Raw genomic sequence first — 288,358 nt, forward strand, 5'->3', positions numbered from 1 at the left:
TTTTAATTCACCGCACACAGAATTAAGGGGTAACAGAGACACACGCAGAGGATCGTGCATAAAATTTTTTTATCTCTAGCAATAAAATGCACTTAATTAATGATAATACACCTACACACTTCTCAGCCGCTAACGGCTCATACGATGTACTCGATTTCATCATCACACCCAAGGACATGGTTAACAGAATATCTAACTTTAAAGTGCATGATGAAATCACCAGTGACCACTTCCCCATGTCATGTATGATTCACCCGCGCCACCCTGCTGTGGCGTACGTGATTCCTTCCGCATACACCTACACTGAAACAGACTGGCTCACTTTTAATGCCTCTCTGGACTCATACCTACCCCATCCAATCGAACATGTAAATAACAAAACAGAACTAGACAACTATGTTGATCAAATTACAGAAGCCATAAAGAAAGCCATAAAAAAACACAATTCCTAAATCAAAAAGAAAACAATCACTTATTCAATGGACTCTAACACCAGAAATTCACACACTAATAATCAAATGCAGACAATTAAGACGAACACACTACATCACACGCGATCCACACATTAAAACAGAAATCAATAGAACAAATACAAAAATTAAAAAAGTCAGAGAAAACAATTGGCATAACTTCTGTAAAAACTTAGAAAAAACCAAGAACAATCCAAAAGAATTCTGGAAAAAATTCAAGAGTATTGCTTCAGACAAAAACACAAATCACATGCCACAACATATCACATGGAGACGAGTCCTGAAGATCACGAAGATTGTGGAAGGAAGCCATCCTTAGATGAAAACACATTAAGGGAAGCAGTTGAGACAGACCCTCGCACAACAGTACGTGAGTTTGCAGAAAAGCGAGGCAAAAGCAATTCAAGCACTGCCAATCACCTGAGTGCGATTGGAAAGACGAAAAAGTTGGATAAGTGGGTTCCACATGAGCTGACTGAGGATCAACAAAATTAACGTTACGAGATTTGTTCTACACTGCTATTGTGGAACCGAAATGATCCATATCTTGAATGAATAGTATCATGCAATCAAAAGTGCATTCTGTATGATAGTCGGAAACAATCTACATAATGGCTTGATCGGAAAACAGCCTTAAAGCATTTCTCAAAGCTCATGTTTCACCAAAGAAAGGTGATGGTGACTGTATGGTAGACTGGAACCAGCATCATTCACTACAACTTTTTGAATCCAGAGGAAACAATCACAGGAGACAAATACTGTCAAGAATTGGCTGAAATACATTGAAAGTTGCACGAGAAACAACCAGCTCTAGTCAATTAAAGAGGCCCTATTCTTCATTATGACAACATTCGTCCCCACGTGTCAAGGATGATGCTTCAAAAATTGAACAAATTGGGAATCGAGGTTCTGCCTCATCCACCTTGTTCCCAAGACCTTTCCCCTGTATATTTTTATTTTTCAAACACTTTTTAAATAATAAATGCTTTTAAAACCAGGCAGCAGCACTTTCTGAAAAAGCTTTCAGGAAGTTTAATAACCACAGAAACTCTGATTTCTATAGTAGAAACATAAACAGCATTGTTACATGTTGGCAAAAGTGCGTTGAAGTAAATAGTGCTTTCTTTGATTAAAGTATGTTTTACAACACTGGTTTGCACTTTTCCAAACTTCACAGTTCAAAAACGATATTTATTTCTGGAGAACCTATTATAATGAATTTTAACATACTTAACTCTAAGTGTGGGTGACTTGTAAAAGTACTTTCATAGTATATTTGTTAAAAGTCCTATAGTAATTAAGTATATGTGAAAGTATACCTTTGTAAAACAAATTATTTTGTCACAAATTCATAAAAGCGTTTATATAACAAGTTTTATTGATGATGTAAATTGTTGGATGAAAGTTTTAATTATTGTATGACATTGCCCCTTTTTGGGAAACTTAACCTACAGTCATGTATAATGTTGATGACAAAAAATGTAGTAATTGTGATCATGTTACATTAAGTAACATATGGCACTGAAGAACAGATTGATAATTTTAAAAGTTTTAATTGAGATAAACCTTTGAAGATAAACAGCATAGAAATTTAATTTCCCTTTTTAAGGACTTTGCTTTTGTAAAACATGAGATGAAGTAACATGTTTAAATTTATAATAAGTGTTATTATATCAAGTCATCCCATAAGTAATGTCCGAAAATTTAATGCAGAAAGTTAATCATTATTTCTGTCTTTGTAAAAGGCTTTAATGACTAAAATATGTAGTAGGATGTGTATAAAATTGTGCAGACAAATAAAAGAAACTAATCTAACTCCACTTTTTCAGATCATTAATCAAATATACCCTTATGAAGATGGATGTGTCTGAGAAGTTTAAAAAGGCAATAGTACAGCAGAAACTACACAAAACATTCAAGGTGTTTAAAGTGTGGAGTCTCTCAATGAAAGTAAATGTTGAAGGTGGTTTCAGAAGTTCAGATCAGGTGACTACAACTTAAGTGATGTGCCCAGTGGTGGGATTCAGCTGGTTAAAACTGGTTCTTAAAATCTCACAAGTTTGCCAAATTGGTTTTTAGCCCTCTGATGCTAGATGTACAATGTATTGACTGTCATTATGGGAAATCATGCTACATAACCGACTGTCACTATGGGGATTCTTGCTACGTAAAATCATGCACAATAACACAATTGTAAGTTAGTAGAATAATTTTTGAGGCTGGATTTGCACAGGCTTCTAACAGATAAAACATCATGAGGCATTAATGACTATTTTGTACATTTTCCTGTGTGAACATGTGGTATTCTTTATCATACTTGAGCAAAATTAAAAGTTCATGAATAGGAGATTTAGCATGGATTGATGTTTTTATTATTGATCTTTTCAGTAGTTGTAGGTTAGTATTGCTTCCCTTCACTTCTTTAAAGCTAAATTGTACTGGTTAAACATTTAATTTATTCAGACGGACAAGTTCTTTTAATATGCATATTACCTAAAGTGTTAAATATACTATCTGATGGCGTCTGACCATCTAAGGGAATAAAATACATCTCATGTTTTAGCTCGGGATACTGAACTTCTCTTTCGTGATGACGAGAAAACCCACTTGTAGAGAAAAATATATGTGTAAAAACGGCTGGTTTGGGGAGAGAAAGCACTATGTAGAAGAGCGAACAGTGTTTCAATCTTCTTTGGTCACTATTGTTCGTTCTTCTACATAGTGCTTTCTCCACCCATACCAGCCGTTTTTACATATTTAGGAACCTCTCTTTGCTTGTATTTTCATACTGATAGGACACAAAATAGGCTTAGTAGGATAGTACTCACGTACAAAAACTATTTCAATAATGGATATAAACATGAACCATAACATCATAGTACTACATTTGTGTTATAATTGTATGGCTTGGTAAAACTATATTTATGCTTGTTGATATATAAAATGTTCAAAAATAAAAGAACAAGTGCATATTTCACTATATTTTTGTCATAACTAAATTTACTTATGAAAGACATATTCGTTCGTCTTCAAGTGTATTTTTAAGCTTGTGAGTGAAGTTTGAAGCACCTCAAACGAAAATCATCTCACTCAAGGAGAATACAACTCAAGGTACCCTATATACATTGGGTAAAAACATGGCAAAGGTTAAAAAGTTGACAGAGTTTGAACGTGGCAGAATTGTCAAGCTGCAAAAGCAAAGTCTCTCTCAACGTGCCATTGCTGGGGGGATTGGGCGTAGTAAAACTGCTGTTGCAAATTTCTTAAAAGACCCTGAGGAATAAGGAACGAAAATTTCCAGTGGTCGGCCCAAGAAAATTTCGCCAGCCTTGAGAAAAAGAATTCGACGGGTTGTCCGGCAAGACACCAGCCGATCGTCGAACCAGATTAAAGCCCAATGGACGCAGAATGCAGCTTAAGAACAATAAGACGGCAACTACGAGAGAAAGCTTTAAAAGCCGTAAACGTTTTCAAAGGTCACGCCTCCTTCCACCCCACGAAACAGCTCGATTAAACTTTGCTGAGAAGTACCAAACATGGGACGTAGAAAAGTGGACGAAGGTTTTGTTCTCTGATGAGAAACAAATTAACCTGGATGGTCCAGATGGCTTCCAACGTTACTGGCACGACAAGGATATCCCACTGGAGACATTTCCTACACGACACAGTGGAGGAGGTTCCATCATGATCTGGGGTGCTTTCTCCTTCCATGAAACAATGGAGCTTCAGGTTATACATGGGCGTCAAACAGCAGCTGGCTACATTGGCATGTTGGAGAGAGCATCCTTATTGGCTGAAGACCCTCGCTTGTGTGGAAATCACTGGATCTTTCAGCAGGACAATGCTGCAATTCACAATGCCCGCAGGACAAAAGACTTTTTCATGGCAAATAACGTGATTCTTTTGGACCATCCAACGTGTTCGCCCGAACTGAACCCCATTGAAAATGTTTGGGGGTGGATGGTAAGGGACGTCTATAAAAATGGATGTAAATTCCAAACAGTGTATGATCTTCGTGAAGCCATCTCCACCACTTGGAATAACATTCCAGCCAGCCTTCTGCAAATGCTTATATCGACCATGCCAATGCGATTGTTTGAAGTTATGCGCAATGACGGCCGTGCAACTTACTACTGAGACCTCTTGTTGGGCATTTCCTACCCTGTTTAGGACTTCTTTTTGATATGGTCTTAAACTTTTGACCAGCTAGTATTTTGGCTAATTTCATAGTGTTCACATTTTCCCTATTAAATGCTAAAAACGTTTTTTTTATATTTTCCCCTTTCTTATTTTCATCTTTCGAAGCTCTACTCAAATAAGTGGTTGAGTCTAACAACGCAAAATGCATATTTTTTCTTTATGTTCATTGGCCTTAAGATTTTGGTCAGCAGTGTGTATAACAAGTTACTTACACAATTAACACTTGAAGAACGATAAATTAATCATAGCCTTAACATTATATTCGGTAGTGAGTTCAGTCTGCGTATATTTTGTTTCTGGAAAAAAACGGTCGTAATAAGAACTAAATTCAGCTAGACAAACGTCTTGAAGGTCAAATGACTTCCACGTTCTCTCTACATAATATCTAGCTCATTTCTGTTTTGGAGAGATTATATTTTTCTTTGAAACTATCTGTATGGCTGTTTTCTAATACTAAAGTCACATCCAGCTACATGTTGTTTTCACCGAGAGAATCGAAAACTTGATTTTAACCCGAATATTATATATATATTTGTAATTTCGAGTAAAGCTACACCAGACCTATTTGTGCCCCCTTTCCCTAATTTTACAGTGTAAGACTACAGGTAAGGAAGCTAGTCATCACCACTCACCGTCAAATCTTGGGGATTTGACCCTGCGACCTTCAGATTATTAGTCAAGTACCATGATTACATCACCTTACCACTTCACTCTAAACCTGAATATTTACTGCTCTACTTGTACATGAAGTTTCTTTTAAAAATTCTGGTGTCTAGGTATTTAAAAGTTCTAGTGATAAAAAAGAATGACGTACAACTTGTAGAGACTATTCTAGACGTTTATTAGAAATTTATGTATATGGATTTTCACATGAAAATTTTGAAATAAAAACACAGAATACAGATATGATACAATCTTTTGTTAAAAATTACCTAAAAAACAGTGGTTCCCAAACTATACGCCGGGGCGAACTCACAGCATCTCCGCGGATTATTTCAAATTTTCGAGGGAAACATCGCATCAACTACTAGGAGGAAGAGGTCTCGTGCACCTGACACTCCTGGGTATTCACAAATGAACATACCTGAAAATCAACTTAGAAGAAGCGAATTAACTACAAGGGGTTGTTTTTTTTTTTCGGGGGGGGGTAGAGAGTAAACTAAGAGAAAGGCGAGTTTTCTGCAAACTCCTGAATACACAGGAAAATTATAGAAAAATCTTCTATCCTTACCTCTGGCGCGAGCTACCTAAACTTATCTGGACGAAGTTAAATATCTATACCTACTTGAACGAAAGAGCACTGAGAAATATCTATATTATAAGTAACAGATACTGTTGAACGCGATAAAGCCAAGACACAACCTGGTCGACGAACGACGAAAGTGCGAGTCGCCAACCACAAAGTGATGCTGACCACTGCAGCCGAGAATACCAATAAGACGCGGAAGAAAGAAGTAACATACCCAACGAGTAGCCTTAAAAACAGAGTAAGTCTAGTTCGTTAGGTGGCCTGAAATTAGGATTAATTTGAAATATAGAAAAATCTCCACGTTAATGGTATTATGTAATGTTGTTAAAACAAAATTAACATCTCTTGAAAACAGTAAAGACAGCAATATAAGAAAAAATGAAAAGCTAAAAGAAAAATAGTTAAGTTAAAAAATTCTAGTGAAAATTCCGAAAATGAAGATGACGGAGAAGAAAGTAGTGAGGTACAGAGAGTTCCTTCCTCCATTACAGATAATAAAAATGATGTAACTAACCGAAACAACACCTTGAATGTTGATTATAAGAAAACTAATGAAGAAGTTACAAATCTAGAAGAAAATAACGAAAACCAAGATTTTATATTAGTGGTCTTTAAAAGAAAAAGGAGAAACTCACTACAAAATAATACATTCTAAACACACATCACCAAAATCAAAAACACCCCAATATTCAGTTATAATTGAAGGCGTACCTGGTACATATAATCAACCGGAACCAGCAGCGGAAATTACTCGATGTAAACCAGGTGTTGAAATAGCCAGTGTAAAGCGTTTACCCAGGGGCGGTGTCCTTGTCCGAAAACAAGAAGCTGTTGAACTTAACAAACTATTAAACGAATGGCCCAAGAACGCATTCACACCTGGAAACATAAATATTCACCTTCCAGGAAGTAAGCCACAGCCTAAGGCAATTGTAATCCATTGGGTGCACTACTCAATAACAATACACGACATAGAACACGCACCAGAGAACCGCAATAACAATAAACGACATTGAACAAGCACTAGAGAACCTCAATAACAATACAAGACATTGAACACGCACTAGAGAACCTCAATATCAATATACGACATTGAACACGCACTAGAGAACCTCAATATCAATACACGACATTGAACACGCACTAGAGAACCTCAATATCAATACACGACATTGAACACGCACGAGAGAACCTCAATAACAATACACGACATTGAACACGCACTAGAGAACCTCAATAACAATACACGACATTGAACACGCACTAGAGAACCTCAATAAGAATACACGACATTGAACACGCACTAGAGAACCTCAATAACAATACACGACATTGAACAAGCACTAGAGAACCTCAATAACAATACACGACATTGAACACGCACTAGAGAACTTCAATAACAATACACGACATTGAACTCGTACTAGAGAACCTCAATAACAACACAAGACATTCAACACGCACTAGAGAACCTCAATAGCAATACACGACATAGAACAAGCACGAGAGAACCTCAATATACCCAACAGCAAAGTCGATAGAATAATCTCCAATGTCACAAACAAACTTAAAAATTTAATAAGAGTAAACATGGATCAAAATTATAACACCTTGAAATTAATAAACAATGTTATCATTTTATGGTACTAAAAATTCCAAGTCGAACAGTTAAAAACGCCAGCATTTGTAATTACACAATACTACAACTGCCAAAGATATGCACACGTTTCAGCGGCATGTCTAGCAACACCAAGGTGCTGTGGATGTTGTGGAGAACATATAAAATTATAAAAGAATACAACAACGTATTTATGAAATAAAAACAACCAAACCAATACCAGGTAATATATCTGAAACAACTGTACAACAAACATACACAGCTACAAGTGCAGGTCCAATTACATATGCACAAAAGCTGAAAGAAAACATTACACAACCAAAATTACTAACAAACGAATAACAAAACACAACCAGAACAGTAAACAATATACAAGAACTTAACAAAAACACTGATATAACAAACCTCCAAGAAAACAACATTCACACAACAAAAGATAATTCTAAGTATCAACATCCAAGATGCACTTGCTTCCAAGTAACACGAGATCGAAGACATAATAAAAGATACTAACCCTGATATTTTTATTTTAAGTATGCCTCCTAATATATCCTAATGATACATTTAAAATATGGTATTATACATCAATAAGAAAAGATAGAACAAACAATCAAAACACCAGCAGAGGTATTATGCTACTATACAAAAATAACCTTTCCATAACTGAAATTAAAATGACTAGTAATAACGAAAGTATAATGGTTGATATCCTATTAGAAAACCACTCAATAATAACAGTAGCAGGTATATATTATTAACAAACTAAATGCATTGATATAAATCTAATCCACAACATCTTTTCCCAAAACCAAAATACAATTGTAATAGGTGATCTGAATAGTAAACATAAGAACTTTGGATGTAAATCTACAAACACAAATGGCAGACACCTATTACAATTCATCGATGATAATAACATAACCCTTATCAACGATTGTACACCCATACTACCTATGTGACAAACTCAAATGATATCTTCGACATCTGCCTCACCTTATTTCATGTTTGTCAAAATTTAATAAATTTTAATGTGGGAAAAGATGTTGACAGCGATCATCTTCCAATATGGTGTGTCTTCGATCTCACCCCCCATAAAGATAAAATCTACAGACAAAACAAATTTGACTACAAAAAAGCAAATGGGCAGGAATTTCAAAATGTATTAAACAACATAATACCAGAAAAATTAAGCACACAACTAGCAACGAATCAGAAATTGATAATTATAGTCAAATAATTATGGAGTGCCTACTAAAAGAGCTAACAGTGTACAAAACAACAATAGACAATTAAACAATGCATGGAAATCAACCAAACAACTGATAAAACAACGAAGACAATTAAGAGACGTTTCATGGCAACAAGAGATCAAGAAATAAAACAAGTTAAAATCAAAATAGAGATTAAACTGCTAAAACAAGAAAAATGGGATAACTTCTGCTTCCAACTGCATGAACAAACTGACCATAGAAAGTTTTGGTTGCACCTAAAAAGATTCACCAATGAAGCCACTTCAAGAAAATACCCAACACTGGAACATAACAGCACCTTAGCGAGCACCAACAAAGAAAAAGCAGAAACCTTTAGACATCAACTATAAAACACATTCAAAACATAATTACCCAGACATGAACAACTATTTCTACTACAAAGTAAACAACCATGTAATGAATAACATAGAATTATACAAACCATACTTTCCAATCAATATTATTCACAATAACACTGATAATACTTATGACTATAATACTCTATTGCTCACCAAAAAATCACACTAACTGAACTCAAACAAGCAATCAAGAATTCAAAAATCAAATCACCAGGAAATGATGGCATATAAACAATTCTCCTCAGAAAAGGCACTCCAAAATTAATTGACCATCTATTAGCTATCTTTGATTTATCTTTCAACTCTAGATACATCCCAGTTTCTTGGAAGAAAGATAATATATTAAGGAAGAAAAACCAGCTAGGAAGCCAAATAGTTATCAACCGATCAGCCTGACCAGCTGTGTATCCAAAATTCTTGAACGAATAATAAGTAATAGACTCTCCACATTTTTGGAGATTACTTCAAAATTACCTGAGGAACAAAACGGATTTAGATAGACAAACGATAGATCATTTAATTGGGTTAACAGAAAAGATAATAAATAGCTTTAATAACAAAAGAATGCACTGTCGCTTGCTTCCTCGATATTCCATTATTAACTCTGGTTATTTAAAAATGAAATAAATTGTTTTTTGTTTCAATTTACGTGTATTATTGTTTCAAACGAGTAGTAAGTCCTTAAGACATACATACTTCTTGAATTGGTTTGACCTAACTACTTTGTAAACGGGACTGTGAGGTTTTTCTTTTTGCTTAGGGGCGCCGTGAAAAAATTGCTGAGACACCAAGTGCGCCGTGAGCCAAAAAAGTTTGGGATACACTGCCTTAAGATATTTTATAACAAATTACAATAATGAAATGAAATTAAAAAACGAACAACTAAAACATATTTTTTCTTCAAATACTGACGTGTCTATGCATCGTTCTAGGAATATGCAGCTTTCATAAAGATTCATTACATGATATATTAATATAATTAATAAAAGTATCAAAATAAACCACATAATTTTGATATTCCTACGTATTTGTATATCTTGTTTTTCAAACCTGTCCAGCTAAATAAAAAATAGAAATTTGGAAGAGTGAAAAAAATTAAAACATACATGAAGTTTCTCAATAAAAGCTGTGGAATTAACTACGAAAGAAGAAAAAACCAGACTTGAAGGCGATTATATAAACCAGACTTTCAGGGGGAGAACATATCAGGCGATTATATAAACCAGACTTTCAGGGGGGGAACATATCTTAACAACTATGTTAATAATTTATTAGTTTAGTGACATTTCAAGCCTGAGAGTGAAAATATAAGTTAGACTTCTTTTATGAGGTTATTTTTGTTTTTCGACGAAATCTATATTGGGCTATTGGACACAGCCAATTAAGAGATAACACTTTCGCTTCTTGACAGTTCTAAATAGTGCGCTAGGTGTGAAATTATTATGTACGCCCTACATTATTATCTTCTAAACACTTTTCAGATTATATATTACCATAACAGAAATATATTTACAAATAAATGCAAGCAGTACAAGCACATATTTTGGAAAAAGAAAAGCGTTTTCTTCTTAATAGCATTTATTAAAAAAACAATAAGATCAGATATGATAGATGTCGAACATTATAGTATGGGAAAAAATCAAATATTTTCTCCAAGAGCCAATATTATATGGTTCTATAAATATCACCTGGATAATGCATGAGCAAACACATTAATCAAACCATTAATTTAATAAAGTTAACTATTTACAATTTAATATGAATAAAATCTGTTTCGCTAGAATATACCATTAATTTTAAATCCAATTCTTCATTAAAAACACGGTTTGTGTCTTCATTGGGATTCTCGGGTAATTTTGAAGTATCTGTAGATTGAGCGTAAATACGTCTTATCTTCGATATATCTTCCTGAATGCACTTGAACCTGCGCAAGAGTAATAGGTTTAATGAAATGAATTGAAAATTTACTAATATATATTATAAATATAAAAAACAATTATTTTTATCACCCGAAACGGAATTTCTTGTCAATAAAGAAAATAGTAAATAAAAAAATTGAGAATGTTTCAGTAAATATGAAATAATATTGCTAACGTGATTATCAAATGTTATCTATGTATTGGTTTATTTCATCGAACCATTTATTAAAATCAATTTACAAATCACATCACACGTGAATGACTATTAGTAAATGAATACTTTTGAAAATTGCATCAAAGAACATAAAGAAAAGCTAAAGTTTACTTGTGTTCCATGATTTTACCAGTCCAGTGAGAGCTCCAGACATGTCGAAAGTTGGAAACCATATCTTCTTCACGTCCCAACATCATCGTTCTTAAAACTAATACGTCATCTTCTTCACACTGAAAACCTTAATTGTGGATGTGAAAATTTATGATTTATAAATTCTGTTTCAAGTCCTAAACAACTCATTTAGTTTGAAAAATCTCGAGTAAAACAATTCGAAAGGTAAATCTGAGTAGACTTACAATTAAGTAAACATCACTTTCTAGTTCGATGCTGATAAAACAACAATGGGACATTGTACTTTTAAAAAAATACCAACTTACCTTTCAACAGAAAAATTCTTACTTCACCCCTTCCTCCTGGTGTCAAATCACCGACTGGAGGCTTGACTCTGTATTTATCACTCCTGTTTGTTAATACCTTAAATAGTAAATTTAATTTAATTATATGAACATTGTTGCTAAATCTTAATGGAAAAAAAGTCCATAAATATTTATAAATAATTCCGATATTATTCGTCCATTTACGAATTCTTTTGTATGTTTGACAGATAAAATATATAAATATCCTGTTGTAGTATTATTTAACCTATATTTTTGATAAGTTTACTTCAAAATATTTATCAACGAAATTTGTGGTTTGGCTCATTTAAACTTTGCATATTTTTGAATTAACGGTAATACTAATATACATATAAAATCAATCAATTAATCATTCTTATCTCTTAAGAATGTCGGAAATATCCATTTATTATTATCAAAATTATTTTCACCATAATGTACCTTGAATGATATATATTCTCCAGTATCGTTCGTAAAAGGAAGTTTCACACAGCTTATCTTTTCCGTAATTGGGAACATCAAAGTAATAGTTGGTCTAGATCAGATTAATATGAAACAAACAACAATAAACTGAATGGAAATACTTTATTTTTATATATGTTAAACACGAACCTCATAAATGCATAAAATATTCCTTTGCAAAATCAAGTGTTATTATTGTAATAGAACTGTGTCCAATATTCAAACGAATTAACAACTAGCAGCTGTTAAGCTTTGTTACCAAGAAGGTATCAAAGACAGGATTCGTCGATAGCTTTGGACAATGGTAACAGTAGGGAAGTAACTCGGCTAGATTTTGTTTTAACGGTTGTATGTTCATGTTTAAAAGTCGTTTGAAAGTTCAAATACAATTGTATGCATTTAAGTAGTAAAGTTCAAATAGTCAGTAATGTTATTCACGTGTTGAACTACGTGGAGGTTATCCATGATGAAAGTTTTTATTTTTTCCAAAATAAAGCTTAAATTTTGAATAACATTATTGTTTCATTCATGTTTTATCTTTGTGTATATTATCTATAACCCTTGTAATTTGGTTTCCATTCTAATATGTATAAGTAATAAAGTTCAAGTTGTAAGTAACAATATTATTTTTATGATGCGCTGGACTACGTGTAGGTTATTTATAACGCTAATACTTCTGTTTCCAACCTAGACTCTACATTAAAGCGACGCTTCCGATATGACGTTGCGAATATAATAACATGAAATAGTTGTAACACTTCCTGACACCGTAAACTTTATTTATGTTATATCAAACATCCATTGTTTTGTTCCTCTACAGTTAATCAAAAACAGAAGATTTCTTATTTTATTGATATTTATACTTGCAGAAATGATTACGTGTATCTCAAAATAAAGTTATTCGTGGTTGCCATTTTAAAAATGTACACCTTCCTTACATCATAACAAACATTTTTACTGTAAGATATCTTACTTCAATATGGAACTTTGTATGTTTCATTTAAATATTTAATACCCATACTAGTCCTCTTGAGATAGATTTTTACTTCAAGTGGGTTCTTCGTCATCAAATATCCTACAGTAAAATGTATTCATTATACCATCTTGTGAACCATGTTTTTGAGATAGGAATCTTTGTTTCTCTGTTTGGGATAATCCCTCGCATATAAGCATTGTGTTATCACGTAGTTAATAACTAAGCTAAACGATAATTTACTCTAATCCTGCCTAAAAGTATTTCAAGTGTCACTTTGCCCATTACTGGTATCAAAACCCGATTCTTACCATCATAAACCTGGTGATTTATTTTTGTAATCTATTGAAAACTTTTGTCTTTGTCATACAAAGTTCTATATTTCTTCATTACAAATTTAAGACACTGCTCTGGACATTGAAGACGTTCCTGTTATTGACGTCTTTTACAAATGTTGCAACACAATGTATACATTTTTTTTACCTTATCTTTTGGAAGGTTATACTTTTGTGTTCTAAAATATCATTTCTCTAATTTTTGTACTATCACGACTAAAACCGTATCACTTTTATTGTTTCAATTCTTCACTAAAATGATAATCATAGTACTGTATTTACAATTACCTGTTATAATACATACCTTACTTGCACGACGGAATTGGTCAAAGTGTCTTTTTCGTCGCGTTTCTCACAATCCATACTTATATCTTTTATAATGCTAAACAATCAGAAAAATATTCTTAAGAAAAACAATTGGGTTAATTAACTTGTCTACATCTTTTATTACTTATCTGTAAAAAGTCGAGACAGTGTATCAATATAATGTTGCTTGCGATACGATACTAAGTGTCAATAAATGTTTGATTTTCACGAAACAAGTAAAATTGAATTGAGCGAGTGATACAAAATTATCAATCACGAGTGATAATCATTACGATATGAGTAGATTTACCAAAAAGCTCACTTCGCATATTATATACCGAAGAAGCGCAAATGTTGTAAGAGTGATCAATTTACGATAAAATAAAGAAAACAATGTTGAAAATAAGTAAAACCACACATCTGTGACAAAAACTTTATATTAATTTCCAACGTTTCGGGCAAAACCCCTTCGCCATTCAGTTTAAAATCATTATATATACTGAAATTAGGCTTAGACATATCCGTTGAAGGTTTAAATTTACGAACGATGACTTATTGCTTGCTAAAACAAGTTATAATTTTGTAAAAAAATAGCTGATTTTTCACTTTTAACTTTTTTTCATGTAAACTATAGCTTTACTTTAGAAAAAAGTACATTTTTATGTCACACATCTTTGATCAAATTTAAGCCGTTACTCACCAGCGTATTACAAATGGTTTTTCAAATCGGCTTTTACCTTGTTCTTTCCTGAATTTCTTTTGTTACTAGGCGACAGTGTAGAATATATATAGCTATAAATATTTTATTTTTTTTATTGTTAAAGCTTGCCAATCGAAATATTTGAAAAAAATAAATATTTATTGTCTAAATACGTAGAAGATATGCGAATTAATTACTAATTTTAAATAAGTTTATTTATTAAATTTCTATTTGTTTGGATTTGTGGTTTGTTTGTTTTTTTTAATTTCGCGCTAAGCTACACGAGGATTATCTGCGCTGGCCGACCCTAGAAGTGTTAGACTAGAGTGAAGGCGCAACTAACCATCTCTACCAATATAATGATTTGTCTTTATTGGTGGTGATGAGGATGCAACAGAAAAGGAATTTTCAGTTCTGATAGGTAATGGTTTGAAATATATTACAGAGTATTTGAGAAAGTACTATAATCTTGTCAAAGAGGGAGCAGGTATTAATCTATTTATAACCATTGGTAGTTTATTTAAATGTAATAAAGACAGATTTTGAAGTTACAAAATTAGAGAAATATAATTTTACGCGGTATTTATATCAGTCATTTCTGTTGACATAAGCAGTGGGTCTTTCACATACAATTTTAAGTCATTTAATAATTGTAGTATATTACTTCTTTCTGTTAGTGAACACACAACTTTCTATAACAGTTTCACAGTAAACGGACAATTGCAGGATAAGTTATTTACTTCAGAACACTGTGCATTCTAATTTCTATTAGTTGAACCTTGAGGAAGGTATATTTAATTATATACATATTTGGGAAATAATAAAGTCAGTCCATATGCGATCCATAAACAACATAATAATAAGTATAATAGAAAAATGAATCAAATCAGCAGCGGTCTCAGGACGAGGCATTTTATTTAGTTAACATAACACATATATTCAATACTAAGGGCTCCCCTCCTTGTGTGATTTCACTCGATCGTGAGAAAGCCTTTGATAGAATAAATCACATATTTGTGTTTTATATAATAAAAAATATGGAATTCCGCAGGAAGTAATAACCTTGATAAAACTGATATACGAAAATGAAACTGCAAAAATAAATGTAAATAGGCATGATGATAAGGTAGCCCTGACAATAACAAGTGATAACTCAGTTTTCAAATGTATATATACACTTAACAGTTTCTGCAGTGGAAACAGCTCCAAATTAAACAGAAATAAATAAAAAGGATTTTGGTTAGTAAGATGGAGAATTAAAAATGATTCCCCGGTAGATATTAATTGTACTGAAAATATAAGAAAATTACATATTCTCAGTAGCAAAAGGTCAGACAATAAAACAGCTAATCTACCCTAAATTAATATATTTACGCAGAACATTATCTCCTAGACTAGAGGAATTTTTCTTAAACAACTAAATGGTGGTGGGGGTCCGATATCCGTGTGTGATTAATTAACAAGCAATGCATCAATACTTCGCTTGCTGTATATTAAATGATGAAAAGAGATAATGAACCCCTAGCTCCAAAATATATAACCCCCTTCTCGATATTCCCGAACGTGTTTCCTAAAATTCACTTCTGGAATTGCTATACCTCATTTCCCGGCGTCAAAGACGCACCTCCATTTTGATTAGCTAAATTTTTAAGAAAACAAACACCATAAGATAGCAGCGCTTTCATCAATCTTACCAAGATGTTTCGTGGATTGTTTAGTGATATGCAGTACATAAATTATCTTGCTCGCTTCTCGTTTTTGTGGGCTATATGCTTATCATATCTACTTCTGAAAGTGTATACCTTATACAACTACTGGAGTACATGTATTATTACCAATAATAACGTTATTCCGCTAAACTGTTGCCGAGAACAGGTCTGTGTTTGAAATTTTCTCTTTTTCTTTTTTATAAATTTTGTATACCTGGGAGGGTCAGGTACGTTAGACGTCTTCCTACTTCCTTTTCATTGTTAGAGTGGACTTGTTAATATATTTTCAAGTTAATACATGAAGGCCAGATTGATGAACATAACTCAGGCCCTTTTCAGAGCAATGTCCACGTATTGTACTTTCAGATTATGTAAGTCTAAAACATAGGTGGCCTCTTTTATTGTAGCACTAGTTTTTATATATATATTTATTATTATTTATTTAATTATTTTTATTGATTTTTAACACTTAATTTTAACTTAATGATCTAATGTATAAATTAATTGCGGAGAGGTGTTTAGGACTCTCTTCATCATATATACAATACCTGTCTAGTTCGTATAACAGCTCATTGTTTCTCCAATTTTTATCAAAATATTTTATTGTATTAGAGTATTTGTACATAAATTTTGAGGAAGTGGTTTTAGGTACTCTATATCAAGGAAGCAAGCGACAGTACATTCTTTTTTATTAAAGGTATTTATTATCGTTCCAGTTAACCTAAATAAATGATCTGTCGTTTCTTTAAATTTTCTAAATCCGTTTTGTTTCTCAGGTAATTTTGAAATAATCTCTAAAAATGTGGAGAGTCTATTACTTATTATTCGTTCAGGTATTTTGGATACACAGCTGGTCAGGCTGATCGGTCGATAACTATTTGGCTTCTCAGCTGGTTTTCCTTCTTTGTGCAACATTAATATATTATCTTTCTTCCAAGAAACTGGGATGTATCTAGAGTTGAAAAATAAATCAAAGATAGCTAATAGATGGTCAATTAATTTTGGAGTGCCTTTTCTGAGGAGAATTGTTTATATGCCATCATTTCCTGGTGATTTGTTTTTTGAATTCTTGATTGCTTGTTTGAGTTCAGTTAGTGTGATTTTTTGGTGAGCAATAGAGTATTATAGTCATAAGTATTATCAGTGTTATTGTGAATAATATTGATTGGAAAGTATGGTTTGTATAATTCTATGTTATTCATTACAGTAGTAGTAATGTAGTAGAAATAGTTATTCATGTCTGGGTCATTATGTGTTTTGAATGTGTTTTATAGTTGATGTCTAAAGGTTTCTGCTTTTTCTTTGTTGGTGCTCGCTAAGGTGCTGTTATATTCCAGTGTTGAGTATTTTCTTGAAGTGGCTTCATTGGTGAATCTTTATAGGTGCGACCAAAACTTTCTAGGGTCAGTTTGTTCATGTAGTTGGGAGCAGAAGTTATCCCATTTTTCTTGTTTTAAGAGTTTAATTTCTATTCTGATTTTATTTCTGATACTACTTATTTCTGTTTTTATTTCTTGATCTGTTGTTGCCATGAAACGTCTTCTTAATTGTCTTCGTTGTTTTATCAGTGTTAATAGTTGTTTGGTTGATTTCCATGCATTGTTTATGATTGTCTATTGTTGTTTTGGTACACTGTCCGTAGCTGCTTTTAGTAGGCACTCCATAATTATTTGACTATAATTATCAATTTCTGATTCGTTGCTGGCTATGTGCTTAATTTTGTCTGGTAATATGTTGTTTAATACATTTTAAAATTCCTGCCCATTTGCTTTTTTGTAGTCAAATTTGTTTTGTCTGTAGATTTTATCTTTATGGGGGGTGAGATCGAAGACACACCATATTGGAAGATGATCGCTGTCAACATCTTTTTCCACATTAAAATTTATTAAATTTTGACTAACATTAAATGAGGTGAGGCAGATGTCGAAGATATCATTTGAGTTTGTCACATAGGTAGTATGGGTGTACAATCGTTGATAAGGGTTATGTTATTATCATCAATGAATTGTAATAGATGTCTGCCATTTGTGTTAGTAGATTTACATCCAAAGTTCTTATGTTTACTATTCAGATCACCTATTACAATTGTATTTTAGTTGTGGGAAAAGATGTTGTGGATTAGGTTTATGTCAATGCATTTAGTTGGTGAACAATATGTACTTATAATGTTATTATTGAGTGGTTTTCTGAGAGGACATCAACCTGGTCATTTTAATTTCAGTTACGGAAAGGTTATTTTTGTATAGTAGCATAATACCTCTGCTGGTGTTTTGATTGTTTGTTCTATTTTTTCTTATTGATGTATAATACCATATTTTAAATCTATCATTAGGATATATTAGGATACATACTTAGAATAAAAATATCAGGGTTAGTATCTTTTATGATGTCTTCGATCTCGTGCTACTTGGAAGCAAGTGTATCTTGGATGTTGATCCTTAGAAGTATCTTTTGTTGTATGAATGTTGATTTTTTGGAGGTTTGTTATATCAGTGTTTTTGTTAAGTTCTTGTATATTGTTTACTGTTCTGGTTGTGTTTTGTTATTCGTTTGTTAGTAATTTTGGTTGTGTAATATTTCCTTTCAGCTCATAATTTAAATTGTTTCAAGACTAAAATTTTCTTAACTATATCGATCTTGGCAATGTTTTCAGAAACATGGTCGGCAATAGCGAGGAGTGGGGAGAAGTTAGATCATGGCGCTGGGGGTCCATTATCATTTTTCTTCATTAGATATACAACAAGCAAAGTATGGGTGCATTGCTTGTAGTTAAACACACTGTGAATATCGAACATTTAGCTGTAAGGTTTTAGATTCCGCTATTCCAGGAGATAATGTTATGCCTAAATATATTGATTTAGGGTAGATTAGCTGTTTTATTGTTTGGCCTTTTGCTATTAAGGATATGTCAGTTTCTTATATTTTCACTTATTTGTTTAATTTTCTGCTCTCACTTTAATGAGGTTTATCGTTTAATTAATATCTATTGAGGAATCTTTTTTAATTCTCTATCTTCTCTTTTATTTCTCTCTGTTTATATTAAAGCCATTTGAACGGTTCATTTTTTGCTGGTTCATTTTGGTATATCGGTTTTATCTATGATATTACTTCCTGCGGAACTCCATATTTTCTTCATACACAAAACACAAATCTGTAACATATTTTATCAAAGGCTTTCTCACGATCAAGTGAAATCACACAAGCAGGAGAGCCCTTTCTGTTTTACATACGTGTTATGTTGACATTAAATAGAATATCTCGTCCTGAGACCGCTACTGTCTCTGCTGATTTAATTCATTTTCCTATTATACTTATAATTCTGCTGTTTAATGCATCTCGTACGGTTTGCCTTCGTCATTTCCCAAACATGCGTACAGTAAAAATACATTTATGGCACAGTAGACTATGTTTTGCTAAACGCTAGACATTTCATGTAGACGTACGAAGTAGATCTAGTATTATATTGATCCCACACACATTTTGTTAAGTCATCATGAAACTGTATATTTTTTAACAATATATATAAGCCATCCAGCTAACTTTAATATAAGATTAATTTCTTTTTTTAAACTAGAATAAACGTAACATTATTATTAAACGATTTTCCTTTTAGGCTTAAAGTCCGACAATAAAAACTAGACAAAGGACTGTAGAGTTTCTAAAAGCTGAGGGTTGGTTAAATGATTCAAAAAATATATTTTCATTGGAATAAAATGAAAAAGAATAATTTTTTAGGTATAGTTTTTTTTTCCTTCATAGCTTGGGCCTGGTTCGTAGCCTTCATTTTAATGAATACATTTCTGGCTTTTCAACATTTTTATAAGCAGTGTAAAGTATACCAAGAGCAGATTTACCTGAATAACGTTGTACTGAAGAAACAATTTGGCTCACATCTCATCTTAGTAGTAACATCAGTAATAAGTAAAGAACCAGGCTCATATACTTCAAAAACAAATATTTTATTATGTTTCACAGCCTGCCATTGAAATGACATAATAGTAGAAAATGATGCAGAACAAGGAAAAATACCAGAACTATTAAAATGACACACATTTTTTTTTCTATAACATAGTTAAATTTGTTTTATTAAAACAATGCACAAAAACAGAACAAGCAGTACTAATATAATACACTTAAAATGATTTTTGAAGGAAATGTTTCTTTTTATGAAATATGATATTACAATGTTTCAGAAATAAAACTATAAATCCATCCAAAAAATTAGTAACAACTTCTATTATAGTAATCCAGATCTGAAAAAACTAAACCTAACTAACAGTATAGCTAATTAAATATACCTTCCTCCAAGTTTCACTTATAAAAATTAGAGTGCATAGTATTCTCAAGGAAAGAATTTATCCTGCAATTGTCCATTTACTGAGAAACAGTGATAATTTAACTGTGCAAAACTTATAGAAAATTCTGTGTTCACTAACATCAAGAAATAATTTTCCATTATAAATTAATTTAAAATTGTTTGTTTGTTTTTTAATTTTGCGCAAAGCTACTCAAGAGCTATCTGCGCTAGTCGTCCCTAATTTAGCAGTGTAAGACTAGAGGGAAGGCAAGTAGTTTTCACCACCCATCACCTACTCTTGGGCTACTTTTTTACCAATGAAAAGTGGGATTGAACGTTACGTTATAACGCTCCCACAGCTGAAAGGGCGAGCATGTTTAGTGCAACGGGGATTCGATCCCGCGACCCTCGGATTATGAGTCGAACGCCTTAACCCATCTGGCCATGTCAGGCCATTTAAAATTGTCTTTGAAAGACCTACTGCTTACGTCAATGGAAATGATTGATATACACACCTCTGAAATAAAATTTCTCTACTTTTATAATTTCAAAGTCTTTCTTTATCACATTTAAATAAACTACCAATGATTGTAAACAGATTAATACGTGCTGTCTCTTTGATAAGATTACAGTATTTTGTTAAATAATGTGTAATTATTTCAGACCATTACCTATCACAACTGAAAATCCATTGGCTGTTGAACCCTTAGTACCAGCAATAAAAATAAATCTTTATTTATCAAGTGTTTTATGCAACTTAGAAATCTTAAGAAACTTGGTAATAACAGAGTATGATATATCCACGTTTCTAAAAAAACATTACATTTATGGTAGGAAACTGGCAAGCAAAATAGTACTTCTTGGTGAAAAGCAATATAGAAAAAAAAGTATATTTATTTGATAAAAATAAATTTTGCAAGTTATTTACACAATTAATTTAGTTATTTATGTTAGCATTCAACCACTCTACAAAACGTTAAAAGAAATTTGAATTTTTTAAAACATCCACTACAATATGACAGTTATGTAATGTGAAGATGCATCATTTATATCAAAGCTAACACTTAAAATACGTTCTTACTGCTATCCAATAATCAAATTTCAATTAACATAATTTTGCATCAGGTACAACAGTTAATTATTACAACAACAAAACCTTCATCTTACATTAAAAAAGAACAAAAAACATTTAATCTAGAATTACTAAACCTTTATAACAAAGCATGACATATATAAAAGTCATTATACAACATTAGGACATACTACAATGACAAGTATTTTGTTTGATTCATTTTGGAATATCTTTATTTTTTTTCGTATATTTTAGACACAAGTTTAAAACCAAACAGGAATCTTGATCTAAGTAACAACTCAAGTGTATCAGTTTTGTAATGGAGAAAATAAAATCTGAGAAATAAGAAGGTTTTTAACATATAATAAATCATATATTGCTTTTGACTATAATCACATAATTCTTTAATTAAACACTGAGAAATTCAAATAACTTGCTACATTGTGTTGTATGTATTTCAAAAGTATAAACAAAACCACATATCTCAAGATATAAGCATTGTTTTATACAATTTGTACACATATGTAAAGTATTTAATAAGCATAGTGCTATCAGTATCATATTTGTTAGTTTACAAAGTTTTAGTTTTATTTTCTTTAAACATTCACTTCTATTTATTTACTTGTTGCTAAAATTCTTTTGATAATTTGTCCTGACCTTTCTGGTGATAAGTACTATGTTTCCTTCAACATTGTGTTTTGATAATTTGCCCTAACCTTTCTGGTGATAAGTACTATGTTTCCTTTAACATTGTGTTTTGATAATTTGTCCTAACCTTTCTGGTGATAAGTACTATGTTTCCTTTAACATTGTGTTTTGATAATTTGTCCTAACCTTTCTGGTGATAAGTACTATGTTTCCTTCAACATTGTGTTTTGATAATTTGCCCTAACCTTTCTGGTGATAAGTACTATGTTTCCTTTAACATTGTGTTTTGATAATTTGTCCTAACCTTTCTGGTGATAAGTACTATGTTTCCTTTAACATTGTGTTTTGATAATTTGTCCTAACCTTTCTGGTGATAAGTACTATGTTTCCTCTAACATTGTGTTTTGATAATTTGTCCTAACCTTTCTGGTGATAAGTACTATGTTTCCTTTAACATTGTGTTTTGATAATTTGTCCTAACCTTTCTGGTGATAAGTATTATGTTTCCTCTAACATTGTGTTTTGATAATTTGTCCTAACCTTTCTGGTGATAAGTACTGTTTCCTTTAACATTGTGTTTTGATAATTTGTCCTGACCTTTTTGGTGATAAATACTATGTTTCCTTTAACATTGTGTTTTGATAATTTGTCCTAACCTTTCTGGTGATAAGTACTATGTTTCCTTTAACATTGTGTTTTGATAATTTGTCCTGACCTTTCTGGTGATAAGTACTATGTTTCCTTCAACATTGTGTTTTGATAATTTGTCCCAACCTTTCTGGTGATAAGTACTATGTTTCCTTTAACATTGTGTTTTGATACTTTGTCCCAACCTTTCTGGTGATAAGTACTATGTTTCCTCTAACATTGTGTTTTGATAATTTGTCCTGACCTTTCTGGTGATAAGTACTATGTTTCCTCTAACATTGTGTTTTGATAATTTGTCCTAACCTTTCTGGTGATAAGTACTATGTTTCCTCTAACATTGTGTTTTGATAATTTGTCCTAACCTTTCTGGTGATAAGTACTATGTTTCCTCTAACATTGTGTTTTGATAATTTGTCCTAACCTTTCTGGTGATAAGTACTATGTTTCCTCTAACATTGTGTTTTGATAATTTGTCCTAACCTTTCTGGTGATAAGTACTATGTTTCCTTTAACATTGTGTTTTGTTAATTTGTCCTAACCTTTCTGGTGATAAGTACTATGTTTCCTTTAACATTGTGTTTTGATAATTTGTCCTGACCTTTCTGGTGATAAGTACTATGTTTCCTTTAACATTGTGTTTTGATAATTTGTCCTAACCTTTCTGGTGATAAGTACTATGTTTCCTTTAACATTGTGTTTTGATAATTTGTCCCAACCTTTCTGGTGATAAGTACTATGTTTCCTCTAACATTGTGTTTTGATAATTTGTCCTAACCTTTCTGGTGATAAGTACTATGTTTCCTCTAACATTGTGTTTTGATAATTTGTCCTAACCTTTCTGGTGATAAGTACTGTTTCCTTTAACATTGTGTTTTGATAATTTGTCCTAACCTTTCTGGTGATAAGTACTATGTTTCCTTTAACATTGTATTTTGATAAGTTGTCCCAACCTTTCTGGTGATAAGTACTATGTTTCCTCTAACATTGTGTTTTGATAATTTGTCCTAACCTTTCTGGTGATAAGTACTGTTTCCTTTAACATTGTGTTTTGATAATTTGCCCTAACCTTTCTGGTGATAAGTACTATGTTTCCTTTAACATTGTGTTTTGATAATTTGTCCTAACCTTTCTGGTGATAAGTACTATGTTTCCTCTAACATTGTGTTTTGATAATTTGTCCTAACCTTTCTGGTGATAAGTACTGTTTCCTTTAACATTGTGTTTTGATAATTTGTCCTGACCTTTTTGGTGATAAGTACTATGTTTCATTTAACATTGTGTTTTGATAATTTGTCCTAACCTTTCTGGTGATAAGTACTATGTTTCCTTTAACATTGTGTTTTGATAATTTGTCCTGACCTTTCTGGTGATAAGTACTATGTTTCCTTCAACATTGTGTTTTGATAATTTGTCCCAACCTTTCTGGTGATAAGTACTATGTTTCCTTTAACATTGTGTTTTGATACTTTGTCCCAACCTTTCTGGTGATAAGTACTATGTTTCCTCTAACATTGTGTTTTGATAATTTGTCCTGACCTTTCTGGTGATAAGTACCATGTTTCCTTTGACATTGTGTTTTGATAATTTGTCCTGACCTTTCTGGTGATAAGTACTATGTTTCCTTTAACATTGTGTTTTGATAATTTGTCCTAACCTTTCTGGTGATAAGTACCATGTTTCCTTTAACATTGTGTTTTGATAATTTGTCCTGACCTTTCTGGTGATAAGTACTATGTTTCCTTTAACATTGTGTTTTGATAATTTGTCCTAACCTTTCTGGTGATAAGTACTATGTTTCCTTTAACATTGTGTTTTGATACTTTGTCCCAACCTTTCTCGTGATAAGTACTATGTTTCCTCTAACATTGTGTTTTGATAATTTGTCCTAACCTTTCTGGTGATAAGTACTATGTTTCCTCTAACATTGTGTTTTGACAATTTGTCCTAACCTTTCTGGTGATAAGTACTATGTTTCCTCTAACATTGTGTTTTGATAATTTGTCCTAACCTTTCTGGTGATAAGTACTATGTTTCCTTTAACATTGTGTTTTGATAATTTGTCCTAACCTTTCTGGTGATAAGTACTATGTTTCCTTTAACATTGTGTTTTGATAATTTGTCCTGACCTTTCTGGTGATAAGTACTATGTTTCCTTTAACATTGTGTTTTGATAATTTGTCCCAACCTTTCTGGTGATAAGTACTGTTTCCTCTAACATTGTGTTTTGATAATTTGTCCTAACCTTTCTGGTGATAAGTACTATGTTTCCTCTAACATTGTGTTTTGATAATTTGTCCTGACCTTTCTGGTGATAAGTACTATGTTTCCTTTAACATTGTGTTTTGATAATTTGTCCTAACCTTTCTGGTGATAAGTACTGTTTCCTTTAACATTGTGTTTTGATAATTTGTCCTAACCTTTCTGGTGATAAGTACTGTTTCCTTTAACATTGTGTTTTGATAATTTGTCCTAACCTTTCTGGTGATAAGTACTATGTTTCCTTTAACATTGTATTTTGATAAGTTGTCCCAACCTTTCTGGTGATAAGTACTATGTTTCCTCTAACATTGTGTTTTGATAATTTGTCCTAACCTTTCTGGTGATAAGTACTGTTTCCTTTAACATTGTGTTTTGATAATTTGCCCTAACCTTTCTGGTGATAAGTACTATGTTTCCTTTAACATTGTGTTTTTAATATTTGAATCTCTGTATTAATTTATAATTTTTTAAATATTATTATCCTTCTACTTACCATTAAGTCTTGTACTTTATTTTAATATCATTCTACTACTTCATAGCTAGTCTTACTCCCAAATCATAACTGTTGGCTTGTTCAACTGGAGTAAGAAAGTTTTCTGATAACAATTCTCTTCTTATTTAACAATCATTTTGGCTTGTATTATCAAAAATGCCCATTTACATGACAGAACTATCAGTGAATATATTCCAGAATTTGGATTGCATACTCAAACTGGTCCTTCAGGACATTTAAGTGTATTGTCTTCTGTCATCTTTCTATAAGCATGTTGATTAGGGGTTCTTGCTCTATACTATTAATGTTAGATAATTAATTAGTGTTATAGGTATAAAAATTACCTTGTACCCTTCAATCAACCCATCTAGAGTTTCTACTGCTATCTCTTATGAAGATTCTAATAATGCTACCAACAGTGACAGTTTCAACTTATACTTGTAGTCTATATCATGTTGATCTGATCATTGAGTGTTAATAATACAAACTGTAGACAGTGGTGTGAGAGGAGGAAAGGGGTATGTCAGACTTATCTTGTTTTTAAAAACAAGGAATATATTAATGCACTGTATAGAGAATATTTCCAATTACTGATGCAATTCATCACAAAACTGTTTTTCAGATCAATGATCAATTTTGTGAACAGATCAATGGTGTCAGTATGGGGTCTTCTTAGTGCCTCTAATAGCTGTTTTTATGAGAATACTTATCTGAAAGGTTGTCCACTGAGTTGTAAGTACGTATTGATATTCACTATGTTAGTGATGTATTTGTAATACTCAAAACACGAAGACCAGTTAGTGGAATTTGTAGAATATATGAGCTATAGATATGTAAACATTAAGTACACCTATGAAACAAACAAGAAAAGTGTGACGTCAGTTGTTACCACAAATTCACTTACACCTCTCTATACAACCATTCTGACCTGTTTGGTTCGTCTGCATTTTGAAGAAAATGTTATGACATGGCATACATCTTGAATACAATGAAATATCTAATCCTGTAAACTATTACAGTTAGAGTTAAAGTTGTTTCTTCCTTCACAACTTCATAGGTTCTAAAATCAATGAAAGCATTTGAAAGCTACATTTAGCCTGGTAACTGAACTATGATGAACCAACCATCCTTGCTGAACATTCCTGAGAAGGCTGTTAAGATTCAATAATACCCAAAAGAAAGTCGATAACGATTCTAAGTTTATGAAAAAATAAATAAAAAAATTAAATGCTTCCAAAGCCTGGATGGCTACAAGGCTTGTTTTATGTTCACATTAAATGTAGTCTCAAATAAAGCCCTAGGTAAAGGATAAATGTTACTTAAGAATGAAGAAAAAAAAAAAAACGACCTAACACCAGCGGGAAACAGCTTCAAGTAGGTTCCCATCCACAGACTACTCTACGAAATTCCAAACAAATGGTAGTACAAGCCTTACACATGTACGGAAAAGTAGAGATGATAGTTCGCGTAGTATACATGGACTTTTTTGAAGTTTCTACGGGAAACTGGAGGAACAAAAATAGATATGCAAAAACCAGTGCCAAATCTCACTCAGGTCTACAATTGCTGAGTCATTGTGAATTGCCCCAGAACTCAAAATCTCTGTGCCCACTGCAATGGTACTAATAATCTGGTTGGAGATTGTGAAGTATTACTTTTCGCATTCTGCAATGAAGAGACCACGAGGCAAAAGATTGTACAAAAGATGTGGAGAAAAACATAACTTTGCTACTCGATAGTTAAAACCTTAGCCTTAGTTTTGGAAAACAATTTACCCCAGAATTCAGAAGAAACGGAAACAAAAGAAACTATAGGAGAAAAAAAAATTCTGAACTCAAAGAAGTAAAAACCATGAGAGGAAACAAAGATAAAGAACTGAACAAATAATAGAAACCCAAACCAAGGAAACCAGAAAAACAAAAGGAAACACCCAGTAAACAAGAGAAATCCTACAATGAAATCAAAGCTAAAGAACTGGAACAACCAACAAAAATTAAAGTCAAAGAACCAGAAAAACCAAAGGGAAATATAAAGTCCAAGAAAACAAACAAACCACAAAGAAGGACTACAAACAAACAGATCAACTGAGTTATTAATTAAGTGAAGACGAAACAAGCTAGGACGAAGAAACAGTTGAGACAAAACCTTCAATTATCGTTGAACGAAAACAACACCTAAAGAAGAAAATGACTAAATCCCCGTCATCTGTAGTCAGTACAAAACCAAACAAGGTTATGACAAAACATGCAATAATGTTAGATATATCTTAAGATCAAACATAACCAGCAAGTTTTAAAACTAATTCGTATTCTGAATAGCCAAAGTGTCTATCTTTGTCCAACAACCCTGAGAGGTTGATGGACATAAAGACGCACAATGGTGTTTAACCTAGAAAATTTGTTGCAGTTTAATATCACCTTCAGTAATACAAACCTTAATTTTAATGTTTAGTCTTAATTTTAGGTTATTTATCTTTTTATTAACAATGTAAGTGTCTTTGTCTTGGTAGCCCCTCTTACGAACATTTTAAGAATGCCTCCAACAGTGTCAGTTCTAATGTATATCTCTGTGTGTATGTATTATTTCCTGACAGACATCAAATTAGAAGTCTGTCAGGAAATAATACAGGAACAACATCAACTAACGAATTAAAAATATGCAAACAATACATACAACCAATCATAGTGTATGCTTGTCCAGCCAGGATGTATGTTACACCCAAGAAATTTAAACTCCAAAAACAACAAAATGTAATACTCACTAGCGACTACAAAGCTCCCTGATAAACAAATTCCAAATTCCTAAAAATATACGCAAACACACAACCATTCCATGACAGACTTTTAAGTAGATCATGAACCTACTTTAAGAAAAATAACAAAAAAGAAATGTTACATGCATTACATTATACATGACAAAAACGAGACTAAGTATCTCTCACCTTTTAAATATGTGTTCCGTATTCAAATGCACATTCAAAAAGTTTAAAAAGTAAAGTAATATGCCACCGATTACTAGATCCACTTAATTTATCACATTGTTGTTTTATCATATAATGTATTACAAATGTGATTATGCAAATACACATAAGACAATCCAACAACGTGGAAAACATTGCAATATATGAACTACTTATATAGAGAATGTGTCCCAGTGTAAATGATGAGTCTTTGAACATAAAAGGACATGGCCCTGACAGAGGTTTTAAATTCATACACACGAACATTTGCGAAAGCAATACCTTCTTTTATGTTTCGTTCAACATTTAGCAGCTGTGAAGCAGACATAAAATATCAATAACACCGTAAACGCAGGAGAAAGTGGTCTAGATTATACCTGATCCAGTCAGGTCAACCCAAAAAACCTAAATACTAACAATTAAAAATAATTAAGTATCGCAAAAGTATCGATGGTGGTGAAGAGAGAGGCATTTGTTACCAAGTCTACATATCAAGAGGATTGGTTATTAGTTCACTATTTTACATTTTATTCGTAAGCGACACACCTTTTCCCAAGTTGAATGGAACACACGCCTCAAAGTACATCAATCAATGTTGTAATCAATATATATTTCAGATTAATTCATCGATATCTGAGTGGCAGAAGTAGATTCTTCTCAAAGTACACATTTTCTCTCACATTAAAAAAAAAGGGAATTTGGACCTTCAGGCCTCCATCACATGTTTGTGCTACCTGCACAGTAATTCAATTCAAGCAGCTTACAAATCTCCGATAGACCAAGCTGGACTGGATTACATATCTAATCATCTATGGTTCACACGCTTTTTACTTGCTCATGTCGGTTCTTAAACTTCCTGCCAAGTTTCTTTATGTGTATCTATGTATTTTGTATGTGCTTATGTGTATATATAGTTATCATGTCATGCTTTCAATCAAACTACTTACGTGAAGTCATCGAGTACACCACTTGATGACTGATGCACTGTTATAACAGTTTGTAAATATAATAAGCATTACGTTGTAATGTTTTTACTTTCTTTCTTATTTTCTGTAACAGTTGTCAGTTTAACTTTTTGCTTACAACTTACAAGCTAGCTTTGTTATAGGGAATGTCTCTGGAACTATAAAGCCAACAAGGGACAAAAAATTTTCACTGCTCCATGAACAAGTCAAAATTTGCTCTTCTGGGCTCTTCCCTGACAATTCTGCAGTGAATTTTGCACTCAAAGAACACCAAAAGAGATAAAATACAGCAAAAGGAAGACCATCCACCTGATCTACTGTAAAACTTTAATGCTGTATGACTACGGAGAGAAAGGCAAGCTCAGAAACAGCAGGAGAAACAACGGCTACAGATAGTGTTATTCTCAGCAAACACAGAAGACAATCACTACAATATCTTCCTGTGCCTAGCCTAGTGGACATACAACCAGAACATAAGTGTAGTAACTTAAGTGGCCAAGAAGATATTTTACTGAACTAAATGAATTTTGTAACTTGCCAATAATTACTCTTTGTTCAGAAGCTAAGAAGGCCAAGCGCGTAAGGCGTGCGACTCGTAATCCGAGGTTCGCGGGTTCGCGCCCGTGTCACGCCAAACATGCTCGCCCTCCCAGCCGTGGGGGCGTTATAATGTGACGGTCAATCCCACTATTCGTTGGTAAAAGAGTAGTCCAAGAGTTGGCGGTGAGTGGTGATGACTAGCTGCCTTCCCTCTAGTCTTACACTGCTAAATTAGGGAGGGCTAGCACAGATAGCCCTCGAGTAGCTTTGTGCGAAATTCCAAAACAAACAAACAGAAGCTAAGAAACAATTAAATTCAATGGAACACGAAAGTAAGAAAAAGAGAAGAAAAGCACGCAGAAAGAAAATTAAGCTTTCTGGTTCATTGGTAATGAATTAGAAGTGGGAGAAACTGTTCATACTGAGGTAAAGCACGTGGCCTCTACCACAGATAAATCATTTGTACCAAATTTGCGATGTTGAACTCAACCATTTATTTAAGTAAAGCTTCGAAAGATGAAAATAAGAAAAGGGAAAATAAAAATAAAAAACTTTTGTAGCATTTAATAGGGAAAATGATATTATCATATCACTATGATATTAGTCTAAATACTAGCTGATCAAAAGTTTAAGACCATACTGAAACGAAACGTTAATCGATAAACACGTAAGAAAATTTAGTCATTTCTGTTCAAGCATTAGTGTTGTCAACATCTCCCACTGTGTAACATTGGGTTAAAAGATGGCAGAGGCTTAAACGTTAACAGAGTTTGAACGTGGCAGAATTGTCGAGCTGCAAAAGCTAGGTCTCTTTCAATGTGCCATCGCTGGTGAGATTGGGCGTAGTAAAACTGCTGTTGCAAATTTCTTAAAAGACCTTAAGGGATATAGATCGAGAATTTCAAGTGGCGGGTCCAAGAAAATTTCGTCGGCGTTGAGAAAGAGGATTCGACGGGTTCTCTGGCAAGACACCAGCCAATGGTCGAACCAGATTAAGGCCCAATGGACGCAGAATGCAGCTTAAGAACAATAAGACGGCAACTACGAGAGAAAGACTTTAAAAGCCGTAAACGTTTTCAAAGGTCACGCCTCCTTCCACACCACGAAACAGCTCGGTTAAACTTTGCTGAGAAGCACCAAACATGGGACGTAGAAAAGTGGACGAAGGTTTTGTTCTCTGATGAGAAAAAATTTAACCTGGATGGTCCAGATGGCTTCCAACGTTACTGGCACGATAAGGATATCCCACCGGAGACATTTCCTACACGACACAGTGGAGGAGGTTCCATTATTACCTGGGGTGCTTCAGGTTATACAGGGGCGTCAAACAGCAGCTGGCTACATTGGCATGTTGGAGAGAGTATCCTTATTGACTGAAGACACTCGCTTGTGTGGAAATGACGGGATCTTTCAGCAGTACAACGTTGCAATCCGCAATGATCGCTGGACAAAGGACATTTTCATGGCGAATAACGTGATTCTTTTGGACCATCAAGCGTGTTCACCCGAACTGAACCCCATTGAAAATGTTTGGGGATGGATGGCAAGGAAAGTCTACAGAAATGGATGCCAATTCTAAACAGTGCATGATCTTCGTGAAGCCATAACATTCCAGCCAGCCTTCTGCAAACGCTTTATCGACCACGCCAAAGCAAATGTTTGAAGTTATTCGCAATGACGGCCGTGCAACTCACTATTGAGACCTCTTGTTGGGCATTTCTTACCCTGTTTAGGACTTCTTTTTGGTAGAGTCTTAAACTTTTGACGAGCGAGTATGTAGGCTAATTTCATAGTGTTCACATTTTCCCTATTAAATGCTGGAAATGCATTTTATTTTTATTTCCCCTTTTCTTATTTTCATCTTTCGAAGCTCTACTCAAATAATTGGTTGAGTCTAACAACGCAAAATGCATATTTTTTCTTTACGTTCATTGGCCTTAAGATTTTGACATTGATATAAAAGACTGCTGTGGTCAAAGTGACGACAATCCCAACAACATGAGTGGCAAGTTTGGTGGATTACAAGTACGAATTAAAGAGCTGAATGAGCTTGTGGATTGTATTCCATGTTTTGCATATTTACTAAATTTGGTTGGAAAATGACATGTTTATTTGAATTTGTTAAAAGCCTGTACACATTTATTTTTGCTTTAACATACAGATGGGCTCTACTTTCTGCTGCATTATCTGATGGTGGTGCCCATTTGCTCATTGTGATAAGGATGTCAAATACCAGGTGGTCAGCTCGTGCAGATGCAACAAAAGCACTCTTACACAGCTTTTCTGCAATAAAACAAGTCTTAAATGACAGTTAACACAACAGATAGCCAGATATGGCTTTACTACATAAATAACACACGCATAATATCATTTAATTTTATTTGATGTTATACTTGGAAAATGTTTATTTCACAATATATTTTTCAACAAATTATTTATTAATATTTTTATTCAGATATTTTGTACTTGATATAAAGTTACTAGTCTTGATTTTATTTAAATATTGATTTTAGATATTATTACATTATCATTTGTCATGTTAAATGTTCAGTTTTATTTACATAGTTATATTCATAGTTAATGGTTTGTTTTGATTTACAGAATTCTACCAAATGTACTGCAGCATAATTATCTGAGATAACTTGAAATTACTGGTTCAAGTGTTAATGGAAACTATAAGAAGAGACGAAGGAGAAAAAGAGATTTCTGTTTGTCTGCCACATTAATTGGATGAATTCAGAGTATTAGAAATGTTTGCTTGGCTGACACAAACTTTATTTTGGAAGTACGATGTAACCCCCACCAGTGGCACAGTAGTATGTCTGCGGAGTTACACACTAAAAACCGAGTTTCGATACCCGTGGTGGGCAGAGCACAGCTAGCCCATTGTGTAGCTTTATGCTTAATTCTAAAGAAACAAACTAAAAAGACAATGTAATAAGATTCGCAAAATGTTTTGTTAGGCATCGTTTTGAAAAATATTTAAAATTATACACTCATAGAAAATTATACCAGATTATTGTACATAGTCTAAAATATATAGTTTCATACTATTTTAGATAGAATATCTGTTTGTTCTCACATAACAGCTATTATTGTTCAGTGCAGTCTTCAATATGCGAAAATATTTTTGGTTCCACTAGCCTTGAAACTCTCATCTACCGCACGCTTCAACTTGGTTCTTCTGCGTTGTAGCATGTAAATAAGCAAACACAACGCTTCACTGAAACATACTCTACTGTCAAAGCTGGCAGCTGGCTTCCTATTTACTGTACAACACAATCTTCAAAGTTGACAGAAAAGAAGCACCAGAAATGGGAAGTGTGATGAGAGTAATGTATCTATCGGAAATATATTTTCAGTGTAAGAAAACATCAACTTTGATACGATATCTTACCCAAAAAACACATAATAACAGGAATATCATTGAGAATCTCACATTGACTTTGTGGAGGAACCTAGATGAGCAGTCCTCAGAAAGTGTCCTCAGGGTGTGGTTGGAGTGTGACTTCTCTTCTTGGAGGAACACATTAGTGAGATAACGCACAAACCAGGTATACTCTACTCCCATCTTGAAAGTCCGGGTCACTAAGTTGGATGTAAAAATGACATTCTCAACTGTAGATACGCTGGCTGGTTCACCTTCTTTCTCATGGTGGGGGAGGGAAATCAGAGCAAACACAATGACATATAAGTTCAGTCACGTGGTTAGAGCGTTTGCTGTACATCTCCGTTGACTTGGTCTGTGGTTTCGTAATTACATACAAGACAGCCTTCTCTTTTGACACTCATGGAAAGCGTCCTCCAGTCATATCTTCATACTTCTGGTGGTGGAAACCCATCTTGGGTGAATTGACAAAATGTTCAAATACTTACTCACTCCCACCCAGTACTTTATCCTCGTGGCCCAGCCATTTTCCCTGTTTCATACTGTGCTCGAGAAACTCATGTAGTGGCTAGATAATCCATTACTACTGTTTTGGTTCCCTCACTTTGAATCGTACCAAAGCCACACACCTTCAGAAGTGTTAATGTTTACTGGTTGGGATACATCATGGAACAACAACCTCATCTTAAACTTATGTACCAGCATAAGAAATTCCTCCAATCAGTGTGCCCGACCTCTGTTCTGTTCATTGGACATGTTTGTATTCCTTACCACTGCTAGTGAATTGTTTGATTATGACCCATTTCTGACAATTTTTATATCAATCATAGACCAGGTATCAGATATTTAATTTTTTTTAAACACTCGACCGTCATGATTCGTATCTACCCAATGGATTTGCTGTATAGATTCTCACGTATTTGAACCGATGAACTTGAAAACAGATTATCTGTATTTGATATGCCTATCAAACAGCCGCTTCACCCACAAGTTTTCTGATGCATATGTGTCCTTTTGGGTAGTTACGACTTATTTCCTCGTCAATAGTAAAATTTCACGAGTGGAGCAGTATAGAGAGAGCTAGTAAAAAATAACATCATTATCCATTAATAAGAATCACGTGAGTTTAGGCTGAAGTTGCTTAAAATCTAGTGTCATGCAGATACTCAAGGCAGATAGATGTTCACAGAAGATATAATCTCTGTGTGAAATGTTAATTTTCTAAAACCAGATGACTTCTGAACTAACCAACAGGAGATAATAGAATGGGGGTTCAATCTTCATCTCTACATTTGACACAATAGTTTTAGATGTGTTAAAATTTTTCTTCCTGCTTTTACTTTAACGTTTTTCATGCTGTTTATTACTTTTTGTTTTGTACAGTTATTAAGTAACTGTAGTTTCAAAGTTCACTCCAGTTGAACACGAATCTTAAATTTCATATTACTTTTCATACCTTCTTCACCTGGGAGTATTTTTCAACACATTTCTCAATCGGTCCGAATGTTCTTTCTTTTCGTTTAGGTCGATGCACTCTTAATCTGTCTATGGGTGAAGTAATTTCTTTTCTGAGGGTGATAGCAGTAATGGAAGTCCTTATACTCTTGAGTAGCACTCACTTTCACATCTGTCACTGAGTGTGACATAATCAATGTACAGTGTGTTCTTTCAATACGCAAGTGTTTCGATAGTTATTCAGTCAGTGAAATACTCAAACTCTGTACACATTTACCACCCATCTCAGAAAGAAAGGTCATAACTTTTTGGTCCCCAGTACCACATCGTTCTGCTTAGATGGTAAAGTAATTCTATCAAGATTAGACTAAGTTACCTATATATGTTTCCTTCCCAAGGTTTTATCCGTCATTCAGTCCACACCTGCATCTGTCCTTTTGATAACACATTTATGGCCAGCTCAAACTTAATTTCCAGTCCTTATCCTTCTTCTTCAGAAAATATCCCCCTCTTAGTACTTCCCCTTAAATATCACTCATTCGTCAGACTCGGTATCAAATTATCATCCCACTATAACCACTCTCCTGTTTCAAACGTGGCTTTTGGATTAATTGTACATATAGCTAGCTTATTTACTTTTCATTTCCATATATCATTTTTCCTTTGTGGTATACTAGAGAACGTTATAACTGTTCAGTACAATCTCCTGCTGGTTATTTTGTGGTAAAACTGGTTTTAGAAAAGTACTGGACCAACCAAATAATATTGATTGGTTTAGAAACCCCTGTCGTATCTTCTTCAAAAGGTTGATTCCCAGGTGGTCTGGTATAGAAAGGAGATAGACTAGTCTAGATGTATTGTGTTGGCTAGGATATCACACATTACCATGGGATAGTGGACCAACCATCATATTTACAATTAAGAATGTCATCCTCTTTTTAACACTCAGTGTAGTAAAACATACTGTCAGGATGGGCGAAGACTGTATCTGGTTATGAGCGTTATCCCATATGTGTTTTCCTCTAAGTTGAGATGTCACACTCCATAGAGATGAATTTGGACACTTTCCGGAGGGTGCTCATCTAAATGTGAGTTTAGGTAAGATATCGTAATAATTTCTTACACTGATACCTCGACTCACACTTCTGGTACTTCTTTTCTTGGAAGCAGCTGCGACAGTAGAAGTAGTCATGTTCCTGCTGAAACCTTGGGTAGGTGGGACTAATGGCGGCAGAAACTGAACAGTAAAGCCATCTTATGAGAAGTGGTATCTATCGGAAATACATTTACGGTGTGTTAGAATATTAAATTTTCATAAATTCACAATCAATGTACTATAACTTTTTCTTTAAAAAATATAGACACTACAGATGTAAAGCTAAGCTGAAAATCCACATTACCAAAACTGTATTCAAACTAGTGTGTAATCTAGTGTATGTATAAATAACTATAGATAAACGTATTTACTGGTCCTTCTATTTGTAAGTTGAAAAGTATAATTATTTGGTTTTCTTTATGCAAAATATTTACCATCACAACTTATCAGTATGTTTAACCTGTAAAGGTAGATCACAAATATAATGACACATTTAAATGATATAACAGTAATATCTGATTCCATGTAGTCCAAAACATCAATTATGGAAAGGATATTATTGAAACATTTTACTCAGAAGAGATTCAAATATATTATATCCACATGTTCAGATTATTTATTGATACGAATAATTGAAATCATGTATATGTTTTTGCAAAAAGATTTTATGAAAACTGTAGGTATGCTGTATAAAAAATTATAAAAAACAACTAAAGACTGAATTCTTTAAACAGTGAACAGACAGTTTGTCTGATATATTTTTATTACAATGGTTCTTGGCCAATGTGAGGAATGTCATTACATTTGTTAATTTTAATACAAATATGTACTGAAAATACAAATAAGTACTAACTAATTTACATTTTATCGTATCATTGTACAGTTCTACTATTATTAGATAGGCTTGTTTAAAAGATTCTAACAAACAAGTTTTTAAATCTTCATAACATGTTTGATCCTACCTGATTCTTTCAATACTAAATTATTATTTAACAGAAACTGATCAAGAAAACGTTTCTACATTTACTGAAATATTGAAATTGTTCATGTATGATGATTTAATACGATCACATTTTATATTTTTAGTAGTATACACAGGGTTCAGAATGTTATATTAAAATAATTTTGAATAACCAAATCAACATCTTAAATATAAGGTTCCAGTGGTACAGTAGCAACATTATTTGCAATTTAGTATGTAGTTGGATGTCATTAATACTTCGTCACATTTTGGAAAGTATGTGATGGTCATGAAAAATAATCATGTACATGAATTGTGAAAATGTGTTCAGATGAAGGACTTTTCAAAATTGAAATAGTCGTTAAACTAATTTGAATTGAGAAACAAGGCATCATACATCAACATTTTCAACAACTTTCACAAACACTATATTATTGGTGTCCTTCATTAACACTATATTAGTCCTGTATGGCCAGATGAGTAGTCGCTTGATTCCCAATTTGAGGGTGACAGGTTCGAATCCTTGTCCCACCAAACATTCTTGCCATTTCAACCAAGTGACGGTCAATCCCACTCTTCATGGCTAAAAGACTAGCTGAAGAGTTGGCGACCTTTCACTGCTAAATTAGGAACGGCTAGCGGAGATAACTCTCGTGTAACTTTGAGCAAACTTCAAGCTACACCAAACCAGTTAACACAATATCACTGGTATACTTTATTCTGTAAGGGATATATTCGACTTTTATTTCGACATAGTTTCGTTGAAGTGGGTGTTTAAGCTACTGTAGTAATACCATTTTTACAATATTCACACCAATATCAGCATCGCTTTATTCTCAGTGACATCCATGTTGATGTCTCGGAAGTCACAGTGACACTTGTAGAGGTGACGTGACTGAAAGCGGAGATAGTTTTACTACCTGGCATTTCGTGTATAAATATGACTAGTTTCTGTAGCGTTTATTGCACATAGGAAAACTTTGTGTTTATAGTTTTGATTGATGATTTAGATAAGGTAAAATGTTAGTAATTTGAAATGTCTCTGACGAACTACTATTTCAATCTTGCAACAATAACCACAGACTTAGCTGCCGATACATTAGTTTTGTTCACTTGTTCACAGAGACACAGTTACGGACATTCCAGACACAGAATACCTAGATATTTTCAGTTACCTAGGGTTCAGTGCCTCATATTGAAGGTATAAAAAGTATAGATATCTTGTAATAGGCTGGGTGTACAGTGTCAGACTCGTTCGTTTTGGTAATGTAGTCGAAAGTAAAGAACTGGTACAAAAATTGTTAAACTGGACCCAGATGTGTTCTATATAATCACCTTTACTTACTTAGCAGTATTTCACGTGTGCTGATAGGTGATATCTTTCTTTACCTAAAGAGAATCAGCTTGTTTGTCAGGTTGTTCAATAACGTTTACCACATTTTTTGTTAGACCTATATTGTTTGTTTTTGAAATTTCTTGCAAAGCTGCACAAAGACTATCTGAGCTAGCCGTCCCTAATTGAGTAGTTTAAGAAACGAAGAAGGCAGCTGGTCATCATCACCTACCATAAACTGGGATTGACTCATTTTATAACGCCCCCTGGACAGAAAACGCGAGCATGCTTGTTGTGACAGGGATTCGATCCGTTTTCTTCAGATTACAAGTCGAGTACCCTAACCACCTGGCTATGCCGGAACGTTAGACCTGGAATCTAGATCTAATTGATTATCTACACCCATAATAATAGTCAAATCAGTCACACTGACGAATATAACAGTGTTAGTCACACTAACTCCTATAATCGTTTCTCAACTGTTATTCTGACACGCAACTCGTCTCACACCAGTTTTACTGATATAAATAATATAATCAACCCAAGTTGTACTGATGATTATCGTAGTCTCACAACAGTCACATTGTCTCTGATTTAAACACTAAGCAGTAGACGGGATTACTGTTATAGTTTTATTAATTTCGAAGTGGTTACGTTAAAAATAATATTAAACACATGCTTATTGATTCCGAAATAATCTTTTATCAGTGAATCATTTTTGGACATTTGTTTTTGTTTTGCCTTAAATCCATCAAACAAAGCAAAGCAAACTTTCAAATATTCTACCATAAATACATCATGGGTTATTAACAGGTGGTTTGTTTACTGATTTTCTTCCACAGACGTCTCCTTTAGTCGTCCCTAATTCTTGAAGCGACAGACTAAAGTGGGATTGGCCGTCACATTTTTGACGCCTTCAAAGGAGCACCTTAATCACTAGGTCATGTCAGGTGTCGCTCACAATTAAACATTCCCAGTAGAAAACATGGAGTTCGAATACAAGAAATCTGTTTAGCTGAGTATTTTATGTCTTAAATTTTGATTGATAAATAAAGGGAGACAAACAGAGACTTGGATAAATACATAAGATATTACACTTTATTACAATCAAACCATACAATTAGACTGATTAGTCAGAGAAACAAGTACAATGTAATGTATTTCGATTAATTTATCACTGTGTTCAAATGTTTAGAAACGTATTATTTATTAGCCAGATCTAAAACCTCTGAAAAGAAATATGGTAAACAATCACCTCAACTGGTATATAAAACAATTTGGTATATAATACTACCGGATATATGTTCCTTGTGTACTTTAGTAACGATGTAAAGTTAACAGTGTTGTTACTAATAGTACAAGGTCATATTTATCTTCTTTACATAATGAGATAAAACAGCTAAATCTGTCGGTTTATAACCAAACATGTTTACAGTTCTTCCTCTTTGTTATAAAAGTATCTAATCACTTTATCTTGTTAACAGCGATGACCAACTCAGAGTTAACTGTACGTCTTGGAGTCTCGCATCTTTTATCAGTCTCTAAAGAATCCTATTATGGAAAAAGACTTAATGTTATTTTGTTTTATCTGTCTTTCTTTAGCATGTCTAAAACATTTAGAAGGAGGTGTATTCATGTCAGTTTCATGTTGATTGTTTACTAATATGAATGTTTTCACTCACCATAACAAACTGTGTTCACGGACAACTTTACTATTTCCAGTAGCAGTGTGGCTCCTAGAAGAGAAAAGACAAATACCAAACGTGTAAAAATCAAAATTGTGGTCATCGAAGGTTATTCAATGTGATAGGCTAGGCCAACATTTTATGATCCAATAGGGTCGTATGGTAGACACTTATGATGTAAGTGAAACTGACATTGTTAACAACAGAAGTAGTTGATGTACAAAAGACGTCTTAAGTTTCTTAGGCTTTATTCTTTACATGGAGTCAATAGCAGAGTAAATATCTTGTCGTGAATTTTGATGAAAGTAAAGATTTAATTGTTCCTATAAATTAGTAAGATTTACGTTCCAACGAAGTAACCAATCTCAGTGAACTTGGAAGAGAACACTACACCAAAAGGACGAAACAACCATTGGATCGCAAGTACTGGCAAAACAAAAGCTGTAGATATGTGGTCTTTACAGCAGACATGATGGAATTAATCAGAGGGTTGTTATAAATGGAGATCAGTCAAATTCAATTTATAAAACTAAACAAAAACTCAACATACTAAAAAACCCCATAAAACTATGCTCTCCAGATAAAATTAACGACGAATTAGATGAAATAAAACAATACTTCATCAACATCAACAAGTTTCCTCCACAAACCGTAGAAAACATTACACGCACACACTTAGACAAAAAGCAAGATCAACCAAAAAAAGTAAATATATCCCACGATTTAAAAAAATTACAAAACCATATACCGCAGCATACCATATATTCCCGACATCAGTAAAAAAAATAACCAACATTTGGCAAAAACTAATAACAAAATATGATATTACAGTTAATACAAAATTTATTCAAAAACCAGCCATAAAACTAAGGTCTATACTATGTAAAATCTACACTGACAAACACCACACGAACATTATTTATAAAATACAATGTGATAACTTCCACGACTTCTATATTGGAGAAACGAGTAGAAAAATAAAAACCAGATTCAAAGAACATAAAAAGTCACCTTCACACGCTTTCGAACACTGTAAATCAAATAACCACAACATAACCATAAAAAACATTCAAATATTAAATAAAGAAACAAACATAAACAAACGCAAAATTAAAGAAGCCTTACTTGTACAACAACTCAAGCCCAAAATAAACCAATACGAAGGAACGCCTTTATACCTATATCCATAAATATAATCAAACATCAAGCACGCCTTCTACATTCCTACACTCAATTACACAACCCCCTTCAAACATGTGGTCAGATATTGGTCAGTTACCTCTTTCTTTCTTTGTGAACCTGACGATGACTGAAGAAGGTCGAAAAGTTGTTCGCTCCTATACATAAATATTTTCTCAACCCAAACCAGCTGTTTTTACATAAATACTTTACTTCATGTATTGTTTGGTTTCCATTTTGTTGAATGGTAAAAAATACACATACAATAATATTAGGGGCAGGTAACTATCATAGTGAATAAGCCAATAAAATACATTGTTTGTATAACCTTATTATTACTGACTAATCATACAAATCACAGGCAGTTGAGAACCGCGATTGGTTTGGTAATTAATGTTATGTTACTGCAGGATATTTTAACTTGTATCATCTTTATGGGAACAGATATCCTGTTACGTTAAAGCTGAAAACACGACAAAATAAACGTTTAGTGGAATTAAAATATTAATAAAAATATAAGGTTATATATAGAAAGTTTAATAGCTTATACATTTTGTTTTAAAAATGGCAGACAGTTATAATAGTTTTGTAAAATGTTACTTTTGTGAAACTAAAATAGTGTTTTCTTGGAACTGATATACAAATATATAATAAACACATACACACAAACACTTGTTAACATGCTGTTGACAACCTTTATTTCTAGACATCAATGTTTATATAGTAGTGGACATAGTAACAACAGAACAAAATTTTACATGAAAAATAAAAATAGCAAGTTAAAATAATAAATTTTAAGTTTTGGAAAACTTACTTCAGTTTAACAAAACTGGGAAATCAGTTCACAAAATTTCTTATATCCTGAGACTGGTTATTTCCAGTTAGTATATTAACATTTAGATATTTTTCATGTTATGGTAATTATAAGAACGCATAATTGAAAACAAAGGAGAATATGTTATATATTAGTCACATTACATATGTCATCTCAGGCGTTAAAGAGGGCTCTCGTCAAACACTAGCAATATAGTTAATACTTCAAAAGGTTTCTGATGTATGAACCAGTCAGTTAGACCCCAGCAGCACAGCGGTACGTCTGTTTCGATATATTTCAATGTAATCGTTTGTTTTAAATTTCGCGTAAAGGTACATGAGGGCCGTCTGCGCGAGCCGCCCCTAATTTACCAGTGCAATTTGACAATATAGGTCCATAAACTTTTAGTTAAACCACCGAGGAACAAAGAGTGTAGTGTTCACTTATAGGAATAACATAATCAGCCTTATCTTTCTTTACTTATGTGCTTTACTTTTTATTAAGACAGTGCAATATTATTTTATATGTGTCTAGAAAACCAGTTTAGAACTAACGAACTTTCTTCTACAAGTGCTAAATAAACTTTTATTTTGCAATTAAAGAAACACCGTTTTTGGGTAAGTACAAGACCTCTAGTAACAAAAAAGTTAGATGAGCCTAAAACAACGAATTAAATTCCTAGTAATACATTTTATTTTAAAATCAAGTCCATGTTTTAAGAGAGTTGTCATTATTTGAAAGTATTAAATCTCGTTTTAACACTTTTGCGTGAGGTAAAACTTATTAATATATTTTAATTTCAAATGTTACGTGTAAATCTCTTTTTCCAAAACCACGAAGAGCCATTTGTTTTGCTCAAATAACATTCAAATTTAATGAATAGCAAAGAAATTATTTTAACTAAAATACTGTCCTCACCTTTAACATCCCTTCCAGTTTCCTCCACAAATCCTTTTTACTTGTTTGTTTGTTTGTTCTTGACAAAAGGAAGTTTCTTTCTCCTCTGTGACATATGATTAGGTTTTATATAATATTTATTAGATGGTTTTGTAGAAATTTTTCGTATACAATTTGAAAGAATGCTAAATATGTTTTATTAAGATATTAAAAAATTGTCAACGTTAACCAATTAGAATTTGGTTCCAAACAACAATAAATTGAAATATCTTCTATTAAAGAAGAACGTTTTAGCTGTAATAGCACTTCCACACGAATGATAACAAGTTCCTTACGGAACACGATTCAGTTTTTATTACGATTTACTTAACCAAACATAAGATTTTTCTTTGAAACCACAATAAATTAAATATGTCGCTCAGTGTTTCACATGTGATTCTATAACTCAAATCTATATAAATTAATAATCTACAACAATATTATACATTGAAATTATGTAAATTTCCCTCATGCAACCAGGAGATCGATTCCTCTCGGTGAGCTCAGCTGATAGCCCGATTGGCTTTGCTATAAGAAAACACACACATACACCCTTGGGCAAATTAATTGAAAGAAATGGTCATTTTACAATATTTTCAGCATGGAGGCCGATATAGGCTCGTTGGACCCGTTCATTTCCTTTAATATTCATTTTTTCACACAGACGCCGTCATTAGCTGTGTTTTGCAGTGCGGTCGATCTATTTTTGGGATATGTGACGAAATTTTGAGGAATATTACGTCATTCGAAATTGTGTTAGAAAGGCAAGGAGACCAGTCAAAAAACAACTTCTTACCAACTCAATGAAGAAAAAACAGTATCAATGGGGTCTGCAATGCAAGAACTAGATGCAAAAATAATGGAGGAAGGTGTTATTCAGTGACAAGACTCATTTCTTTGTACAGGGTCAAAGAAGTCTGCATGTTCGCAGATCTCCAGGTGAGAAACTTCGAGAATCTCACATCAATCAGTACGTAAAACATCCCTTGAAGAAGATGTTTTGGGGCTTTTTCAGCTACTATGGCGTCAGAGGCTTACATGTCGTAGAAGGTATGATGCGAGGACCGCAGTACGTCGAAGTTTTGCAGAGAAGAGTCGTTCCAGAATTGAAAAAGAGATTTCCAGTTGGATCTGGCATTTTCCAGCAAGATCTGGCTCTGTGCCACACATCGAAACTTGTGAAGAATTTTAAGACTACAACGCGAATAAAGGTGATGGACTGGCCTGGAAACTCTCCGGACTTAAATTCTATTGAAAACCTTTGGGCGATTTGTAATGAAGACTTCGGGGAAAAGACTGTACTACGAAAGATAAGCTAATTGAGGCCATAATTGAGGTGTGGTACCGCAATCCAAAAATTAGTAAAACTTGCAGTCAACTCGTGGACTCGATGCCAAAGCAGATTAATGATCTTCTGAAAAATAAAGACGGTCATATCACGTGTTAATTTGTGAGTAATTTTTGGATTATCAGAAATAAAACGCACAAAACTGAAAAAATCGTAATTTTCCGTTTTGTTTCAATTAATTTGCACAAGTGAGTACGCTCTCATGCAAAGAGCCTGAAGTTTTTCTATAGTTCCCAGTAGTGTGTGAAGCCAGTAAGGAAAAGTGAAATAAAATTTTTTCTTAAATAAAAATTACGTCAATTAGTTGTTGTTTTCGTTTAACGCTTTAAATGTGAAAACATTATTGAAGTTGTTCTTTCGTTTCTTCATATCTAAATATGGAAAAATACAGTTGCAGGCATATTGCGTGTTACTGTTAAATTGATGTGGTTTGGTTTATTTTGAATTTCGCGCTATCCGCGCTACCCGTCCCTAATTTAGCAGTGTAAGGCTAGAAGGAAGGCAGCTAGTCATTACTATCCACCGCCAACTATTGGGCTACTCTTTTACCAAGGAATTGTGGGATTGATTATCACATTATAACGTTCCCACGGCTGAAAGGACAACCATGTTTGGTTTGACGGTGACTCGAACCCGCAACTCTCATATTACGAGTCGACCGCCCTAGCTACCTGGCCATGCTGGGCATATTCACATTCTTGCAGACCGTTTCTCTGATTTCTTGACTTCTTCCCATGGAGTAAACTGCATTTCCGTTGGGGATTTTTTCAATGACTTTGTGATAGGATAATTGTTTGACGGTTTTTCACTTTCTAATGTCAGTCTAGAAAAAAACCTCTTCTTTTTTCTATCTTCCTCAAGTACTTACAATGGTTATTTCCTCACTCAGAGTTGCTGGTTTTCTTCATAATTCACTTTGTCCATCTCAACCTTGATTTTCTTTATTACGTCAACATTATTATTGGGAATTAATATAATTAATTCTGACTGAAATGAACAAGAACGGTTTCCTTGATTACTTTTACAAAAATGTATATATACATATATTTATCTTTAAAATTAATAATTATCTGACAATAGCTACTTTTTAAGTAGAGTTTAACTTAAATTTCTTTAGTGCTTTGCACAAGTCCCTTGTCGTTCCGAAACATAATGTTGTGACTTTTTATCTTTATATTCCATGGTAAAAAGTAGTGCAAGAGATCGTGGAGGATGATATTAACTAGCTGCCTCATTTGTAGTGTATTAACTTCAAAATTAGGGACGGCTGAACATCGACAAATAAATAAATATGTTGGTAGTGATAGTCACTCTGGAAAAGTTTTACATCATCAAGGTAATTGAGCAACGTGATATTTACTGTCTGGAACACAATAGTAACAAACTGAGTCTGAAAAGTATCTCAATATAGCCAATCTTACTAGTGAACTTCTCAAACATTCACAAGAACTTCAAACAGAACTCTCCAGTAAAAAGTGACTGTCTTTTGTGGCGAATAAACTATATTTTTTGCTGTACTTGTTAAGACAAAATAAATATAAAAATGTGAATTTAAAAATATGCAAATAGGGATTGTAAACAAAGCAAGAAAACCGGATTGGAGATACTGTAAACATTATTTACTGAAACTAGAAACCCTTATTTTGGTTCCACGCTTTTACCTTTAATTATATTTGGTGTTTTCAAAATGAACTTTCTGTCCTAATTCTTTTATGGCGCCTATTTGCAGATTTTTTAAATTCTCAGATTTTGCTTATCTTATTTTTTGGCTTATTTTGTATACTGGATTATGAGCAAAGGATTACAAGGTAAAGTAGCAAACTTTATACATTGTAATGATAATAAACATAACTAATACCTTGTTGATACGGTTCGTAATGATTTACTTCACTATTGACTATTTGATCGCATTTGTTCAAAATATAAAATGTTAAACTGCAAATGGAGATTTGTTTGAGAATATAGTGTTCATTTATAGCTGCCATGTAACGACATTATCTGTATGTTTGTACAGTAAAGGAAAAATATATGCAAGGCAAAGACACGACCTCGACTACGCGTGTGTAACATTTTACAAGTTCAACAGCAGTCTTTCAAACAAAACATGTAAGACTAAAACGTCACTATCAATAATTCTTCGTGTCTTTTAAAGTAATTATTCTACGATGTCTGTTAATAAAATTTGATATTATGTGTATTGATTTATTTACTACTTCTCTCCGTATATGATATAGGGGCTGGCTCCTTAAAAACACCGTTTGTTTAGAATTAAGCACAAAATTACATGGGCATCACGGGTATCGAAACTCGGTTTCTCGCGTTATAAGTTCGTAGATGCACCGCTGTGCCACTAGAGGTGACCAAGTGTATAATGTAGAAAGCATTTTAGTATCTACATGTTACATATAAATATATTTATCTGTTACGGGCTGATAATTCTTCTTTCACCTTATATTTAAGATTTTTAAATAGGTCGTTTTGAACTGCTTTTATTTTTTATGTATTTATATATAGGTATAGTCTTAGTAATAAACAACAAAGGTTTTAAAGTGTTGTTTGAACTGAATTGAATATTTACTATTTAAGTTGTTTTTCGTCGTCACATTCTATACGGTTTTGTTGTGATCCATTTTATGATACACGACAGTGATACATGATAAAGTTTGTTTGCTATGATTTTGCTGGCTCTCTTTATTTATAGCGGTTTCTGTTTCTCTCTTAGTCCAATAATATAAAATTAAAATATCCCATTATTCACCATATCTTCATTGCCACTCAAATCAGAAATCAGTGCGACATAAAAATACAATATTAGAAACATTGCTTTACGTGTATCATTTCTGTAGCTAACCAACTGTAGTACAATTAGAAGTAATGTATTGCCGTCTTTTCTTTCTCTCCGTAGCTTCCTGGTTTATCAACACAAACTTGATTATTCTATTATTCTCTGTGAAGAAGACACTATATGTATTATTTTTACCCTGCTCCGTCTGAAGAAGTACAGAATTTTATTGAAGTTTCATTTTTCAAATGAATTTAAGATTTTATATGTTTTAGTATGTGTGTTACTAAAATAAAGTCTCGTCCTCTAATTGTAATAGAACTTCTTGGTGTGGTAATTTCATTTTTATGTCATATTATCTGTCGTACGTTATACAAGTGCCCTACAAACTTCACCCCTACATCACTTACTAGTAAGGTTGGTATCGAACCCTGGATACCCTGTACATTGGTCAAGTGGTTTACCTACTGAGCTGACGTACTGGATATTCGATAACTAAGTACAAAGTCATTGGACAGCTTCCTCCTCAATGTCATGTATCTATAAATCGTATATTAGTTGTCTTCTACTCGTTATAGTACGTCAAACTATATCCATACAGGATTTTAAAATATTTAGTATTTCCGCTACTAATTTATCTTTCTTAATTGCTCAGTAGATAAATCGTTTAAAATACTAAAAATAAATGTCTAGTCCAATATATCGGTTAGTTCATCAACTGTATTTGAGAAATATCAGTTTTAGAAGATTGTATTCCCACATCAGTTACCTTGAAAATACGTCAGCGGTATATCTTTAATACCTTTGAAATCCCATCTGTACTTATATTCAACATCAATGGTTTTAAGCTCTTGATTAACAATAATATATCTTTATTAACCATTTTATGATAACTAATTCTGCTGTTCTATCTACGTGGTTTGGTTTGAGTTTTGCACAAAGCTACAGGAGGGCTATCTGCGCTACCCGTCCCTAATCAACAGTGTAAGACTAAAGGGAAGGCAGTTAGTCTCGAGTTAGTATCTGTGTGCTCCATTCACCCACTGCATCCTCACTTAAAAATAAATAAGTCGTGTAACAACACGTACTGTCAGTCGAAGTTCCAACAGTTGAGCTAAACCAACCACTCGGCCTGCCTCCTCACCGTTACGTGATTGGCGAAGTCTTGAAGGATATTTTTGGAGTAACTAACAACAGGTTGGTTAAAGTAAAGAAAGAAGTTGAGGTAGAGAAGTTAGTTTAAGGTACTATAAATAGTGTACGTAGAAAATAAAATTAAATAAGTAACTATGGCTACTGCTGGCATAGACACCACTACTACCAGAAGGGCTGATGTCAATGTGGAAGCTGTGTCAGATACACCCACTCAAGTAGGTTCGTGAGGCACTACACACTACTATTACCAGAAGGGCTGATGATAATATGGAAGCTGTGCCAGATCCACCTACTCAAGTAGGTTCGCGAGGCACTGGACACTACTACTACCAGAAGGGCTGATGATAATGTGGAAGCTGTGCCAGATCCACCCACTCAAGTAGGTTTGTGAGGCACGATACCTTTTTTCACTGCAAGCTCGACGAGGATGTCGAAAGTTTTATAGATGCATTAAATTAAGCTGTTAGAATATCTGGTTGAGCTGACGCACAGAAATCAGACATTTTGAGACTAAGAAAAGCAGGAAAAGGAAAACGTTTCATTAAGGCATTGCGTGAAACTGTAGTTTTTCAGTTTTTAACACGTATGCTAACAGGATTATGATAAACGAGAAAGGCCAAGCACAATCATGGCGCAATATCGCCACCCACCCCCACACAATACCTTAAGTTCCTGTTCGTCAATATTTTGTAGTCTCATTAAATAAAGAAAGAAAAAAACAGGAATTTAATTTACTGATCCACTGATCACCCAGCACGTGCTATTCCTGTCATGTTTTCTTACTGGACAAAAGTGTTGTAGGCTTAAGATGTACAGTGTTGTTGTTAAGGAGAAACTGTAACCATTTCAGATATTCTGGTTCTGGAATACACCAGAAAGTGTGTGTCAAAAACAGAATTCAGGAAATTGAATATTGCATCTTAGTTGTCACACGTTTAAAGACACACACACTATAATCATAAATTTAGTATAGCTATAGCACTAAGTAAATAACAATAAACAAACATTTAATTCGTTGTTAAAACTTAATCATATGTTGGAAGGTGTGCAGCTTACACGAACTTTGTATACAGTGTACCTGTTGGACAGATATCCACTAACATGATCATTGATATCAGTACGTCTGTGCATTTATACGTTTGAAACAGTAAACTAACACGTCACGTGGTTAGTATTGTTTTTAGTTAAGCACAAAACTACAGATTGGGCTTTCTGTGTTGTGCCCACCACCTGTATCAAAAACAGGCTTTCAGCGTTTTAAGCCTTTAGACTTTCGACTGAACCATTGGAGGATACACGGTTTGTTAATTTTCTGTATGCAAATGATGAAGGGCTTTACAAAATGTGTATGAATAAATAAACACCCATTAACACTCAACGCATGTTTATATGTGTATCAAAACTATTATTTTTGGGTTTACAAACATACTAAGATTGAAACTACGTCAATTTTCATTCTATACAGTTTTATATGAAATGAATGATTTATTTTTTTGATGTTACATGTCTGGTTATTCTTAAAATATAAACAAAGGCAAACTTATTTTTTGAGTAAATATTTGAAAAAAAGGAAGATGTGTTTTTTGTAAAATAGCTGATTCTCTGTATATATTTCATTTTTGTATCTAGTTTCACGACGAGAATACTTAACAGAGATATTCAACACTGTTTACTGAAGTTTACTTTTCGTTGTTCCTTTTGACGATGTTTGATTCACAGAATATACTTGTTTTTATTTATCATTTATAAACGTTTTTGATGTCTGTACTCGTCACGCTCATCAGTTGAGTAGTACTTCTACACTTCATCTTCTGATGAGACATCATTTTACATCTAGTGAAGGTTCATGAAGATATGTTTTTGTTTCTAATTTTGTGTAAAGCTGCTCTCGTAAGCTGTCTATCGTATCCGTCCCTAAGTTAGCAGCTACAGACTAGAGTAAACACAACTAGTTAACATCACCTACTTCCCATGAGGGGGTTACGATGTTCTGTAGAAAGTAGTGTTACTCTTTATTTGAAGTGCAGTAGTAAATTATACAGTCTTTCTAAATTCGAATAAAAGTTTATTTCTTATTCACAGAATCTCTCTGTCATAAGAAACTTTACAGCTCCATGCCATTGGTTGAATATTATTCATCGTATAAATATTTATCTTCATCTCTTGTCCGATTTGATGAAAATCTTCAGCTTACTCAACACAATATTCGCTCAGAAAACTGCAGCTTGAAGTTCTGAATCTGGATGTTTCTTTATACATCTAGTGGAACATCAGATGCTGTCGGTTCAAATTTGTTCAAGAAAAGAAATCCAGTCAGGACTGCGACAAACAATAGATCTTTTTTCTCCGAAAGGAATCAAGATTACACTTTCAACCCTACTTGTGTCTAATGTTTATCTTGGATGAAGTCTGGCAGCAATACCTTGTCATCCAAAATGCTTTACTCAACGTTCAGAACATCATAAATACCACAAAAAATATCCTGCTTTCAAAACCAGGTATTGTCACGGACAACTACCCAATGTCCCTTTGTATCTTCGCTTAATATCTCATTTCAAAAACAGTAATATGAACAGATTACCACCAGAAAGACAGAAAAACAACACAGAAAAATATATTAGTCGATCTAATACTGATGTTTACTTAAGAACAGCATCGGTAATATACCAAACAACAAAAGGAACTTAAACATCCTACTGGTTGGAACTAATAAAGATCTCCATGAACCTTCTAACAGCAGCACACATCAAAGTTTCAGATCTAGTCACATTTATGATATCTTAACATGTATAAAACCTGAGCGAGATTCAAAAGCTTTCCAAAGTCTTTTTATTTAAAAGCTAGAATTGTACAACTATAAAAAGTGAAACCAGTTTAAACATGGTGTTTTTTTTCTTTGGATACTGACTTTTATCTTGATAATGGTAATCACGAGATTTCAACATAAGTTCATCTCATCAATTTGTTATTAACATGAACATCCCGAGCTGAAACAAGGCGCGTCTTCACAAATATTCTGACTGCGTGTTTTGCATGATAAAAGTGTATTTTCAATTAACTTCTGTGGTCTCAGAATAAATACAAGAACAAACGACGCTTTCAAATTACAAGTCGACTGAGCCTCCTCTGTGACACAACGGTATGTTTGCAGACTCACACCGAAAGAAACCAGGTTTCGATACCCTTGGTGATCAGAACAAAAATAGCCCATTGTTTAGCTTTGTGCGCAATTCCAAAAAAAAAAACCCACAAACAAGTCGACTGAAAATGTTTAACAATTTGTACTCAAGTCAGCTGTTAGTAAATATTGAAGCATGCAGACTGTACCAAGTGTTAAGTATGCATATTGTACCAAGTGTTAAGAGAACTTGGGGATTATCGAACATTCGATGTCAACCATGAGACCAAAGAATCTCTATACCCTGGTTACAGTAGTGCCTCGAATTACTTCGTCCGTAATTCATCATTTTTACTGCAACACAAATTCTACTTAACTGTAAGAGATATGTGAAAATGTGGTGGGTGCGGAATGCGACACAGTTTATGAGAAATAACATCTTTGAAAAACTACAAATCATATTAGCATGTAAACGTATGAAATCAACCCAGAATCTTATAGTGCGAAAAAATTATAATCTGGTTTCAATAGTTTTAACATCTTAGTGATGTTTACTGGTTACCGTTACGCGTAACAATGACAACACAAATAATGTACAATAGATTAGTTGTTGTTCATTCTGTGCTACATATCTCAGTCTACCAGGTTCTAACTTATCCTTAGTTGTTGTTCATCCTGTACTTCATATATAATCTGGTTTCAATAGTTTTAACATCTTAGTAATGTTTTCTGGTTACCGTTACGCGTAACAATGACTACACAAATAATGTACGATAGATTAGCTGTTGTTCATCCTGTGCTACATATCTCAATTTACCAGGTTCTAACTGATCCTTAGTTGTTGTTCATCCTGTACTTCATATATAATCTGGTTTCAATAGTTTTAACATCTTAGTAATGTTTTCTGGTTACCGTTACGCGTAACAATGACTACACAAATAATGTACGATAGATTAGTTGTTGTTCATCCTGTGCTACATATCTCAATCTATCAGGTTCTAACTGATCCTTAGCTGTTGTTCATCCTATATTACATATCCCAATCTACCAGATTCTAACTGATCCCTAGTTTTTCATTCATGGAAGCAACACCTTATTATGTCTTCATATTCCACGCAATGCATAACAAAATGTCAGTATTTGTTGGACTGACTCTAATAAATAAAAGCATGTGAATTTATAGATGGCACGTGACTGATCATTTTTAGGAATTAAGTCTTTGGTTACTAAGAACAAACATACATGTCCATTCATGTGAATAAATATGTAATGAAACGAAGAGTTTCTAAGCACTTACGTAGGAGAGGTAAAACGATGAACAGGTAGTTACGGAAACCAATACTGATTGTGAAGTTAACATGATTTTAGCAGATATGTCATGAAAGTAATTTATGCAGGCAAAGGCATCAGATAGAGAGGTGGGGGTAGGTGGGGTCGCGCCTCCTGTATTTCAAATGAAGCTCATTTGGTATTAACATTTTTATGAATAGATGAAAACAAACATCCAACTCTATTCAGTAAAAATTACCCATTAACAGAAAAGATCGGTGTAGTAGAAAAAAACTGCATAATATAATTGATGAATTACCCCCCTCCACTTAACAGTAAAATTCGATGCTAAAAATGAATTATATTTTTATAAACACCAAGACCGACACCTCTAATGACAGTCAAGGGCCTCTATGCGTCATCAGCATGCCCTGACAATCATCAGAAAGACTTCCAAGTTTTTGATTGACTAATTGTTTATAGTTAAACACAAAACTGCACAATGAGCTATCTGTGCTCTGCCCACCACGAGTATCGTAATCCGATTTCAAGCGTTATAAGTTCCGCAGACATACCACTATGTTACCAGGAGACGAACCTGTGAGTATCGACAAAATGCCCCTATACTCTGAAAACAGAATGCAATCACATAACCAAGTAAATAGAACAAGGAAACAAATTCTCTGGATTTTACATCGAATTAGATCAAATGTATTCCAGATGTTGTCACATTTACAAACCCTTATTGGCTGCTGTAAGGCAGCTAAAAAATAGGTATAATTAAATGTTAACACGTGAGGCAGTAAAGTAAAGGTTGGTCAAAAGAACTGTAGCACCATACATGGTCAGAATATTGGAACAAGCTGTTTTCAAATATGTAGATGTTGTCATTCGGAGTAAAGAAGACCACCATCAACTGTTCAACAAAAAACTGACTGTGTGATCAAACCATATCTCATTAGGTTGGTTATCAATTTCAAAATGTAAATGGGACGATGATTCAATGTGATATGTTACAAGGAACGTTTTCGTGTTTATATAAAAATCAAGTTCACATATGAGATTTGAAAGAAAAATACTGAAGTACTTTTGTTGTAATGTTGTATCTTAGTATGTAGTTAATAAGTAAATACATATGTACTTGTGTAGGGTTAAGTATCAGTTTATGGTTAAGTTAAGAAGTGGTAATAAAGGTACTTATGAAAGTATTTGGTATTTTCAATCCTGATGATATCTTATGCAATACATGGGAAAAAGAACTAGGGCAGATCCCCAAAACTTTAGCCATAGCTATCACTGGCTTAAAAATGATTACTAGATTAAGGACAGCCAGACAGCAGTAATTGCTGTCTATGCAGTTACTTTTAACCGAATATTGGGATTGTATGTTTCTATCAAAACGTATCACAATTGAAGTTTTCAGCGTTCACTAGTATACCCTAACATGAACCTTGGATCTTCCAATGCACAAGCTAATCTCTAGGTCGCACCCGGCTCGACCTTATGCAGGTATGGTTGTACGAGCAACATGTAAATATTCAAATATTTAGAGCTAAAATATTAATAGTGGTCTAAAAGTATCTGTAATTTCGATCTGAACATTATATTAAAAGTTTTATCTAGTGAGACAATTTATCATTTTATAAACAAAAATCAGAGAATCAATTTACGTGTGGCAGTTTCGGTGTGATTATAGTTTCATTTGATATGCAAATTACAATAGAAAACAAACGATGAAATATCACGTGCATATAGATAAACAAAATAAGTACTGATAATATGAAATATTTTAGGTTTAACATCACACAATACTCATGCTGTTTCGATAGACATAACTTCAGCATAAAAAAAACACATGGATATTTTGAAACGTATTTTTAAACAAAGTTAATACAGAAGTTTTTAATAGTAACCTTATAAAATTAGGTTATTATAATTATTTTATACCTTCTGTGTTCCATGATTCAATTTTATTGTCTCTTTCTCGACGCGAACAGAAGGGTCTAAGTTCAACTCACTTCCATAAAATTTCGGCTTTCTAGTAGTATTTTAGTATTTTCATATAGCAAAGCCACATTGGGCTATCTGCTGAGCCCACCGAGGGGAATCGAGCCCCTGATTTTAGCGTTGTAAATCCGAAGACATACCGCTGTACCAGCAGGGGGCTCGGCTTTCTAAAAAGATGTGTTGTAAACATCTTAAATTATTCTCATCTGAATTATATAATTTAGTGTAGGTATACTCACAAAAGCACCGACTACAGAAGGTCCAGGTATAAACACATAAGAAATTGTTCTAAGGAATTATTACAGCACACTTTAAGAACTATGAAATAAATGTATGTAAATTCTGTAGTACATATGTGTGTATAGAAAGCATTAATACTAGAAATAAATGACCTTATAAGCCCAAAATATTGTTCATATTTAATTAAACAATCAACGTTTCGCTTTACAACTTCTTCAGGAGTGTTTACCAAAACACAAACCGAAATTGGCAAAAAATAATTTATTGTATTGATAAACAAAGTTAACTTATTTTTTAACAATGAATATAAACGGTCATTACTGTTGTGTACAAACTCTCAACATTTATGTAAAAACATCATTGGAGCAACAATCAGTCATCAGCACTGTAATAACAACTTTTGAAATTAAAACTGTTTTTGAGAAAAAAGGGTTAGCAAAACTGGACTATTTTAATAATGTACAATTCACAAAAATTTGATTATGAATAAACAATATTATGACTTAATATGTGTGTGTATATATTTGTATATATATTATTTAATTGCAACTTAGCTTTTATGCAAGTTGAAGAACATGTGATAAAGCAAGCAGCCTGTTGATACTTAAAACTTTATTTAGTGTTTACTTTATCTTGTTTTAACTTACTAAGAACGAAACACTTTACACTAGCTATCAATTGCTATTATGTGAACTTCGTTTCTAAGCTGGCAAAGCACAATTATAATTAATTACACTTGTTATAAGACATTGGTATTAGATCTATTATATTTTATAACACAACATTTTTTATTAGGTCTTTGGGGGGTTTGAAGAAGAAAAACAGTGTATAACAGTATTTTAACCATATTAAATTTAAGTAACATTTCTGTGTGTGTGTTCTTATAGCAAAGCCACCTCGGGCTGTCTGTTGTGTCTACCGAGGAGAACCGAAACCCTGATTTTAGTTTTGTAAATCCGAAAACTTACTGCTGTTCCAACGAGGAAAGTAACATTTCTGATGGATTAAAATACACTAACTATTGAACAACATTGAAGGTAATATTTCTGACAGAGATTATTATTACAAGTCTGTCAAACAATAACTACCTTTCTAAATGTGCATCATTTAATATGGAAATGATAACTTGTACTCTCACCGAAATATCATGTCGTTTTACTCATTATGTATATAAAATCTGTAGTATAAATATTTTTTCTCTATTCACTGTTCCATCTTCTTAGTTAACAAAAGTGTCATAGAACTACCCTGATTTATTTGTCCGAGCATCGATGTCAAGTATTTGTCATCGAACAGCTGCTTTGACCACATTCCTGCACAGTTGACCAAAACATGAAACTATCCAGCTAGCTGTAATTAAAAGTAATTAATTTCGTCAACTTATCCTAACTTGTAAAACATTATGCATCCATAAATGTACAGAGTTAAAAATAGCTAAGAATGATAATACAGTTAATCCAAGGATTGATAAATAACTCACAGAATTATCATGATTCTGTAACATCTCCGGCACCCATGAAATGGCCCGCAAGAATTTCGGACTTGACAACATGTGATAACTCTCTTTGGGGATACATAAAGGACATTGTGTCTAAACAACGTTATGATACTAATGATGAGTTGAAGGCAGCTGTTACCACGGCATTTGGAACAATAACCCCTGCTATGTTAAGGAAAATGTGTCACAGAACATGGCGTCGCATAATATTATGCGGCGAGAATGAGGGACAGCACACCGATACACTGGATACATAAGATATATGGATGGGTAGGGATTTACTGGCCACCCTGTAGAATCGACATTAATTTCATGGTTACCAAAATAATCGTCTTTATCATTAAAGTAGAGATTAATAAATAACATTAATTTTATATTTTAATAATCTGAAATTTACCATATTTGTCTTTTTTACATATTAACATATTTTTTGTGATTTAAAAAAAAAATCACAACACCTGTAAAGATGATAAGCATAATTCTTTTGGTCAGAAAAGACGTCTTTTGGCTAACTAAAATTCGGTTGCATTCGTTACTTTTAGGCTAAAGTTGTGTCTAAGAAATTTTTTGTAATATTTTAGTGGTAGGTTTATGTTTGTTTAATAGATCGAAACGATAAATCTTCTGTCAAGGTATTTTAATACAGCAACGATATAATAGTAAAGTTATTGCACATAATTATTTAAATAAGCTTAAACAAGATTACTTAAGCCTGAGGTAGGTCTAACCGTAACCTAGATTCATCAAATTAACGTTCCCAGAAGAGGACACTAAGTTATGTGCTTTTAAATTACTTGTTTAGCATCTTTTGTTAAATTTTAGAACTTGAGTTAGGAGTTAGGCTAAACCCTGGGACAAAACCTTTACTTATATATGTAAAAACGGCTAATTTGGGTTGAGAAAATTTTTTATGTGGAGGAGCAAATAACCCAAACCAGCCGTTTTTACATATATATTTTTTCTACAAGTGGGTTTTCTCGTCATCACTGAATACCTTTACTTGTTATCAGTTCTAATGCTACAGTTTTTTGATAACGTAGAATTAACTTCAAACAACAATTAGAATTTTCAAATATGAAAAAATAAATTTGAAGGAAATCTGTTCACAAATAAAGTACTGTTAAAGTAACCACCTTATCTAGAACCATTGATGTTTCAAATATTAGCATTAGTTTATGAAAGCTAACATTGCTGAAGCTCAAGTGAGCTAAACCGTGATAACTTATAACCGAAAACAACAGAATGTTGATGTACCTGAACATAAAGTATATTTTTGTTTTTTCTATTATGTAAAGAAACTATTAAAATTAGAAAATTAGGATTTACTTTTTTGTTATGTTTTGAAATTTAGTATCTTTACAGAGCTTGTAACATGAATCAGCTACTCAGTTGTTAGTTTTTCATAGATACCGATCCTTGTTTTGTTGGTTGCTAATCACGCCAGTTCGTGTCTTGTGACGTTCCATTGTTGATTTGGGTGATCACGTAACAATACTTATAAAGATAAACGCACGAAAGATGTTACTGTTAGAAGCTGTATTTATTTCCAGTTCTTAATTATGTACCCAAGATATCATCCAGTAATTTTTTACGCTAGGTTCCATTGTGATATTTTAAATTGAATTAAGTATTTTAACTATTTTAATCGTTTTTATACATTTGAATTTACTATACTTAGCTGCCATTCTCATCAATTCCATTTTTCAAATATCAGATATTTTGGATTGTTATTTATTTTACATTGCATTTCTGAAACACATCGGTGTAAAATACAAAATAAATGTAATTTTTTGCTACTGTGAAATGTTTTACATATCTGGCGGTTTTTTAAAATACTACAGTCAATTTGGCAAACTGTATATTTTAAATCTCTCTTTTGCTTTGTTTTGGTCACTTTACGTCTCTGTAATGTGCAAGCATGTCATGCATTTTTTTATAATTGAAATGTAGAACTTTTCAGAACTTTCTAGTTGTTCAGGATAGAGTGCAGTTTTTATATAACACGCTTGATTTGAATTTTCACGCAAAGCTACATGAGGGCTATCTGGCTAGTCGTCCCTAATTTAGCAGTGTAAGACCCACCAACTCATGAGTCACTCTCTTACCAATGAATAGTGGGATTGACCGTCACATTATAACGCCCCTACGGCTGAAAGGGCGAGCATATTAGGTGTGATGGGGATTCGAACCCGGGAACTTCAGATTACGAGTCGAGTGCCTTAACCACCTGGCCATGCCGGGCCAACACGTAGTCAAAAAAGTTGTTAAAGTTACTTTTACTCCAGTTGTTTATTGCTCAGTCCGTAGTTTTATATGACAGTAAAGAGCAGTTTTCTTCAACAGCAGTTCAAATGGTTTTAGAGCTACAACCTCCCTTTATTTTCTATTCGTAATTACCAGTCATGTTAATGGCAGAAATCACTCTGGGTGACTATAACAGTGCTATTTTAATGCAATGTTGTAACATAGTTTAGAATATTATTTAAAATTAAACAAACTGGTAGATGCTTCATTCAGTAGAATTTGGAGAGGAATAGACAGTTTAGATCTGTAAAAGCGCGTGCATTCCATGTTAAACAAGTACTCATTCTTTTTTATATGCAAAAACGGCTCGTTTGGGCTGAGAAAACACTTTTACATAGAAGAGCGAACAACGAACAAGAGGTTCGTGAACCTGACGATGACCGAAGAAGGTCGAAACGTTGTTCGCTCTTCTATGTAAAAGTGTTTTCTCAGCCCAAACGAGCCGTTTTTGCATATAAATTTCTCAACAAGTGGGTTTCTCGTCATCACTGAAGTACTCATTCTGTGTTGTATTTTAATAAGGATTTTTTATTTTATTTCTGTTTTTTAGCAGTTTCTTTACTACTGCTGGAAATCCTGTCTTTTTCACATACAATTACTAGTGACATAATGTTGAGCATATGTGAATCAGAGTTAGACTCAGGTGGAAATGTTACAAGGTCTCGTCACAATAGTTCCTTTATAGATATTGTACGCTCTTTTGCACGCAGACAACATTACAATGGTGATTATTTTGTCATTTGATTAAATACTCTGACTCCCTACCTGAATCATTCTTGACAGTCATCAGTATGAACTTGACTGATGTATGAGTGTCAAAACACTTGAATATGCAAATACCTCATGAAGAGAAGAGGTATGTTTGTCAAAGCTCTGAGCATCTATAACACCTTTGCATCAAACTATGTAATGAAAAGATGTAAAAACAGTATAAATGACCACTTCTAGTTTGAGCTAAACTGTTCGCAAGAAGGTATTGCTAACTATATCATACGAAATAGAGAAAACATGGTCTGTTCGTAGATTTCTAGGATGAAGAGGAACATTGCTATGATTAGGAACCATATTAGTGACCATGACTACGTTGAGTTGGAAGTAAGCTAGCTTGCTACATTGACATATGGTTAGTTGAATTGAAGAGAAAAAGCTTTTAAGCGTACACACCAGATAGTCCAAAACATACTTTGCCATTGTTGTTATTAGTGCCACAACTATGAACAACAGGATAAACTAAGGGCATATAATTTTCCTACCATAGATAGGAAGTAATGAGCAAAAGCAGGTAAGTCAACTGGATTTCAAGGGCCAAGAAAAATAATTGCCCTACTTTGTAAACCTTCTTCAGCAGGTTTTAGCCGTACACTTGGATAAAGGAAAACGTTTCTTTGATTATTGATAAACCTAGGTTCAGTTTACAGTAATATCAAGTATCTTTACAAGAGCTGAGCTACAACTATTTATGGATATTTAAGTCATCTGTAGCTTAGATAAGATACACAAAGTCGTATATACATCTACAAATAAAGTTCTAAGTTTGAAAGAAGTTAATGTTGGGTATCTTATAGGTGGGCAACAAGTAGCATCCCTGAAATGTGGACTAATGCCTTTATCGAATCCTCACACAAACTCATAAAAGATTACTCTTGGCTGTAAAGACCACAGAATCTTTTTCTTACAAAACATTACTTGTGTGATCTCTAAGAAAGTTATACCAAGAAGGCTTGTTTATCAGATTGAAACACTGCTACTTTCATCATTAGGTCTATTGCAATAGAATAGAAATTCTGTATCAGTGCTGTTAAATTTGCAGCTCATATATAGCAGGGCACTGATACTGGTCAGAAAATCTTTAGGTCTAAAAGATACAGTAAAGTCCAATTTTCCATTCGTGCTTACAAAATGCTTAGAACAGGAATCATTGTAATATGTGAGATGGTTCATAACCGCACCGACTACTAGTCACATCATGAAATATGGAATCTGACAATTAGACTGGATCACTAGTTCTTTTCAACAACTACATTAAAGATCTAGCTCGCCTTGACAGTCCAACCAATTGCGTAGTGCTAACCTTTATCACAGACATTTTGGTGCAACCATCCGTAAACAGTGTGAAACAATAGTGGAGCCATACAGGAATGGTTAATAATCTCTCCAAATCAACGGCCGTGTTCTACATACTCAAAAATAGATGAGCTGATGAGGGTAGAACATCACCAGTATCAATAGGCACAGGAAGAAACGAAAACGTATCTAGAGAAAGGGGTAATCTTTGACAAACATCCCAACTTCACTAGCGACGTAAATACATTGACAACTAGTGTTACCAAAAGCAATGCTGTGAAAGGTGCAGCTGTCAATCGAGCTGAAGAATAGAACCTACTTATTATATTGTCTATACCATCCTGAATTATACAGTACCGAGAAACATTTGTATGTTTAATAAGTATACAACTGAACGTTCGCAGCCATTTTATATAAAATATATATATAAAATTCACGCACGTAACACATTTTCCGATATAAGATAATACTGCATATGAGGTTAGTTTTGAGTAAGTCATCAAACAATTTATTTGACTGTTTGTTTATTTTGGTACAGAGCCACGTTGTGCTTACTGCTGTGTCCACTATCGGGAATCTTACCTGTTATGCATTGTAATTTATCTCGGACGCGTCTCCGATTTATGTTACGTATTACGATTTCAAATAGCCGGAAATTTTAATTTAGAAGATAATTAACTGTTGATATGTATTAAATTTATGATATATGCCAATAAAATTAATACGCACAATTTTCTTTCTTAACACAAATATATTTTCGTGATAACGAGAAAACCACTTAAAGTTAAAATGTATTCTAAAGACGGCTGATATGGTTATTAAAACCTTAATTAAAACAAAGTACAAAATAACGTTTTGACCTTCTTAGGTCATTTTCACATTAACAAAGAGAGTTTGCAACTGACCGTTACCGGGCACATGTCTTAGAGATGAGAATGTAAACGGATACTAGACTGTAGAGGGTGTTGCAGTTAGTTTGTTTGTTTTTGAATTTCGCACAAAGCTACTCGAGGGTTATCTGTGCTAGCCGTCCCTAATTTAGTAGTGTAAGACTAGAGGGAAGGTAGCTAGTCATCACCACCCACCGCCAACTCTTGGGCTACTCTTTTACCAACGAATAGTGGAATTGACTGTTACATTATAACGCACCCGCGGCTGAAAGGGCGAGCATATTTAGCGCGATGGGGATGCGAACCCGCGACCTCAGATTACCCTCAGATATTTAATGTCCTCCAAGAAATACTAATGTCCGAACTTAATTTACTGAAGTTGAACGACTTATAATGTTTGAAATCAATAAATGTTTTTGATCAAGTAATAATATAAGCTGTCTTTGGGCGCGTTGGTTTGTATAGTTTAAGGCTAGATTCTTGAACGTTAAACAGCGCTGGAAAACACGTAAACTACATATTGTTGAATCTTGGTGTCTAGTATCTTCTACAAACTTAGAGAACAGTTGATACTTTGGCAATACACATCCAATAAAAAACGTTACCTCTGTAAGAAAAAATTATACGGAAATATTTCACTGGAATTTGTTTGTGAATTTATAGAGTCAGAATATGACTTGGACTAGTCTGTGTAAAAGTAATTTTATGTCAGGATTAAAATTGGTTTTCATCTTACCAATTTTCACATTTCATTTGCATAACCTCTAGAAGTTTTTACATGAATATCAGAAGTTTTCTTTAGCATAGAACGTTATATTTTTGTTATTTTATTTACCCTAACACAGTACAGGGCTCATCCAATTAACTGACCTTGTTATCACACAAAATGCTTTGTTTGTTTTTTGTTTATTTTTTTGAATTTCGCACAAAGCTACTCGAGGGCTATCTATGCTAGCCGCCCCTAATTTAGCAGTGTAAGACTAGAGGGAAGGCAGCTAATCATCACCCCCACCGCCAACTCTTGGGCTACTCTTTTACCAACGAATAGTGGGATTGACCGTCACATTATAACGCCCCCATGGCTGGGAGGGCGAGCATGTTTGGCGCGACGGGGATGGGAACCCGCGACCCTCAGATTACGAGTCGCACGCCTTAACACGCTTGGCCATGCCGGGCCTGATAAGAAAATAGTTTGATTAAATTTTGAATGCAACTTACAAAAACCTCTCACAAGTACAGAAAAGATGTCATAGTGAATGCACAAGCTTTGATAATACCCTTTAAAATTTTAATATAGTGGTTTCTCTTTCATTTGAGTTGGTACCAGGCATCCTGATAGCTTTATGAAGCAGCATTCACACAGCATGTCTTACAGTTTTTAAGAACTAGTTACTACATTTTCTACGAGCTAACAAAGAGAGAAACACTTATGATTTATAACATTCTGCTAAATATATAATAGTTGCTTCTTCTTTACAGTCTTTCTTCCTAAAATCCACTTAGGCTAACAACATATATTTTTTTCTTCTATATGTTCATCAAATTACTATAATGGAAGCAGGTTGTATATATATATATATATGTGCAAAGTAAATATAAATTATCCTTTTTTTCTTTCTGGAATGATGCATAAAATTACAGTTATCATAAACAGCCTCAGGCTTGTAACACTTTGCATTTCATTTTCTTTCATTTTATTATTTTACTGCTGTTTGAACTATATGTAACTAATAAACCTGTGTAACAAGCTAGAAATCACCTAGTCAATATACGAGGTCTGTTCAAAAAATACGCGGACTGACGTCATAAAACAAAATGTACTTTATTTAGAAGTTACAGGTCTGGGACCCCTTCAAAGTACTCTCCTCCCCAACGCACACACTTATCCCAACGGTGTTTCCACTTGTTGAAACAGTCCTGGTACGCTTCTTTTGTAATGTCCTCCAGCTCCTTCGTCGAATTTGCCTTAATCTCGGGAATCGTCTCAAATCTTCTTCCTTTCAAGGGTCTTTTGAGTTTGGGGAACAAGAAAAAAATTCCAAGGAGCAAGGTCAGGTGAGTAGGGGGGGTGGGGAAGAACAGTGATCGAGTGTTTGGCCAAAAACTCACGAGTTCTGAGGCACAAATTTCGCAGCAACGCGGTGCATCTTCAATTTTTCGGTCAAAATCTCGTAAAAAGATCTAACTGATATCCCACACTCTTCAGCAAGCTCCCTGACAGTCAGACGTTGATTTGCCCGCACCAGGGTGTTGATTTTGTCGAATGTGTGGGTCGTCAGTTGACGTGGAAGGACGTCTAGGACGCTCATCATCTTCACTGGACTGTCGACCATCCTTAAAACGTTCATGCCACTTGAAACATGCCGTACGCTTCATAGCAACATCACCGTAAGCCGTGTTAAGCATAGCAAAAGTTTCAGTCGCAGATTTTCCAAGTTTAACACAAAATTTCACAGCAAGTCGTTGTTCCTTCAGGTCATTCATTCTGAAATCCGCCAAACGAAAAATCGCACTTCACTCAAAGCCGCGTAGCTAATACACATATGAAGATATCTCCAATCGGGAAGTGGCGTCGTAACCAGCTGATCTGTGCGAACCTAGCGACACCAAGCGGATTCCCTGGAACCAACTGGAGCCGCGCAATTCAAATAGTCCGCGTATTTTTTGAACAGCCCTCGTATATATAGTTCAAATTATGGTGCAGAATAGCTTCTTGCTTGCATTTTTCTTGCATAAATTAATCAATTATTTTTTTATTTATTTTTTTCATTGATATTCCTGTATCCAAACAGTTTTCTAATTTTTATATTTTAGTCACTCTTATAACAAGTAAAAAATACAGAAGAAATGAAGTAATTTACTATTTGTGGATCTTGTACATTTTGCAGTCAAACTTGAAGTATCTTTAAAAGTTGACCATAATTTTTGATAGGACTGTTTTTAGTACTTTCCTGAATGTATATTTTAAATAAAAGAGTAAAACAAGGTAATTGCAGGCTATAAATTTATATTATCTTAGCAGTATTTATAATAAAAGTTTGTAATCTGCATTAAAAGTATTAAAACTGAAGGGCTGAAATAGGGGTTAAAAGATTATCTGATTTGTGAAATTTGGAGCAAAGCGTGTTATAAAGAAAAGTGAAGATTGACAATTAATTTAAATATTTCATTTTGATATTAAGAAATTAAAGCTTATGTTAAAATCTCATTTGTTAACCATTGTTTTCAAATAACTACAGGTAATTCCTGCCACCATTGAATAATACCATATGTACAGTATTGCCAAAGTAGGATTATGAGCTCCTTATGCCAAGGGTGAAACCTCATATATTATAGACTAATCTAGCATAAAGAATATACTTTTGGTTAAGTAATTACACTTTATGAAGGAGATTGGAGATGAATTGTTTCTTTAAAACAATGTATTATAATGAAATCTTTTTTGAAATTTCAAATTACAAATTTGAATGCATCTTACTTTAACAGCTAATTTATATTATGTTCTAGCAATTTCATATTATTATAACATACTTTAAATTTTGTCAACAATTCTCTTATTAAAATAGATACTTCATATTAAACCTTAACTATAACTTTCCTACTTCAACAGACACTTGAATTAAATTTAAGGCACAACTATAACAGTTACTTTCTTAATGTAATACATACTTGATACTGAGTACATCTCCTTACCATATAGGTTTTCTCTTCTTCTGTTTACTTCATGAAGATTAATTAATAATGTTAATCCTGCATTTGCTTGCAGGCTAAGGGTCTCGGCTGTTAGTTCCACACATGAATCACAGTTCTGCAACTGCACAGAAAATTTACAAAGATTAACTTTTTACATGTTCCAATGCCCTCAAATTTTATGATAAATACATCTCATACACATTAGCACTGACATATTAGACAAAATTTAAAAGTAATATTTATATATATTAATTCCATAATTATATTTCTTAACAGTTCTCTAAAATAGCTACTACGGTCCACAAATTTAGTTTTACCATAATTTCAGATTTAATCCCACTATATGTCTCACTGCCCCCCTTTCCAGTTAAGAAAAATTTGGATCTGGGACTGATTCTTCATAAGTAATTAACTTTTCCAGAACTTGACTTAAAACTCCACATTCAATGAAGTTCACCATTTACAGTACTTGTAAACTGACTTATTAAACACCTAATGCCCTTTCTTTAATACAATATCCATAGGCAGTTTTGTTCATTATTTCCTTCACTTTTCATAAAATATTTTAAATGAGGTATTTATTTCAAGTTTTTAGCCATGAAAGCAAATTAATATATATATTTTTAAACTTTTGGATTGAGTTCAAATGTGTATTTTTATTTCCTCCTAAACTATAAAAGCCTTTTAAAATCAATTTTCAATTTCCCAGCTACAAAAAGACACAAAACTGCTCACTGATGTGTCAATACTAACAACCAAGTTTGCTGGTATTAAGCAAAAAAGAGAGAGATTATAATTATGCTTTTTTATATAAAGAGAATTCTTCCAGTATCCTTGTGATACCACAGCCTGTAATGTGGAGACAGAAATAAAAATATATAAATGTTTCACTGTACAACTTTTTTTTTCTCTTTGAAGAAACAAACTATGATATCAAATGATATTGAAGAACTGGATAAAACACATACTGTTTAATTAAGCAATCTACAAAGCAAAATAATGTTGTTTTTCGTTGATACTATGCTTACAAAATATATTTCAAATAAATATTGAACATTCATGCAATTAGACAAAATTAAAAATTATTGTACACAATGTCTTTTATACTTATATATAAGTGTATGTACGTATTTCCCAAATTTATATATTACCTGTTACATTTTACACAAGTGTTTTCATTAAAAGAGTGTAATAAAGATCTATATTCTTACAAGTCAATAAAGTCTACTGTATAAAAAAATCTAAACAACTTAAGTACATTTTATGAAAATATTTTAAAAGTGTACTATTCTTCATAAACATAAGAAAGAGGAAGACAAGAGTACAAAATATGAAATTCAATAAGAAGTAAAGTTGTATTGAAATGTGGATAAACAGAGAAACAAATAAGTACACATACTTTTTTTCAAAGCCAAAAATGTTTCAAATGAAATTCTTGCCAATTTAGATCCAAGAGCTACTTCTTGAAGTACACAGAATGTAATGACACAGTCATAAAAATTAGATATAATATAATATAATATTATAAAGCACACAGAGAACACAATTTTATAAATTACATAGAGCAAGATGTAATTTTATGAATGTATACAGATAATGATTTATGTACAGGAAATATAACTTTATAAAATTATGATACTATTCAATAATAATGTAATAACAAAGTTTTCAGGATACAATACAGTTCTATAAAGTTATACCAAAAACAATGAGTACTTTTACTTAACTACAAATAATACAATTTAACTTCATATAAACACCTATCACTTAACTTTTTTGAAAGAGAACAAAAGAATGTAAATGTAAGATTTCAGGAAATACTACAAAACAAAATTGAGAAAAATTATGTCTAAACTTTACATCAACTTGAATATAAAAGACTGTTTAGTGCAGGTAGTGTTATCAATTAATTTACTTTGTAACTCACTGATGTTGAGGCAATTGAACACTGCGTTTGAAATTCACTGATGTCAAGGCTGTGATACACGTATAAATAACTACAACTAGATGAATGAAAAAAAAGAGTAAAAATCACATGAGAGAGAACGTCTGTCAGAGAAAAGTTAGACTTTGTAAAGTTAACTGTTCTGGGAGTGAATGGTTGGTACGTTAGGGTGACATTTAAAGTTTGAAAGTGAGAAGGAGAATAATACGAAGGCTGTTAAAAAAATACGCGGACTGTTTGAATTGCGCGGCTCCAGTTGGTTCCAGGGGAATCCGCTTGGTGTCGCTAGATTCGCACAGATCAGCTAATTACGACGCCATTTCCCGATTGCAGATATCTTCATTTGTGTATTAGCTACGCGGTTTTAAGTGAAGTGCGATTTTTTCGTTTGGCGGATTTCAGAATGAATGACCTGAAGGAGCAACGACTTGCTGTGAAATTTTGTGTTAAACTTGGAAAATCTGCGACTGAAACTTTTGCTATGCTTAACACGGCTTACGGTGATGTTGCTATGAACGTACGGCATGTTTCAAGTGGTATGAACGTTTTAAGGATGGTCGACAGTCCATTGAAGATGATGAGCGTCCTGGACGTCCTTCCACGTCAACTGACGACCCACACGTCGACAAAACCAACACCCTGGTGCGGGCAAATCAACGTCTGACTGTCAGGGAGCTTGCTGAAGAGTGTGGGATATCAGTTGGATCTTGTTACGAGATTTTGACCGAAAAACTGAAGATGCACCGCGTTGCTGCGAAATTCAGCCTTCAGAACTCGTGAGTTTTTGGCCAAACACTCGATCACTGTTCTTCTCCACCCCCCTACTCACCTGACCTTGCTCCTTGCGATTTTTTCTTGTTCCCCAAACTCAAAAGACCCTTGAAAGGAAGAAAATTTGAGACGATTCCCGAGATTAAGGCAAATTCGACGAAGGAGCTGGAGGACATTACAAAAGAAGCGTACCAGGACTGTTTCAACAAGTGGAAACACCGTTGGGATAAGTGTGTGCGTTGGGGAGGAGAGTACTTTGAAGGGGTCCCAGACCTGTAACTTCTAAATAAAGTACATTTTGTTTTATGACGTCAGTCCGCGTATTTTTTAACAGACCTCGTATGTCTCATAAAAGGGTGCTCTAAACCAACTGAACCAACATATGTAGACTTTGACAAAAGAAAGATGATTATTGGAAGTACGAAAAACAGAATAATACTGAAAGTTACGGATACAACTTTAGTAACTCATGTGATAGCATGATACTACTGTGATTAAAAAAAATAAAAGTTTAGCTTGTCAGCTGAATTCTAAAACAATTGAATTGTTTTAAGTTGACTTTTGACAATAAAAAGAGAACTGTATAGAGTCTAAAATACAAATATTATCTCCATAGTGTAAATAATTTTGTACATACATTTAACTTGTTTCAAACATATATTATTTTAAAAACAAGTGGAGTGCATGTTGTTCATTTTTTGTCAATTTTACTGCCAGCAAGTCACAGACACCTACTGTAGAAAATTTCATAGCCCAACACATCTATAAATTTACATTACTATTGAGTAAGTTTACAATATTTGGTAAGCCACAGCCATGATTATACAGTGGTAAGTTGTGGTAAAAGAAAATGCTAAGGGCAGTGGAAATAAATAGACCTATATGTGCACAACTATAGTAAAAGTGCAAATAGAATGGAGATTACATGATATATAACCATGCCAAATTTTGATAAACGAATGGAAAGTGGAGAGATATCTTCATGGATAGACCAGAAAAGATAGGCCTTGTGCAACACAACAACGAGTCATCCAGCTAAAGTGAAGCCTTTTCGGATGCCTTATGCAATGAGATACCTTACAAAGCAGGAAGCTGAGGCAATGTTGGAAGCTGGAATTGTTAAGCTTTCAAATTCAGCCTACCATTTACCAATTTTAATCTCAAAAATTAAGAATAGGTTAACTATTTCTAAATAAATTTCCAAAAGCTGAATCTTGTGATGAAGTTCAACTCTGAACCTATGGACAACCTAGAAACTATCAGGTCAGGTTCTCTTCAAAGATCAACTTCACTAAACGTTATTGCCAAATCCTAATGAAGACAGGATTTACAGAGAAGACAGCATTTGTAATACTAGATAGATGTTACCAATTTCAGCAGGTGCCAAGTCAATTCGGCAGAAACATTCAACTGCATGATAAGGAGGATGCTGTGCAACACCACCAATATCAAGCACTATGCAGATGCCATCCTGACACATACTGTGAAATGGGAAGACTATATGAAGAAATGTAGAAAACTGTTACAACATGTGAGAGCAGCAGGTCTCACTATAAGACCATCGAAGTGCTACATTGGATATTATGTGCTGGGACTGAAAGACAGCCATGGAAAAGGAGAAGGTATTCCAAATACAAGATACACTAGCTCCAAATAAAAAGCAACAAATGAGAACCTTTCTGGATTTATTTTAATATTACAGGAAATTCGTTCCAAACTATGTTGAAATTAGTGCACCATTGACTAACCTGGCCAAGAAAGGTTTATCCAGCAAAGTAAAGTGGAAACAACAACACTATGCTACATTCCAGACTTCAACAAACCATTGACTGTTTAGGCTGATGCTTCAGTCATTGAAATTGGGAAAGTGCTTTTACAATAATATAGAGATGGACCATTTCCAGTAATATGTATAAGTAAAAAGCTGTTAAGTAGAAGAAGAACTACTCCGTTACTGAATGAGCATGTCTGGCCATCATACTTACCATTAAGAAGTTCAAGAACTACCTGTACAGGAAGAAGTTCATTATCTAGACAGACCATCACCAATTTGCATACATTCAGAGGTGCAAGTCAATAATGTAAGGATCATGAGGTGGGTGTTGTACCTTTGTAACAAAGAGTTCCATATTGAAGCCATCAAAAGTACCGTAAACATTGGTGCAGTCAGTATCAATATACTTTGAGGGTGAACTGAAAACATCTTTATATATAGTGAACAAAAAATATCTTAAATAATTTCCTTGAAGAGGGGCTTATTGTCAGATATTAAAGACTGTTTAATGTAGGTAGTGTTATTAATTAATTTGTGTTTGTAATTCATTGATGTAAAGGCTGTGGAAATTTCTAGAAGGCTTAAGTGATGAACGTATAAATAGCTGTGACCAAATGAGTGGAAATAGAGTAAAAGTCATGTAAAAGAGAAGTTTGGTTAGAGAAAAGTTACAAAATGTAAAGTTAACTGTCAAAGGAGTTAATGGCCTAATGGGTGATACATTAAGAGTGATATTAAAGTATGAAAGAGATTAGGAGAATTTGTCTCATCAAAAGGTGTTCTAAACTACATGAACCCACCTGTGTGGACTTGACAAAAGCAGATGATTATTAGAAGTTCAAAAGACAACTGTGGTAACACGTGTGACAGTGTAAATGAATTATACATGGACATTATTGTGATTAAAATAAAGAAAAATAATATGGTTTGTCAGCTGAATTTTAGAACAATTGAATTGGCCTAAGTGAACTTTTGACAAGAAAGAGAGAAATGTATAATGTTTAAGATACAACTATGATTTCCATAGCACAAAGAATATATATATATACACACACACATACATTATTGTACAAACAAGGAGTGCATACTGTTCATTTATTGTCACATTTATCACCAACAAGTTAGACACTTATGGCAGAAAAATTGTTAGCCTGACATACCCATAAATTTACATTACTATATAGCTCACACACTAGTAAAAAGTATGTTTACAACAATAATCATCAATAAATATTAATGTATTCATATTTGGTTAAAACACTTATCACTTAGTTTAAACTCTAATATTCACAGAAACTAAAAATTAAGTACTAAAACTACACCATATTATAAATAAATGATTATAACTTCATGCCTTAGGAGGAGGAGTTCCAGCTATTGTATAAAACCCATGCTTTGGCTTTTGTTGATACATTGGTTCATTCTGCATGTTTAGAAGTTGCATCTAAAATATTTACTTACACCACCAGTTTAGTGCAATATTTCTGGACAGGGTGGTACAGAATAATCTAATTGCTTATGTCAAAGTGTCAGAATTATTCATTAAAAACTTTACACTTCCAACACAAAAGATCCTTTCACTTGTATGTTTCAAGATGACATCATGATAAAAAAATAACACTAAACCTACACCTGGCCCAAATTGGCATTAAATACTAAACTAGTTCCATTACGACAAATAAGATAATGCTTTATATCTCTAGAATGTATCTTCATTAGCTTAACATTTTGCTATTACAGTTTTTCTGGAGCTTGGCTATCTTAGAGCAGAGCTGCACTGGGATAGCTGCTGTGTCCACCACGTTGAATTGAACCTCAGATTTCTAACGTGAAATTTTTCAAAAGCTATTAAACATCTTACTAGTTCACTAATCCAGTTTCAAATAGATTGGTGAATGTATAGAATACTGATAGCTCCTAATAAATGTTGTAACAGCAAAATATTTAGTTTATAAAAAGAATATTGCTGGAGACATATGGCATTATTTACCTTAATAGTGGTGTCTCATAATAAACTTTATTGAATACATTTCAATTCTGATGTATTTTTTAAAAGTGTAGAAGAATAACTACAAGTTTATTTTATATATTCCTTTTAATTCAATGATTTAATTTTGTTCTTGAAATTTAACGACTTAATTCAAGCCACGTGTATTTAGACCTATAGCCAAGTGAAATTTTGACTTTTTCAGAATTATCTGTTAATATTCACTTTAAAAAAAGTACAAAAGAGAAGCTTTGGAGCATCTTAAAATAACAGGTATCAACTACTGCATCATGATGCATTCTTCTTTGGTAAATAACAGTAATATCTCGTTCACCAAATCATTTTGCAGTTAGTCAAAGTGGAGTAAATTATTTAATGAGCCAATGGATTTTATATCACATTCCTATAAAGATATGTAATTACAGTTTCAAATTGATGTAAAATTCAGTTTAATTTTTATAAAAAATAGATTATTCATTATTTAGGCTGCAGAGTGTCACTAATGTGTTAAAATTAAAATACAAGTTGACAAAATTATTTTAAGAATGAGACAAAATAATATTCACAGTGCAGTTTTCAGAAAGGCTATGAATTATGAAAAGATATTTTGAGAAATGTAGAAACATTTATTCTTAATTCTTCTTAATATACTGGTTTCTGTAAATTAAAATATTTCTTTTTATTAGTTCTCAAGGAACTGGAGAAAAGGCCTCTTCTAATTCTTTTACATTTTAAAGGCAACGTTTTTCTCACAACAATTATAAATTCTAACCAATCCTTTCTAAGCAAAACCTGAGGTGGTATATGAAGTACACTTTGTTAATTTATCACTGTAGTACAATAATTATAAACATTACATTTTGTACAAACAGTTCCTTCAATAAGAAACACATCCAGAGTTCAATAGTATTGTGATGATGTCAATCCATGGAAGTTTTTTTTTTTTAAATATATGCTTTCATACATAATCTACAGTAAATAGTTGTGAACATAAACACTCCAGTTTTACAGTTAGTTATCTCACTAAATTATTATCTTTAAACTTTTGGTTATTTTAAAAAAGAGATCTGAGTGAAATATAAACCAGTTTTACAATGCTTGAACAAACTTCTTTCTCTACAAGTTGTTCAATGGAAGTGTCAGCTCTCTTTTTATGGTTCTTCTTTTTGTCTTTATTGAGGACAAAACCTGGTGGGAGTGTATGTCGGTAATGGCACTTGTCTCCTCCATTAGGGCAATCCCAGAACCAACCATACTTATTATTCTCAAGTGCCTCCAAAAAATATTTACAAATCTACAAGGATATAAAAAGCCAACAGTATAACATTAGTTAAAGTTCAAACAAGATATCCACATCAGATTCAAATCTTTCACAAGGAAAGAAAATGATTTTGGTAAACAAAACTTGTTCTCAAGTTATAAATTTACTGTGCCATGCATTTCACATATTCCTTAACTTTAGGAAATGAATAAAAATAAGAAAACTAAAATTATATGGCAGAGAAATTAGTTGGATCACTTATAGTTCATATCAAGATGTTAGGTTATTTTGATTTGATTATTGTAATAACCCAACAAAGTGTATGTCACTGCAATTTTTCTCACTTAAAAATGTACTTCTGATAAATACTTATCTTTCTGCATGCAGTGGCCATTCCTCATGTGCTTGCCTTTGAGATTTGGTGCATGTCAATAGCTTTGAACTGTCTCCCACTCACACTTTTATGTGAATTATGGTAGTACATGATTTAATTATCATGTAACAATAACCCTCTATCTACAGGAGAATGATACAATTTACACGTGTAATACATCCCCACAAGCACTTGCACTTGAAATTTTCATTCTTAGACAATGCAATGACAAAAACTTGCACTGGTAGTAGGAAAGATGAGTGAAAAGGTGTGCGGAAAGGCAGGTATCTATCAGAAATACATTTACAAGTAAGGAAAATGTTAACTTCCACAACAATCCACTTATCTCTCTTCACACAGTACTTCAGAAAAGGCATCAAAAGGTGAAAAGCTCTTGAAACAGGATATCTTATAGTAAGAGCTTATTAGAGGAGACAGTATACTCTTTGTTTAGGTAGACGTATGAAAGAAGGAAAGCAAAATTTAGTCAAGTAAAATACATGACCAGTCGAACTATCTGCACTTAACAAGTCAGATGGACACAAGGTGCAGTGTAACTAGTGCAATATTCAGGCTATATGGTTTATATGTACAAGTTACTCATCATATATATATACACACACACAGGAACTGACTCCCTACAACAATACTTTTACCCCATTTTGCTGGTTAAAACAACTGAGAAGTTGTCATACTATATAATAGTGGGTGGCCTATGCTACACTGACATGGATACCCCTGCCTTATTTCCCATTGCACTGCACTACACTGCCTGCTTGGAATCTTTCCAAAAAGATTACACCACCAGAGAGGAACTGTCCAGTATTTCACTCAAATACATTATGGGGGGGGGTCACACTGGGTACACTTTGGAAAGGTTCCCTTATCCCATTTATCCTGACCATTGCAAAAGTACTTTACAGGAGAAACCTATTTTGAAAACCTGACATGCATGAGCCAGTAAAATAGGCAGACATTCCCCTGATGCTGGCTTTTTACATGATATTACATAAAAGATGTGGTTTGGAATGGACGTCAAGATACACACACGCACACATACATAATCAAAGTGGTCTTGCAGAAAAACTCCATCTCAACAGAAGTCACACAAAAATCAGGTTGGATGGATTTTCCTTTATCATTATGTGGATTTGGAATACAAGTATAGTAGCCAATGAGTGGGTTCTGGAGATAAGTGTATGAAGATATAAATTAGGTGCTTACCCCATTAGGATTGGCAAGTAGGTTGACAAATAGCACCTGGAGGTATAATACATCTGTTTGAAGATAAATTCCAGATACTGAAGGTGTGTGTGTCATCTTTACGATTCAATCCAATGGTTTTCAAAACAATGACATCAGAGTGAATCAAGGTAAAAATCTGATGAAAAGTGAAATGATAGAATTTGAAAATGTCATCCTCTTGGAAAAACAAATAACCTAGATAAGAGCTGAACTCACCTGATAAGAATAGTTGACTCATTATCCATGGATAAGGAGGAATCATAAAGCAAGAATAGGTATATGCATCCTGAAAGAGAGCAGTACAAAACTAGATTGCCTGAATTGGGTCTAAAAGACAATCATGATGAGCTGAAAATAATGACCCACCACCTGTCCAAGCTGCTTATACGTACGGAAGGAAAGAGCAGTTAGGGAAGAAAATGGAGCAAGATTTGTGGAATAGAGTACAGGAGGCATATAAGGCATAAATATTAGAAACCTGATGACCTTAAGCCCAAGGAAGAAGGAAAAAGGCTTCATGCAAAGGTGAAAGAATAAGTGGCTAAGGTTTCAAACAGGTATTAGATAAATGTGTAAAGAACCACAAGAAGGTATAAATAAGGCACATAAACTGATTAAGGAAAAGGAAGGAAGCACAGCAAAGAAAACATGGATCAATAGTAGTAAAACTGAAAGATAGCTGACAAAGCCTCATGATATCCTGCCATGGTGCAGACTGAAAATTTCTCGTCAAAAAGCCTGATAAAGAAATCCAAATGATGAGCAATAAGACAACCCAATGGCAGAAGGTGCCTGATGAGTCAGTAGAAATAAAAACACCAACTGTGTTTTGGATCAAGCAGTACAAAAGAAGGGCAATACAACAAGATAAAGTGCCCAATGAGAAAAAAATGGGCAATCCCATGTGTGAACAATAAATGACAGCATTCCCAGATGAAAGAGTAATAAAGAAAACTGGAGAAGGAGAAAACCAAGAGAGAGCTGGTCAATAATGTGCTATCAACAGGACTTGACAAGGGGTGTTACAGAACTTCAATAAGACACTGGGGGGGGGGGGGTAGATGGCAGGGAACACATACAGAAATGAACAGCACAAGCAAGATGGTGTATACAGCCAGACTGTTGGTTATGTGACCTTGGATCAAAAGAGCTCAGATAACCAGATACTCCATAATTTGCAAACAAAGTGAAAATGAATGAGCCTATATAAAGAGTGGAGAGAAAAGGAACAAATATAAGAGTCAGAAACAACTCAAAAATTAAAACATGCCTTTCCAGAGAAACTGTTTCTTAATTAATAATGAATGTACCTGTAGAAAAGGTAGAAGCAAAATGCAGCCATGTGTCCAGAATGGAAAAGAAACAAAGGCCAAGACTGTGAATGTAGCAAGTTAAAGCTCTCATAACATGGCTAGAGACATAAGGAGCAGGAGTCATGCGAAAAAGTAGAACCTCAAAAGAGTAGTGTATTGTGATGATGGAATTATTGGAAGGTGATGAAAGGCATCTAAGACATGGACCACCTTAATTTAAAGGTTGGGGGAATACAACCTATTAAGACAGTAAAACTCCTTTATTTGGAACAAGAGAATTATCAGAAGTGGTTTAGAGAAGAAGTACAATGAGAAGATATCAGTCTCCAGGATTCAGGGTTCAACAAAGAGGTGGGAACAGTAACCAATAAAGGGAAAAATAACATCCTATAAGGCATTTAAAGCCAAAAGCTCTGACATTGTGTCATTGAGACGATGGTCCTAAGGATTAGAAAACAGAAGAAAAACAATAGGGAAAGGGAAATAGGAGGAAGAAACGACAGACAAAGGGTAGAAAACAAAGGGATGCAAAGGTCGGTTATGAGGTAAATAGAAAAGATTAAAAAAAAGCAATTCAACAGAAACCGAGTCAACTAGGTTCAAAGGTTAGAGGTAGCTACCAGTAGAATAGACAAAGGATAACTCCCTGGGAGGAGAGCATGGTCAAAGGAGACAGAGAGAGTGAGAAGAGGAAATGATGAAATAACAAGTGTACATAGGTCAAGGAATGGTAAAGATGATAGAGTAAAGACATGATAAAATGATGGCAAGAAACTTCTACCCAAGACTCAAAAAAAACAAGAGCATCTTGAAGATCTCGTGGCAAGTGAGTGGAGCAAGACATAAGTCATGTACAGAAGACTGGGGAATGTGAATGACAGAGAAAAGGGTGTCACACACAAATAGATCTCACTTGCACAGAAACCATGAAAAGAAACAATTATAAATTTCATGAAAGTCATAAGATATTATCAAAAAGATAGTAACTTGATAAAAAGTTTAATAAATGAATCACAAAGATTGCACAAAATCTTTCAAAATTAAAAAATGAATGTGCCTAAATTAAGAACAAAGATAATTTCAAGTGCAAGTTCTTGTGGGGACCCATGAGCACAGAGGATGTATCACTTTCCTACTGGTGGAGGGATATTACTACATGATGACTATGTTATGTACTAGTGCAATTTAGTGCAAAAAAACATGTGATTTAGGTGGGAAATAGTTTAAGGTTAGTGGCATGAGCAAAAACTCAAGAGTAGGCACACAAGAATTACTACTGTATGCAGAGTTAAGTGGATTGTTTAAAAATGATTATATTATCACTCAAAAAAATTAAAATAAGTTTTTATCATATATATATTTACTATATATATCATATAGTAAAAATTCAGAATCAGAGCAACAAGAAAGCAACAATAATTTTTACAGCTCTAATAGTTGGTCATTGAGAAACGTAAAGCATTTTAAACATATCATTCATGATAGAAAACACATAGGCTTAAGAAGTCTTGATAGAAATGAAATGGTAAATCCTATAACCCAAGTGGGTTGGTAAAAGTGTTGAGCAACTGGGAGATCATTTTCAGTGTTAATAGAAGATTTATGGTTGTTGAAATGTTCTCTAAAGGTTGTCTATGTCCTACTTATTGATGACTACATTTTTTTACACTGTCTAATAAAAATGGTGTTTTTAGTTTAACAAGTGATTTCTTTATGTAAAGTTTCTTTGTTTGTGCATGCCAGAAAATGAGTTAGTGGTTTTTATGAACTTGCAGGTTTGACAAAAGGCTTTATTGCATGGACGACAATCATTTTTGAGTAGGATGTTATTCACTTTTCTGTGAACAAGGATACCGTTTAGAGTTCTGTTTTTTTGGAAGGAGGCAAGAAGAACTTCAGGAAATATCTGTTTATGACAATGATTGAGCCATAGAAGATAAAAATGTTTCTTCAGAATGTGTGAAATGTTTGAGTTTAAACTGATATGTAATAATATGAGAAATTATATTTGAAAGTTTAGTATTACTTGGGATTGTCATCTAAATACTGTTAAACCTTTCATAATTAACATAGATCCCGGAATTAGTGATCTACATTCATTGGTTTCATCAGAAAAATAACTTTATTAATTAGTTTTATGAAAGCCAAATTTCCTAAAACTTACTATTTTTTTTAACATAATTGTTCATACCTGTTTTTATAAACTGATTACGATATTTTTATCAGTCAGTCTCCAGGTGTCATTTATTTACTTAAACACCTAAGCATAATTTTATATATACACTTAGTTAGCCATTTATAAACTAAAATATCCATAACACCTTTTCACATACATTCTTGCCAAAGGCTACACTGTACCAGAAATAAAATGCTTACAATAGTTCATAGAAAAATAAATGTTTCCTGGAAAGCCAAATATACCTATCACTCTTCGATTATACCACCACACCCATTTTGTCCCTGAGGAAGAAAGGTCAACCTTTCAAAAGTGCTTGTGTTACAGGATTTCTATTTCAAAAATAATACCATAATAGTTAGTAGTCTTTTACAATAAGATACTTTTTTGGTAAGTCAATCTTGAAGATAATACTTCTTGAATACAGTCAGATTATTAAACTAAACAGGTATTAAATTTATGATACAACAAAATGTTTTGTTACCAACTAAAATATCAGAAAGCTCACAAATAAGTCTGTTTTTAATATTTATACATTATGAGTGTCAGTATCAGTGTCTTTAAATAGATGAATGTGTTTCATGGTAACCACAAGTTTCACCACATGTTAAGTGTAACATCACTGATATGTTTTGAGAGAACAAACCAAATGCATCACCTTTTACAGTTACAAATTTATATATGATCTGTACATGACTGACTCTCAAGTTTATTTAAGGGGCTGTTAAAGTTTTCAAATGGCAAAAATGTATTTTCTGTGTGTTTAATGCTTAAAAACAACATTAAATAGAAGTCTTGTGTAACTTAGACACTTTCCATCCAAATGGCACAGTAAACACGTTCGAAAATCTTGATTTTCTGTAGATTAGCATGTATATGACCTTACTATGTTAGTGGGGGGGTTTCTTCTTAAAAATGCTTAATAAGTTTACAATTTTTGCAAATTAGTTTTGTTCAAGAACAAATCAGGATTTAAACATCCACAGTTTGTATTTATTACCACCAGTTGAGAGTACTTGTCAAAAAGCAAAAATTATACAAAGGACAACATTAAATAATGTTCCTCTTCCCTTTTTTTATTAGTAAATCTCTAATAATCTCATTAGATAATAATTGTGTACCATACTTTGTGGAAAATAATAACTGATTCCTTGAACTGGTCAATTACACTCAACCCATTAGTACCACACCTTTTACAACCTATACAAGAAAAAAACAAAAAAGGCATATGCTTACTCCTTAACTGTTTTTCAACCACTGCATTATTCTAACGTAGTAGCATTTTTAATTTTTTCAAATTAATTTTCAAATTACCCTTAATTTCACATGACAGCCTTCATATTTTTAACAGTTGCCATTTTTAGTTAATCAATTTATTTATCTTCATTATTTTATCAAAATAAACAAACTAGAACATTATTTAATAAAGATTTGCAACATCACAATATTTTGCAATTTTCTACCATATTCACTAAATAGTAAACTTGTACAATTTGATGACAGTTTTTTTATTTGGTGAACATATTAAAAAGTATGTTTACAAACACTACAGCTTAATAAAATCATAATTTGTCTATTAAAAAGTAAAAGCACCAATTATAAACAAAGCATCAACAAAATAACTTTATTATGCTTTAAGCAATCTCAAGTTATGCAATCTCTTTGCTGCATACAATATATATTTCAGTGTATAAGTATATTATTAAACCTGATGATGAGAAACACTATACATTCATTATCATGTTAAACTTTTAATTAGCTTTGTTATCCATTCAACCCATCTTTAAACTATATAAGCTTACTTACTTTATGCCAAGTTATCATATATTTTCTATTTGAAGAATATTTCTATAGCTTTCAAATATATATAATTTTACACACAATACATTCAGAATCCACAACAAAGGAAACAGAAAAGAAACTTTACAAAGCTAAAAAAAACAAAACACACCTATATTTTAACTTTATCAACACATGATAGTCTAACTCTATGCTATATCCAAGCATATTTGAACTATATTAACAACTGAAAGCAAGAATAGTTTCTCTTTCTTTCTTTTATGAAGAGGGGGTCCTAATTAGACTTCTACAAGTTTAATTGATAAGTGTACATCACATTCATTGTTGTTTTTTTATTTATACCTATGCTTTACAAGTAACTAGTGAAAAAATAATTAGAAAGTCTATTATAATTAGCTTATATAGGTTGTAATGAACAATTTAAAATTTATATCTTTATTTCTACTAATGTGATCAATTAAAAATAATTAAAAATTAAATTAAAATTAAAAAAACTGGAAACATTAATTTCAAGTAGTTTATTATTTTTACGACAACTGATTTAATTATAATTTTGATTGATTGCTAAAATAATCATCACAAACACTAATTTTGATTGGTTAATTATTTTGTATGATATAAATTGTTTTATTGTACACTAATTGATGTAATCATTGCTCCTACGTAAATAATTATATTGGTTAAATGACTCAGTTCTTCTGTAAGCAGATGCGTGTTAACATCACATTAGCAAAGAAATCACAAGCTTTACTAATGAAGAAAATTCCAGTTAAAATGAAAAACATTATATAACATAAATGAAGTAAACATTTTTAGGTTTAGACGAGTTTATTCAACTTTTTAGTGTTTTTAGTGGTTTTCAATGCCCACGGTGAGGACATAAAATATTGTGCACCTTTTTTTAAAAAACAAACAAATGTACAAAGTAGTTTATGGTTATTATATTCAACAATTTTTAAATCTACATAATTCTTAAAAAGTAATGTTAAAAATACTGTCAAAAATTATATAAAATCAAGAGTTTTCACTACAATTAACATTTAAAAGATAAACATAATGATCGGAAATCTTCTGTTGCAAAACTGTGTTGTTTTTGTCCAATTGTGAAAGTAACGCTTTTCCTAACAAGATTTTCTGTTACACATAATCATAATTAAAGGAAAATATACAGCAGCAATTTATACTTTGCAAAATGACAATTTGTATTCAGGTATCGTATATTCTAAACATATTAAATACTATATAATATTTGTAAATTATATCACGAAAGATGCACCAAAACAAATCTTTCACTTGTTAACTGTAAAGTACGCAACTTGTGCCTCTTTACGTTTCAAAAACTGTAACTCTTTATGCAAAACGTTTTATTTTGAAATAAAAGCACTAAAACCTTCACTAGATTGTTGATACACCAATATAGTAAGATACGAATAACTAGAAAAACATTTTTAAACTCACAAACTTTGTAATTTAGCAGTATAATTTTATGTTCTAAACTGAATAAAAATAACAAATGAAAGGCTAGTTCATTTGTTAAAACGCACTAAAAGAGTTTGTTTTGGAATTTCGCACAAAGCTACTCGAGGGCTATCTGTGCTAGCCTTCCCTAATTTAGCAGTGTAAGATTAGAGGAAAGGCAGCTAGTCATCACCACCCACCGCCAACTCTTGGGCTACTCTTTTACCAACGAAAAGTGGGATTGACCGTAACATTATAACGCCCCCACGGTTGGGAGGGAGAGCATGTTTTGGCGCGACTCGGGCGCGAACCCGCGACCCTCAGATTACGCCTTAATGCGCTAGGCCATGCCAAGCCCACTAAAAGAGAAAATATAAAGGTAGTTACTTCGTTGTGTGACATAGCCCATAGTTTAAATTACACAGACAACAGATTAAGAACTCTAGACATGTTCCTTCATGTGTATTATAATTTAAGTAAATTTCGTGAACCCCTTTGAAACTATTTTATTTTTTATGATTCTTCATAGCTAAAGTATGGTCCAAGATTAGGCGTACGTTCGTTTGAAGCTTCGGTTTACACAATTTATTTCGACCATGGTTTTACCAGTACAGGCATCATGGAGTTTAGTTGAGTTTAGAGATGGTAAACGCTAAGGTTCGTATTTCGATATGTATAAATCAAACAATAACATTTATTATCTCGTTAAAAATGATTGTCAGGAAAGTTTTCATATCCATTATTTTTCACACGATAACTTTGTTTTTTATTTATTGCTTTACTTTGAAACCAATGACGCGCATATGAGAGTGCGTGGGTAAATTCAAGACCCTGCGTTCCTGCTCTTATGCTCCAAAGTGTCCATTTTTCCTCTTTCATAAAAAATATGTCAAGAACCATGAAAATGTAACCAATTCTATGGTTTTTTAGCTCGAGTTATTAAAATAAAAATAAAATAGAATATTTCATCTTAAAATCAGTGGAACAAAAACTTGTATACTTTACAGCAAATACGCTATTAATTGTTGTTTTAGGTCTTTAGATCACTAAAGACAATAACTAGACAAATTGAATAGAAATAAAAGAAGCTCTATTTGCCTCTTATGAAATTTTAGCCGAGAGGCAACTCACAATCCCCATAGTTTCTGTTAACAGACACTCAAACAAAAAATAGATTGCATTTTGATATTTGAAAAGTAATATTTTGTCAGTAAACTCCTACCCTTTTAATATCGATAATATATTACCGTTTGTAACAATAACAGTTCTTTATGGTTGACTTTTTTAATCACATCAGAAAGTCTTATCGTTTCATTGTTATGATATAAGAAGAATGGCCTATAGTTTCATTGTGATGATCCAAGAGGAATGGCTTATTGTTTCATTGTGATGATTCAAGAGGAATGGCTTATCGTTTCATTGTTATGATACAAGAAGAATGACTTATCGTTTCACTGTTATCATACAATAAGATTGACTTATAGTTTTATTGTTATAATATAATAAGAAATGGTTTATCTTTTCACTGTTATCATACAATAAGAATGGCTTACAGTTTCATTGTTATGATACAATAAGGATGGCTTATATTTTCACTCTTATCATAAAATAAGACTGTTCTTTTAAAACCTTTTAAAAACACATCGCGTCTACTTTCTTATAAAGCCATAGACATTTCACGTAACTATTTCATTTCTACATTGTCACTATAACTGTGTTATTTCAAGTTTTTACTTGATACTTCTCTATTATGAATAATATTGGGTTGAGGAATAATTCGTGAGCGTTTTTTCAAGTTAACAAAATATATTCATAAATGAAACGCTTTCGCAAAATATTTCATGTCATTTGGTAGATAATTTTTTGCTCTAATAGATGGTGTGTTTGATTTTCATATGTCTTTAATTTTTGCTTTCATTTTCAGCTCATTAAATAGAATGTCAAGTGGACAAAATCGAGCATTTTCGACACCATCTGCTTTTCGCATTTAATTTCTTGCAATTTCTTTTAAAACAATGCATACTATATACCTAGGTATTACATGAAATAAAGTATCATAATAAATGTTTTGGATGTAATGTGTTCATGCATTGAAGTATTGCATAGTCTTGCATGTAATGCTTGAATGAAATTATTTAAAAATGCTCACGAATTATTCCTCAACCTAATATTAACAAAGAAACTAGTTAACAACAATATTTTGATCAAAGTAGTTTTAAAAAGCGAAATTTTCTGTTGTTTTTATTTGTAAAAAAGAGACAAAACTTTATAATGCTCTATAACATACTATCTTGTATGAGATCAGCTTTTTTATCTCATTAAAAAAACTCAAAAACACTTTCCTACCTGTAGATGGAAGTTCTTTTCCGTCTTTGTTTATTAGTGTTTATGGTAACATCTCTGTTAACATTTCGTTTATGGGCACTTTTCTCACACAAGAACGAACGAACAAGTAATCGATGTGGACCGTGACAATAAAGGCGGTTGTAGGTGTACACGCGAGGTAGACCTATCGACAGAGTTTCTGATATTTTGTCATCATGTTCGTTTGGAAACTGCATACACTAGTAATGATGTTTTGGTCAGTCAAATTACTGATATAGATTCTTGTAGAAACCTGGAGAATTACCAACACTATTCAGGTCCTAATATATTGTCCCAACAAGTAATAGGACGTGACATAAAATAAATCCAAACAAGAACTTGGAAAGTAACTGGGGTAAACAGAGAACAAAAAACTAAAGGGGCTCTTATTAGAGTGCATACCTCCGCCATGCAGCCTTATTCATATTTGGCCCTGAAAAAATACGAAAATCTCTCTGAATGTCATTCTCGATGGAGTCTGACAATGAAAAATAATATTCTGAATGTGTCTACCAAGTTTCATCAAAATTCGATTATTTTTGACTGAATTATAAAACACAAATAGTGTAAAAAAATTATTCCGCGTGTTAACACATAGGGATTTTTTAAATTTTAGTGACCTTATTGTGATCTTGGTCTTTAACCTTGACCTTCCAAAGACAACTCACTTCTTAGTTTGATCATAGTCCCAAGGCAAACAACTTTCGTTCAAATCTATTTAGCTGTTTTGAGAAATCTTGTTGCGAAATACACACGCACACACAGGGATGAAAATATAACATCTGTCAACTCACGTGGCGGAGGTAAAAAAATATGGAAGTGGCACCTGTAGATGTGAGAAAGAGATAGTATTCATTTGTGTTCATTATACATTCAAAAAATGAAAAACAGTTAAACAAAATACTACTACAAATGAAAAAACCAACACAATATCAGAGAACATTTATTCTTACCTACGAAAGACCGACTCACGCATACCACAACTATACGGCAACCCCAAACCTCACAAACCTGATTGTCCACTACAACCCGTAATGTCGATCTACAAATCATTTAACTACAACCTCGGTAAATATATAGTGTGGGCGTTTTCTAAATATGCAACATCAGCCGGCTCCTTTTTCAAAGACTCTTTTAACGTTAAATCTATTCTTAATCAACTAAATCATAAAGCATTAATGGGCCAGTTTTGATGTAATCTCCCTCTTCACAGAAGTCCTAACGACTAAAGCCTGCAAGATAGCTTAAGAACGTTATATTCGAGACCCAAACAGATTGATACACATCCGTAGCAACCATTTAGCAACCATTGTAGAACCCACCACCACCAAAACTAAATTTATGTTCAATAACTAAAACTACCTACGAATAAATGGCCTAAGTATAGGGAATTCCGTGTCACCTGTTCTAGCCAACATTTTTATGACACAGATTGAATCTCAAGGAATCGATTCAGCCTTACACCCACCACTATACTGGTACAGATATGTTGATGATACAATTACTGGATTCACATCTAAAGAACACACACTTGGTTTTTTCAATCACGTTAACTCTATACACCCCAAAATTAAGTCCACCTGTGAATAGGAAAAATACTAACCAAACAGCATTTCTTAACCTCAAAATTACTAAAACTGATACACAATTCTAAACAGAAATTCACAGAAATATCACCTATACTAGATTATACATTTCCTGGGACTCAGCACAAGAAACGAAACCAAAACTCAACATTTTAAGAAACCAATTAGACACAGCCACAAAACTATGCTCACCTGGTAAAATTAACAATGAAATCAACAAAATAAAACAACACTTCATCAACATCAACAAATTTCCTCAAAAAACCGTGGAAAAACTTGTACATACACACATTAAGATCAACAACAAATAAACAATAATAAATTCAAAGAAACAGCAAACCATAAAACCTTACACTGCTGCATACCATATATTCCCAATATTAGCGAAAAAGTAACCAACATTTGAAAAAAAAAACGTACAGTAGAACACAACATTCCAGTAAACGCTCATTTTTTCCAAAAACCAGGTACAAAACTAAAGTCCGTACTATGTAAAACTACACTGACAAACACAACACTAACATACACCCTTGTTCAAATTAATTGAAACAAGACGGAAAATTACGATTTTTTCATTTTTTTGCGTTTTATTTCTGAGAATCAAAAATTACTCACAAATTAATATATAATATGACTACCTTTATTTTTCAGAAGATCATTAATCTGCTTTGGCATCGAGACTACGAGTTGACTGCAATCTTTACTAATTTTTAGATCGCGGTACCACACCTCAATTAGCTTATCTTTCGTAGTACAGTCTTTTCCCCGAAGTCTTTCTTTACAAATTGCCCAAAGGTTTTCAATAGGATTTAAGTCCAGAGAGTTTCCAGGCCATTCCAACACCTTTATTCGCGTCGTAGTCATAAAATTCTTCACAAGTTTCGATGTGGCACAGAGCCAGATCTTGCTGAAAAATGCCAGATCCAACTGGAAATCTCTTCTTCAATTCTGGAACGACTCTTCTCTGCAAAACTTCGGTGTACTGTGGTCCTCGCATTATACCTTCTACGATATGTAAGCCTCCGACGCCATAGTAGCTGAAAAAGCCCCAAAACATCTTTTACGAACTGATTTATGTGAGATTCTCGAAGTTTCTCACCTGGAGATCTGCGAACATGCAGACTTCTTTGACCCTACGAAGAAATGAGTCTCGTCACTGAATAACACCTTCCTCCATTGTTCTTGCGTCCAGTTCTTTCAGACCCCACTGATACCGTTTTTTCTTCATTGAGTTGGTAAGAAGTTGTTTTTTGACTGGTATCCTTGTCCTTCTAACGCAATTTGGATGACGTAATATTCCTCAAAATTTCGTCATATATCCCAAAAATAGATCGACCGTACTGCAAAACACAGCTAATGACGCCGTCTGTGTGAAAAAATGACTATTAAAGGAAATCAGCGGGTCCAGCAAGCCTACACCGGCCGCCATGTGAAAATATTGTAAAATGACCATTGGTTTCAATTAATTTGCACAAGGGTGTAATCTATAAAATACAATGCAACAACTTCCACGACTTTTATATTGTAGAAACAAGTAGAAAAAATGAAACTAGATTTAAAGAACACAAAAATACACCTTCACACGTTTTTGAACACTGCAAATAAACACAACATAACCATAGAAAACACCCAGATATTAAGTAGGAAAACAAACATAAACAAACGCAAAATCAAAAAAGCTTATATAGCAACTAAAACCAAGATCAAACCAATATAAAGGAACACCTTTATACCTATACTAATTAATAACCTAACATCCAACTGTAACTCCCCTATAATCCTGTATCCGTTTATACTCTCGTCTCTAAGACATATGTCCGTCAGTGGTCACATTCAAACTCTCTCTTTCTTAATCTGAAGATGACCTAGGAAGGTCGAAACTTTGTTCTCTCCTTATCAGTAAAAGTGTTAATACCCATACTAGCCGTTCTGAGATATATTTTTATTTCAATGGGGTTTGTCGTCATCAGGGAAACTCCAGTATTTTCTCCTACTGAACACATTTAAGGAGGTCAAATACTCATGAAATTATCATAGTTAGTAATATAAAAACGTATGAATTTCGTACAAAATACTTCGAGAATTATTCCTAATTTAGAGTATGGGAAAGGCAGCTATCCAAGACCGCTCAAAGCCAATTCTTGACTATCCCTCATCAACGAATAATAGAATTGAACGTCATATTATAGTTGAACGAGCAAGAATGTTTGTAAACGGGATACCAGCACACAGATCCTAAATTGAATACGTAGAAAGTCATTATATTAACACTATTTAACAATGAAAAAGTATACAGGTGGTTTTATCTTTTAAAATTATACAACTTTCAAGAAAAAAACAGCTGGTTAATAGTATTATCAGGTTATTAGCCAGCTACTAATATGTTAAATCAGAATGCCCTGTATTGAATACATAAGCTGTATATTGGGTTAACTAATGTTAAGTAACTTTGTTTTGTAGCCTATGCAACTATTTGCTTTTCTAATAGTTTCGCAAACCTTTTTATTACAGTTTCAGATCTTTGCATTTTGTGTTCTTCAAGTTTAGACACTGTGTGATATGTTACACTTTAGTCTACTGTGAAACCATTCTACTTGTTTGTGTTCTCTCCGAAAATAATGTGTAGTAGTGTAACCTTGTATACCACATTTGTCATTTCCTGTTTTACCCTGCTGCATTACACTTATGTTTCTACTTTACCAATTTGGATTTTTATCTCTTTCCTTTTCCTTTATCATCAATTCACTGGAAATTACTTACGTTTTTTTAGTCTGTTGCTTAGTATATGCCTAAATATTTTAACAAGTTCACCTGTTTACTGAGTCTCTGTGCGTATTTTCTTTATTTCTGTTTTAGGCGCGTATTTTCTAAATAGTTTGTCTTTTTATAATAACTTATAATAAACCTGTTACCTCTCCCAAATGTACTAATTTTATGATGTTATCTAATCTATTGGCTTCATGGTTATTAATTAGGGTGATTTTATATTTATCAATTTTATGATGTTATCTGAATGTTGGTATGTAGTATTAGGATGTTCTTACAACAACCGATATCAGACATTGTTTGTACACTAACGTGGTATCAGTTTGTAACTATATACATTTAAATCCTGGTTAATCTTGTGTGAGGGCTTCTACCTACCATATCCTCATTATTTAGACGTTGCCCGATTTTATCATTCAGATTTCATTTGGCCTTATTAGCAATCTCGTAAGTGGATGTTAATCCTTTCAACAAGAGTTCATATTTCATTTCCTTTCTAGGGTTTTGAGACTTTCTTTTGTTCTCGTGACAAACAGTTTTAACATGAAAGATAACTTAGCTCCAGAATGATGCTTTTTAATTGACATTGGGATCTGGTCATGCTTTCTAAATAAACTTCTAACTTTATGTTTTATAGAGCTGCAACATATAGCATTGAAGGTCGATACTAACAATATAACAAAGAAAGTTTAATTTGAGTTAGGTAAAGTTTCTTTAACTTAAATGTTAGTAATCAACTCATTTCTCGAAAATCGTGACTTAATGATAAAACAAAACACGAACATTAGGAAACATTTATTAAACGTTTTGGAATCCTCACACTTCCATCATAAATAATATAGAGGTGCACAAGATATTTGTAATTATAACATAAGTATATATAAATACTTACTAAACAATAGCCCCCTCGTGTCTCAGCGGTATGTCTGCGGACTTACAGCGCTAAAATCCGGGTTTCGATACCTGTGGTGGGCTATGCACAGATAGCCCATTGTGAAGCTTGGTGTTTAATTCAAAACAAACTAAACTATATAAATATGAGTCGAGAAAATGTCGCACAACTGACATAGTTATGTTTCTTTGTTTTGGAATTTCGCACAAAGCTACACGAGAGCTATCTCCGTTAGCCATTCCAAATTAGCAATGTAAGACTAGATGGAAAGCAGTTAGTCATCACCATCCACTGCCAACTCTTGGGCTACTCTTTTACCAACAAATAGTGGAATTGACTGTCACATTATAATGCCCCAGAGATGAAAGAAGAGCATCTTTGGTATAACAGGGATTCGAACCCGCGACCCTCGGATTATGAGTCAGGTGCCTTAACCACCTGGCCATGCCAGGGCACGTATTATTTAGAAACGGAAGGACAGTTTTATGTATAATGTTTCTTTTATGTGAAGTTCGATATATTTGGCTGTTGAGAGAATTTTAAAGTTGGAGAGAGAAATCAGACGTCTTCTTTCTGTATTATGCTGATAGATATCGAATTCCAGTTTTTGTGTACCTGTCTATGAATTCATATGTTCGTACTTAAATGTGATATTTGGTTTCACCGATAGAGGAGACCTTACAGTCCCTATACGTGAAGGCGACATCTAAACAATGAGCAGGCGGTCAACGATCTTTGTTGCGAAAAATGTTTTTTAGTTATGTTTGTTTATTTTGTATATCCAAACTACTGATGACAGACCTTGGATGATTCCGAAACGTTTAATAAATGTTCTATTATAACGTTTGTGTTTTACCTGATTATAAACTTAAATGTTGTTTCCTTTATGAATGTAGTATTTAAAAAAATATCTTCTGCACTAGCCGTCCCTAATTTAGCAGTGTAAGACTAGAGGACAGACAGCTAGTCATCACCATCCATCGTCAACTCTTGGGCTACTCTTTTACCAAAGAATAGTGGGATAGAACGTAACATTATAACGCCCCCACGGCTGGGAGAGCGAGCATGTTTGGTGCGACCGGGATTCGAACCGCCTTCAATAACATTAGCTCATTTGTTTGAGTATAGTAAAGAATCGTACTTTGAAATCATATCCATTATTGATACACCTTCATAGAAAACTATAAAGTTATTAGTTTACATATTTTTTTTTTTGCGTAATTAAGTTAAAATATAAAACTCAATTAAACATTTTTGCTGAACATAAAGTAAAGGTCAATGCCATGGTGCTGCCAGCCTGTCACGGTGCCATCCACTATTTATTTGTGAAGTTAATTCTTGAAATCCAGGAAATCTGAACATACACTGTCCATGATATTTGAATACAGGTTATAGACACTATACATGTATTTTGCCCTCTCCTGAGTGACACTATATTTTATATGTTGATGACAGGACTGTAGGCCTATTTTGCTGGGCCTGATAACTTTAAGTTATATATTATATATATAGGCTTATATATTTATTTATGATTTAAAAAATAAGACAAACACCTCAGTGTGCCATTCTGAAATTTACCAAAAAAGATGGTCTCAGAATGCATAATTCAGGATTTTGTTTTATGTTTTTATTAACAAATTTCCCGGGCGGGCATGCCCCATGATCCCCCTAGCATGGCTTCGTGCCTGCATCAAGCACTCAAACTAAAAAATACAAACCCCAATGGCCATTTTTGGATACGTCCCTGGAGCTAAATAACATACCAACTAATCGACAATTTCAGAAACGTTTTGAATTTCCGTAGGTAAAATTTTAATTACTACCCAGTAGTATCAGAAGTTTGTTTGTTTTTTTTTTAATTTTGCGCAAAGCTACATGAGGGCTATCTAGTACACTACGTAGATCAATGTGATTTTGGTCTAAAACCAAAGTAAACAAAAACTATATAATGTTATAGAAGGTGGGAGGTTGTCTAAACCCTCTTACGATGTTTTATAGTGTCATACAGCTGTGTCACGAACAGTGTTTACGTAATATAAATCAAAGCATTTGTGGCCTGTTTGTTTGTTTGTTTTTTAATTTCGCTCAAAGCTACACGAGGGCTATCTGCGCTAGTTGTCCCTAATTTAGCAGTGTAAGAGTAGAGGGAAGGCAGCTAGTTATCCCACCCACCGCCAACACTTGGGCTACTCTTTTACCAACGAATAGTGGGATTGATCGTTACATTATACGCCCCGTGGATGAAAGAAAGAGCATGTTTGGTAATGAAAAATTGAACCAAGCGACCCGCAAATTGAGAATCAACCTTCTTAACTACTTTAGAATGCGTTGTTGGAACTGCAACTTTTGTTGCGATAACTATGGTATACAACCGTATGTAAATGAGTTTATCGCGATATATAAACAGCGAACAGTAATTTCATGTTTAATTGTAATTTTGTCATGTGGTAGAAAATAAAAGTTTAAAGTCATTGTCACGGTTAGTAGCTCATAAGATAACTTTGTCCCATAAACCAGGTAGCAACCTTCATATACAAATAATTAACTGCTAATTACTGACTAGGTTTTATCTTAAGCTTCGCCTACAAATCTTATACTAGCTTTAGTGAAGTACTGAGAAGGGTAATTTCTATATAGGTACTGGTCGAGATTCTGGATGTTCATATTTAGAAATATTGGGCATTATTTACTTCAATGGAATTTCACTCATTATGATGTAACAAATATTTTTGTTATTATATATTGTATTTGAAAGGGCCTCAATAAAGATATTTACCTTAAAACCTCCACATTCTTTAATATGGCCCTGTTATCTGATTACAACTTACAAGAATATAAACGAGTAATTAATACAATATTAATTTCCATAGTCTCTACATCTGACTTTTAACTCTTGTCTTTCACAATTTCCGAAGAGAAACATCATTTACAGTATCCCCTGTGAATACAATTAATGCAAATTTAAACTTATTGAAGATACAGAAACCCCAAAAATGATAGAACTTAGAAACATTATAAACACTCAAAAAAAGTTTAGGATCGTTTTACCAGTAATATCCCCATCGTTTCAAAAAGTAATCTATACGATACAATGTAATGATGTTACACCAAGAGGTTATAATGTCTGGCATAGCCAGGTGGTTAAGAAACTCAACTCGCAATTCGAGGATCGCGGATTCGAATCCCGGTGGCACCAAACAAGCTCGTCTTTTCAGCCATGAGGGCGTTATAACGTGACGGTCAATTCTACTATGCGTTGGTAAAAGAGGAGCTCAAGAGTTGGCGGTGGGTGGTGATGAATATCTGTCTTCCCTTGAATCTTACCCTGCTAAATTAGGGAAGGTTATCAAAGATAACCCTCATGTAACTTTGCGTAAAATTCAGAAACAAAATGTTGCAGCATTTTTTATTGAAAGATCCAGATTAATCTGTAGAGATAAAAGGTTTTTATTCATACATTTGTACACTTTAGAAATGTTCGGTGGTTACATTTCCACTTTTAAACTTAAATAACTTTAAGGGTAACTGCCTTTTCCCGTATAGGCGCAGGCAGCAAAAGGCAGTAGGAGGAGAGACGTTGCAGGTATAAGTTCTCAACTCCATATCATTTTTTACTTTTCCATGATGATCAGCTTGTTTAGCTTCAGGTGCTCTGAATATTGCTTGATATTTTAAATCTTCTTAATGTTTTTGCGAACTACAATCTTTAACACGTTACGTTTATGGATATCTAATAAAAATGGGAATAAATGCATTAAATGCTTATATAGTTGTAACACATACATAGCTTCATTATTGAGGACCTCAATAAATCCGCAAAGGATCATTCTGTTGGACTATCTGTTGGAAAAGGAGTGTTAACCATAATACCAAACTATGTGCATCTACATAAAATCTCGGAAGCTTTTAGTAAATTAAACAAGTCTAAAGAGTATTTTTGTATTTCTAGATACAGATGTGGCAAATGACTGAGGGAAATCATAAGGTGATATTTATGTGAATAATAAAAATAGTTTTGTCCACTTTACAATGTGCATTACCTCCGCAATATACTAAACGCAACACTTGCCCAAACACGGACCTGACCAGAACTTCTCAATAATCTTAATAAACAATACGTCATAAATATGAATTGTATTTAAAATACTGGAATCAGAATAAAAGAATACACCTAATTCACCCCACAGTGGCTCAGCGGTATATCTGCGGACTTACAACGTTAAAATCCGGGTTTCAATACCCGCGGTGGGCAGAGCACAGATAGCCCATTATGTAGCTTTGCGCTTAATTCAGAACACCAACAACTGCACCTAATTCAAAACACATACATGGATGAAATTAATATAAATATTATAAAAACCATCTCAACCAATAGGATTTTTATTCATTCACCCGAGAATTCTTGAACCTAGTGGTTTTTCTAACATCATCATTTACGTATATACATGTATTTATTCAAGAATATATTTCAATATCAATAACAATATATGATAATGAATAGCAATAATTCGTTACGTTACTTTCTGTTTTAGTGAAACTACTGTCAGGATATCTATTAACTAAAGAGAATACACCTCATGTGATCATAAATTTACATAATATTCTGATGCATTAATAGCATATGTATGTCATCGCTTGGGAAGGTTTCATGCTAGTATGAGGCATTAGATTCACATCAGCTATACCATATTTGTAACGTGAGTAAAGTGACAGACAAACATCTTAACAGACAAAACTTCTAACTCAAACTGTAGAAAATGATTGTCGAGATATTATTGTGCTTTGATATAAAATAATTTCATTTATATTATTTCTAATCCAGTTTTTTTAGCTTCGAATTCTATTTATTAGCTAAACATTTATTTATTTCCAATATTTCTCTCTATCTTTTTATTATAAATTGGATCTTTCTAATACTCATTCAGATATCCACTTTACCTGAAAATATCGCACATTTAGTTAGTTAGTTAGTTATCACCATTAGATTCCATCAAGGAACATAGGTAAATCCTATATTTAATATAGGATTAAAATATATTAGTATTTTATGTTTTTTTCGCTAAAAATCCGCTAAAAAACAAATGCGGATTCTTCAACAGGTATTTAAGTGAGTAGGTTGTTAGCCCACTGCACCGAGCCGTCCCTAATTTAGTAGTGTAAGACTAGAGGGAAGGCAGCTAGTCATCACCACCCACCGCCAACTCTTGGACTACTCTTTTACCAACGAATAATGGGATTGACCGTCACATTATAACGCCCTCACGGCTGGGAGGTCGAGCATGTTTGGCGCGACGCGGGCGCGAACCCGCGATCCTCGGATTAGGAGGCGCACGCCTTACGCGCTTGGCCATGCCAGGCCATATCACACATTTACAATCCTATAATTACAACTCACGATAATCCACGCGACTAATTCACAAACAATGAAGTTCGTTATCATCTACATGTTGTTGTTTCACTATTGTCTTTTGTAAGATCCAATGGAAAAGAAAAACACAATTTACAGCATCCATCCCCTGTGAATACGATGAATGGAAATTTAAGTATGTTGAAGAGAAAGAAACATACAAACAAAACAAAAAATATAATTCAGAAGCGTCACAAATATACAGAACAGTGTAATATCGTTCTATCTGCAATAGACCCTTGTACCAAAGAGGTAGTTTCCTACTGAGTCTTCGGATTTACAATGCTAAAATCAGGGGTTCGATTTATCTCAGTGGACACAGCAAATTGCCAAATGTGGCTTTGCTATAAGAAAATACACACACACCGAAGAAGTAATCTATTTGATGCAATGTAAGAACATTGCAACAAAAGGATTTACATAAGAAAGAAAGGTTTGACTGAGCTCCATTTAAAAGAACCCTCTCCTTTCTTCCATCAAGCCATTCTTCTATTCAATTAGTTAACTTATACCCCAACGCCTATAGATTTAAGTGTTTCCTTTACAAGCCTTTAATGCGGCACTTTATCAAATGATTTCTGAAACTCCAGATATACAAAATTTACACCCTTACCTTCGTGCACATGTGCAATCACATTTTTAAAGTTGTCAAAAGAGATTTCTAAGGCAAGATCTATCCTTAGTGAATCCATGTTGACTATCCGATAAAATTGTAAACTTTGTTTCTTGACTTTATCAGACTTTCCAAATGTTTACTACAAATTATATAAGACGAATAGGCATATAGTTACTGGGAAAACCTCTGTTACCTCTCTTGAAGAGGGAGTGATATTAGCTAATTTCCAAGCTGTTGATTCTTGTCCACAATTCAAGGACTTGAAAAGAATTGCAGCAAATGGTTTGCATATCCAATCCTTGACCTTCTTTAAAACCATCGGGCAAATATTAATTGGCCCAAGAGCCTTATCATCCTTTAATCATCTCAGTTTTATTCTAAAAAGTTCAGAATGTATGCAATTGTTCTGTTCATCTATATTTTCATGTATTAATTTCTCAAGATGAGAAATACTGCTTAAGTTCTCATCAGTAAAATCTGAAGAAAAAGCAGAATTTGATACCAGTAGTGAGCAGAGCATTGTGAACATTGTGTAGTTTTGCGCCTAATTATAAACAAACATTGTGTAAGGAATATACTTAATTTGAATTTTTTTTCTTTAAACATTCTCCTCTTTTGTTCAGTGTCTGTAAATAACTCGGCTATCCAATTAACAATATATAATCATTGTTGCGTCCTTCGAATTTTGCTTTATAGAAATTTGGGACCAAAATATCATTATTATTGATTCCTATATGCAGTTAAACATCAAATATAATACGGCAATGACCACTTGTATCTAGGTGTTCCCCAATTTTTAACCTCTCATACATAGCTGTATTAGAAATTAACAATAAATATAACCAGGATTATCTGTAGTAGTCCGTTGACCAATTGGTGAACAAAGCTATCTTGAATAGTTTACAGAAAACATTTTTCCTCATGATTTGCTCTAACAATTCTCAATCAGTATGTCTGAAAATAAAATCATCCACAATTATGGCTTCATTAATAGCTAAAATCGTGAATTCACTGTAAATTTTCCTCACTAGTTTCAGCAGTTGCATATAGTGGTATGTAAAAATTACTACTATCAGTTCTTTTTCCTTCATATCCACAGAAGTCTACATGTATTTCATCTCTTTACTATTATTCTTAATATTCTCAAGTTTTACACGATGTAATTCACATATGGAGCCACTCATTCCTCTCTTTTTACTGTCTGTTCCTATTAAAGAACCTATAACCATGTATTTCAAATATATTTTATCATCAAAATCATCTGATGTTTCAACTATTCCCATTATATCAAAATCTATTCCTAACAGTGCCCTAAAGTCTGTTTTACTTTTTATACTTCTAGCATTACAACAGTAACAATTAAGCCTATTTTTATACCTACTTTTGTACTGATTTTCAGTGCTAATCTTTAATCTATGTCTCAATTTTGCTTCATTTAGGTTATCTTTCCTTACAGCCCAGTTAACAGTCCTTGCAAGTATGCCAGACGTCATTCTTCTTAAGTGTAAACCATCCATTCTTAAAGTTTACTTCTTCCACTAAACTGATCCCGCAAGTCTAACCAGCTAATCTACTTATTCTTACGTATTAATTTTAGCCTAGGATTTAGCCCTAGGAACGCCCTCAAACTTTCATTTCCACAAGTAATTCTTAGCAGTATTCCACATCAACTCCTTGTATGTATTAATTAGCTCTTCTGACTTACTCTTCCCTATATCATTGGCCCCTATATGTAAAACAAAAACTGTATCGATGTCAGACCCCTTCATTATATATCTTACTCTGCTAGTCATGTCTTCCACCAGTGTTCCAGGATAGCATAATCTAACTACTTTCTTATACATACCATTCTATTCACATTCCATTTTAAAGAATCACCTATAACCCCTTTAAGTTCATAACCCGCATACTTCTCTGTTTCTTTTAATTTCCACCCTCCAATAGTTCCTCATCCACATAAGCCAAGAGCTAAATCTGAGTGTCATTGTTAATCTTAGCTAATTTGTCTCTTGCTGTCATTTCCCACAGTTTATACTTATTTTTATTTATTTCTTCAACTGTAGTTAGGGTAGCCTCCAACTTTTCTTCAAACCTGCAAACTTTATACATAAATCGAACATCCTCACTAGTGGCTTACTTAAAATAGTCCAAAGTTTCAAAATAAAACAAATTCATTGCACCTATCACACTTAACATATAGGGAACGCTTAACCCCCGAGCTAGTCTTAACCATTTTATTACTTGTAGCAAAAGTGTAGAAAATTTTGAGTTTTTCAGACCTTCTGATTCTTTATTGTCTGAGAGTTCAAGTTCCTATATTGATGATTCTATTGACCCCAACTATGTGTAAAACTATATGTACAATTACTAATATTCACACAGCTATTCCCAGCTGATTCAGCTACTCATGCACATCCAAACACTACTGATGAATTATGTACACCATCAATTTCAGGTTTCGAGTGTGTGTGTGTGTGTGTGTGTGTTTTTTTTCTTATAGCAAAGCCACATCGGCGTATCTGCTAAATTCACCGAGAGTTCAGGTTTCGAAAACAGAATCGGGATTTGTAAAAAATATTGGCTTGTGGTTAGGCAAGCCAAGTGTTCAAATAAACATTTACTTGGTAAAATTGACTTTGAAATATTGAAGAACAAAAACAACTTATCCAAGACAACAAATAGATCAGTAACAGTTGTATAAAAATGGAAAGACTATAAAGATAAATTGGTTTTGTTATTCTTATAATGGAAAGTTGTACCGTTTTCAATACAAAGTAATGAATTTTGGCAGACTGTCATTTGCTTAAAGTGGATATGACGATTGGAAGAACGCAAGCAAGAATATTAAAACTCACGAAAGATCAAGAATTCATGCAAATGCTATTATCAAGGCTAGTATACTAGTGTCTGAAAATAACAGAATCAACAAGGAACTGGTAAAACAACTTCAAGAACTAAAAAGTTATTGAGCGAATGTCATGAAACGAGTTGTTCGTGTTATTATTTTCCTCGACCCTCGGATTACGAGTCGAACGCCTTAACACGCTTGGCCATGCCGGGCCAGAGTACCCTAAAGCCAGTGTAAGATTCGTAGGCGAAACATAGGATAAAATCCAGTTAGTAGTTAGCATTTAGTTATTTGCATATAAAGGATATTAACTCATTTGTCGAACTAAACTATCTTATAAGCGACTAACCATGACAACGACTTTATACTTTTATTTTCTGTCACACAATTGAATATGAAATTACGATTTGCTGTTTACAAATTACGACAGACTCATTTACAGTCTACAGTCTACACTATTCGTATCTACAGTCATCGTGACAAAAGTTTCAGTATCACCATCGCCTTCTGAAAGGTGGCCTAGTAGTTAAGGCAGTCAACTCGCAATTTATGGGTCGTTGGCTGGATTTTCCATCACTAAACATGCTTTTCTTTCATCCTGGGAGCGTTATATTGTGACAGTCAATCCCACTATTCTCTAATAAAAGAGTATCCCAAAAGCTGGCAGGGGGTGGTGTTGGCTAGCTTTCCTAAAAAGCTTGAACACTACTACTCTAGTGAATAAAAATAAAACACAAAAATGTGAACAGTAGAGTAAAACTAGGTCTCTGCATTACTCTTATGGTGAATTATGGTGGAACATATTTAGCGCATAAAGCTTTCAGGTACCTCTGCATGAAATTCAAACCAAACCAAACCTTCTAAATGCTATAGTATCACCAAAGGAAAAATACTGTGCTAAAATTAATCAACGAAAGTGATATGGTATTTCGTTAAATAACTTTAGAGAAAATTGAACTGAAGGATGTAGGAATATATATAAATATAATAATACGGTACTATAAGAAGTCGATAGTGAGTGTTCATTAACGTTTTAAAAATTTTCTTACATCTTTAAATTCGGCTGAAAAAATACAATATTTGTTTTAGACAGTTTTGAAAGGTTATTTACTTGAAACATTTAAAAGGGTATTTCAAATTTCTGTTGTTCACATTTGCAAAAATAATAATTAAATCGAATTTAGACGTAACTCTACTGATACTGCAAGATACTAATTAAATTTTTAGCTAGGGAAACTCAAAACGTGTCTGAAATTGTCGATTAGTTGGTATATGTTTTAGCTCAGTAATAACTTCTCTCTCTCGTTTCTTTCAGATTTTGCTACTAGTAATAACTAGATACGAATAGTTTCTATACCCTATGTAATTTAGTAAAATTACTCAACTAAGTTAAATAAAATATGATTGTCGTGTAAATTTTGAACTGAAGTTCAACGGTTCAGACTAGCACTTAAAGAAAAAATCTTGAAAACGGTTATTATAAAACTAAAATATTTCGAAAACGAAATTTTTTTTTTCGCACAAAGCTACTTTAGGGCTATCTGCGCTAACCGTCCCTAATTTAGCAGTGCAAGACTAGAAGGAAGGCAGCTAGTCATCACCACCCACCACCAACTCTTGGGTTACTCTTTTACCAACAAATAGTGGGATTGTCCGTAACAATATAACGCCCACAGGGCTGTAAAGAAGCATGTTTGGTGCGACGGGGATTCGAACCCGCGACCCTCAAATTACGAGTCGAACGCCTTAACCCTCCTGGTCATGCCAGGCCAGGCCATTTATAAAATATGCGTGTTTGTTTTCTTATTGAAAAGCCACATCGAGCTATCTGCTGAGCCCACCGAAGGGAATCGAACCCCTAATTTTAGCGTTATAAATCCGTAGACATATCGCTGTACTAACAGCGAGTGAAAACGAAATACCGGTACTTTATTCTTAACCAAGGTACAAAGAATATTAACTAAATGTTATTGTTGGTTATTAGTAGTAACATTTACAGTGTAATAAATAAATATGATAATTGTACATATTTTTCCTTTCTAAAAGCTCCACGATAGTACAGCGGTATGTCTTCGAATTTACAACACTAAAATCAGCGTTTCGATTCCCCTCGGTGGGCTCAGTAGGTAGCCCATGTGACTTTGCTATAAGAAAACACACAAACAGACCTCTCTAAAAGCAAAAACTATGTTAGTATTTGCAGTTGTAAATAGTTACTTTAAATATAAACTTTTTACAAATTTATTATGTTCAATTAGGTGACGTTTGTTAAGGTGATTTTTTCGAAGTAGGGATTTGGCCTGAAGGTTTTTGTGTTATTACAATTAACATTATTATCTTGATTTCATTCCCAAGATCTATATTAACTGAATCAGTGAACGTGCATAGTAAATGCAGAACCTTCCTGGCTGAGTCTCATCTCCTCAGGTGCTAGTAACATGAATATATCATTATTTAACTTTTTTTAACTAATTACAATTAGTTTTAAATTTTTAGAAGATACAATTGGTTGTAAAAAGAAAAGATTTCCCTGTTGGTTAGATAGTAATATTTATGAGACATATTATGTAAAGTTTTAGTTTTCCACAGTTACAAAGTATTAATTTTCATAGTTTTCAGCCACTGTTTGTTTCATGATTTACACACTACACTTAAAAGTTATGCAATATTACTTTTTTCTGTTGTTTTTTGAGTTTTTCGCTCATTCATTGATAGTGTCGTCTCTTTCTTGCCTTAGTTTCTTCTTCCTCGGATGATTGTTCAAAAACGACATTTTTAGATTTTCTTTGGACATTCCTCTTCTGCTGTACTGGTTGAATAATTATTTTCTGAGTTTAGCCTATTCTCAAATTAAAGTTATTTTAGGCATGATCAGAGTAAAGTAATATATGAGATCTTAAATGTGGTCAAATACATCAATTTAGAGGTCTGACTTCCTGATTTGAGAATTGCAATCGGTCAAGAAATGGCAGAACTATTAGATAAATGTTTGTACTTGAAAACAAGAAAGAAAAAACTCAGAGCTGTTATATGAGCTTCTATGTCGTAGCTAAAAGTCATAGAAAGTACACAAGCTAATTTGAAGTTCCTCCAAAATTCAAATAAGTTATAATTCTCAACTTCTGTTTCAGCGTAGGTCATTGCTGTACATTTCTTTACGTGATCAAATAGACAATCTCTTCTTGATCTATAAAACCTTAGTCGATACATACAGTACTTTATGTTAAAACGATTTTGAATAAACAAATCATTAAGCCACATGACAACCGCAGTCAATGGAATGTCATGGTGGAACGTAACATGTCCAAGCTACTTTTTGACAATGTTTGATATATCTTAGATAGCGTTATACCATCGAAAACTGATCATCTTTGGGAAGAGCTTATAACATCCCTTTCAAACGCAGTACACTCAGATCATACACAAATGCTCATATGAGAGAGTTGGAATTTTAAACAAGGAGATTTCCCTTGTAGCTAATGACATTGGAGAACAAGGTAATATATTACAACTTGTACCTCTCGGTGCACAAGATAGATATCCGTGTGGATTTGCTATAAGAAAAACACACACACGTTAATTCTTACAATAAAAGTACTTTGCTGAAAACCACCTGCAACAAGTAGAAACCCTGCCTTAGTGATGAGTGCGGTGTCTTATAACAGGCGGGGGACCAATAAAATAAGAAATCAGCTATTTCTTTATTAACTGTAGACCTACAAAACGAAGGATTTTTGAAATAATATAAATAAAGTTTACGCTACCAGGAAGTATTTTACAGCTATTTTATGTTGCTGTATTTGGAATACTATTACTCAAGCAATGTTTTAACATCAAGCTTTAGGTTGGAAACCAAAGTACTAGTGTTATGGATAACCAATACGTATTTCAGCAGATAAATAAAACAATAATGTTACTTACAATTCGAACTTACGTAGCTTAGGATGGAAACCAAACTACTAGTGTCATGGATAACATACACGTAGTTAAAACATGATTAAAACAATAGCGTCATAGCGTTTTGAGCTTTATTACTTTGGAAACCAAAAAAACTGTTGTCACGGATCATCTCCACATAGTTCAACTTATGAATAACGTTACTGTGAATTTGAGCTTTTCTACTTATATGTCTATTGCTGTAAATCAAATAGTTTCGTCACGGATAACCTCCACGTAGTATAACACATGAATAATGTTACTGAGAATTGTTACTTTACTGCTTATATGCATGATATTGTATTTGAACTTTGAAACGACTTTTAAACATAAATATGTAAGTATTAAAACAAAATTTAACTGGCTTATTTCCCCATTATCACCACTGTCCAATGCTATCGACGAATATATATAATACTGTATTTGATACTTAGCTGATAACAAACTTGTATCAACTGATAAGTATTAATTTCTTTTAATATTGGTCAAGAGTTTATTATAATAATAACACCAGATGTCGCTAAGACATATTTACCACATCTTCGAGATTCGTGTTTAACATGTATGTAAAAAACAGATTTTCAAATTCAGTGTTATTGTTCTTGTTTTCATGTTTATATTAATCTAATCTAGATCATGTGTTAATTTGATCTTTCCAATCGGGGAGAAACAAACGACAAGTTATGTCAGAGTTCCTACTGGGAATGAAACAGAGGAATACATATCATACAAGGTACATCATGATGAAAATAATTATGATAACACTAGATGGGTATTTACGATATCTTTAAGTGACAAGATTGATTAATTCTATTGGTTTATTTTACACGTATCGTTAATTCAAAATATGGTAAAGTTTAATTGAGCCAAACCATAAATTTCGCTAATAAATATTTTTAAAGAAAATTTCTAAAATTGTAGGTGAAAAGTATACTACAACAAAATATTTATATATTTTAGATACCAAACATATATATATATATATAAATTCGTAAAAGGTCTAAGAATGTCGGAATTTGCTAAAAAAATTATCAATTATGTGTTTAAATTAACACTTAGCTACAATGTTCATACATTTAAATCGAACTTACTATTTAAGGTATTAACAAACAGAAGTGATAAATACAGAGTCAAGCCTCCAGTTGGTGATTTGACCCCAGGAGGAAGGGGTGAAGTAAGAATTTTTCTGATGAAAGGTAAGTTGGTATTTTTTTGAAAGTACAATGTCCCATTGTTGTTTTATCAGCATCAAACTAGAAAGTGATGTTTACTTAATTGTAAGTCTACTCATATTTACCTTTCGCATTGTTTTACTCGAGATTTTTAAACAAAATGAGTTGTTTAGGACTTGAAACAGAATTCATAAGTCAATTTTTCACATTCACAATTAAGATTTTCAATGTGAAGATGACGACAAATTGGTTTTAAGAACAGCGATTTTAAAAGACAAAGAAAGCATGGTTTTTAGCTTCCGGCATATCTGAAACTCTCGCTGGTCTGGTAAAATCGTGGAACACAGGTAAACTTTGGCTTTTCTTTATGTTCTTTGATGTGCTCTTTCAAAAGTACTCATTTACTAGTAATATCACTTATTCACCCGTAGTAATAATAGTATGTGTATTATAATTTCAATTGCTAATGTGAAATAAATAATCCTACACTAGTGCGTATTTTGCTATCGTGTTTCTATAACCTGATTTCAATAACTGTGATGAAAATAATTTAAATATTAAAGAAACTCAGAATAATTAAAAACACTTATTTGATGTTTTGGAGATTTTATAGTAATGTTTTTAAAATGTTAGGAATATTGAAGGTAAAGAAAATATGAATTACGTATGAAACAAAAATCGATTTCTTCGAAAATCAAAATTGATGAAGGGTTCGGTGAAATAAACTAATACATACTTAACATTTGGAAGCCGAATTTGGTAATCACATTAAGAGTATTTTTTTCATATTTTATATAAACATTCACAATTTACTTTTGTTGTTACTATTTTTTATTGACAATGGTTTCCATTTTGAATAATAAAAATGAATTATTTTATATTTATATTTTATATTAGTTAATTTTTCAATTTCCTTTATTAAACCTATTACTTTTGCACAGGTTCAAGTGCATTTAGAGAAAAGAATTGAAAATTAAAACTATTAACGCTCAAGGTGCACAAACCATAAAATTTTCCGAATACCCGAATGGAGATACAAACATATATAATGAAGAATTGGATTTAAAATTAATAGTATATTATAGGGATATATATGTTTTTAATGCTATTAAATTTTAAATAGTTAACTTATTTTAAATTAATGACTCGAGTTAATGTGTTTGATCAAGCATTATGCAGACGATATTTATAGAAAACTATAACATAGTCAAGCCCTTCGAGACAAACTTTGATTTTTTGCGATTAAGAATTTAGCGTTTTTATAATTTTTTTGCCATAATCTGTGTTTGGACTATTCACTCGTGTTTATTCAGAAATATATTATATATATTTTATGGTGATATATAATTTACAAAGTGTTTAGAAGACAATCCTCTAGGGAGAATACAATACTTTCACACCTAGCGTACTATTTTAGAACTGCCAAGAAGCGAAAACTGTGGTCTCTTCATATTCTCTCCTCGATGGCACAACGGCATGTTATCGGTAATGTTAAAATAAAGGTTTCGACTTTCTACAGTGGACACAGCAGGTAAACCAGTATTGATTTAAACTTTAAAAAATAACAACAAAATAATCCCTTAAAACAAAGTATAATTTATTTTACCACCTTCAGGTTTGAAATGTCACCAAGTTAATAAATTATTACAATAGGTTTAATGAATTTTTCTCTAAAAATATAGTTCATTTTATAATTTTCATGTTATTACTCTTACGTAATTAATTAATTATACAGCTTTACAGTTAAAAAAACAAATTTTATCGGAAAATTTCATGTATCTTTAAACTTTTTTTTTCACTATTCCAAATTTTTATTTCTTATTTAGGTGGACAGGCTTTAAAAAGAAGAGATTCATATTCGTAGAAATATCAGTATTAAGTTCTTTATTTTAATAATTTTGTTTATTGTGTTTATATATCACGTAATCTTTCTTTTCAAAAGTTGGGTATTCAGAAGCCAATGCATCAGAAACATCAGTATTTGAAAACAAACAACTATTATTTCTTTACCTGTTGTGATTTGTACTAAAATATCATATGGTATTGTTTCAATGAAAATTATGTGTATTACCAGATAAACTTTATATTTCTGTTATTTAATTTCAAAATTTGTCGTGAAAACACTCCCCGCTAGTACAGCGGTATGTCTTCGGATTTACAACGCTCAAATCAGGGGTTCGATTCTCTTCGGTGGAAACTAGATTCAAAGAACACAAAAAGCCACCTTCACATGTTTTCGTATACTGCAAATCAAATAAACACAACGTAACCATAGAAAACACCCAACTACTAAATAAAGAAGCAAACATAAACAAACGCAAAATTAAAGAAGCCTTACTTTTACGACAACTCAAGCCTAAAATAAACCAATACAGAAGCACACCTTTATACCTACATAAATAAATATATTCAACATCTAAGCACGCCATCTACATACCTACACTCAATTACATAACCGCCTTCAAGCACGTCAGCTATCGGTCAGTAATCCTTTCTTTCTTTGCGAACCTGACGATGACCGAAGAAGATCGAAACTTTGTTCGCTCCTTTTCATACTACTTTCTCTATCCATACCAATCCTTTTTACACATAGTTTTCCTTACTTATCTTCCCGCATGTGCAACAAACGTATAGCGCCCTCTAACGGTAAAGCTCTGGGTCTCTTTCCTAACTACAATAGATATTGCTCATACGGGAGAAAAAAGAAAGAGCTGTCTGTTACTATTTATTTTTATTTTCCTAAACCTAACATATTTCTGCGTCAGATATTTTTACTATCTTATCGTTCACGAGTACGTGCTTGGAGTACTTTGTTTTTCTTAAAACTAATAGCAAAAATAAGCACGAAAGATTATATGTTGGGGATTTATATCATAACTTTGCAAATGCAGACACAGTAGGTAGATCAACGTGATTTTGCTCTTAAACCAAAGTAAACAAAAACTGTATAATGTTGTAGAAGGTGGGAGATTATCTGTTTGTTTGTTTTGTTTTTGGAATTTCGCACAAAGCTACTCGAGGTCTATCTGTGCTAGCCGTCCCTAATTGTGCAGTGTAAGACTAGAGGGAAGGCAGCTAGTCATCACCACCCACCGCCAACTCTTGGGCTACTCTTTTACCAACGAATAGTGGGATTGACCGTAACATTATACGCCCCCACGGCTGGGAGGGCGAGCATATTTAGCAAGACGCGGGGACGAACCCGCGACCCTCGGATTACGAGTCGCACGCCTTACGCGCTTGGCCATGCCAGGCCGGGAGATTATCTAAACCCTCTTACGATGTTTTACAGTGTCATTCAGCTATGTTACGAACAGTGCTTACGTAATATAAATTACAGTAAAAGCATATGTGGTCTATTTGTTTGTTTGTTTTTAATTTCGCGCAAAACTACACCGCCAACTCTTGGGCTACTCTTTTACCAACGAATAGTGGGATTGACCGTCACATTATACGCCCCCACGGCTGGGAGGGCGAGCCTAATTTAGTAGTGTAAGACTAGAGGGAAGGCAGCTAGTCATCACCAACCACCGTCAACTCTTGGGCTATTCATACCAACGAATAGTGGGATTGACCGTCACATTATAATGCCCCCACGGCTGAAAGGGCGAGCATGTATGTTGCGACGGGATTTCGAACTCGCGACCCTCAGATTACGAGTCGAACGCCTTAATCCACTTGGCCATGCTGGGCCACATTTATGATCTACAGGACAATCTTTATTGCAATTTAGCGTACTTCGATGTGAATACAAAATACAATTACCTCCTTGTCAAGAGAGCAGTAAAGACGCTTTTGTCATAATCCAGTAAACGACGGCAACTTACATTAAAGAATGCCGCAGTTGACTTCGAAATCATTCTTCTTCGAATTTACTTGGTTTATTAAAGAAGACTTGTAATTATTGATTAAAATGTTGACTCCCAAGCCTATTTTGCTGATACTTTCCAGGATCCCACAAGTCATTTTACAATTACTTTTTATAGGAAGAATGTTTTTGTAGCCGTTGTTTCCCAGGCACTTGACTCGTAATCCGAGGGTCGCGGGTTCAAATCTTCGTCACACCAAACATTCTCACTCTTTCAGCCGTTGGGGGCGTTATAATGTAAGGGTCAATCCCACTATTCGTTGGTAAAAGAATAGCTTACGGGTGGGCGGTGGGTGGTGATGACCAGCTGTCTTCCTTCTAGTCTTACACTGCAAAATTAGCTTTGCGCTAAATTCAAAACAAACTATACCAATATAAAAGTGGTCCTTTAAAAATAAAATAGAACACGACTCGCCGGTGGGTCGTGTGGGAGCCAATGTGTTAATATACTTAAAGATATTTACACATCTGGTTTAAGCTTTATAGGAGGTAGTCTGATCAGTAAACATTACGTAATGTTGCGATCTGTGTTACACGAGGCGAGGTGGTACCAAACTTATATATATAGAAAAAGAATTTTGAAATTTGAATAATCCTATACACACCACTGTTCTCGACTAAAAAGATACCTTCAGCAGAATTGCGGTTGCATAGGTAATTTACAGCGGTTTTTTGTTTGTTTTTGTCTCCTGACCTCTTAAGAGTAGCTCAACACAGTATCAGTGGAGGTTATTGACTGACAGCTTTACTTCTAAGGTATCACTACTAATTTACGAATAGCGCACTTAACTCCTTGAAATGAGCGAGAATACCACAAACAACAACAACATATATGGTTTTAAGGGATTTGTGACAACAGTATATTTGTGAATTGTTAGTATGTTTGAAGCAAAACTATATTTTTTCAAATTATCTTTCATTTAAAGTGGGGTGTAGAGCGATTTTATTATTATATGAGTAAATCGTAATGGTGATTCAATTTGACGTCAGGTCATGTATATTTGTTTTGTTTTTGAATTTCGCAAAAGGCTACTCGAGGGCTAATTTAGTAGTGTAAGGCAGCTAGTCATCACCACCCACCGCCAACTCTTGGGTTACTCTTTTACCAACAAATAGTGGGATTAACCGTCACAATATAACGTCCCCAGGGTTGAAAGGGCTAGCATGTTTGGCGCGACGGGGATGCGAACGCGCGCCCCTCAGATTCGAGTCGCACGCCTTAACACCCTTGGCTATGCCGGGCCCTGGTGATGAGTATAACAAATTATATTAATATAATATTTATTTATAACCTGTTGATTTAAATTAAGGAGCTCATCTAAGTAAAAAATTAAAATTTCTAAACTGTTAAGTGCTTTAAAATTAGTATTTAGTTGAGTTCGTGTAATAAAGGTAATTAAGGGATTATTGAATTATGAATTAATGCTTTAAACTATATTACAACTTCTTCTCTAGTACTACATGTACTATCAATACTAACATATAACTTGTAAATAGTCGTACTAAGTAATAGTGATATTTGGGTTCGAATTTTGAATCAGTAAGTTGTACTTGAAATTTAGAGCGAACGATAGTGTTTAAATCTTAAACTGATGATCTAATTATTACTTGATAAATGTTGTTTCAACATTTACTGATACTGTTAGTATTATTGTAGTATAAATCAGTAAATGATAAAACAAATACATTACGTTAAAATTTGTATGTAACCCTAGCTTGTGTTACTTTGCGATAATTAATAATCTGTGCTGTATGCACACTCTCTAAAAGTGATGCACAATTAATACTATAGTTTTTAACAATCTTTTGCAACTGAGTGCAAGTTAACGTACCACCTGCCAAAATAAGTTAATTTGTGACCTGTTTCTATTCTGCAATAAAGATTCATAAAAATTAATTATATTTATTTGTCATCAGTTATATTCTGGCAATTTTGGTAATCCTACATGTTTTGTTTTAATTCTAGAATATATAAACTTTGGCTCTATAAAAATTGTAATATAATACTGATGCAGTGTCCAAATTATGAAGATAAATGTTACCTTAATTATTGATAATATATAACTTAACTATAATAATTTTTTTTAGAAATATACAAACCCATTATAAGTTATTAAATAAATAAACAGCATCAGAGCTTTCAATTAGAATATTTTCAGTTTACTTTGCAAATGCAAAACATTAAAAGTCATTTTGTGAATAACTTACCATAAAATTTTTATTGCACAAATTGAATTTATTAGGTGCATTTCTTTGAATGCTAGTTAAGTAATATAAATGTCTAAAATAGTAGACAAGGTATTGTATGCAATCTTGTTTCACTAATTGTATTTTTCAGTTTTTTTTGCTGTCAGTTGAAAATTTGATACATGTGTCATCGTTATTGGGCATTATATAGCTATTAGATATGTTGTTTTTTTTCAGTTTCAATGTACCACTTCAATTAATTTTTTGTTATGGATTGATAATATTGGTATAAGACTAGAACTTTGAATTGTTTTTTGCTTTTTATAGATTTGACATTGGAATGCCTTTGTGTTATCACCAGTTGATGAGGATTTTTTTCAGGTAATAAGTTTTATCGAGAAACTTTTTATCCATAGTGTGTTATTTATTGTGCATATTTAGAAAATGTTTATTTGAGAGTAACCAGTTTTTCTGTTTTGTATTTTTTCCATCATTTGTCAATTGGAAATGATCAGGAGAAAAAAAGTCTAGGACATTGGCTAAGACTAGCTCCCATTTCTAGCATTGCCTTGCAAAATTAATATTCAGTTGCTAAGTCCAGTTCTTGTGTTTTACAATGTCCTTGTCCAACTATTTTACGATGTTATGAGGTTTAACTTCTTTTGCATCCATTTTAAAAGAGTTCAATATTTTCTTCATTTTAAAAGTTTTGAGACAGCTTGACTGGGTAATAAAAAAACAAATAAACAACTATTATAAATGTATGAAGTTTGACAGTTATTCTAATCCTCAAAAACTTTATTTGGTAAAAAGTGGGTCCCTCATTATCAAATTTTATTAATTTTTTGGCCACTATGTTGAGTTGATTTTTTTTGCTTATTGCCACTCATTAAAATAACAAGAGGGTATTCAAAGAGTGTTATTTTTTTAAATTGTTTGTTCATTTTTTTCTATAGTCCATTGGGTTACCACACAGGTTTTTAATTTATTGCTAGCTAAAATGTCATTGAGATTAACATACCCACTCTGCAATAAAAATGCCTTAATATATTTTTCTTAGTAATCGGTTATCTTCTGAGAGTTTTTGTAATCCTGCATGTGTTTTAAACTTCTAATATAGATAAAATTAATTGTCAGTACAGTAAATGATTCATAACACCTATATCTTACTTGTTGATTGTATAATATTGACTACATTGTACAAGAAACATTTATTCGTGACACTGGTTTTGTTATTTCTTAGAAAGCAAATCTGATCTCCACAAAATAGTAGAAGTGTTCGTCTTTAGGTAGGTGCCTTACATACTTTCCTTACGAGGATAAATAAGCTCTTTTGAGCCTTTCTTGGCTAAGTTTGTTAACAGAATTCATGAAAACAAGGAGAGATGACAGTTTTATAGTGCTAATGAACCAAATTTTACACTGTACAACATGCAAGGAATTCAAATACTTATTTAAATTTGAAAAAAAAGAGAATACTAGAAAACTTTCTAGTAATCAACTCAATCCTCCCCTCCACAAACAAGTCTCGCTGACTCTCAGATTAGGTGTTAAAATAAGACATAACTTTGCTCCCTGAATCCACCTGTTTCTCATCACCACCCATTAACCCCTTTTTGTAGTTACAATGCTGCTGAATTGTTTTTCACTATGCTTTTTTTTTATCTTATTTCAGTCCACCAATGAGCAGTAAACAATTTTGTAATAAAGTTAAGGTGAAGGATTGTTTTTTAAACATGGGTATCTTTTTGATTATATAAATAATTGTAAATTCTTCAAAACAATTGAATTTTTTGCTAGTATTGGGACAGAAAGAAAATTGTACCAGTTATCCTATAAGTAAAATATTCTAGACTTTGTTTTGGTTTAGCACAAGTTGCAACACATTTCGAAGAACAGAGATGTTAATTGACATTTGCAAGCTTAGAAATAATTTACAAAATTGTATAACAAACCATATGGACAGAAGGGTACAGATTTCTTGAAAGCATAAATTAGGTATGTCAACTATATAATGGGAGGGTTGTTCAATCTGTATTGCAGAATAATACTAAATTTTGCTAGAACTAAGAGTCTGTGCCAAGATACAAGTGGACTGGACATGATGTATAATTTATGATAAAATCTATCTTTATTCGTAATTACAGCACAAAACGACAGTGTGTAGACTACCTTTTTGAGTGATCTTTGTTTTTTCTGTGAAACATTTTGAGGCAGTTCAAATGCTTCAAATATTGAGCAATTATACGTATTAAGGAGATGTGTAATATATGTTTACTAAAGTATAACAAATGGTTACATAACAATGGTTGCTTAAGAATAGATGCTTGTGAATCTTCCTGCTTGTCTGTTTGTACTATCTACAAGTGATTCTATCAAGATCATGGGAAGAGTTACGAAAGCCTCATTAGAAAGACAGAACTGAGTGTTCCCGACAGCTTAGCATCAACACAGCATGAGAGAAGCTACAGAGGATATTTTTTTCATCATGCATGAAACTGCCAAAAAAGGAAGCGAGTTGGAGCTTTGAAGGACTATCTTTGACAAAAATGTACGTATAGATACAAGAGAGAAAGTTACCAATTTGTTGTCTATTTCCAACTATTGAACAAGCAGTTTTGTTTTTGTTCTTGAGTATTGAAAAACAATCAAGTAAGAATAACCAATTAAGTGTTAGAACTACTTGTCAGTAGTTGTGTATACTATATGGACGATTGTAAAAATACTAGGAGTTTGAAGCTGAAAAATCAACTCTACAATAGATCTCCCAAACATGGGAAGAAATTCTCTGAACTCCAAGCCAGTTCTCTCAAAAGTTCTCCCTGAGCTCAAGTGAGTTGCAGCCAGATGAATCTTGAAGACAGTCATGATGACTACGATGATGAGTTCTCCAAACATTTCTTCCCTAAACTCTCTAATAATTTATTACCATTATTTCTAACATCAGATAACATAGTAAAATACAGTTGAGTTGAAGTTATGGAAAGTGTTCTTAAAGACTATTTTCTTGGTTTATACTAAAAAGAGTGTTAGTCTAATTAAAGTATTCAACATTTATTGTATACATATTTCAAAAGGATATTAAAAGTGCTTATTTTTGAATGTTTAGCTGCAGAATCAGATTCTTTTCTTTAACTGTAAATACCTCGAGTTAGTGCTTGTGTGCTCCACTCACACACTCCATTCTGCAGTTAATAGAAACAAAGGTGTAACAGGCAGAATTAATTGAAACTCCAGTGGCTAAGCCTACACAATAGATCTGTCACATTACACCTGAGGAGGTGGATTGTTCAAGCTCACTATACTTCAACACTTGTTTTGAAGCTGATTCCATCACTCAATCAAGATGGTGTTTCAGACTGACTTAATCAGTCTTGGGTTATTTAGTTACATTGATAACTTCAAACTTGTCTAAAGTGACTAGTGCTACCTATATCATGGGTAATTTTCATTCAAACACAAGGGAGGCTGTAACCTTAACAGCCACCTGGCCTATTATTAGAGGATACTGCTATCAGACTTCATGCACAAAGTGTTGTTTTATTGCCAACTTCTCCACCCCACCTCTTTCCCCATAGACAGGCAAGGTGTGTTCTCTGTGGTGTAATTGAGAAGTAAAGGCAGCTAAACCAAAATCAATTTAATGTCTTTTATTAATTACTTATTCTGTCAAAAGTGCATGTGTACTTGAATAAACAAAATTTTGAAAATGAGAAGGAAGCAATGCATGATATGTCTGTATATTATACTTTTTCCCTCTTCTTTACTTCAGGTTTGTTCTCAGGTTATCAATTTTAAATTTTAAAATGAATTAGATATACAAACTCTCATTGGTCAAGGAATATTATTGCTTTCTTTTGTCCTGTAATCTTCAGGTGAAACTGACTTTCTTTGTAATGGTTGTTTAGATGTACTGAATAGCAGGGTATTTGATATTTATTATAGTTATTGTTTAGTTCTCTTAAAGCAAGTTTTTGAGAATGAAATAGAGAGACTTGTTACAATGTAAAATGTTTCTAATGTTCAAAATCAATAAATGTTCCTGGTCAAATATCTGAAGTTCCTAATAGATAAGTGTTAGTCACAGCTATTGCTTCCTAAACCAACTATAGCCAGTCAGTACTATATATAGTATTGTTGTTGGTTACATTTATAGGCAGGAGGAGAGCCTGCATAACAATACTGAGAATACCATTGTGTTTTTATACACACACATTATTGATTCTAAAGTGTAAAACTTTCTACAAGTTTACTGAACAGGCATCAATTTCAAAATACAGATTTAACAGCACAAGCCATATAGATTTCTAAATGTAAACTTATAACTTAAACAAATATCAATCTTAAGATAGATATATTAAAGCAAATCTCAGGTATCAGGTCTTGCCTAAAGATGTTAAAGAAGGTAGGATGAAAGCAACTTAATGTCTTTTTTGACATAAATTATGCAAAAAATTAACATAATAACTGAAAGATTTTGAATAATATTATCTAAAAACAACTATAAATGCATGATATACTTCTATGTCTGATCACCTCTCACTTTGAGCTTGTCCTCAAGCTGACAGTTAAAAATGGTTAATTTTAACATAAATACTTGCATGCAATCCTTTAGCAAAATTTTGCACTGCAAAATACCCTTCAATATAGATGAATGCATAATATATTATTCCCCATGATGTCTACCTTCATTATGTTTACCTTCAGTATGATTTACTTCACTCATCTTGATTATCAAACCCTCTAATAATGTTTATTGAGCCCTTGCATACAGTAAGTGCACATAATAATTGTAGTTTTATCACAGACACATTTTATGCCTGTGTTATGCAAATCTTTTAAAATTTTGGTAAACTTTCATTGTCTTGTAATTTCAAATAATTTTTTCTAAGTCTTGTATTACAATGCAGTGTACTTGATAAATTTTATAGCGTTTTCTGAAGATAGAGAATGCAATATTAACTTTAGGAATGATGCCATCCATCATTCACTGTTATTTATTTTGATCATAAGGCTACTTTATTGGTGGGATTTAAGACTGGCATTCATAGCTGAAATGTACCTACCAAGTTAAACAGAGTACTGAGTGTGTTATATTAAAAGAATTAGAATTTGCTAATTGGAATGCATGTCACAACAACAGTTGATATAATGTTGTAGTGGAATATCATGTATATTAATATGTTGTTTTGATATTTGCTTGGTATTTTGTAGGTTGTGTGAGGCTGCCAAAAATTGTTTTTGAAGAGTTTACAGAAAAAGGCCTTTTCTGGAGAAAGATATACACTCAGATCATAAAGATATAATCACATCAGGAATTTGAAATTTCCAAGGCAACAGTATCTCTTATGCTTAATGATATTGGAATACAAAGGAATACAGATCAAATTAGTACAGAAACACTAGGATCATCCACAAAGAGACTTGTAACAGATGAGAATCTGTGAAGATAAAGGTCAATAGCAATAACTATTCACATGACCCAGGATATTCAACATAATAAAGAAACATCTGTGTTTGGAAATAAGGTCATAATGGGTATAGATTTACCAAGATAAAGCTTCTGGTCATATTTCCAGATCAACCATCATGTACTTTTAACAGCTTGAGAATGAAATGGGTGTTTGCATTATGAACTACATGTTAAAGTTTATTTATTAAGAATTTTTAAGTCCCATTCTAATAATTCATTTCCAAAACAAATTTTGGCCATCCAGCATTTTCTCTGCTGCCACAGGAGAAAGGTTGGACCGTCTTGGATTAGACCATGGTTATAAGTTTTATAATATCTGTTCGTTTTGCAAGGTTATATTTTTATTTTTATTATTTAAGTAGTTGGTTTGAATGATAACAGAGACTATCTCTGTACATGTTTAAGAAATGCCCTCTTTCTTTAAACAAGTAAAATATATTTTAACTTTTATTTCATTTATGCCTTTTTCACCTTCAAGTAATACTCAGTTATGACTAGGGCCATTATATTTTGGATAGAAAGCAAGACTAATTTTGGTTATTGCAAAATGTGTCATGTTTGAAATTTTGAGATATATGAGTTAGACAGAGCAATACAAATGTGTATGAAATAGTATTTATTGGAGCTTAGGTCCACTATTAACTGCAAAAACTATATATGAAGTATAAGTAACATGGTAATAAATCAGTAATGTTCATCATGGTATAGTATTTATGATTTGAAGAGGTGATTAAGGTGCAAATTTGTTAAGTTGTAGATGACCTAAGAAAGCATTGTTTCCTACTGTATTTTAATAAAAGTTTTAATACTCGTACTAGCCATCTTGAGATACATTTTTTTGTCAAGTGGGTTTCTCGTCATCACTAAGGTGCAAGTTTCCTGTGAAAACTTGCTTCAAGAATGGATCACAAGAACTCAGTCAAGTTGAGATTTGAAGATTATGCAGGACACTGTAGATTTTTTTAAATAATATTCATATTTCATAAACATTTTTTTTAACAATGCAAACAGTGTATGTGGATACATTATCATTGTGGTACTTCATAACACTTAAGATAAACATATGTTGTGCAAGTTGTGATGCATTTATATATTGTTGTGGTATGTTCAGATGAACTGAATATAGGTATATGGGATAAGTTTGCTTAACAAGAGATTTGTTCAAAATATGGAATTGTGAAGTAATGCTAAACAAGTTTACTTTCTGAAACTATGCTAAAGAAAGTAAAAAGACTGGTCGAAATCTGATAAAAAAATGAACAATCTTTATTTAAACACTTAACATAAAAATAAATCTAAAAGTGGCTGCAGAGCAAAACAAGAGGTTTATAAATAAAGCTGAGCCGAGGTAATGTAAAGAAAGTTAAAAAACCTACTGTCCTGGAGTCTGTATCTGCTTGCCAGACTAATGATACAGTTAGAATCCAGGTTTTGTAACTTTCTTTATATTACCTAAGCTCAGCTTTATTTCCTTCTTTGCTCTGCAGCCACTTTTGGATTTCAAGGAAGTTTGTATTTGCATTGTTTGACTTGTGAATCCACATCAGAAGTTATTGTCAGAATATATACTTCAGACATAACTTGTAGGTATTGCCTACACAACTGTTGAAGGGCATTACTAACTTAATCCTTATATATGGTTGCATTTAGCAGAGTTATTCATGGTTAATAACAAATTAACACATAATTTTGAAAATAACAAAGAAACAAAGGTAACTTGAAACAAAATCAACCAATGTACTTAACAAAAATTTTCCCATTTTCAGAACAAAGAATAAATGTAGAATTAATAGTGTTATTAAAGAAAGAAAACTATTATATATTCATGTATCACAGTTTCCTGTCTTCCATATCTGGAGCTAATAATTAACATTAAAACCAATAAATTTTAAACCTATGCTGGTGAAGAATTACATCTTTCTGGATTTCAAATACTCATGTATCTCTAACATCAAAACCCTTAAACATAAATTCATTCTGGAAATAAATCCTTAAGACAGTGAATTCATATTAAAATAACTCTTCTTAATAAAACTTACTTGACAAGTAAATAACACTTATAATTTGGATTACAATCAATGAAAAAATGCATCATGGTACAAGAAAATAATCCTTTAACAAAGAAATAAAAGCTTATTACAATTCTTGAATGTCATTTAATAAAGAAACCCACATACACTTTTAAAAAAATCACTTTCTAACCATTAAAAACTAATAGTAGGGTCATTCCCTGCAAACTCACCTAGAAAAAAGAACTTTTCACACTTCATGTTGCTGATTTTCTTGAACAAATTCTAGCAAAGACTTCATTTTGATTTATTCAGCCATGCAAAATGCTAAAATTGTACTGCATGGCTGAATAAATCAAATTGAAGTATTTGTTTTTTGTTTAAATATTGTCAAGGAAATCTATGACATGAACTAGGAAGCCCTAGGTGAGTTGTCATGGAATGACCCAACTTAATAATTCACTTCATAAAAGCACAGTGAGTACTGGAATTAATCTGGTATGTCTTTTTAGTTATTTGTGTTTAAACTAGAAATGCCTAATACAGTAGTAAAAGCAAATCATATGACTCAATAATGAAGAGTATCACACATTTTATACAAACATAAACTGATGAATATAGAAACATGCAGAAATTAACTCTTTACCACAATGCTCCATAATTTAAAAATAAAACCTTTAATGTAGGTGCATAAACAGTAATGAAAATTCATTTAATGATTAAAATTGTTTTAGTGCCTTTTACAAGGATCACTTACCCTCTTTAGGAGGATATAGTTTAACACTACATGACACATAAAAACAAAATTTAAAACCTTCAACAAACTGATCATAATCAGAACTTTACTAATATAAAATACAGCATACTTAGTGTACTCTTTAACATTAGGTGTACATAACATTGAATACAGAAAACAATACAATATATATATATAGTAGACTCTCTAATCCTTAGATGTGTACTTTTGTTTATTTACACAGTCATATGATGGCCAGATAATCTGAGTTCAGATCTGAAAATTATTGTCAGCTTGCAAATGTTTGGTTGTTTCTTCAAGTATGAAAACACTGGAATGATTTGATGTAATTTTGAGTCTTTTTTTTTTTTTTGTAAGAATTAAATTTTAAATGCAAATATTACCAGTGTTTTGAATAATAACATGTGTAATGTTGATCATGATATAAAACAAACTAAAAAGTTGTACAAATAGAGACTGGAAAAATGTGAAACAAAATGAATAACCATTATTATAACATTTAACACAAAAGCAGTGTAGGTACCAGTTTCCTGAATGACAAACTCTGATGATTTGAAGGATAAATGGCTTCATAATGTATTTTAGCTATGCCCAGCTTAGTTTTTAAAATTTTTCCTTATCCTGTGGTTATTGATTTAGGTTTGAAGAAATCTTTTTTCACTGTTTTACTGGTGCTGCCATGTGACAAATTACTCTCACAATACATACTTTAGACAACAGGATACATGCTTCTTGGTGTTAATTGAATAACCATTGAAGGATATTACTGGCTTAACCCTTATATAAGGTATATTTAGCAATGTTCTCCATTGGTGGTAACAGGATACACCTTATTTGAAAGTAATATGTAAGTGAAGGTAGCTAGAAACAATAAACAACTTCTGGACCATGTTTCATGTGATATCAACTGAAAATATTCAGAATGAAGAAAATGTTTAAATTTGCTGATGATACTGATAAAAGAAAAAATTTATGGCATAGTCATATATAATGTTATTAATGTTTGTATCATTATGCGGATTAACTGTTTATGGGTTGAAACTCTTTTAAATTTTTTGTACAGATGATGCACATATAGATAAATACAATGTAGATTCCTTAAACATTACCAGGAAATGCCAGAGTGAGATAAAAGAATAAACTAAATGTAGATTTTTAAGGATGTAGTTTAAATTTAAATACAAAAATTATGACCACAATTTTTAAAAGAATGTCCTTGTCTGTTCATACCTAATCTAGTTGAAAGTATTCAAATTGACTAAGGGTCTTTATAACATTGAGATATCTGATTGTTTTCTTTTGTGTGTTGAATTCTGAGAACAGCAGAAGATAAATGTAAGTTTCATATTTGGAAGGTCAGATAAGTGTAGTGGATGAAGTCTTGTTTTTCTTATAGAATGGATGGTAAATCTCTGGCAATTCTAAAGTGTTAGAAGCTGCAACTTTAAAGGAATTAAAGAAAGAATTGATGGTTACTTGAAAGAACGTAATTATCATTTTATTATTTTATTTTTTTCTTGTTTAAGGAGGCATGATTTATAAAATTATCATTTTATAAGTTTTCAATTTGGAATGCCCATTATTATATAAGCTGAGGAAATGTAAAACTATTGAAATACTGTTTGAAAACAGAGGTATTTCACTATTTAAAGTGATTACCTTACAATGCTTTAGAAAAAAATGGCAAAAAATATTTTTAATTATCTATGACATGACTTCACATGTGACTGACTCAAAATTCCTTTCCTTAATTAAAAAACACAAGGAAGCTTTAGAGTGTTTTTGTATACAAAAGTTGCTGATGAAACACCTGTATAATGTATGGAAGTAACTAGGAGCCTGCACTTGCATTATCCATGTGGTTGCATAACTGTATTGTAGAAGTATCATTACTGATTATTATATATTAGAAGAATACAAGTGCTATCTAAAGTGAACTTTTACACTTAATGATATATTAACAACTCGGACATGCAGTAGGTGCATATACATAGTTTATTGCTTGTACTTTGAGTTCTGATTATACACACACACACACGTTATGGATGATACAACTTTTTATATAAGAGATATGGATTTATCAGTGTTGCTCTTGACTATGATATTTTAACCATGCATCTTGAATAACATGTCTCGAGTAGCAGTACAGGCAAAGTAAGTGAATAGATTCTGCATTAACAAGTATGTCTTCTAGTTTTATCAAATTGAATGGTAGTTATAAATTATTGCTTTTCAAAAGGAACCATAAAAATTTTATTTTGTGACTAGATGAAATGTGCGTTTACTGTTATTTAATTAATAATTCATTACACATTCCTTTGTAGATACTTTTATTAAATATTTTAAGTTATTTAAAGTAATTGTTTTAGAGTTAACATTTGCAATTCTAAGGATTATTTTTTGTTTTTACCTTATAATATAAATCTGAAACTAATTAAATCTTCTAAATCAGTCATTTTTCAGGAACTATTATTAGGACTGAGTGAAAATATTGTTAATGCTTTATGCATTTTAGTTATTATAGTCTTAAATTTGGTGTATTGATTTTCATGTGCAACATAATAGTGCTCATCAGTTTGTTTTCGATGATTGCCCTAAATAATTTATTAGTTACTTTTCAAACTTAGTTCACTGTTGTTACCTTACTTTTGATGAAGTCTTCTCAACTAAAGAAGAGTTACTTTTGTAATATGGGAGTTTATAAACTGAATAATTTGTCTTGTCAAAGGGTGTTCTAAAGTAATTTAATTCACCTGTTTGGATTCTGATGAAAAGGAAACACTTAACATTTGGATACAACTGTGTTAACCTACAGGGCAACATAAGTGAATTTATTGTAGATTGTATAACAAAAAACAGAGTAGAGGAAATAATTCATCTTGTCAAATGTGTTCTGAACTAATAATTTCAAATACAACTGTGATAATCAATAGTATAATGAATATTTGTACAGACATTTGAGTTATTTTGAATATATTATTTTAAAACAAGTGGATTATGTGCTGTCCATTTGTTGTTTGCATTTATTACCAGCAAGCCACAGATGCCTACCATAAAGAACCTATCCTTATACAAAAACAAAACTTGACATTCGGGTTTCCCATTTCATTACATACTTGTATTAAGCAAGTAATGATGCACTGATGTTTTGAAAAAATATCATGACAGAAGCTAAACTTCAGCTCTGCCATTAGAAATAAACTACTGATGCTAGACAGTACAAATATAATTCTTGTTCAAAAAGAACTGCGTCCCTGGCAGGTGTACATCACAATATTTACTACTTTTCTCAAAGTGATGGTTGTAGTAAGTTAATACCTGTATCAGATTACAGAAAAATACTCCTGTTCTAATACTTTGAAACTGTTTAGAATCACACATTCCAGTGAAAATTTGTTTCTACAGTCACTTTTTAATAGATGTTTTGGTTGCTTGTTTTTTGTGAGTATTTCTGAGTTGCTTGTGATTTAAAGGAATGGACCCAAGACAAGATCAATTGTGATTTCATTGTATTTTTTGAAGTTGTAGAACAGATTGTTTTTGTTGGGCATGGAAAATCATACTCTTTATTGTGTGAAGCATTTTACAATAAAGAAAAGAATCTTTATTAATTAAAACAATCATAAGATTAATGTATATACTTCCAATTCCTGAAATCACAAGTGGAAAGTACAATGTCAGTCATTGGCCAGTGTCAAGTGATGTTTATTATTGTTATGCCAAGAACAATCAAGAAGGATATGAACACAATAGAACATATTTTTGTTATTTTATTACAAAGCGGTCGGTAATTGTGAATAACTTTCTTGTCTTGAAAATTTCATGTTTCACCCACTTGTTTTTCTGGTGAACCAGATTTTGTTGTTAGGTAGGTACTGTTAATTAGCCTGTTAAATACATGTAGTGTAACTTAGTTTCTGTTTACAGGTATGATGATCTGCAGTATTACTACACAAAATATACAGTTATATAAATGTATTAACAAATTTTTGGCAAATGGCTTAGTGTTACTTTGTTCTTCTCTCTTTAAAAATGTTAAAGTCTTCCATGCTATATTTTTATGCTGTTTCTAATTATGAAATACTTTTGGCTGTACAGATATGAATCAATAAATGTATCTGCACAATAAAGATACCTTTGTTTACTAATCCTTGTAGGAAATGTGCTTCCCCTGGTAATTAATTATTTCTATTATTGATACATTGTTATGTGCTGTTGGCTATATAACCAGTTCTGAAGAATCGAGTTTCTGTAATGTGATTTAAATATTACTGTATAATATTTATGCTATTTTTGTGACATGATTTTAGCTACTCATAATTGGGTTATGTTTATGATATTTCTATGATATTGGTGCTTGCTGCATTGTTTCATGTCAATGGAAATACTTTACACCAAGTTTTTATTCTTGGAATCGAAATAAATTGCTTTTATGTATAAAACAATATCTCCATAAACCTAAACCTTACTTTACCACTTTTGTAATTTCTTTTCTATTCTTCAGACTAAATAGTTGAATAAAACTAAAAACTTGGATAAAATTTAGATTTATCCCAAAGCTAAAGAGAAAAATAAAAGTAGCTATATTGTCCACAATAAAACAAAAACAAACAAAAACTTTAGAACTACACATACAATGTACATGTGTCAAAGAGAAGATATCCATTTTGAAAAGGGACTATATATAACATATAGTTTTATTTGAATAAAACTTTGGTATCAGTTAAAAACATACTTTTTTTATTATTATTATTGTTAGCTACATTTCAAAAATTATTTTCTTTGAGTACATAGTGTTATTTTACATCTTTCTAATATTTCAACTCCATTATTGTCATTTTAAAACCAAAGGACCAAAGTTGTGTTCATCACTATTTAATCACTTTGTCAGTGCAAAGGTAACAGTAACAATATTATTGTGTTTGCTTCTTATGGGAGCAAAAAGCACTAAACAGTATTCTAAATACTGTAATATGACTTTTTTTTTACATGTCTTTATTTAGATATGTCAGAGACTAACATTCTCCACTTTCTGTTCAATGTTTCAGATATGTTACTTCTACAGGGGTAAGATAACTTATCTTTAATGAAAGGTGAAGTGATTATCTTGATTACTTTCCAGATTGGAGTTAGTAAATAACTCATATGACATTCAGACTTATGTAAGTAGACTACTGATAATGAAATGTATTTTTAGTTTGGAAGTAGAATTGATGACATGTACCTGTAATGAAATTTCATTTCTTCCTTTGAAATGTATTCTATGTGCTGGTTTGTTTTATGAAACATTCCATGGAAAAACAAACAACTAAGAAAAACAGTTGTTTTTAAAGAATTAGTCATACAGATTAAAGTCCAATGTGTAAGACTCAATATGTAGGAGCAACTATATTTGAAATAGAAGTTCAGATATGCATGACACTGAGTATTGTTTCTCTGTAGAGTTCTAGGAATTTTGTGTGTTACCTGCTTGTATGTAGTTGGTTTTGAAGTGGATGTTCTTGTACATGTACTGGTTGGTGTACATGTGTACTGTATGATACATATGCTGACTGTTTTGCTTTCTGTAATGAATGCTTGCATTAGAACAGATATTTCCTGTTATCAGATAGACCAGTGTTTAATGATAATCTTCAATGTAGAGAAATAATTACTCTTCTGTTTTATATATAGCTGATAGTATTAACTGTGGTATTATCAATATTTTAATTAAGTAATGTGTGATTATAAATTTTCAGGAATTACATTATCTTTTGGACTGGATTTATGATTTGGCTAAAACATACAGTAACTATTAGCATAGCGAAATAGTCAAACTTTAAGTTGTATCTGTACTCTGAATGTTTGAAGTTTATATGGGCCAATTAAAAAAAAGAAATTAACTACCAGTTTGTTGTGTTATTGGAAAGATACATTTAATAATGTATATTGTAGTGAGTTATTAAACAGTATGTAATGTCTATGAATAAATAAATAAGAGAAAAACCAGAAAAGGTGCAAACATTTCTTTAAGAAAACATCTGACATCTGTTCATTACACATCATGTAACATTCTATATGTCTGAACCTCGTGTTTCTTCTTTAGATTAGGTTAACAGCAGAATGAGTAGTGGTACATCACCCCCTTCAAGTCTTCTTTTTGAACTGAAAGTGAAAAGTTTGTATAACATATTTTAATTGTTCCTTCTGTGTTATTATGGAGTTTTAAAAAAATATGAAATAAATTATTCATACGTAATTTGAAAATGATGAAACTCAAGTAATTTTAAAAACAATTTTTCTTTGGTTTCCATATAATATTAAATTTTAATTAAAACATGAATTATTGAAGTATTACAATCAACACAAGGTCATTCCTTACTTAATTGACTCATGCTTTCTGTTCAAATGTTTAGTACATGTATAAGTTTTATGTGTTGAGATATTTTCATTGCAATATCTTTTATTCCTGTTTTTCACTTAAAAATCATTTTTAACAATTTTTCTTATGTATACGTATATAGCCAACATGCCATTTATGTCTCTTATTTCCTTTTTAAATGTAAAAAATTGCAAATTAGAATTCATAAAAATATTTAAATATTATACTCAATTTTCGATCATACTTCCTTAGAATAGAACATTAGAAATTATATTCATACTTTAATATACTTTACCTTTCATTTGTACAGTAGCAAACATGTTCATACTCATCTGATTATTAAGTTATATTCACAATTGGTCTCTTTTCCAATTCAGCTACAAGTGATATTCAAATAGTGAAAAGTTAACTAAAGAAGAGTAGAAAAACAAATAAAATATTGTTTTTTTTATAGAAACATTGCAAAAATATAAATTGCAACAGTAAAATTTGGAAGAGTGGATTTTTGTATAAGCAAGGTTTATATTTTTCACTTCAGAATATCCCCAAATAAAACAAATCTATTTAAAAATAAATAAATTTTCTTGAATTACAACATATACAGCTGGATGCTACATTTGCAAGGCTCTTTATGCTTTAATAGTGAAAGGAAAAATATGTACGTGTTTAGTAGTTTCAATATACCATGGTAAAAAACAAAGAGCAGGTTACAGTATTTTAAAGACTTAAGCTCTAAAGAAAGAGAAATGTGGTCCTGGAAGAATTTCATAAACCATATTTTGATTTTAAATTCTACTTGGTACCTATACAAAAATAACATGAACATAACAATGTTTATGTTACAAGCACTGTGTTTGTTTGCATTTTGGGACTGTTCTATTGTTTGAACAAATCTAAAGCTACAGAGACTTCTATTGAAATGCTAAAGATATAATAAGATAAAGGACCATCTCGTCAATTACTGGTTAACAGGTTACAATGTGAGTTTCATGAATTTTATTGCATATATATTCTATAAAGAGATTCAAAATCTAAAAGATGCTCGCTTGCAACCATAAACAGATAATGTTTTTTTTTTTTTACAGTTATTTCAGCCAAACTTCAGTTTTCTAGAATTCTCTTTAAACCTGATCCTTATGTGGAACTTATCATGGATGGAAGAATCCCTGTGAAGACAGAGTATCAGAAAAGTACAATTACTCCAAAATGGGAAGAACAGTTTGCAGTGTGAGTGTATCTTTGTAGATTGTTTGAATATAACATATGCAGTGATTTTAAGTATCAGGTTTTTGTGGAATTTCATATTATAAGGACCTTTTAGTAAAGATTATAAAATAAAGTTTCTAAATGTAATAGAACTTAACTTTACTACTTTTGGTCACTACCATTGTAAAACTAACATTGAAAAGAGGTAAAAGTTACAAGGTTTTAATATTCTAGAACGATTTTGATAACTAATGTAGCTTTTATGTTTCATGTGTTGAAAATCATGTTACACTTGTACACTTATTAAACATGAATGTGGAATGATATATCTTCATCCTTCATTGTGATATCCCCCCCTGTTGCATCTTAGTTTTGTATATTTTGGGACCAGAATGCAGTATAAACTGCGAGATGTGGATAGGGTTTTGTGGTTACATTTGCGAGACATTAGTATATAGTGTGTATCAATGGTAATGATAATGAAAAACACCTGTAGAACTTTTATTGAAATGGCATTTGTAAAGTAGTAGTTTTTGGAACAAGCTTAACTGTAAAAATAGTTGACACTTTACCTTTCATTTATTTGTATTTGTCAGTTACAGGGGAATAATTTCACAAAACATTCTTTTGCTTGCTAAAAATTGTTGAATGAAACAATAGTATCTTGTTCAGAAAGTAGCATTTGTTTTAATAAGATATATAAAAATAATTTGTTAGCTATGTTACTAACTGTACATTATAATATGGCATTTAACTGTAGGAAATAATACGTAGTTGATAAATATAGTTGAATTTACTTGCAATTACTCATTGTGACACTTGCATGTGTATTATCACCTGTTTTCATACTTATTTCAAGTACTGTATTTACGTATAATTTGATAGTCACTAACAGTTAATTTTACACATACTTGTACTTGCATTAAATGTTAGATTAAAAGGTAATGGATAAATCATCTTTTTGATATTTTTGTAGGTTAATTCATTGTTTTCACTTGATCTAGTAATTCTAATTGTTTTATGAACCTGAACAAAATAAAATCACATTTTATGACATTAGTACTGCTGTCATGTACAATAATTATTTACAGGGGTTGAAAAATAGCATTGGGGAAGCCAGTACATTTCAGAAGTTTGACTTGCAAAACGCTTCAGCTTTATTTGTGTAGAATGTAACTTATTAAATGGAATTGTTCCTATTAATAAACTTTCACTGAATTACATCTCACTTTTTCTATGTGGGGTGTTATTTGTAGTCATATCAAATATCATGTACAGGTTCTTGTAGTAGGTGTACAAAGTGGATTTGTTCAGTATAGCACAGTGTACATATATAGTATAGCTGTTGTCAATGGTGAGAACATAATTTTGTACTAAAGGGTGTTTGGAAAGTCACTGTGCACTTATATATTTATAAACAGACATGTTTCAATATAGAATACAGGAGGTAAATATGAATGACAATTATAAACAATGTTGAAAGTGACTCCCATTGGCATCAATACAGGCCTGGATCCTTCTTATTTTGTTTCTAAACACCGCTATCAGTTGCTGGCTTGAAATAGACTGAATAAAATATGATTACAAAACTGCACAGTGACTTTCCGAACACCCTGTATAATATTACTAACTCGTTTTCTAATGTACATTTTGAACCAGTTGATAATTGACAAATTAAAAACTGGTATTGATAAATGCATTAAAGTTTGGAGATTTATCAGCTGTTTTACATGAAGGCTGATTTATAATAAAGTTTGTAACTTAGTGCAGTACTGTAATTTTGTGCTATATTTTAAAGTTGACAAAAAATGTTTTTGATCCTAGCCTCCATAACAGATTTTACAATGAAGGAAAAGAAAACGTCAATAGGACATAACACACCTAAATACACATTGTAATTTAAGGGTGAATTAATTTTTAATTGAGAATTATTAAAGAATTAAATGTGAACTAAAAATGACCATGTATATAATATGATGCAGCATTCTTTCAAAATGCACTGCGTATGGCACTCTGCTACTTAAAAAGTGTTATATTCGTGCAAGCTACATCTCTCTATTTTAATAAATTTCTAAACTGAGTATTTAAGTTCTAGAAAACATAAATTTTGAGCACTTGTAATGAAAAAACCTTATTTCAGAAATGCTACTGACCTCTCTGCACTTCATGTATGCTCTCAGGTAAATTCTTGTGCATTCTATAAGCCTTGAATAATTTCCAGCTCTACACATATTAATGTGTTAGACTAGCCTATAGCCCTCTACTAATAGAAGGTTGGCACGTTCTCCATGTGCTGTTATCCCCATGAAACTAGAATGTTTAACACAGGCTCATTTTCTTTTTAATGCTGCTTGTCCTCAAATCTCTATTTTTTCATAAGTGTTACTATAATTTTTGTACTTATTGTTTAAACCTTTTATCACTTATTAGTTAGAACTTTTCTTTGAATTATTATCAATTTGATATGAACTGTCCATATACTTTTGACAACACACCTCATTGTCTCTTTCTGTTTAATCCAGTTTACTTGGTTATTGACCAGTACACTTCAAGGTTGTCATTAGGCCTATGCATCATCACCATGCTTGATTAATTTTCTTGCAAACTTATAACAAAGGAAACAATAATTAGCATTTTTATTGTATTTCACACAAAAAACAAACAAACACCAAAACATCGGTATCATCGGTTAACTGAGGTTGTTAAAACTCCTTCATGGGAGTTGTCTAATACTTTAATGGAAACTTGATATGTTAATGATTAGTAGCATTACTGCTGTTGCACATAACAAAAATTATTCCATTCTGATTTCAGATCCAGAATTCTCAACTTCCTGATTCAGATACTTCAGCTGTGTCTCCTCCACCTTGTGTTTCACCACATCTTTGTTTCCTTTATTTTTTCCTGGTGTGGATCTTGTAGTTAGTTCTACTTTTATTGTTCACTGCTTGGATTCCACAATCTTGTTTTCACTTTCACCAGTAATTGTTTGCTGATTCTTAGGTTTTCTTGTTACATCACCTACTTTTTTTTTTCCTAAATCAACTTGTCTTCATTCACACTCAGTTTCTTTGAATGCTTTCCATCATGATGGAACCTACATAGGCCTGTGTTATATCTTGCCCTTGGATTTGCTTGTTTGTTTCTAGGGTCTATGTTGTCAGGTTTATTTACTTTTTTACTTGCACCTTCCTCAGTCTCCTCTCCAGGACCTTTGTCATGGAAGTTTTCTTTGTGATGTGTATAGTGTGGGTATTTCTTGTATATTGTTACCTAATGCAGCTTTTCAGAAGTTATCTTTTCTCACCTTAGTTTCTTGCTCTTGGAACCCAGGTGGCCCTACCAGATTTTTCAGCACATACAGCTTCACTGGGTCACTGCTTGTTGAACTGGTGAACTCCCCTTGCTACAATCTATGTTCATTTTCAGGTGAGATCAGGTTTTTACTTGTACTCTCTACCCTACCTGTTCCAAACAGTGGTACAATTCCTAAACCCCTTTCTGGGGTTCTGAGATTTTATTTCTTTTTTCTAATTGTTCTTACGGTGATTAGAGGTTGTTGGCCAAAGAGTCTGTTCCACTTGACCTAAAATTTCAATGGGCAACTTTCCCACTCTTTAGTGGGTGTTTAACCCTGTAATGAATGATCCAGTTTGGGGCCTTTGTTACTTTCTTCAACTCTCAATTTGGTTCTTAGTCCTTGTCCTTCTCTCTGAGTTTGCTAATAAAGCTTCATCTTTTTTCACTAGGTCCATTACATGTGCAGATCTGGGCACCTGACTCATTTCCTGCATTTGGTTTCCAGGGTATGTTTCTCTGTCTCTTTGACCTTAAGCTCATGACTACTGTGCAGGCTTGCCATCATCTTCTGTTTGATCTGCTTATGATCTATGCAGACACCTCCTCTATTGTTTCTCTGCCCCTTTATCAGGGAGGTACAAATCCCTCAGGACTTCTGTTTTCCTGGTTCTGGATTATGTTTTGTGGTTATGTCTCAGAGGCTTAGGCTGTGGTGATAGATCAACTATTTTGTCTAGGCTTGGGTCTTGTACACTGACTGGTTTCTGTATCTTCTATTTTTTTCCAGTGGATTTACTCCTCATATGAGCATCTTAACATTACTGTTCTCTCACTTCACCAGGTATCCAATCTCAGGTTCAACAAGCTATTGACATCTTTGATATGAGATCTGCTGCTGGAGATATACACGACTTCAGACAAATTGTTGTCTTGTTACTTAAACCATAGGGATTTTCATTTTCCTTAGCTTTTGTCACTCTCCAGTTGCCATTCTTCACAATGGTTCTGTTGAGTAATGTTTCTTTTTCTTTATAGATCTCCCCAACCAACTTATTTCAATTATATGTGTTTATATCTGTATCATGTAAGTGATGGAACCCAATAAGTGGCTGGTGTTGTGTCATAGGGAGCATTTACAGAAAAACTGCATTGACAGCCTTTATAGCAAGTAGTAGTATTTGCTATATATATTCCAGGTTGTTCTTCACTTGTGTAAAAGAAGAAAACCTGTGACAGCACCTGCTGGTATGTGTCTGTTCTCGCACCTGCTGTCACAGTAATCCATTGCATTGTCTCTCAGTGTGAACTTCATTTTGTTCTATTTTGTCTGATGATAACAGTCCCTGCATCTCTCAGATGTTTTCCCTCATGAGAATTTTTCCTCCTCATTTCTTCTAGTGGAGTCTGAGAGAACTCTTGCTTCCCCAGTTTGCAACCATTAGGGAAGTTGAAATCAAGTGTTCCTTACTTAGTGGATGCACCCTTTGTTTGAGAAGTGAGCTGGTGGGTTACTTATATGTGTAGTAAAGAATACCCTAATACGTTATGAATCAAACCATTCCTGGTGGTTATATCCAGCTGGATGGATCTTAGATTTACCTTGGGACACTGGTCAGTCATACAGTTTCCTACACCTGATAATTTTGGTGAGTGTTTCATATAAGTATGTGTGATAATGGATGGTTGAACAATATGCCATTCTTATTTCATTATTGACATACTTGCACCAAACAAAAGATTATTGTGACAATATATTTTGCTCTCTCATTTATGTTGAGTGAAGATTATTCCCTACTTTAGATTAATCTGGTCTTCTGCTAAATGTTGCCTCATTAGTGTTACTCCTTGCCTTGTGAACCAGTTTTGTTCAAAAAGGAAATCATTTTTGTAACTTCTATGTACCAACTCCAACATCATATTTATTGTTGGATTCTATCCATTTGTCATGCAGTAAGGTGAGTAGCTTTTCTGAACTTAACCTTTTTTCTTATTTTCTTATGAAAACATCTTTCAGATAAACAGATACATTTCCTCATCACCTGTCACACTTCCTCTCCACTATTAGTACATTTAAAGCAGATAGCCTTTATGTAGCTTAGCACAAAATTCAAACCAAACAAACAATCCAGTGCATTTAGTTTGCCTCATCAAAAATGATTTATTAAGACTTGAGTACTCATGAAAGTAAACTGTTTATAGAGAATGTGTCATCCTACTGTTGTTGAAAGGTTATACTCTGGACAAAGCACAAATAGTCCATTGTGTAACCTTTCACTAAAAGCAAACAGAAAAAAACTTTCATTTTACACTTGAATTATCTTTTTAATACACATGCATGGTTGCACAAAGATTTATTTAACAAATGATAATTACATGTTTTATTGTGAAAACTGTCTTCTCCCATTCGTGGATTTTTTTTGTGACAAAAGTTATGTACCATATATTTATTTATAACATAATAATAATATTATAACATTTTCAGACTGGCCAGTCCTTATTCCAGGCTTAACTTCAGGATATGCAATCATGGGTCATTGGTCAGAAATGGCGTGCTTGGAGAGTGTGCCTTTGATCTTCACAGTATTCTTGTTACACGTGGAGGCCGATGTAAGTGTTATTTATATGCATATGCTTTTTTATATATATATATACACACACACACATCATGTGTACAACACTAAGCAAACTATGTCTTTACATATTCATTGGACCAAAGCAATATTTATTTGGAAGCTTATGGCTCAAACTGAAAAGTTTTATATTTTTGTTTAAAACCAACTAGGTTTAGTCACCTTCAAATGATTTATGATTTGGTTGAACTCTTACCTTAGATACTTTCTGTTACAGCTGTGCATCAAGCATTTGTGTTTAAGAGACAGATACTACTATGGTGACACATCACTATAAAGATAGTAGACGTGTGTAACAGAGCTGAGAATTGCAAAGACTGACTAAACAATAAAGCTGAGCATATTACTATAGATCTTTTAGAAACAAATAACCTTGAAACTTGTGAAACAGGATATGTGTGTGAAAAACTTCATTTTGTAACTAATGCTAATTATTGCATCAATTTAATTTAGAGAGAATCTATACATACTGTTATAATGTGAACTACTTGTATCTTTGAATTGCTTTTTTATTCTTATGAGGAAATAAGTATACTTTGCATTAAAATGACCAAAAACTGTCTTTGGCACTACATAAGATTGTCTTTAACATAAAATGATGTAAAATTGCTTTGAAATTATCCCACTTTGTTGTATTTCATCTACAGTTGATTGGTTAAGCATCCTAATGAGATCATGCTTTGAATATTTAAACAATAGCTCTTGTTTTTCATTAAAGTCTAGGAAGAACTTTACGTTTAAAATAAACTTATAAGCAGTTTAAATTTGTCTTTGTTACAAAATGTTTTAAAATCTCTAGATAAATTAGAAAAGTGCATGTTGTTGAAACTTTTATAAATATCGTTATTAAAGACATTATAATGTTGCCTGAGCAAGTTGATGAACATTAGGTTTGTTCTCATTTCATGGCAAAATTGCAAGTTGAAAATTTTAAGGTCTTGATTCCCGATTTTATTCCAGCGTACAGGACAAAAACATTAAATGTTACACTTCATCCATTTTGGACATTATTTAAAGGTTGCTCAGTGAGGTTGAAATTCTAGACTTCTGTGGGCCTGGTACTATATGGACTATGTGATGTAAAAAAACAAAACAGATAAACATTTACATAATTATATAATTATGGTGTGGTTAGTCAGTTTTGTATTGGTATTATATCTTTTTTGTTATTAGCAGAGTGTCTTCCATGATCCTGCACATATTGAAGAAATACTTTTTTCAGTTCTTCTTACTTTTTTATAATGTCATTATACTCCTCAATAAGAGTCAATCCATTTTGGCATTGTCATTTACCTCTACCTGTCTTCCTTGCTTCCATGAAGTTTTCTCCAAGTTTCTATGACTCAGAATCAAAATTCAGATGGAAATTTGAGGCACCTGAAAAATTTTGTTGTCTTATTTTTGAAGAAATTTTTAATTGGTGTATTCAGGCTTTCTGATATTTGTTTTGATGTGCTTTGGAATTTCATTCATGTTTTCCTTCTCATTTAGTGCCTTTACTACTACATGTTTTGTCTTTGTGGATGCAGCTGAATCAAAGAATGCCAAACTAATGAGTTTCTCATTTAGATACCTTAGACGTTTGGTACATTTTAGACAGATTTTGAAAGAGCAGAATTCTTATTCTAATACTTTACAAGATTATGAAGGAAGTTCATTTTTAGTAGTAGAAATGGAATCAGGAGAGTGAACCCTGCCCTAAGATAGACTTGAATAACAAAAATGCAGATGTCATGAAGTCCTTTTGCCTCATAGTCAGTGAGATTAATTCTTTATTGATGGATTTTTCTATGGTTAGAGGTCAAAGGGTATGTCATCATGTTAATAGACTTATATTTGAAATTTTATTGAACTACTATTTTATGAATGTACATCAGTAAATATGGTATCAAATTGTAGGTTATAATTCAAGTTTTAATATTATACCATAGTTAATATCATAAGTTAATGATAAATATTAAAACGGGAGTTTTATAAATATTGAATTTTGTTTGTCATGTGGTATCGTTGGTTCAAATTAGATGTTTTTGATATCCAGATAAAACATCTGTGGTTTCCTTTGAATTAGAAACTCAAATTATGAATACTGACATACTAGATTATAAAATAACAGCCTCTTATTGTTTCTTTTTTCCAAAAATTATATTTAGTGAATCAAACAAGGTGGCTCCACCCACTTCTTCTATTTTTAGAAATACTTATTTATGTACACCTACTTTACTCTCTAACACCTCTATAGTCAATTATAAGCTCAGAATAGCCTCTATGTGTTTTTTTTACTCAGCCTCTGAGAAATGTTTACATGAGAAAATTTTCTTTTAATGGTATAATTGAGGGGAAAAGTAGGAAACAATAGAACTTGAAATATCATATTTTTTTAGACCCTAATACAGATTAATAACTAAGATTTATATATTATAGTGGAATTCTATGGTATTCATATAGTAATTTATGTTTTTTGTTATTTCAAAATGTATGTATACAAAACCTAAAAACTTATTTTGCTTTACCTCCTCCACATACGAAATTTAACAAGGCTTGGCAAATTACGGCAAGAGAATACAAAGATCACAAGTGGAAGAGATCATTGTTTTGTATTCTAAAGATGGCTGGTATGGATATTAAGACTTTAATTAAAATCAAGTACAGAACAATGTTTCAATCTTCTTGGGTCATCTTCAGACAGAGTTAATTGAAAATTGCAATATGTGCATCAGAGGAAAGACCAATATAGCCTTTGAAAAAACATGCCAGTTGAGCTCTAAGATATGATCCCGATGTGCCAAGTACACATGATTCTTGTTTAATCTTTGTTCTAACAATACACATTCTCCATTTTTGTGACAATTGTTGCTAACTGTGGAGCTAAAGCAAAGTGCATTTACTCAGTCAATGAGTCCTCACCCTTCTTCTGCTGTAGCAGAAGAATGAACATCTTCAATTCTAAAAATCAACTTTGGAACAGCTAAGAGCTAGTTTGCTCTTGTTCCAGACAGAATCGGTGGCAGGGGATCAACAGTGTTACTGTTGTCTGGAAATGTTTCTTTAAGTTCTACAAGGAAGCAATGTCAACATCTAGGAATCAAGAAATAGTTCATGGTTAGATGATTCATATCATGGTCATGGTTGTGAGTTGTGACAATAAGGAAAAATGTTACATTTTTGTCACACATTTTGATTCTGCCCATCGCTACTGATAAATCAAGAGAGATAATATTTCTTCTTGCCCTTTTTTTCAGGTTTAGAAGATGATGATTCTCCATCTGCTACTGTATCCTCATCACTATTATTACAGTATCCAACCTTATCATCACTGCTGTGGAATGATTCAAAACAAATGACAGTTTGATTCAAAGTCTGCTGTTCTTCATATGCATGCTATTTCCTGTTCATAGTTGCATAATTTCTTTTCTCAACCCTCGAATTTTATAAATAAAAAAAATTATTATCTACCTGTTCCATGCATCTTAACATTCATATAGTTGTAGGTGTGATTTTCAATACATCTGAGCAAGCAGAAAATCCTTGCTTTCTGGGATCTTGATAAGAGTTTGGGAATCCTTATGAATGATGTTAAAAATGTCATTCAGACTATTGACATTATGGAATATTTATGTATGGAATGTTTTTGAACATTTTGAATAATCTGGAATACTTCATTAATTTGCTGAAAGGACTAGATGATTCCATAATAATACTAGAATATTCTGGAAAATTCTAGAATGTTCAGAATGTGCAGATATAATGTGAATTATGAGGTTAAATTTAAACTGCAATGAGCAACCATTATATGTTATCCAATATGGATAAATTTCAGTGTGATTTACTTATGTATTGGAACAAAATGAGTGGGTGAAAGTGAAAGGACCAGTCTAATGAACATATAACAAAGCTAAACAAGATACAAAGGTGTAGGCATAAGAAACATAGCACTGAAAGTTGTCTTTTTCAAGAAATTGTGTAACTTACTCTAGTACTATATTTCATTCTTAAAAGGCACTTATTTTTTATGGCAGCAGTATTAACATTTCTGAGTCATCCTTGAATTAAGTGACTTTACTTCACCAATTAACAGTATATTTTCATGTGTACTGTCCACTAGAATAGAGAAATAAATGTGGCTACCAAATGCTATCTGTATTCTTAACATTCACATAGTTGTATGTGTGATATTCAGTACATCATTGTTTGTTACCAGCCCAAGTGATTACATTAACTCATTCGGTATTACTGTCATAGTTTTGTTTTTTCATTCTATATTTTTGGTAATGTTTTGGATATTGTTTCGGTCCCAGCATTCATTATGATGATTTTCTATTTCTTTAAACATGAAAATCTAAAATTCAGGGCCAAAAGTTTAAGGTAAGTGATCAAATGTGTGTTATATAATCATATATGTGATGTTATGAAAGGTAATGTAAAACTGGTGTTGCAGAGCTAGTGCAGTGACAAATAAAGTTACCTTTAGCATTAGCAAGTTTAAAATACTTTACATTGCAGGTTTTTGTGATTTAGAGAGTTAACTTTGTGTAAGTAAATTATAAAAAAAAAAAAAACAAGCCTAATTTCTTGATAAAATTGCATGCCAAAAACATTGTGGGAAAGCAAAAAGTTCCTAAAATTTTGTATCATTTATTTTTTGAAACAAAAGAGTGAGAAGAATGTCTTCTTGACAGGATTATTGTTGTTATTGGTTTGGATGTTTAGGTGAAATAAACATTTTTAGCTAACTAAAGTATTTAGTATTCTAGGTTTTCTTATGAATTATTGTGAAGGACAAAATGGTTTAAATCTTATGCTATTTGTAGAACTAGTAAGGTGGGAGATATATTTAACCTTCAGAAAGACCTGAATAGATGTGTATGCTTAACACAGTGAACTGCGTGACAGTAACTTTAGATCTCCAGACCGTTGGGAAGACTAGTCGGGGCGCTGGTACTTTGCTTGTGATGTTAGATGACGTACAGGTTGACATGAATTATTATCCTGCTCGAGATTTTCCAGTTACAGCTAGCAGTAGTAAGTCACTGTATTCAGTTTGTTTTAGTTTGTATCCATTGCTTACCTGTTGTTATTGTAACTTTTTTAAAGTGAATTTCTGAGGTTTGATTTTTTTAACTTATTACTTTTCATTGTTTCAAAAGTAGTGCACTTTCTTTTTCATTTTCTACAGTTATTATTCTGTAGCAAAATACAGTTAGAATCTCACTCATTTGCTTTGAATGAGTTATTACTGCATGCTTTAATTTGAGACAGAAATTTCTAGTGAAATATGGGATATTTATTTGTAACCTTATTTGGTTATTATAGCAAATGGTTAATAAAAGGTTTATAAAATTAGTCATTTAGTCATTTTTTTAGCAGTTAGTTAAAGCAAACTTTGTTTCATTCTGAGACTTATTGGACTTTCTGACTCATTTAAATATTTTGATTCAAGTGATAAGTAATGAAACAACCATGCATTAAGCCTTTCCTTAAGCTCTCTTAAATTTACTACATCCATCAAATTTGAAGGCAACACATTACAAGGGTTAATCACACTGTTACAAAAGTAAAATCATCTTAGCTGAAGATTATTATTACTCTGCTGGACCTATATCACATAGTTCTACCTTTCTCACCATTAAGCACATGTAAAAATTGATTATGCATGATTACTATTGCTTCCCTAAACAAATTTAAACACCATACTCAAATTTCCTTTAACTCATCTTTTCCCAAAAAAAATTTTAAGAGCTCTTAACTTGTCCTCATATGACAATTTTTTCATCCTGGGTATATCCTGGTAGCTATCTTATGAACCTTCACCATTAATTTAACATTCTTTCTAAGGTAAGGAACCCACCATTAGTGACAGCACACTGTTTGAATGGCATAACAGAATGATAAACCAGAACACCAAGATCCTTTTCATTGTTATTTCCACCAAAATAATGCTTATAATTCAAATGATAATAACCTACATGCATTACTTTGTGTTTATTATAATTTAAAGCCATCTGTCATTTATTTGTCACATTCACCAAAGGATCTTAATCCATTTTGTTAAAACAGCAACAACACCAGTGTCTTTAATCCAAATGACAAAAACTAAAAACAGTCCACTTTTATTCTAGGTGAAGCTGTAATTAAAATATTACTTTAGTGACTTTTTACATAGGTGTGCACAAAATATTTATTGAAATTTGAGCATGTTTTGTTGCATATGTGGCTTATATTTACACTAATTGTAGGGTCCCCTGAACAATGCTATAGTACAGTGTTTGATTCTCTGTAGTGGACACAGCAGATAGGCCAATGTGGCCTTGGTCCAAGACAAACAAACTTATTTGTAGGTTATAAAGACTGCCAGTGTACTAAATTTGAAAAAAGTCCATAGAACTTAATAGTTTTTGTCCTATGATGCAAAGAGAGAGAGAGAGAAAGAAGAAAAAAAAGAAGGGAAATGAATTAAACTTGAAGAAGTTATATCTGGTATTTATAAATGGATTGTCTTTGAACTTTATATATGAAGTAAGAGTCCAGTAGAGGACATCCACTGAAAATATGTAATAGCATGGATTACCATAGTCTGAGCTACAGAAGTTGGAAAATCACTCCTGTTAATAATGCAGTGTGTCTTGGAGGTTTTTCGTTTTGTTATGTCAATTTCACACCTTTATTATAACCTATGTAAGCAATAATATAAAATTTACAACAATTTTAATACATTATTAAGACAAGATTCTCTTGTGAAGCCATGATAACTATCAAACAAAATATTAAGTTTTCTATAAAATGAGTTTTTAAAATACCTTTTATCAGATTTTCAAACATTTTTCTACCAGTGATGTAAGACTAACACGACTGTAGTTTCTGAAACAATTTTTATCACCTTTTTTGAAAATAGGAGTAACATTATTCAACTTTCCATCTTCTGACACCTATTATTCAAGATCTTATGATAGAGCAAACCAAATGCAGAAATTCAGTTTAAAAAAATTAACAATCTATTTGAATAAGTGTATAGTAAATTAAAATGTGCGTTATTGAATGGAGATGATTTAAGAGCCAGTAACTGTGTACAGCTAAGAGTGTGTGTCTGCATTTATATACATAAAGTAATGGTGTAACATCTATTCCTTACATAAATTGTTTAGTGTTTTAATGTACATTAAAAAAATGGGGTAAAGTCCCAGTTCTGGTAATTAAATACAGTTTAAACACATTATAAATGAATGTTGTAATTGAAGTTTGATTATGCAGTGGAAAAATGTTATTTTGTTTACTTGAACTTTTTGGTGGAATTTGGTAATTAATTAATCATCAGGTGAGTAATTAATTCTTAAAAAACTAATTAAAAAAATAAAGATTATAATGCTGCATGTCAGGTTTTGATGCAATGATGGGCATAGAACAGAGAGCCCATAGTGTAGCTTTGTTTTGACAACAAACACGCACAATGGCAATATTTTGATTAGTTAGATACTTGGAATAATAGAAAATAGTAATAATGAGAAACCCTAACTACAATTAGTTGATTATTTTCATGAGTTCATATTAATTAGTTAATGTTATAAATCTTGAATTAATTGGAAAGAGTGAGGAGAAATCATGATGGTAAATTTTTTTGGTTACTTAATAGTTAGAATTATCAGAAATAATGGTAATTTTGAGTACCTGTATGTTTGTGATTAACACTCCTACGAAAAGACGTTTCTAGTCCTGATTTCTCCAAGCCCATTCCCCTGGCTGTGGTTTCGCTAGATAGTAGATAGGGACAGTGGGAATCTTGTTAATCCATTCATTAATGGATTTAAATGGCAATTTAATTTAAATACAAAATTATTAGCCTAATATTAATAACCTTTCAAGTTGCTCTGGGGCCTATTAGGCCCCACTTTTCGTAGGAGTGTTAACTGAATGAATTGTAATTACAGTGACTAGGTAGTTAGAATAATCAAAAACAGTTAACACCAGTTGATTATATTTGTGACACTAGTTAATGCTTATTAAATAACTGATTAATAGAATTAATCAACTAACTCTGTGTGCTGAACAGTTTTTTACAAAAGAACAAGGTTATGTGTGACAAAAAAGATGAGGTGGTACTCTGGTCAGCATATTTGTAAAACTGTTAAAAAACAACAATTTTTCTTTCCTTGAATTATGATACAACTTGTATGTGTAAAGTTTTTATTCTAAACTGTTACAGTAACTTGTTTACAAATTACCTTAAATTATTTATTTTGCTTATTTAAATTATTGATTATTTTTCAATTTTTGGTGATCTTTGCTATTGATAGTGTCTCAGTGAAGGTAGTGAGACAGTTGAAAGTTTTTCATAAATTATAGATTTCTGGTATAGGAAGTAAATGTGAAGATTTTGCAACTTATAGTTTAATGAATAAAACTGAAAGAAGGTTTGTTTAGTTTTACTGTTTACACAGGAGGCCCAGCTCTTAGAACTATTTGTTTTGTTGGTAACTTCAGTGCAATCACCCAAATTATTTTGTTGTTGGTTTGTTGCATACATCAGCTGAAGAATATCCTAAGCTCTTACAGCTTTGAATGTATATGTATTTATGTAAAAGTCAGGTGAATGTTTCATGCACATAACTATTGTGTACACATGTTAATGATTATCAATAGGCATCATGAGTAATCTTAACATTGCTTTCATGAGTTGTTAAATTGGATCATGATTCAGTTTTGTTGTGTTTTTTCTTATTGGTGTGGTGCAAATGTATAGCATTCATGGTTTTAGAATTGTAAATTAAAAATTCAGTTGTAAAGTTTAAAATATTAAGTTTTGATTCATTACTCAATAGTAATGAAGTTTTGTATTTATAATTAAAAGAAAGTGTAGGTTTGAAGAAATGACCAAACTGTTACAAAGGAAATTTTTAGAACTTTCATTTATGTGTCTAAACGATAAAATTTTGGAGTGGTGAGAAAGAAATCTTAACTCCAGGATCTTTTTGTTTCATTCTTAAAATTTGACCAGTTAAACTTCCTCAAAAAAACTCATAACACACTGACTAAACTTAAATATTTTATACTTGTTTCACGGTTGTGAAGTATTTCTTTAGGAAAATGTTTATAATTAGAAAAATGAAAATAAAACATAATTTGATGAGGCAGACTGTAAGTTGTGTTTAGTGAGATTATAGATTATATTAAATATTTCATCTCTTTTTAATGTAATACTGATGGCATATGTTAATAATTAGGTGATAGGAAAATATCGTGAACATCTTTTTAATTTTTTATGGTTCAGCTTGACTACCTTTAATGGTATTGATAACATTAAGTCTAAGTTTAGTCATTTTTAGGTAATGAACTTCATTACAATTCTTTTGAAACACTTTTTGTGTTTGAAATAGCCTAATCATAATGCTGGCTGCCATTTTAGCTTTACACTTGTGATTCTCACTTTCGTATATTAACAGTCCCCCATACTCCTTCAATCACATGTTCAAGTGGAAGTGTGATACATAATAGCACTCAGTCTTCTAGTCCTTCACATCAGAATAACCGAAGTGATTATCAATATCATATACCACGCCCTTGCTTCCACATGTCAGGCAACTCCAGTCCTGTACCCTTCCAAATATCCAGTGATTCTCCTAGTAGCAGCTCTGATAGCAATTCTCCAACTATTATTAACCTTTTGGGACAACAGCAGGATATGAGAACCCAGTCCTTTTCAGGAAGTGCTGTTCCAAAGGCTTTTAGTATCACAGGTGAATGATGTTCACTTAGTTGCACTGATCAAATTCTGTAGCTTTTTAAAAAATTATCTCAAAATACATGAGAATACACTTTCTACTGCCTTTATTATTATAATAAACAGCTTAGAAATGTAGCTGATTTAAACAAGATATTTAATTAACAGTGTTTTTTTCCTTATAATTTTATCACTGAAGTATTCATGAGAGTAAATCTGTATGAAAGATATGTTGAAATCAAATTGTATTAGTCCACATTAGGTAAGAAACCTCCACACTATGTTGAGAAAATATTGGAGGATTTTGCCAAACCAAAGCTGTTTTTTGTAAAAATTCATTACTTATTAAATTTATTCATATGTAAAAATTAAGCTAGTGAAATAAGGTCTTTATGATACCCTACCTCCTGATGCTGATTATTTTGTTTTCTTCCTTCTTATATTCAAGTCCATATTAATCAGTTTCAATATTATCTTTGTTCTGGAGCCAGCATGTCTTGTTCTCTACACTCATACCTTGGCCTGTCATTGAGCTGTTTCTTTTTCTTGACTCTCAGAATTTGTGGTATCTTATTCAAATGTAGGGGTCAGATCCTTTTCCTATCCAAATTCTCCCATCTACTTCTAATTTTTACTAATCTACTATGTTATCTCTCTTCTTTCTATCCATCTGCTTTCCAAGGTTATTCATCCCTCACCTGAGGGATTTTCAACAGATACTCATTGTCTTGTGTTTTTTACCTCATCATTTCTTGCTTTATCTCTCCACACATGCTCTGTTGTTAGGAGTTTTTAGGCAGGGATGTCCTCCTTTCTCAGGTGTGTATGTGTCTGCTTCTTATCTCTGGGACCATTGTTTAGCTCCTTTCCTTTGCCTGGCAGTATCTTTTTGGAAGAGTTCCTGATTCATTGGAATCTAATGTGGAGACTGTTTATCAACATTTCTCCATTTCTTTTTCTGGTTTCTCATCAGGTACAAGCCTCTCCTGCAGTTGTTACTGTTACTCATCCTCTGGCTTCCTCTCCTCTCCCCTCCCCATGCTTGTGCTCTGATCCACTATTACTTTGCCATCTTCAATGCCATCAGTATGGACAGTAACTAGGTCTTAGTTCACTGAAATAGCACAGTTGGCTCAGTTTGCTAACCTGTGGCACCTGTTTGCTGCTGATTGTTTGAGTCCTGACTTTTCATTTTATCCCCTCTCTTCTTTTGTCTTCCATTCTAGTCTCTTTCCTTCCTCTTAGGGATCTAGTTTGTTGTCAACATCTGGCCAAAGTGGTGTTGGATCTGTTAGAGATAGATGATTCTTAATAGTTTTTCTTCCTTCTACACATTTGTTTATTGTCTTCAGGAAAACAGAATTGTCATCTAGTTAATGAACTTTCGAGCTTCAGTCATTTCATTGACCTCACCTTTTTTACCATGATTATACTCATAATATTGTTTTTTGATCCAGATCTGTGGATTATCTGTGTCAGATGCTTATCATCATACTTCCATTTCCTCTGCTTCCTTCAGTTTGTTCAACAAGGTCAAGTCTTTCAATCTTTTGCTCTCGCTTTAGTTCTCTATGCTTTCTGTTGGGTTTTCAAAGCTTTTGCTCATCACATTCATGACTTAACACTGTGTTTTCACCACTATATGGATGCCTGACTTCTTCTGGCTCTATTCCAACAAGTCTCTTATGATTATACTTTTCTCTTCCTTCAGGAATCAGCACATCTGCATTGTTTTGTCAGACTGAAGAAGTTTTATATATTACTCACATACTATCACTTAAATATATTTTTCAATTCACATCTCAGCAAAGCCCTGTCTTCTCCTGTTCATCTGGAGGTCATGGAGTTCTTGATTTCTAACACCATATTCTCTTCTACTCTCACTATGTATGCACTTCCCTCTCTCTCTAGGGGACTTGAGCTTCCATGGAATACCTTATCTCTTTAGGTTGTGCTTACATAATCACTTTTAATGAATTCTGCATGATCAGTGGAACCTTGCTTAGTAAGAGGGGAGTTCATTCCCCAATTACTCTAAATACTTTGAAATTTTATAACTTATGTTAGGTTTTAGGGTATATTAAAATAATTTCTAGGTCTGCAGGATTGAAAGAATTAGCTTTATATATATTTTAGAAATAAAATGTCAAGATTTATGAACTATTAGTTAGTTAGGCTTAATATTTTGGGTAATTTTTTCAGATTGATCATCTAGTGAGTTTGTTTTTATTGTAGATGGGCAAGCCAAAGGTTTTCAAGATTGACCTGAGCCAGACCAGTGCTTGGCTGTAGGAGCACAGGCATGAGCTGAGACCAAAAACATATAAAAAGAAACAAAAAATAAACTACCAAATGAATAAACTGATATTCCACATTTTGGAATTAAAATAAACTTTTGGAGCTTTTTGTATCATTGTAACTATAATTATAAATATGAAATTAGATGTTTTAAGTATGGTATTAAAACCAATAACTTACCATTCTTTCATATTGTTTTCTCCTTTCAGATGTAGTTAACAAGACCTCCCTTGGCACACAATTTTTTCTTCTTTTCATCTTTAATTAAAATACCTTACATTATTTTACCTCCTTGATTTAACATTGTATATCCAAACTGTCACTGTTGCTTTCTGATTCACCCATTAGTCCTTGCAATCATTTATCAGATGGGCTCATGGGTGGCTCAAGCAAATTCAATATTTATGGGCCAAGCTAGAGTCAACCATTTGGTTTTAGCCCACATTGGCCATTGTATATACACTAGTAGTAAGAAGTGAAGTATAAATATTTTTTAGAATTCTTGGTTTTTGTTGATCAATATGACTATGTGATAAACTAGGCTGTTCACTTAAATCATTCAGTTTGGTATCTAAATTATCATATTAGTGTGTGTATGTGAAAGATTTGATTGCTTATGTCGCATATGATCCCTAATTTTTTGTTGGTGGTCATTTTGTGTACTTGAAACATTAATTGTAGAATTAACCATTCCACATGTTTTAGAAGATAGGTTTAAGTCATTTACTGTAGCTTGATTTATTGGATAATTCACAAAAATGTAAAGAAAATTGACAATAAGAGGATACTTTTTTATTTCTCTAATTAAATATAGATAATATTTGCTGAATTTTGTTTTTATTTTCTCTTAGTAACTTCTAAATCAAATTATGTTATCTGTGTTAGTCAGAACTAAAAACATAATTCAGTATATGGTGTAGGTAATATATGGTCTAATTAATAGGAGCATGTTGTTATAGTGTTATAAATCAAATACTTGGATTTATTACAATATTGATTTATTACTTAACAATAATTTTGTGGATAATATCAATAATATCTCTCTTGTTTCAGCCAGCTTAGGATACTTAGATTCTTTGAAAGTTCATTTGTATTTTTGGATTTTTATAACTTAATGATATTATATTGTTTTATTTATCAGATATCAGATCTGTGACAATTCCTCGACCTCAGTCAACTTTTACAAGGACAAATGATGCTAGTAGCAGTACACCTGCAACCAGATCTGTCACACCAAACAATGTATTGGATGCTAATAGTTCTCCATTCTTGAGCCCTGTACAGTTTGATGCCAACCCAGATATCTCTGCCATTAACACTGTTCCATCATGTGGCATAAACAGTACCTTGCAGAGTGGATCCTCACGTGAGCATATTACAAGGCCTAACAGTGCTGCTGCTGGACAAGGTTTGTCTCACACTACAGATACTTCCAATCAGGGAGAGGAATTGGTTGGCAGACATCCTAAACCCTTCAGTTCTGTCCTTGCTCAAGACCTTACTTCTAGTCCATCTTGTGTTACAGACAATGCTAATCAGAGTGGAACTTCACCTAGCAGTCTACAAAGACCTACTATGCAGAGTGTTAGCTCAAGTGAAGAGGGTCCTCTTCCTCAAGGGTGGGTCTTGCATCAAGCCTTAATTAGACTCGTATTTGTGTCAGTCCTGAAAACTGTTGTTTAATTAATATTTGTAAATGTATGTGCATATGGTTTGTAGTTTTGGTTTTATTATGATTTTTCAGTACATATTTATGTTGTACTGATAAGATTTTTTTCTGAACAGTAAACATGTAGAGAATCTTCAAAACAAAAATAATGATATGCTAAGGCAAACTCTATTAGATATTTTAATGATAATATATTTTTGATTTAAGATAGTTATAAATTCCTCAGTTGTACTTCCATCCACATCCCTTTTCTGTAACAACACATTAAAGTTCTTGAAGTCATGATCTTGTACTCAAATGAACAATGGAAAGTTTCCTGTACAGAAATTTTAAAGAAAGTAGCTGTATATTTGTATGATTATTTTACTTTCATTGATAATTGAGATACACATATAATTTTCTTTGTTTTAACTTAAAGATGGGAGGTACGTTGCACGCCAAAGGGTCACAAATACTATGTAGATCACAACACAAGAAGCACCACATGGGAAAGACCTCAGTCATTACCTTCCAGGTAGGTTATTGTATTATAGTAATATTCAGTATATGTGATTCCATATCTTTTATAAAAGCAAGGTAAGTCTTTATATTATATTAATATTATGTATATGTACAATTACTTCTTTTACAGAAGTAAAGTAGGTTTTTATATTACAGTAAGATGCAATAAATGTAACATTACCTCTTTTAAAAGTTTTTTTGTTTTAATATGATAAACATTTTCATTATGTGAGTAACATTTTATTTGCAGTTCCTAAAGGTTATAATAATTATCTCATGTTTTTGTTTCATTTATCCTGGCAAACCTGACACAAATAGTTGTTACTTTATACATGGTACTTATCTGGACAAATTACATTGTTATGTTAAATATTGTTGTACATGGGCTTGTACAGTAAGATTTAATCTGTTCCAAAACAAGTTTACTTTGAAGTGAATATGCTTAGATAGACTTGAGTTCATTGTTACACTACATTATGATTTACTGAAAAATGTAATGATTTTCATGCTCGTATACCCTCTCTTTCTGTTACTAAATTACATTTCACTGCCGTTGTTCTCTGTTACTCCTCTCAGCAACCTCAGTTGTCTTCTAATATTCCTTAACATTATATCCTAATTTTGTTTTGTCCTGATGTCAATAACTAAATCTTACCTTTACAACAACTTCTACAGACTGGTAACAAACAAGATATATTTTTTTTCTAGCTTTACCAAAGTAAATGTTTTTGGAGTTATGTTACTTCCTGATTTGTGCATCTGATAATTTTACAGTTTATTTTTAAAGATAAGAGGTGCCTCTAAAGAGCTGATGTCATATTTGTTTTTTAGTTGTTTAGAGATGGAGTTTTGATTCATTGTTCATTTGTTTTTGGAGTCATCTCATGTATGCTTGTGGTTTACACACATGTTATATTTCAGTTTGCTTGTTTTTTTTTTTATCAGAATTTATAGAAACTCCTAATGAGTTTTTTTTAACAACAGTTTAGTTTCTACATTTTAGAATTTTGTTCAAGAGGTAATATTAATTTTAAACTTTTGAAAATGTGGAAGTGATGTTTCTCATGATGATGAGAAGTAGTATTTATGTGCTATTTTATCCAGGTATCTGTAATGCCAAGGTTGACATAAGTCACGTGGAAATGATAAGGACCTCAGGTGCCTTAGACTAACGTTTTATTTATCATGCTTTTATTTATCTTTATGTGAAATCTGTAAACATGAAAATGTATGTAACCAATTTTTTAGGGACACTACATATGTTTCATATAGAAGATAACCTATCAAACAAATATTAAAGCTAGTCATAATATTCTAAGTTTAACTATCATTGTTCTTTGTTTAATACTATAGTTAATATACTATATTTAAATAATTTGTATTTTATATACAAGAATTACATTTGCAGACATATATACACGTTAAAACGTGACTCCTGTTGAGGTAATATTTTGTTTTCTGTAGCTGGGAAATCAGGAGAGACAACAGAGGAAGAGTTTATTATGCAGATCACAATACTCGAACTACCACATGGCAGCGACCCACAGCAGAGACTGTTAGAATCTATGAACATTGGCAATCTAATCAGGCTCAAGTTATGCAGCAGTGTTACCAACGATACCTTTTCCCAGTAAGTTTAACCTGTTATGTATTTAACTGCTCCTTTCCTTGAACTCATTATTTAAGTATGAATTTGTTTAATTAAAAGAAAATGTAATATTTACAATAATTTCATCATTAATGATTTGACATTCTATAATTTCACATTTTCAGTTCTGTAGGATTTTTTTCTTAAAAAAAACTCAGTCACAAATTAATTATTTCAAATTACTATTGTAACTAGTATTTAATTAAGTGATTTTATTGTTATTAAACCTCCAAGGTATACAAGGATGTGTATAATGTGAGTATAGGTAGAAAAAACTATGTAACCTATGGGCAAAATATTTTGCATGTAATGAATAAGGAATCATAAAAAGTGGATTCTATTGGATCTGGCATTGACATTATAGATACCACTGTAGTAAATTTTTATTATTTTTCACTATCATTGTTGGCTTCTACTTCCATCATAACAATGGTAATAGATATTAAACTATGTAATGTAACCCTAGAAATCATCTGAATCAGTTCTCTGGTAGGTAAGCTGGGAACTTATGGACTTACAACCCTGAAATCCAGTGTTCTGTTCCCATTGATGGACGAACCATCATGACACCCTTGACAACCCCACACTGTTGGAGTTCTGTTAAGACACAATTGTTCAACAACTTGCAGTAATGTTCTCTGTTATATGTCTCTTCCCCTTGGATAACTCTAACCTATATGGTGCTGGCCAGAACTGTGCACAACTCAGTATTATAGTTTTTTTTAATGGCACAACTCTATTAGTATTATCTGTTGTTCTGAATTTAACCTTTTGTTGGAACTTTTACTGCCTGTGACTGAATAATGGTTGAACATTCTTTCTTGTGTTTTTATAGTCATATGCAGTGTCTCTAGTGGTATTGCTAAAAAGTGGTGGAATACACTTTCCTTGATTCCTTGTGCATAAGTGCTATTTTGTGTGTATATTACATCGCTTAACTCTCTTAGTATTTCACATACCAAAAATACTATAAGTTTGTTTATCCTAAGTAGCTATAAGATTGCAACAGTGTACATCTATTTATAAATAAATTTTATTGGTTTATTGCCATTTGAATGACTTTAAATTGTAAGTATCAGGGAACAAGCAGCTCAACTTATTCTAATGAATTATGTTACCCATCACATGTGTACCTCATAAAACATTTTTATCATAATATTATTTATTTATCCACATCTAATCTTAACTAACCTAAAAGGATCCCTATTTTTATATTTTAGTTACTTTAATAATGATACATAAAGAATAAACATGAGAAACAAGAAATAAAATACTTAACCAATCTTATTTTTTTCTTTCTCTTGATTGTTGAAGAGAGTTAACTATAAATTTTATATTAAATATATTACATATATTATGTAATTAAATAACAAGCAAAAAGTATACAAATGTATCAAAATTTTTCTGGCTTTTTAACTATGCAACAAGAAATGTTACAAATTCATCAGAGATAATTGTTACCTTTCTCATAGTTTAGATGTTAATACTCTAAGTAAATTGACATTTAAGTGTTAAGAACATAACTTTAGACAATATGTCATTTGATAGATGAAAACCTTGACTTTCTATCTGTTATAGGTAATATAGAATTAAATGTGAGAGAGAACTGTTAACAAATTATGAAAGATAGAATGTGATAGGTAGGTGTGACAAGAGGTGCCTGATTTTATATTCAATAGCTCTATAACAAAATTGAAGACAATAAAAAGAAAGGGTTTTGTGTGCAATGGATATTTTATGAAGCATAATTTATGTTTCATTTTGTACTTTTTTAAGGGGTGGTGGATAAAATGGAGGAGGATGATACTCTTCAGATAAGATGTGTAGTGTGTCACACTTGGGGAAATTCAAGATTTTTTAAAATATTGCCTTGTAGAATTAAGAACTTAAAACTTATATGCAATTAAAATATGGATTATTAGATAGATAATATTATATACTAATATAATTGGCATAACATAAATAAGCAGTAGTTCAATAAACTTTTGAATGTAAGACAATAAACCTTGTGTCATGAGCAATTAAGGATATATTTGGCAATAGGGTTAACTTATGAGGTGTTTAGTTTTCAAATAAACTTTATAATCACTCTATACAGGTGGAATTCTATATTACTGTTTTATGCATTCATATGATTTCTAGTATATACTTTTTTTCATGATAAATGTGTTTCACTTTTATTTTATTTTGTAAAATGTTTCTCTTAGAAACCTGCACACAAACTTGTATAAAGATTTGCAACACTTTCCTAACTTGCAAGTACTGTTACAGTTTTACGATGCTCATTTCTTATAAGACTTACAGCTCTGTAGATCTTTCACATTATCCATATCAGTATTTGCATCTCTGGTACCTTTTTCCAGATTTAAAAAAAAAAACTGTTCATAAAATTACACAATAAAAGTTTATTACACATAAATTTTTCTCTTTTTTCATATTTTTTATTGCAGTGGTAAGACTTGGTGTGTCTTTAAAATGGTAAATACATCATTCTGATAAGTAGTCCAGACTAGAATTAGATTATTGTTGGTAAAATTATTGATTTGAATACTTTAGTTTGTTTTAGTCTGGTGTTAACTATTGTCTTAAACCCATTTAACATCATTATAAACTGAGTGTATTAAAGCATTGAAAACTTTGTTGTTGTTGTTACTGATCATACATTATTGAATTTCATCACTGAGTAAAATAAATGACAAAGTGAGTGTAAATTTGTAACAAAATAAACTCCCACCATCACTCACAAACTATTATCACAAAACTACTTAGACCTCAGCCCAGGCTGAAAATCAGGATCCTCTTGGAACACTACCAGAAGGATGGGGTATGTTCCTGATACATGTGTTATTTCTTGATCATGATCTGTAGATATATTTCTTACACTATTAGAATGGTGAGAGCTAATGAAATAAATAGTTTAATTAAAAAAACTTGTGGATCATAACCATGATTGTTTCTAAATTATTGAAAAATGTTGAAATTGACAATATTTGAAGTTTATCAGATCAACATGCAAATAGAAAAGAAATAACTTAAAATCCATAAGTTTTATTTATATTTTTATGTAATTCCTCATGTAACTTTAAGTAACTTTTTCTATTCATAATTTTTTCTGATATAAAGTAATTACTTTGTACTTCAAACTTTTTGTTCTCTTTTTTTGTTTATCTAATTTTGTGATTAAAAACAAACTAAGGAATTTTCTTTTTTAATTTATTTTTGTATTGAACTTTAATTGACTTTTCTTAAAGTATTAAGTGTTATATAAATCTTGATCATGGTAAGAAAGAGAAATTCAGTGTGAGGTAACTTTCCCATTCCCTCTGTGTGTGGAGAAGAGTTAAAGCAAATTTTGTCATAATACTAAAGGTTTTGAGAAAATAAATCAACTATGAAACTACTTGGGGACAATTGTAAACATTGAGATACAATTATCCTATAGCATGTAAAAACAGGTTTAACTATAAGATGAGACCTGAAGAGTTGTGTGTGTGTTTCATAGTATGTTTAACTTTTCTTAATTTTGATAGATGAAATACAGTAGTTTCAGCCAATTAATATAGTTTCTTGAACATTATGCTGCATTTTTATCACTTCCAGAAAAACAATTGGATCTTAATGGAAGGGTGTATTTTGTAAATCACAAAAACAAGACAACCCAGTGGGAAGACCCCAGGACACAAGGGTAGGTCACATGGACTTTATGATGTTATTTAAAACACATTATTTTAGTTTTTTGTAGTGCTTATTTTTGAGAAATATCTTCTTATTGACATGCTCTTGATGTTAAACTTTATAATGTTTTTATTTAAGTCAGACTGTTTCAGTCTTTTTCTTTTAGTCTGTTATCTGTAATGGACTCCTCAGTATTCCAGATTAAGGGGAGTGTTTAGTCTTGTTCTCTATACTAGCACTCAATAAGGTAGGCAGTTTACCCTTTAACTGCAGGGAGGTCAAAATGTGCATGTCATGACCTATTAGTTACTTTCAAAATGTTATTAAATGACTTTACTATTACTCATAACACAAAGCACTCAAAATCTTTGTTTTTTAAATGTTATTGCAACTGATCTTAATGTAAAAATTATCTCAGAATGGCTGGTATGGGTATTAACACTTTTATTGATAAGTAGAGAACAATATTTCTACTTATTAATAAGTATTATTACCCATACCAGCCACTCTGAGATACATCTTTATTTCAAGTGGATTTCTCATCATCAAGATCTTAATGTAACTAAATTCAAAGCATTGGATGGTTACTTCAATAACTTTGAAAACAGACACGTAATCAGTTCTATCAAGAGAGAAATCCAGTGTAAATCTGGACACTGTCAACAAATGGCACCAAAGCCTTCCAGCTTTGATCGTAGGTTACCAGAAAAAGACATTTTCAACGTGGATAAAACTGGCCTGTTTTATTGCACATTGTCTGATTGATTGCTTGTTGCACGTGTTTACCAGCAGGCTGAAGGAAGAAAAAATAAAGATCTCATCACAGTTACACTGAGCATCAGTGCAGTGGGAGAGTTTGAAAAGCCATTGTTCATTGGTCATTTGTATTCCATGTGGGTTTTGTAAAGTGAAGAAAAACATTCTCCCCATAAACTACAAATGGAATAAAAAGACATGAATGACCAACAGTATTTATAAGGAATGGCTGAAGTCATCCAACCAAAAGATGCATTTGCAAAACTGGAACATTTTCCTGTTTGTTGATAATGTTCCATGTCATGGCAGTGTGCAACCCACAAACACCCATACTTTGTTTTTCTCTTCTGATTGCATCTTGACCCTGCAATCTCTAAACCAGATTGTCATTAAAACTATGAAATCCATCTTAAGACTTTTTTTTTCAGACTGTCCCAGCAAAATGAAAACCACAACAGATGCTGAAATGTAACAAAAATGACTTTAAAGGCATTCATTCCTAAAGTTAAGAAACTTCAGTCATTTGTATGTAGTTAGAAGGGGATGCCCTTAACGTCAAAGCTCTACTGTACTTGTAAAAGTTTTATTTAAAATTAGACTTAACAGTTTGGTAACACTCTAATTTTATTTTCTGATATGTAATAAAAAATAATGACATTGTTGTATTCTGTATGTAGTTTTGAGACTTGTAAATGTTTTATTTAGTTTTTACAATTCTATAATACTTCCATTATTTTATATATCTAAAAAGATGAGAGTTTAGTTATGATACCTTGAAGGTTATATATTTTCAAATTAGCCTGGCAAGACCTTGGTGATTAGGACACTTGACTTGCAATATGCAAGTGGATCAAAGCTTGGTGTTTTGTCAACATGCTCACTGTTACAGCCATGGGAATTTTAAAATGTGGCAGCCAATTTCACTATTTATTGTTAAAAGACTGGCTGAAGAGTTGACATTGGTCAATAGTTCAAAATAAAGTATGACATTAGATAGCCTTGGTAGCTTTGGTATAAACAAAATAAATGAATAAACATTTTAAACTCATTCAAGGTTTTGATACACATGATGCTTTGATAAAATTAACAATATCTTAATTATTTATCATACTTATAAAGCTTCCATTGAAGATTTGATTTTAATATTGGTTTATTTTGAAACCTCTTTAAAAAAATTCAACAGTGTTATTTCAGTTTACCACCTTCAAGGATTTATTTTGGTTCACTCTTTGTGTTTAATTCCAAATAAAAAATACCTATCTCAGTATTGATACTTTCCAATTTTACTTCAATATCTAAAGTTTGCTTTTAACAATGGAATTATAATTTCATATATTATGTTGTAGCATTGTTACAACATATTACAGAAATGTGATTATTCCACTCTTTGTTCTAACTTTCATTGTTATTTATTTTAACATAGTAATATTCTCTGGATGTTTCTAGCCTAGAAGAACCTCTACCTCCAGGTTGGGAAGTTAAATTTTCACCTGATGGAAAGAAGTACTTTTTTAACCATAATACTAATACTATTACCTTTCAAGATCCAAGGACATCATCTGACACTGGAGAGTGAGTCATAAGTTTTTTGGAACATGTTTTTATGAAACTTCTGGGTGTGTTCATTTCAAGAATAAGCTAATGTGATCAAGTTTGCAAACTATTCTGAAATATTGCTGGAAGTGAAAACAAGTTGCATAGTTTATGGAACCTGCTTATCATGAACCATAATTGTGTTTTATAATAGGATTTACAAGGAATTTCACAAAACCCTGACACAATGTTCAAGCAAAAAGATACCTTAAACAGTGAAGTTTCAACTCAACACAAAAACATTTACTATTCACTGCTAAGGCTGTATACACATAAAAACATTTACTATTCACTGCTAAGGCTGTACACACATAAAACATTTACTATTCACTGCTAAGGCTGTATACACACACAAAAACATTTACTATTGACTGCTAAGGCTGTATACACACACACAAACATTTACTATTGACTGCTAAGGCTGTACACACACAAAAAACATTTACTATTGACTGCTAAGGTTGTACACACACAAAAATACAGAAACATAATCATGCATATTAGATTTGCAAGAAAAAGAAAATCTGTTTAAAATGGCCCACTTGTAATTCTTATTATAATTCTTGTGCTAGTCTACAACCAAATCAGCTTGGTATGTTGAACCCAAACCTTTTGTAGAATACTAAATAAGGTGCTGCAAAGGTCATAGGCATATTGCAAAGTCGATTTGTTTCTTCTACATTTTACATAGGCTAAAAACTTTCTAATTGTAGTGTAAACAATGTTATAATTAGTTTTTGAAGTTTAGCTTTCTCACAAATATCTGGTGTTCCTTTGAAAAACTTGCATGCAGGGTGAATCAGGAATTACTAGCCAATAATAGATTAACCTCAGATGACTATAACATGTTCACACTCAATATTTTGTACATTGTACAGTTGATGTCTTTAGCAAGCCAACCCCTATATTATGTATGAAATATACATATATACATAATATCCATATCAAATTTGATTACACATATTTGTTAAATAATTAATTCTAAAGATATGTAAAGCAGTGCTTTAGATGAATATGTTTTAAGTGAAAAAACTTCTTTTCTACTGCTAAGTTTATACATACTTCATAGAGGTTGTGTTAGTCTAGGAACATATTTGCTATGCATAATATATAGAGAATTTAGTTACACAAAAAATATAATTGCTCACTATATTCTAAAACAAATCTCCATGACAATCTCCAGTTGTAGCTTAACATCTTACATCTTGAACTAATGTGATCTAATAGTCCATAACTATAGTAAATCATCATGAAATGTTTCAGCTAGCTACTAGCTGTGTTTGTTATCATAACAGTGTATAAAGTTAGCTTCCAATTTAAGTAATCTTTGCTTATAGTTGAACATAACAAAAGTCAGCAAACAAGATAAATAAAAAATGGGGAATTTAAAAACCTGCAAATGGAGATCATAAAACAAATTAAGGAAACAAGACTGAATATACTGTAGACATTATTTATACAAACTACAAACCTGTATAATGATCCATATTTGCCAGTTTTTAAATTTCCAATTTGTTTATTTTTTCATCTTATATATCACTATATTCAGACTGTTGTATGATATTTAAAATCACTGATAGTTTAAAAAGTATGCTGGTGTTTTAAGAAAGTTTATTTGGTTCTTTATGTTTAAAGTCGCATCATAAATTTGGTCCTTTGGTGATGAAAAATTTAGCTTTCTCATAAATTTAGAAAATTATAAATAAAGTATATAAAATACTAAAGATAAACAACATTAAGTTCAGTGAGCTGTGATGAAACACTGATGTTTGTACATGTATTTTTGCTTATGTCCAGTTTTTAGCTAGTTTATACTTTATTTATTTTAATTTTTGTTATTTAGGGAAACTACCACTGGACCAGTAGCCTACAAGAGAAATTTCAAGTGGAAACTAACTAAGTTTCGTTACTTGTGTCATGTTAGTAGTTTTACTTGCTATAAAGGAAATATACAATACAAGTTCCATCTAATTTTCAGAAATTTAAGATTGTACTTTTTAAATCTAGTATATTAAACACTTGTTGTTTGAGTTAATTTTACATGATGATTGAAGTCCATTTCTAAATATATTTACCCTTTTAGCCATGAGGGTATTATAATATTATATAATCAATCTACTAGTCATTGGTAAAGAGTAGCCAAAGAGCTGGTGATGGGTGGGGTTGACTAGCTGCCTTCTTCCTTGTCTATTACTTCACAATTAAGGACATTTAGTACAGATAGCCCTCGAGTAGCTATGTGCAAAATTCAGTAAATGAGCAACCAGTTTGAAGTTTATGTAAGAGGACATTTTCTGTCTGTTTTGCTTGCATGATGCTTACTCTCAAAATAGATTATGAAATGTTTCTTTATTGTGGGGATAACTAAATCCACATACATTTTTATGAGAACTAATTTTTGTATGATTTTCTTCAAAACATGTTTTAAGCCACATATCAACTTAAACCTTGACATTATATGCTGTTTTAGTATATAATTTAAGGCTTAATATTTTAGGTTTTTATTAATTTTACAGTTAATATTTCTTAATACTTGATTTTTTCCTTTTATAATTAAAATGATTACTGTATATATTTTTACACCAAATTTACTAAGATTTTCTGGGAATAAGCGTTCAGAGAAGAGAAACTATAATATATGAGAAAAAACAGTAACACATATCACAAAACTATATATATATATATATATATATATATTACTTTACCAACAGAATTGTGTAATTTCAGTGTAATGCTGTACCCAGTCAAGTCAAAATTCTTGTATCAAGAACTCATATTTTTGAGGAATCATATAGCCAGGTAAGTACAAAAAGTGCTTCTTTAAGATTCCTGAACCAAACTTTATTGATAGAGTAGACTATCTATTTGACATTATGAAAAGCTATTGTTGGAGATTTTTTTTCAGGCCTCATACAGAATTCAAGTCCTTTCCCAAAATTAATCTAAAAAAACTACTTTTCACAGTTGCTTTTACTCTTCATTAATCTTGCAGCTGTCTGTTGAAATAAAAACATTCTTATTACTAAAGCAACATAAAAGTGAAACAGTTGGAGACACTAAGTACAGTTCATCTTTGAACACACACTGCTGAAGTATTCTGTTACTTATTATGAACATTGTATATTTTCTTCAAGATATGCTGCTAAACCTACAATTCACTTTCAGCCATGGAGTATTATAACTGTGAGTTCAGTCCTCACTACTCAGTTAAAAAGTCATCACATGAATGGCTGATAATATTGTTCCTCTGGTCAGCAGTTTTAAATCAGGGATGGCTAAATCTGAAACTTAGGAGTTCCTAACCTAACTTGGTCATTTAGTCCGTGTGCTGTACCAGCTGCCATCAAATGTGCACCTATCAAATTCTGTTTCTTTGCAAAATGTATTTTTTTTGCATGGTGGTAGTTTTTTACTCACAGGTTTTGTCATGTTTTACACAAAATATTTTTTAAAATTATTTAGAGTGATTAGTAAAAATTCAAAAACTTTGAGTTTGTTTTATTAATTTTGTGACTGTCCATAAAACTACTTTCATAAGATCAATTTAACATGCATAACTCAATTGATATAGTTAATTAAGGAAAACTTTAAGGATTAAAAGAGAATACTAAATCATTAACCAACAGTGTACATTCTAGTAAGAAATGTTTCATGTACAGTTATATTTAAATAGGTAATGAAAGTTCCCCCATACGAACTTAGACATCGCCTTTTTATTACATTTAAAGGAGAAGAAGGTTTGGATTACGGAGGAGTAGCAAGGTAGACATTAACTCTATTTTATTTTATTCTGAAAAATATACATTCTTTGGCATACACAAGTTCTGTAATAAAAATATGTAATTTTATCACACAACCTGTTCTGAGTAAGCATTCTTTGTAAACCACTTTTGGAAAAAAAATATATATATTAATAAGTTTGTTATGAAGATGTGATCATTTTTATCATGCAGGATTAAAGATTGGTGTCATGATTTAATAATCACTTTTTTAATTGTCAACTATAAAATCAAAAGTATTTTTTTAATTTTAGTACCAAACATATGTTGAAAAATTGATAGCTAGATTTTTCTAGTTATAATTTTTGATTGATGTATTAATACTCTGAAGTTCACGCAGTGATTTTTGACATTGTCCCATGATGTGCTCATAATGAGTTGTTTTACTTTACATGTAAGAGAATGTTTTTTCTTAGTGATTTACAGTTACCTATGATGTGTCAGTGATGAGTTGTATACATTTTATTTTAGAGAATGGTTCTTCACCCTGTCCCATGAGGTGCTTAATCCAATGTACTGTTTGTTTGAATACGCTGAAAAAGGTAACTACAGCGTGCAGATTAACCCAGCATCTTCAGTCAATCCTGACCACATATCGTACTTCCAGTTTATTGGTCGATTTATTGCCATGGTAAGTAGGATGGATGTGTTGGTTAGTTTATTGAGAAAACAGTTGAAAACTGTGTTTTTGGCTCTGTGTTAATTTAACAAGCTCTAATAAAACAGTTGTATTTTCTGTATTTGTGCTTACATATGTTTTTACTGTTGAACAAGTATCATTAGTACTGTTGTAGTTTATATTACATTGCTTATAATTGAATTGAACTACAAAACATTTGTATCTTTATTGTTTAGCCTCTTTTGTAATTTTTTGGTTAATGTTTCTCTTGCAGGCTCTCTTTCATGGAAAGTTCATATACAGTGGGTTTACCCTACCTTTCTACAAATGCATGTTAGGAAAGCAACTAACAATGAAAGACATAGAGTCTATTGATGATGAATACTATAATTCCTTAGTATGGATCAAGTAAGTGTTTTTTTTCTTATCATATTACTTAAAAATCTTATTTTAGTACATTATGTATTTAGTACTTTAAAAAGAAAATTAAAAATTATCATACCAGGAATATGTCAAACTATTAAGAAGTGTGTGAACATCACATAGGCTTTCCTATCCAGGATTGCGTAATACTTGATAGTTGTGAGCATGAAATCAGAAATAATTACATACATAAAGCACTGCTCATTTCTTGTCAGTGTTTGTTGATATGACAGCTAATAAACTGTCTTTCTCTTTTTAATTTTTATGTGTTGTTAGATATACTAAACACTTGATTGATATAACTAAAACATACTGAAATAATGTTTTAAATTGAAATTTCACTTAGGTATATTATTTTCAATCTGTTATATACATGCTAGACTTTATTAATACCTAAATGTAGTACTTGTAAGATATTTATGGGAATAGGGCTAAAAGTATTAACCCTCTCATTATGGACTTGGTTCATGTAACCAACCTCGTAACCCCAAAGTGACCATCAGAGTTTCCATACTATAACTTTCAATACACTTTATGTACCCTCATGAAATTTTACAAGCTTTCAGTAAGTTTTATAAAGTTTTTTTGGACATAGAAAATCAGGTTTTTTAATTAAGCAATTTTACTAAGAATATTTGTGAATATATGAAGTTAGAAATTTCACTTGTATGAGTTGTAATATCTCCTGAATAAATATCAATTGTTCTTTTAGTGAAACTTTATACTTCAAAATAAAAATACGGACATGCATCAGCTTGCATTTATTATAATAAAAATCCATTGCCCAACTCAATAAATGAGCTAAGTCCTTTTGTTAATCAACAGCATCATCTTCACAGCTACCAACACCCAAGACCTTAGTATAATTTTCAGACTTGAGTAATTTATTGACTATTCCTTCACCTATGCCATTGATGTAAATCAAAAAGCTCAATGGTCCTTGAGCCTTGAGGTACCTCACTTGTGACATTAATCTAGTTTGATTAAGCTCCATTTGTAATAACCCTCTGTTTTCTTCTATCAAGCCACCTTCTATCCAATTTGCTGACTTATCTCCCAAACCTGTAAAGACAATTATGTGGTGCTTTGCCAAATGATTTCTGTAAATCCCGATGCACCAAATTTACACAATTACACTCACCTGTGTAAACAGCAACATTTCTGAAGAATATCAAAAGCTTTATAAGACAATATTTTCCATTAATGAAACTATGTTGGCTATCCAGTGCAGTTCTATACTTTGTTAAATGATTTTGCAAAGCATCATTCAACAGACTTTCCAGAACTTTTCCCAGAACTTATTGTTTTTTAATTTTCCCAATTTTTTCTTAATCAACTAAGAATTAATGCAGTCATCTTGTTTGATCTCATTTTAATTTATCAACTATTCAAGATTTGGAATACTTCTTAAATCTTTGTTTGTAAGATCTGAATAAACATAAAAATTTAATAACCCAGTCATCTCATAATCATCAGATACTTGCCTTCCTGTACCATTACTCAGAGGTATTACCACCATTCTAACATTTTGTTCAATTTAAAGAAATCCTTACTGTTACTTTTTACATTGTTAGCCAACATTTTCAATAACATACTTTTTGATGTCCTAATTTCCTGTTCTTTTACCAACATAGTTTTATTTTCTATAATCTTCTCAGTGTCTTGTCGTACCAGTCAATTTAAATTTCTTAAACTTATGATGTTTTTATTTAATTATATGTCTTATGCTACTTGTGAGCTAACCTGGTTTCTTACTTACAGCTACTCTTTTTTTCTACAAGAAATATGTTTACTTTGGATATTTGAAAATTTATCATTACAAATTTTCCACATCTGATCTGTGTCTCTAAATAACTCAGCTGTTCAATTCGTAACAGATAATTTTTGTCATATTCCTTTAAAATTTGTTTTCTTGATATTTACAATAAAAATATCATTATTTGTTATCACCATATGCAGCAAAACATCAAACATTATAGAGTGATGATCAGTTGCACCCAGATATTCCTAAATTTCTATCCTCTTAATCATTTATATACTTGAAGTTCACAATAAATCTAAAATAGCATTGTTTCTAGTAGGTTACTTAACTAATTGGTGAAGAAATCCATCCTTAACAGTTTTCAAAAATCTTTTTCCCACATAATTTGACTCTAGTATTTCCCAATCTATATGCCTGAAATTAAAATCTTGCATAATTATGACTTCATTAACACTTGAAATCATAATCACATCATAAAGTTTCTTACTAATTTCATAAATATAATTTGGTGGTCTGTAAAAAAATTCCCATTAAAATCCTTCTCGTTCTATATTCACTAATAGAAACCCAAATGGATTCAATCTCCTTGCTGTTATCTTTAATATCCTGAATTTCAACAGGATGTAACTTATATTTTACATATAAAGTCATACCTCATCTTCCCCGTCTTTAATACTCTGTTAAATATCTTGTAACCCTGTAGTTCAAAGAAACTTCTGTCATCAAAATCATCTATATTTAATCATGTTTCAGTTACTTCCTCTATGTCAAAATCCTCTATTCCTTCTAAAGTCATCTGTTTTCTTTTTTATACTTCTAGCATTACAATAGTATCAATTAAGCCTATCCTTATAACTACTACTATACACATTTCTTTTAATTAACTTATTTCTACTTCTTATTTTTATGCATTTAGTTTTCCTTGCTCTCACCACTATCTGGTCCTACTTTAAAACTTCCCTTACAGCTGAGTTAATAGCCTGGGCAAACAAGCCAGTCTTTAGCCTTATTTAAAAGTAAATCATCTATTCCAAAAACACTCCTTTTTTCCACTGAACTAATCTCACAAGTCCAACCAGCCTATCTGTTCATCCTTACATACTAATCTAAGCCTAACATTTAGCCCTTGTGACCTAGTTATAACTTCATCCACAAAGTTAATTCTTGGCAGTTTCCCTGAAAGAATTAAGTTATGGCCTTTTATTTACATGCTTTTATCAGCCATTTGTACTTATTAATTAGCTCCTTTGATCTAGCTTTCCCTGGATTATTAGCTCCTACATGCACCACCAAAACTGCATTTCTGCTAGTGTCCTTTATTATACCTCCTGCTTTCTCAGTTATAGCATCCATCCATGCCCCTGGGTAGCGTAATCTAATCCTTATCTCACTACTCATTCCACAGTCTACTCTATCCACATACCTTGCTAAGGAATCACTTGTAACTGTAACCTTCTTATCATCCACATCCTTTTCTGACCAATGTGTTTTCCTTCCCTTCAATGTTTTCTTATCTGCAGAAACCATGTGCTGAAATCTGTTACTCAACAGAATATGCTCATTATAATTAACTCCACTGCTTTTAATCCTAATAGTACTCTTTCTAACTTCCTAAAATTATTGTTACCAGATGTATCCCTTGCATGTAAATGCTTAAGCTCTTCCAAAAATCCTGCTGCCATTTCCCACAGTCTGCACTTTCTTTATCTATTGGTTCTACTTTATTTAGGATAGCCTCCGACTTCTCCTCCAAACTACAAACTCTATGTAAAAATTGTACATCTTCATTACCAATTTCCTTAAAAGTACATGCCAGTCCTCAAATAAAACCCACTTATTGCACCCATTACACCTGACAAACTGTGAACACTTAGCACCTATATTAGTTTTAAGCATTGTATTTATACTTATAGCCTAAAATAAAAACTTAACATCAAACACAAGTAGCCTGTTTTTAATACTGTTAAGCCTTATATTTAATGGCCAATAATATTATTCTTTATCACTCTTTTGTTGACACTGAAATAATAAAGTTAATATTTATTTATATAGAACTTAAAAGCATAACTAATAATTTGTTAGAACTAACAATATATATAATTTTAATAATAAAATGTATTTAGCCTACCTACATCTGTAATAGTAAGCTGAATTAAACTAATTGAGCTAAGTTCAACTAAACAATTTAATTTTAAAATATCAAAAGACAATAACCAACTTTTTAAATCTTATATCTATCCTGTTTTGAAATTTATCAGTAACTTGAAATATACCTAAGGCTAAAGTACTGTCACATGTAACATTTTGTAACATGGTTTTCTCAATCAACAGTAATATCCTATTTAAACTTAGCATTATAAATGAATCAAAGTGCAATACAAAATTAATACAAGCTTTGTTTTTAACTTTTGCATCATATTGTAATGGCAAAAAGTAATAGCACTAAAATTATTTGGATTTGAGAGCTTTGCTGAGAATCACAGATTTGTTAATCCAGTAAATTGTCTTTACAATGTCAAAGTATTTTTAATTTAGTAATTTACTTTATAGATGAGTTAAGAGTATAATAACATGTACTGTAGTATGTCTAACATTACTTAGTAAGGAATTTGAAAATAAGTTATTTTGTATTTGCATCTTGCAACTATACTTGTGACTTATTACACAGATAACACAAATTTGATAGCTAGAGATGTTATAAGACAAAAGAAATGCTACAAAACTTTGAATGTACAGATAGTTGAGTATGTTATACTAAAATAATTTTGAATATGCAAATTGTGTAATAACTGCAGCTGATATAAAGTCTTGGTTGAATGGCATGTATCCAATCCAAACTAAATTTGACAAACTTAACATTTTGTAGTTATTTATTCCAATGAAATCTAATTGTTTGTAGCATGATTATGTAACAGCTCTTCCTCACACAAAATATTCATACACTACATCACAAAGATGTGTTTAGATCAGGGATTTAAATTTTAAAAGGCATGGATATCCCTTGTGCTTAAGATTATTGGAAAATAAAGAAATATGGATGAACTTTGAGTACCAAAATAATTCAGAAAGGCTTGTAAGTAGTAATACCCCAGTTCTAATGTGATGTCCAGTACTGGTCGTGAATCCACAAATATGACTTACCCATGTGTTTCTGATAGTGATACACAACAAAATTTAGGTGGAACTCCACCTGAAAAAGCAGTATATATAACCACTGTGATATATTTGCTCATCTGCTGCATACTTCAAGCAGCTGATGAATGAAGTGGAATTTCATGATATTTCATATTAAGATATACAAGTCAAATCATCAGATGCAACATCTGTGGACTGTGTAAGCAGATTGTTGAACTGGTCATTGGAAAATTATGATTCTCCTAAACTAGATGGAATCTTGAGGAATTATGTGCTTTGGATGTGACAACCTTATGACAGATATTATTGCAGTGGAAACTGCTGCAATGGTGGTGTAAAGATATATGGTCATTGGATAGAGCACGACTAGATGTTTTGACATGGACTGTAACAACATGGTAAGGCTCCAGAATCATTTTAATGTAACTTATCAACCTCTGTATTACTTCTGTATATTAACACTGTATACTATATATTAAAATAAACATGCAGTAATTGTTTTATTATTAATATCACAGAGAAAATAACATCGATGAACTTGAAATGGAAATGTACTTCTCCGTAAATTTTGAGGTGCTTGGGGAAGTGATTTCCCATGACCTTAAACCTGATGGTGGAGAAATTAAAGTTACAGAAGACAATAAAGATGAGTACTTGAGGTATGCTTTTATCAAATAAGAAACATATAGACAGCATATGAATGTTAAAATATGTATATATTTCTTAAGACATTAATATCACACAAAAAAAATAGTTGGATTTGGAACTGACTTGTGTATTATAAGTTTAGCTGATTTTTCATTTTACACTATATGAAATTACAATACATATTTCTTGAAAGCTTATGGTTTGTTGTAAGATACAGAAACAGACAGATTTGGAACCTACTTTATATATATATATATATATATATATAAACTCTGAAAGTTATATAAAATAAATCCAGTGTTACAGAAGTTAAAAATGTATTATTTCTATTTATTTAACATTTTCACATTTCTTATTTTTTATGGTAACGAATTTAGTAATATTCTAGTAAGTGGTTTAATTATCCTGTCTACTAAATTTGTTCTTCAAGTTACTTTCAAGATTTGTTCAATTTATTGTGAAAATTATTTGTCAGTGTGAAAAAATGATGTAGAATTCATATATCTAAATATTTAAATGTGTTACTCCATTTTAAACCAGTTTTCAATAAGAAATGTACTATGATTATTTCCAACAATTATGTGTAGTTTCTTTCATGTAATTCTACTACATTATACAGGCTTATGACACAGTGGAGATTTTCACGAGGACAGGAAGAACAGATCAAAGCATTTCTTGATGGCTTTAATGAGGTTTTACCATTGGAATGGTTACATTACTTTGATGAGAGAGAACTTGAGGTACATGTTTATGCAGCTTGATATAAAATTATTAGGACAGTTAACTACACTGTTATGGATAGTGTAAAACATGCTTAGATATTTAATTTGGGAATTTTATAGGAATTATAAAATGAGAATTATATAAGATAAACCATTATGTAAAAAGTTTATACAAACCTGATCTTATCTCTATGCATGTATGACTAACTCAACAGTATTGTTTTTCTGTATTTACTTGCTACTTTTATTTCTTGTAGGCTTACATCTGTACTTGTTATCATTCCAGATGACATCAAATGTAACCTCTTAAGCTCAAGTTCATTTTTGTGCAGAATTGTGAAAGTTTAATGTGTTAACTATATAGTATCTTAGATCAAGCAGGCTTACTTCTATATTTATTACAATATCAGATATGGTCACGTGTAACCTCTTAAGCTCAAGATTATTCCTGTTTTAGCTGTGAAACTTAATCCATGAACTACACATTGTGTGTGTGTGTATGTATTTTTTTATGTAGGTATTATATAGTGAGAGTATTTTTTGAACTCTGGTTCAGAGGTTTGGATCATAACTGGACAGGTGGTTAAATTAACAGATTAAGTTTTTACATGTAGTAAGAGGACTTTCTCTTAATGAAATAAGATTATCAACATTGTCATAACTAGGACTGAAGCATAAAGTTTAATTGGAATCTTTTGAGCAAACCATCTGTTTGAAAAACTAAGAAAAATTTTCACATTCTGTTCATATGACTGTGTTAATTAAATACTCTGTTCTTGGCTTTTTATCAGTTAATTTTGTGTGGAATGCAAGAAATCAATGTAGATGACTGGCAAAAAAATACCATCTATCGAAAGTACACCAAAAATAGTAAACAGGTTGTATGGTTTTGGCAGTTTGTGAAGAAGATGGACAATGAAAAACGTTCTCGTTTGCTTCAATTTGTAACAGGCACGTGCAGAGTGCCAGTTAGTGGTTTTGTTGAACTAATTGGTAAGTGGTTTTAATATTAATTATGCTTATTTGGTCTAGTATTAGTGATATAAACCAGTTGTAGTTTATTGCTTTAAGATGTTGGTTGCTGTGTGAACCACGAGCGGGTCACGCCAAATTTGTGCTGATGTGCTGCATGACCCACTTGTGGGCCACACCATCTATTAATTTCAATTATAATTTTCTCCTTGGCATGTAGTATAAAGTCATTTCCAATGCCATACTGCACATAAGGAATGTCTCATCTTTTACCACTTATAAATTTTTCCATTATATCTTTTGAATGGATTATTCCTGGTATGCTTGGGCTGCCAGTGAAAGGAAAGCTTTTGCAATGTATTCCATCTATTTGTGCCAAACATTGATTGGGAGTGCAGCACCATGACCTTTGTTGTCAATATTGCCATTCTGACTAGGAGATTCCAGTTGACTCTGAGCATCTGACATAACTGAGAATTGACTATGATCATCTGACATAATGGATTTATTCAAGTCAGGGTAAGATGGTACATACTATCTGTATAAGAAAAGAACTAAATGGCTCATCACTATCTGAATCTCATTGATTTGATAATCCATATAATGTTTTAAATGTAAATTTTTCCCGTATTCATTTGTAATTCAATTTTCATTTATTCAATTAGATGTTGCAATCTAGAAAGAAAAGAACCATGTGTTAGGGAAATTGTTATAGAAAACATAGATGAATTTCAGCATGACCTGCTGGTGGGTCATGCGGCATGGTAATAATATAATATTTCCTGTGTGCTGTATGACCTGCCAGCAGGTCATGCTGAAATTCATCTATGTTTTCTATAGCAATTTATACTAACAATCGAGGGTAGTCAAATATTATTACATAAGGCCACAAAATAAAAATTACATAAGCCTAATTGCTTTATAATGTTGACGGCACAGCTTTAATTACAAATTTATAACATTGCAGCAGCTAACGTGTTAAGGAAACTGTGAAAACAACACATTACTTTTTAAAATTGCAGTAGTTTTTCATGTTTTTCATTTTGAGAGTTTTTATATAGTTTTTTAAACTAATTTTTAGATTTATTATTCTTCAAAGAAATACATCATGGACTGAATTCTTTTCTTAATTTGATAACTAAAATCCCAAACTGTGTTACAATAATTATATTTTAGGAACAAACACTTTGAGACTTTTAATAAATGCTTGTATTTTCTGTGCAGTGCAAACCTTGGTATTTTGAGGCTAAGGTAAGAAAGTTGTTACAAATTAAAGTTTGATTTCTTTTCTTAATTAAAAGTTTTACAGTATAAAATCTAAAACTAACACATTTTCCATCATAATTATTACCAAACATAAAAGCTGAATAGTGATTATTATTGTTAATGAAGAAAATATGAAGATGAAATTATTATTAGAAAAACAAAAAAAAGCTATCAGGTTAATAATGAAGTGAAAGTGAATTTAAATTATAATGACAAACTTGTAACAAATAACATTTAACCAGACTCAAGGTATATTGCTCTTTTTCTTTTTTTTTTCACAATATGTAAAAGGTGTTATGCAACATATGTACTTAAACACATTAACATAAATAATCATTATGTTAGCTTTTATTTTTAACACAAACAATTTACCTTTCAAGCTGCATTAATGGTTGTGAGCATTGTTCGTAGTTTTATATTGCATGGTTTGAAAGATATACAATCGTAATATTGATATCTGTTTTAATCAGTGATGTCGAGAAACCCACTTTTATATATTTTGAAAATATTTTACATAGAAGAGTTTAACAACGTTTCGACCTTCTTCGTCATCGTCAGGTTCACTCTTGTTCGCTCTTCTATGTAAAATATTTTCTCAACCCAAACGAGCCGTTTTTGCATATAAATTGATATCTGTTTTGTTTTTTAAACAAATATTTTCTAATTTACCATTTCTTGTGTAATATTAGCTTTCACTGTGTGGTTTTACAATAATTTTTTTAACATTATTTATTCTTCTGTACATCTAACTAGGGTATTATTATTATTAATTAATAGCCTTTTTCTATCATAAGGCGATTTTGTTTGTATTTTACATTGTTTTTGTGATTTACCATTTGAGAAGGTTTGTTTGTCATTTCATTCTGTGTGGAAGATTTTATGGATTTATGTAGTCAGTTGCTGTTTGCAAAACTGTACCAAATATGAATTGAAGTCCATCTACAGCTTCTAAAATTGGATTTTGTTTCAATGTTTAAGCTAATTGGCTAAGTAGGGAAACTACTAGACCAATATTTAACCAATGAAAAACACTGATAATAAAAGTAAAACTCAATTTACTAAATAAATATTTATGTTCTTTCTCTAATTTGAAACTTTATTATGATTTAAAAAACTTCAGCTGCCATGTGTAGAGAAAAATATGAAAGTTAAATTGATCATCATTCTTAAAGAATAAAATTCAGTATCAAGTTGTTTTATGTTGTATGTTAACAAGCTTTCATAGGTCATCAAGTGAATAATAAAAAATATACCTTTAACATGTATTTTCCAAAAAAGTAAAAAAAAAGATTATTTTGTTGTAAATAAATCTTTTTTTGTAAGATTGCCAAACTAGGAAATAAGGATATAATAGGCAAATGTAGGGGAATACCACATTTTATAATGTGAAATTTAACAGCTTTAGAGTACAGTCACATGTTGATATTGTGAAATGTGAATGGTTGTGTAACATTGTGTAAGTACCATACCAATTTAAAATCCATAGAAGTACAGGTTGTCACAGTAATGTTTGGCTAGTAGTATAAGTGTGATCCATTCATGGCTCCAATGTCTGAAATACAGCATGACAAGAATGTAGAAAGAAACTTTTTGGCTTGTCAAGAATATTAAATTCAAAGTGTTCTCATTGGTTGTAGCCACTTAAAAACTGCTTCTAAGTAGAGGTAATCATGCTATAAATTTTAAATGTGTATTATTACCATAAACACTGGAATAAGACAGATTCGAGGTTGTGTGTTCTGTTCACATTTGACTCCAAATTCAAGTTATTCAGCAACAACCAATGACAACATGTATGACAGTAGGGAAGATAATTGTGTCATAGCCAGTACACCATTTACAGGTGGAAATTACATGTTTTGGGCTGTGTTTTGGCTAACAGTATTTGTGACTTAAACAGAATTGATGGCAAACAGACTGTTTGCTAACAAGTATAACATTACCTTCAAGAACACAACTTATTGGAAAACTGTGCTCCCAAGAATACAAATAAAAGGGTATCTGGGTGGTAAAAAATATAATAGAATACTTACATTCATGACATGGTTTGAAAACACTTGAAGATGTATAGTCTTACATAAAAACAGAAAGTGAAAAAAATGACTAAATTTGACTGAACTGTGAGGAGTAACACAGAAAACAATATTTCACATTTGTTAATTGATATACTGTATGGCAGTATGAAAACAGTGTATAATGCTCTGCATTAAGGAAAAAGCTCACACACTACAAAAGGCTAGAATATTTTACAGTGTTGTATTTTCTGTGATTTCTGTATCACTAATAGATTCATCATCTAATTGGCATTATTCAGTGTTTGTGTCTCCTACAATTGTGTTGTTTATATATTTCTATAATAATTTTTATTAGTGTATATATTTAGGTGTATACACACAAATGGTTTAAATTCATAGTTGCATGCCTGTGTAGCTTGTTCCATCAAATTAATGTACAGAGATATTATTTCTTCACAGGAAGCAATGGACCACAGCGCTTCTGTATTCAGAAAATTGGGAATCACACTTGGCTTCCACGAAGCCACACTTGTTTTAACAGACTGGACTTGCCACCATACAAGAACTACGAGCAGTTAGTTGAGAAGTTGACCTACGCTGTTGAAGAAACCGAAGGCTTTGCTCAGGAGTAGAAAATGGTAAAATCTGCATATGGTCAGTAAAGTTCACCCTCTGAATGTCAGTTGTGATATTGACGATAACTTGGTCTTACATTATCAGTTGTGATCAAGCTGCCTTGAAATTTGAGTGTTTGCTGCTGTAAAAAGCCAGGTATACTCTAGCAATAATAAAACCTGATATACATTAACATTCCCTCAGACCTGTTAAGACAAGTGAAATACTGCACACATGTATTTTTAGAGTTCTTAAATAGAGTATTTTAAAATTATTTATTATTATACCTTGTAAATTCAGTATTTTAATTACATGTATTTATAAAGAATATAAATATTAAGCATTAAACTTTCGTGGCACAGCTTCTCTTATGTTGTGTATATCAAGAAGTTTAAGAACGAACCGTGTAATAGTTTGAATGTTTGTTTTATTTTATTTTCAAGTCTTACCCAGGTTGATTTTACTTAAATCAAAAGAACTTAAGAAATTGATTCTGTCAGTCACAAGTGCCTATTATTTGCTTTATCGTTATCATTTGTAAGCAAGGTTGTTTGGTTTTAAGAAAATAAAATTGACAAAACAATTGAAAGAATGTGCTAAACTAAGATCTTCTTTTAAGGTAAGTACTTGAATATTTTATATGAAGAGGTAATACTGTTGTCTATACAAATTTGTTTAAAATTCTTGCAAATGCTAGTGATAAACAGAGCTACAGAACAAAATATCCAACTTGCTCATTCACAAGCTGAAGCCAGAGACAAATGTTATTGTAACATTAAGTTACTGCTTTTATTATTCTCACAATGCAGTTGAGGACATTTTTTTCAACAGTGTTATTCAGAGCGTTTAGGACTTCTAGTTTTGTTAGAGAGAAATGTGATTTATTTTTTGTATGATTGCATTGCTTTTAACCTGGATTGTAAGATATTGAACATAAATAATTATTGTAAATGATTGAAGCATGTTGTTTGAGGATGTATGTGATCTAAACCTAAATCAACATGAACTGAATAATAATTTACATAATGGTTTAGGAAGAGAAATTTCACCTTTGCAGCTGCTTAAGTAATACTCATTTTTAATATTTCAAAAGAAGAATGAAATTATAACTCTGTTTGCATGGATTTCTTCAAAGATTGAAGGAACATCTAGGGAATAAGAAACATCTTCAAAACGGGTTAAACATCTTTTTTCATTGTTAAATCTCTTGAATGGTAGTTCATACTCTTAGCCTGTTTCATAATGACATAGTTTAAATATTAATTTAACTAATTTTCAACCATTACTAGCACATACCTAGCTTTCAAGTTAATTTTGCTTAGAGTATTGAAATATTTGCCTGTCATGGCCTAGCGCGTTAAGGCATGCGCTTCGTAATCTGAGGGTCGCGGGTTCACACCGAGTTGCACCAAACATGCTCGCCCTCCCAGCCGTGGGGGCATTATAACGTGACGGTCAATCCCACTTTTCGTTGGTAAAAGAGTAGCCCAAGAGTTGGCGGTGGGTGGTGATGACTAGCTGCCTTCCCTCTAGTCTTACACTACTAAATTAGGGACGGCTCGGTGCAGTGGGCTAACAACCTACTCACTTAAATACCTATTCATGAAACCGCAAGTGATTGCAGCCCTATGTTCCTTGACGGAATCGAGTGGTTGAATGATGATGATGATGATTGAAATATTTAAATAACCCTTGCTGTTGCCAAAGAAAGATACATTTAGAAATTTGGTATTAGCCTTAATATGGTGAGAGAATAACCAAAGGATAGTGTATAAATGAGTTAGGACTTTTATGTTTGTTGAATTTAATGCAAAGTTACTCAAGGGTTATCTACATTAGCCCTAACTAAATTTGAAGTGATAGGTTAGAGGAAAAACAAGTTATCACCATCTATTGCCAATTGTTAAGCTATCCTTTGCAAATGAATAGTGAGATTGGTAGTTGTGTTATAACAATCCACGACTGAAAGGGCAAACATGTTCAGCGATAGGTTTTGATCCTGCTACCCATAGATTGCAAATCCAGTTCTGCCCACTCACTAAGTCATGCTGATAGGTTACATGTTTATGAAATCACAAACATTTGAACAAAATGGCAAATAAAGAAAAAAAGAAGGCGATATTCTACTTATCTTAAGTGTCATGATTTTATTGGAGGGGGGAGAGAATGAATTAATTGCAAAAATGAGAACTTATGATTTTCTGTTGAGTAATTCAGTTAAATTATACTTCTAGATAATTCCTCCCAAAGTGATTTTCGTCACTTCAGCTTGTGTATATTAATTAAGCCATAGTTTGTATGTCAGTATAATATAATTTACAGAATGGAAGTTTTATTTGTTAAAGATGGATAAATATTTATTATGTTAAAAAAAACACCACACAAGTCTGTGACCTTTATCGAAGTTTGTATCTTATAGACGTGAGAGGGGTCAGATGTATTTGATCTCTTCCTTGTAGATAATGATTGATTTCTGTATAATATTATTGTAATTACAACATGAGGGCTAGAGTATCGTGCACTTACTCTGACCTCATTCAGTACAATGTCCATGTATGTAATACATGTGAATAAGTAGGTGAGGGGTACCTAGGTCTGCCTTCATCATTTGTACAGAAGTAACATAATTTGATACCGGAACGTATGAACTTAAATAGAATTTCGTTTTTCTTTTTATATTTCTGAGGAACACTTTTGACAATCTCCAAAATTTCAAGAGCTGGAGATTTCATTTTAATGGGTTCCATGGTTTGGGAATAAAAAGACTGATGACACTGTTGCAGCTGGTATATTGTCTTTGCTTTATCGTCTACGAGTTATAGATCATTCTGTATGAATTGATTTATATCATTATCCACAGACTTTAATACCTCATGTACCAGTCTTTTTTTTTTTTTAACTTTGGGTGATGAATAGAACAAGATTATTGAAAATTATGAATTTTAACGTAAGGGATTCTGCTACAAAAAGTAAGAAAACAAGTATCAAAATCACAAATTTATAAAATTCAATACCTACTTTGGTTTAGAGATAAATGTATAAAGCTGCCAAACTAGGGATTGAATTTGATAAGTTTGTGATTGCAATATCAGTTCTTGTTTCCTTACTTTTCGTAGGAGGATCCTTCATGTTATGCCCCCCAGTGGCTCAGCGGTGTGTCTGCGGACTTACGCTAAAAACCTGGTTTCGATACTCGTGGCAGGCAGAGCACAGATAGCCCACTGTGTAGCTTTGTACATAATTCAAAACAACAAACAACAACAACAACATTGATGTTAAAATTCATGATTTTAATACTTTTTTTTTATGTAATACCCGCATAAACTCTATACTTGTATCTATTACTAAAATCAGGACTCGATTTTACTCAGTGGACATAGTAGATAGCCTGATGTAGTTTTGCTATAAAAACACACACTTTCGTTGACGAATAAGATACTTTAAGAAGTTACCCGTTAAAGCCTTTCACATTATATCCTGTTGCTTTATAATTCTTATGCTCTTTCAAAAATAAGAACTTAAAAAAACTTGTAAAATAAACTGTAACCTTTGAAAATTATTTCCTTACCGTTAACGTCGTGAACCAGTAGTTTACTTCGCGAATTCCAGTTTCCTAATTAGTCTGCATAAAAAAAAGTGTTTATTCGGTGATTTTTTGACTTGTTTATCCTAGTAAAGAAAGTGCTTATTTAAAATATATGAATTACATCTATGAAACTCCGGTTTACGTTTTTCTTTCTGTTAATAACGACAAAAACAATTTATACATTGGTTTGTTTGTTTTTGAATTTCGCGCAAAGCTACACGAAGGCTATCTGCACTAGCTGTCATTAATTCAGCAGTGTAAAACTAGAGAGAAGGCAGCTAGTCGTTACCACCCACCGCCTGCTCTTTACCAACGAATGATGGGATTGACCGTGACATTATAACACCCCACGGCTGAAAAGGCGAGAATGTTTGGTGTGACGAGAATTCGAACCCGCGACCCTCGGATTATGATTTGAGTACCTTATCCACCTGGTCATGCCGGATTTCTACATTGGTAAAACTGTTCCAATGAAGATATTGTGCGTTTTTCATTCTTAGTTTTATGTTTGTTGTTATTGTCTGTGGGTTTATAGTACAAATTATGGATTGACATTTCGAACGTTCATTACCGTAACAAATGTTACAAATGAACAACGTTTGTTTAGTATATCAAAAATCTTTGTGACACTCTCAACAACAATAACTGCACTGAAGAAGCCTTTCATTAATGTGATTACGTCGTAAAGATCGTACTACAATAAACTACACTGTTGTCCAAAGAAACAATATGTATTTGAACATTTGTGAGAAAATTAATAAATTGTTAAAAAGAAATGTCGCGTCCAGAATGTTTTATTATGTTAAACCAATAATAGTTTTATATTTGATTTGATCTAGACATTGTTGAATACTGGGACGGTATGGTTATCAATCTCCGTTTATGGAAACACTAATCCGAGCAACTTGTATGGATATCTTAAGGACAAATTAGTGAAGCGTAAGTTTAATGTTAAATAAGTCTTTTTTACAGGATGATAAGTGAATTATGTATACAAGGTCAGGCAAGGTTAAAAAAAGTAAAATTAGATATAGAACTAATGCATTAGTGTTTTATACATAAACTGACTATAGATCACAATTAACTAACCATTGGTTACATGTTGAGACATATATCATGATCTCTATCATAGCGTCCTAACACTGCACATTTCTAGGCATGGGACAATTTCTCTAATCACTGTCACATGTGAAAGTGTTGTAGACAAAAATGTTCAGTGAAATAAATTTAATCATATTCCGAAATTTCTGGTTTTCTTTCCTCATACAGAAAGGAACTGCTACGCAAATTGTCAGATTACAGGCTTGCAATACTAAAAATCAGATTTCGATACTGTGATGAACACAGCACAGATACCCAATTGTGTAACTTTGTCTTAACAATAACGAAGCCTAATTAGTTTATAAAAATAATTTATTTAATTTATTTTTTTTACATCAGTGAAGGGTGGTCATTGTTCCAATATTTCAGACGAAGTGATAATTTGCAGGTTCCATTTAGAAGATGATGCTTGTTTGTTTTTGAATTTCGTGCAAAGCAATACGAGGACTACCTGCGCTAGCTATCCCTAATTTAACAGTGTAAGATTAGAGGGAAGGCAACTAGTCATCACCACCCACCGCCAACTCTTGGGCCACTATTTTGTCAGCGAATAGTGGGATTGATCGTCATATTATAACGTCCCCACGGCTTAAAGGGCGAGCATGTTTGGTGCGACGGAGATTCGAACCCGCGACCCTCACTTTGCGAGTCGCATACCTTAACCCACCTGGCCATGCCGGACCAAAATGGTAAATAATCATTAAAAAAAAGATAAAACACGCACACACACCGATGTTTTATCATATTCAGAATGAGCCACGGTATGTTTGGATTCACTGAGGTAATCACTTCTGGATTACTGTTATTGGATTCACTGAGGTAATCACCTCTGGATTACTGTTATTGAAATTTGGAATTATTTTGCAGCCATGAAAAAATACTATTCCTCTCCAAACTTTGAAAATCTACCAGTTTTCATTTTCAGAAAAGTAATATTATATAAACACTTTTTTGTCTTTCATTGTGTATCTGGAAATATATCTGAAACTTTCCTTTATAGTTGACAAAGGGAGTCTTTTATTTTAAATCTATAATCCTGATACTGGGAAAGTTTTTTATTTAAATCTATAAATTTGATACTAGAAGAGTTGTTTATATATATAGCTGGTACTTGAAGAGTTACTTATCTTTAAACCTAAAAGTGAGAGAGGTATTTTTTCTGTGAGCCTGGTGCTGGAAGGTTTGTTTTCCTGTAAACCTAGTACTGTTAGATTTGTTTATCTATAAAGCTGGTACAGAAAGGGTTGTTTATGAAAACTGAAAGAGATTTTTATATACAAGTCAGACACTAGTATAGATGTTTACGTATAAAGCAGACACTAGGATAGTTTTTTATATATAAATCAGACACTAGTATAGTTGTTTATTTACAATTCTGACACTGGGATAGTTATTTATGCACATAAAAAAACCTGGAAGTGTTGTAATTTTGACGTAAAATCGGTTCTAACTCAGAAAAATGAGAAAGAGCCACTGATGGATTATAGCACTAAATAGTTAAAAAAGTATTAGAAAAACCGCTGCCTTTCTTGTTTCATCGGATTTGGAAACTACAAATATCCATATGGTGCTGAGAAGTTTTAATCTAGTATAAGTTTGTTGAGGAAAGATATGTAAAAGAAGAGGCGATTAGAAAGAAACAAAAGACAGAGTGACATATCAGAGAGGTGACGAAAATATGTTGCCAGCAAGAACCAAAACTAGTTGTAAACCTAATTTTATTATACGTTAACGATACATAAGAAACAAACACTTGCTATGTACTTCAGAACAGCTGGTATAGGTAAACCGCTTTTATTGATAAGGACAAACGTTGAGAGAACAACGTTTCGACCTTCCTAGGTCATCTTCAGGTTAAGATAACTCATGAATATGAGTATGAGTCAATAAAAGTGTTAATACCCATACCAGCCGTTCTGAGATACATTTTATCTCAAATGGGTTTCTCGTCATCAAGAGAAACATTTGCTATGTTTAAATCTGTTGAAGAGAAAGTGAAGTAAGGATATTGGCCTGTTATAAAGTGGTGTCAGATTAGTTTATAATAAAGTAGTATCAGAAGGGAGAATCGTCAACTCACTAGGAATAGATACCCGACAACGTCCAAGTGAAATTTATCAATTAGTTAACAATCGAATCCCATCAACGGTATAAGAGTTTGAAACTGGAATAACTGTAACAAAAACCTTGGAGGAAAGTCCACTGGATGAAGCAGTGAAGTAGAATTCTTATCTTGCTTGTTTTGTTTTTGACGGTGGTTCAGTTGATGATTAATAGTTGTAAATTGTGTGGTTCATTGTTAAAAATAGAAAATTAGTGTTAGTATAGATGATAAATTGAAGTCACTAACAAAAAAACCTGTTGGTAAATAACTGAGTATATCGTGTAGTAGCAGTTGGTAAAAATACCATGAAATATATGAAGTTTTAATAGAATCAGGATTCACAACAGCTGATTTATCCAAACTCGAGCTTAAGTGAAATACAGGAGCTGCGAATGATGTATGGAAAGCTTGTCATGGTAACGATTTAGGACTTGATAACTCAGGAATGAAACGCTAGGAAACAGATGCTGATAATAAGCGTTTCAGACCATTCTAGAATGAGAAGACAGAGCAAATAAAATCCAAGGTGAAGAAGGGTAATTCTGGTGACACGAATGAAAGAAGCACTAGTATGAAGTTGTTTAAGTTTTGTCAAAGTGGTACAGATGTATTTTTCTGTACTTTTGAAAAACGTATTTCTTTATACAGTAAACTTATTAAATTTAATTATTCCATCAGTCTACCTTGTAGAAAGTTCCTCTTTGTTGAAATAAACAATGACTGCTTTTTCGTGACCAATGTAACGTCATACGCGCGTTATAGCGTTATAGAAGATAGGCTTCTAAACTTATTCTCAGTGAGATCCATTATTTGTAGCCAAAGAACAGCTGCCGCAACACCCAGGCAGTCTGTAAAGCTTCTCATGTAATAATTAAACAATACTGTATCATCCATGAGATATAACTAAATTAGGACCTTGAAATAGACGATGATTTCAAAGAAATAAAAGGGAGGTAATTGGTTAATGGAACGAGTGTTTCTACCAATGTGTGATGAGTCTAGTGTGGGTGGCACAAATGTTACTAATATGGCTACTGTTTTATACCTAGACAATTTAATTAGTTGTGCTAAATTACACCTTGGTGAAGTAACAAAAAGGGTTAGGTTTGCTGCGGGAAACCAAATCTCTGTCGAAACTGTTTTAATTGATGAAGAATCGATCAATTAAACTGAAAAATCAAATGAACAAGTAATTTAAACTGAAACCACCTTGGATTAACCCACATTAGACACAAACACTAAACAACAGGATCAAGAAGGAGTGATCCTTGTATGAAATAAAACAACCAAGAACACACACAACACAGATACTATACAGCGCAGATAGCCTAGTTGCTTTGTATCATAAAACACCAAACCAATTAACCAGATATTATACAAACCAAACATAAACCACCGAAACATACCATTATAATAGCAAGGTTACCTGGTTCATACAAAAAAAAAAAACATAATTAGGTACAGAGATAAGGAAACACAAACCACAAGCAAATATAACTAATGTAAAACGTTTAGCTGAGGGCGGATTCTTCGTAAAAGGGGGCCGAAGTTAAAGATTTAAACGTTTGACTAGCGGAGGAATGCCTTTAGTCATGGTAAAATTTAAAATATGCATACTGGGTATGAAACCCAATACACAGTCATTCATATTAAAGAGAGTGAGATATTCCGTCAACACTGATGACATTAAGGATAAACTCACAATAATACATGTACCATATACAAAAATCGAAAGAATAATTTCAAGTAGAACACAACAATCTACAAACATAATCAAATTTTACACAGACAACACACATGAAACGGCATGAAGGAACTGATGGTATCATGTTCTGGTACCAGAAGTTTGAAGTCGAACAAAGAAAAACACGGGCCGTGATTATTACACAATGTTTCAACTGCCAGCATTTTGGTCATGTAGCAGCAGCATACGAATTATTAGAATGTTGTGTTAGAGATATTACTGTAATAGATAACAATAGTTGGTATTTATTACTTTTCATTTAAGGCCCGGCATGGTCAGGTGGGTTAAGGCACTTAACACGTAATCTGGGGGTCGCGGGTTCAAATTCCTGTCGCACCAAACATGCACGCCTTTTCAGCCGTGGGAGCGTTATAATGTGACGGTCAATCCAACTCTCCTTTAGTAAAAGAGTAGCCCGAGAATTGATGGTGGGTGGTGATGACTAGCTGCCTTCCCTCTAGTCTTACACTGCTAAATTGGGGACGGCTGGCGCAGATAACCCTCGAATAGCTTTGCGCGAAATTCAAAAATAAGCTTTCCTCCCAACATACGGGATACCTCATTTCTATTTAAATTAATAAATTATAACAACCAATCAATAAAAAATAGATGATCTTAATAGTAGACATAAAAACTTTGGCTAAAATACAACATCACCAAATGGATAAACTTTTTAAACGATTCTAGTTGTGTTTTGTTAAACGATGACATTCCTACCAATATCAGTGACTGATATCACACAAGTGATGTATTGGACCTATTTATTACTACAGTAGAACCAGCAAACAAATGTTCAAATTTTTACGTTGAAAATATGTAGATAGTAACTACCTAGCATCAACTTATATCTTCGATTTCAAATATTGTCATAACACTGCACAACAATTTTTGTGAAAAGTTTTGCTTCCTGAAAAGTCTTTGCTGATTGTGACAGGTACCTGGTGGGTATGCACAATTATAGTTTTGGTTTTGCTTCATCACGTAGGAACTCTGAGAAATAGACAGTTAACTGTTTACCGACAATAACGTATTTAATTGCGTTTATTTTTCTAATACGCTATTAAGTTCAACATAGTTAAAAGTGTTTTGCTCTTGATTTTCGTTTGTATTCAATGTCTGGTGCATCACGTGGTAGTGTCCAACAGTAGTCAGCAAGTATTGATGGATTCCAGTTGCCCTGATATCGTTTTTCCATTGTAACAATGTCCTGGTGAAACTGAAGATTTCGATGAAACGGTACATGATGGGCAAATTTGGACGTGATTTTCGTGATCAGCAGCCAAAAATCTATAAGGAACACCCAACAGTGTTTAAGAAGCAAATACTTTGTTGTGCAGTCTAATCAACCATTAATTATACCTAAATTTGACTATCAGAAAACTAATTGGTCCAAATATGCAAGTGAATTAGATAAATTACTAGCATATTTAGTAGTTGAAATTACGCAAGAACCATCAGTTATTGATGCATATTGTGAAACATTCTGAGTGTCTGATAAATGCCACTGAAAAAATAATACCAAAAAACAATCATATAATTCTTACACAAAATGGAAACCATATGAACATATGATAGGCATGATTAAAAGATGAAGATTACCCAGAATTCAATACATGAATACAGAAGATCCAAATATTTTTAAAAAATTAACTTCATAAGGAATAAAATAAGATATGAAATTAAACAATTAAAATAAGGCAGCTGGGACAGTTACTGTTCCAAGCTAAATAAATATACTGACTTTAAGAAAATGTGGACAAAAATACAAAAGCAGCCAAGACAAATAAACGAAAAACAGAAGCTTTTAAAGAACAGTTAAACAAAACTTTTAAAACACATCAAGAACCAGACATGAATAACAATTCTACACTAAAGTAAATTGATATGTACACAGAAACCAAGAATTGTAAACACCAACATGTCCGGCCACTAGAATAATCTACCACAATGATAAAAGACGACCCATCACAAAAATCACAAACACAACTAAACTGGAGATATACCACCCACAAAACAAATAGGAGAAGATCTAATAAAAACAATACTGTTAAATAAAAATATTCAAAGATTGTTTGATCACTTAACAGCTTTATTTACTCTATCCCTAAATTCGGGATACATATCTGCCTCTTGGAAGCAAGCAAATGCAGTTTTGTTCTTGAAGGAAGGAAAATTAGCGAAAAATTTTTTATCATTCTAGTGATTGTTATACTTACCCTAATTGTAAGTGTCCCAAATTGACTCAAGTTTCCTCTGTTAAATATTTAGGAATTATTTTAGATCGAAAATTAAATTGGCAATTTCATATTAATTCTTTAGTTAATAAATTAAAATATAGTTCTATGCTAATTTTTGAACTTAGTCATTGTGCTCCTTATCATATTTTGTTAAGTGTATATTATGCTCTCTTTCAATCTTTCTTACAATATTGTATTTCAATTTGGGGTGGCACATATAAGACTTTTTTAATTCCTATTCACAAGTTGCAAAAAAGTGTTTTCTCTCTTATTTTACTCATAGGCTTGATACCGATTTCAGTAAATTTAACTCCCTCTTTCATATGATAAACTTTATTTATATTTTTTAGCTTTATCTACATTGCATGTTTCTTTTAATAGGCCTTTTAAAGTCACTTCATATTTTACACGACTTCAATCTTTTTTTCCAATTAATGTACCCACACCACGTAAAACAGTTACACTTCATCAATATCTTTATTTGGCACCTCGTATTCATAATTTTATTCCTTATAGTATAAGATCTTCTATTAATCGTGTTAATCAAAAGAAATACTTAAAACAATGGATCTTAAATACTGATGATAATATTCTGGGAACTTTATATTGATTTTGTAAGTTTTGATTTTACATTATTATGTGTTTAACCATCACAGGACGAGTTAACTCTTTGTTGATGGTTTTATATTGATATTTGATTTTTTGTGTCTAATTTATTGCTTAATAAATTTATTATTATTATTATTATATAATAAGCCGGAAAATTACAGACCAATCAGTTTAACTAGTTGTTTAGGCAAAAGTTTAAAGAGAGAGATTAACAATAGGATATCTGATATTTTATAGATTATATTAAAATTACTGAAGTTCCAAATGGTTTCAAACGTTTCGGCAAACAGCTGATAATTTAGTTAGATAGCTTTACCTTAAGAAATGCACCGTTGCTTGAGGTCTTGAAATCAAGAAAGCATTTGGCATTGCATGGCATAATAGCTTAAGATTTAAATTAAAAAAATTAAATTATCAGCCGGAATTATTCGCTGGTTATTCAAATTTCTTGACGATAGAAAATGCAAAGTAAACGTGAAGGGAACCTCCTTGGAGTAATTTACTCCAGAGGCTGGAGTTCCTCAGGGAGGGGTAGATAACCCTATCTTGTCCATCATGTATGTAAGCGACATGCCATTAAATGATACTAATTTTATTTCAACTCAACAGTTTGCTGATGACGTGACAATCTCAATAGCATCAAGCAATTTACAACCAATTTAAAATCAAATAGTTGAGTATTGTCAGAAATATAGAATCAAAATTAATGTACCGGAAACAAAACTGACATTATTTGTAAAATTACTTAAATTACGCGAAAACCCTCTTAAATTATACATGTGCTGAGCTCTTTTTGAATCATACGTTAGGCCTAAAAGTTCTGCTGATGAACTAGTGTTTTCTTGTAGCAAAGCCACATCAGGCCATCTACTATATCCACAAAAAGGGATCGAGTCCTTCATTTTAGCGTTGCAAATCTGTAGACTGACTTACCGCAGTACCAGGGAGGGTACGATATATAAGAGAAGTAATAGAATATGCATACTCAACATGATTAAATGTAGCAAAAACAAATCTTAAGAAATTACAAATAATACAAAATTTAATATTCACCACAGCTTAGTTGTTTGTTTTTCAATTTCGCGCAAAGCTACACGAGGGCTATCTGCGCTAACCGTCCCTAATTTAGTAGTGTAAGACAGCTAGTCATCATCACCTACCCAACTCTTGGGCTACTCTATTACTAACGAATAATGAGATTAACTGTGAAATTATAACTCTCCCACCGCTGAAAAGGCAAGCATGTTTGGTGTGACTGGGATTCGAACCCGCGACCCTAGAATTACGAGTCGAGCGTCTTAACCACCTGGCCATGCCGGGCATACCACAGCTTTCAGAATACCAAAAACCACAAACTCAGCATTTCTACACAGTTGTGTACTACTTTCTCGACTAAAACGACAGATTCATTGTAAAAAAATAACCTGAAAATAGATTGCTGTGTAATACATGACGTTGATAGGGCTAAGTGCCTCAAGACATTAAATTTCTAAAATGAGACAACCAGCACTGGACATTAAAATTACTTTACCAAGAACTAGATATCATAAAAATGGTATTTTATGTATAAAAACGCGCTGGTGAAGAAATGTAATTTGATTTTGCAACTGTTTGTGATCTTATACAACCAAATGAAGCGAAATACTACGGTACGAACTGTTTGTGAATGTTTGTGACGAAATAAAGACAAGATTTTAAAATTGCACTAAATGATACTGGCATTATGTTCATGCACACCGTCTAAAATAGCGAAGAAATTAAAATCGATGTTTATGTTAGAATGTTATCAGCAGAACATGCTGGTTATTGAATCACTTTGTCAGATGGGTGGAAGAGGTCGAAAATTTACCTGACTTTCTCAGATCTTCAGAGACTTGAAACTCAATGCTAAACGAACTTCAAATGTTTTAAAAATAATATATATATTAGGAAATAGTTAAACGTATGTACGACAATTTTTTTACACTATAGAGACCATAGTTATAGGAATGTCATAAACACTATGCAGTTCTCTTCTTCTCGTCAATGTCCACTTAGGACAAAGTTTTTAGGAATAATAAAGTGCACAACCTTAAGCAACACTTTAACAGTTTTTATAACGAATTTGATGTACAATTTCCAGTTGATAGTAAACATCGTATGAAAGAAATTAGCCGTCTGAAAGCACAACTTCATGAACAAAAGGGAGGCCTAAAAGATTTTATCATCGATAGAACTAATTACATTAGCTAGCTATAAAGTAGCTCGGATTCTAGCTCAAAAAAAGAAATCGTTTTCTGACGCTGAACTAGTAAAAGAAATATTGATTGTAGCCATTGAAATACTGTTTGAGAATTATGATTCAAAAATAAAAGATGATATTCTTCAAAAGATAAATAATTTACAATTAAGTCGAAGAACAATTGTCCGCAGAATCCTAGAGTTAGCGAAAGACATAGAAAATCAGTTGCTTGAACAACTAAATGACTGTTTGTATTTTTATTAAGCACTAGATGAGTCAACAGATGTTAGTGACACTGCACAGTTGATATTTTGAGTTCGATATGTAACTTCAGATCTTCAGGTGAGTGAAGAAATGCTTGGCCTTTGTGGATTACGAGATCGAACATGTGGAGAAAAACATCTCTGAAAAATTAATTGAAATGTCAAAAAAATTCAATCTGAATTTTAAAAACTGGTTTCTGTCACAACAGACGGTACTCCCGCCATGAGTGGGGCGAAATTAGGATTTGTTTTTCTTTTGAAGCAGCATTTAATAAACATCCACGTTGCCATCTTTCCATTGCATTTTGCAACGGGAAAATTTATGTGCTCAGATGTCTAAAAGTGATAAATTGAAAAATTGTACGAACACTGTTGTAAAAATTGTGAATTATATTAGAATTGGAAGCTCTCTCATCCATCGACAGTTTGTTGAGTCTCTGAAGAAAAGCAGTGACTGTACTTTTGATGATCTTACTGAGATTGCAAATGTAAGATGGTAAAGTAGAGGAAAATTCTTGGAACGATTTACTTCCTCATTTCCTCAAATAAAAAAGTATCTTGTTAAAAAAGGTAAGATTGAAAAGTTCCCTCAAATTGAAACTTTGTCACGACAGTGTGATTTGTACTTTCTGTGTGATATCATGGCTCACTTGAATACGAAGCTTCAGGGAAGAAGTAAAATAATAAGCGAACATTCACAGTCTGTTCATGAATTTCAATTAAAACTAAACCTCCTTGCGGAACAATTACAAAAGAATGATTTGGCACATTTTGCAAAGTAGAATAATTTTCTAGAAAATAATAAGGAATATCGTTTCTCTGATGCTAAAGATGATCTCTATGTAAACTGGATCAAAAATCTATCTCAAAATTTGAGTCACGTTTCTCCAAATTTAAAAATTTGAATTTTTGCATGATCCATTTTAATTTGACTTGGAAAATTTCACTAAGGAAATTATATAGTTTTTGTCTTTGGATAAGTGTAGATTTGAATACGAGATGCTTACCCTGCAAAGTGTAGAACACATAAAAAGTAAACAAAAATGTTCTATCAGAGAGATGTCACTCACTATTCTGATAAATGAGAGTCTTCCAAATTTAAAGATAGCAATTTCAAAGGTATTTTCACATTGAAGGTTAATTGAAATGCAATTATTTTGATTAAACTAACATTTTTTTAATAGTGTAGCCAACGTTGCTTTCATTAGCCACAGTTGTGGTTACTATGAAAAATAAGTTGGTCACCCCTGTCCTATAACTACAGATAATTCCGTTTACCACAGCGTCTACTTTGTGTGTATGTGTGCACTCATTTATTTATTCCCATCTGTAGTCATGTAAGAAATAGAGGGCACTATTAACAAACATGTAAATCCTGTCGAGAAGCTAATTGGTTTATTTCATTGTCACTAGACGACGCTTTAATAAAATGTATTCATTACAGTTTTAACTTGCAAAATTTGAAATTAGTATTATTATTGAGAGATAGAAGTTCTGTTTTTTTAATACAAAATACCCTCACCCTCAAACGTAAGCTGGTTGGAACAGCATCACAAAACATCATCATAAAGAGAGTGCATCATAAAATTATTTACTCTAAAAATGAACAACATAACTTTTTGCGTTAAGAGATTAAAATAACATTGATGATTTATAATTGTGTGATACTATTTATGGTAAATTAAAACCAACAGTTTATGGGCATGAGGAGAATTATTTTTTGCATTCACTGCATGTTTCAGCATGGCATTCGTTTGTGTTTTTCAGAAATGAATCCTTCACACATAAGATGGTGAACGTTGTCTTCCAACTTTGCCAATATAAACCAAGCTATACAATATGGTATCAACGATGATAGAAACTGTGTAAAGCAACTAAAAGTTTCTAGCGCCATCTATATGGGATTCAATCCTAATATCTTATAGATACTTCATGTATCAAACTTCCAAACCTTAACCAGTTTTTTATCAGAAAAAAAAAAACCAGCCTATGGTCAGCGGCTTGACTCAACAAGCTAAAATACAGTCTTTATTAAAACTCCAACGTACAACGAGCGAAGATAGAATAGAATGGTAGTAGGACTTAACTGTACAATGTATTTAAGTCGAACGCGCTAACCTCACAGTGACTACCGTGCCGACTGACCGCCTGGGCATCGCTGGGACTGTAATGTGTGCCAGTTACAACATAAGTAATTGCAAGTTTCTCGAAAAATACTTAAACAATCACAAATATATTATATTCCTGTTAAAGCTAATCAAAAGGCAATCACGTTGTGATATAATGTCTATAAGCACGTCTATTAAATAAAAACACCCAAACAAAAACTAGCAATACAATTCGAGTAGAGGCTTCAGGCCGTTGAAATCGCTCCTTTTGTGTTCTAATTATACAAGAAAGTACAATATTTTTACTATCTATGGTAAGAGTATATATTGTTCTTTGTCAACCTACAAAGGTGACAATTTGTATCATTCAGTTAATTAACAATAAAATTCAAAGTTTATTGAAAGTTTTTAAAACTGATGTAAAACAATTTTACTCAAACATTCACAATGGATAAGCATTCTCACTAGCTAACCTGAAAGTATCTATACTGAAGAAAGTTTGCTAGTGATTAAGCACAATGCTACACAGTGGACTATCCGTGCTCTGCCCACCATAAGTAACGAAACCCGATTTCTAGAGATGTAAGTCCGAGGAGGGGTACTAATTAAAGGAGAAAAGCAAGGTAGGTAAAACATCTCGGTTGAATGTGGTTAGAAACATATAGAATAAACGTCTCGAAAATCAAAGAACATAAGGTGAGAGATGAATTTGAGAAATCCGCCTTGACATGTTATCAGTTTGAATAAAGTATTTAGTTACTTTGTGATGAAATTATTCTTCTACAAAAATAATAAAAGAGATTGTTTAAAAATAATTAAATCAGTGGATTTATCGTTAAACCGTGACAATAACCTCAGCAAAATTAGGTTTGGTTTATTAACCGTATCTTCCGTTTACACACTTTACCAGCCCTGACCAGCTTATGACTTACAGTAAAGTCATAAGCCTATACTAAGTTTCACTAATGTCACGTGACAACATTCCCGTATACAATGAATTATAGCGTTTTTTGTCTTGAATTTCGCGCACAGCTACACGAGGACTATCTTCGCTAGCCGTCCCTAATTTAGTAGTGTAAGACTAGAGGAAAGGCGAATAATCTTGGGCTACTATTTTACCAACGAATAGTGGGATTGACCGGACAATATAACGCCCTACGGCTGAAAGAGCGAGTATGTTTAGTGTGACGGGGATTTGAACCCGCGACCTTTGGATTGCCAGTCGTGTGCCTTAACCACCTGGCCATTCCAGGCCTTTTCTGTATTGTATAAATTTATTTTGTATATTAATCCTGTCTCGAATGTAAAACTTTAAAACTTCAGAAATAAAATCTACAAGTCATAAAAATATTTGAAATATCTATAGTTTAATGATTTGTAAAAAGGATGGAATGAAAAATAATATGTCTTACATTTTCTAAATATCTGAATTGTATTTAGCAAAAAAATATAAGTTCAATTAATTTGGCAACTGAATTAACAACATATTTTTAAGTCTACTTTCTTTTTCCTTTTATAGAGCGTGAATATTTTTGTCACAACACAAAATGTGTTCAGCTTTAAGGTTTAAAACGCAAGAAAATCGAGTGTTGATTCCTGCGGTGGACAGAATACAGATATCTTATTGTGTAGCTTTACGCTTAACAACAAAGTCTATATACAGATTTTTTTTTTCGTTTTTGGAATAAATAATTATTAATTTAATTGTTATTATCCTCCATTTCTAACTTTATTAATTATATTGTTGAGAATAAATACTGTAATTATTTAAACAGACTTGATTTTAAATGACTGATATCAATATTTTGAGCTATTTTCGGTTATAATGCTGTAATTTACACTTTTAATGAAATGGCTTCAGTTTTCAAAGCATAAATTAAAGAAAATAAAACAATCTTAGTGTTTGTATATAAGGTTAGTCGTGTTACTTTTTCTTAACTATATATTATTTTTGAACCGGACATCCCATAATGGTTAGTGCGTTGAGCTAATGTTAAAAAGATTTAGGTTTAGAAGTATGTTTTTACTTCATACTTTCAGTTATTTCAGCTGTAAGGGGTTACAAAGTGGGCAGTTCTACTATACGGCTCAAAGAGTCGGCCAAAGTCTCCATAGACGCCAAGTGCTGCTGGATGCTCGTTTTTCCGTTTTGCTTAAAGTTGACAAATTAGGAACGATTATGTGAACACTAGTAGATCTCATATGTGGCCATTTATCTCATGCACGCAGGTCTTCGAGTGGTACAGCTGTAAATTTATGAACCTACAACGCTAAAATCCTAGATTCGATTCCCTGCTATATAGACAACAGATTGTCCGATGTGGATTAACTTTAAACGTACAGATACAGTTTAGCTAATAAGAAAAATCTGATTTAGTATTTTGCTTAGGTATTATGAAAGACAAGGTCAAAATCTTAAATTTTGTTCATAAGCAGGGGCGTAGATGTTTTACACCCGATTGGGGGGATGATTTTTGCAACCACTTATGTGGACTGTTCAATTTGCAAATTGGTAATCTCTGATTACGTGACCCTGAAAGCTGTAAACATGCAGTCACAGAGTAATCTTGTTGCCACGATACTTCAAGGTTTCCATGTAGGTTTGTATAAGTGAGGTGTTGTGAACAGTTTACAAAATATTAATAGAATAAAGACAAATGTGTCACAAATTAACTGCCACATTAATTTATTCCTGCACACTGCACAGTATAAAAGATGGCCATTATACTTAACAAGGTTACTAATAACTTTCTTTGCATGAATTACGTTTTCAAATATTAATAAAATTAGTAATTACCCTTGATAAGTTTATATCTACTGTACATGTTGTTTGATAAAAATAATTAAAATGTCTTTGCGAACTCTTGAAAATTACACATCAATGCAATATAGCACATAATTATTCATACTTTTCATTGAAGTAAGATTCATTTTGTCCTCTAGTCTACAGGTTCCCAAACGTAGACCTCCTTTGTGATGATCTGTTTGTGAATTCTTTCATAAACCCTTCCAAAATTATCTTGTCGACCTCATCTTTGTGAGTGTGGCAAACTGCCACATGGTTGAGGCGGCACTGAGACATAGTTGACCTTAACCACGTCTTCAACCGTCTTAATGCAGAAAAGCTGTGTCCACATTCGCAGCTGGATACTGGACATACAAGCAAAATTTTCATGAGAAGAAACACTTCACTAAACATATGCTGGCTTGTTTCATGCATTTTACAGTAAGCATCCTTCGCACTTTTCAGAGATACTGCCTTTGTTGTTCCTTTGAACATGGGTAACTGAAACTCGAACAGAGATTTCTGGATAGAAGTTTATAACCGAGTTGTCAATCTTGCCAGATGTTATCATGTTCTCAAGTGCCAGATATTGCCTCAAGTCATTGTTGTCGGAAGGGAACTGTTGTAATCATTAGCACATGTAATTGCAGATAGGCGGCACAACCAGCGTGTTGGACATAGTGGGCGGATGTATTTAACTGTACCAATGTGGCTGTCTGATGATACAATATTTTCAAAGATTGTCTTGTATTTGCCTGACCTGAAGCAAGACACCAAGTTCATATACCCACTGGATAGAATCTCGAACACATTCACAAGCTTCAACTGCATGTTGCATTATTAAATTAGCCTTGTGTGCTCCGCAATGAAAAAACAAAGCTGACGGTTGCTTCTCTTTTATTTTTGCCTGGCATCCACTGTACGCACCACTCAGGTTAGGGGCTCCATCATAAGTTTGTGCTCTTAATCCTGACAGTGGTAAATAGAGTCTAGTAAGTACATCAAGTAGAGTCGAGGATATTGTTTCACCAGTTGTATTGGAAACACTGTACAAACCAAGAAATGTCTCATGGACGTCAAGGTTCTCATCTACGTATCGTACACATATTGCTTCCTGTTTGGCACCTGTAACATCTTGAGTGCCATCAACCATTAATGCAAAGATTTTACTTTGCTGCACTTCGTGTGCTATGTTCCTCAGTATTTGATGGCTGAACATCTCCATTATTTCATTCTGAGCCTGGGGTGATGTGAATGTGGTTTTCTTTGACAAGTAGACCGTCAACTCAGGATCTTCCTCTTCCAGGAGCTTCATTAACTGCAGGAAATTTCCTTCCGTATCAGTGTGTCCACGTAATACTAAACCTTGACGCAGTAAGAAACGTAAACATCTGAATATTTTGGCTAGACTTCTTTTGTATTCTTCCTGCTGCTTTTTTTCCCATCACGTAGCTGGACAGTCACTGGAGTTACATCAAGTGAACCTTCTGGAGATATAGCGAATCTGTGCTGAGAGGAGGATTGGTGTTCGTTGAATTTCTGTTTTGCCTTTTTCCAGTTGCAAAAACTGGTGGATATGAAGGTATACTCCACTGGCCTCTCCAATTTCTCTGTAAAAAGGCCTCTATTTTCCACCTTGGCACAATGAAAACATGTGACTTTTTGAGTCTAATTGTCGAAGTGCAGCCATTGGAACTCATCAAACCACTTGCTCTGGAAGTTGATATTTTGAGATTTTGCTTTCTGTCGTGGTATTAGTTGTACGTCTGGATGATATGGCTTTCCACACTGTATCTGTGGAGTGTCAGATTTTCTATTACTGCACAAACTTGTTTCACAACTATCTGGTGGTGCATGATGTGCAATAGTTGCACAAGCATTTTCAGACTCGTCCTCTGATGAACATGGTATTTCTTCTGTATGGCAAGTTTCTATTCCTTTGCTTGAGGTTGTTAAATTATCTGCATCTGCAGTGTCACTTGTAGTACTAGTAACTGGCATGCAGAACTGTCTAATATCGGAAAGTTTCAGACGATGCTTGTTATAATTGGAATCTGTTTGCCAGATGACTCAACAGTATAAAATACAGTCTTTATTGAAAAACTCTAATGTACAACGAACGAAGATAGAATAGAATGGAAGTGGGACTGAATTGTACAATGTATTTAAGTCGAACGCGCGAACCTCACAATGACTACCGAGCCGACTGACCGCCTGGGCATCGCTGGGACAATAATGTGTGCCAGTTACAACACAAGTAATTGCAAGTTTCTCGAAAAATACTTAAACAATCACAAATATATTATATTCCTGTTAAAGCTCATCAAAAGGCAAACGCGTTGCGATATAATGTGTATAAGCACGTCTATTAAATAAAAACATCTAAACAAAAACTAGCAATACAATTCCAGTAGAGGCTTCAGGCCGTTGAAATCGTTCCTTTTTTGTTCTAATTATACAAGAAAATACAATATTTTTACTATCTATGGTAAGAGTATATATTGTTCTTTTACCATAAAGCACCAGCACTTTATGAGAGGGCGGTGATAATCTGAAATTTCATGGATTAATGAGGGCCACAAACACAGGTCTAATGAGCTCTGTTGTAAAATCGAGGCTCAGACTAAAGGGAGCGGAGAGGGCGATGTAGGGCGCGTCTGGATCCGAGCAGCCCGAACCTGTCGTTAACTATACACTAAACGTACACTATGGTCAGCGCTTCGGCAGCTAAGGAAAGTAAAGCGTTCGACAATAAAACCGGCTCGGCATGCATAAGAACAAATGGCGTAGGAAAACCGCACAATGTACACATAAGATTGATGCAGCTACAAGCTACAAATAGCCTGCTAGATCTAGATCACAGGGGTTTACGCTTGGGAGTAATATTTTCGAATTTCATCCTCTGTTCAATCTGTTGTGATGAAAATTTTACTCAATCTTACAGTACGTACAAGACGTAGGTAGATTCTGTGATAGTGCTTGCAAGCCTTGCATGTATACTTAGGCCTACTGACTGATACTTACGAACTATCGCTTAGGTCGAAAAGCTTAGAAGCACGCCTATATTAAAGATGTACAATTTCGGCTACTGAAAAAGCCTACATCTAGGCCTAATTATGTAATTCGATTAGTAAGAACACGAGAATCATAAGAACAAACACGCAATTTGTAGGCCTGTGATGCAATAAAACAATTCAACAGACCAAACTGTAGGGGGGATGGTTGTATGCACCATACCCTCACCTAAAATGAAGGGGATGTATCCCCCCCCAGGATCTAAGCCCCTGTTCAGAAGAATTGCACACATTAATTGATTCTGATAAATACCAAAACCGAGTAGATCCCCAACAGCTGTTGCTAACAAAATTGTATTCAAATTAGTTGTTAATAAGGCAGTAAAATATTATATGAAGGAGCCGTAAAAATAAATCAAGTGTCCGCAGTTACCGACGCAATATTCTGGAATACTAGGATTGATGATCAATCGACTATTTAGGTGCTTTAACGAAATACTTTATGGAAACTTCTCTAAGTTTAGAAGTCCTGCTGGTTGATAAAACGGCGACAGTCGTATGAGTTCAGAATGTTGCACAGAAGAAAGTAATTCGTTTTAGAATTATCATAATATGCGTGACTTCAATAGCAGGATTAACGGCAGGCATAATATTAACAGATGTATATTCACTGGGAAATTATTTGCATAAATGTCGGTGTAGCATCTACTTATTAGACCATGTGAGGAAACGAACTATCCTTACACGTTTATTGCATGCTTTTATTTTATGTTAATGCTGCACTCATATTCACAAGTTTATTCAAACAATAAATGCTTGATATAGCAAAGCATAACGTCATAAATATTTACACTCTAATAACACTTCAAGGTATGTGTCACCAATCTGTGTTCTGCCTACCACGGACATAGAGAGGACGGGGCAAACACTTTAATAACATGAAGAGGAAGATATTTCGAGTGACACAAAATATTTTTAACACTAAAAAGTAAAAGTTTACGTTTCAGACCAGAAGAGGTCTCTGTTTAATTAAAATAAACACAAACGATTATCAGTTCTATTCGTGAGCGTTGTTTTTTTATGTATACTGTATTTAGGAAGTTTGATTGACAATTATGTTGTTTTTGAATCTAGGATTATGAAACACGTTTATTTATTGAGCCAACATTAAAACTTTCATACTTCTTTCTGGCGAGAATGTTGTTTTTGTTCCTGTCATCTGTTGATGATACCTTTGTTATTCCTTTTATTTGTTGACGATTTTTTGTTGTAATTGGTGTTGTTGTTCCTTTTGTTTTTGTCTGTTGATTGTATCGTTATTATTCTTTAGATACAGACGCCAAAAAATTGATTTCCGATTTATTTTAAATTTGTTCTATTTGAGACTAGCGTAGTGATTACGAGATGGCGCCACTATTATCCTGTATCAGTAGTGAAGCGAGTTTTTATGAGTGTGACTTGATACCCACTTCTTTATAAATGGCGCATCCAGAAATACGTTGTAGGTTTTGAAATTTTGATGATTCTTAATTAAACCAAAGTTCGCTGTCGAAGGGTATAATATTCTATAAATTTGGACTAAAGCAAAAATATTATTTAAAAGGAATAGAATGTAAAAATCCACTTTTAAGAAGTGAACAACTTAGTGTTAGAACGTTATATATATTGAAAGTGGAAAATTGGAAAATGAAGATAAATCACAGTTTTAGAATAGTGCCTGATATAAAATGAACACCTTTTACAATCTAATATAAATATTGCAAGGGTTTTATTTAGAAAGGTTGAAAGATTATGTCGAGTTAGTGAGGTAAAATAATCACGAAACAAAGAAATTGAACCAGAAAATGAATTGCGAAACAATTCATAAACACGTCGACATTATTAACAAGATAAAAGGGATAAAAAACAAATTAAAAACAAACTACGTCAAGCATAAATGAAATATGATATTTTGCTAAGTTGAATATTTTCGAAAATATTCACACATTTTTACCTTAATAAACTTAGTTTGCAATTCCTATTTCATATATTTGTTAAAATTCTAATGTAAATGACAAGGGTTTTTTCATTTAAACATACATTTATAGCTAAGATATCACACCCTATATATCAATTATATCAAAATTTAACTTTTCCAAAATATACTCGGCAAAATCTCACGGCTATCGATAATCAAATATTTTGGTTTTTCATGACTTGATATGAGTAGCCTGTTTGGTTTTTCATGATTATATATGAGTAGTCTGTTTTTCTTCCTAATGAGTGGATGAATATTTGTAGCCTGTTTTGGTTCTTTATAATTGTATACAGATAGCCTATTCTGGTTTTTCATTATTGGATATGGGTACCTTCTTCTATTTCTTCATTATTGGATATTCATAGCCTGTTTCGTTTCCTCATGATTGAATATCGGTAGTCTGTTATGGTTCTTCATAATTGGATATGAATAGCTTCTTTTGGCTGTCCATCATTGGAAATGGGTAGCCTGTTTTACTTTTTCGTGATTAGATATTGGTAGCCTGCTTTGGTTCTTTGTGACTGGATATGGTAAACTGTTTTGGTTCTTCATGATTGTTTGTTATTAAGCACAAAGCTACACAAAGGGTAGAATGTACGTACTGTTTTGGTTCTTCATGATTGTTTGTTATTAAGCACAAAGCTACACAAAGGGTAGAATGTACGTACTGTTTTGGTTCTTCATGATTGTTTGTTATTAAGCACAAAGCTACACAAAGGGTAGAATGTACGTACTGTTTTGGTTCTTCATGATTGTTTGTTATTAAGCACAAAGCTACATAAAGGGTAGAATGTACGTACTGTTTTGGTTCTTCATGATTGTTTGTTATTAAGCACAAAGCTACACAAAGTGTAGAATGTACGTACTGTTTTGGTTCTTCATGATTGTTTGTTATTAAGCACAAAGCTACACAAAGGGTAGAATGTACGTACTGTTTTGGTTCTTCATGATTGTTTGTTATTAAGCACAAAGCTACACAAAGTGTAGAATGTACGTACTGTTTTGGTTCTTCATGATTGTTTGTTATTAAGCACAAAGCTACACAAAGGGTAGAATGTACGTACTGTTTTGATTCTTCATGATTGTTTGTTATTAAGCACAAAGTTATACAAAGGGTAGAATGTTCGTTTGGCTCTTTTTATCTATTTAATTCTTCTATCTTCCTATAATTTTTTGTGAGGGTGGGATTTACAAAGGGAAATTTCAGGGTCTTTGGAACGTAAGTTTCCACCTATTAGGATGGAAATTTCAGTTTATTTCAGTTACATTTCTTGATTACTGCATCGCTTGACGTTATTATCTGCCATTGCTCTTGTTGAGTCACTCTCAATAACTCGCTTGTTAGCCACCAGAGCAGAGACACAGCCTGTGGTGGGAAATTAGGAAATCCGTTGATTGGCAAATCATCCAGAAATGGAGAGCTTTAGGAAAATAATTGTTACTGGTTTATATATAATGTTGTGGACCTACCTTCTGATGATATCACTGAAGACGCTGAAAGTCACACCCTTCAAAACATTTATTAATATCCATCATAGACTCAAAATACAAATGATAATGTTATATATAATAACAATTAACACATTTCGTTAAACATTATAATTTTGTCCATGACCTTTAAGCCCGGCATGGGCATGGTGGTTAAGGCACTAGACTCGTAATCCGAGTTCGAATCCTCGTCGCACCAAACATGCTCGCCCTTTCAGCCGTGGGGGCGTTATAAAGTTACGGTCAATTCCACTATTCGTTGGCAAAGAATAGCCCAAGAGTTGGCGGTGGGTGGTGATGACTAGTTACCTTCTCTCTTGTTTTACACTGTTAAATTAGGGGCGGCTAGCGCAGATAACCCTCATGTAATTTTGTGCGAAATTCAAAACATACCAAACCACACCATCACCTTTAATAGTACCATGCCATTGTTTCCCACAGTTTAGCACTACAGGTATGCTTCATTTTATTACGTGATCTGCTAACACTAAACTAGGATGTATTACCCCTTCTATACTACCGCTAGGCTTATTATTAACGAGTCTAAAAGTAATAATGGGAATATTTCTGTAAGTAAAAAGTGTTTCAGTGTCTTTGTTTCTTAGTTGAGGCAAAGTGTTGGACATGCGCTATTTATTGATTGTATAATTTCTGGATAAGTAACTTTAAATACATTTTTTCTAACACTTTCCAGCTTTCTAGAAATTCGCAGACAAGTACTAAATTTCAACAATATCCTAATATATGTATATATCGCAAGCAACCATTTACAAGATACAAACTTGAAACGATAAACAGAACCAAACAACAGAGAACTAATCTACTATGTTATCTCTCTTCCTTCTACCCATTTGCTTTCCAAAGTTATTCATCATTCACGGCATGGCCAAGTGTGTTAAGGCACTCGATTCGTAATCCGAGAGGCAAGGTTCAAATCCCCGTCGCACCAAACGTGCTCGCTTTTTCAACCGTGGGAGTATTATATACTATGACGGTCAATCCTACTATTCGTTGTTAAAAGAGTAGCCCAAGAGGTGGCGGTGGGTGGTGATGACTAGCTGCCTTTTCTCTAGCCTTACACTGCTAAATTAGGGACGGCTAGTGCAGACAGCTTTTGTGTTGCGCAAAATTAAAAAAAGAAACAAACGTTATTGCTGTGCGCCTTTGCACTAAGAACATTGACATGCATAGCAATCAGAACAGCTAAAGCGTTTTCCAAATATCATGTTCATATTTGAATTCTTAATATAGATGAATTTGTCACCTTGGATTGTACCAAGTAAGAGACAAGTTTAAAGTATAGGTTATTTGCCTTTTTGTAGTTAAGTGCAAAGCAGCACAATAAACTATCTGTGTTCTCCCCACTCCTGGTATCGTAACCCGTTTTTAGCGTTATGATCCTATAGACTCGCCGATGAACCACTGCGTAGCTGTGATTTGGACAAACAAGCGTATATTTGTACGCGTCAGAAATATTTTTAACAGATTTACTGTTATGCATTCATGTTAATACCTACCATTGTTTTAGTTTGATGCATGCGATGTATGTTGTTGGATTTGTATTGCGCAAGTCCCACCTGTTCTCTAAATTTGTAGAAAATTCTCGAGAGCAAAAATCAAGAATATATAATTTACGAAAAACTAGCCTGTCTTCGAACATTGTGGAACGTTCGAAATTCTTGCGTGATTCGTATAACAGCTAGCCGAGTGACAGCAATAGAATATATTATTTATCAGCTACAGTCACAATACTATAAGCCTCAGAAGTTATAAACTATGATTAACGCTTATCAATCCGAAAACTACAGATATTTGATCAGAAACGTTTATGGATTTCAAACATTACAAACCGTTCAACTTTAGAGAATTAACTTCGAACGCTAGTATTTTTACAATAACTTTAGATATCTATCTTACCCTGTGAAATGTAAGCTTGTAATGTGTGCTAGGCCAACAAATATAAAACTAGCTGTCATAAAATATTAAGTTACACATCACATGAAGAAGACTGAATAATTTTTGCAAGTCTGTAAAGCTCTTGTGTATAAACCAATATTTATGAAAGCTATTTGTAATAACTGTTATTTTAAACTGTATTATTGTTTGTATATTAAAAAAAAATATTTGTGTTAAGAAAGAAAATTTTGTGTATCAAACTTGTTGGTAAATATCAAAAATTTGATACATATTAACATTTAATTAGCTTTAAATTAAAATTTCCAGCTATTTGAAATCGTAATACGTGACTTATGTAACATAATAAATTGTAGCCTTGTCCGAGGTAAATTATAATTCATAATATACTGGGTACCAGTTTAGTTTCACAAATGTCCAAGATATACCATTTTAATTTTAAATTTTCAGAATCTTCAAAGGAAGGGTTTATAACTGCCAGACAACAAGTAAATACCCTTCTTTTCTTCATTTTCAAACCCGTCTCAGCGCTTCGCGCTTCGAAGCGCTAATATTGACAGCATTTATATTTTCAACAGTGAAAACACCCCTCTTCCAGCTACCTGGATCCAGCCCTATAATGACTCTTTGTTTTATAAGGTGATGGTAGAAGTGGTCGTTTTCTGTCTGTATTTGTGACTATAAGCTGTTTTGTTTGCTAAACAACTTTTTAAAAGCAGATTCCGTTAAAGGCTACGAGAAAAAAAAAAAACGCCAAATGAATGAATTTGACTTTTGATGTCAGTATACATATGTTTATATGATTTCAAATAAATTAATGTCAGTGTTAGATACATGATTCTTGCTCTAGTTAAACCTTCTGATCTATATTTGCAGTCAATTAATTATTCATGAATTAATTTCACAAACCACAGATTTCTTATTCTGCCTTCAGGTGTATTGTAAGTGTGTGTTCCGTAGCTTTTTGTCGAAAAGTCTTGCTATCGCAGTATATTGTCTGAGAAAAAACACTGTTCTGAAAACTAAACAAGGTGTTGCGGGGTCCGCGGATAACAATAGTTGTACAAGACAGTATTGGAAAAATCGACAAAGTTTTAAAGATAAAATTGTTTTCTATACATCCATAGAAATTTGTGAAACATGTAAAATCTTAACAGTAAATTAACAGTAGCTCTAGAAACCAAATAAACCCTGAGTGCTAACGGAAAGCAAATACTGCCTTCTCAAGATTCTATTGAACGGTTCTTGTTTCTCTTTTGGAGAGTATTCAAAACTAAACCTTATCTCTTAAGGAAAGAGTTGGAAGGTAGTTTTTTTTTTCTATTCCTTGAATATATTGGAAAGCATTCATCACTTTTATTGGGTGAAAATGAAATGTGGACCTTATTTGTTTAAAAGGTGTATATAAAAGTGGGTCTTGTAACTCAAAACAGCTGGTATGGGTATTAACACTTTTATTGATAAGGAAAGAACAACGTTTTGACCTTTCTAGGCCATCTTCAGGGTAACAAGTTAACTTGTTCTCTTCTTATCAATAAAAGTGTTAATACCAATACCAACCGTAATGAGATATATCTTTATTTCATATAGGTTTCTCGTCATCAAGAAAAGTGGATCTTGTCTTTTCTGGGGTGTATTATAAGGTAATCTCTTTTTTTATGTTGTGTACTGGAATGCACACCTCGCTTTTTCAGCAATGTATTAGAAAGTGGATCTTATGGGGTGTATTAAAAGGTAGACCATGAGATTTTTGTGGGTGGTGGTGGTGGGGGAGGGTGTACTGAAATGTAATTCTTGCTTTTTCTGTAATGAATCAGAAGGTGGATCTTACTTCTTCAGGTATGCCCTGCGTCTCCTAGGATGTAATTGGAAGGTAGGCTGCTGTTTATTGAAATATAGACTGCATTTTCTGGTAGTATTGGAAGGCAGACTTTAGCTTTTACTGTTTGTTCAGCAGTAGACTTCGATTATTTCGGGGGGTGTGTAACGAATTCTTAAAACTTAACTTTCAGTAAAAGTTTTTACGTTCTCCAGTAGCTTATGATAAGAAGAGTTTATCTTTTTATTGTTATTTTGTTGATAGGATTTTTACGTTAAATAGCAACATTTACTTTAAGATATTATTGGGAATTCCGAAGATGAGATATTGCACTGCCTAGAGCTACGGTGTACACACTTGATTATAATACTGTTCAGCTACGTGGACGGAAACAAAGATATCTAGAAGGGTTATGGTATCAGATTTTAGGCTGCAATCTTTTCTAACTAATTAAGTACAAAAGTATAGAGAGCTGAGGACGTGACTTTATTTCCAAAGTTTAAACAGATTTCTGAAAGTAGAGTGAGCACTTTTGCCAGTTGAACCGCTGTGTCAAAGATGTCTCAAGTTATGTGTCAAAGATGTCTCAAGTTACTTATTGACAAAAATGAGGGCAACCTGTTTCATCTTGCGTGTAATGCGTGCCCACTCTCGAAGCAAGTTATGAAGAAAGCCATGTAAACCTACAGATACTTATTTGACTTTCAACGAACTAGGCTGCTGTTTATGCTACGTGCATCGACTGTAAGAGCTGGAACCAAGAAATGCGATGGATAACTTTGCTTAACTGCGCCAATTCTCCCTGATTGATGGGAACCGACCGGCTTGGCTCCATTTCCGTCGGTTCCGGGCCGGTCGCTATTCCCTGTTTCCGGGAAAGCAAAAGGCGCTGCCGGCTAGCTCGGACCCATTATTTACAACCCAGCGGGAGCTCTTCCGTGACTGAGGCTCCGCCCGTCCTACACGTGGTATACCCCTCGTTACCTCACAATATGAAGAAAGAACGAAACGTTTTTTTTTCTTTGTTATACACGAGATAAAACTTCTGTTCTGAATACTACACTATAAAAAAACTAATTTTTATTTTCATCCTCTCAGGCTTTGGTATGAGCTGACAACAATAAGTGCTAAAAAAAGACAATGCTTTTCACATTACGGTATTATTAGTTAATTATACAAAATGCAAAACCTTTACATAGATTGGCCTATATTATGAAATAAAAATGAAAAACGACTTAGAGCTACCGATCTTAAATGGTAACGATAACATAGACGTAGCGAATTCTAAAGATTTGATATCAATATATATATATAAATACGAGATAGTCGTGAAATGTAAAGAATGAGCAAAGGATATAGTTTATAGAGTGTGGAGTTAATTTAAGGTGAATGAGTTAAAGAAGTGAATCAGTCAGTGTATTTTCCTGAAATGCTTAAAACTATGTTTATTTCTGTTCTTATTAAGTAACAAGTAAGTTGGATTTACTTTAATCCTGGTACTGTTAGAAAGGTTTGGAACATTATTCATAACGTTGGCCTATAACAATCTATGACAGTTTGCAAGTGTTTAAGCTTGTATATATTTCCTTAAAAAGGAAATAAGCTAATTAGATGTAGTTTTAAGGGGCCTGGATTTTGAATTAGTTTCACCAGATAACTCACCATCGAAAGAATGCGTTACTACGATATGTTGTAAGTTTTAAGGATGGTTATTAGAATGATTGCTCTTCTTAAAAAGTCAGCGAAAATAAACAAGTAGATAATATTGTAAATTCTGCTTTCTCTATTTGGTAGTTTAGAAATACTAACTATACAGTATTTTCTGTATTTTAAATAATACAATGATTAAATAATCACTAAGAAATTACTATTTTTATCTATCACCTGAGTTTTGAATCTCATAATATTTCAAACTCCCTTAGTTGAAAGCGAAAAGTCAAAGTTTGGCATCTAATTAAACCCTAATGTTACATACATGAATTCCTTACTTACTGCTCGTTATAAAAGTGATGAATGGTTGTAAGTTTCACTTTCAAACTGTGAATAACTTTAGGACGTGGAAACTACGGACATATGTTTTATTTCAGAGAAAACAAAAAAATATCAATTTGATTTTGATACTATCATGCAATACATGACCAAATTCATATTACACAACTGTAAGAACCAGGAAATACATTGTAATTTTAATTTAAAACTTAACTATTTTTGGTGGGCTTTATTAACATTTAAACACATCCAAGTGTTATTCCAACAATGAGAACATAAAGAGTGTGAGTTCTTATAACAAAGTCACATCGGCCTGTCTGCGGAGCCCACCGAGGGGAATTGAACTCCTCATTTTAGCGTTGTAAATCCGAAGTCATACCGCTGTACTAGCGGGGGATAATAAGAAAAGAATAGTTAATTTAAAGTAACACATACATATATATATACGTTTGTAGTTAAGTACAAACATAAACAATAAACTATCTGTGCTCTGCCCATCACAGGTTTCGGAACGTTGTAAGCTATAGCCCTGTTCCATTAGGAGATATACATATAAAAGTCGAGAGAATATTAATATTGAAGACTTAAATAAAATAAAACTAACTAATAAAGCAAACAGTTATACATTTCAACAGTCAGTAAACAAGATAAACCTTCAAATTAAAATTCGTATAATAAAAAAGTGGTAAAGCTTCAAAGTCTAGTTTAAGAAGATACAAAGTTTAATAAATGACTATTTTTTTCTAAACAAAATTCCATTTAGAAAAGGATGTTTCCATCTTAGAGTTTTTTTTATATTTTGAATTCATGTGTTCTTTTGTAGCAAAGCTTATCGGCCTATCTGCGGAGCCCACCGAGTGGAATCGAACCCTTGATTTTAGCGTTGTAAATCCATAGACATACCGCTGTAATAGCGGGGGCTAGTTTGAATGAGACAATATACTTAGTCAAAAAATAAGATTAAATCTATATAAATATAATAATTCTGTCTATTGTCTGTCTATATAACTACTTCGCAGGGTTTGGATGGGTCTTCAAACAAAATTGGTATGGAGATTAATTATATCTATATGGGGAACATACAAATTTTAAATCTTGCACTTTGTGGTTTGCATGGGGAGTTTGCGTTTTTTATCTCTAATTCATACCCTGAAGACGGACCTTGGTATGAAGATTTGTTGGGTCCATACAGAGATGCGTGCAAACTTGCGGTTTCATATTTTGTATTTTGCAGTCTGTATTGGAATTTTTACAATTACATATAAAGGTTTGGTTTGGTTTGAGTTTCGCGCAAAGTTCCAGGAGGGCTATCTGCGCTAGCCGTCCCTAAGTTAGCAGTGTAAGACTAGAGGGAAGGCAGCTAGACATCACCACCCACCGCCAACTCTTGAGCTACTCTTTTACCAATTTCGTCCGAACACCTGGCAGCTTATATTTAAATTGGTGGTAAAAGTTTTAAAAATTTTATCAAAAAAATAATATATGTATTCATCATTGACATTACCGGTAAAAATGTTTTTAATAAATTGAGTGTAACATAGAAAGATAAATAGGTACATTGTTTTCACATAATGCTGTGCAACGTTTAATTTAGTGTTAGAGTAAAACAATATTTTTTTAATTTTCACAACACACTTTGCAAAATAAAATAATTTTTCTTTCGTAGTCGTGAAGGAAATTATTCAAAACCTGAAATATGTCCTGTGTCATTATTGTTGTTTCCAGGTCAACAAAACGAACAATAAGACACATTTACAACAGTGATACAACCTTACTACAGTAAACTTGGCCTGGTTTAAAGTAAACCTAATTCCAACAATAAATTCAACAACAACGGTTGTCTGAAACACCGTTACGTATATCACACTATTATTAGATTATTTTCCATCACACGGCGTTGTCGCGTGCCACTGCGATACTAACGTGAATATAATTATGAATTAACTTCCCCTAAACTAGCGTAATATCTCGTGAAGCAGTTAATAGCCTTAGAGAAAAAACTTCTCATGGAGCTTCGCACGCGTTAGGGGCGTGACCTGATCATGAAACACGGACCAATGGTAAAGCTGAACTCAAACGAACTGTTATTTGAATTAAGTTACATTGTTTAATAAATAAAGAGCAAACTTTGCGTTTAGACCGCTGAGGGTGCACGAATAACTTGCTATAAATACCTTTATTATATGTTTATACAATGTGAAAGATATGCATGAGGCAAAACAAAATGTAAAAGTGTTTTGAATTGGAAGAGAGGCTGTCGAGCATACTAAAATAAAGTGAAAGTTGTAAGTATATCCGCCGTTCTTTATGGTCAATTCAAATTATAATACCAACAATAACTATAAATCCTTCCCACCTAAATATTACCATAAAACTATATCCGTGAAAATTTAACAGTCATACTGAGAGAATTGTACCTTCAAACTTATAATAAATACAGTTGAGTTATATAGCACTGTTAAGATGTGCCCTAAATATTTATTAGCTTCCATAATAAAGCTTAAAACATTGTACCTTCAAATATAAATACAGTTGAGATATACAGCCAATGGTCTAGTGCTCAATTGCCAAAATTTGTTAAACGTATGACGCACCATAAGGATAAAGATCTCAAAGTCTAATTACAATTTTTTAAAACCCATTTTAAATAAAATATATTTAGAACTGATTACTTGAAATTACGGCCTCCAAGTGGTACAGCAGAACACAGGTAGCCCATTGTGTAGTTTTGTGCTTAACTTCAAAACAATCAAACAAACAGTACTTACGTTAAAAATCAAACTGAATATACATACAGTAGCGACCGTTTGTTTATAGTTAATTACGAAGCTACACAGTGGGTTATCTATGCTCTGCCAATCATATGTATCGAAACACGATTTCTAGTATTGTAAGTCCACAGACATAAATTGTGCTTCTGTTAGTAAAACAAGTTCCGAAATCTCATAAATTATTAACTTACCGTCTTTCTAAATTTAATATAATATCAAAAACCTTAATTTCAATAATCTACGCATATTTCCTATCTTGTCAACGCGAATTGTTAAAACAAAGCGACCTTTGGTTAAGTGTTTGGTTCTGAAATAATTATTTCACCTCAGTATATAACATAGTTAAGATGGGGTTTATATTATTAGTCTACATAGTAGAAATGAGAGAATTTTGTCTTCAACTTATAATACAGTTAGGACATAGTTAAGGTTGAAGTTTCATGTTTATTTACTTCCGCAGTAGGGCTGGAAATACTAAATTAATATATTTCCAGCAATGAGGCCCGACATGGCCACGTGGTTAGGGTGTTCGACTCGTAATCCGAGGGTCGCGGGTTCGAATCTCCGTCGCATCAAACATGCGCACCTTTCAGCTATAGGGGCGTTATAATGTCACGATGAATGCAACTATTCCTTGGTAAAAGAGTAGCCTACGAGTTGGTGGTGGGTGGTGATAACTAGCTGCCTTCCTTCTAGTCTTACACTGCCACATTAGGGACGGCTAGCGCAGATAGCCCTCGTGTAGTTTTGCGCGAAATTCAAAAACAAACAAATCAACAATTCCAGCAATGGAACTTTTTGAAAGCGGTTTGCATTGTTTCGAAATACATTGTTTAATACAGTGTAACACCCATCTAGAGACAAGAGTCAGCAAAATAAATACTAGTTCTTTCATACGATAATAAAATCATCCGTATACGTTTCACATCGCTTCATGTGTTATGTAAAAACACACAACAAAAACATGTAATACATATCTCAGCGCCAGAAATAAATTAAAAATGATTATGAATTCGGGTTAACATAAAATTATGAATGAGTTTGTCCACTGACGGTGATCAATTAATGATTATGAATATAAATTAGTGATTAAATGTCATACAGTGAGAGGGCTTACATCTAAGGACACCATCTTGTGGTCAGTCGAGGAGACTTCAAAGGTTGTAACAGTCTAAAACAATTTGTCACTACAACCAGGGATTTAAAACAAAACAAGTTATTCAGTTGCAATAACAACTACAATAAAATTTAACACTTACCAAAACCACCGTTAACAAACACGTGTATAGATTCATACTAATGTTAATAAATAACAAAACATAAATATCAGTATTTACTATTTCAAACAATAGTTTGGTTTGTTTTGAATTTCGCGCAAAGCTACACGAGGGCTATCTGCGCTAGCCGTCCCTAATTTAGCAGTGTAAGACTAGATAGAAGGCAGCTAGTCATCACCACCCACCGCTAATCTTTTATTAACGGAAAGAGGAATTGACCGTGACATAATAATGACTGCACGGCTGAAAAGGCGAGCATGTTTGGTGTGACCGGAATGTGAACACGCGACCCTTAGATTACGAGTCGAACGCTTAAATCATATGGCAATGCAAGACACTCAACTAATGTAATCAGTAAAAAGAACCAAGATAATAAAAAATCCAAAATCAAAATAATAGAATATTATAAAATCACTTTTCTTTAATAATAATTTTTTGTTTGTTTAAAATTAAGCACAAAGCTATTCAATGGGTTATCTGTGCTCTGCCCACCACGAGTATTAAAACCCGGTTTTTAGTGTGTAAGTTCATACCACTGTGCCACTGGGGGGCACTCTTTTATAATAAAAAATCGAGTGACAAAGTACAATAATTCATGTGATCATAAATTTACATAATATTTTGGTACATTATTAATAACTGTAGGATGCCTTTAGGAGCGTTGTTTTCAGTTTTATAAAACATACACTGTTGGCCAAAATCTTGAGGCCAATGAACATAAAGAAAAAATACACATTTTGCGTTGTTAGACTCAACCACTTATTTGAGTAGAGCTTCGAAAGATGAAAATAAGAAAAGGGAAAATAAAAATAAAAACCTTTTTAGCATTTAATAGGGAAAATGTGAACACTATGAAATTAGCTGAAATAATAGCTGGTCAAAAGTTTAAGACCACATCAAAAGGAAGTCCTGAACAGGGTAGGAAATGCCCAACAAGAGGTCTCAGTAGTGAGTTGCACGGCCGTTATTGCGAATAACTGCAAACATTCGCTTTGGCATGGTCGATATTAGCGTTTACAGAAGACTGGCTGGAATGTTATTCCAAGTGGTGAAGATGGCTTCACGAAGATCATGCACCGTTTGGAATTGACGTCCATTTCTATAGACTTCCCTTGCCATTCACCCTCAAACTTTTTCAGTGAGGTTCAATTCGGGCGAACACGTTTGATGGTCCAAAAGAATCACGTTATTCGCCATGAAAATATCCTTTGTCCAGCGGGCATTGTGGATTGCAGCGTTGTACTGCAATCTCTCTAACATGCCAATGAAGCCAGCTGCTGTTTGACGACCCTGTATAACCTAAAGCTCCATTATTCCATGGAAGGAGAAAGCACCCCAGATCATGATGGAACTTCCTCCACTGTGTCGTGTAGAAAATGTCTCCGGTGGGATATCCTTATCGTGCCAGAAACGTTGGAAGCTATCTGGACCATCCAGGTTAAATTTTCTCTCATTAGAGAAAGAAACCTTCGTCAACTTTTATACGTCCCATGTATGGTGCTTCTCAGCAAAGTTTAACCGAAGTGTTTCGTGGTGTGGAAGAAGGTGTGATCGTTGAAGACGTTTGTGGTTTTTAACGCCTTTCTCTCGTAGATGCCGTCTTATTGTTCTTGAGTTGCGTTCTGCGTTCGTAAGGGCCTTAATCTGGTTCAACGATCGGCTGGTGTCTTGTCGGACAACCCATCGAATCCTCCTGCTCAACGCCGGCTAAATTTTTTTTGGCTGACCATTTGAAATTCTCCTTCCGTGTGTCTTAGGGTCTTTTAAGAAATTTGCAACAACAGTTTTACTACGCCCAATCTCACCAGCGATGGCACGTTGAAAGAAACCTTGCTTTGGCAGCTCGACAATTCTGCCACGTTCAAACTCTGTCAACCTTTTAGCCTTTGGCATGTTTTTACCCAATGCAACACTGGATTTTTACACAATGAAGATGTCAGTGGGAGATGTTGACAATGCTAATGCTTGAACACAAATGACTAAATTTCGTTACGTGTTTACCGATTAATGCTTCGTTTCAGTATGGTCTTAAACTTTTGACCAACCAGTATTTGGGCTAATTCATAGTGTTCACATTTTCCCTATTAAACGCTAAAAAAAATTTTTATTCTTATTTTCCCTTTTCTTATTTTCATCTTTCGAAGCTCCATTCAAATAAGTGATTAAGTCTAACAACGCAAAATGCATATTTTTTCTTTATGTTCATTGGCCTTAAGATTTTGTCCGGCAGTGTCAAAATATTTGTAAAATAAGATCAGCCAGAAGGCGAGTTAATGTTTTATTGTAACTAAAAATTCATAGTTAAATTAAACGATAGAAGGAACCTAATTATAAACAAAACCATAACGATATATAATTCGTTATCTCTTTTACAAAAAGGAAGTGATGAGATTAATCACTTTACATAAAATATCTAAATTTTAGTATCTATATTTCTAGCTCCGTCTTTATACTGACACTATGAATCCTTTACAGTTTAAGTACAGACACCTTACCAGGAAAATAGAGTTGATGTTTTTGAATCTTCAGTTTGATCTTTTCTGGCTTACCGGAAGTTTAACAGTTCGAAGACCAGTTAACTACGATAATAAACTTTATGTTGTAGCCACAAAGTCTTTTGAGGAGGAAACAGTGGTAAGTAATCAGCAGGATCCATTAAACGATGAGAAGTGGACACACCAGCAGATAGTTTTTGTCTTATGGAAGAAAGATCTTCAAGTCTTTTTCAGTCAACATTTTGTATTGCTGCAAGTGCCTAGGACAATTGTCATCTTCTTCGTTGTCGAGAGAATTTTCGCTCTGAAAAAATATACCTTTCTCTTAGTATTAGAAATATGAAATTATCATGTAACTGCACCTGATCTACGATCTTTTAATTCTACACGACCGGTGTAACACACTTCAGAACTGCAAATTTTTCTCCGCCTTGCAACAAATTTACAGTAAAATTATTTAGGCAGGAAATAAAGGATGTTTCGTTAATAACACTAAATCATCTACTTTAAATGTATTTGGGCATCTGTTCCGATCATACGTTTGTTGTTGTCCCCTCTTAGCCTTTTCAACGCTAAATTCTGCCTTCTGTATGATATCTTTTAATTCTAATGATCACTCATCTGCGTTGGGACGTATTTACTAATATACATTTATTTTAATATCGATGTTTGTTTTAGTTAGGTATATATTTAGAAATGTATATAACGTATACTGTTAAATGTGCATTGCGAAAATCCGTCTATATTTAAATTTGTAGATTTCCGAGTGTCAGAATCAACAATATATGTTTCACGAACGCTCTAGCGTATCTCCAAACAATATTTCCAACTGAAATTCCGAGAACCTCGCCTAAAGTTTATAAATCGACGTACCAAGAGAGTTTTATATTACTGATTTGCTACAGTTACTATAATATAAACCTCTGAAGCTATAACTGTGATAAACGTTTACTAATCAGGAAACTACAGATACTTGACTCGGAACGTTAGTAGATTTTGAGCATTACAAACCATTTAACTTCATTGAATTAACTTCGAACGTTAGCATTTCTACGAGAACATTAGATATCTTCGTCAGAGAAGAGTCAGTTTGTAAACAGCCTAGACCAGCCAAGAATAAAGAACGAGGTAAACTACCCATTAAGTGAATTGTACCGATATCAACTTGAAATTCATTCGGTCACCGTGAACTGTCGATAAAATATTCAGCTCTAGAGTGGATAGAAGACATAGTATTGTTTGTAATTTACAAAAAAAAGATTGTATACAAATAATTATTTGTAATAACCATTATTATAAATTCTATTGTTGGTATATTAAAATATATTTGAAGTAAGAAATAAAATTGTGTCAATCTTGTTTGCAAATATTATAAATATGATACATATCGATATTGAATTAATTTATACATTAAGAATAAATTTCCTGCTATTTAAAATCGTAATATGTAACAATAAATCAAAGACTCGTCCTGGATAAATTATAATATGTAACATAATAAATTGGTGGGGCTTATGTCCAAAATATGAATCAGAGGGAAAATTCAATCTAGGTCAAAGTTCAAATCTTAATCTTAGAATTAGAATTTAGAAATCAATGAGAAAAATAACTATAAAAGTATATTATCGAAATAATAGTCAATAAAGATTTGTTATCTGAGGAAGCATTAGGGGAATATTTCAGTGTCCTCTCTAGCCAATCAAAGTTGAGTGATCAAATTAAATTAGAAATCTAGCTGAAACTCAAACAAATCGAGCTTGAAAGAGCCCTTTGTTGAAACTGAGAAAGAGCATGCCCGTATCAAACCCGAGAAAGAACGAGCTTATATCGAAGCCAAAAAAGAAAATGAACAAGAGATTAGCTAAAAAAAATAAAATTTAGACTCAACTTTGATCAACTACGGCAAAACGGTAATTTTAACTTCAATCGATATATTAAAGCACCACCATTTAATGAAAATGAAGTTAATAAGTATTTTCAATGTTTGAAAATGTTGCCCACAACATGGAATGACCACCGAGAAATGGTCACTATTATCACAAAACGTTTTGACTAGTAAAGCCCAAGAAACTTATGCTACTCTTTCTCTAAAAGAATGTACAGATTATGATATAATTAATTCAGCTACCCTCAAAGCATATGAGTTAGTACCTTAGACCTATTGTCAAAAGTTTCAGGGTTATTACAAGCAAGATAGCCTAGCTTATATGGCATTCGCGCACGAAAAAGAGGTTTATTTTGACCGATGGTGTAACTATATGCATATTGGCAACATTTTTGAAAAACTCATTTGTGTTTAGTTGAGGAATTTAAATCTCAAATCTTACTTGGATACCTGTACTTTGAAACCTTCTAACAGTCAGAATAAAACTTCATCAAAACATTCAAGGTCTGTTTGTCATTCCTGTAAAAAAATCTGGTCATGTTATGTTCGATTGTTGGCGTTTGAAAATATATAAAAAAAGAAAACAACACCCAGTGCGTTCATAACCACATATACACGTAGTTCCACCAGATCACCCATCGTTGTTAACTTGGTCATCGCTGATATAGAGGTTTATGTAGTTAGGGAGGAATTTAAACCTTTTGTGTCTGTTGGTTCTGTGTCTTTGACAAATGACACTGCTAATCACGTAACCATACATATTCTACGTGATTCTGGGATGATTTACTCATTGTCGTTAAAAGGTATTCTGCCTTTAGATTCGAGTTCTGCCACTGTTGAGTCTATTATTGCTCAGAGTATTGAGGGTGACTTTGTTAAAGTTCCTCTTTATAACATTTATTTAAAATCAGACCTTGTTTTGGGATCAGTTGTGGTTGGAGTAAAACCTACTATGCCACTTAAGTGTGTATTGTATCTTTATTGTTGGGAAGTGATTACACTGAGGGAAAGGTTGCTGAATCTAAAATGGTTAGCAAGACATTCATTGTTTAATCTAAGGATGATGTTGTTGCTGAGGAGAATTCAAACGCGTTGTGACTTGAGCTCATTCTAAGATATTAAGCCAAAAACAAATGTTGAGCCTTTACCAAAAACTCAATAAGGGAACCAGTATTTGTTGATTATCATGTGTGCATTCACTCGATTCCCTGAAACTATCCCCTTAAGAAACATTTCAGCCAAATAAATTCCTAAGATTTTAATTAATTTCTTTACTTTTGTTGGCTTTTCCAGGGATCACATTTTATGTCTATGGTATTTCAATAGGTTTTTATCAGCTCGATGCTAAATAGATCAAATGTAGTGCATACCATTCCAAATTGCGAGGTGCTCTTGAGAGATGTCATTCTACATTAAAAAGTATGATTTGAACTTGCTGTCTCGATAATAACAAATATTGGAATGAAGGAGGTAATTTATTATTATTATTATTCGCTGTTTGTGAGTCAGTCCAGGAGTCGTTAGGGTTTAGCCCATTAGAGTTGGCGTTCGGCCATTTAGTGCATGGTTCTTTGAAGTTGCTAGAGGAACAATGGTTGAAACATGACTCGAAAGAAATGTACTTATTGAATTACGATTCCATGTTTCGATCCAGACTTTCAGCTGTTTGTGAATTGGTTTGAGAGAAAATGAAGTTATTCCAAGCTAAAATGAAAAATCTTTATGAATGCAAGACTGTGTTATTCAGTATGTTGAAGCCCCATAACATCTGATATGCATCTGAAAATATTTTAGCCATTGAGTGTTCTTTTGATACTGATTACAATCTCTTTGACTCAGACACTCATAAATTTGAACATATTGGAGATGAATGCAACATAATTCTAACACTCTGGTTAATCTTAATTCAAAACTCGATCACTGCCTCCTGAAAAGAAAAATAAACTTGCTAGTTTATTGATTGAATATTAAAGTATATTTCCAACGTTTCTAATCAAACCTACTTCACTCTTGATGATGTAGATATAGTTGGTGTTTTTCCTGTGAATCAACATTCCTATTATGTGATCCAATCAAGGCCAATAAAATGCGTAAATAAATATCCTATGGAGAATGATATTACATAATTTAATAAAAGTGATTGGTCTTCGCCTTGTGTACTGGTTCCTACACACTTATGTGTGTTATGTGATGTTTTTGAGAAGCTTTATAAAGCCAATCTCACTGTAAATTTGACAAAGAGTGACTTTTGTAAATCCAAAGTTGTTTGCATGGGTCATGTAGCAGGTCAGATCCACGTTTTTCCAATTCAAGCCAAAGTTGATTAACTTTGTAATAGTTTGTGTATACTCCTTTAAAAGCATGTTTAAATCCTATGTACGATACTTCTACTTGGCAAATTTTGCTTTTAGAAACTTTTACAGTAAGATTTATTAGATGTAGCTTGTAAAATCCAATTCAAGATCTTTAAAATGTTGTTTAAATATGGATGAAAACACTATAATATCATCAGTATAAGCCTTGAAACACTGAAATGCTCTTACTAAAGCCTTATCCATAAATCTCTGGAAGGTAACAGGCGCATTTTTAAGATCAAAAGGCACCATTTTTAATTGATAATATTCATTATCAGTTATGAAGTCAGTTTTATCTTAACGGCTATTTACCAATATCCACTTGATATGTCTAATCTACTGATACAGTTTGCTCTTGACAAAGTATTCAAAAATCACTTATATGAGCAATTAATATAGATTTAACTTCCTGTAGCTAACGCAAAATGTAAAATAATTTGTTGTCTTATTGACAATAACTATTGGGCTCAAGAAGAAATGGAGAGTTAAAGTTACCCTTCACGGAACATTTAATTCATTTGGTTATGTAACACTTGTAATTAAGTGGTAGAATAAGGACAAGGTTTACTAAACACTGGATTTTTTTAGTGGTTATAATACCGTACTGAAACACATCTGTGAGGCCAGGTTTATTGTTAAAACATCAGTACATTTCAACACAAATTGCTATAATGGTTTTCAGTCTTTACTCTTTATATGTGAACATTGTCCTTTTTCGATCAATATTTTTTCAGCCTTGAAGTCATGCCTAACAGATAGCACATTTAATTCAAGCTAATCCACCCAGTGGCTCAGTGGTATGTCTGCGGACTTACAGTGCTAAAAAACGGGTTTCGATACCCGTGGTGGGCAGAGCACACATAGCCCATTGTCTAGCTTTTTGCTTAATTCAAAGTAACAACAACAATTCAAGATAATTGATGAAAAAAGTTTAGCATTACTTCGTTTTGTTGAATAACGCCTAATTCAATAAAACAAGATACAGTCAAACCGTTGACGACAACAAAATATTGGTCCACAATGTTATTCCTTACTTTCTTGCTTCACAATATTCTATCGGTTGACTATTCGTTATTCCATTTTCAAAACACATGATATCCTTACTCGAAGACTTTATCTGAGGTGTTGGTTATTTCTTTTGACTTACTTACATATATTTTCATTTATTACTGGATAATCCGACCCATTATCTACACGACACACTACTTTCACATTACTCCTTTGTAATGTTAGGTGACAAATCTTTATTAGTTTTTAACTCCTTAATAGAAGACTTTACTGTCAAGGGTCTCAAACCCTCCTGTGATCCCTGATCTCATTTTTCAACCGTTCTCCTTCATTTCTTTGTTTCCTGTTTATATATTTTATATCCATGAGACAACACAGACAACAATATAGAATAACACAGATTTACTACGATGCTCGTTACACATTTCACAATTAATAGTTTCTTATTTATTTATCCGCGAAGCTTTTATTGGTTTGTAAAATTCAGCACATCAATAACAGATAAAACAAAGTGACAATTAAAGTATTCTTGAAAAAAAACACACAAAAACAACTTTCAGTTGTGGTATGACACATTTCACAATTTTTCTTTCTGTAGCTTCAGGATTTCCAAATAAACGTCTCAACTGCCTCTTATTCATTAGAAATACTAAAGAGTTGCTTTGCCAGTTCTATAATATATAGCACCGCTGGATAAAAATTAGTCAAGTTTTCTCTAAATTTTTTTCAGTGTTCAAATGCCAGTTTTATTCACTATGTTACGTCACGAGAGTACATCTCATATGATCAATAATTTACATAATATTTTGCTACATTAATAATGTCTGTGCATCACCGCAATGTAAATATCACCGGCTAGAAGGTCATTTAACGTTTTAATGTAATTAAAATTCACAGTTAAACTAAATCATAAAAGGAGTAATAAATTAACGATAAACAAAACTATAACTAAAAGAAAAATCACTATTTCAGAAAATCAAAAATCCAAATGAACACATATTCTAAAGACGGCTGGTATGGGTATTACACTATTTATTATAATAAAGTCAGGGTCGTAGCCAGAACTGACCATTGGGTTTGTTTGTTTCTTTTAGTTTGAGTGCTTGATGCAAGCGACGCAGGCGCGAAGCCATGCTAGGGAAGTCGGGGATGACCCCCGGGAAATTTTTAATATAAACATAAAAAAAAGCCTGAATTATGCATTTTGAGACCAAATTTTTGGCAAATTTCAGAATGGCACACTGAGGTGTTTGTCTTATTTTTTTAATCATAAATAAATATATAGGCCTATAAATATAATATATAACTTAAAGTTATCAGGCCCAGCAAAGTAGGCCTACACTCCTGTCATCAAAATATAAAATATAGAGTCACTCAGGAGAGTGCAAAATATATGTATAGTGTCTATAATCTGTATTCAAATATCGTGGACACTGTATGTTCAGATTCCCTGAATTTCAAGAATTAACTTCACAAATAAACAGTGGGTGGCACCGTGGCAAGCTGGCATCACTGTAGCACTGTCCTAGTACTATTGGCGCCATCTATAGTGAATCATTCACTATAGATGGCGCTAATGGCACTATGAATGTGACGTTGACAAACAGAAGTTGCGATAAACAATCATTCACTATGTCAAGCCTGAAAAAGCAAAAGACACTGCATGGGTTCTTTAAACCCATTCATGAGGCTGAACCTGATCAATCTGCTGCAGCCAATCAGGTTGAATCAGAATTGTCAACTGAACTGTCAAAGTCACCACCGTGGTCTTCTACCAGTGCTGTCACTACCACCTCAGGTTCAGTCTGGGACATTGGAAATTACATTTCTGATGATGTCAGCATTGGTAAACAGGTAAGACGACTCCTCATTATATTAATTTTGTATTAAAAATCATGCAAACACTCTGCATCTTTGGCGTTCACAGAGGAGATGGCTACTCTACAGTCAACATCCAAAGGCTGCTTTCTGCAAGTACTGCTGTCTTTTTCTCCTGATGGTGCTGGTGTTGGAAGCCAGAAATTGGGACAACTAGTGAAATTTCCATACACAAACTAGAAGAAGGCTGTTGAAGACTTCAAGGCACATAATTTGAAATAGTACCACCAAGACAGCAAAGGAAAAGCTAACAATTTTCTACAGGTCGTAAACACAAGTTCATTTATATGCACTTGCAGCTTGATGCAACTTACAAGCAAGAAATTGAACAGAACCGGCTATATTTAATGCCTATTATTGATACTGTATTGCTGTGTGGGAGACAGGGTTTAGCTTTGATGGGAAAATATGATACTGGTCCAATGTTTGTTGATGAAACTGATGAGGAGCCCATCAATAATGATGGGAATTTTCGGGAAATTTTGCGCTACAGGGCAAAGGGTGATGTCAAGCTTTCAGCAAGCCTTAAGAGTACAAAGAGGAATGCAACGTATCTGAGTTCTCAAATTCAAAATGAAATCATCAGTCACTGTAATACTCATGTTCTTGATGCTTTGGTCAACAGGGTTAATGCTGCAAAATATTTCTCAATATTAGCTGATGAAACAACAGATATTTCAGGCATTAAACAGTTTTTGCTGTGTGTTAGATATTTGCATGCCAATGACAATTCTGTTGCAATGATAGAAGATTTTTTGCAATTTATACCTGTTTATGATGTGACAGGCAGAAACTTGGCTGATGTTATTATAACCAATCTGACAAAATATGGTATTGATATGGCTTACCTGCGAGAACAAGGGTACGATGGTGCTACCTCTATGAGTGGGAAATTTAATGGTGTCCAAAGACACATAACTGATAAATTCTCACTTGCACCCTATGTACACTGCAGTGCCCATTCCCTAAACTTGGCAATTTCTGATGCTTGTAAAGAAGTGTCTGTGCGAAATTGCATGGGAGTAATTTCTAGCATTGAAAGCTTTCTCAATACACCCAAACGAAAACACGTTTTGGTTCTTTCGGTGGAGAATAAAGCACTTGAATCGAAGAAAAAAGATTGAAAGGTCTCTTCCCCACCCGGTGGGTTGAAAGGCATGACTCAGTCATTATCTTTTTAGAATTAATCCATACAGTTGCAGATGCCCTTGAGACCATATCGGATTGGCAAGACAGAAATTCTGCCACGCAAGCCAATCAATTGTTGTGTTCTATAACACAGCCAGAATTCATCATCACTCTACTTACCATTGCTAAATTGTTTTCCTTTCGTTTACCTCTATGCAACTTACTCCAGCAACAGAACATTGATTTAGGTGCTGCGATGCATCACGCAGAAATAGTGGAAGATTTAATCTGTTCACTCAGAAAAATTACTGTGAATGAATTTAACAACATTTTTGTGAGGCTCAAACTCTGTGTAGTGAGCTTCAAATTGACATCATAATGCCAAGGCAGGCTAAAAGACAGATGTACCGTGCTAACCCACAAACCACTAGCCCTGAGGAGTACTTTTGTATTGTTGTATTTGTACCATTTGTTGATCATTTTCTTTCACAAATATGTGACCGTCTGTCCAGTCACAAAACTCTCCTTACAAACTTCATGTGTCTACTACCATCAGGATCTACCACAGAACGGTCAGAACCTACAGCACAACAATGTGACCAAATTAAAGAGTTGGTCAATATATACAAGACTGACATTGATAGCGCTTCACCAGCTGCAGTAAGTGAACTTTTGGTTTCGTACAAATCACTTGTGAACAACAGACCAAAAAATGTCATAGATGCATATGCAATGTGCAATGCAGAAATGTTCCCAGTCATTTTTAGACTGTTGAAAGTATTTGCCACGCTGCCTGTGTCAGCGAGCTCAGTGGAGCGTTCGTTTTCAACTCTCAGAAGACTCAAAACGTATTTGAGAAATACCACCACTGAAGATCGATTGACTGGCCTGGCCTCATTATACATTCACCGTGATATTAAAGTTAAACCAAACTGTGTTGTAGATGTTCTGGCAAGAACGAACAGGCGTTTGAGTTTTTCATAGATATTCGATTGTATTTCTCTGGTTCTGACAAAACTTGCTGTATTAAAAGAGTGTTCAATCAGAAATTTTCATTTGACCATTTGTTGTGTGTGAAATTATCTGTCATGCAATCACGGATCTTTATGAAACTTCACAGGTGACAAATGAACTTGTCTAAAAAGTTTGGGTCCATGTGGGGTGGGGTTTACCCTAACCCTCCCTTGGCTACGCCCCTGAATAAAGTACAAAAAAACGTTTTGACCTTCTTAGTTCATCTTCAGGTTAAAAAAGAGAGTTTGCAACTGACCGTATGTAGGGCACATGTCTTAGGGACAAGAGTGTAAACGAGTACAAGATTATAGAGGGCGATGTCAGGTTATTAATTAATACAAGTATGAAGATGTTGTTTTCTATTGATTTAATTTCTTGTATAAGTAAGGCTTCTTTGATTTTGCGTTAGTTTGTATTTGTTTTCCTACATAGTATGTTGGTGTTATCTATCGAGGTCAAAACGTTGTTCTATACTTTATTTTAAAGTGCTTACACCCATACCAGCCGTCTTTAAAACACATTTTAACTCCTAGTGAGTGTTTCGTCATCAAGCTTGAAATCAACATACATTCCCAGGTGTACGACTTGCCTTGAGCTGCTCAGGTTAAGCATCCAAGTGTCACATTTTCTAAAATGTTGACCATGTTTGTGGTTGACTGGCAGTGTTGTAATTATGGATACTGAAGTTTGCTTCACCACTTATTTCTTCCAGAAAGCTGACACACAACAGGAATGTTTTACACATACACACTGGAAAGACATAATGGAATCACAATTATTACAGAATTTTTAATTTTCAAGTTATATCACGACCGGGTTTCGATACCTCTGATGTTCAGAGCAAGATAGCCCATCGAGTAGCTTTGCGCTTAACTACAAGCAAACAAAACGTCATGAACAAATAACACTGAGAGCCTTACTTGTACGATACATTTCTTCGATCATCTCCAGACCTTAAACTGTGTTGATGAAGAATCTGTAAACCATCTTGGGTTTTTATTCTTCTTCACCCTACATCATTATTTTAAACTATGTTGATGAAGAATCTGTAAACCATCTTGGGTTTTTATTCTTCTTCACCCTACATCATTATTTTTCCTTCACGCGTGTAACTTATGCTAAATTAAGACTAAAATTAAAGCCGATTACAGCCAACATTCTCATTCGTAAAGTGATGACTATGGTTACGAAAGAGAATAGTCTGATCCGACAGTCATTACGATAAAGTTGTTCATATTTTCTGTTACTTCATTATGCAAAAATAATATAAACGATAACATAAAGCTGATTGATGACATACAGACCAAAAGTTCTAAATTTCTAGCCATACCTGAAAATCAGTATGTGTGTTCCTGAGAAATATGAGCGAAGGAACTGAATTCCTGCTCAACTCTTTAACTATCAAGTTTAATGTTGCGGGTCCAATCAACTTTTCTGCTTTTGACCTGCTTAATTGGTAGCTATAAGACATGAGTGAATTTAAGGAAAGCTGAACAAGAAAAATGGGACAATATGAACATAGCTGTTCTTTAAAGAAGCCTAGGCCAATGAAACCATAACTATAAGGTTTAGGTACCTGGGGAAGCAGATGGAACATAGTCACTTAGAGAAATATTGTCTTCAATATGCTGAATTAAATAATGATTTTTCCCAAATTTTAATTACATTCAGTATAAAAGGCAAGTTTTCTGGTAATATTTATTTGGTATATGTTAACATTGTTTATATATTTCATTGGAAACTGTTACTTTAAAATGATTTGAATTTTCTTTTTATATGTGGTATTAAGAAATAAATAAACGTCAACTCATTATCAGACATTGTTTACTCGGATATTTAATTTTAGTGGAAGGTAGGGTAAGACGGCCACTTTAATTATGAAAGCGATTTTCAGTTATTAAGAGAAATGTCACAAAAAGCAAAATATTTTTAAAGAATTCTTTGTTATTATAATTGTTATTTCTGTTTAAAACAAAGATTAGAAATAGTTTCTTGAGATATTAAAACAAATCACTTCTTATCATTTGGGACCGTTTTGTCGCAAAATTGGTAAAATGGATCCCCAATTTGGGCTAAAACTCATAACAAGTACATTTAAATAATTTAAATGGGACTCTGGAAGGACATATACTGTATGTATTATCTAGCTATGGCAATGGCACAAAATAACGCAAATATGAAGCATTAAAAAATATATGACTTATCCCATATTGTTCACTGTAAAGCATTCACATCTTTAAAAATGAGTGATCTTGAACTGTGTTTCTTTTATAGTTCTAGTTCTGCTAGTGAACTGCTTTTCATCCGATAAGCAGCTCAAAATTAAAAATGATTATACCTGAAGTATAAAGATGTCTACCTAGCCCACGTTCACGCACGATGCTAAGTATTCAGTTGTAACATTTTAATTTCATTCCAGACAGCAGCTTCGAGTCTTTGTCTTACAGACATTTCTTCACAGTTTCCTTTGATCAATTCACAGCTTGATCAAGTACTCCGAAACAACTAACTACTGTTTCAAATAGTTTTAAAAGTTGTGGTTACGTATGCGCCTTAAAGGTCTACATAAAAGATAACATATATATGCATGAATCTTCAGAAATAATAAACTATACTTTGATTTACTTTGAAAGCAAAATATATCTTTTTCTTCACTATGTAATACATTTTTCTTTACGTTGTATACAATGTAAATTATCTTAGAGACGTCCGTTTTCTTACAATACAAGACATTGTATGCAAGCCTCAGCTGTTGTATCGAACTGTATTGAAAATCCATTTTACTTCATCTCCGCAAAATACATTAAAATTGACATTATTCAGTATATTTCTATGCGAACTATTTGATAAAGTACTTAAGTTTGTCATCGAATTTTGACCTTTAAAAAACAGCATAAAAATGAAGTTGTTAATACAATCATAAATTAACTATTCAATCAAATATCATCTCGTCACCAGAGGCGTTCTTAACTTTGAATTATTATTGCCCAAAGATATAAGTTCTATTTGCGATTTTAATTCACTTCACAATAGGACTGGCATGGCCAGTTGATTAAAGCACTCGACACGTAATATGAGAGTTGAGGGTTCGAGTCTCCTTTGCACCAAACATGCTCGCCCTTTCAGCCATGAGGGCATTATAATGTTACGGTCAATCCTTCTATTCGTTGGTAAAAGAGTAGCCCAAGAGTTGGTGGTGGGTGATGATAACTAGCTGACTTCCCTCTAGTCTTACACTGCTAAATTGGGAACAGTTAGCGCAGATAACCCTCGTGTATTTTTACGAGAACTTCAAAACAAACCACTTCACAATGTGCACGTGTGTGTGAGTATTTATGGAGGTTTTTAATGGTGTAATTCTCTGCCGTAAATATACTGTGTTTTCTTTTCTTGCATTTAGTTGTATTATTACAACACTCGGTGGGCGTAGTCAAAACAACTTTTGTTTTTTAGAAGTTATTTTTCCTTTATAGTTAGTTCTACAGTCGTATAAATACAGTAATATTTTTGTATATTTCATTCGGAGTAAATAGTAGGTTACCAGAGTTCGTTTGTAGAAAAATATGTTAAATATTTTTTTTACTTTGTTTCATACAAATCTTTTACAGTATTTTCGATATACCTAAAACCGATAAGTAAATTAGCGGCGTGAACACTTCGTGTCTGTATCTATATAAATAATTAAATTTCTAAATTTCGCACACAGACACTTCCTGAACAAAAAAGAACGTCCATTACCAGCACGGTTTTATTTATTGTTCATATACTATGGATAAGAATCTGGGAGTGAATCAGATTTCCGGAAAATAAAGAAACATTTCGGTAACGAAAACAGTAACAACACGTGGAATTACGATCAATACTGGCACTTCTGGTTGAAGAAGTGTTTCAAACACGCAAAGATATTGATAGTCGGAAAGACTGCTAAAACCAAAAGAATGATAGACAATGAGATAATTTTGTGGTTAAAAACACACCGATAAATAGATAGATGGACGAGCACTTAAACAGACAACCAGGCAGACAAACGGGCAGGCAGAAAGACAGATGACTGATAAATTAATTATTTCATTCATAAATTAATATCAAGGATGGAAACATAAACAAATTACAGAACTTTGTTGTAAGGAACAAATTAAACCAAAGTAACTCTTTCAGTCTCTGTAACTATCGCTCTCTTTTAAAATGTAATCCAGTTGTGTATTTGTAACCAGTTTAAATCTGTTGTTATTATAGCTCAGAAAAAGTCTAAGAGAATAAAATATTTAGAAACAAAAACCCTCTGTTAACATGTTGTTGTTTTTTTCCGTTTAAGTCCTCGCAAATCTACACGAAGACTATCTAATCTAGCCATTCACAATTTTAAACTGACAGACTAGAGAAAACACAGTTAATCAACGCCATCTATCAAAACTTTTTGGATACTCTTATTATGTTGAATGGTGGAATTTGATCGTTACACTTATAATACACCTACAGCCCCGAAGTAAAAACTTCACTGTTTTGGCAGTAACAGGAAACGAACGTTAACTCTACAGTCCTACATGCTAATTACTAGGTTTTTTTATGCCAATTTTATTTTGTTTCTTTTTTAATTTCGCGCAAAGCTACACTAGAGCTATCTGCGCTAGCCATCCCTAATTTAGCTTTGTAAGATAAGAGGCATGGCAACTAGTCATCACCACCCACTACCAACTCTTGGGCTACTCTTTTACCAACGAATAGTGGGATTCACCATCACATAATAACACTGGAAAATATATCCTAAATATATGTACGTGTATAGCCTTAAAATTACGAAATATAACTGTAAAAACTGCTCTAATTAAATTTCGTGTGAACTTCTGATAACTGGCGTGTGTAAACGTATGCTAGAGGTATAAACCATTTCAGATAATCCTACATTGTACGTATTTTACTATTATCTTTGCACTTTAATATAAAAAAGGAGAAGCCGAGACATGCAGACTCTAGACGAAATGTTCGTTTTATTATCCAACTAAAGCCCCTGCAACCAATAATAAGAGTCCACCAAAATCCTCTTTATCCCCATTAGAATACCATAAACGAAACTTTTAAAATCTAATCGCATATATTATCTTGTGAGAGCCGTTACAAGCTAGAAATACTCATTTTCATGTAAACTTGTTGATCCATTTTTGAAAAACTTCCATAACCATTTGTTCTTCCATTAGAATGTTCTATATGAGACTTTCGACAATTCAAAGGTAGCTATTATTATTATAATATGTACATTCCCTTACTTGTCGCGAGTTCCCATATTCATTGGTCTATTCCTGGGAGACTCCAAGCTCTTTTGACCCCATCTTGGTACTCAATTTTGCAAAATTCCAAAAATAGGAAATGAAATTGATGTTTTAAATGGATATTTACATGTTGATACGTATTTTAAAGTAAAACTGTTTAATCAGACCTGAGTACTTCTCTCCAGTAGTTTCTGACGTTTCGTTTGTCTTTTGAAATATTACTACTTCTCTATATTGTGTTGAAAGTAGAAAATCTACTTCCAATACTCCAAGTAATTTATTCAAAATGGTGAAAGGAGCTTAAACATCAGGTAAATGTAAATACAATGAAATATAAATTACTATACTGACAGTATCTGAGAGACAGAAAGTACACTGTATTCTTAGTTTAATCGAATTCAACAGCAAAAGAACCACAAAATTTCTTTGAGTAGTTTTAAGTTTTGGGAATATTAAAATGGATATTAAAGCTAGGTCTCGAAACAATACAGATTATTATATTTTAGTCCAACGAATGAAGTAAAAAGGAGGGTACCATCAAACTAGAAATGCAATGTTCCAAAACGGTTTCGTATTATCTTCATTACCAATTCTTATTGCACAGATTAATGTTTATTGCAAATATTTATTTCTTTATGGAATACTTTAGGCTATCCTTTCTTACTTTTTTTATAAAAGTACTGTTTTTCGTTCGAAAAAAATTGGAAACAATTGACAGTTTTGGATTTTAAAGTACACTTCTTGATGTTAATTATTTGTAAATGTCGGTCAAGCCAAAGAAACGTCCTGTCCTTATATGTTAAAACACTGCGTGTTATACATACATGTCTTTGTTAGAACAAATAAACTCTTTTGTGTTTTGTAAAGGTGGCTAATAATGTTAAATTAACATAATCCTGGTTCTTCCCATATATAGAGCCTTCATCGTTACAACAAACATTCTTCACTTATTACTGTTTTAATTTGTAGTTCTTTTACTGACCATTCATAAATTGCAATAAATTAAAGCACCTCTTTAAATATAAGGTTCATAGACACATAATAAAAAAGAAATTGTCAATATCTCCCATCTATCAGTTACCCACTAAATCAACGTCTTTAAATACAAAGTTCATACACACATATTAAAAAAGGAACATGTCAGTATCTCCCATCTATCAGTTATCCACTAAATCAACCTCTTTAAATATTTGGATCATACACACTTAGTAAAAAAAATAAATTGTCAGTATCTCTCATTTATCAGTTATAAACTAAATCAATTTCTTTAAATATGAGGTTCACACACATGTGAGAAAGGAACTTGTCAGTATCTTTCACATATCAGTTATCCACTAAATCAACTTCTTTAAATATAAGGTTTATACACATTTAGAAAAAAAAGAAACTTGTCAGTATCTCCCATCTATAAGTGATCCACTAAATCAATCTCTTTAAATATAAGGTTCATACACTCTTAATCAAAAAGGAACTTGTTAATATCTCCCATCTATCAGTTACCCACTAAATCAACCTCTTTAAATATAAGTTTCATACACACATATTAAAAAAGGAACATGTCAGTATCTCCCATCTATCAGTTATCCACTAAATTAACCTCTTTAAATTTGGATCATACACACTTAGTAAAAAAAAGAAATTGTCAGTATCTCTCATTTTTCAGTTATAAACTAAATCAATTTCTTTAAATATGAGGTTCACACACATGTGAGAAAGGAACTTGTCAGTATCTTTCACATATCAGTTATCCACTAAATCAACTTCTTTAAATATAAGGTTTCTACACATTTAGTAAAAAAAGAAATTTGTCAGTATCTCCCATCTATAAGTGATCCACCAAATCAATCTCTTTAAATATAAGGTTCATACACTCTTAATAAAAAAGAAACTTGTTAATATCTCCCATCTATCAGTTATCCACTAAATCAACTTCTTTAAATATAAGTTTCATACACACATATTAAAAAAGGAACATGTCAGTATCTCCCATCTATCAGTTATCCAATAAATCAACCTCTTTAAATATAAGGTTCATACACACTTAGTAAAAAAGGTAACTTGTCAGTATCTCCCATCTATCACGTATTCACCAAATAAACCTCTTTAAATATAAAGTTCATACTTACATAGTAAAAAAGGAAGTTGTCAGTATCTCCCATGTATCAGTTATCCACTCAATCAACCTATTTAAAGATAAGGTTCATACACAGTTAATGAAAAAGGAAGTTGTCAGTATCTCCCATCTATAAGTTATCCACTAAACCAACCTCTTTAAATATAAGTTTCATACACACATAGTAAAAAAGGAACTTACCAGTATCTCCCATCTATCAGTTATCCACTAAAGCAACCTCTTTAAATATAAGTTTCATACACACATAGTAAAAAAGGAACTTACCAGTATCTCCCATCTATCAGTTATCCACTAAACCAACCTCTTTAAATATAAGTTTCATACAGACATAGTAAAAAAGGAACTTGCCAGTATCTCCCATCTATAAGTTATCCACTAAACCAACCTCTTTAAATATAAGTTTCATACAGACATAGTAAAAAAGGAACTTGCCAGTATCTCCCATCTATAAGTTATCCACTAAACCAACCTCTTTAAATATAAGTTTCATACACACTTAGTAAAAAAGAACTTGTAAGCATCTCCATCTCTCAGTTATACACTAAATCAACCTTTTTATATATGAGGTTCATACACACTTAGTAGAAAAGATATCTTGTCAGTATCTTCCATCTATCAGTTATCCACTAAATCAACCTCTTTAAATATAAAGTTCATACACACTTAATAAAAAAGTAACTTGTCAGTATCTCCCATCTATCAGTTATCCACTAAATCAATCTCTTTAAATATAAGGTTCATACACACTTAATAAAAAAGAAACTTGTCAGTATCTCCCGTCTATCAGTTGTCCACTAAATCAACCTCTTTAAATATAAGGTTCATACACACATAGTAAAAAAGTTAACTTGTCAGTATTTCCCATCTATCAGTTATCCACTAAATCAACCTGATTTACCACAAAGTTCAGTGCAGCTATACACTGAATGAATTTGATTTACCATAATGTATGGTTCAGCTATTCAATAAATCAATCTATTTTACAATAATGTACATTTCAACTATCCACTGAATGAATTTGATTTATTATGGTGTCCAATTCACTATCTACTGAACCAACGTGATTTATCATAATGTCCAGTTTAGCTGCTCCTCAGTGGCTCAACGGTATGTCTGTGTACTTACAAGTCTATAAACCGGATTTCGATACCCGTGATGGGCAGAGATAGCTCGTTGTGTAGCTTTGTGCCTAACTTCAAAAACCAACCAAATAAAACCAATTCAGCTATCAAATGACAACTTCTTTTACCATAATATCGGTTATTCTTTTTTTGCGTTTCCTAAGAATAACTTTAAACAAAAATGTTTTGTTTGTTTGTATGTTGTTAAACACAAAGTTATCGAAACCAGATTTTAGCGTTATAAACCTAAAAGCTTACAACTGGGTCACCAGAGATAAAACAAAAAGGTAATTAACGTTTAAAGTAAATAAATTATCCCTGAAATGAAAATAAAAATATTTCAAGCCACAACTGAGACTGGAGCATCTTAATATAAAGACTGAATTTTCATGAGCTTATTAAACTTTTTTGGACAATAAATAATTTTCTGAGATTATTGTTGTCTATTTTTTAGTCTAACACGGAGAATGATATTCCAGGTTTTAGCGTTGCAAGTCCGTAAACTTATGGCTGACACGCAAGGATGATAATGTTCTGAAGAAAAGAGTAAAACGAAAAACTATACACTTTGAAGAATTGAGAGTTTAAAAAAACATAATTTAAACCTTCGAAAAATTTAAGGAAGAAGAAAAAAATATTTTAAAAGTGTTAGATAAATGATAGATATTTTTTGTATTTTTTTCCATTAAAACACAAACAAACTCTTAATTAGTTATTCTTCTAAACTTAACAAAAGAGGGAAAAATTCATTAATCTACTAGTGATTTGTTTGTTTTGTTTTTTTGGAATTTCGCACAAAGCAGTGCGAAACCGTAACATTATACACCCCCACGGCTGGGAGGGCGAGTATGTTTAGCGCGACGCGGGCTCGAACCCGCGACCCTCGGATTACGCCTTACGCGCTTGGCCATGCCGGGCCGTTCTATTACTGAAACGATGAAACATATTTTCTCTTTTAATTAACGTTATTGTATACAAAGCATCAAGATATTAAAACAAAGAAAAAAAATTTAACCCATAGAAATATTTTTGATAAATCTAAGCCCTTGTAATTTATAGTCAATATTTATAGATTTAAACCAATACCGATAATGTGGTGATTTCTGTTTTTTTGTTTGCATATTTCAGAATTTACACGTAAAACTACAAAAATAAAGTACGAGCATACCCGTCCCTAATTTTAAGCTGATAGTGTGTGTGTGTGTGTTTTCGTATAGCAAAGCCACATCGGACTATCTGCTGAGCCCACCGAGGGGAATCGAGTCCCTGATTTTAGCATTGTAAACCCGTAGACATGCTGCTGTACTAGCGGGGGGCGAGTTGATAGCCAACTGAGCCCATTGCACTCTTGATCACTTGTGTAACCGAATAATGGGACTTGACTACCATTCTTATAACACACTCACGGCTCTAAAGTCTGAATCACGAATTTGTGCTAACAGGATGCAAACAAAGAATTTTTATATTGTTTTCTTAATTTATTAAGATTAGGTAAAGAGAAATAGACCTTAGGTCAGGTTATTTTGTAAGTAGATAAAGTATCTCGTACCTTTCAGATATATGTTATCAACATTATTACAGCTGGATTTATTTCTTAACAGAAAAAAATTTGTTCATGATTTTAACGTATCTCTGTCTCGTATTGTAAAGCATATGCTACTCTTGTTGATTGCGTTTATGTTGTTTGGTTTGTTTCGAATTTCGCGCAAGGTCACTTGACATTCAGTTTGGAAACGTTCGCTACTCCATTGTTAATTCACAAATATCTGTAATTTGAAGAAATGAACAGAAGTTATAATTGTGGATATTATTCGAATAAAGTGTTCTTTTTAAAATTTACCATTGGAATTCTTTAATTAGTGAACTCTTTTAAAATGTTTTAGTGTTGATTATTGAAAGTTTCTTTATTTGATATGTTTTTATATCAAATTACTTGATAGCTAACATAACCATTATTATATTTTTATGAAAGGTCTAGAAACAATCATCGACTAATGTCATCCTTTGGCCTAAGAGATCACGTTTATTGGATCAAGTTTTTTGGTCGCAGAGCTTATCCATTCTGGTTTCAATATCACAATAATCAAAAGGACAAAGTATTTATTTTCAGTGCAATCAAGCTTGGAAATAGCAGCACAAGATGACAAAATGCAACTTTTTGAATGTTCTTAAAAACAAAAGTCCAAAACAAATGAATCCAAAGTTTCAAACATAAAACAAAACAAGAAGGAGACCAACTTCACTGTATATGTAATGATTAGTTTCTCTGTACGTTTTCAAATGGACCCGGAAAGGCCAGGTGGTTAAGGCACTCGACTCGTAATCTGAGGGTCGCGGGTTCGAATCCTTGTCACACAAAAATGCTCGCCCTTTCACCGTGGGGGCGTTATATGTGATGATCAATCCCACTATTCGTTGTTAAAAGAGTAGCCCAAGAGTTGGCGGTGGGTGGTGATGACTAGCTGCCTTCCCTCTAGTCTTACATTGTTAAATTAAGAGCGGCTAGCGCAGATAGCCCTCGTGTAGCTTTGCGCGAAATTCAAAAACAAACAAACCTTTTTGGGGCGCGAAAATAGATACAGTGTAATAAGATAACAAAAGGTTGTACAATAATTTTTAATCCAAACAGCGAGAACGATGCTCTTACTTTATTAACAAACTTGTATCAACAAATCAGTAAGTAACTCCTTAAAAATACCACAACTATTCCTCACATATAAGAATAACAGTCATTAAGGTACTGGCGAATGGCTGCCTTCTTTCCATTCAACAGTTCAAAATTAGTAACGACAATAATTACACTCTAGCACTCAGCTCAGGTTTTATTTTGTCTATTAGTTGGTGACCTATTGCAATGGCGGATGAATATGAGAAAAAAAAACGCAAAGGGGGCAGATAAACAAACTTCATGTAATTTCATGTTAGTCCTGAATTTTCCGCATCTGAATCATAATTCTTCAGTTTAATTTCCGGAAAAATGCGTGCAGCATTGAGCTACCTATAGCACTAATTAAATAGTTTGTAATGTTCGTCTGTCTCCTTTACTTCCTAACCAACAGCATAATTAAAGGCCCGTTTGACACAACTCCCCAAACCCCCTTCTTTTCGTTAGTGTTACACAGTCGGGATCAAACAATGAGAAGGAAGATATTGTTAATGCTTTTGTGAAAAAGAAAGACACGCGCCAGGACAAATTACCATAAGAATCAGTTTATAGTTCTACATTTTATGTAAATGAACATTCATGCCTATCGTTGCGACAACGTTTCCAGAAGTAGAATGCTTAAAACAACCGGTAACGTCCGCTTTTGACATTCAAAATCCGGATCTCCGTTTTCTTTGATCTCATTAATCTTGCCTTCCTTCCTTCACAAGAGTTAAATTGTGCTAATGGCTATTTAATTATGATTAACAGTCAATGGTTCTGATGAAGAATAAAAAATGTAGAAATGCAACTATGAAAATAAAAATTATACCTTATATACATATACATAATTTTAGAAAAATGTAACAAAAAATAACAATAAACGTTGGTGTTTCTTAATCTCTTCCGGTGGCCGAGCGGTAAATGTGAAGGCTTATAACACTAAAATTCGTAGTTCGATACCTGAGATAGTCAAATCGCAGATAGACCATTGTGTAGCTTTGTGTTCAAATAAACAAGTTTCTTTTGTTTGGGGCCTGGCATGGACAGGTGGGTTAAGGCGTTCGACTCGTAATCTGAGGATTGCAGGTTCGAATCCTGGTCGCATCAAACATTCTCACCCTTTCAGCCGTGGGGGCATTATAATGTGACGGTCAATCACACTATTCGTTGGTAAAAGAGTAGCCCAAGAGTTGGCGGTGGGTGGTGATGACAAGCTGCTTTCCCTCTAGTTTTACACTGCTAAATTAGGGACGACTAGCCCAGATTGCCCTCAAGTAGCTTTGCGCAAAATTCAAAACAAACAAACAAACAAACTTTTTTGTAAGTATGTATGTTTACTAATGACATATTTTTGTTATATTTTACATTTTGAGTAAGAAATAAACAAGATAGAATCTTGTCTATTAAAGATGCTAGATGAAGGAAGGTAAGTATAACAACACACATTGTGTTATTTTTCAGCAGAGTGCTACTGAACACCGAGGAATGTCTCGCCACAAAGATGTGCTTCATTCTTACAAGTGCTGCTAATGCTGGATCATGGATATAACATAACGCCTTTGAAGATCTTTTGTATACTGATCCAAGTGGTAACCTATTATTCAGCTCGATATATTCTCGCAAAAGAACTAGTTGACTTTTACAAGTACCATCACCGTGGCATAATTGTACTAAGAAATATATTATATACTTCACAATAGTACAATAATTCAAATAGAATGTTTCAACTTTAAAAAATATTGTTTGTTTTACAAGCAAAAGAACAAAGAGAAAAGACAAGAACTTGATTAGAGTTGCAACTTATGAAGCTGAAATCATTCTAAAAATACATCCAGAAGTAAGATAATAAATAGAATGTTGGTTATTTCTCCAAACTTATTCCATTAGACACAAGATATCATAGAAATGTCACCAATATATAGATTGGTATAAACATTTTACAGTTGCTGATAATTCTCATAATTTTGTGTTTAAGGATCTGGTATAGTCTATTCTACCATACTTACAGTCAGGTCATGCTTTAAACATGAACTATATTTTATAAAGATATCAGATGTTGATGATGCGATATATTCCTGAAGAGAGAGCTCTAAGTTTCACCAAACGGAAACAGAAGCTTAATATAGAATTCCATAAATTTAGTACAATTCATATGCACCATGGTTCACCCAGAACTCTTGAGAACATATTCCCGAAACGAGAGTTCTAAGTTTCACCAAACAGAAACAGAAGTTTGATATAAAATCCCATTACTTTAGTACAATTCATGTTTTTCAAACATTTCTACATATTTATTTGCAAACTTGACAATAATTTGTTTTTCTGTAATTTATAGTACGTTATCTTTCACGGAATTACCAAATGTAGCCAATTTCAGCCATTTTATTGCACCTTTGCACAAGAGAATACGACGATGTAAGCTTTACCTTTCAATAGCTATTGATAGCCGATGATCAACGTGTATTAGCTTCAACAATAATATCTTCAAAACTATTATTTTCCATCACAAAAACAATATCCACCCTTATTTTTGGTGATCCGATGCATAATTCAATTGATCAACATGGATTGAAAAACATACGAACCTAATTCCTGGCTTAAGACAATTTGAAACATGTTCATCTCACATTCTTGACGCAGCAGAAAGTTCATATCGGTGATTTGTGTATTTAGACAATTCTTATACTCTCTAAATATCATGCTTTACGAACCTTTCTTCAAACTGAACTTGTGCAGTTAGAAGATGTCCCAACAGAGGGTGCATTCTCCCAACATCTGGACTCATTCCACTGAGAGGAATCGACATTTATCTTCTCATTTTTGAAACGGAGGGATGCGTGATGAAAGCGGACATGTTGTATCACTGCAAATGAAACTGTCTCAGTTTCAGACAACATTCTAGACTTTAGTAAGTGTGACTGTTAAACTGTATGTCATACATTGTAATTCAAGTGAAAAAAGAAAAGCCTTCTTTACATTCGGTTGTGACAACACCGGCCGTGCAGAATTTTGGACACATCTGACTTTGAAATCTTTAATTATGATGACGAGTAATGTCAATGTAATAGAAATTAAGCATATATCATGATATATCACGAAGATACACACATGTGTTTAGTACCCTTGTTTAGCAATGTAATTGATTTGCCAGAGAAAAGACGCGTCTAATAAATTGGTGCATTTTCTTCAACCCATAGCTGAGTGACAAATATACGTATTCCTATTTCTTTTTTGTACTGACTAGTACACTCATGTGTAGTAAACTCATATGTTTGCCACGTCATAAACTTTCTAGTAAAATAGCTATTATTTGTGTTTCACATGACAATTCAAGCTACCACTGTTCCGGTAGTTAACTTATGCGTACGTATGATGTTAGTACTGATCATTGTTCTGTTAACTTTGTGATATTTCAGAAATATGATCATATGTTTCGTGTTAAAGTGTACTGACACGTAACATGGTAATTTCTTATAAAATCTCAACGATTCAATTTAAATAAACATTTTTATTGCTATATTACAAGTATTAACAATTTTTATAACGAGATGACATGCCTTCTTTATGCTCCGTTTCATGAAGATTTTTATTCTCTGCTTATCTCACAGATGACTAATTTTTTAGAAATTGGCACTAGTCCCAAAGCATACAACATTCCTTGTAGTAACCTGAACGGGTCCGACTACCAGATGGCAGCAGTAAAATCTTTCTACGTGATGAGCTGATAAAGTTCCCAAAATGTAGTAATATTCAGACTTAGGAACCAGACTAAGCACGTTTCAGAATTTATTCTTATTCAATTTTCGTTATTATTCTTATTATTTTGTGCTTAATCTACTTCACTGTCATAGCAATAGTTGAATTTTTAAAATGAACGGCTAATTAATTATTATGAAAAGTAATATGGAATGTGAGTACAATCAATCAATAGAGACTTTTGAAAAAGTGTAACACTTTGAGCACGTGTTAAGGTTTGTTCAAACTACAAAATTCCTTCCCTCTTCAGTGGCATAGCGGTATATCTGCAGACTTATACTGCTAGAAAGTGTGTTTTGATACCCGTGGTGGGCAGATCACAGATATTTTTGCACTTCAGTGGTACGTACAGGGGTATGTTTTCGCTGGAAACCTAGTTTCGGTATCCATGGTGAACAGAGTACAGATATCCCATTGTGTAGCTTTGTGTTTACAGATAGCCCATTGTGTAGCTTTGTGTTTAATTACAAACAAACAAGCAAATACAATATTTTATGGAGTTCCAAGCGTTCGTTTTTTTTCCTGGTGGAGTGTTAAACCTAGCTACAGTCAGGTGTGTTAGTATCCCATCAGAGGAAAAACATCAGAACGTTTTAAACAGAACTCAGTAAACACATGGATTATTAAGTCCAAATTTCTATGTGTATTTCTATATGCTTGTTGCTGTTGTTGTTTAATCCCGAAAGTCTATCGTCCTTATTTAGCACGTAACATTACTGTTGCTGTCTAGCGCCTAACGTCCTTGCGTTGTAACCAACTTATACTATTCTTGTCTAGCTAGCACCTAGCATCTACATTGCTTTTGTAATACATAACGCCCACTGTGCATGTGCTTATAATTCACTTTCGCGATTCGTGTAGAAAACAGAGTTATAATACCATTCAAGAATGATATAGACAAACCCAGGTACGTGTCTTAAGTGTAGGATATAGTTGAGTGGAATAAAGAGATACATACAAACAGAAAAATATAGAGACAGACATAGAAAGATAGATAGACATAAGGACAGAAAGAAATTTTTTTTTTATTTTTGAAAGAATTAAAAAGCTTAACATATTATTTAAAATAACAATACAGTATCCAATCGTACTATAGTAGCGATAGAAATTCACCATTAAATTAGTTAAAGTAGAGACAATAATAATATCCTTTAAACAAATGTCACATATGGATAAAACGAGCATGTATGTTCTCAGTTAAACAACTCAATTGAGGTTTTTCAGGTGGCCAATATAAAGATTTGGCCTGTTTTGAGTTTCGCCCAAAGCCACACGAGAGCTATCTGCACTACCTGTTCCTAATTTAGAAATGTAAGAAATGGAGGGAAGGCAGCTAGTCGTCACCACCAACCGCCAACCCTTGGGATACTCGTTTAGCAAGAAATGCTATGATTGACCGTCACTTATAACTCCCCCACGGCCGAAAGGGCAAGCTTGTTTGGTGAGAAGAAAATTCGAACTCGTAAACCTCAGACTACTAGTCAAGCGCCCTAATCACCTGACCATGTCCAGTACATCAATATAAAGAAACAAGGCAGGTGATCTTGTTTTAATCAATAAAAATATATTTAATCAGTTCTCGATAACTGATGTGAGAACAACTTTCACACATTTCAGTAGCTGCAGTTCTTATTCACAACGAAGGACATTTCTCATAAGTAAAATTACAGAGTATCTTTTGGACACTTGTGCTCAGGATAAAATATTAATATTCAGAACCAGTAGAATTACAAACGAAAACCAAAAATGCTGATTTCAAACACGTGCATATTAATCTGCCATTTCCTGGACAGTTTAGGTAAATATCTAGAATCGCTGTTACATCTAAGTTAGTGAACGTGTTAAAAATTAATGACAGTTGGTCAGACTGGATAAGGTATAGCATCATTATGCAATCTCTCAAAGTTTTAAGATTAAGGATAGTTGGTCAGACTAGATAAGGTATAGTATCATTAAGTAATCTCTCAAAGTTTTAAGATTAAGGATAGTTGGTCAGACTGGATAAGGTATAGTATCATTAAGTAATCTCTCAATGTTTTGAGATTAAGGATAGTTGGTTAGACTGGATAAGGTATAGCATCATTAAGTAATCTCTCAAAGTTTTAAGATTAAGGACAGTTGATCAGACTGGATAAGGTATAACATCATTAACAAAGCGTAACTGAGTTTCAGAATAAGTATTTATTTTTATGTCAAAACTATTTAAGGCTATTTGCCATCGTTCCTAATTACTGGCTAAAGAATTAATTAAGGAATTAATTGTCGCTTTTACAAAGTCGCCTCAGCTTAAAGTGCAGGAAATACTTTGTGATATCTTACAGAATGGAAAATGGCTGCTATTTTCGAAACACAAGGCTGTACCACAAACCCAGTTTGCTCCAAATCAGAGAATAATGTAAGACTATTTGGGAAACAACCACACAGATAATAAAACAGATAGACAGATAATCCAGCGACAGAAATTTTGTTCTAAAATTATACTATGCAACACTGAATATAGAAAGTTAGTAAGTAACCACATGCAAAATTATTTTTGTTTACTTTCAGCTTTAATCCATACACTTCAGAAGTTAAGTTCCAAAATATTATAATTTAAATATAATTGTTATACTGTACTGAGAAAAATGTATTGAGATATCAAAACATTAACCGTAAAGAATGCACAAAACAAACAACTTAAGCACTCCAAACGCACAAAATTAATAATTTCATCATTTAAGGTACACTAAATTAATAACTTAAGCACCTCATATATTCGACACTAATAACTTAAACACTTCAGGTGGGCTCGGCATGGCCAGGTGGTTAAGGCACTCGATTCGTAATCCGAGGGTCGAGGGTTCGAATCCCCGTCACACCAAACGTGCTCGCCCTTTCTTTAGTGGGGGCGTTATAATGTGACGGTCATTCGTTGGTAAAAGAGTAGCCCAAGAGTTGGCGGTGGGTGCTGATGACTAGCTGCCTTCCCTCTAGTCTTACACTGCAAAATTAGGGACGGCTAGAGCAGATAGCCCTCGTGTAGCTTTGGACGAAATTCAAGAAACAAAAACAAACACCTCAAGTGCATGAAATTTGCAACATAAACATATAAAGCGCGCGAAACTAATAACTAACAGAAACCGTAAATTAAGCATTTTAGATACAAGCGCAAAAAACCTAACAAACTTGGCAACTTTAACCTTTTTATAAATGTTTTGTGTAACCGTTAACTTAAATGAGACGTAATAAACGATTATTCTGATTGGCGTTTATTACATTTTAAAAATAAAAAACTTACCCACCATGCTGAATCTACTGAAGAACAAATGTGTTTATTTTAGATATTCAGGCAAGAAGAGTAAAGACCTTGTATTTTTGAACACATAAACTAGCGAAAGGCAATTAGTCAATCGGCACATATCGCCAGCTCTTCGGCTATTCTAGTCGATTATTGGAACTTTAACGTCATTTGCATAACTCACACACATTCCTTACAGAAAAGCGAGATTTTGCGACAGCGGGACATGAACCATGGACCAAAGTATCCATAAACCGGTAGATTAACTAACCACTGGATTACGTCAGCCCTGAAAATAAAAAATAATATAAAAACCAATAATTGGTTCTAAAGAAGCTTCTTTCTAGATTACTTTAAACTTAATATATTTATATAGATACATACTTATATACAAATATATATATAAACTCTACCCCGTAAAATGAATAAGTGTTAGTTTTATTGAAATATGGAGTTTCTGAAAAGGTGCTATTGGTGTTCGTGTGTATTTTACTCGTAACTACAAATTGATGATAAGTTGTTCATGGGTAACAAAAATATTTCTTTCTTATAAGGGAAAGGATTTATTTCTTCTTTGATGTCTTTTTTTTTCAGTCTTTTCGTTTCCTGAATACGCCTGACAACCTAACTCAGAGATGACAGCTTCCACTGACAAGGCAGTGATGGTGGTACAGCTTAAGGGTGATCATCGTTACTAAAAAAAGAAGGAAAGCACGTATCGTGAGGAGAAATAAGTACATACGGTGATAATAAAGGGAAAAGTAATATAAAATTATTTCTAATTCTATAAGTTTCGCCAAATGTGTGTTTTTTTATAGCAAAGCCACATCGGACTATCTGCTGAGTCCACCGAGGAGAATCGAACCGCTGATTTTAGCGTTGTAAAGCCCTAGACTTACCGCTGTACTAGCGTGGGACTTTAGTAAATGTACAAGTAGATGTAGACGATATTTGAAAGCACTTAAGCATTAGACATTTTGCTACAAAAACAACATTGCTGCCCTCTGGTTTTACATCTATCTGTCTGTCAATAAAGTAATGAAAAAATTAAAACCGTAAGAAATAGGTTTAATATTTGAATAATCCTTCGTTTTAAAAACAACAATAACAAAATAAAGAACCGCTTGCTTCTGTTCTTTCGTAGACAAACCAAAATCAAGCAATTTATGTTTCTGTTCACAATGATGTTTTACTAAAACATTTGGCACATAGATTATAACCGTTGCGAAAATAATATATTTCAACAATGAGGCTCCCCAGTGGCTCAGCGGTATGTCTGCGGACTTACAACGCTAAAACCTGGTTTCGATACCCGTGAGGTGCAGAACACAGCTCATTGTGTAGCTTTGTGCTGAATTGAAACACAACAACATCAACAATGAGATAGCTAATAAGCTGTATTCTCACTATTACGTAAAATAGAGAGATATACTACAGAATGTACAAAAATCTACGCTTTGAAAGACGTAATTATTGTACTTTTATACAAATCTCCTGGTGCATAGTTTCGTGAGATGTGTAGCAATAAATCTGATGAGTGTGAACTTGCTAATCCTTATACCACTTACACTGTGTATTGCTTTTGTAACCTCGCGTAGTGAACAAAGTACTGAGGATTGAGTGTGTTATAACAAAACAAATTTCAATATACAAATCAGTAAGTCACGTGGCTATCACAATCAATATAAAGTTGCGGGAGAAATGCGTATATAAAAATTAAATTTTCACATTGCAGGACGTCGTGTGATGCCACCGAAAATTAACCGTCTTTTGGAAGAGTGAGTAACGGCTCTTTCTGACGTAAAATATTCATACACTTAAATCACAAAGATATGTTAAGATCGGTAATGAAGAGTTTCCAAAAAGGTAATGTCATTGGTACTTAATACCATTGGAAAACAAAATAATATGAATCAGCTTTGGGAACCAGTAAGATTACAAAGAGACCTGTAACAAGTCATGCCTCTATATTCAAATTGCAATGTTTTGTAACAGGAGAATATCAACAAAGACAAAAGTTAGTGTAAAAACTGTCTATACCCTCAGGCAACAGTACACAACATAATCAAGAAGAATGCTCTTCTTATTTCAGTTATGGAGTTATCAGCGAGGTAAGAAAAGTCTCCGCTCTCAAAGGGATGGCACCATTGTTTTATATAATATAATCTTTTCACCTAAGATCGAGAATAAAATATCTTGTTGCTTTCTAGAAGTACTTTTCAAAGTTTGGTGCACTTAACAGAAATAACGTTGCTGTTTTGTTGTAAACAATAAGCGATTGTATCCAAACTATTCACTTCGTTTAAATAAAAATGTTCTGGTTTAAGTCAGTAATACGTATTTTAGCTACTCATCTTGTAATCTGTGGTTACTAGCTTAAAGGTGAATACTGTACAATAAAGAAGTAACGTAAATATTTGGAGCCTTGACCGAGATAGAAAGGCATATACCTTCATGATAATGATGTCAGCATACTGTAAAGATGTCCCAGTGGATAGAACACTATAAATTCAACTACTCATATTTTGTCCTGAAAAAAAATAAAATTACCTATTAAACTTAATACTCACAGATCTAAGAGGATCGCAGGCAAACAGCGGTTACCACTGTTATGGCTCTGGAAGAATAACAGAGCCTAACTGGGGTTTTGCTACCGACTTTGATGGGGAGGCGGTGCAGGAGTCAGTTTGTATCAATAGGTTTAGTCATTGTCATGGTAGAAGTCTTTATGATAACCTAAGTCTTGTCCCCCGCTAGTACAGCGGTAAGTCTGCGGATTTACAACGCCAAAATTAGGGGTTTGATTCCCCTCAGTAGACTCATCAGATAGCCCGATGTGGCTTTGCTATAAGAAAAACACAAAAACACACCTAAATCTTATTATTCATTAGTTGTTTGTTTTTTGTTTAATTTAGAAACTATTAACTGGGTTGTAGTATATGTCTTCGCTACTAATTTACTAGTGTCTCAAGAAGCACTGTTTTGAAAGTATGAAATCCTTTGATTGGATCGTGGATTTTCTTAATAGAGAGGATGGTGTGCTATCCATTTATCTTGAGTTTCCTTCTTAGGACTTGAACCAAATAACACATATGAATAATTTCAAAAAGAGTAGCCAAAACTTCCTGACTTCTATACTAGGTTGACTGAGTGTGTTAACAGATGGACGGATTAAAGGCTACTTTTACCTCCTTTTTAGGTTGTTGTTCAGAACTATTTATGTTGGTATTATTTAAATTTACTGTTTGGCCTTACTTTCTTCCATAATGGACTACTTCAGATATACCAGTATTACAGAGTTTTGAATTTATATTATGCCCCCGAATTTTACCTTTTTTTTTTCTCCAGGGTGCTAGAAACTACCTTCACAGAGGATATTGTAAATGGTGTTTGTCCTTTAACTATTGTTCTGACTTTACGTTATTTACACATCGTCTCTCTTTGTGTATTTCCAGAGAGACATTGAAATGAAAGGATATAGCTGTGAACCAATAATTTAGTTTCTATTTATCCAACCTATATAGAAATTATTTATCTTAGAAAGAAAGTGCTGGAATCTTTCAAATGATGCAATGGCTTCCATAGAACTCCGATCGCAGCCCAATTGAGCAGATCTGGGATTTCATAGATCAAAAATATTAAATCAAACGTTACTTCAAAAGGAACTATATGAGACTATGCTAGAAACATTCGGAGTAAAATACGTAAAAACACTTTGATTATATATGTTAAAACAATGCCTGAAAGACTGTCTGTTGTTATTAAAGCAAAATCGGGGGACACATAAAATATTAATTGCTTGTTTAGCTCAAACACCGCTGTTGAGTTTCTTGTATACTAAATATGATGATAAACAAAATGATGATGTTACAGTTGTGATTCACTTTCCTTTGATCTTTGAATGTAGCCTAAAAATCTAATTGTTGATTTGTTTGACTCTTTTTTTTTTGTACAGTACTATAGGTTAATGAGTACTGTTGATAGATGAAAAGCCTATGACTGGATCTTGTTATTGTTGGCTGTATTAATCTGCGTGTTGAAAGTAGGCTGTGGTGATGCAGAAAGTTGTGAATGTAAGCCTTCTACCAGTTTCAGGCTCTTGGCGGATTATTTGTACACGTTAATGAATAGATTGAACAAGTCGAATCGTCTCGTTGAGTCTTTAGAGTTTATTGTTGGTATTTTTGTAACCTCTACAAATTGGACTAAGTTATTAATATGAGAGGAAATTATACCTGATGATTTAAGTTAATACTTGTAAAGCAGGTACAGTAGATATATTTATCTCCGATTTCCATTGACACAACTGAATGTGTTAATGTATCACAGGATACCCAGCTAAGAGACGACTTGATCTTTGCAGTTAAATATGGAGAGATGAGCGTTGTTTGCAAATTTTCGGTTGACTGTAAGCGTGAGAGGTAATGCTGCGGAATACTGTTATTTGATTGGTTGTTTAAAGTTTTTATTTTGTTTCTTGACAAACTGTCTGTTTTTTTATTTGCAATAGTTATCTTGTGTTGCTTTTACAATCATAAACCTAAACAATGGGCTATGTGCTGTGTTAGTCATGGGAAGTCGAACCCTGAATTGGAACGTTTTAAGTCTAACGGAAAACAGTCTACTTAAACTCGATATTTCTGCAATGGTCATCTTCGAGTTTCGATATTATATCCTTCTTTACACAAGTCCCAACAACTGAAGCCTGCAAGATAGCCTTATAACTCTATATCTAAGACCTTAACCCATCAATAGACATTCCCAGCAACCCTCATAGAATTCACCATGACAGGGGCGTAGCCAGGGGTGATTGGGGGTTAACCCCCTTCATGGACCCAAACCTTTTAGACAAGTTCAGTTGCCACGTGTGAAATTTCATAAAGATCCGTGATTGCATGACAGATAATTTCAAACACAACAAATGGTCAAATGCAAATTTCTGATTGAACACTCTTTTGATACAGCAAGTTCTGTCAGAACTAGAGAAATACAATCGAATATCTATGAAAGACTCAAACGCCTGTTCGTTCTTGCCAGGACATCTACAACACAGTTTGGTTTAACTTTAATATCACGGTGAATGTATAATGAGGCCAGGCCAGTCAATCGATCTTCAGTGGTGGTATTTCTCAAATACGTTTTGAGTCTTCTGAGAGTTGAAAACAAACGCTCCACTGAGCTCGTTGACACAGGCAGCGTGGCAAATACTTTCAACAGTCTAGAAATAACTGGGAACATTTCTGCATTGCACATTGCATATGCATCTATGACATTTTTTGGTCTGTTGTTCACAAGTGATTTGTACGAAACCAAAAGTTCACTTACTGCAGCTGGTGAAGCGCTGTCAATGTCAGTCTTGTATATATTGACCAACTCTTTAATTTAGTCACATTGTTGTGCTGTAGGTTCTGACCGTTCTGTGGTAGATCCTGATGGTAGTAGACACATGAAGTTTGTATGGAGAGTTTTGTGACTGGACAGACGGTCACATATTTGTAAAAAAAGTGATCAGCAAATGGTACAAATACAACAATACAAAAGAACTCCTCAGGGCTAGTGGTTTGTGGGTTATCACGGTACATCTGTCTTTTCGCCTGCCTTGGCATTAGGATGTCAATTTGAAGCTCACTATACAGAGTTTGAGCCTCACAGAAATGTTGTTAAATTCATTCACAGTATTTTTTCTGAGTGAACAGATTAAATCTTCCACTATTTCTGCGTGATGCATCGCAGCACCTAAATCAATGTTCTGTTGCTGGAGTAAGTTGCATAGAGGTAAACTAAAGGAAAACAATTTGGCAATGGTAAGTAGAGTGATGATGAATTCTGGCTGTGTTATAGAACACAATAATTGATTAGCTTGCGTGGCAGAATCTCTGTCTTGCCAATCTGATATGGTTTCAACGGCATCTGCAACTGCATGGATTAATTCTAGGAAGACAATGACTGAGTCATGCCTCTCAACCCACCAGGTGGGGAAGAGAACTTTCAAACTTTTTTTTTCGATTTAGGTGCTTTATTCTCCACCGAAAGAGCCAAAACGTGTTTCCGTTTGGGTGTATTGAGAAAGTTTTCAATACTAGAAATTACTCTCATGCAATTTCGCACAGGAACTTCTTTACAAGCATCAGAAATTGCCAAGTTTAGGGAATGGGCACTGCAGTGTACATAGGGTGCAAGTGGGAATTTATCAGTAATGTTCTCTGGACACTATTGAATTTCCCACTCTTAGGGACAGCACCATCGTACCCTTATCCTCGCAGGTAAGCCATGTCAATACCATATTTTGTGAGATTGGTTATGATAACATCAGCCAAGTTTCTGCTTGTCACATCATAAACAGGTGTAAATTGCAAAAAATCTTCTCTCATTGCAACAGAGTTGTAATTGGCATGCAGATATCTAACACACAGCGAAAACAGTTTAATGCCTGAAATATCTGTTGTTTCATCAGCTAATATTGAGAAAGACTTTGCAGCATTAACCCTGTTGACCAAAGCATCAAGAACATGAGTATTACAGGCATTGATGATTTCATTTTGAATTTGAGAACTCAGATACGTTACATTCCTCTTTGTACTCTTAAGGCTTGCTGAAAGCTTGACATCACCCTTTGCCCTGTAGCGCAAAATTTCCCGAAAATTCCCATCATTATTGATGAGCTCCTCATCAGTTTCACCAACAAACATTGGACCAGAATCATATTTTCTCCTCAAAGCTAAACCCTGTCTCCCACACAGCAATACAGTATCAATAATAGGCATTAAATATTGCCGGTTCTGTTCAATTTCTTGCTTGTAAGTTGCATCAAGCTGCAAGTGCACAGATGAACTTGTGTTTACGACCCGTAAAAAAATGTTAGCTTTTCTTTGCTGTCTTGGTTGTACTGTTTCAACTCATGTGCCTCGAAGTCTTTAACAGCCTTCTTCCAGTTTGTGTATGGAAATTTCACTAGTTATTCCAATTTCTAGCTTCCAACACCAGCACCATCAGAAGGAAAAGACAGCAGTACTTGCAGAAATTTGCATGTTGACTGTAGAGTAGCCATCTCCACTGTGAAAGCCAACCATGCAGAGTATTTGCATTATTTTTAATACAAAATTAATATAATGAGGAGTCGACTTACCTGTTTACCAATGCTGACATCATCAGAAAAATACATGTAATTTCCAATGTCCCAGACTGGACCTGAGGTGGTAGTGGCAGCACTGGTAGAAGGCAACGGTGATTACTCTGACAATTCTGTTTCAACCTGATTGGCTGCAGCAGATTGATCAGGTTCAGCCTCATGAATGAGTTTAAAGAACCTGTGCAGTTTCTTTTGCTTTTTCAGACTTGACATAGTGAATGATTGTTTGTCAACAGCACATTCACTATAGATGGCGTCAATGGTACTAGGTTAGTGCCATTGTGCTGCCAGTCTGCCGCAGTGCCACTGTTTATTTGTGAAGTTAATTCTTGAAATCCATGGAATCTGAACATACAGTGTCCATGATATTTGAATACAGATTATAGACACTATACATATATTTTGCACTATCCTGAGTGACTCTATATTTTATATGTTGATGACAGGACTGTAGGCCTACTTTGCTGGGTCTGATAACTTTAAGTTATATATTATATTTATAGGCCTATATATTTATTTATGATTTAAAAAATAAGACAAACACCTCAGTGTGCCATTCTGAAATTTGCCAAAAAGATGGTTTCAGAATGCATAATTCAGCCTTTTGTTTCATGTTTTTTTAAAACATTTCCCGGGGGGGAGGGCATATCCCCGGACCCTCCTAGTATGGCTTCGCGCCTGCGGCGCTTGCATCAAGCACTCAAACTAAAAAAAAAAACAACAATTGCCATTTCTGGCTACGCCACTGCACCACGATGAAGACAAACTTCGTGTTCAACAACCACAACTATATACAAACAAATGGCCTAAGCATGGGCAACCCAGTATCACCAGTTCTAGCCAATATTTTTATGACACAAGTTGAAACACAAGCAATTAACACAGCATTACATCCACCACTATACTGGTACAGATATGTAGATGACACGGTTGCGGGATTCACATCTACAGAACACACACTTAATTTTTTCAATCACATTAACTCTATACATCCCAACATTAACTTCACATATGAACAGGAAGAAAGCAATCAAGTATCATTTCATTACCTCAAAATTACAAGAACCGACACATAATTTAAAACAGGAATCCACCGAAAAATCACCCATACTGGGCTATACATTCCTTGGGACTCAGCACATGAAACAAAACAAAAACTCAACATACTAAGAAACAGCCGTAAAACTATGCTCACCAGATAAAATTAACGACGAATTAGACAAAATAAAACAATACGTCATCAACATCAATAAGTTTCCTCCACAAACTGTGAAAAACATTATACACACACACCTAGGCAGAAAGCAAAATGAACCAACAAAAGTAAATATATCTCACGAATCAAAAAATCACGAAACCATATACTGCTGTATACCATATATTCCCAACATCAGCAGACAAATAACCAACATTTGGCAAAAACTAGTAACAAAATATGGCATTCCAGTTAATACCAAATTTATTCAAAAACCAGGCACAAAACTAAGGTCTATACTATGTAAAAACTGCACTGACAAACACCACACCAACATTATTTATAAAATACAATGTGATAACTGCCACGACTTCTATATTGGAGAAACAAGTAGAAAAATGGAAACCAGATTCAAAAAACACAAAAAGTCACCTTCACACGTTTTCGAACACTGCAAATGAAATACACACAACATAACCATAGAAAACCCCAAATACTAAATAAAGAAACATAAACGCAAAATTAAAGAAGCCTTACTTATACAAGAATTCAAGCCCAAAATAAACCAATACAAATGAACACCTTTATACCTATATTAATAAATATAATCAAACATCTAAGCACGCCCTCCACATTCCTATACTCAGTTACACAACCCCCTTCAAATATGTGGTCAGCCATCGGTCATTTACCTCTTTCTTTCTTTGTGAACCTGACGATGACCGAAGAAGATTGAAACGTTGTTCGCTCTTCCACATAAAAATTTTCTCAACCCAAACCAGCCGTTTTTACATATATATTTCACATGTTTTTTGTTGTTGTTTTTTGCTGTGCGCTTAATCGCGTCTCTGATTTTAGGTGTGTTCTATTTTTCCCAGTTGATTAGGGAATTTAATTTCTTTAGATGAATTTTTCTTAATTTGTGATTTTGTGTCGACATAAAATCTGAATAACTGAGCAAGTCTTGATAAAATCTATTTTTTGTTGCCTTATCTATCATCTGATATGTGTCTTATGTTTACTTATAGCTGAATATGTCTTGAAAAAGGCTATAGTCTTATCTATTACCTGATAAGTGTCTTATGTTTATTTATACTTGAGCATGTCTTGATAATGTATGTGTTGTCTTTAGTATTATCTGTCATTTGGTAAAGTCTCATTTACACATATAACTCAGAGTGTGTGTTGATAAAGTCTGTGTTGTCTGTTGTATTATATGTTTTATAATATAGGGCATTAACGTGTCTATATGTTGATATCTGAAACTGTCTTGAGGCATGGCTTTATTAGATTTCTGATTTTGTACTTAACATCGTACTGAGCATACATAATATGACAGAATGACATGTTTTATTCTACTTTTCCTGCATAATACGATAGCATGACATTTTTGTTCTACTCGCCCTGCATAATGGAATAATGTGACACTTTTTATTTTCTACTGGTTCTGCATAATGCGACTGCATATACGTTTTATTTTCTAATGTTCTTGCATAATGTTTTTATATGTGATATTTTTTCTATACTATTGAAAATTTTAAAAATTAAAAAAATATTTAAATTTTAAAAGGTCTAATATTTGTATAATATAAGATTTTACTATTCAAGCAAGAAAAAATTGTCCGTCTTACCTTCTACATTTTTTTTGCCGTGCTCGTAAGTAAAATGAGGTGCCCAGGGTTTGTCTTGATCCCTGATAGGCATGCCGAAATATGCCTTGTAGGCATCACATATTTTAGCAGATGCTGTCACAGAGTACTTTCTTGTTCCTGTCTTGATAAATTGGCAACATACATAGCAGAATGTGTCTAGAGAATGCTTGCAGCTTCTTGATGCCATCTTTGATAAAACCAGATAGGTCTATATGTTCACTTACGCAGCTGGAACTAAACTGAAGTGATGAGTGGTGAGCCCCTGTATATATGTTACTATGGAAAGTTCTAGAAAATTTTAAAAGGTTCTTGAAAAATTTCGTAAATTTTACAACATTCTAGAAAGTTTTTGAAAATTCTTGTAAGTTCGAAAAAATTCTCTGTAAGTTACTCAACACTGAATCTACCTGGAATGTTCTGGAAAATGGGTAAATTTGAAAATTTCATTACCCAGGTCACAAAAGCAAAGTTTGAAAAGAAAAATAAGTCTTTTCCATTTACTTTAGGCAGAAGCAATTGGGAGATAACACTTTCTGCCAAGGAACAAAAAAAAGTGAAAATTTTGTGGCATAGTGTTATTTTTACCTCTTCCTGAAGCTTCGTATTCAAATTATTCAAGTTAACCATCATGTCGTACAGAAAGTGTAAACCACACTGCCATGACAAAGTTTCAATTTCTGGGAAATTTTCAATCTTACATTTTTCAACAAGATACTCTTTTATTTGAGGAAATAAGGAAGTAAATCGTTCCAAGACTTTTCCTCTACCTAACCATCTTACATTTGTAAAATCAATAAAATTATCAAAGGTACAGTCATTGCTTTTCTTCAGAGACTCAACAAAGTCTCAACAACAATGCCCATAAAATATTTCAATTCATCACTTTTAGACACCGGAGCACATAAATTTTCCTAATGCAAAATGTAATGGAAAGATGACAGTGTGGACTTCACTTTATTTTCAATTAAATGCTGCTTCAAAAAAAAATCATAATTTTGCCCCAGTTGTAACAAAAACCAGTTTTTTTTAAATCTAGATTACATTTTTTTGACATTTCAAGAAATTTTTCAAAGATGTTTTTTCCACATGTTTTATCTCGTAATCCACAAAGGCCAAGCAAGCATTTCTTCCCTCACTTGAAGATCTGAAGTTACATATCGAACCCAAAATATCAACTGTGCAGTGTCACTAACATCTGTTGACTCATCTAGTGCTTAATAAAAATACAAACAGTCATTTAGTTGTTCAAGCAACTGATTTTCTATGTCTTTCGCTAACTCTAGGATTCTGCGGACAATTTTTCTTCGACTTAATTGCAAATTATTTATCTTTTGAAGAATATCACCTTTTATTTTTAAATCATAATACTCCAACAGAGTTTCAATGACCACAATCAATATTTCTTTTAGTAGTTCAGCATCAGAAAATGATTTTTTGAGCTAAAATCCAAGCTACTTTATAGCTAGCTAATGTAATTAGTTCTATCGAAGATAAAAAATATTTTTAGGCCTCCCTTTTATTCATGAAGTTGTGCTTTAGGACGGCTAATTTCACTCATACGATTTTTGATCTCAACTGGAAAGTTTATATCAAATTCGTTGTGAAAATTGTTAAATTGTTGCTGAAGGTTGTATACTTTATTATTCCTAAAAACTTTGTTACACAAAAGACACACTGGTTTATTATTTGCTTCAATCTTTCCAAATTTCAACTCCCAACTTTCATTAAATTCTCGTTTCACGTTTCTCCAGTCTTGCGCCATTTTCTTTTCGTCAGTAATGCCAGAATCAATTAAATTGTCTTTATTTACTAAGTGTTCACCATCATCTAGATTCTTTCGTTTTTTAATTATACACTTATTCATACTATGGAATAAAAACAAAATATATTTAAACACTTGAAAGTTGCACAATAAAAATATGTTTGGAAGCGCATGCAAAACAACGCACACTCGATAACAAACATCTAAACCAGACTGACTTACAAAATGGGTGGAGTATGTTGCAGTGATGAAGCGCCCAACATTAGCAGTGCAGTTGCTGTTTATCAAATTTACGATAAAAAATAAATGATGGAAAGAGTTGATTCCCGAAACTCGATCTGGCCACAGTTGTGCCATCCACTGGCCACATGTGGCTAGTGGCCATTGAGTTGCTCACTCCTAATCTAATTATCAAATTTCTAGTTTTCATCAAAGACGGAAGCTGGAAAACCAAAATACGAATTTACCTCTGGTGTGTATTTAATTTATCGAGTTTCTTCATGATAAGAACACGTTTAAAAAATAAAAGCATCCAGCTTCTTTACCTCCAAATTCATTTATTTACATCTTTATATTACACAAATATATTACAGGTAACACATTTAGTGTAATTTAGGTGTTAACACACAGTATTTCTTCACACAAAGTTTCTAGGTCTCATTCATTTAGATAGAAAACTTCATCATTATGTTTCTGGCTTCCAGATGCTCCAGTACAATAAAGACTGCATCATTCCATAAACTTTCATGCACTGTCAGGTGATGATTTCCAAACAGATATCTATAAAAATGAGCTTTATTTAGTATGTTTATTTAATTAAAAATGAAAGTAAACTATTTTTATTTTTTATTTGTACTTTATTACAGGCTCGGCATAACCAGGTGGTTAAGGCACTCCACTCGTAATCGGAGGGTCGCGGATTTGACTCCCCGTCACACCAAACATGCTCGCCCTTTCAGCCGTGGGGGGCGTTATAATGTGACGGTCAATCTCACTATTCGTTCATAAAAGAGTAGCCCAAGAGTTGGCGGTGGGTGGTGATGACTAGCTGCTTTGCCTCTAGTCTTACACTGCTAAATTAGGGACGGCTAGCGCATATAACCCTCGTATTACTTTGCAAGAAGTTAAAGAAACAAGCAAATTTTATTACATCTGCCTGTTAAATAAGAGAAGAGCATCATTACTGTATCTTCTCGATTGTGTCGTAATAAATATGTAATTACACCACTATAAACTGAGCATATCAACTATTGATGTTAAGCCTAACTATTGTTCCCTGATCTGATCAATTATCTTTGACAATGGTTTCTGATTATACACTATGTAATCATGTGGATACTTACTTACTGCTGGCCAAACATGCTCACCCTCCCAGCCGTGGGGACGTTATAATGTAACGATCAATCCCACTATTCGTTGGTAAAAGAGTAGCCCAAGAGTTGGCGGTGGGTGGTGATGACTAGCTGCCTTCCCTCTAGTCTTACACTGCTAAATTAGGGACGGCTAGCACAGATAGCCCTCGAGTTGCTTTGTGCGAAATTCAAAAACAACAACTACTTACTGCTTACAAGTTAGAACTCACAGTAGACTCAAGCCCTACTACTTCAACCAAGTGGCAACAGTTCCTGTGTTATTTAAACATATAATAACTTGTTTTAATTCAACGAAATTGTGTAGTTCATTATCTGTCAAAGCATCTATGAAAAACCCTTTCAGATATTTTTCATGCGCCGTGTTAAGTCATAATACCTATATTAATATAATTTTAGTAACATATGTATAGAATAATTAGTTCTTTTTAATGTTAATTGATGCATTTGGTATATTAATAGGATTTTTGCAGATATTACACCACCAAGCAACCTGAAAAATATACATATGTCTTAAGTTGGTGTTAACTCGGACGAACGTTAGAGAGGTTTGCAGGAAAAGAAAATCTGGTACCCTTTATTTTAAGACACAGTAAACTCAAATTCATAGAGTATAATAATTTATTAGTTTTACTTCAAAATGCCATACGTTCTTGTTTTAACCCACTTTTCTGATTTCTATGCTCGGTTACGCAAGATGGGTTGCATATAAAAGTCTGCAAAAACGTATACTTTAAGGTAGTTTCGTCTGAAAACGATTTTACAAACAAGCGTGCCTTAAAGTCTCTATCTTTATTAGCCTCGTTTTATAAACAAGCTAGTAATTACTGGAATGTGATATCCAAGTTATATTTTAGAACGTTGTGTATTTCCCGTACTCAAGGGGAAACAGCTTTTATGTTTCCCAACTTATTGGTGTAGCAAATGAAATTTCTTCATTTTGCATTGCGATATGTTCTAAACAATACAATTACTCTCTAGAGTAATATATGTAAAATATTAATTCATTTTTCTCAAGGGGAATTTATCACTACATAATTTGTCCACAATGTTGAAGATGCATTACGTTGTGAGATTGGAAAACCAAAAATTGAAGAACAGAAGTTGGGAATTAAAATATGTAAAAAAACATTCAGAACTAAACAAAATGTCTTAACTGTTGCAAGAGCGTGGTTTTAATGATTTTGTGTGCTGAAGGTCTAAGGTACAAGTCACGTTATGTCGCTGACACACTTTGAGCTATTAGGTGAGGAGGCAGGAGGTTATTTAACCGTGTTAATTGTTTAAGAGCAGTAATATAAGTTTCGGGTACTGTTATGTGCTTGCTCTTTCTTCCGGCAGAATTTTTAAATTAGAAATGGTTAACTTAATCCATAGGGGTTTCTGGTTGAGTAAGTTAGCCCAGGCGCTATTCATGTCAAATATCATTATTCTTAAATTTTGGTGTCTCATTTTTTATTGTGTTTCAGACATGTTCGTAACTGAAACATATATTACTTCTTTCGTCACATATTTAATGTGCTGCAAAATATTTATGAAAATCTCAAATAACATTTCAGATAATTCCAACATAAACTTGGATACTTATGTCAGTTTTGGCTAACAGAGGAAACTATGATGTACCCGAATTCGACTCATTACCGATATATGCATATGTATAAAAATATTAATATGTTTCATTCAATTTTTTAGCCAAATGTAAGATATTTGGAATTTTGTTAAAAATATAAACATAGAAATTATTCTTCAATATGCAAGAGAGGACAAATGTCTGTAAAACCGTAGTGTGAAGCAAAACAACAAACCTTTTAAAATGCTTGTCAAAATCCAATATTAAAAACTAAAATTTGGTTACTATTTTTGTGATTATTAATACTTCAAAGTTAAGGCGATTTAAAATAATTTAAACCTGTTATACAAGAATGTTTCTTGTGTTCATATGTAGTATTCATTTAATAAACTGAAAACCCATTTTGTCTGTTTTAACGCTTCAGAACTATTTCATTCCGCGTACTAATTGAACACCAATAGTTTGAAACAGAATTCATCATCCAACCGAGACCAAATGACGCTGTATATGTGGTAAACCTATCTTCATTTGATTAAAACAACAAATATGAGGCTAGCGTTAGGTTATCTCAATCACTAAACCTAGGGAATCGATCATCCCATGCTGATAATGCCAATCTAGGGATCAGTTACTTAATCGCTCAATAAACGCTTTCCAACCAAGATAAGCACACTCTGTTAAGTATTAGAATCGATCTTCCTACTTCCTACACCAACCTACCCTACCACTACTCGGTCCGTAATGTCCCAAGACAAAGAGATCGTGCTTGTGGTGTAGTCAGCTAGAAGGAAATGTTTCCTCTTATCAAGTCGACTAGAAGAGTGTAGGATGAAACTGCTTATGTTATGGCTCTATTTAGAGAAACTAGGCCTACGTAGTCTCTACTTACTTGTAATCAAAGTTTCCAGTCAATCTTTGTAAGAGAAAAAAAAAAAACGAGAAAGATAAAATATCACTAAATGTTTTCATGACATAAAACTGTTCTTCATAAATTGAGAAATGTTAGAGTTTGAATATTTCATTTCGTTGAAGAGGCACAAAAATATAAATACAATAAAACTTTTATATTGTCAAATGTAAAGTAGTTGCGTATAATAACAAAAAGAATCAACACACTAACATTACCCACCAAATACTTACCTCATGTACAGTTTTGACATAACGTTATAAACAACCACATTTCTGCACAGTTCTGACATAACGTTATAAACAACCATACTTAGTGGGATTTTAGTGGTTTGTTTTGAATTTCGGGCTAAGCTACACAAGAGCTATCTGCGCTTGCTGTCCCTAATTTAGCATTGTAAGACTAGAAGGAAGGCAGCTAGTCATCATTACCCACCGCCAACTCTTGGGCTACTCATTTGCCAACGAATAATAGGATTGACCGTCACATAATAAAGCCCCCACGGCTGAAAGGGCGAGTATGTTTGGTGTGACGGGGATTCCAACCCGCGACCCTCGAATTATGATTCGAGTGCCTTAACCACCTGGCCATGCCGGGCCCTTTTAGTTTTTACTACAACCACCTCTATGTCAGAAATTCTCAAAACGTAAGATTTTTTCCTTTATCTGGTGATAGCCCAACACTTATAGATTGAAACGTTGTAATCATTCAAATTAGAATAAGCCTACTTTAAAAGCTGCTGTTATTGTAGTAATGAACTAATTATTCAATTCACTAGAATAATCACGGAACACTATTGCTTAAGATTGTTTAACGATATTTTATTTTTCTCCAATTTTACAGGCCGGGTTTCATTTGTGTTTAGCATGCCTGGCTGTGAATTTTAGAACCATGACATTGCCGTAGGTCTGATATATGTGATAGTGAAGTTGTGTTATTCAATTACAGTATCCAAAAAACTGTCAGTTTGAGCTGTTGACTAACTGCATTGCCCTCTAGCTTGTCAGTTGAGAACTAGGGACGACTCGTGTAGATAACCTTCTTGAAGCTTTGAAAGAATATCAGAAACAAGCCATTTATTTACAGGTTATAATATAATGCTTGTGAGAATATTACGTGCCAATTTTCTCAGTGACAAATCAGGTCTGCGTTTTACTTAGAAGATGCGAATCTGAGATTTGATACTATTAGGTGTAATGTTAACATGTTTCTTTGGTCAAGTTTGAAGAGAAAATATTTTAAGAATTTTTACATGTTCGTCTCAGTAACATTTAATAACCATAAATTAGAATTATGTTTCATATGCATTGTAGATATATATAAGTTTGATACTGACGTAAAATAATAAATAATATTTCAAAAGATGAAAATTTCAGTTAAAAATTAAATTACTTGAGTCTGAGATTAACCCTGAAACAGAATTGTGCTACTAAGTGGTAATCTTACACAGAAGATGTGAGAAATGTTACGTTTACTCTCAGGTAATTTTTAATTTTTTTAGGCTAGTTGTTTAGTAATACCGACAGGATAACATTCATAAAGTTGACTCTTTGGATCCCTAATTATTTAACACAGAGCTTTTTTATTATAATCTATAACGTGTTAAGTAATTAACGTTAACAAAGACTAAGTTATCGAACAATTATAAAAGGCACACTATGTTTACTATGCGGACCAAAAGTTCATAGTTTGAAGTGTAATGCTGTTAAATACGGTCTACACGTCTAAATGTGGTACTTTATAAATATCACATTCGGTCTCGCTGTTTGGTTCTAAAAGTGAGACAAAACTCTTCTGACGGTGAGCGTTGCTAGCTATCCACCAGCACTCTAGTTCACTTCAAAGCTGGAAAGGTTATACTTGAGACCTAGGGACCTTTGACCTTAGTATTTAGTCCATGTGCACATAAAACGCCGTTCAGGTTAAACATTCCACTTCCTTGGAATACACTTATTTAAGAAGAACTAGTTTACCACTGATCAAACCTAGTAAAATGAAAAACACCCTATACTCGTAGAGTTAAAATATTGCATAAAATCACAATGATTGAACATCAGGTAGACCTATCAGTTAAGAAACCATTTACTCTATTCTGAGGACTAAATTTCATATAATAATTAGGGTTATTAATTAAGTAAAGAAAATAATTTGCATAATAATCTACTTTCATATTTAGTATATTTCACTTTAGTTTATATTAAGAATAGATATAAATCATTTAATTTACGTGACATTAGTATTTAACACACTTAGACGTATTTCAAGTTCACTTTTATGATTATCTTCCAAAAACTAAAATGAAAATCAGTAAAAATCTGAGAGTCGCAGGTTTGAATCCCCTCGCACCAAATATGGTCGCCTTTCAGCCATGGGGGTATTATAATGTCACGGTCAATCCCAATATTTGTTGATGAAAGAGTAGCCCAAGAGTTGGCGGTGGATGGTGATGACTAGCTGCCTTCCCTCTAGTCTTACACTGCAAAATTAGGTACGGCTAGCGCAGATAGCCCTAGTGTAGCTTTGCTCGAAATTCAAAAATAAACAAATGAAACAATTAAAATTTCAATACTTATATAGTTAAAACGTAGTATACACTGCGCAATGATCATGGTGTCTTTGTAGGAAGAGGAAATGGACAAATAAGTTGTGATAGAGGTGTTTTCAATATCCAACACATGATGTCTTTCCACAGTATTTCACGTAATTAATTCGTCGTCGGTTAATGGCTGTAAAAAGGTCTTGCAGGCCAAAATTAAAAGGTTACGGGTCAAATTAGGAAGTGGTCATAACTCATAAATGACTCTTCATATCAGTCTTATAGTGGCTGCTGGAGTAGAAACTTCAGTTGATGTTATGTACTATTGCAATAGTTACGGCCATTCATTGTATTTTTCGATAACGAGTGCTACTGCACTTTATGAGATATACAAAACGCTTGTGTGCCCCCCCCCACACACACACGTTGTGTGTGTTGTATTATAGAAAATGTAATTTTTTTTTTGGGGGGGGGGGTAAGGAAGTGTTGCCTTCTATGTATGTAGTTAACTTCCGTGGAATATAACAAATGTTCAATAACACTAATAAAGGGGGTGGAAAGAGTTGTTAGCATCCATTAATATGCCCTTAGTTTTGAATTATCATCTCATAAAATTTGGTGGAGATTGGTCCAGCAACCCATGAGTAGTTAGATAATGGACAAACAGACAGACACGCGGATTTTTTTTCAATTATTTCAGATTTAATGGTTAGTTAGGTATCTGTTAAAAGGAAACTTTTAAAATAATTTTTATTTCGTTGGATGTTGTTAAGCGCAAAGCAATACATTGGAATTTTTTTGTATTCTGTGGGATATCGAAGCCCAGTTTATAAAAGTATTACATTTCCAAGTTAGGTTACCTGCATTAGTCGCACTGCGTTTCAAAAAACCAGCCTGTCATCTTCTTTCCTTTCCTATTCAATAAATTTTCTCATCTATATACACAGATAGATATGCTTGAGTTGAACTATACCTCTTTCTTTGTTTCTTTTCTAACCCCAATAAATATTTAGTATTAAAAATTATAAAAGATAGAACAATATGTATAATTCACCTTTATAAGTTGGTAAATATACGAGTAAATTGATATAAAAAGCTTTAACGTACAATCACGAGAAAAACCTTTCAAAACTAAAGCCGATATGTTTTTTTGCATTGTTTTGAACATAATCAGGTTTGACTGCGTTTATAACTCAAGATCAGTTAAGGTAAGTTAACACTATATTTCTTCTATAAATGTACATCCTTTAAGTCTATATCACTTCTATAGCTGAACATCTTTATTTTATTACAATTAAAATTCCAGGATTCAATTATCTTTGAGTTTTACATGGATATGCTTTGGTTTCGTTTTAAAATAAATGCTGAGGTTTTTACAGGCCCCTGAAGAGTCTCGGCGGTAAGCTTTAGAGCTACAAACACTAAAAATTGAGGTTCAGTACCCTCGGTAATATATAAGTCCGCATGCCTTCTGTTGAACCTCTAGAGGGGCCTAACTAGGTGAAAGATAGACAGAGCGAGAAAAGTAAATAAAATTAAATATTAGATTACGCACGCACACACACATATTTTAGATGTTTCATTTCTTTTTCATCAGAGGACAAATGTAAGATAGAAAATATGACGTACAGATCTAATGCTTTCTTTGATTGGCTGTATCCTCTGCTGTGGACTGCAGTTTGGCTTATTCAAGGCTCGTCAGTACAATTTGGGTCAGCAAACCAAATAAATATAGTTAGGCCTTTTATAATGGTGAATTGTATGTAACAGTTATGGGGTTGTGAGTCCAGTATACTTCATCATACAGTAACCTAAATTAAATTATATATGAAGTTTGTTTGTTTGAAGTTAAACACAAAGCTACACATTGGATTATTTGTGCTCTGCCCAACACAGGTATCGAACCCCGCTATCTAGCGATGTTAGTCCATAGATATACCGCTGTGCTATGGTGTGGAAGAGAATTTTAGGTATGCAAATCACATTTTAAGTTACTGTATGTTAGAGTAAAAAGGACTCAAAATCTCACAGACAAACATTTGACATTTAAAACACATATCAATGTGGCGAAATTGCGATTGCAGTTGTTTGTTTCGTGTTGTGTTGTGTAGTTTTAGGTTTATATATCGATAATGTTTTATCCCAGTGTTAATCTACATTGTAATACGTGTATTTACTACGAAAATAGTGAATTATTATGTGTCTTTAAGCAACAAATATCACACTGTAACTAACAGAATAGCCCAGAACAAATTTATAGGCATGCCTAAGCTGGAAGTGAAAACCTCTTATAAGAAAGACTCTGTTTTACTCCCGTATTTGAATGTATACCATGAGGAGAAGTGAATGTTCGTATCGCATGTTCATCCACGGTTCAAATGGACAAACCAGCTCGCAGACAATGGCTGCAGTTTAGCATACGTGTCTAGATCTATGTGGCGGATTTGATGCGAAACCCTAATAAAGAAATCTTTTGGAGGAGAAAAAAAAAGAAAAAAAAGCGATTCGTTTCGAGGATGAAACCACCAACTAGTCTTTCTCGCGTCCTAGTTTGCTTGAATGCGTTGATTGGCACTAGATCGCGTGAACGAAGCGCGTGTCATGCACAAATGTAGCATAGCGAGTTGTCGATTGAGCACGCAGGGTGGCACGCGCGCCGGCAAGCCGGAACTGGCGCTTCGTCGACCTATACTCCATGGGAGGTCGGACTGCGGGCCAACTTACTCAGCCTTACAGAGCTCGACTTAAAAGTTTGGGGTTCATTATTACAATACAAACGAGCACTGCTCGTTTAGAATCTCTTCAACACTTCCGATTGCTCTAACCGTTGCCTGGGCAACGCACTTAGTTATAACAATGCAAAATTTATTGCAAGCTATCGGTAAGAAAATTTGTGAGAAAAAGTTCAAAATTTATTGTACTAAGATCCCAAATTTTTGGTTACTTGTCAAGTAAATCGATCCGAAAAACTGACTCATTGCTCAGATTGATGTAACCAACATTAAGTAAATCGTTTGAGAAACTGGATCATTGCTTTGAAACTGGTTTAGCAAATGTCAGGTAAATCGTATTAAACATAATTCATTACTTTGACTATGAATGAGTGTATAAATCTTCTAACAATTCACATTCAAGTTTTTAAGCCACAGCTCTTTCATAAAAGTCTCTCTGGGACCAATCATTTTAAATCGTTAAAATTATTTGTTTTCTTTAGATTTCAGAAGCTTATTGGTTAGAACATGATGTAATAAAGTGTATAATATCCAATTTTTTTATGTACGTGAAGAGATATTAATAAGCTATAGAACTTTGAGAATTTCCCGTTATGGCCAAGCAAATCTGCTTTAATTTCACCATAGTTAGGTTAGCTCACTCATCTAACACACATCAGGGAAAGTTTCTCTGTTATAACTCATCTAAGCATGGTTCTGTATATTTTTAACATATAACACAAAACCCCACTTTGCTCTAACAACAGGAGAACAGGTTCTTACTGTTTTACCTCATCTAAACACAGTTCTATCTCGTTTTACTCTACAATACAAAGGCTTATTGTGCTCTAACGAACTCACCTAACAGAAAAGGTTCTTACTGTTTTACCTCATCTAAACACAGTTCTATCTCGTTTTACTCTACAATACAAAGGCTTATTGTGCTCTAACGAACTCGCCTAACAACAGAACAGGTTCTTACTGTTTCACCTCATCCAAACACAGTTCTGTGTCGTTTTACTCTACAATACAAAGGTTCATGGTGCTCTAACGAATTCACCTAACAACTGGAGAATAGATTCTTCCTGTGATACTTCACCTGTCCTGACACCACACAAGAGCTCGTGTTACTTTTCCAGGGAGTTAATGGTAAAGGATGTGACAAACAATCGTTTTCATAAATTGTATAAATAATGACTCACTTAACCTCTCTTTAAAATTTATTTTAATAATATTATAGGTTAGAATGCTTAAAATAGTTTTTATTAAGAGTATCATTATTAATGTTTGTACTTTTGAACGTTATTTTTTATTGTTATCATAATACGAGGTCTGTTCAAAAAATACGCGGACTGTTTGAATTGCGCGGCTCCAGTTGGTTCCAGGGGAATCCGCTTGGTGTCGCTAGGTTGGCACAGATCAGCTGATTACGACGCCATTTTCCGATTGCAAATATCTTCATTTGTGTATCAGCTACGCGGTTTTATGTGAAGTGCGATTTTTTCGTTTGGCGGATTTCAGAATGAATGACCTGAAGGAGCAACAACTTGCTGTGAAATTTTGCGTTAAACTTGGAAAATCTGCGACTGAATCTTTTGCTATGCTTAACACGGCTTACGGTGATGTTGCTATGAAGCGTACGGCATGTTTCAAGCGGCATGAACGTTTTAAGTATGGTCGACAGTCCATTGAAGATGATGAGCGTCCTGGACGTCCTTCCACGTCAACTGACGACCCACACGTCGACAAAATCAACACCCTGGTGCGGGCAAATCGACGTTTGACTGTCAGGGAGCTTGCTGAAGAGTGTGGGATATCAGTTGGATCTTGTTACGAGATTTTGACCGAAAAATTGAAGATGCACCGCATTGCTGAGAAATTCGTGCCTCAGAACTCGTGTGTTTTTGGCCAAACACTCGATCACTGTTCTTCCCCACCCCCCTACTCACCTGACCTTGCTCCTTCCGATTTTTTCTTGTTCCCCAAACTCAAAAAAACCTTGAAAGGAAGAAGATTTGAGACGATTCCCGAGATTAAGACAAATGCGACGAAGGAGCTGGAGGACATTACAAAAGAAGTGTACCAGGACTGTTTCAACAAGTGGAAACACCGTTGGGATAAGTGTGTGCGTTGGGGAGGAGAGTACTTTGAAGGGGTCCCAGACCTGTAACTTCTAAATAAAGTACATTTTGTTTTATGACGTCAGTCCGCGTATTTTATGAACAGCCCTCGTATATATATATATATATATATGAATGAGGACTAACCTAGATAACACCCTTAGGAACCTGTTCAGATACTGTTGGGATTAATACCGAAAATATTGATGATTACACGACTGATTAATCCATCCATTCTAATCAAAGGTTCACTCTGCTCTAACAAACTCACCTAACAGAACAGGTTCTTACTGTTTAGTGTATTGGTTTGTGACACTAAACATTTATTGTCAGCTTGTTATATATAATTGGCTTCATTAATCTATTGTTAAGTTTCATTTGCAATCAAAATTAATTATTAACGTTTATTTAAAACACACGAAATCAGATTCTTTAATATTATCTCATTTAAACACAATATTGTTTCTTTTAGTACAGTAAACAAAAGTTATCTTCTGTCTAACATTTTCACCTAACACGCACGATACTAGTTTCCTCTTTTTTTCTCACCTAAACACATTCCTGTTTTTTTCAGTGCAGTAAACAAAAACTAATTTCTGTTTGACATATTTACCTAACACGCACGGAACTAGTTCTTCCTGTTCTTTAATCATCGTATGACGTATGTTGAACAAAAGAGGTACATTTAACAAACTAAAATACCACTTTTGTTTGCCAGGTAGAATGAGCACCTGTTACTTTTTTGTTATGAGAAATTTATCAAATTTTATTTTTAACAAGTCCTAATTTTCAGTAATTCTAAACCTAGAAGTCGATAAGGGTAAAAACAATTAAAAACAAGAGGGATTATTCAGTATCCGCTTGAAGTTCTTTTAAGCAGAATTAGAGCAAATTCATCCACGAGACCTTTCTTACCCCGTTTCAGTAGTAATGCCAACGGTAGGTCTCACTTACACCCGATTTGACTTTACTCATTAGGATTTTTTCCAGCTTACCCTCAAATTGAAATTAATTTAGGCAGGATTAGAGTAAATTAATCTGTGAGACCTTGGAGGTGGTCAAATACATCATTTAAAAGGGTTTGACATACTGAGTTCAAAAGTGTCATTAGGTTTCAGAAAGATCAAGAAGTGACGAAGCTATTACCTAAACTTTTGTACTTGAAAAAAAAAAAACTCAAGGCCAGTTTATGATCCATTATGTCGTGGCTAAAAATAGTAATACATTGCTAACAGTATTTACTGCAATTACTTTGACCGTATTTAAATTGCTTTATGTATTGTAAGTCAGTAATATAAAATATTAATTTGTAATCCATATTTTTATTACTTTATCCCAACCTCGTTTTCATTCGTTCCTCAACTTTGTACAGTGTTATCTCATCCCTGTATTGTTTGGTTGCTCACCTTTCGACACGTTATCTGAATTCTATGTGGTTTGGTTACTCACGTTTTTGACACGTTATCTCAACCATGTGTGGCTTGGTTACTCATATTTTCTACTTTTCTACCAAGTTGTCTCAACTGTATGTGGTTTGATTAGTTAACCCTAATCTTCCACTGAACCAATGTTTTTCCAGTCAGAATTAATTGATTATTCAAAATTTTGTTACTAATTTTTATGAAGAATTATAATGTCGCTGGAAAAAAATCCAATGATTTGTTAGTTGCATTTTGTTTATTTCTATGTCCTTCACATGTCAGATTGTATTATCTAGTCTATATTATCTTCGACTGCTCCATCTTATATGTTTTAAGGGAGGTTGTTTTCGGTCCCACGTGAGCAGAGCAATAAGTCTACGGATTTACAACGCTAAACTTAGGGGTTCGATTCCCCTCGGTAGACTCAGGAGATAGCCTGATGTGGCTTTGATATAAGAAAACACACACACACATGTTGTCTTCAACCGATCTACCCTCTGTGATTTAAACACTTTCTTTTTCGAATAACAAAGACGAAAAATATCGAGTTTTTATTACAGAAAATGTTTTTTTTTTCATAATTGTTATAATAAACTACAAATTAGATAATTTACAATAATTACAATTTTTCCCTAAGTTCTAAGTATACCTTTCTATCTGAAATTAAAGTATAACTATTAAATATTACATTTTAAATATATTTGCATATATATTTATATATATGTAAAGCACAAAAAGCTCTGTGTCTGTCTGTTTGTCTGTTAACTAACTACTTCTCAGCCATACCTTATGTCATGATAGTTTATAACAAGAGACATGTTAATGAAGATTTACAACCACCCTCCGTCCCCATTATTGCTGTTATTGGGCATTTATTATCTTTGACGCAAGTTAATGTTAACTATATTCGGAGATGGAGCCACATCCTTACACCAGATACAAAAGGAAACTTATTTTTCTATAAAACAACATATACACAAAGTGTGGGGGGAGGGAAAACAGATGTTGTAAATATCTCAGAGAATGAGTTAGCACTTTCGAGAAATGCGATGATAAACAATGGTCGCCACTATAGCAACAGTACGTAAATTCAGCTGAAGATTCTACTCCAACAGCTACAGTTTGGCTGATATGAAGAGCCATGATCTACTTTGACCAGTGAACTTTCATCTTTTGCTCGTTAGACACTTCTGTGGTCAATGATCTTCAATTAATTAATCACATGGGACACAATGGAAGGACATTAAGAGCTGCATTTGGAAAAAGGGTAAAGAACCCCCCTACCTCCACTACTCTTTCTACTACTTCTTCCTACAACATAAAGTCACCCTTGTGATGATGAGAACCCCACATGAAGTAAGAATGGCTTTTAAGATGGCTGATATGGATATTAAAACTTTTATTAAAATAAATTAGAGAACAACGACTTAAGAAGGTCAAAAATTTGTTTTCTACTTTATTTTACTAAAAGCTTTAATGCCCATACCAGTCGTCTTGATATACATAAAATCTCCTTGACAATCTCATAGTGTATACCATGTTTTAAGTACGTACATAGTGTGTTTTTAAAGCTATTGATGAGGTAGTAATGAATACCGTATTAATGTTATAAATAAATTTTGTGAAGTTAGAATTTTTGTATTATTGATCGTAGCATCCATTTTAAGTTCATAACCTGGACAAAGGACGGGTACATCAGCTTGTTTTAAATAGCATTACACGTTTTTAAACAAGTACAGTGGAACCCCTCTAATCAGGCCAGTTTGTCTCAGTCCCGAAGGTGGCTGCTTTAGTGGGGTTCCACTGTAGTAAAAAAACTTCTGTAAATGAAATATACTGGCGATGTACAGAGTGGCCCGTAAGTCCCTACCCATCCATATGTTATTATGTTATATTCAACTACGCATGTATTATAAGTTTGTTTCTTTTTTTTCAGAGAAATATGGCCGATGTTGAGGAAAATGTCTCACAGAACATGGCGTCGCATAATATTATGCAGCGAGAATAAGGGACAGCACACATATACACTGGATACATAAGATATATGGATGGGTAGGGACTTTCGGACCACCCTGTAGACTATATACTTTACTAACACGTTCGTGCAGAATACACTATAGGATATATTAAAAAACAACAACATAATTTGTGATATTGTAAGCTAGTCTAAAAATGTGGATTAACCATGAGAGTCTATACAAATCAAAATAGAACGTAGAAGTCTTTTTTTATTAGAACTCATACGAAAAACATGAAATAAAAATCACGAAATCCAATTGAAATATCTTAAAATATAATTTATTTAAATAATTTCATTGTTACCAAACTTTATTAATTAAATAATCTACCACAGTTAACACCCAGAGTTGCTGTAAACCGACGTTTATACATAAAGATATTGTAAGAAGTAAAGTGTCGCGAATCCCAGTAATACTTCACTTTCAACCTCTATTTTCATAGGTTAAAACTTATTTATATTTCTTCTTTGACGATATTTATATCCAGCTATATAACTTAATGATTTTACCTCATTTTTGAATTTCATTTTCCAAGGTGACATTGGTCAATGAAATATTGATTCAATATAACCCGTTTAATAAGAAACGAATAAAAATATAAGAATTAGCAGATCTGTCAAATCTCAAAGTGAAGGCTGTACTTTTCTCTAAACAATTTAAAATACAGATCATAAATTGTATTTTTCATTGTCGTTATTTTCATTTCCTGTCCGACGTTACGTGTGATTGTTGTAAAGAGAGAATACTGATTGTACTAATACAGACACATGGATAACTCAAGACATAAGTTCCTCCTTCTGATACATTTTCAGGAATCGACTCAGTATTTTATACTTGTTTCCATAAGTAAGCAGAGTTTCGTTTCAGATTACCAGTCCGTGGACTAGTGCAACCTTTACGATCATTTAACTCCTTTATCTTTTTTAAAAGGATTTTACGGACATTAATATACAAGTTATTCGTCCTTAGCTCAAAATCTTAACACAAAGAGAAAAACGCGCGCTGGACAGTCTTTTGTCTGGCGCCTTCCCTCCCCTTGTAAGTTTCATAGTCGGTTTCATTAATCACAACTCTACGTGCTGTTTTATATTGACTGGCTAGCACGAGAAGCAACTTTCACGTTACTTCTAAATGACACTGAATATTTTATCCCTGTTTATAATGTTACCTAACGATATCGCGAGTGACGCACCAGGCTTCGGTGGCCATCTTCTCACTTCCGGTAAGTGACTTCCGCAATTTGTATCCTGTTCTACCATTACTGACTAATGTATCATGGCGTTGGGGCGGAGTGGTTCAGTACTGCACGAAAGAGCAGAATAGCTCGTGATAGCTCTAAATGACACGAATACTTAAAGCAATTCAAAATAGAAATACTTAATACGTCGCATTAAGTGTATTCAGATGTTATCATTGATATATTGGTGGTTAAAATTATAATATTAGGCCTTCTCATCACTTGTTCAATCCATCGGATGAATTAATTAATTCATGTAAACACTTTTTAGGAATCCTTAAACAATTAATTCCGGCTTTATTCCATTTTCTATAACACGTGTAGTATTGTATACGTCCATACATCACAACACATTATTGATAAATATCTGTCCCTAAGTGACTCAGCGGTAATCAGGTGAGGACTAATAACAAAACTTCAGTGCTCGAGCTTCGCGACGGACACAGCAGAGGTAGTCCTTTGTGCTAAAACAAACGATAAATATATTTAATAACTGGCTTCAGTATTTCTGTTTTTTTTATTTTTCTCAGTATTTCGTATTATACTTTAAAAATATTTCAGAGGTTAGAAAAATGTTGTAATTTCTGACCCAAAGTAATTTATTATCAATTCTGAAAACTAGTGAAGAATTGTAAGCCTAACGTTCGTGATAAAAATCACTTATACAACATATCTGTTTTACACATTCATCGTGATTTGTAATTTTTCAAATTACGAATCGGAGGCATGATTGATTATTTGAAATTAAACACAAAGCTACACAATGGGCTATCTGAGCTCTGTCCACTATTGGTATCGAAACTCGGTTTCTAGTGCTGCAAGTCCACAGACATACAGCCACTGGGGTGGAGTCCAGTTCATCTGGAATCAGGGTTTACTTAAAGTGGTGAAAATGATGCTGGACGTTTTCAAAATTGATTGTGACCTTAATAATATTTGATTCTTCAAGATAATGAAAGAAAAAGTCCATATGGAAGATTATTTATGTATGTAATATAACAATGAAAAATTTAAAGTGAAAAAAATCTCCAATTTACATAATTTCTATCACAAACGTTAATTTTGTTATTTTTACTTCCCTACTCGATTTCAGTCACTGCTCATCTAACAAACTTTACAATATCTGAATCTCAAATAACTGTCCTTCCTATGCTTCTTTATGTAAACATTTTACTGTATAAAACGTTATGTTATTCAGTTATTACAAATGACCATCATTAATCAATCTAACGGTGAAAACATTTTAGTGTTTGAATACGATTTCTTTGAATTAGTGCTACTGTTAACTATCCCTGTAGATCAGCACTGTGTTTACGACGTATAATGCTAAAAACCTGTGTTTGATGGAACTCAGTAGGCATCTTAATGTGTATGTGTGTTTTTCTTATAGCAAAGCCACATCGAGCTATCTGATGAGTCCAACAAGGGGAAATGAATCGCTGATTTTAGTGTTGTAAATCCATAGACTTATCGCTGTACCAGCGGGGGACATATCTCAATGTAACATTGCACTAAAACAAACCAACAAAACTTCTGTTGAAATGGGGTGTTGAAAATAAAAAGAGATTTTGATAAATATCTTTATATGATTGTTTCTCCACTTATAAGATCTGGAATAGCCTGGTACTTAAGACGCTCTAGACGCATTCTGTAGGTCGTGACCTTGTATTCCGTCACTGAACATGCTCGTCTTCTCAGCCATGGAGGCGTTTTAATGTGAAGGTCAATATCACTATTCGTTAATAAAAAGAGTAGTTCAAAAGTTCACGGTATGTTTTGTTAACTAGGTGCCTTTCCTCTATGGGGTTCGAATCCCCATAACTCCAAACATGCTCGCCCTTTCAGCTGTGGGAGTGTTATAAATTTCGGTCAATCCCACTATTCGTTGGTAAAAGAGTAGCCCAAGAGTTGGCGGTCGGTAGTGATGACTTGCTAGCTGCCTTCCTTGCTAGCTGTCTTACACTGCAAAATTAGGGATGGCTAGCGCAGATAGCTCTCGTGTAGCTTTGTGGGAAATTCAAACAAAATCAAAATTGAATAAACAAACACTATTTATAAAATTTCCTCGGGATCGTGTAAAACAAAGACATAATGCCCACAATAATGTTCGCAGTTTGAAACTGGATAAATTAGGCTTGTTTATAGGAATGCCACCACTCTCAGTTTTCACTTTTATCGGTTTTTGAAGTAGAAAAGTTATTACAAAAATTCACCTGAAAAGACAGGTTTTGGGGTATCGTCGCAACTAAGTCTATTTTATTTGGCAAAATATACGATATACACTTTAAATATTTAATAGAACAAAACTACTAAAAAGCTTTCACAGATTTGTTATATCCAAACTATCATAAAGTGGTTATCAGCACAGAGCCTTGTTTGTTTGTTTTGGAATTTCGCACAAAGCTACTCGAGGGCTATCTGTGCTAGCCGTCCCTAATTTAGCAGTGTAAGACTAAAGGGAAGGCAGCTAGTCATCACCACCCACCGCCAACTCTTGGGCTACTCTTTTACCAACTAATAGTGGGATTGACCGTCACATTATAACGTCCCCACAGCTGGGAGGGCGAGCATGTTTGGCGTGACGCGGATGCGAACCCGCGACCCTCAAATTACGAGTCGCACGCCTTAACACGCTTGGCCATGCCGGGCCATAGCACAGGGCCACTTTGGTTATTTTAATAATTATACTAAATAGGTCTTTAATCATAGCATTTAGGATTAAATGAGTGACAAACGGAATATGTTTATTCAGTACCAGTGTGCTGACTTAAACTCATGTCATAAAGAAGCATGAATACTATATTACTTAATAAAAGGTCACATAGACGTTCGATTTTTGTGTGTATTTTTTTAAATACCTCCCTTCATAATACTACATATTAGAGGGCGTTCTAACCTTACGTTCCACTGTAATCTCTATAACCCACGATGTAAGCAGGATCGTTATGTAAATAATTTTCTTTAAGGTATGACAAGGCACAGTCAAAAAACAAAGTACATTTGTTATCGGTGGTAGATTAGCAATAACATTCCTAGAAATAATAACAAGTAATGTAACTTTTACTTTCCATATTGTTAAAAGTATTTTGTTATTTTGGTTAACTTATTGATTTCAGATACAATGGTAAGTCTGAAGACTTATGACGCTTAAAACTGGATTTTTGATACCAATGGTGGACACATCTCAGGTAGCTCAATGTGCTTAACATAAAATAAACAGCAACAAAACAAACTAATACAAACAAATATTTTGAAGTTTGAACATATTTAATTAAATGTTTGTACGTGGACTTGGAATTAATAAAGTAGTGTGGGCTTAAGATCCAAATATGGAAAATGTCATTTTTTTATTAGTGATAATAACTTTTACTGGATTAAATTCAACTTAGGTATATAAGAGGATTCTATAGCTAAATTTATCAATACTGTGAACAGAGACCTTAAAAGTTTAGCTCCAGTTTTTTTATTTATTAATGATTCACAAACTTGATAAACTGTTGTTTAAACAACATAACGCAAATTTGTTTGTTTGCTTTTGAATTTCTCGCAAAACTAAACGACGGCTGTCCATAATTTAGCAGTGTAATACTAGAGGGAAGGCAACTAGTCATCACCACCTACCGCTAACTCTTGGGCTGCTCTCTTACCAACGGATAGTGGTATTGACCGAAATTTATAACGTCCCCACTTCTGAAAGGACGAGCATGTTCAGTGTGCCGGGAATTCAAACCCATGATCCTTATATTACAAATCGAGTGCCCTAGCTACCTGACCATGCCGGGCACTAACGCAAATCAATAAATGATTAATCACTTATTTGGACTTTTCACTGCATTAAAACATTATTAATTGCGAACTTGAACTCTTGTACTGAACTTAAACTCTTGGACGGTCAACTGCTGTTAGCTTACCCTGTTATATCAGTATACTTACAAGACATTGCTTATGAGCAATCTTTAAAAACAATCTTTGAGAACAATGATTAATCCTGAGTTCATGGTTTGCGTCTCGTTGACGTAATAAATGCAGTTTGCGTTTTGGGGCTGTGAGAATGCTACAGGAGTGACAGTCTCATCAGAGTAGCTCAGAACACGGCGATAAGTACTGTTGACAAGCTACATTCCCTATACTTTATTATCAGTTCAATAACCAGAAACGATGATGTTTAGACAGCCCTTTAAGCAGCTTTGATCCAAACAAATTTCTTTTTTCTTTTAGTCCTTAGTTAGACATCCATATAAAATACATCAAGAAGAGAAAACATAAACATTTTCATAGCTACAAATTAAAACCAAAAAGAATAAGTTCTAGAACGTTTTGTTTTTATTTCTATTAAATAGAGATTTAAATCACGTGATAGGTTTTATAGCTTATTTCTGGAAAACAGAATTCTTGAATTTGTATTGTAGCAGTAAGTTTGAGGGTCTGTAAAGCTAACATTCGTAGCTCAGTCACTGTTATGGTGACAGTTCAGAGGGTCTGCTGTAAACCTTTATGTGAACTACGCTCAATAACAAAAGAATTAAGTGAGTTTTTCATTTATAAACGATAAGCGTTTCCTGGTGCGTCACAGGTAAGTTTACTGACTTAAACACTAAAATCTGGGGTTCGATTCCTCGCTTTGGATAAAGCACAAATAATCTAATGTGTTACTTTGCAGTAAGCATCAACACTTATAACGCTAAAAATCTGGATTTCGATACCCGTTGTAAGCACAATACGAATAATACATTGTGTAACTTTGCTCTTGAATACCACTAAATAAATAAATGCAAAACCAAAAATTACTATTGCCACACGCTGTTCAGTGTAGCAGTTCCAAAATTATATTTTGGTTTGAAATTTCTGTTCACAGTATACTTACTGCTTATACTCTCCATGTTAACTGTTGAGGTATGTACAGGCTTGTTCTGCACCAATCACAGCAAGGCTTACATCGACCACACAACTTACGTCCAAATGTGATGGCTGTCTTGACATCAGACTACCGTCTTTTCTTCCTACGTTTGTTAAGCCACAATAGTGCCACTAAGAACTTTACTAGATATTTGTTTTCAACAGATGAAACGTTATTGTAATACTGATAAAATTACTAAAATTATTTATTGCGGTTTCAGAGTACTTAACATATTATTTTCAGTGCAGTATTGTATATAGAAAAGTTTTAATCGTTAGCCAAAGCGAACCTCGTTTAGCGAAAATAAAATATTAAAACGTATATCATACATAGTCGTTAAAATTGTTTTTCTCGCTGAAAAATCTCAACATTAATATATATTAATTATGTACTTCCCATAAATCTCAAATTTTGTGATAACTTTAAAAAATGTATATATTTTATTTTTGATCATTCTTTAAATTTAGTTTTATTTAGTTTAGTTTCGTAATCATTCCCTTAGTAGTTTGAACATACTTATTAATTGAAGAATATTGTTATGCTCTTTTGAAGAGCATAATTTTTAAAGGTTAATATTCAGTTAATAGGTTAAGTATTTAACTTGTTAATGTGTTTGAAATGTAAGCTTTTACTATGACTTATGACTTGGTAGTTATGACGCCATGCTTGTGGTAGTTATGACGTCATGCTTGTGGTAGTTATGACGCCATGTTTGTGGTAGTTATGACGCCATGTTTGCAAACTGAGAGCTCGACTCCCATTATCGAGCACATTCGTTCTTTCTGCCGTGAGGATGTTGGATCAATCCAAAATTTTTGGTAAAGGAGTCGCCCGAGAGTTACATGAGGATATCATTAACTAACTGTCTTATACATATTACTAACTCTCTATTTTCTATCAATATTAACATCTATTTATGTACCTGAATTATAATAATTTCATCTTATTTTCCCACATTTGCTTCTTTGTCTTCTAATTTCTGTAATATCTTAATAAATATTAATAATATACATTTTAATACTTTTTATTCGTTGTATTATTATTATCTTATTTGAATTTATAGCTTTATTATCGTCCACAAAAACTGGTAAAACAGAAAGCTAGTTTTCTTTTTTCCGAAGTTGTTCATGTAATGGAACATCTTTGTAATTCTATGAACCCACAAGTGAAATAATAATTATGAATTAGAAATAAGCAAGGATTGGATATAGCCTAGAAATGATAGTGCTTAGACTATGACCCGGAGGATTTATGGTTCAACTCCGGTTGCTGCATAACTTATCTCCATATTTTGGATTCGCGAGGTCAAATCCTACTATTCAATCAAATACGAGCTACTCAATAGGTGGCAGTAGATACAGTTTACTAGCTGTGTTCCTGTTCAACATTTAGGACGAGTATGCGACGAGAGATATTCGTGTAGCTTTATGCAGAACTTCTAAAATTATCAAAAGAAGAAGCAGATGAAATTGTATTAATTGTCTTTTTATATTTAGCCAAAAATCTACTCTTTACTGCACTGTTAAACTAGTGTTCGAATTATAACATGTTAAAGTTATATAAACTACGAGCCAGTTATACACGAAAACTGTATTGAGTCTGAGCTAGTGACATAAGAAACCAGTTTAGAGCCTGTTTGTTACACAGAGAGCCCGTTTAAAACTAACTACATAACGAATTCGTATAGAACCAACCAGTTGCATGTGAAATCCATAAATACTAACTGTACGATAAATCCGTACAGATACACTAACATAAGAAATCCATAAAAAGTTAGTTATATAATAAGGTAGTATAGAGCCAGTTACAACCAGCTTTTACTAGAAGACCTAACATTCCACTGAGACGTATGCAGATCAACGTATTTCTTTTGAAAATTATACTTGAATGGTACATTAGAAAGCTAGTTCTCAAAGTAGTCGATCATTAAATCATCATCAGTTGACGATTTGAGGTATCATTAAGCACAATCCTTCTAGGTAGTTCCTGCTGATAACAGGAGGTTGATACTGGAAGTGCACTGTAGACTAAATCTAACTTTGACTAATTTAGTCAAGAAGCAAACTGGACATAGTGTAGGAAAGTGAAAAAAACTCAATCTTTATTTCGAGAAATATAATCAAATATGCGAGTGTACAGAAAATATTATGAAGCTTTTCATGAGAGCTGTTTGTCATATAGCTTTTGATCTATAGACCTTAATCTAATCTATCCGTTAATATGTTCCAGTCTAAGAGTATGATATTGTATAGAAGATTCTATAACGTTATCTCTCTGAATGAACATGTGTTTACGACGTCACTGGTCATTCCTATAGAAAAATAAGGGAGAATATATCCTCAAGGTATCACTTGCCCCACCAAGGAAAATGATCACTGTTTACCTTTATATAATGTAGTTTACTTTGCAGTATCTTTCTGAAAGGAAAGCACACGTGATACCATAAGAAAATAGTGTAGAACAACAGATAACTAAATATTCTTTGGCCAACGTCCTATTGTTAAAACAAAACATAAAGACAGTATTTGTGAAAATCTTTGAAAATTCGTAGCAAATTGAAAAGTTCAGCCTACTGGCTGAAAAAGGTGAGAAATACACCATATCATAAGGGTTTTAATAGCAAAGCCACATGAGGATACATGCTGTGTTTACTGACGAGAATCGAACCCTTGATTTTAACGTTGTAAATCCGTAGACTTACCGCTGTTTCATCAGAGGATTTTTAAAGGGTATTATTCAGAAAACTGTTAATAATTATATAGCATATGTTTGACATATTGAAGGCAGAACAAGCTTATTCTCCAAAGGATCATAGAACAGTTCTAGTTATGCAAGTGTTATCAATTTTAGAAAATCCTTGCATTATACAACTTTCGTGAATTTGGATTCATAATAACGTTCAAACTTTACAGAACTTGTTTCTTTCATAAACTTATACTAAGCTTAGAAGTAAAAAGATAAAGTAGGAAAATGAGTGATGTTTTATTTCACCACCAGATAGCACTGTTAGTAACTAGTGAGCGTTCAAGTAATTCTTTGAAACTTTTGTGAAGAAGTATTTTTTTTTAGGTGAAGCATCCTGCACATTGTATAATAACGTAGTGAAATACTAGGGACATGAAAGGTAGAAACTGAGAGAGAAATTCCTACGGTGTACAGACAGTTTAACATTTATAAGTCTTCCGATTCGTATACACGAATATAATTAATTATTCTTTCTTTGTTTTTATTTTAAGAAGAAGTCGGTCAAATAGTTCTCAAATACTCGCAAGAACTGTCACGTAAGTGGTCCCATAAAATATTGTTGTGTTTTCTACGCATAACAAACCTTACCAGTGATGGAATGTTTGTAGAAGTGTTACTCACAAACTTACAGTTTTCTATAAAAAAAAATCTTTGATGTAAGAATCATTTTCTTTGATAACACTATAGCTCACAAACACACATAAGTTATTGAAAAATTACTAAATTTACTTACGAATCCAAATAGTCTAGTCCCTCAGTGACGCAGCGGTATATCTGCGGGCTCACACCGCTAAAAACTGGGTTTGATACCTGTGGTGGGAAACGCACAGACAGCCCACTGTGTATCTTTCTGTTTAATTCTAAACAACCAAATAAATAAAGGGTCAATAAACTGAAAATAAGGCACAAAGTAACAGTCAAACTAACATTAGTTATAAAGAAAAACTTCTGTTTATCATAAACATTTTGTGTTTGTGTTTTTCATTACATTTCAAGTAGAGTTTATATTTTCGACCTTCCATTACATGTCCTTCACTTTTCTATATAGACGGAGTCCAGACAGCCAAACTTGTAGGTTTCTCTACAAAGTAACAATAACATTTTCATTTTTCAGCATGAGAAAAGGAAAAAAAAATTCTTAAATTCATAAGGATTTTAACCTAATCGTTGAATCTGTATTTTAGCGGTTAAGGCAAGAAAAAGTTAAGAGTTTCAATCCAAACTAGGTAAAAATGTTGAATATTATCCAAAATTAACCAGTTAAATAATGGCACATCGAAGGATGCTAAACCCCATTAACATCTTAGTAATCCAACAATCAACCAGTTAACATGACTTTAGTACAAATTGGTTAAACGTTAATGGCACATCGAAGGATGCTAAACCCCATTAACATCCTAGTAATCCAACAATCAACCAGTTAACATGACTTCAGTACAAATAGGTTAAAGGTTAATGGCATATCAAAGGATGGTAAACTTTGTCTATCTTTCATCATTATATTTCTCTTCTAGTTAACCTTAGAATAATACATTTATAACTACTTTATAATATAATTACATTTTACGATTGGAAATTCTGGTTCTAATTCTTATGCTAGTGAGGAAGATTTTGTGTTAGTCTAATATGTGATCATTAGGCGGATCGAATGATTTGTACACTTCCATCCATTCTTGTCTGGTTTCTTTTTCCAAGTTCAATTGCCAGCCATATTTAACTTTATATATAGCTACAGATTGTTTCCCTAACACGTGTACAGATTACTGATGAAAGTTACGGCTAATTATAAAAGGTATCAAGCGGTAAAAGCTAAGCTGATGGTTTGTAAAGGTAATAATCAGATTTCGATACCCGTTGTAGGCTTAGAAAGACAATCATTAGTTTGCACTTAACGAAGAAACAAATGTAGAAATATTTTTGTTAGATCTCAATTTAATGACTCCCTACCCTCAGTGGTACAGCGGAATGTATCCGGACTTACATCGCTAGAAAATGGATTTTGATATATGTGGTGGACAGAATACAGATAGCCAAATGAGTAGTTTTCTGCGTAACTCCAAACTAACAAATTCAATGTAATTGTTATTTTTGACTGAAAGATAGAAAAGGCAGTGTTTCATACATTTTTTATCATTATGACATAAAATGACTGACTTTAATTCGACACATAAATGAATGATTCTGTTTTCTAAATAATTTGACATGATCGGGTAATTATGGTACTTAACTCGCAATGTGAGTGTCACGGATTCTAATCCCCCTCACTGAGCATACTGATATTTTCACCCATAAAGCGAAAGTCAATCCATCTATCTGCTGGTATAAGAGTAGCCCATGAGATGACAATGGGTGGTGTTGACTAATTGCTTTACCACTAGTCTAGCACTCCTAAATTAGAGACAAAATGATTAAAAATTGTTGTCAATATTAAGTTATTAAAATGTCTTAGTTCCTTTGGAATGTTAATCACGTGTTAAGTTCTATTAAATAGAGTCTGTGGTTATATTTCCAAGACGACATGATCTTCAAAATCCGGCATATCCGTTAAAAGACCAAGCCAGAGACCCCAAGAGTAAATCGCTGATTTATAATCAGAAGAGAAATAAGAGAGTTTCACCTCCTACCTTCTGTTCACCATTGTCTCGCGACTGGTTGTCACAGACATGGCACCTCTGCAAATTAAGGTGCAAACCAATGTCATCGGTATATGGAAGATTAAACCTTGAACCTGTCGACATACAGCCAAATACGCTAACCAACATGCCACGCTTAGTCCAATAGAGTTTATCAGTTTGAACTCTTTTAGCCGTCAGACATGTATCTGAGGAAAGCTAAAGTTTGAAAGTAACACACGAAAAAGCTAGTGATATGAGATAGATTCTATTACTTGTTTAATTTAGTCTCCGAGTTGCTATTATTTTAGATTGTAATGTTCTAAAATTGATTCTAAAAATATTTATCTTAAAAATAGGTGAACTTCTTCTGAAACTGCATTTATAAAATAAGATGTAAAAAAATAAAGAAAATCGATTTTGTTAATGTGTCCCTTTATAACTGAATGTTTGATTCATTTTTTCTGCGTACGAGTTAGATATGTAAACTCACATAAAAACAATATTGTCAGTTACAGTTCTAATTGGAACTCAATTCAACCGTACATAAACAATTTATTTTTAAATATATTTAAATCATAAAATCAAACTTAACCAGTTTTACAGAAATACACTTTTACATATCACTAAATGGACCTTATTGAAGCTTACTCAGTATTATATTTTTACATATAATTACAACAATAAATGATAATATTAAACATAATTTATTAAGTCTTACATAAATACCGTGTGTATACACATCACATATCATGATACTCTTTAAAAAGAACTGTTCTACCTCGTATCAGCATTATGCTTTTAAGGATAATTACATCTTTAAATGGTACTCAATCGAGTTCACACAGACACTAGGTTTTATGTATAATTGTACCTTTATATAGAACTTACTCAGTCTTGTACCAACACTTATGACTTCTTTCAACAAATTTCATTTACTTCACATTGGTTTACATACATCTCAGTCAGTGTATTTGACATCATAACTGGAACCAAATAAGTCAAACATAATTATTAATATTACTATCCCACTCTATATGAATAATATTCCTTCTGAATCAATTGCAGAATCGAAGAACAGTTTGATGATCTGTATTCCAGTTATTTTGGAATTTAAATTTAGTCACAAAATTGAAAAGAGAAAAGAATAATTATTGTAAAAAAAGAAGAACAAGACATGTTAAAACATGCCTATATATATCTACTACAGATGATTAACTGAAAATCATTTTATAATGGTAAAGAACTACTTAATGCTCGAAAAAAGGATAGTGTGTGTTTTCTTATAGCAAAGCTACAGCGGGCTATCTGCTGAGTCCACCGAGGGGAATCGAACCGCTGATTTTAGGGTTGCAAATCCGTAGACTTATCGCTGTACTAGCGGGGGTCGAGAAAGGATAGATTATTTCATTCGTTCTAAGAATAAAAAGGCGAAAGAAACAACAAACCTACAACAAATCTGACGGAGCGTAAAGGTCTACAATGATCATAATATTTTAAAAATTAAATTCCTTTTTTTTTCTGTTGTGTGGGGCCGAAGATATTCAGCAGTTTAGTCACAAAAATGTTAAGCTAAAAGAGTGACACTCTTGAACCAATTTTCAGAAGAACAATCCCATTTTATAAGTAAGAAATGTAAAAATAATAAAGTTTGTTGCCTTTTTTATCATACATAGAACAGTTTTACTAAAGAGTAACAACTGTAATGATTTTAAATAAAAGGGAAATCCTACCTTCATTACAGATTTATTTGTTTAACTTAAATGTAAGGCTTAAGCCATTTTTCTTCCATCCTCTATTCACTGGGTAAAGAGAGAGCATAAAACATTTTTTCAACAGTCAGAAAACCGTCAATATGGAAAAACACATTTGAAATGGAATCATAAAGATAAAATGGTTGTTTAACTAGGGTTACGATAGGCAAAGGACGATAAGACCAAGAGACGGTTTCTTATTTTCATGACAAAAGATTCCTTTTGGTAACTAAACAAAACTGACTCATTTATCTCTGTCTCGAGAACTGACAGCTTGTTACTGTTGCAGAGGTCCCGTTCTTTGATCCATAAACGACTAACAAATTGTCCGAAACGAGCAAACTGAGAATTCGTGCTAGTAAGGATAATGCATTTCTTCCGAGATCTCGCGATTCTGGGGTAGATGAATCGGAAAAGAAGTAAAGAAACGCCAGCATTCACAAGGGACGGAAGTTCAACAGATAAAGTAGCCTCTGTGCAACCCCCTCCCTCATTCTTCCTTTCTATATCTTTCAAAACTAACGATCTATAAGTTGTTTCTACATCTGTAATCCAACAAGAAGTTTTGGAATAGGTAATGAGGTAAAATAAAACCCCAACACTTAAAACAGTTGAAAACTCTCATTTTCTCATTCTTGTATTGTTAGAAGATGCTAGTTAGCAAAAACAATTCTTTAGAATGTCTAGAAGCACAGAAACAATGACTTAAAATGAGTTAATGTTGCTTATTTTCATCATTATTTAAGGCTTCCAAGGAAACGTCAGTTCATTATTTCCGATATTGCCTGAGAAAACACGTAGAACTAATTCGAGAAGATTTTCAGTTTGTAGCTTTCTCCATTATATTAATTCAGAGAAGATCAAATGAAACTCTTTATAATGAGTTTTGATGTTTTCTACAAACATACTATGTGATATGAAACTGTTATCTTTAATTAGAGGATGAACTGCAAACGGCCAAGTAAGAGACTTCTGTGGTTCAAATATGACTGTTTCTAATTCAAATTACTGATCAGGGGGAGAGCAGTTGGAAAACTGTACCTGCCGTCATAAGACATTTGTCCGGTTTTCCGAGTCATGAAATGATGTTGACTTTCACTTTTATAACGCTTGTACAGCTATAGAACATATTCAGTGGCATCCTCTTTAACTTTGGACCAGTCAATACAATAGAAACTACATCACACACAGTCAAAGTATGGAAGATTTTTGGTTCTAAAGAATGTAAACTGAAGGAAATTGGCGCAGTGCACAAAATTAAGATTGCCTTTAATTTATTTATTGAGATAAAAGTGATGAAAAAAATGTAACAACATGTTTTTCACAGTGAAAGAAGAAATATGAATTTAATTACAAGTGATTGTTGTTTGAGATTTATAACGTATTTTGATTAATATGTAGAATTACACACGTACCTTTCTGTTCGTTAAAATACTATTCTTTGTTAGCTATCGGCTGCCTTACCAAAAGAGGGAATTTTAATCACGAGTGGTTATAAGATACTTCGTCTATTGCATTATAATGACCTCTCGTGCTATCTTTTTTGGGGGAAAGGTTAATAAAAAAAACGTTATTTAAATTATTACCAGTCTTACTGTGATATAATATAAGATACATGTTGCCTACTAAACACCAATAAAGAAGAAACTTATTTAAATTAATGTCACTCTTATTGTGGTATAATATCAGGCACGTGTTGCTTACTAAACATTGATAAAGAAGAAAATTATTTAAAATTGTTATCAATGTTATTATGATATGATATCAGATATCTATTAAAAATTGGTAAAGAAAGAGTTGTTCAGACTATTGCCAATGTTATTTTGATGTAATGTCAGTTAAATATCACTACTAAAATGTTCAATATCTGTAATTAGTTAAAGAAATTTATTAAGAGACAAACTTATATATCTTCTCGTTCGATGTAAACTGTATTGAATCACATACTTGGTTCTGCAAGTTTTACGTTTGTTCTTTTTACGGTGGTAAATTCGGCTGCGTTCTAATCAAGGGATTATTAGCTCATGAATCGGTATAGTTCAGTTTGATACCGCCAGGGAACTTCTTCAATGACACTGGAATCTCTAGATATTGTGTTGTTGTTCAGGTGGATCTCAATTTAAGAATTTGTTAGGTGTCCAAAAAGGGTCTAAATATCCGCAAATCTTAAAACAAAAACAATTCCAAATTGTACGTCATTTTAACCGTGAGGGGTTGTAACGTGACGGTCACTCCCACTATTCGTTGATAAAAGAGTAGCCCAAGAGTTGGGGATGGTGATGATGACTAGCTACTTTCCCTCTAGTCTTACATTACTAAATTAGGAACGGCTAGCGCAGATAACCCTCGTGTAGCTTTGAGCGAAATTCAAAACAAACAAAACCAAATTGTATATATATAAATTATATTTGTACTGGTATTTAAACCCATAATGAGAAGAGATTAGATTATATTTAACTCAAATGATATTTAGTTAACATAAGTTAATTGTTTGTTTGTTTTGGAATTTCGCACAAAGATACTCAAGGGCTATCTGTGCTAGCCGTCCCTAATTTAGCAGTGTAAGACTAGAGGGAAGGCAGCTAGTCATCACCACCCACCGCCAACTCTTGGGTTTCTCTTTTACCAACGAAAAGTGGGATTTACCGTAACATTATACACCCCCACGGCTGGGAGGGCGAGCATGTTTAGCGCGACGCGGGCGCGAACCCGCGACCTTCGGATTACGAGTCGCGCGCCTTACGCGCTTGGCCATGCCGAGCCACATAAGTTAATAAATTAACCTCTATGTCGTTTTCACACTCAACAGTGTAGGTTTGTTTGTTTTTGAATTTCGCGTAAAGCTACACGAGGGCTATCTGTGCTAGCCGTCTCTAATTTAGCAGTGTAAGACTAGAGGGAAGGCAGCTAGTCATCACCACCCACCGCCAACTCTTGGGCTACTCTTTTACCAACGAATAGTGGGATTGACTGTTACCTTATAACGCCCCCATGGCTGAAAGGGAGAACATGTTTAGTGCGACCGGGATTCGAACCCTCGATGCTCCGATTACGAGTCAAACGCCTTAACCCACCTGGCCATGCCGGGCCCAACTGGTTAATTGGCTGAAATGTCATCCAAAATTTCTATTAGATTCATTATAACGTTTCCTCTTATTAAGATTCCTGAAAGGTAGACTTATAAATTAACCAGGCCCGGCATGGCCAGGTGATTAAGGCACTCTACTCGTCATCTGAGGGTCACGGGCTCGAATTCCCGTCTCACCAAACATGCTCGCCCCTTCAGCACTGGGGGCGATATAATGTTAAGATCAATCCCACTATTCGTTGTTAAAAGGGTAACCCAAGAGTTGGCGATGGGTGGTGATGACTAGCTGCCTTCTCTCTAGTCCTACACTACAAAATTAAGGACGGCTAGGGCAGATAGCCCTCGTGTAGATTTGGGCGAAATTGAAAAACAAACAAACCAATTAATCTGTATGACACGTTCATAGTGAGCCACATAGAAGAGAAGGTATTCGGTTGATGTATTCATAATTTATAGTTCTTCTAGTCCGACCACCGATATAAATGTTAATTCAATAAAGTTACGCTCTATGTTTGACTTTTCTAATCAAAGTAATATTCATAAAAACAATCCTGTTGTAGGCATTCTTATTGTTTACAAACAACGCCCCTAAGCAATTTGATTCATACTCGTGTGATATTCCTATGCTGTAACCGAGATACTCCCCGCCGGAAGTCAGTGTTACAACAACCGGAAATGACCAAAAGCTTCGAAAATATACCTAGAAATGACATTTAAAATAATCTCTGTAATTATACTTATTTTAATGAAACAAGTAATTTTCCTTTAATCCAATAAATATACAGATGGTAGCAGAGAATTAAACCTTTATCGCTTGGACAAACAAGTTAGCAAAATGAAACCCATTTATCATTCAAGATTATACAATAATACGGTTAGTTGTGGTTTTCAAACCAACAGTTATCTGTCTTGTTTTAGTTTTGTGTAAAGTTCACACAATGGGATATCTGCACGTATTTGTTCCATGTTTTGAGGTGATGGGCTAGATGGATAAACATGTAAAGGCAACAACAACATCCACCGAAATATCTGTTTTATTATTAGTCTTACAAAGCGTCCATGTCTCAACGTACGAAACGAGATTTCGCGAGAACGAAATACGAACAATTCATTATATCCACGATACGACCACGTAACAGACTTGTAGCGCCATTCTATTAAGATAAAACAATCATAAGGGAATGACATTTCTCACAGCACTACAACACAGTACGGGTAGATTAATACTGTTTTTCATTAATACTAAACATCGTATAAAATGTGATGTGAGAAAATTAAGATATTTATGTGGCTATTTTAGTGTGATATTCCCATGTGAATGTACAGGGTATTAGAGGTGTTCTGCTGTTATATTTATGTTGTTTTTAGTTGTCCCTAACCTAGTACGATATTCCTATATAAATGTATAGATTTTCAGGGCTATTTTAATTTTGCAGTTATGTTGTTTTTACACGTTGTTAATTTAAAACGATATTTCTATATACGTGCATAGTGTATTAGGGATATTCCACTGTTGTAGGTATATTGTTTTTAGTCATCCATAACTTAGTACGATGCTCCTATATCAATGTATTGTGTGTAGGGAATATTCTACTGTTCCAGTTATATTGCTTTAAATCATCCCTAATTTAGTACCATATTCTTATATAAATACATAGAGTACTATGGATGTTTTACTGTTGCAATAGTGTTTCCAGTCTTCCCTATTTTATTATGATATTTCTATATAAATGTATAGCGTATTAGCAGTGTTCTAGTGCTGGTTATGTTTTCTTATCTTTAATTTAGTACTATGTAGTATGATAATCCTATATTAGATATTTTCTGTTGCTATGTTATGTTGCAGTTGTATTTTTGAAATAAGTTATTTTCAGCATTAATGTTTTTCTTCTTTATTTCTTTGTCATATTTCGTATTACATTTTGTTTCTGACAATTAACCTTACAACTAAACTACTTTCTTACGTAATAACCACACAACTGCATAAAGACATTATCTCACAAAATTACACTAGACGACTGAATACAGATATCAGCTCACAAAAATTACATAAAAAAAACTAGAAACAAATGTCACTCACGAAATTACACCAAACAACTGCAAACGGACATTACTCACAAAATAACATCAATCAACTGATTACAGATATTAGTTCACAAAATTACACAGAAGCTCATTCTTATCGAGAGTCGAGTATAAGAACATGTTAGAATTTTTAAAACGTTTCTTGTTATGACGAATGAAAAAGGAACACATATTAATCTATCTATATTATCAACAGAAATTCTAATTATTAACTCTCAAACAATATTTTATGTTTTCTCGAAATAAATTTTAACGTTTAATATAATATCGGTATTTTAAGATACACAAGCTTACGGCTGAACAATACAATATACATGTAAATCTGATTAGATTTTTTTATATTGATAGATAAACAGAAGTTTGTGCATGGTAGGTCGATATATAGATAGCATATGCATGAATAATATTTTGTAATAATCCGGTTTTGAAGCAGGTGATCTTGGAAAAATGTCTTATCTACATTTAATAATCAACACTGCAACTTCTTAAATGCCGCCATCTATTGACGATGTTCACTGAGGTTGTTTTTTTTCTCTTTTGAATGTTACCACCGATTAAGCCTAAAAATAAATGGTCTTTGAATTATGTTATTCACGATTCATAAAACTAAACTGTTAAAGCGCCATACTATTGGACATATACATATATATACATAGATGTTATATATACATACAAATAGATAAATACATGTAACGAAACGCGATGTTTAGCACATTACAAAAATGTACAGGTAGTAAATAACACGTACATAGACATATTTCTAAGGAAATTAAAATAATGTGTTCTTAAACATTCTCAAGATTGTACACCTGCTGTGTAAACTTCGATAAATGTCGAAAACCCATGTTTTGATTCCCTACCGTCACCTCTCTATTAGCAGCATATGAGTCTCTGTATTGTGAAGCTTGTGATACGCTCTCTTCTCCTTTCTTTATGACAAACATCACACGTGCCTTCTGTTCTACATTTCTCATACAAAAGATTTTTCTTAGAATCTTTAGGATTTGTAGCGATTGTTTAAAATAAATATTTTATTTTATAAAAACGTGCTTTTGTGACCTGGATAATGAAATTTAGAAATTACCTTATTTTCTATGTAAAAACGGGTAAATTTGTACATTTTCATTTACATAAGGTCTGAATAAAACAACATATAAATCAAGATTTACATGTATTTATGCTAAAGTTATACAAAAATGAACAAAAATGTTTAGAAGTGAGTAGCTTTTCGAGACTTGCGACTGTAATGTAAATCACTTTCACGTATCAACCCCAAAATATAGTCTCCCATCATGTTTTCGTTATACGCTCCCAATTCACAGAAGCAAAGCAAAGTCTTTCCTATTTATTTTAGGCATAAGCAACTGGAAAATAACACTTTTTGCCCAGGAACAAGAAAAAGTAAAAATTTTGTTACATAGTGTTATAGATTCATCTCAAGCCACTTTAACAGGTAGTGAGAAAATTAACAGACAATCTTTCATTTTTTAATCCAGTGTAACTACTGCAAAACTTATCAATGAATATTGTCCATTTGGTAGGTCAATAAAACATTGGCTAATAATCTCAGGTAGTAATTTTTGTTTCTCAAGACACTGTTTGAAGTAAAGATAATATTCCAGAGCTATTCTCCATCCACTAAGCCACTGTGGTAACATCCTGCTATGTGGTATTATGATATACATTGTTAGTACATGAACATTTACTTAAATAATTAAGTAAAATACACACAGCTTGTAACATCATACGATATGTTCATTTTAATATCTAGAGAAATGAGCGAGTAAAACAGATTTGAGACTAAAAAATGTTGCACATAAAAGATACAAACACAACTAGTGTACGCACTGCATCATGGGAAAGATAGGTTGTATACCAGCTCTCTGGTTGTTTTCTTACTGAGGACACGTAAGAGTATTATGGATATTAGAATACCTTTAAATTTTTATGAAACAAGAAAGTCGAAAAGGCGTAAGTACTATCTTACTACGGCTAACAAAACGGGTATGAATAATTTCATTTTAGAAATAAGTAAGAGAAGCATGGATATTGTCTTACTAAGGACAGGTAAGAGGGATGTGTATATCTTTTCTTTTATTCTGGGATGTGTGTGTGACGTACGAACATTTTATTACTAGTAATAAGTAAGAAATGTGTGAATTATTTCCTGCTAAATAAAAACTTTTTGGTAACTTTATTACTGTAGATAAGTAAGGAAGGTACTGGTACTATTTGTATTAAGGGTTAGGGAGAGAGGTACTGGTACTGTTTGTATTAAGGGTTAGGGAGAGAGGTACTGGTACTATTTGTATTAAGGGTTAGGGAGAGAGGTACTGGTACTATTTGTATTAAGGGTTAGGGAGAGAGGTACTGGTACTGTTTGTATTAAGGGTTAGGGAGAGAGGTACTGGTACTATTTGTATTAAGGGTTAGGGAGAGAGGTACTGGTACTATTTGTATTAATGGTTAGGGAGAGAGGTACTGGTACTGTTTGTATTAAGGGTTAGGGAGAGAGGTACTGGTACTGTTTGTATTAAGGGTTAGGGAGAGAGGTACTGGTACTATTTGTATTAAGGGTTAGGGAGAGAGGTACTGGTACTATTTGTATTAAGGATTAGGGAGAGAGGTACTGGTACTATTTGTATTAAGGGTTAGGGAGAGAGGTGCTGGTACTATTTGTATTAAGGGTTAGGGAGAGAGGTACTGGTACTGTTTGTATTAAGGGTTAGGGAGAGAGGTGCTGGTACTATTTGTATTAAGGGTTAGGGAGAGAGGTGCTGGTACTATTTGTATTAAGGGTTAGGGAGAGAGGTGCTGGTACTATTTGTATTAAGGGTTAGGGAGAGATATACTGGTACTGTTTGTATTAAGGGTTAGGGAGAGAGGTACTGGTACTATTTGTATTAAGGGTTAGGGAGAGAGGTACTGGTACTATTTGTATTAAGGGTTAGGGAGAGAGGTACTGGTACTATTTGTATTAAGGGTTAGGGAGAGAGATACTGGTACTGTTTGTATTAAGGGTTAGGGAGAGAGATACTGGTACTGTTTGTATTAAGGGTTAGGGAGAGAGGTACTGGTACTGTTTGTATTAAGGGTTAGGGAGAGAGGTACTGGTACTGTTTGTATTAAGAGTTAGGGAGAGAGGTACTGGTACTGTTTGTATTAAGGGTTAGGGAGAGAGGTACTGGTACTGTTTGTATTAAGGGTTAGGGAAAGAGGTACTGGTACTATTTGTATTAAGGGTCAGGGAGAGAGATACTGGTACTATTTGTATTAAGGGTTAGGGAGAGAGGTACTGGTACTATTTGTATTAAGGGTTAGGGAGAGAGGTACTGGTACTATTTGTATTAAGGGTTAGGGAGAGAGGTACTGGTACTATTTGTATTAAGGATTAGGGAGAGAGGTACTGGTACTATTTGTATTAAGGGTTAGGGAGAGAGGTACTGCTACTGTTTGTATTAAGGGTTAGGGAGAGAGGTACTGGTACTATTTGTATTAAGGGTTAGGGAGAGAGGTACTGGTACTATTTGTATTAAGGGTTAGGGAGAGAGGTACTGATACTGTTTTTATTAAGGGTTAGGGAGAGAGAGAGGTGTAGGCATTGTTCTTATTAAGAGTTAGGGAGAGAGGTGTTGGCATTGTTTTTATTAAGGGTTAGGGAGAAAGGTGTTGGCATTGTTTTTATTAAGGGTTAGGGAGAGAGATGTTGGCACTGTTTTTATTAAGGGTTAGGGAGAAAGGTGTTGGCATTGATTTTATTAAGGGTTAGGGAGAGAGGTACTGATACTGTTTTTATTAAGGGTTAGGGAGAGAGAGAGGTGTAGGCATTGTTCTTATTAAGAGTTAGGGAGAGAGATGTTGGCATTGTTTTTATTAAGGGTTAGGGAGAAAGGTGTTGGCATTGTTTTTATTAAGGGTTAGGGAGAGAGATGTTGGCACTGTTTTTATTAAGGGTTAGGGAGAAAGGTGTTGGCATTGATTTTATTAAGGGTTAGGGAGAGAGATGTTGGCATTGTTTTTATTAAGGGTTAAGGAGAGAGGTGTTGTAATTGTTTTTATTAAGGGTTACGGAGAGAGATGTTGCCGTTGTTTTTAGTAAGGGTCAGAGAGAAAGGTGTGGGCATTGTTCTTATTAAGGGTTAAGGAGAGAAGTGTTAGCATTGTTTTTATTAAGAGTTAGGGAGAGAGGTGTTGGCATTGTTTTTAGTAAGGGTTAGAGAGAGAGGTACTGGCACTGTTTTTAGTAAGGGTTAGAGAGAGAGGTACTGGCACTGTTTTTAGTAAGGGTTAGAGAGAGAGGTACTGGCACTGTTTTTAGTAAGGGTTAGAGAGAGAGGTACTGGCACTGTTTTTAGTAAGGGTTAGAGAGAGAGGTACTGGCACTGTTATCATTAAGAGATATGTCAACACTGTATTTACAAAGTGTTACTAATACTAATATTGATACTACTTTTACTGAGGACAAGAAAGACAGGACACCGGCTGTCTTCTGGTGTACACCTTTATTTTTATGGTGCACTATTACTTTTCTTACCTCCTAGTGTTAGCCTTGGTTTTATTTGTATCTCCTACATATAAAACATTTTCAACAATGTAAAAAAAGTAATTTGTATCAAGGAATTTTTACATTTAAAACATTTTACTTGGCTATTTCATTAACTGTAAACAAAAGAACTGTAATCTATTTTCATTCTAGATAATGGCAAGATAAGTTTTTTTGTTTTCCTGACTTCTGGAGCAATATGTACACATTTATTGATTATGAAAGAGGGTTGATATGATCTTCATAACACATGAGTCAAAATTAAATCGTCACATTTTAAATACACATAATAAATCTCTGCTACTTTATTACCATTACTTTTAATACTGTATATTAGCACATCGTCGCGTTTTGAGTTAATCTGTGTTAGCTCTTATTTTAGTTCAAAAAATAGGGCATGGGAAACTTGTATATAATAAAAGGACACAACTAAGCTTGTCCTTGGCGAAGTCAGGAAATAAGAAGGAAATAATAATAGTTATTATTACAGTAATTTATTTGAATTCCTTCCTAATTGTGTTATTAGGCTTAGCTCTTTCCGTTCTAGAAGTAACGAGATTAATAATTCAGGAAATTTTAATTAAAACATGGTCGACGCTGTAAGAAGCGGACGTGTTGTAAATATGCACGAGCTAATGGTGGACCTGTGTGAAAAGAATAGTAAGGTATACTCTTTTGTTGGAAAGCTACACATGTATTTCGCTCCATGATGTAAGTCAATGAGATGGGGAAGTTTAGAGGATGATCATTTCACGACAAGTGTGACTAAATAGCTTTCGGTAATCGGCATCTTCCGTTCGAACTCAGTAAACATTTCCTGCCCCTGTTAATACTGCTTTCCTGTGAATTTATATGGATATGCAGAGAAGACATCTAACAAGGGACCCACCTGTTAATAGAATACACCGGATGACCGGAAGACGCCCGTACCAAGTGATGGGATGATGCACGCACCTTCCTTAGGTGACACATCGAGGGGTAATTTTCTCCTTCAAAATGGCGGCAAAGTTTCCTTGGGGGTGTGAAGTATATACGGCCAACTTGAGAAAAGCGTGCGCGCCGAGTCGCGTGTGGAGTCGCAGGTCCAATAATGTGGCGGGTGGTCCTCGCGCCGCCGATCGAAGACACACTCCAGCGAACCAGACAAGAGAACAAAGAGGCAAACGTAACCTTTGGCTGCCAGTTAAAGTCCATTCTTTCTGCGTGCCCATCAAAACTCCACAAAACCAAAGGGTCAGCCTTCCTACGCGTTTGATTCTCGTCGGAGCTCGGCTCGTTGTTTGGGAAGAAACAGGTGGGTACATGTCGAATCTATCCTTGGTGATTGTTTTAATTATTATTTCTGGTTTCATTTCTTCGCTCATTAGAAGTACCTATTAATCTGTCCGTTTACTATGACCGATCCACTGAGAGCTGGTCGTTTGGTATTTCTGTATCCACACGCCTAATTTAAAGAGTTTCATAATACGAACAATAACCCGTTAAGTAAGAATTGTGCTAGTAAATTGAACCGTCCTGGACCACTGATGTGTTAAGGCTGTTCAGAACGATGTATCTAGCTCGTGCTCTAGTCTTTTATATCAGCTTCGCTACTGGCTCGCCTACCTATCAATGTGATTTGGATACGGAAAAGGAAGGCACTACTACGGAGGAAAAGCCCGGGCGCATGTCAATAACAGAGACCGGCGTCGCCGTCGGCGGTGGGCTCAGATATCGGCGGAAAACGAGTCGGTCTTGAACCGGCAACGGAAGGATTGAATCACGGCTGACAGATCGGGCCTTTCCTGGCACGCCTAAAGGAACCCCGCCCGTCCGCCGTTTCCTTAACCTCCGGGACTATTAGTCAGTTATTCTGCATGGAAATTATTAGCTTATAAAATATTATCACTACAGATGTGAAGGAAATCTTTCCGAACGTCGGAACTTTTAACTTATTTTTATGTTACGAAGAATTTTCTTTTCTTTTCTTTTCCCACAATTTTTAAGGTTATTCGTGTGTTAAAATGTATAGCTCTCGGTGATCCATACAGGAAAAACTGCACGTGCTGCATTTCTGAACCTTCTAATTTGAAATATAATAGTAATTTAATTAATATACAATTATTTATGATTATTTTATTTTATTTATTAACTTACTAAGTAATATAATATTAGTAAGAAAATATTCATTTTTCTCTGTCAGTAGAATCCAGTGAAAGATCTAAATTCAACCGTGCATGTCGATCGTTCATTCAAATAAATATACTTTGTGTGTATTCTGTTTACGATGTGATTAACTGTATTTTTCTCTGTTCGCATTACGATGTTAGATAACTTAAAAGATAAATTAAAGTCAAAAGTAATTTTTTTCTCATTTTAATTGGCTATTACTAATTCATACAGTTGATGTTTTACTTGTATTGGTAGGAAATATAATACACGTATCTTAAAGATGTCTAATAGTAAATAATCGAACCGTTTTAATGAAGCGTTTCTGGTTTTATTCGAGTTGGATAAATTATATAACTCTTATTTTAACTTTTCACAATAGTTTAAAACTGCTACCTATTTGTCTCCACATGAACAGTTTCCTCACCCTTAACAGTTTCTGTACGTGAATTGAACGTTATGTAATTTTTCGAAGCATGATTATTGAGCTCAGACACAAAATAATATCTCGGCTCTCCGTTCAATAAATAAGAATAATGTATTTCTAGTCATATTTAAATTACAAACCTAATTCTTGCACTCTTCTTTTCGAGGGTTTCGTAAGAACAACTGTTATTCTATAATGTAGGTTCAAGGCGGCTTCGCGCGTCGACCATCTCAGATGTCCTGCTTTCTCAATCGTAAAATCTGTTTAAGATTTATAAAAAAAATATAATTAAATGTTTAGACGTTACGTTACAAAACCTTAAAGAAAAGGAAGAAATATATAGAACTGAATATGAACAAGAATTTAAAAACCATGAAAAAAAGAGTTGTTCTTTCCGTTCTATGATTCGTGTATTTCAGAACCTTAATTCAGTTCAATACGATAATAAACAACAAATTAACTTTGTCGTGTTGTTGTTATACGATTCATGTAATACAGAACCATTATTGAGCTAAGTGCGATCAGAAAGATAAACTGAGTTTGTGGCATAGTTATATGATTCGTGTAGTACAGAACCATCACTGAATTAAATGCGATTAGAAACAACTATCTAAGTTTGTCGTGCAGTTATATGATTTATGTACTACAGAACCATTATTGAGTTAAATGTCATTAGGAACAACTCTCTGAGTTTGTCGTGCAGTTATATGATTTATGTAATACAGAACCATTATTGAGTTAAATGCTATTAGGAACAACTATCTGAGTTTGTCGTGCAGTTATATGATTTATGTACCACAGAACCATTATTGAGTTAAATGCTGTTAGAATGAAATTTTGTCGTGCAGCTAGTAATCCTAATGGTTTATGTTCTGAGCTTAAACATGTTCTTCTTGTAATAAAAAAATTAATACTCTATTAAAATTTCCCCCTGAAATTATTATTTTCGTTAATATAAAAAAATTCACATACTCAGAACCTTTTATAACCGCTGAATTTGAGCTACTATCGCATCTCTATGCAGCCATTAACGTAATGGATAAACTGTTTACAATTGTAACCTAACCACTTTTTGTGAAAATGAACAGATTTTGGTTTGGATTTCGCGCAAATATACACGAGAACTATCCACGGTAAACGTCCCTAAGTTAACAGTGGAAGACAGTTGGTCACCACTACTCATCGCCAACGTTTGAGATGCTCTTTTAACTACGAATAGGGCAATTAAATGTCACATTATGACAACCTTTCGGGTGTAAAGACGAATAAATTTGGCGGTACGAGGATTCGAACCCGCGACCCTCAGATTGCGATTCAAGCTCCCTATCCATTTTGGCATGTGAAGCCTGACTAGCCTCAAGCTAAACCTTCATGAAGCTACCTATCAGACACGCACAAACTTAAAAAACAACTCGTATATGTTCTTCAGTGGCATCACTTCACTAAATTCGAGTATTACATTTTTACAATCTGGAAATAAACTAGAAATAATACATTACTAGCCTTCAGAGACAACAAGGTATCCTGGTTAGCGTGAGGTAATTCTTGATGCGAGGATTCATGGTTCACACACTGGGACGTACGTGTGTAATAAGAGTGATGGTCAGGGCTCACTATTCGACTATGGTTGTGATACTAACTATCTTACCTCTGGTACATCAATTCACGATAGAAAATCGTAAAATAAGCAAATCAAACTTTAGACTTAATAATCTGATGTAAAAACTGTTTCTCATATAAATGCATTAAAAGAATATTTTCGACTGTAGGCAATTTTTTTCCTATATAAATAAATATAAACTCCTTGCATATAACACTTTAGGAAGAATGCGTTTATGGTAACCAAGAGATGGCAGTGGGCAGTATTGTATAGTTGCCTTCTCTATGCTCTGTCACTTGAAACTAGGCATGGCTAGCGCAGATAGCCTTCAAGTAACTTTGCATCAAATTCAATAAGCAAATAATGTACATTAAAAACACATACGCAGAGAGAGTGCAGTGTAAAACAGTATACGTCACTGGGCTTATATAACAGCCCCCCTATAGTGACACAGCGGAATGTCTGCGAACTCACATTGTTAAACAGAGGTTTCGATACCTGTGGTGGGCAGAGCACATACAGGTAACCCATTGTGTATTTTTGTTCTTAATTCCACACAATCACTCAATCAACTTACAAGACAAGTAAGTTACACAATTATATCTAGTCCTCCGCTAGTACAACGGTAAGTCTAAAGATTGGTAACGCTAAAATCAGGGTTTCGCTTCTCCTTGGTGGGCTTAGTAGATAGTCCGATATGGCTTTACTACACAAACACACACACAGTTATATCTATATAAATAAGTAGAAAAATTCGAAGGTGAAAAAAAAAAAGCACCTTTTTAAACCTATGGTAGTAATGTTTGTAGCTAGAATCAAGCCTCTTAGTTGATGGTAACTTTCGTAACCAATAAGTTTGTTTCTAGCTTAGTAAAAGAGTTTTTGCTCGAAACGTCGGCAAGTCAATAAATTACTACTGTAGTCTTTAGAGGTGAATTTATCCAAAGGTATGATTTATATAAACATCCAATACTGGAAATTTTTGTTGCCTTTCAAAATGTGTTGCGCATTCTGGAGGAATTTACACATTTTGATAAAACCTTTAAACGACTTTTACGCTCCAGATATACATAAAATACTTTTTATTTTATTTTAGCCAACGTTTCGTCTTTGCGGCATCATCAGGATTACTATGCACTACAGTTGTTGTTTTTTTTGTTTTATCCAACGTTTCGTCTTTACGACATCATAGGGATTACTATACACTACAAATGTTTTT

At 33.2% G+C, this 288,358-nt stretch overlaps 1 protein-coding gene and 2 long non-coding RNA genes across 24 annotated transcripts in view; 1 reads left to right on the forward strand and 2 right to left on the reverse strand.

Annotated features, from left to right (window-relative positions):
- Nucleotides 1-39,425: 39,425 nt before the first annotated feature.
- LOC143238222 (uncharacterized) lies at nucleotides 39,426-84,798 on the reverse strand. 4 transcript variants are annotated; one of them, XR_013020465.1, is made up of 6 exons: nucleotides 84,736-84,798; nucleotides 83,765-84,608; nucleotides 65,316-65,436; nucleotides 42,930-43,014; nucleotides 40,016-40,069; nucleotides 39,426-39,884 (listed from the first exon to the last, which is right to left on the reverse strand). It is a non-coding gene; the product is annotated as an uncharacterized LOC143238222 (long non-coding RNA). The 4 variants fall into 4 exon arrangements; XR_013020466.1 differs by lacking the exon at nucleotides 40,016-40,069; XR_013020468.1 differs by lacking the exons at nucleotides 83,765-84,608; nucleotides 84,736-84,798 and adding an exon at nucleotides 67,243-67,494.
- Nucleotides 84,799-104,409: 19,611 nt separating this feature from the next.
- LOC143236989 (E3 ubiquitin-protein ligase wwp-1-like) lies at nucleotides 104,410-172,976 on the forward strand. 16 transcript variants are annotated; one of them, XM_076475753.1, is made up of 24 exons: nucleotides 104,410-104,536; nucleotides 109,388-109,441; nucleotides 110,304-110,349; nucleotides 118,696-118,785; nucleotides 123,385-123,456; nucleotides 124,746-124,887; nucleotides 130,649-130,773; nucleotides 135,672-135,815; nucleotides 140,228-140,521; nucleotides 143,945-144,422; nucleotides 144,891-144,986; nucleotides 146,438-146,603; nucleotides 149,391-149,445; nucleotides 150,222-150,306; nucleotides 152,499-152,624; nucleotides 154,489-154,564; nucleotides 155,373-155,444; nucleotides 156,319-156,407; nucleotides 156,896-157,055; nucleotides 157,318-157,451; nucleotides 162,882-163,022; nucleotides 163,631-163,751; nucleotides 164,525-164,726; nucleotides 168,446-169,190. In XM_076475753.1, the coding sequence occupies exons 5-24, from the start codon at nucleotides 123,402-123,404 to the stop codon at nucleotides 168,616-168,618; spliced, it is 2,934 nt and encodes a 977-aa protein (XP_076331868.1). In that variant the 5' UTR covers nucleotides 104,410-104,536; nucleotides 109,388-109,441; nucleotides 110,304-110,349; nucleotides 118,696-118,785; nucleotides 123,385-123,401; the 3' UTR covers nucleotides 168,619-169,190. The 16 variants fall into 16 exon arrangements, 15 of the variants coding, with proteins under 15 accessions (XP_076331868.1, XP_076331872.1, XP_076331873.1 ...); XM_076475757.1 differs by lacking the exon at nucleotides 104,410-104,536 and adding an exon at nucleotides 107,189-107,527; XM_076475758.1 differs by lacking the exon at nucleotides 104,410-104,536 and adding an exon at nucleotides 107,880-108,127.
- A 33,357-nt stretch (nucleotides 172,977-206,333) lies between these two features.
- LOC143240722 (uncharacterized) overlaps nucleotides 206,334-288,358 on the reverse strand; it is a 100,126-nt gene continuing 18,101 nt past the window's right edge. Inside the window, exons 2-4 of one of the 4 annotated variants that reach the window (XR_013021898.1) lie at nucleotides 285,680-285,799; nucleotides 269,616-269,742; nucleotides 206,334-206,447 (exon numbers count right to left, since the gene is read on the reverse strand). This is a non-coding gene — a long non-coding RNA (uncharacterized LOC143240722). Of the gene's footprint in view, nucleotides 206,448-245,900; nucleotides 246,131-266,106; nucleotides 266,241-269,615; nucleotides 269,743-278,215; nucleotides 278,982-285,679; nucleotides 285,800-288,358 lie in introns of those variants that run through there. The other 3 variants (XR_013021896.1, XR_013021897.1, XR_013021899.1) reach the window with 3 other exon arrangements.

Source organism: Tachypleus tridentatus, chromosome 13 (assembly GCF_004210375.1).
Source record: "Tachypleus tridentatus isolate NWPU-2018 chromosome 13, ASM421037v1, whole genome shotgun sequence".
NCBI classification, from domain to species: Eukaryota; Metazoa; Arthropoda; class Merostomata; order Xiphosura; family Limulidae; genus Tachypleus; species Tachypleus tridentatus.

Bases quoted from the DNA above. Each gene is read 5' to 3' on its own strand.
- LOC143236989 (XM_076475753.1), top strand. From the start codon at position 123,402: ATGAGTAGTGGTACATCACCCCCTTCAAGTCTTCTTTTTGAACTGAAA. The intron at 152,625-154,488 runs GTGAGTCATAAG...TTTGTTATTTAG, and splicing joins ACATCATCTGACACTGGAGA to GGAAACTACCACTGGACCAG. The intron at 157,452-162,881 runs GTAAGTGTTTTT...TTAATATCACAG, and splicing joins AATTCCTTAGTATGGATCAA to AGAAAATAACATCGATGAAC.